General features: G+C 36.3%; 4 protein-coding genes across 9 annotated transcripts; 2 read left to right on the top strand and 2 right to left on the bottom strand.

Annotated features, from left to right (window-relative positions):
- Positions 1-122,339: 122,339 nt before the first annotated feature.
- On the bottom strand, positions 122,340-142,166 carry C1H12orf50 (chromosome 1 C12orf50 homolog). Its single transcript, XM_067297129.1, has 12 exons — positions 141,814-142,166; positions 140,095-140,173; positions 137,478-137,598; positions 132,917-133,078; positions 131,200-131,277; positions 130,997-131,110; positions 129,274-129,384; positions 128,086-128,193; positions 127,516-127,623; positions 127,091-127,294; positions 124,197-124,288; positions 122,340-122,901 (listed from the first exon to the last, which is right to left on the bottom strand). Exons 1-12 carry the CDS (start codon positions 142,164-142,166, stop codon positions 122,839-122,841), a joined length of 1,593 nt encoding a protein of 530 aa, XP_067153230.1. The 3' UTR covers positions 122,340-122,838.
- On the top strand, positions 141,955-150,292 carry RLIG1 (RNA 5'-phosphate and 3'-OH ligase 1). The gene is made up of 7 exons (XM_067312890.1): positions 141,955-142,254; positions 143,567-143,684; positions 144,312-144,407; positions 144,831-144,947; positions 145,332-145,526; positions 147,019-147,188; positions 148,270-150,292. The coding sequence occupies exons 1-7, from the start codon at positions 142,165-142,167 to the stop codon at positions 148,456-148,458; spliced, it is 975 nt and encodes a 324-aa protein (XP_067168991.1). The 5' UTR covers positions 141,955-142,164; the 3' UTR covers positions 148,459-150,292.
- CEP290 (centrosomal protein 290) lies at positions 150,287-205,195 on the bottom strand. 4 transcript variants are annotated; one of them, XM_067312836.1, is made up of 55 exons: positions 205,040-205,195; positions 203,123-203,179; positions 202,545-202,667; positions 202,320-202,397; positions 201,480-201,549; positions 201,197-201,243; positions 200,494-200,637; positions 200,230-200,283; positions 199,416-199,565; positions 198,846-199,028; positions 198,410-198,499; positions 198,192-198,314; positions 196,154-196,277; positions 195,477-195,649; positions 193,931-194,093; positions 193,172-193,272; positions 192,996-193,083; positions 192,407-192,519; positions 189,273-189,357; positions 188,030-188,172; positions 187,273-187,437; positions 186,789-186,908; positions 186,188-186,337; positions 185,441-185,556; positions 182,980-183,082; positions 181,364-181,594; positions 180,645-180,818; positions 178,997-179,108; positions 177,973-178,178; positions 175,982-176,133; positions 174,885-174,996; positions 173,950-174,405; positions 172,749-172,913; positions 172,388-172,495; positions 172,167-172,301; positions 171,424-171,690; positions 170,302-170,409; positions 169,534-169,733; positions 168,773-168,986; positions 168,445-168,582; positions 168,150-168,371; positions 167,436-167,552; positions 165,809-165,954; positions 164,764-164,919; positions 164,062-164,185; positions 161,628-161,759; positions 161,296-161,382; positions 159,232-159,396; positions 158,612-158,734; positions 158,113-158,285; positions 154,954-155,095; positions 153,162-153,235; positions 152,911-153,014; positions 151,335-151,423; positions 150,287-151,003 (listed from the first exon to the last, which is right to left on the bottom strand). In XM_067312836.1, exons 3-55 carry the CDS (start codon positions 202,644-202,646, stop codon positions 150,815-150,817), a joined length of 7,506 nt encoding a protein of 2,501 aa, XP_067168937.1. In that variant the 5' UTR covers positions 202,647-202,667; positions 203,123-203,179; positions 205,040-205,195; the 3' UTR covers positions 150,287-150,814. The 4 variants fall into 4 exon arrangements, 3 of the variants coding, with proteins under 3 accessions (XP_067168937.1, XP_067168946.1, XP_067168952.1); XM_067312845.1 differs by lacking the exon at positions 186,789-186,908; XM_067312851.1 differs by lacking the exons at positions 177,973-178,178; positions 178,997-179,108.
- Positions 205,195-244,637, top strand: TMTC3 (transmembrane O-mannosyltransferase targeting cadherins 3). Of its 3 annotated transcripts, none has more exons than XM_067312872.1 (16): positions 205,195-205,211; positions 212,443-212,538; positions 213,425-213,535; positions 214,124-214,340; positions 215,909-216,127; positions 220,736-220,835; positions 221,529-221,644; positions 223,332-223,504; positions 224,376-224,628; positions 231,045-231,193; positions 233,845-233,965; positions 234,661-234,772; positions 235,805-235,908; positions 237,088-237,257; positions 238,062-238,288; positions 239,840-244,637. In XM_067312872.1, the coding sequence occupies exons 4-16, from the start codon at positions 214,152-214,154 to the stop codon at positions 240,646-240,648; spliced, it is 2,742 nt and encodes a 913-aa protein (XP_067168973.1). In that variant the 5' UTR covers positions 205,195-205,211; positions 212,443-212,538; positions 213,425-213,535; positions 214,124-214,151; the 3' UTR covers positions 240,649-244,637. The 3 variants fall into 3 exon arrangements, with proteins under 3 accessions (XP_067168973.1, XP_067168966.1, XP_067168982.1); XM_067312865.1 differs by lacking the exon at positions 205,195-205,211 and adding an exon at positions 205,479-205,563; XM_067312881.1 differs by lacking the exons at positions 205,195-205,211; positions 215,909-216,127 and adding an exon at positions 205,479-205,563.
- The last annotated feature ends 43,721 nt before the right edge of the window (positions 244,638-288,358 follow it).

Raw genomic sequence — 288,358 nt, 5'->3', positions numbered from 1 at the left:
AGCGTAGCCTATTCGTAGTAGCAAAAGAAATAAGAAAAGGTCTTCTTTTGTGGAATCATTGTGTCTTTCTCGATGGCTGTGAAAGTTTCTGAAAAAGGTTGGTAGTATATTGGCGAAAAGTTATTTCATCTGAAACAAGTGACAATCTTCTTTTTTTCATTGAGAGACTAGCCAGAAAACACGAAGTGGCCATTTTATGAATTTTCCTCACAGTCTACAAAGGCAATTTAGATTGTAAGGGCCTCTTTTACACTAGGGAATGCTGTGCAAAAAAAGGATAACCAAGCTAATTCTGAGGAGCTGGGGTCTGTGCACAAAGAAGTGCAGGACAGCTTTGCATCATGGCGAAAAAAATCTAGCATAGGTCTCAAGAGCAGTATAGCTAAATTAGCATAGCACCTACTCCCCTCTCCTCCCATTAAACCCTGCCAAACTCAACCTGGTCACAGCCCGTTTTGATATGATTATAGTGCTTCTGATTGTGGGGCTATCATAGTTGTGGCTAGAGTGTAATTCATTCCACAATATGATGCTGGTGTGACTGAATTATTATTTGAATTTCTTCTGGACCAAGCCCTGAAATCCAAACATAATTTCCAGTTTTTTCCTTTTATAGTTAAAGCTATGAAACAGAAATTTCACTTACACAGTTCCAGGACCTCTGAGAATCTTCAAAACTAAATATATTTCTTAGACATCTGATAATTGTGTGTATTTAAAAATATTATATGCTGTAGCTATACATTATCTATTGTTGCTAAATGGAAAATTACTATAAACAATTATTTTGTTAATGTAAGTCCTTACTTTTCCCTTAGGAATTAATACTTTTGCAGAGTACATGATGGAAGAGATTTTTTTTTTTTCCCACAGTGTTTATTTTAACCAATACTTATGGTATTAGCTGACTATCGGTATACAGATGCTGCATATACAATTTTCCCCCAGAATATATATTTTAAAAAATCAGAATTGTATTTCATAAAAATAGCTGACCTCTGTCAGGCACAACATTTGCTCTCAAAAGGAAGGAAGCAGAATATGTACACATTCAGCAACAAATTATCCATTTCAGTTGCCTGAGTTACAGGAGGCGCACAGCATTGGTATAGGTCATCCCAAGTTGTGCAACCCTTGGTAATTCAAAGCACTGATCTCCCAGTTTTGATACGTATTTCTGCCATGCCTCATCAGGGAGAGGTTAAAGCAATTCGAGCTGAGCTGATTTTTTAATTATATTTCAGTATGATAACATAAAGGTAAAGATTTAGTCACTGTTGATTATAAGATGAACTGCAGAGGCATTAAAATTATCTCTAGGAGGTGTTTTATTGTTTTTTGTTTGTATTAGTGATTGTTTGTTTTACTCATCCTTGAAATGCATGGGGTGATATCCAAGGAATAAATGACAGTTAAGAAACCAATTCTTATTTAAGTGGGAACTGATTACCTAAGTATCATAGATGTTTTCAAGCCCTCTTCCTCTCCATCTCGCCTACAGCTTTTTATTTCAAGAGAAGATTTTTTTCAAAGGATGCAGTGCTCAAGAGACTGCATATTGGTTTAATTCTGTTGTGTTTCGATCAGTCATTACCAAAGTGAGAAAAAGCAAAACAAACCAACTGCTGTCATGTCCCTGCATTTCATCAGCTATTCCAGATTCCCAGAACGGCAACCAGATGTGCTATCACTTTGGCCTCCAAGTCCAGTTTGCAATGACAGAATAATATAATTGCAAAATGCTTGTCACTGGGATGAAGTACTCAAGATATAATAGCTAAATAAAAATTCTGCAGCCGTCTACACTCATGACACTTGATTCATTGCAGCAAACTCTTTAGTAAAGCACTTAAAATATCTCGATAGCCTAAAAAAATCTATTTCTGAAACACTTCCCTGCTATTCATTATTTCCTCAACTCGCAGAACTTCCTGTACAGCCTTTGATATCACTTCCTTAAAACTACGTACAGAGAATAAAGAAATGAAACAGCGACAACTCTCCACACCTACTAGCTACAGTACATCATGCTATCCATTTTAGCTCTTCTTATTAATTTGTTTGAAAACATGTCTGTGTATTTCTTTACAGACATTTGGGCTCTGGATCATTTACCTAAAGCTAATGTGCAGGTTTAATCTTTAATCACACAAGGATAAAGGCAAGCTGGACAATATAAATTGCTTGGATTTCCAGAAGACTTTTGACAAAGGAAACTAATCAGCCTGAGCATAAGAGCATGACATAGCATATCAGAAGAGTGAAGGTCCTTGCATAGCTAAATAGTTTGCAAAAGAGACAGGAAGCAGGCGGAAGGAGTACATTTTCAGTTTCCCTACTGACAGAAAGGTCACTAGACGAGCTCTGCAGAGGTCTGTGCTGGGACCTGTACTTATCAACATATTCATGAATAACATAGCAAAACAGAATGTGAAGCCAAGTGAGACAGTCGGATGGTGAGTCTACCTCACATACAGGGTGAAGATAAAGGCAAACTTTGAAGACCTGCAGAAACACTTTACAGGATTTACTGACTCAGCAATATAATGCCATGTGAAGTTCAATGTAGAAAAATGTAAAGTGGCAGATATGGAATAATCATAGCTTCACGTGTAATCTTCATGACAGACACTTGAAATGACTGTTATTAGCCAAGCATAAGATCTTGTGGGGAATGACGGACATTTACATGAAATTGTCAGCTCAGTACTAGGGACCCATTTCTAGCATTTGTTTTTTGTATGTTTTTTTGTTAGTTTGCTTTTTCCCCTGGGAAAGGAATGAAGAGCCAAAGAGGAAATGTCATCATCCTTCATCATGCCACTATCCAGATCCATGATTTGCTCCCATTTTGAACACAGTGTGCAGTCATTCTCCCTCATCTACAAAAAGGATATTGCAGGACTAGGCAGAAATCATTCAAAAAGGGCAACAAAGATGATCAAAGGTATGGAATGGCCTCCATACATGGTAAAACTTAGTGATCAAGGACTTTCCAGCTTAGAAATCATGAAAAGTATGGCAAGGGTGAATAAAGACTGACTGCCCGTGGTATGTTCCAATACAAGAACTAGGGAGTATCATGTGAAAGCAGTAGGAGTCGAGTTCAAAGCAAACAGAAAGAGGACATTCTTCATACAACAGGTATTAAACCTGCAAAACCCCTTACAAAGTCCATGTACATTCAAGGAAAGACTGGACAAAAATTTGAAAGAAACTGTTAAGACCAACTTCCTAATGCACAGAAAATCTCAGTCTCTTCAAGCTGAAAATAATCAGAGGCTAGAAAACAGCTTAGGGATTTGATTTTTTTTTTTTTTTTTTTTTTTTTGCCTCATTTCTCACATGTTCCTGAGTGTCTGCTTGTGGTTAATACTGGAGGCAGAATACCGGTGAGGTGGATCTTTGGTTTAAGTCGGTACAGTCTTTCTTATATACTTAATGTGTAGCCTGGTTTTCTCCTACAGAACAAAAGAACTAAGTTTGCAATGCACTTACTGACTGTTCTCCTTGCAATCATGATTAGCTGCAAATTCTGTAAGGTACAAGAAGAGATTAAGCAGTGTACAGCTGTCAACATGTCACATGTCAAATGCACATTCCTCTTTACTTACTAGTTGTTTCTTGCATAAGTGTTAATTATTTCAATAATTTTATTAGCAATTATAAAGAACACTGTAATTTTGTGCTTCATTTGATCATAGACCATTTCTTTTAATCTGTATTGGGAGAGAGGAAGCAAGGCAGGGAAAGAAAGAAGACATGTTGAAGGGAGAGGAATCTGGGCAGAAAGAGGCCTTTTTATGTTAGAATGTAAAATTTGAGAGGACATAAAATTTCATACAAAATCTGCATCACCTTTAGAGTTGAAGAGCTACAAAAATATACCTAATTTTGCCTTTAGTAAATGTTATTACTAATAAGAGTAAGCCAGGAGGTAATTTTAGGAATTGTTCTACAGAGAAACTGACAAAATTACAGGGAGTAACCACAAGTCAGAGAGTCACAGAACCAAAAATCAGTAAAGAACTTCAGAAGTCAAGAAAAATTCTATGCTAGCTTTTTTTTTTTTTGCATTATTGTTAAAATTTAAGGATTTTTCTGAGCCATCTGTGAGGCACTGCAAAAATATGCTGCACATAACATGTCTTACTGCTCTTGTTGGAGGAGATTGTATAGGACAGAAAAGAATTTTCTGTGAGAAATTTTGAGGGAAAAGAAAATCAGACTTTGCATACCATGTAGTTCAGAAATAACTGGAGTACGATTTTCCAGCAAAGGTATTTAGAAAGAAATGCATTTGGGGGGTTGTTCATTTTATTTCATGTTGTTTATCTAGTAGCCTCTATACCAGTTTGTAATGGAGCCACTACCACAGCCACATGAAAGTCATGTTTTCTTATATGATGACACGGGATTACATCTTTATTTTTTAAAAGGCGTTCAAAGAATGCATGACACACATGATGCGGGAGAGAATGGGTGAGCAAGAAAGAGATCATTTGTTGTCTATTTTTTATTTTTATGTCACTTTGTTGATATCTCAGTAGCATGGTACCTACACCATATCGTGTATAAAACTATCATATTCTTTCATGCTATATTTATTAAAACATTACAGGAAGCTGCTGCTTAATAAAGACTGAAACTTCCCATTTTATTTTCTGCTTATCATGCCTTCAGGATCAGGCTCTCTACAGAGACAGGTATGGAAACCTATAATTTATGATTCCCACTGCACTTTAGGCAGGAGATAGCCTCCAAACAGATTAGTGTTGTCAAAGCTTCAACTATTCGTTCATGCCCTGCAGTGGAAAATTAGCTTCTACAGGACTTTTTAGAAGAAATTTACATGCCCAAGGAATTTAGCTGCTTTCACAGTTAGACAAGGATTCTGAGGATCTACATTTTAGACATTATTGCCTAAATCCCCTTCTAAATCTAGATATAATGTTGTACTGTCATAGTGCCACTGGGATTACAGAAAAATTATATCAAGTCAAACTTAGAATTTTCCAAACTCCCAACAAACTATACACCTAAAATTAAAAGTAGACCTCTAAAAAGTTTTGTAAAAGCAGATAATTAATATTAATTGGCAGCAGATCATTGACAATATATGCCATATTAACTCTGGGCAGATTTTTTGTTGTTGTTATTACTTCATCTAAGAGCCTAAGAGCAAATTCTGGAAAAGACTTTATCTCACTTAGCAATTATGGCAATGAATGATTTAGGGACTGCTGAAAAAAAGGCCAAGAAATGAGACAGTTTGTCTCTGAGAGAACATATTGACCTCCATGTTAAGTTAAAATTCTAAATGCCAGTGTTTTTGTATGACTCTTAGACTTAAAGCTGGATCTTAAAAGGCATAATAGCTACCACATTTTATACACACACAAAAAAAAGAAAACAGATAAGGAACACTGATAGTAGGTTTTAACAGAAGGAAACACAGAAAAGCCCATGATCTGTTGCATGATACAGCCTACATTTATTTTCTGTGGTTCAATTTAAATTGTTTATTACTATACACATTTAAAAATACTTTGCAACATTTTTCTTACTTAAAATGTCTAAATGTTGAAGGATAAAAAGGTAATATGGGTGTCATACCTCCCACACCATGAAGATATTTAATTTTCAGGAACAGATACTCAGCATTTATGAAAATTTATGTGACTTTCTTCTGTTTTCCAGGAATGAACTGAATCTTCTGTTTGCAATCATTTTTAAAATGTTTTCTCCTAAAATAATATGAGAACATCTCAGCTTCTTCTCAGACACATGCACACAAAAGTACTATTTTGTAGTGATGATAATCTGCTGCAAGATTGCAGGAACCCCAGGTCACTTCCCTCTCTTTTCACACTGAAATAGAGGTACCATTTTCACATTGGTCTCCTCTGGAGATAAGGCTTCCATGAGTATGCTATCTGTGCATGATGTACCTAGTAACTTTTGAAAACACTGGAATATTTAAACAGAATTTGACACAAAACAGAAGTTGTGGAGATGATCAAGCTTCTCCATGATCCAAAATAAAATAGGTGGCAGAGTAGTAGGAAAAGACTGCATAAGTTATCAAACTTCTGAAAAAGCAGCTACTGTGAATCTTAATCTGGAGTTTGAACAATCAATATTAAAGTCCTTCAAGGAGAAATGGTTTGTATGAGGATCACAACATGCAAAGAAAAGGTTAAATTCCTCATAGATATCCAATTCTCTCTAGAAAAAAACCCAATGACATATTACATGATTAAACAATGATGATTAAACAAATGCCTATATCACACCCAGCAGCCACTTCTCTGTACATGCTTTGAATGTACCAGTTTTTACTGGAACTCATAACAGTCAAGCTCTTCAGTTAAATATCAGTTGGAACAGGAGCCTTAGGAATGTAGTAATTTTACAGTACTTCAGCACATCCCCGGAGTGAACTTTAAATAATAAAGCAGTAATAAAATAAACCCCATTGTGTCAGAGATTTGAGAATCTAAACACTGGAATTTTATACCTTTCTTTCTATAACACTTTACTCAGTGGAGTTTGTCAAATGAAGGTCTAGTGGTTTGGGTTTTTTTTTCCTCTCTCTCTTTAAGGAAAAAAGAAGAGATTATAAAGTGACAATAATTCTTAAATGTGCTGAACAAAGGCAGTACAAGGCAGATGCACTTTAGTATGAGTTATGAAAGCTTATCTATACCCTGCAAAGTGTGAACTGCAAAACTTCTCTTATTCTATTAATGTTATACCTAGTTTCTTTCATCCAAAGTCTCTGCAGAAGAAAGAAAAGAGAAATCACTGCAGCCTGCTGGACTGAGCAGTAGGTTAGAAAGCAATGTCCTATCCCCCCTACTGGATGACCTAAAGCAAATACCTTCACAAATTCTTACTATTCTCCCTAGCTTTAAAATGAGGATAACATATCTTCTTCATCAAAGATGCTTTTTTTTTTAAAGCTGATAAAAAGCACTCTAGAAAAGCTCAGTATAGTTATTCAATAAAGCTCCGTAGGACAAATAAACTCGTTTCATAAGTGCTATTCTGGTTTATCAAAGATTGTCTAATAATTATTAGTACATAAGTGAATAATCCAAAAACCATCTCTAGTGCACAGCATGGGTTTTTTATGTATTTTTAATTAAATTCTTTAAATTTAATTATAATTAGAAGTAACAAAATGAAGTTGTGCATATTTGTTTTGACTAAGACCAAGTTCTTATCAATATTAATAGAGTTGTTTCTGAGTTGCATTGTTCCAAGTTTATCCCTTTGACTTTGAAAAGGTAGATTTACTTGTCAGTGATGTAAAACAGATATTTTTCAAAAAAAAATCAATCTAAAACTACCGCATTAGTTTGAAGTGCATTAAAAATATCAGTCATACCAGCAGTATTTACTGCAGAAGAAACTGAGAAGCAATCAAAATGCCAGAGGCTTTGTCTGGCCGGTTTTATTCTAAGGGACAATAGGGAGAATGACAACACAGTAATACTGAAAAGCAGTTAATGTAGTATAACAGAAGTTCTTAAGCTCAGAACATCCTAAATTACAGTAATGTCTACATTTTAAATGTTTTCTTTTTTTTAATCTGTAGAGTATTTTCTATGGAAGTCTTACCAGGACTGATGCAATTGTTGAACAGGAATTGAAAAGCCTTGAAAATCTGAGGTTTTCTAATCTGAATAAAGACTTTTTTCACTTGAAAAAATAATTTTACAAACCTATCTGATCACAGAAAGAAAGAAATCTGCTGTTACAAAACACTGGCTCTGGTTTAAAACATGTTATATCTATTTTGTTTGTCATCAGAGCTTTCAAACCAACAGCCTGTCTAGAAAGTTTGGAATTGGGAAGAATTAGTTAATAAAGATAGAAATGAATTAACAATCAGTGATGATTACCATTTTTACTTTAGTGGTATAAATACCCAAGTCAATATCCCTTTTGTACCTTTCTATTCATACTAAGGAATGCTAAGGAAACTGTACTGAATTGTACATTCTTACTACTGTTTCTGTCACCTTTATGCTAGGATTCAGGGTGAGGTTAGTCATTGCATGAATGAGGAGACTGTGGCTGTTCTTCCTTGCCACATAATATGGTGCGTGCCTCAGACAGTGTTACTGGTCAGATCACAGACTGTCAAGAGCCTTCAGTAAGCTTGAGGTATTCCACTCAAAATTATAGCCTACTTTGGAAAGCATAATACTAAGCATAGTTACATAAAGCCACAATAAGCTGTCCCTATACACAAAAAATGTCTCTCACACACACACACACACACACACACACACACGCACGCACGCACACGCACATAACTACCAAATATATAACCCCACAGTCGCTTTATTTACATATAAATATAAACATATGGTGAATTAGAGAGAAAGCTAGGAAAAAAAATATTACTTTCCTGTACTGCATACTTAAAGCAGAAAAACATATACGAAGATGATAGAATAAATACAAGATGAAGCCAGATCTTCTGCACTGTAATCATAAGAACATGAAACTGCTCCGTGATATTTTTAAAGTTCACATGGTTTATTGTGTTATCCTTCTGTCTTTTTTATATCCTAGTCTTGTGATAAAAAAACACTCTGGAAATTTGGAGCACTGGAGGTTCAGTGGGTGAGAAGCTGCATCTCCTTTGCCCACCTATTTGCTTATTGAAACAGAGAAGCTTAATGATTCCAGCAATCTCTACATTTGATTTGTTTTAGCCTTTCTAGACCACATCACCATTTTTCTTGCTGGCACTGACATGCCTTTTATCTGATGTTATCAGATATGTATTTCTAGGTCTCATATCAGCATTTCCATAACTTGCACTGGCAAATGCTTTTAATCTCTGTACAAGTTTACAAAAATTAGTGTCAATTAACTTAGGTAAATGGAGAAGTTATAGAGATTTTAAATTTTCAGAGTTGCTCCTCATTATGTCTCCATTACCTGTCAGAAAGGACTAGATAGTAAGGTCTTGCAAAGAGCTGTATTCAGTTCAGAAACCAGTCTGGTAAACCTTGCGCCATGGTTTTATCATCATTTATTTAACCGTTTGTAGCATCTGACTGACATCCTGTAGTTCTGAGGAAATCAACCCATTGGCCTTTAAAACTAAAGCTAGCAACGCTGGAAATCTGTGCTCTAAACTCGCTCGTGCAGTTTTCATTTTCTTAGATGCAATACTCCAGCTGAGTCCCTGGCATCCACCAATTTATGCTAAACTGAACTGCTGCGATTTACAAATTACCTATAGAATCCAAAGACATTATAAATATGTGGCTGAAATCTGCACTTTTCAGCAGGTCACTCCAATTCTGTTGAGGTCAGCACAACAACTAGTTTACTGAGGGTTGTAATCACTGTTCTCTGGTATTTTGCAATATCCAATATGATGCTGACATTCATACACAAGACAACTCTGAATAATTGCAGTATCAGATTGCTTTGCAGTACAATTAATTCTCTTCTTTATTCTAAACTGGATGTCAAAAGGAAAACAAAGAAGCTTGGGAATAGTTGGACTATATTCCATGTGTTATTTAATGCTTTTTTGACTAATTCCTCATGTTTGGATACAAAAAAAAATAGATCTTGAAATAGCTTATCTTCATTTTAATTAGTACTGTCATGTAACCAAATGGCAAGGAAGTCAGGATGTACAAGTGAAAAGACAGTATGAAATATGAAATCAGATAATATTTTCCTGTAGGTAGACTGTGCAATGCATTACATGATCAGAAAATAAAACTTCCAGATGACTTACTTCTACAGCATACTAATTCTGATCTCTTTTTCCTCCAAATTTTCTTAATTTGTTCTTGCTACAAGTTAGATATCTTTTCACAGAAGAATGTAGCATACTAAATTACTAATGTGATAGTTGCTAATACATAAGTCCTTTAAACAAATACAAATGTTGTTTTCACCAATGCATTACTATAAGAGACAGCATGGTTTTACACACAGGAGAGTGTGTCTGATCAAGATGATCACATCAGTGATCAAGACAGATCTGGATGCATTTGAAGCCTTCATAGAAACAGGAGCTCGGGTAAGAGCAGAGTTTCATTATTCTTAAAGATAAGCCAGACATTTAGTTAGACAAGAGTTTTACTTTATCAATGTTCAGATAAATGTAATATCAGAATACCTTTAATATTTCAATTCAGTTGTCAACAAAGAAATTTATGAAAAAATCCAATGTATTTTAGTGCACTGTCTGTGCAGAAATAGCAGCCATTATATGCCTTGGACATTTGCACGCTCTACTGATACAAGTAACAGGAAATAAGTGCCAGCTACTATTGCCAGGAAATGGCAAAAATGTTTACTTGATTTCTTCCTTTTTTCATAACTGTTTTGGATTTTATAAGCTTCAGTTGACAATGATATAATACCAGAAATGGTTACAAAAGTTCATTTTAATATGATTTTTAAAAGGACTGCTCTATCATAGCAGTATCTCTGCTCCAGTCATGATTACACTTTTTAATTCATAATCAGCAATGTACATAAAAGGCAAGTTTTAGTGAAGTCCTCTGCTAAGCCTTTTGGGATCTTTGATTAAGAATAAAAGTGTTGTCCCTTATTACCACATAAAAATATTTCACCAATAATTTCTGCATGACAGCACTGAAACATTAAACTTATTGATATGATTGCAATAGGAAAATATTTTGCATCAAACTTGTAAATTTTATTTTCTATTTGACAGTTGTCAAAGACTAATTACTATGACCATAAAAAAGACTTGAAAACTAACCGCAAAACATGACTAAACTACATTTCATTTCTAAGAGCCCAACCAACGTTTGCAGCAGGTTTTTAAAAGTTTAAGTGCATCAGGCATCAAATGTTGATGTTGGCAGAATGTCATTTTAACTTTCACAGTACTGCTAAAACTGAAAATTAAATCACTTAGTATTAATATACTTATATAATAGAACTGTATGATATGCTCAAATGTAGCATATTTGAAAAAGAATTCTATTGAATTTGTTTATAAATATCATTATTTTCCGCAGAGTCAAAAACCTGAACATGTTGTTTTCTTGGCTGGTAGATATTCATATTTGTATTTGTGTTTAGCACTTCTGAGATTTTACCTTCCTAATAAAATATTCAAATAATAGTAAAACTTTGTGTCTCCCTGAGATGTATACCATGAAGTATAGCCGTAAAGAGATGCCAAGGATTAAAGCTAAATTAAATTATCAAAGGAGCACAGCAAAGCAGGAAGAACTTTCACAAAAAACATCACTAAGAAACTCAGACAGAGTTCACAGAATCTCCAGCAATGGAGACTCCACAGTCTCTCTGGGCAACCTGTCCCAGTGTTCAGCTACCCTCACAATAAAAAAGTGTTTTCTTACGTTCAAGTTGAATTGCCTGTATTTCAGTTTGTGCCTGTTGTCTCTCACCCTGTCACTGGGCATCACTGAGAAGAGTTTGACTCCATCTTTGTACTCACTCCCATCATGTATTTATATGCATTTATAAGATCCCCCAGAGCCTTCTCTTCTCCAGGCTGAACAGTCTCAGCCTTCTCAGCCTCTCATATGAGAGATGCTCCTGTCCTTCTGTCATCTTTGTGGCCCTTGCTGGCCTCGCTCCAGTTGCTCCATGACTCTCTTGTACTGGAGAGCCCAGAATTGGACAAAGCACTCCTGATGTGGTCTCACCAGGACTGAGCAGAGGAGAAGGATCACCTCCCTTGACCTGCTGGCAACACTCTTCATGAACCCATTTTCAACTAGTTGTCCACCAGGACTCCCATGTCCTTCTCTGCAGAGCTACTTTCCAGCAGGTCAGCCCCCAGCCTGTACTGGGATTATCCCTCCCAAGGCACAGGACTCTGCACTTCCTTTTGTTGAATTGCATGAGGTTCCTCTCTGCCCATTTCACCAGCCTGTTGAGGTCCCTCTGAATAGCAGTGTGACCATCTGGTGTATCAGCCACTCCTGCCAGTTTTGTATCATCTGTAAAGTTGCTGAGGATGCACTCTGTCCCATCATTTACCCATTAATGATGGGACACTCATTAGTGTCCAGATCACTAATGAGGATATTAAACAGAACTGGTTCCAGTATCAGTCTCTGGGGGACACCACTAGTGACTGGCCTTTGGTCAGACATCGTGTCACTGATCAGAACCCTCTGAGCCCAGCGGTTCAGCCAGTTTTCAATCCGTCTCACTGACTTGTTTAGCCTGCACTTCCTCAGCTTGCCTATGAGGATGTTACAGGAGACAGTGTCAAAAGCTTTACTAAAGTCACGATAAACAACATCCCCTTATCTACCAAGCCAGTCATCTCATCACAGAAGGCTATCAGGTTGGCTAAGCATGATTTCCCCTTCATAAATCTATGCTGACTATTCCCCAAAACCTTCCTGTCCTTCAAATGTCTGGAAATAATATCCAGGTGTAGCTGCTTCATCACCTCCCCAGGGATCAAGGTGAGGCTGACTGGCCTGTAGTTCCTGGGGTCCTCCCTTCCCTTCTTGAAGATAGTGACATTTGCTTTCTTCCAGTCCTCAGGCACCTCTCCTGATCACCATGACCTTTCAAAGATGATCAAGAGTGGCTTCACAAGGACGTTGGACAACTCCTTCAGCACTTGTGGGTGCATCCCACCAGGGCCCATGGACTTGTGTATGTCCAGTTTGCTTAAGTGATTCCTAACATGATCCTGCTCCACTGAGGGTAAGTTTTCATTGTTCCAGACTTCCCTTCTGGTCCCAGGGGCTGGGATTCCTGAGGGTTGACCTTACCAGTGAAGACAGAGGTGAAGAAGGTAATCACTAGCTCAGCCTTTTCTGTGTCCTTTGTCACCAGGGCCCCCGCCCTGGTTCATTTCAAAGGTTTTTATTGCTCTTTTCTGTTACGAACTTTTTCGGTCTATGAATAAAATGCATTTCTACCTACACTTTAGACAATTTTTAAAGGAAGAAAACAAACCAGGTTAGCACTTCACGGTGTTTTATATTGTTTAGGGATTAAAAAAACACTGGTATTTTTAAGAACAGTACCATAGAAATCATGTAGTCTAGCTTCACTCCCACTCCAGAGACTAGTCTAGGATTAAGAAAGTCCGCCAAGGGATTTGCGCCAAGAATACCTTAAGGTCTTTGGATAATCAGCTGTGCCCAATAATATGATTTTAAAGCTGAAGCTTTGAGCAAATGGCAAAACTCATTTAGTGTAGAAATCTCTTAGGTGTGGCACATTTTTACGTTACTGAAAAACAGAATTTCTCCACATACATTTTTATTTTATATGCTTTACAAATAGAATATCATGATTGCAGCAGAGCGAAATGACAAAGTGTTCTGTTGTGATTAGATGTATTGATTATATTCATTCAATCCTTAAGCTTTAAGCTAGTGAACCAAAATTTAAATACACATGAGATACACACAAAATAGGAGGAGAAAGGTATATAGGTGATCTTTACATATTTGACTACTGCCACAAATATATTGAGAAATATACTCAAAGAAAAAATATTTTAAAAAATCAGAAGGTGAAGAAATAAATAAGAACTTTCAGAAGTCAAGACGAATTTGCCATTTCAGAAAATCTCAAGCACCCTGAGAACGGTGCCTCAACCATAAAAGCAAATAGAAAAAGAACTGAGGCTACTATGTAGTGAGGATGTTTGTAGACTGAGCAGCACAAAACCAAATACGCTATCATGATGTTGACCAAGTAAGATAAGTTTCACAAGATATGGGCTGTTTTAAATGACGAAAGATTAATTTTCGTACTTCTCTGTCCAGTCCCCCAAACTTTCTTTCTATTCTTCTCTGTCTGATCCCCCAAACTTTCTTCCTATTTTGAGCACAACAAACCTTTTAGGCACATTTCATATGTACTGCAGCCTCCGCTACTTTACGCAGTCTGACCCACTCTAAATGTTGCTCCTTTCTGAATAGAACTGCATTTACAGTGAGAGACCATATGAAGAAAAACTACAGAAAGTTGTCTAGTGGCTCAACAAGAGGGAAAGTTGACCACGTGGTAAACTTCATCTTGTTCAGCATTTCAAAACAGCAGTCAAAGAGCTTTTGAGAAAAAAATACAGTAGGAGAGAATACATGGGTGAGGAAAAGACATTTTTGTGGTATGTTTTCATTTTCTATGACTTTTAGTCCCAAATAAAGAATCAGATCTCTGCTGACACCTTTGATACAGCTACAATCTTTGAGTAATTCTGGCCATCTAGTGGAGTTGCTCCTCTTGATTTTGATCTGAAGGGAAAAAAAGACATGTCACCACTGCATACATTTGATCATTTCCAGCAGTGAAAACAACATGCTTCCACTAAATACTACTGGTTCAGTATTTTTCAATCTATATGACTTCCAAGAATACACAGCAGTCCAACCAAAAGCATAACTGAACACAGCAGAATGGTTGTTTCTTATTCATCAACATTGATTTTTCTCTAGATATCTTTGGGTACAATAATAGAATCCAGTCAAAAACAGTCTCAAAAAAAGAAAGTAGAATGAGAATTGCTAGAGATGAACTGGAAATATTTGGGATGTAGATTATTCTAACTGTAGAGAGAAGAACACAAGTCAAGGGTTCCTCCATAAGGAGCTCATAACTGGCCCTTCTTAAAACTTCTAGCATTAGCCAAATACAGTCCTAAAAAATTATGTTAAGCCATATTTTTATGCTGGAGGTAGAATTTGACTGAGATTTTTAACGTAACAAGGAAGCTATATTTGAATAGGTGAAGGATTTAAAATGAGTACCTAATTTGCATCTCAGCACACTATTTTTTTCTATCTCCTGCCCTGAACCATTTCTGAAGTCTATCATAAATTCCGTTGCACCTAGAAGAGACTTCTAGGCTTTATAACGGAGACTGCCTTTTCTGCATATACAATTTGTTACAAAAGCTTTGTATCCATGGCTTAGCTTTTCATTTATTTTCCCTGCATGCATACTGCCCATGAATTTTAACACTTTAAATAGTCTTTAGGTCATTGATTTCTCAGCCAGCTGATGTAATGCAACCTGTGTTATTGGCAATCAGAAGTACGATGTGTGTTGAAATCTTCATTTCTGGCACATCACTTTCAAGAGGTGTCATCCAGAGAAAGGTGGCCTATGTACCTTTGCCTCCCTGGTAGCACAAAGAAAGACATTACTGAAGAACACTAAAGAAGAAGATAACACTTTCTTTATTTTGTTCACTGCCCAATTACAGCAAAACAATTATTATTTAGCACCTGAGCATTTCAGAACAGGTCTGAGCAACTTATTAGCAGGCAGAAAGCAATCATAACAGATGGTATCAATGTAGTCAGTCTATTGACAATTTATGTTTACCAGCAAAGCTTCCCAAGGGCAAAAACCCCAGCTGAGAGGATCCAAAAAACCTCACATTCAGTAAATACACAGCTGTGCTTAAAATTTAAATTTATGAGCTGGACTCATTTTTTTAAAATATCTTTGGATTTGACTAAGAATTGTGGAGGACTGCATCAAATTAAATGATACTAATGAAGAGGGAGTTTGTTTTGGTTTTTTTTCTGGCTTTATAAAAGTTATAATATAACCCCATCAAAGTTGAAGTTTTTCCCAACATGTTTAGGAATTTGCAAAAATTCCTAAATTGCTCAAATTTACATTATTCAAACCAGAAAGTAATCTAGAAAAAAAAATTTTGTTACTTTATTGAAAATAAAAGTTGACTAAATGGGTGGGAATTCCATTCAAGATTAAGGCACCCAAATGTAGGTATTAACATATAAGCTAGGTGTGTACATTTCAATTATAATTATTGGTAAACTCACTCTGAATAGATATGGACTTTCTGGTCCACTGGATAGCTTAGGTGTCTATCTAGGTCTGAATTCCCCAAAAGAATTGATATAATTTTGTTTTTCATTAATATGATACCTTTTTTAAAAAGGAAAAGAGTTAAGAAGAGTTAATTCACCTCTTTTTAACATGACAATTGGCATACTGTGTTCTAACATGTTTCTTGAATTCAGATTATGAGGAAAAAAACCAGTCACATAAAAGTTGCATTGCATTTATTTTACAGTAACTATGCCCCTGACTCAAAGCAAATATTTAAATAAAGATGGTGATTTAATTTTAAGTTAATTTCACAGCTGAATTTAGCTTTATACCATCTATATAGAACAATAAAGAACCAGGCATGATTATTAAAGTATAATCATAAGATATTTGGTAAATTATTTAAGTACCCACAAGTTGCCACTCTGCAAAAAGACTCATCAAAATTACCTCCAGAAGAAAACTGTAATACTCTAAGCTTGACTTTCTGTTTATTTAATCAAAGTATTTTTATGAAATATTTACTTCTAATGTACCATTATAGGAAGATACTGTTCCCGAAATGTGTGTTATAGTTGCTCACATTTAGGTCATTGCCATCCATCATCACTGCCATGCCAGTCTAGTGTTATTTGAAGAATTCTCCGTTGTTCACTGGATCGCATAGACTGTTTACTATAATCTTACTCTCAAATTAATGAGCATACAACAGGGCATCAGTAAGAATCTCCTCACTTAGACAAATAAAAAACCCTCTAAGAAAACCCTACAGATCACACACATTCAGTAAGAACAGCTCATATTTTTACAGTCAAAATTAGTAAGGAGTCGCCCCTCAGCAAGCTCTAAATAACCCAGCCTCTACACATGGGCAGGCTGTGCATGTGTATCGTTCCGCAGAGGATGTGAATAACCTTAATGATTTTGTTTTAACCTAGGTATCTTTTCATCTAAAGTCTAAGTTCATTTAAATATTTTCTTCAGTTTCTCTTTATGTGAGTGAGAACAACTTAAAAACAAAAAAGAACATGAAAATGACTACTGAAATTTCTGCCTTACAAATGCAAGAAACAAACTCAGGTTTGTTCTATAGTAATAAACAGAGACTGCATGAGTGTTGTCCTTATTTAAAATTTTGCTCCTTAGAATATATTCCCAAACAAGCTTATAAATTCTCACATTTTAAAAGCAGCACACAAAAAAACTACTAGGAAAGACTTTTTAACCCATGCTTGCAAGGAGAATTAAATCAAAACTGATAAACAGGTTTTCCGTATCTACATTTTTCAGTCTTTTGCCAGTTATTGCAACTAATTTGTTCTTATTCTCCAAAGAACAGAGCAGAATGAACAAGGTTAAAATCTGTCTTGCATCTTGCTCCTGAAAACAATCAAGTTACATCTTCAAAAAATCCAGATGTAATTACTGCCACTCAGTAAATTAACAGGAAGAATTTCCAATACAGTATTGTATATAGCAGCCAAGAATATAATGATAGAACAAAGATCTCTACTTCAGTCAGACAAATACACTGTTTGAAAGTGTTCACAAAGACCTGTCTGGCAATCACTAGGTTATTGGCTTCTGTAATACAAGAAGAGAAACTAAAAATTATGAGAATGTGTATATAAAAAACTTACGAGATTATATAGCGTAACTCTACACTATTTCATTAACATAGAGCTCAGTTCACTCAATTCACTACTATGTAGTGGTTCTGACCCATTCACTATAACCTCTTTATCATATGAATAAATTCTCCAAAATCATTCAGTCTTTTACGTAAAGGTATGTTTTTATCGTAAGGTGGTAAAATGTTTTCAATACTGCCTGCATGTTATTGCTGAAAGTCAAAATAGTTGTGTGCATTTAAAAACAGCAATTCCTTTTTTAAGACTTGTAATATCAACATGGATTCACTGATAAATCAGAAAATTTTGTTTACTTTTTCTTACAGTATTTAATTTAAATGACTTCTCTAAACACAGCTTTTCTTTTCCCCTTTTGATTAGCAGGATTCTGCTATTGAGAACCGTTGAATTCTTCATATCCACCTCCTAGAAAATATCCACAATTTGTTCTCACCCTTTTTTTCCTATCATGATATTTTTTTAAACCAAAAGGAAAGTACTTATTTGTTATCTGAGTGCTGGCCTTCCAATCTGAAGAAATTGCAGGATCACCTAATTGTTAATTTTATATAGTTTTACTCCTTTAATAGACTCTAGAAATCTAAGTGACACTTTGTAGTCTTTGTTGCTGTAGACCTACAAAAGTCTTTTGCTTATTTGCAAATCATTACAGTTTCTGTCAAAGAACTTGGAGTTGTTTACCAGATACCTTAATCATAACATACCTATAACACATGATATAAAAAAAGAAAAAAAATTCACCTTGATTTGCCCAGCAAATTCATTCACTGGTTTATCTTAGCAAGCTTTTTTCCTTTTCCTATCTCAATACAAATCTATGATATATTTCTGTCAGCGTCACTATGTCAGCTGAAGACCTTGGTTACCACAATTTTTTACACTACATAACATGTCGGTTGTTCTTATTATCATACGTCTCCAAAACGAAATTGCATCTGCCAGATCCCTCTCTAAGCTTTGCAGTGACATTATGACAATGCACTGCTATTAGAACATCTTGTCACAAAGCAACAGTCTCTGCTAACTGCATGGTAATTTGCACAGGAATAACCTATGTGTCATAGACCGCTTCTGACTTAGCAGTGAATACACAGTTGCATTTAATGGGGAAAGATGTTACACTCCGGTAACATTTTTCATTCCTTACAGTTCATCTGTCTCCTCTACCCTTCTTCCTCACACAGGCATTTAGATTAAATCAACAGCTTCCAATTAACAAAGGGACACTATTTCTGGAAATGTTGGTTCAGGTGAGCAGCGACAGCATATAAGTATAACAAATCAAGACTTCGTGGATTGCTATCTCACAATCACAACAAAGCAAAGACTCTCTAGTTCGAGATATTTACTCTTTGGGAATTAGGGACAAAATATAAATTATATATTGATACCTTTCAGATTTTCCCCAAGCTTCTAAGTGACTACATATACATTCATGACAGTGCTTATAAAACTCTAGCACATAAATACAGAGATCAGTCTCTTTATATTAGTGACATTCAAACACACAGCACAGGGGGGATGTCACTTGACTGACATTCCCAAGCATGAATTTGGGGGGGAGGGTTCCTTAACTGTTCCTTAACTGCTTCCTTAACTCTCCCATCAGCTGTATCAAAAACTGTGAACATATGATGTAATCCCTACAGGGAACTCAAACAATTTTTTTCAACATGGCGATGTTTTTCAGCTATCTACCCAGAAATGGGATCAATCTGTTTCCAGAGAATGGTTTTCTTCCTTTTAAAAGTCCACTGTATCCAAAACCTGAATGTCAGAGACCCATTAACTCTCCTGATACTTCATGTATTTCATTATTGTTGCTTACCTTATCCACTGTGTCAGAAATAGGTTCATACACAATATTAACACGACACATTTTCTGAAAACTAAGGTTAGATAGATAGTAGATTATTATTCCTTTTATTCCCTAGTTTGACTTTGCTGAGCTTTCAAGGTGAGAATGGAGAGGCTCAAAACATATTATCTGAGTTTTTTTCACCCCAAATCCTCTTGAAATGAAATGAAATCAAACTATAGACCAAGCTTTTCATGATTAGCAATTGTTCTATTCTCCTAAATAAACAACATTTTAGCAAAAATTGATCAGCTTTGTTTTTGCTTTAGAAGAGGAGAAATAGAAAGCATGTAAGTCACTTCAGCTGTCCATTTAAGAGCTAGCTGACTGAAATGTTTTGCAATTTCAAACACAAGGCATGGAACTGATACCTTCCAAAATGGGTTTCCATACAGACATTCCAATTTTAGGAAAAAACGTCACCATAAAGGAAAAAATAATAACCCTTTCATCACCACATAAATTAAACCATTCAGTATTAAGACCTTAGCCACACATTCTCTTTTAATGAAAGTGTGCCATGACCAGCTGAAAGCAATGCTTCTTGTTTCTATATATTTTTGTTTGGACCTTTTGAAGCATGCAGCACTTTTATACATTACAAATCCTGCAATCATTCCCTTCAAACTAGGATCAGTGAGGAGCCTGGATCAGCTCCTCAGATTTTCTCAGATTATAATAAAATTGACTTTAGAAGTATGTTTGTGTTTGATTAACACCAGCCACTGCATATATTATTCAGATGAAAGCAAATTGTTGCTGAATCTTAACAAATTTCAAAATTCCTTTCAGTAAGAACGTGTTTAAAAAATTTATCTAAACTAGGCAAATATTGTGATAGCCCATTCTCTCATAAGACTTAATTCAGTCCCTCCTCCTACAGTCCCCTCATCTTTCCAACATCCCTCTCTCTCCCACACCTATGGTCTGCAATTCTGTCCATCCATCTTTATTAAAGATTAATACAAATCAAGATGCAGAAAAGGCTCAGAAGGGTCTGCCCACATAGTCGAACACAGGCATTCACGTGCTTCCAGCCAGGCAGATACAATCCAGCAGTGGCTCAGAAGTGCCATAGCCACATTAGCACCGTGCTTGAGCTAATTATACCCTGCCTCTCAGCAGGAAAATGACAGTCTATTTTGCAAGTGGAGAATAAATGAAAAAGACTTGTTTTGCCCAACAAAACAAACATCAAGAGAGAATATCATTGCTGTCTCTGAACACACTAGGGGGGTAAACATTAGAAAGGAATAAAAGTTATTTAAGCTAAAGGGCACTGTTGGCACTAGAGCAAGCGAGAAGAAACTCACTATGAATAAGTTCAGGCTGCAAATCAGAAGATTTCTATCTAGCAAAAGATGATGTTCTTGATTTGCATTACAGCAGTGCTGCAGACTAATAATTTTGCTAGTTTTACTGTGAGAATTCATGAGTTTATGAAAGATACTGTAAATTAGCAACCTTTCATAGTAGTGGTTTGACTGAATGACTCAAGTTCTTTGCTCTCATGTTAAGCTGGTGGATGCGTAAATAAATATTTTTGCACTATCTCATGTTCTTGCATGTTGTCTTGCACCTAGCACACCTTCTTATTTTTATCTCGTGGATTTAATTTTGAACAGAGACTGGAAATTGAAGAGGAGTTTATGGTAATGTAGTGTAATTACATCCTTCATCCTCCTCTTAGGGAAATGGCTGACCCAGCTTTTCAAATCTTAACTCACTCAGGTTACCTATGTTATTTGAAAAATCATTTAACAATTCTTAACTAAAAAATTTATCATTTGATCAAGCTAACAGTGCACTGTACAAGTACCTATCGCTTTCACATAGCCAGACTATTATTTAAGCCATGAACTGATTAGCCAGGTTCAATTGCTCTCATATTTAAAGCAAGTGTGAGAAAAATGCATCATCATCAAATTCTTGACTACAAAACCAATGCACCATTTAATAAAATGAATCACATCCAAAGAAACTGCCATCTGCACTCAAATACTCCTGAAAACTTTGGCACCAGCAGCTTTATTCAATGGCTCAGGAGGTGATACTGGAAAATGCAGCTTGCCATTTATATATATATTTTTAGATTAAATTGACTGAACGAAAATATCTGCAAAGCATAACTTTAGCCAAGAAAAACTGTTCCCACAAACTCTTTTACAGTCAGAGAAAGAAAAAGAGAAGCTTCTTTGAAGAGTAATTCAAAACAGGAATCTAACTTAGGTGCCCTGAAATGCCCTTTGAAGAGCTCTGTTACGTGTAACCTAAGAAACACTGGCAGATCCGCGCTACCGTTCTCAGTTAATTCTGAAATGATTCAGGTTCTCACACTGAAGAACAGTCTAGAGACCTATAAGAAATAAATATAAATAACAGCCTAGCATGCAACCCCTCTCCCAGCTCCTCAAAATTGCCCAGGATGAGGTTGGCTGGAGACATAGTTAAACCTCCTCTCTGAATATATCTTCCCTCTTTTGGTTCCTGCCCGGATCCTTGAACACCGTAATTACTGTTGTGCATGTGCCTCACACACAAGTGGCAGATACAAATATTTCCCCCATGCAGACACAATAGGTCTGCATACAATACTTCTAACAATTCCCAAGCATCGAATCAAACCCCCTCTCACAGTCTTCATCTAGCTCAGCTCTTTTGGTCATATTTTTCTGTCACCTGCTACCAGATCTGGAATTTTAAGTCTTTTCATACAACTCAGGTGCTGTTTTTGTAAGAGCCTCCATAGTTCTTTTTAGAACAATTCCCAAGCCCATGGTGACTATGCCAATGCCCAGCCTCCTTCCCCTTTGCACCCTTCCTAGAATGAGGCTTCCAGCGGGTAGAATATCCTTTGCCCAGGACAAGAAAGGTGACAACAGGATGGAGGGACACTGATGCTCCTTCTGATGTTCAGAATAGTTTGACACCTCCTGGGCTGGGGGAATCACTTTGACAACTAGAAAGAAGTATGTTGCATAAGCATTGCATATAGCACAGCCAAATAAAGGATCATCTCTCATTTACTTTGACTCAAAAAGAACAACATGACCACCAAATATTTCTTGCTGATATAATTTGCTATTATTCTCCTCATTTACTGTTTTAGTTAGCACTATTTTTGTGGGATTTTCCCTAATGTTTTAAATTTTCTATAAATGACTAATAATACGCTAGGAAGTATTTCATCAAATACCTGCTAGTTGGTAAAAAAATCATCCAACCTGAGCTAGCCAAGTCACTTTCTTCTTTGGATGAAAAAATGAGTTACACAGGATGGCAAGTCTGTAAACAATTCCTGAAGTTAGTAAGTTTGAAAACCCTACATTTAACCTAAACCTAGTCACATGATCAGATGGCTCTTCAATAACAAAACAAAGCTTTAATTTTGTTTGAATTTCACAGGTATATGCATTCCTGGAGATGCTTCCAATATGTCTTTCTCTCATAATTCTACCTATTATTTTTCGTTTAACTATGCAATTACACATATCTTTGTAAAATAATTCTGCATTGTTTTACAGCATCTTTCATATCAATTTGAAATTATTTCTTGGTGCTTTTCTTTGAAAATGTTTTCTTTTTGTTGCTTTACGTTGTTAGGTAATTTCATTTTAAAAGAAACATCCATCCATATTTCAAATATTGTAAAAAAAAACTATTATCATTTTACTAATATAGTGCCATAGTAAATTTGAATTAAGTAGAAAATATCTCTAGCCATGCTTAAAGGTCTGGAAAAAAAATTGTTAATCACAATTTTGCCTCAAACTTGAATTTATTTTCCATAATTATTTTGATTTTTCTCATTAGTTCTCATGTGTGCTACCATCACCCACCTGAGGGTTATACAAGCTGCATGAATCAATTTTCCATCGGTAACAGGCATGAACACAATATTTTGCAGCTCTATAAAGAAGCAAAGTGCTTTCTAGTACAAAAAGAAAATCAAGATAAACTAATTTTTGTGGAAAGAAAGATATAACTCTTACTTGTGAAACTACTTTATTATTTTTTAAAACAGAGATAATAATTCCACTTTCAGATCCTATGCTTGAACTTGTTTTCACAGCAAACCCTGACAGCTATGAGGGGCAATTATAGCCAAAATTATTCTTAGCTTCTATTGCCCAAGGATAGAATATTCCCAACACAACTGGAATAGATAGCTCCTCTGTAACACATACAAGTCTCTACTGGTCATGTGCAAACCACAAAGTTCTTCCCAGTTCTGCCAACTTGAAGTATTTTTTTCACAGTTACTGCAGAAAAATTCTAAATGCAAAGGCAATGTCCTATTTATATTTTTTGTGTCTCCTCCAAAATGTGGAGAAACTAAGCATTCAAAAAAATGATTTTAAAGAATTATTTTAATAAGGACAATATACTTTCCTTAAACTTATCCTAAGAAATCAGTCAGCTAAACCAATGTATATATATATATATCACCCAGAATCCTATACTTGGCCTGTAATATTTTATCTCAAGTAGTTACAGTTCAGTAACTATTAAGTAATAACCAACCTTATAATGGAAAATGTAGGACAATATTAATAAAAATGTCACCACCTGGACTATCTAAAAAAATCTTTATTTTACAATGACCTTCATTTCAGTAACAGCAATGATTCTTCACATAGGAAAAAACTGAAATGTAAACAAAGCTGCTGTGAGAAACTGCAGCATGCATAGATCTGGCTTTTAAATTAATTTATTGAGTCTTCTTAAGTTCTTGCTAGGCAAAAGACAGAGACAGGATCTATATGTTATTAGTTCATTTTCCTTTGTGATGCTTTCTGAACATAGCATGCCATTTATCCATATGGGTAAAAAGCTGGTGTAACAAATAGTCTTTCTGTGGCTATACAGGGTTCAAGAAGGACTTCAAATTAATTTTCAAGTTATACATCAGTTTATTGCTTTGAAAGGAATTGAAGTATTGACTTGCAAGGTAATTTTGTTCCAGCATACACTGAGTTATCATATAAAGCTTTGTAGCATGATGTAATATAGTAAAATTAAATATCACTCTGAGCTTAGATGAGACTTCAATTGCATTTAAAGTATAAGCACTTGCCTGTAAAATATTGATTGCATTTTAAATACCATTTGGACTGTTTGTCTCTCTGCTCTTCAGAGCACTGTACCTAACAACTGTCTTGCTTGGATTAACTTGGAGCAGGAGTATTAAAAAAATGTAACCTAAACCAGATGGCTGTGACAATGACTAAAAACCAGTAGAAGACCTAAGGTGCAAGTTTCACCAAAAGACTCTGTATCAATCACAAAGACATTGCCAATTACATGCTTTAACAGCTTATGTCCATTTGGCACTTTTTCCAAACAGATTTTAATTAGGACATTACTATATCAGAGATTATACATATTGAGACAGTAGGGGAAACAGAGCTCATCCACTGCTCTTCCATCTCCTCCCACCTCCCGGAAAGCAGACAGAAAAAGGTCTCCTTTCCCCTTCTGATTTGAAGCAACAGGGCTCCTTTTTGGCTCTCCTTCTCACGGCTCTTGTTGCCAGAGCTCTTCCCACCGTTTCAACGTACTTCAACTATTGATTTTGGGGGTGAGAAGAAATAATAAAATGAAAACTGGCTTAGATCAGCTTGGCACAAGGTCTTGGTCCCTAAACAGTTGCTGAGTTTGGTCTAGTTGGGGTATAGCTTTACAGAAATGCAAGCTGGTAAATTATTGACATGAAGAGTTTGACAGCAATTAATAGTATTTTAAGAGCACTGATAGAGAATGGCGATCCTGTTTTTCAGAAGAGTTACAGGCTTAGGGACTGAAAGAGAAATTAGAATGCTTAGGTCAGTTAATAACGCGGTTCTCATTTAAAGTAGTAATATGATAGTTAGCATATATTAAGTTTAACAGCAGTGAACATCTCAGCATATTCACTAATATGTCTGAGATATTTTGAAAATATATAAATAAAGTGTAAATGGTGCATTTAAAGAAATGGTTCCCTCAGATCTCTCCTGAGACATTGTTTCTGGAGCTCATACTACCCTACCTCTGCCAGGCCATACTAAGATGAATAAGGTAAACAATTGCTTTGACATTAGCAACCTAGACTCTACAAGAAATCTACCTGATTGCTGTTTGAGTAGTCCCCTGACTCTCTCTGACTGAAGATAACACCAGTTAATTGGACCCTACTTAGTCTCTATTCAGTCAAATAGAAGACACCGCAGAGAGCAATTCTGGCTTTTGACAGCGGACAGCAGCTCCTCATACCACTATTGCATTAGAAGAGTTACAAATTTACCCTTAGCCAAGCACTGTGCATGTCATGCACAGCTCAGAATCACTGATTTTTACAATAACTACTTAGTCCTGGTGGGAGGCAGGGAAGAGAGCATAATTCTCATATTGCTGCCTTCATTCTGTGTGCATAATTGTGCTTCTCCAGATTATCATCTAATGTCACGACAATGACATTAGAACAATTGGAACACTCTGTTCTTTTCTCCGTACCACCACTGGTGTCTTCAAAAAAAATTATACTGCTAATCTCTGCCAGTCCAACTTAAATTTCATTGTCAATTCTGAAATATGTTCTTCTGTTTCCTGGGGAGACATGTGAGAAAAGTTCTCCACAAGAGTGGTCAGCTACTTACGCCTCCTTCACAAAGAACATATAGACATCTGAAGTCACTAGTGCTAACACCCAGCTGACCTGTCACAATATGCATATGAACTGCCCAGAACAACATACTATTACAAAATATGAAGGAAGCAAAATAACTACTGAACTCAGCATCTATTCTGTTCACTTTAAAGGCTTTAGGTGAAAGAGGAAATGAAATATATGCTGGAAAAGATATGGGTATAATCTCATCTACAAATCTCCAAACTGACTGTAAGTGAATTCTTTATATGACAAAAAAAAATGCATGTTTCCTTGTTTGTAAGCTGGATCTTGAGTTGTATGTGTTTAGGCAAGAAAAAAAAACACATTATTTTCTCATCTTGCCGGGGGAAAAACAAACAAACAAACAAAAAAAACCCCCAACAAAATAATATAGGCATCTGGATATGGAATTCAGTTTATATAAAGATGCCAGATATCAAAAGATGAATGAACTTCAGAGTGAGGATCTGCTTTTGAGTAGCACTATACATAAGGTAATTAGCTTCTAAATTATCTGTTTGGCTGATGCTTGAAAATTTTAATATCAGTTCTTTTGAATCAGGAAAATTGTGATTTTTTTCAGAACACAGAAAAACAGGAGACCAGTGAGCCTTGTAGCTGACTTGTAATAGAAAACTGTGCCTCAAATACTTTTTAAAAGTGGCCTGCATGCTCAGGCAATAAAATTCAATTTGAGTCAGGGTTATAGAAAGAGTTGATTTATTGGCCATTCTGACTGACAACAAAAGTCTAATTCCATTACTGAGGGGTTTTATGTGTGTTTTCTTCAAGGGCAGAATAGCTACCAACATACCACAGAAGGCTTATTAATGAAATGTGTTGTGTCACCAATGTCAGTTTCTGCCTATTATAATCTCTGAGATGTGTGATCATTTTGACTGTCTTTAAATTAGTAACATGCTATTTGTCAGCTTGATGGACCCTCAATTAGTATAAAAGATTCACTGGATTTCACTCCTCTTGAGTGAAATTAGGGTATCTTCATTAAAAGGAAACTTGACTTTATTAGTGTCAAACAGTTTTAAAATGTTGATACCTTCTGATTCCCAGAGTCAATTTGGGATTTGTGTGTCCTTCACAACAACAGATACATGTCCAAGTGGAATCTCCGTACTTGCAAATCTTGTTGCAGACACAGACGAGTGCAAGCAAAAAACCTCCTACAAAAGTGCACAGGTTTACATACAACAGGGCTGCTGACTTCAAGATATCTTGCTTTTAACCTAAACTTACAAAGTAACATCTGCATATGGAGTGATAATGCCCTATTCTTTAGGGCAGATTAGAGGAGCTGAAATGTTCGTTAGGCAAGTGTGATGACTGCAGGCCATAAGCAAGCAGGCAAAAAATGAATCCCTTAAACTTGTGTCTGCGTTGCATGACACATACACAAGATCACATCTTTTGATTTTTATATTTTATAGACTACATATTTTTTCCTAAAAAACAAGCAGAGGAGATAATCTTGTCATTAGCAAGCTTCATCACTTTGGATGCTTTTGTTCCCACCTGTGTACATATGTAAACATCACCAACCATATCACTTACATAGAACAGCCTCCCAGTGAAGAGAGAAACTCTCCATCTGTTTGCAGAAAGCTTTTATGTGCAATAATACAATCAACTTCATCTGTATTTGGCTTATGGTCTCCTTTAAAAACATCCAGCAGACATAGATTTTATTTGCATAGAATGTGGACAGCTCCTTGGTATGAGATTCTTATGCACACAGCCCTCTACAAAGATCAGCAGCTCCAAATGTCTCCCCAGATGGGGTGTCCAAACAAGCAGCCTAGGCTTAGGTGGCGCATTGGTTGGCAAGGGGGAGATTGAAGTAGAATACCCTTGTGTGCAAGGTTTCAATCTTTCTCTGCTATTAGAAACTGAGGAATTTGGAAGTTTGAGGCTTGTGCACTAGTTTGCCTATGGGATGTTTCCTTGAATAAGATCATCCATCCATGGACTTGTATAAAAATGAAGATTTTTTTTATTAAGTGGTAAATAAACTTAACATCACAAACCCCAAATATGAGAGTTTCTAATGAAGGTATTATAGAGTGGCACTGCAGTGCAGCATAGCTGAACTGTATAAGGAGACAAATAAACCTTTTGCCAAATTGGGTCACAATCACCCCGACAAACACTACTCTCACTATGGGATTTCAAGCTGCCTTTTTCATTTACAAGTAAACTTGCATGATGAGTTAACTGAAGGATCTGCTACAATTTGTGTATACTTGCTATTTTGAAAGACCTTGCACTTCTTTCTTATTCAAGCATGAAAACAGTTGGATACCTGTTCTCAGAGATAATCAGTTTTATTGCACACAGACACTCCGTAGAGACTCATTGTACTATAGAGAGAATGACCCCTTTTATTGATATGGCAATGCTTAGGAAAAAAATATGAGCAGAATATATAGAAAAATGCTACCTGTTGTTCAAGAGTCTTTCTATTTTAAGGACAGAATAGCTAGAGACCCCTTTGAGCTTGTTTATAATAAATAAATAAATAAATAAATAAATATATATATATAAAAAATGTAAGCATGTATGTATGTATGTATGTATACAAACACACACATATGTATATATTTAAGCTTTATGACACCTAGATTTGAACAAAGGGCAGCTTTTGTTATTTTATGGACAAAGAAATATCTAAAATAGCATTTTCTCCTTTTTTGATGGTGCAATATTTATATGGTCTGAAGTACTATATCATTTTTTGCAATGTGTCATGTTAAAGGAGTTCTGAGATAGAATGCGTATGGAGGAGGTAAGAAAAGAATTTTATTGTATGACCCCCTCCTCTTGAGACTGGCACACGTCTGTGTCAGGTCTGCTAAACATATTTTTTCCAGCCATGTACTTTTTCCAAACTTATACCTGCTATCTCTTCAAAACTAACTTAAAACTACTTGTCTTAACTCCAGCAGTCAATTCATAGCTAGGTGAATTACACAATTATCTGAGTTTACTACAGCACTAAGCTGCATATCTTATACACGACTGCTCAGGAGATCATTTGAAAATTTAATGAAGCTGATTGTTACATGTAGAGGATACTGAACAGCACTTGCCCTTTAAAAGAGATGCATATATTTGCTTTATGATAAGAAAAGTCAGCTATAAAACACATCTAACTGCTGTCTTAAGTGCTTAAGTGCTGCATTAGCTGCTAACTTAGTATTACAATGACCATTGAATAGCCAATTATGATAAAGCATAGAGAAGAAAAAATGAAATGAGGGCTCCCTTTTCTTAAGGGTCCTCGGGACCCGAGGCTCTGCCTCCAGTTGCAGGCCTTGTGCTTAGAAAGGGGAAGGGATTTCTTTCTCAGCCAGTGCCTGCTGTGGTTCATAACATCCCAGAGGAGGCTCACAGGGGAAGGAAGCAGACAGTCATTAGCAAGAATAATGGAACGAGCACAGCCCTTCCCGCACTCTCCTAGGGAACAGACCTTTGCCACCATCGTTCCCCTGCTCTGCAGAACACCTTTGCTTTGCCTTCCGTTCGCGTCAGCCATTAAGTGACGTGCTGTGGCACGAAATCTGTAAGGATCTGCAGGGCTCCAGAGGATACTATATTCCCAAAATGATGTTAGCACATTGGGTGCCGCTATGCACATCTAAAACCAAGTAGATTAATGCAGGGGTTTTTTTGTTTTTTGTTTTTTTTTTTTGCAAAGTCCTCTGGTCTTCCTGTTGTCATGTCTCTCCAGTCCTATTACATTTCAGACTGCAAAATCAGAACAAAACCCTGTAATGCAGTCTCAAATTGTTTCAAAGGGTTCAAAATTTGTCATCTAGCGATCTGAAGCATAGTTACATGTATTTCCTCCACTAATGCTCCCTAAGTACACTACAGAGAACACTCCTTCATGGCAAAGTTACAGCCAACAAATTCTGGCGCCAACTGCTCGTTTTCCACAAAGCCCAGGTGCTCCTTCAGTGTTCTGAGACATTCAGCTTACCTTGATCTCACCCATAAATTTGCTACTGCCGCTATGCTGCACTTTCCCATACATCTGCAAAAATGCTAGCAATATACATGCAAGAGGGCAATATGCTTTGAAAAGATTCCCAGTGGATCCATCACTCTTGCTTAGCGGCATTGCAGCCCCACAAAAGGGCATGACAAAGTGATGCGGAATGGCTGTACCTTCATTTTATAACCTGAGGGTTGGTGTAGTAATTTAATAGCAGGTTGCAGGAACTATTTGCTTGCTTGCAGAGGGACAGACAGTTAATTGTCACTTTTTCTTCCTCATTTTGATCTACTTATTACAGTTGCTTTCCCTCAGATAATCACTGAAAATCTACATCTATGTGGTTAAATCCTCTAGTCTTTGCTCGGATAAAATCATGTCAACTTCAGAGTGGTCATTTAACAGTCCTGCACTGAAATCCAATATAATACAAATATACCTGTTTAAACATAAATGTTTTAGGTGCATTTCTTCCACATTTAACAACATCATTCTGCTCATAATTGGTTTCAATGGGACTACCCATGGAATGATATACTATTGGCAGCAGATGCAAGTACGGAGTGTTTAAGAGCTTCTATGTCATTCTTCATTTGACTGTCATCATATAGTATCTTATCTCTGCTAGACCTTTTAATGGCTGCAGACTGTTTTGTGTGATGCTTGTTGTTGTCTACTGAAGATAATCTGTGGTATATATTTGCCTCTCAGGTTATATTTCAGAATATTGTGGGTTATTCTTCTTATTTTTATTTCTCAAAATAAATGTAATGAAAATCATACAAAATAACATCCAAAAATTTATGTCAGTTAATGTAGTAAGTTCTAAAGTAAGTGACTCATCTTGGTTTCAGAAAAAAACATGTTTACAGGAAAAAAAAATGTAGCATTGTGTTGATCCACAACATAGTGTTAAGGATTCAACCACTTCAGAGTTGCAGTTGCACTGAGAAACCACTGAGACCTTGCTTCTAGTCCCTGCTGTCCTTCAGATCATGGACTGACCACTCTAACCCTTGAATTTTTTTATTATTCCTCTCCTTATTACTAAAAAATCTGTTCACCCATTCAGTAGTGAGGCCCTTGACCTTACTTCAGAGGAAGCTAACTAAAATTCTGTTTTTACAGAAATCATTCTGGTATTTGAGAACTTACACAATCCTGTTGTTGAAAAATATATTAATGTGATTTTCTAGCTAGATATTACTCTTTTCCTAACATTGTTTAAAATTTCATATTGGAAAGTATGCTGTGGTTTCTGACAATGCTCCACTACTATCTGGCAATTTTGAAAAAAAAGTAAAGGACCAAAGAAGGTGCTAAATTATATATTTTTTAAAAATCTCCTATATGTGAAAGAGGATTTAGAAAACTGAGGTCTTCTTTCACTTCATACTTACTTTTCTATGGTCAGTTACTAAGTGACATGGGAAAATAAAAGCCAGATCCAACTGGTAGAATTAAAAGTTTATGTTCCTTACTATAAGTAACAAGCTAAAAACTGCCAATTTGAAGCTCAGAAGAATGCACACTGTATTTGTCTCTTCTTATCTTGCAATGCCTGTCACTGTACCCTGCAGAGAGAAAACATCTAACAATCATCTGTCTCCCAGCACTTCTGGTGTGACCAAGCAAAATATAATTTTGATTACTTTTTTCCTAATCTATATATTTTGATTAGGAAGAGAGGCTTTCTTTTCCTGATGACACAGGAAAAAGAGTGCCATCTAGGAAAAGGTGTAGCCAGAGTCAGTCAGACTTGTAGTTTGACAGCTTGTCAAAAAAACTGCTGTTGTTGCAAGACAGAATGGGAACGCCAAAATTTTCTGACACTGCCATCTAACCAACTACAAGAATATACAGTTCTGTCCATTCTTCTCCTATTTTCTGTGTCCATTACAGTTTGTAACGGAACTGCTGCCTTGAGAGCAGTCAATCATAATTTTCCCAGGGCATTGTCATAGACCCAGCAGCCAACTAAACTGATAACAGTACTAAGGCTAATTTTATTTTAGTCAATTTAGGAATGCTGCCACACTAGATTAGACCATTTATCCATTTAATCTGGCAGCATTCTTGTCGCAATGGCCAATATCTGCTGTTTTAAAATAATGTTCTCATACTGTGGAAAGCCAAGTGCAAATTACTATATGCACATGAAAAGCAATTCTTTCATTACCACTACAATGACTACCCCTTGTCCAAAAGAATGAGAGTTTAATACCTTGAGTACAAATGCTGTGGTGGTTCATCAGGGAAAACTAACTTAAAAAAATGAATGTTTGCCCTAATAACAAACAAAAACAGATTTCACAGTTTGAAAGTATGAAAGAAAAAACTGTATTAATAGGAGAAGCATCCACAGTTATTCTAGTTTCTGAGATGGATGTAATATCACCTAACGTACTTTTAATACCCTATCACTCAGCAAGTTTGTGTAATTACATGCAGCAAGATGTGAAAGGGCTTATGCAAAAGAATTCCCCAAGGTGCAAAGAATTTATTTCTCTGAGTACAGAACCTCCATATTCTGCATGTTTGAGGAAAAGCATCTGTTCTAGGTTAAGCATAAAATGCAAATCTAGTTCCCAGATTTCTTTTTGAAAAAGTCTGACACCAGTCTCTGATCTGTACAGTCACTTTCCCCAAGTTTGTGCACCAATTCACCAAAAAGGATGAGGAGAATATCCTGGAAAAGAATTTGGGGAAGGAAAGAGCCTTAGAGTGCTTTGTTTTTGTTTCCCCACCCCCTAGATAAAGGTGCAGCAAATTTTTAATAAAGAATTCAGGAAATTTAGGTGCCCAGATTCTATTAAGTTCCAGTATGATTTGGGTGCAGTCTGTTTGAAAACCAATCTTTAGCTTTTAGGCTGCTTACACAAGAAAAACTTCTGAGTCTTTGTCCACAGTGGCACTGTGCCTGGATTCACTCACATATTGTATAATTGCCCTCACTTCATTCCTTGTCAAGAAACAAGCTGGAAGTAGGGGTTTGTTTCACATTTATTTTTTATGTGTATTCTGGGTCTCTTTGTTTTAGCTAGGATTGGAAACCAAATGCAGGAGTGTGTTAAGATTTATTGTGATCAGCACGGGAAATGAAGAATTCAGCGCATAGAATTTGCCCATATCTAATTTAGACTACATAATCCATATCCATATTTTACTTTCACTTTCACTGTACTTTCACTGCAGGCGAGTTTATCACTTTCATTTACTACATGCTACTGAACGTTATTCTTTAGCTTCAGGGTAGATGCATATGATTCAGTGTTGCTCTTCTGGGAGAAGCGCAAGAGAAATATGAGGAGGTTGGACAGAAGTAGCTCAAGAAGCAAATATTAGACAAGTCCAGAAATTTCTATTGCTATTTTTTTAATTCGCAATTAAAAATGGGAAAGGTCCATAAAGCAGTGAGAATGTATGGACTCAGGCAAAATGTTATATTAAGGATGGGAAAGGGTTCATCCCATCAACAAGCAGATATAAATCACCATCATCAGTTTGTCTAAATGGCAACCAGCTGATATACTGGGTACACAGCTTTGGTTACTATGTGTGAAAAACTCAGGGATATGGAAATCAAGGTTCATATTATCAGCTTTTCTCATAGCACAGCCTGCACAAAGAAACAAATTCTGCACATCAACATCAACTTTTTAAATTTACAAAGTCTGTGAAAGGATCCATATGGCTTTAACTGACAGGTTCCTCTTATTATAATGATCTTAAAGAAATACCATGAGTTTGCTCTCTGCACAGCTGTCAGCATATGCCAAATTTCTCTCTGACTTTCTCTATTCCTTCCTAGTTATCTTCCTCCTTATTAAACAATGGCCTCATATTTCTTGCTGCATTTAGGAAGTTAAACTTTACTGTTTCTTATTATTTTCCAGTGAAATACAGTACTTGAAGTAACGTACATAATCACAACCCTAAAATCGTTCAAAAGGTTTTTACTAGTGTAACTGGACTTTTGAACTTAGATGTCCATTATTTGGAAATTCTCTACTGAGGCAATCTGGATTCATAAAAAGCTACTAGCAGTGTCTGAATAGGAAAGAATTACTGTAATAGTCTGACCAGTTTCCTTTAAGAAAAAAAAAAATGTATGAACGCATGAAAAACTGGGATGTCAGACCCATAGTTTAACAAGCAACATATATTCTTTCTTTTCAATTCTACAGGGCTTTTCCTAATACTTTTCTGACAGACAGCTTGCCTCTCCTTTCTATGTTTGCTCAGTCAGAATGATACTTTTTTGGTAAACTGGCGATTTAAACTCCATTATTATTCTGCATTAAACTGCTGCAGAATGCCAGTCAGGCATTATGATTTTTTTCACTCCAGCTGTGCTGAACTACAAGTAGATATGAAGTAATTGACCTTGTTGTTCACTGAATTGTACAATGCTTTGCAACCTACTGTTTTGTGCCACTCACTTCACTTCACGCATCTTCAAAAGTCATGACCTTTGTGGTGGATATTACTCTCCAACATAGACAAAAACCGCCTTTACAAAAGTAAAACATTAAACATGATCTGTACAAAATTCTGGCAACAGAGAGACCAAGCAAACCTGCAATACTAAGATTAGAGATTCCAGATGAGATTCTTCCAACAGAGGCAAAAAAAAAGAAGAAAAAAAAAAAAGGAACTGCTTTTATGAATATCTCTATTTGAAAACCTCTAGTAGGCAAGTTAATCCTTGCCATTCTTTTGAAAAGACACTGTTTTCTGTTGCAGTCTGGAAAAACTAGGCATAGTGAATGTACTACTCAAAACAATAAAAGCACAAAAAAATCTGTAAAACCAGTGCAATTGGATAAAGTCTATACAATTACCTCAGGATTTAATTTGGCCTTAGAGAATTGCTAATCCCATTCAGTGTCAGCCACCATTAAAAAAATAAAGCCACAATTCATTAAATAAAGACAACAACCTACATATGTGTTTTATTTTAATTCTAGGAGAGGGAACAAGCATAGAAAGTAGAATGGAAATGTGTATTTATTCCTCTTTAATTTTCTGACTGCCTTAATCTGACACCAGATATAAGTAAATAACCTCTCTGAAGACACAAGGTAATTTTAAAAACATATTTGGGAGACACCTCTTTACCAGTCACAGCAGTGGATCAGTCTGAAGGACATCACTAACCAACCCCACAGCAGACATGACATCACTGGGACAAAAAAGGGTGAGACCAAGCCATTTCTTTTTTTAGAAATACCTTCATTCTGCAGCCTGATGAAAATATGCCTACCTAAGAGACCTGGAAAGATTTTTTAAGCTTTTTAAATTATTATTAGAAATCCTCTTTTTAGGTTTATACTATTTTCTTTTTTTTCTTCATCTTTATTGTACTGCTTGTGCATTCACCATCCACCTAAAAATAAGTAGAAACAAAGAACTCTCCCTGTCCCCACCCTTTTCTTCTCCTGCAGTATCTTTTCTGTCTCCTCATATTCTTTGCTCAAATCCTTATGCCCTCTGATAGCATTTCTGTCTTCATTTGCTAATTTCTGCAAACCATAATGGTTCTGATTTTTGTAACACAGAATATTAAAAAAGAGAGAGAAAGCAATTATAGCTCCCTGGAGGCTGAACAAAGAGGGAAGAATATTTGCTCCAACACCAAAAAATTACCAGACTGGGAAGCACTCTGCTTGATAAAATTAGACTGCCACCTACTCACTAGGGAAAGCACAGTCAGACATATGCCTTTGCAAAGCTTTATTTGTGCAGCCCTTCTAAAACTCAGCAAGACTAAAAGTATAGACTTACCCAAAACAACAGCAAAGAATCACAGAATCACAGAATGGTTGAGGTTGGAAGGGACCTCTGGAGATCACCTAGTCCAACCCCCCTGCTCAAGCAGCGTCACCTAGAGCACGTTGCACAGGATCGCGTCCAGGCGCGTTTTGAATATCTCCAGAGAAGGAGACTCCACCACCTCTCGGGGCAACCTGTTCCAGTGCTCTGTCACTCTCACAGCGAAGAAGTTTTTCCTCATGTTCAGGTGGAACTGTCTGTGTTTCAGATTGTGTCCGTTGCCTCGCGTCCTGTCGCTGGGCACCACTGAAAAGAGTCTGGCTCCATCCTCTCGACACCCTCCCTTAAGATACTTGTACACATTAATAAGATCTCCTCTCAGTCTTCTCTTCTCCAAGCTAAACAGGCCCAGCTCTCTCAGCCTTTCCTCATAAGAGAGATGCTCCAGTCCCCTAATCATCTTTGTGGCCCTTCGCTGGACTCGCTCCAGTAGTGCCACATCCCTCTTGTACTGGGGAGCCCAGAACTGGATGCAGTACTCCAGATGTGGCCTCACCAGGGCTGAGTAGAGGGGGAGGATCACCTCCCTCGACCTGCTGGCAACACTCTTCCTGATGCAGCCCAGGATACCATTGGCCTTCTTGGCCACAAGGCCACATTGCTGCCTCATGCTTGACTTCGTGTCCACCAGGACTCCCAGGTCCTTCTCCACAGAGCTGCTTTCAAGGGGTTAACTAGCACTTTCAGACAAATGATGAAAAGAGGCAGGTTGTCCCCTCAGTTGTGATTGGCAGAAATGGCCAGTCCCAGATGTGTTAAGACTTGCATTTATATCTTGAAAGAACGGGAAGTAAGGCTTCTAGGTCTAATCTGAATTATTATAATGACCACCTGAGTGGTCATAAGTCTGTGTTTCAGGCAAAATGCCCTCTAGAGGGGCAGTATGTTTTCATACTATCACCCGCATAGGGATATGCTTCTGATGTAGCCTGTCCACTTGAAATAGTTACATCAAATCACATAAATTTAAGGATATATTTCAACAATGTACAAATCAAAGTTACTGTGGTTGAAAGTATGGTTTCAATCAAATGGGACAACATTATTGATCACGTATGAATAGCTAGTCCACTACAAACTAAAACTAGGCCTTTTAAACAACTATTGAAATAAATGGTGGAGGAATCCACAGATTCAGGTATTGCAACATTTGTGATGGAAGTGAAATAACCTGAATGCTTGTGATTGCCTGATCAATGTGCTTTGCACGGGGAACACAACTGATGATAAACCTTTTAGGGTGAAGTGCTGCAATCAGGAGTCAAGCAGTTTTAGCCAGTCAGATGCATCCAAAGCCTCAAGAGGTGGTTCTTCCTTTGAAAATTCTAACATGAAAAGAACGTATCCTTGTAAAGGAGGAAGAAAAAAAATTTGATTACATAATAAGATGGTTATTCCAAAAAGAGAAACACATTGTCCAGAGTATCTTGTTTTATAAAGAAAGAGCATTTCAAGAAGATAAAGTGTTATTCTAAAAGCCCTCACATTTGGGGCTAATTAAACATGGTTCATAAACGCTTAGCATTTTGTTGCAGTTCATTTTGAAAAATATGATTCAAAATAAACTAATGAATTTAGACATAACATTTTGTTATTAAACAACATAAGCAACAACGAACAGAATACTAGGAATACACTGCCATGAAGAGAAAACGTTTGTCTATTTTGTCAGGGTAATTCTATAGGCTTTAAAAAAAAAAAAACTCTTGCATGACAATATAAAAAAATTCATCTCCTTTTGAAAGTCATTTTAAAATCATTTTTATTCATCATCATTAGAAACATAATGCTAAACAAAGACTTTTCTTGAAGTGAATAGGATTTGTTATTGTCTTTTTCATGTATGCTCTAGTTAATTCTATTACATTGGAGACTCTGTCTAGGGTCACATTTTAGTCCCTTGTGGTCCACAATGTGTAAAAAGACCTATTTTATATCTGGTATGCTAGGCACATTTATCACTCTTCATTTAAAGAAACTTGAGGGGAAGTCAAATCACAAAGGTATTTGGATTTTCTTTTCTCTTATTTAAAAAGGAAAAAAATCCAAAGAACACAATATCTTTCTACACTTAAAAGTGACTTTGTAAAATGCATATTGTGAGGTTGTATTCATGCTGGTCAAAATAATTTCTTCCTGAACTGCGTTCTTTTGTCTTTAAAAATGTTTTCCCCCTATTTCATCTGTTCAAGGCTAAGGGCTTCAGGATGCCCACTAGATTTCCTTCTCATGGAAAGTCACAAAGTCATCAAACAATTTAGTGAAACCTGTGTACAATCTAATCATATTTGGAAAGACTGCACAAACATAATGATGCAATAACAAAGAACAACTGATGAAAAGCATGAAATACAACCTTCAAACTATTCTTAGTTATAGAATAACTATGGAATTAATAAGATTATGGAGATGCAGAGATAGCAAGGATATAACATGGTGAATGCTTATTTACAAAATGTAAATAGATATAATCCTGAATACAAACAAATCAGTTCTCTTCCTGAAAAAAGATTGCCATTTTCACATCTTTTTGTTTTTCAGAATAAAACTGTACTCTGGGTCATAGCATGGTAGAAAAGTCTTTGGTGGAATGGATGCGTAGATAGAATACCCAGTGACAAAACTACTTTTCCTATGGATTCCATTCACTTTATATGTGTGTGTGTGTGCGTAGATATAGATATATACAGATATATAAAGTCATCCTGCCTAGTCTGTAGGACTGTGTGCCAACCTTTTATTCTTTGTTTGATTCTTAATCTGCTCAGTAAGAGCCAAATGATGCAGAAATCTCTTCCAGGATCCAACCAAATTAAAAAAAAAAGATGGAAAATCTTCCAATTCCTTAGCATTAGTGCTAGTTACAAGGAATATAAAAAAGGTCCCTCTGCAGAAAAGGGGAGAGGTAAATAAAGCAGAAAAGGGCTAGCAAGGAATACCATGTTGGATTATCTACTCATTCCAAGTCCTATAAGATCCCTAAACTATATAAGTATACTTTGACAAGGATTGCCTGAAGCGTATTTCCACTGGAAGGATGCAAAGGGACCTTGTTCTGATGAAGTAGATTAGTCCTTCTCCAAAGACTCTCAAATCTCAATACTCACAAGGCATAATTCAAAGCACATAGTAGTCTGCCTTACCTGGGACTATGTATGAAAAGGAGCAAGGCAGACGATTAAGTTGATCCTGTTCAAAATCTCTGCCACAGATTTTCTTGTAGAAAGGTACCATCAATTTCTCAGTTCATATTGAGATAACACTTCTATGCAGAGATATTCCATAACCTCTAGGGCTCTGCAATACCTTTTAAAAAGGGAACCACATTGTTCAATTTATTTCTGAGGCTCCAGTCTATAATCCGGTGCATGTAAACATTAGGCTTAGTAGGAATTAATAGTTTTATTAGCATAAGAAGTCCTTAGCTGCTTACTGTTCTTATCATATATTTTGATCACTAGATAAGACTTTTTATTCCTTTTTAAAAAAAAAAAACAGTCAATTGAAAAATGTGTCTTCTGGGTAAGCATTAATTTTATGAGACATTTATACTAATTTATTTGAATTTGTGTTCCTCACCCCAATAAAAAATGCAATGGCTTCATTTTGCTTTTCTTCTTAAGGGAACTGAGGGCTCAGTGTCCCACGTTACCAATTAGACTTCCAGAGCAAACTACAGAGATGCAGCTACTTATTACTCTTACAATCATACACGTAGTTCTAAAACTGTTTGGGCTATGACATAACTGACTTCAGCAGTAAATTAATTCACATTTCCTTTAGTAAAATCTGCATTCATAAATAAACATGACCATGCTGGCACCTGGCCAATCAGAAGTATTTAGGAGGTCAAGGACAAGCTCGGTCTTGAGAGACAAAGATGTCCCAACAAACAGTCTCCTTCCTGTTTTTGCATGCTTGTCATAGCAAATCCATTATACCCTAACAATTAGTGCTAGAAGCATCTGCCTTGCCACCACCTTCTGGAAATCTGTATCTGGAATATCTAGGAGTCATTAGAACTATTTAGTAAAGAATTTGTTTAATTTTAAATATGTATTATTCTGAATGAAAGTATGTATAAAAATGATGGGGCCCTTTATTTTTTATGCTAAGAAATTTCTTCTTCAGCTAAAAGAATACAGGTTTTAAATGCTTATACTTGTTGTTATTAGCACTAATTTAACAGAGCATTACCCACCAGGCTATCAGTAGTCTGTAGAACGTTTTATTTCACATGGTGCAACATAAACTAAGAAAATGAGTGTACCCTAATGTTTTACTTATTCAAGTGACCCATTATAAATTTATCTTAAATTTGTTTTGCCGTGTTAGCACATGCTATTTGTTTTCAAGAAATGGAGAAATGTGGTCACAAAGCAGGAAGCTAAGAAAAGACAGATGATGAGGGTTCTGACTAACCACCAAGTCTTTATGCTGTTATCTCTTTCTCTTAACTTAATGGAAGTAGGATTGCTTACCTCAAAGAATATGTTATGTGCCTTGCTTAATAATGTTAATAGAATGCTTAGAGATTCAAAAGTTCTATTTAAATGCCAAATATTATGATAAATAGCATTCTTCATTTTACACAAAATATTATATTCAAAAATCTCATTTCTGCATAGTACACTGGCATATTTAATTTCTAGACAAATAGTATTCTGTATGGCATTCATAAGTGTTCCACAAAATAAAACAACACATAACTCTCCTTCCTTCAAAATAATTCACACATTTTTACAGTAACTTTGACAGGACTCAGAGGGTTAGAAACATAACAGACTTGACCATCTCCCTTTTATCATTTACCACATGGCAGATTTATCTACTTTGAATAAACAAAACTGACGTTCCCCAAAAAAATGCAGACATGAAAATAAATGAGCTTCAAGTAAGCTGCTGCACAGAATAATAATGTGGCTTCAGAATGATCCTAATCTTTAAAATCAAGGTATTAATTAAATAAAAAGCAATGGCATCTCAACAAAAGCTGCACTCATTTAAAATGACAGCATTAAAACTGTCTGGTAATAATAGTCACAAGATGTCCATCATGTTTATGTGTATGAAGTATATGGCTTTGCAGAAGTATCAAGTGCTTCTTAATATTGTCTGTATGGTATTTTGTTGACAAGGTTTTAACAACTGATAGGGCCTTGTGTTTTAAACGTGTCAATGGGAAAGGTACTTTAAATCACTGTTCAGATTCCCGGCTTATCTGTTTTACTCAGATCTAGCAGCTTCAGAGGCATTTTAATGTTTAATGTCTGAATGATGTTCTACTGAAAGAAAAATCTATAGAATAGTTAACAACTTTTTATAAGGAATTCTCTTAGAGCAAATTTTTGTTTCAGCCATGGCTGCTCTTCCCAAAATCTCCACACTACAAAACCCCTGGAGATAATCCTGTTGTAGGGGAAGAATTTAGTAAGATCTGTTTTCAGCATGCTTTGCAATTCATTTCCTATGAATTATTTCCTTATTAAAAAAAAAAAAAAGTTTCCTTTCTTTGAGGTGTGACAATGTAGATGTCTACATTTGTACTTCAGTGCTCATTAGGCATACACAGACCGTTCAGACTGGAAGCCTTCAGGCAGCAGTGTGAGCACTTCATTACAATAAAAAAACTAAAGAGGAGGGCTGCTTCAGACCCCTTTCATTTCTTTTGCACCAGAATCATGGACATCAGGTTCAGAAATGTGCATGTGCCCATGCCAGAGGGTGTGGGGGGCAGGCAGAAGGAGACCCAGAAATGTAGGCACATCTCTAAGAAAACCAATTACAATAAAACTAATCTTTTTTCTTCCTTGAATATATATTGCCCTTCCAGCAAATGCTAAGACTATCTGTAGTCTGCATGAAGTAAAGATTAAAAACCAAAGTCTGCTTGAGGTGGGAAAGCCACTGAAATGACAAGTGCATTAACAGATGATTATGTTGTTTCTCAGAACGTCTCGCTGTACTTGCTAGAAATGCTTCCTAGAGACATCGAAATAGCAGCAGTGGAATGAGGCTGCTTCATGGCCACATAGTGGCTTGAATGGTCACACAAACACCAGCCTACAAAGTAAATAAGCACATTTCCAAGCATAGCAATATCTGGCTATTGATTCACCTGCAGTTAGACAGCAGTCTCAAGGACAATAAAAGGCCAACAAGAAGTACTTTATAGGATAACCATGATTTTCAATCAAAAGCTATATAAATTTTCTCTGGAGTACAGCCACAAAAACAATCTTGAAAACCATTCCTGTCATACCAATTTTTGAATTCTAAGGAGGAGCTGGTGGAAACGACGAGTATGTTCCAGCACTCTGTCTTGCTGCAAAAAATGTTTCATCTGCTCAGCACAAGACCTGGATTCTGTTAATTACTAAGAAATAAGAGAACTGCTTTTTCTGCACTTTAAAACAGTCTTCTATGGCTCCGCAATCTAACAATGAAGATCACAGTTATTTTCTAAAAGGAAAAGACATATAAGGCAGAGCAAAAGTAACTGGTGAATTATTCTTGAAAAGCAGTTAATTCTGGCTGCTCAGAGAGAAACAGGAATACAGAGCATTGAAACAGAAGTTGAAGGTCTACTTGTAAGAAATATTTCCTCTATAAATCACCCTACTACTCACAGATACACTGAAACCTTTCTCAAATTTATCTCTACACTTTCAGAGAATGAAGTACTGCCTCAGAATTTTTGCACAAGTTTGAAGCAGAGGATGTTATTTTTGCAGCACAAGCACTGCGTTTCACAGTGTTCATTCCATTAGTAAATATTTTCTAGTGTTCTGAACTTCCTGCGTTACCCAATGTACGAACCAGGCTGGCTTTCTTTCTGTCTGCCTGGATGCTGCCTCCATTGCATTTGCCCGTAGAATACCCAGGAAGGCAAGGTTTGTAAGAAAAAGGAATATCTTTCATTTATATTAATGATATACAGTTTTCTATGGAAAAATATGAGCTTTTGGTCTCTCTCCAGCAGTAACCCTATAGCCCCATAATACAGTATTGCCATTGCTAGTACAGGCTGCAGACTTTGTAGTGAGTTTGCAAGGCCTCAGGACTGAGGCTTGACAGGCTTGCTCTGTCTAAACTTTTCTTGAACCGTTTATGGTTTTGTTTCACTTGGTTTAGCAGTAAGAGCCATTTTTCTAATTAACCAGGTGGCTGTGGTTAATCTGTTTTGTTTATCTTTGTGTGGCGCCACAATGGTTTTATGACTCTAACATAATGCAGTTGGTTAAGGAAATACACACCTGGCATGATAGCAGAGGCCTTGAGAAGTGGAGACACAGGATGTGGTAGAGTACAGGCATGGGATGATAAGAGATGGGACACAGCCTTGGCACAGGAGACCCTACGGCTAGAAACAACTCACCCTTAGTGCATTAAAACAATGCATCCCCAGAGCTGGATAATACTGGTTTTAGGGGCAACAAAGGAAAAAAAAGGAAGAGTATCTAACATGTAAAAGGCACCATATATAGTAAATTAAGGTGCAACATGTAACTGCAAACCAACGAAGAAAGAACAAAAGTGTAAAAGCATGCTAGCAAACATAAAAATGACCCCAAGTGGATCCTGGAGTGAGGAAGAAGAAAACATCAGCACAAACATCATATTTCTCCTAAGTGAAGAACTCCCGATGTTGACACTCATTGTAACATCTCCACCTCCAACACTAGAATGAGACTGCCAGCCTTAGGACCAGAGGAGCAGGGGGTGGGTGAGAAAAACACCAGGAAAAGGAATAGAAACTGAGTGTGTGTATAACACCTTTAACTATATTATTATTTTTTGAGTTTTTCTGTATAGAACTATACTTTCTTTTTCTGCAATAATTAGATCCGGACTAATAATGATTCTTGGATTAGGCTGTAAAGATTTCAATTATACTACCAATAAATTTTTGATTTCATATATAAGGTCTGTTTCCTTTTCACCCATAAACAAGACATTGACCATAACACAGTCAACACAGATTTTTTCACACATTCTCTGCTTGCATAATCTTGTCCCTTACTGCCAGTCCCCAAGATAAATGAACCCTCTAGTATTGCATCAAAAGAGCCTCCTGGATAGGGATTTATGGAGAAATCCCCAGAGGAATTCAGAAACAAACAAAAATATATCCCATCAGTGAGAAACAAAAACCAATGGATACACTACAAACTAACAGTAAATATTTATACTTCGGCTAAACTAACGTTAGCAGACCATTTCTGTAAGAAGATGATTCCACTAAATAAAAGAACAATGATCTCAATATATGATGGAGGGTTCAGTCCTTAACCACACATGCTAGTCTATGGGGACTCGGCAGACCTGTCCATGTCAGATCTGCCAGTCCTGTGCAGATGTCTTGAGTATCTTGGGTCTTCAGTACTTCTCAAATGGCACTTGATACTTAGTTTCGGGCAACTAAATGATACTATTACTGACTAGTCAACTAAACACCCTTCTGAAAACTGCTTCTAGCTACATACCCAAAATATATTTGAGATATGCATGTAGGGCTGGTAAACATGTCACAGGACCTTCAAGAGACTTGCAGTCTTCTGGAACGGCTCTTGGAAATGGGATGCATCACACACTTGGCACTGACTTTAAAGCAGCTGAATCCTGCCCCGAGTGAGTGTCTGACAGTGTAAGCTGAATGGGTCTCTAGACACTTAGGGCTCATATTTGGACACCTGAGTGTAGGTATGTTATTCTTGAATGGAATTCTACTAGGGAGAATAAGGTTTGGTTCAAATAAGCTTTTGATTATTTATCTCAACTGGAGTTCCCAGATATCTGTGGATTCATGAATTTCTTTGCTCATTCCTACCCAAGGCTACACTCTTACACAGGAGATAGTTGTTCTTGTTAAAAGAGGTTTGGCACCTCTACCTGTGAAGAAGCATGAAAATGTAAATGAATGGCAACCTTAATGAAAGAGCTTCATTTTCAAATGCATTTCTACAGATATCTTCTTAAATGGTCCAACATTGAAGATAAAGCAATACTCAAACAAGCAAAACAGACGTTTTCAACAAAAAACATCAAAAAAATCCCATAACAAACCCTGAAGAAACAGCCATTTATTGGATTAAAACAATCCTCTATACAAAAATCTCCTACTGTATAAATCTTTGCTACAAAATCATCCACTGGAGAAAAACCTGTTATAGAAATCAGGACAGGGATGAGCAATAATTATATTGAAAGTGTAGGCACACCTTGGAAAACATTTTCACGTGTTTTAAAGCTTCTGCAGTCACTTCAGTACAGCTCAGTGTGTACGATATGTTTTATGATCAGTACCTTTCTCATCCAAGGCAGCAGCAGCATTTTCCTGCCTCAAACAGGAGGAGGCTCAGAACACTTCTAGTAGTGAGAGACTCAGTGATTCATTTGCCCTATGCAACCATGCGTTCATCTATCTACTCATTTAGTTATTCAATCTTAATAGAGCTTTCCACAGGAACTGTAATCTTTTAGAATCTACATTAGAGGCCATAATAAATATAATTGTAATGTTTTCACTAATACCACAAAAAATTAGTACATTTCCAGAAACATATTCTGAAATATTCCTTCTCCCAGAAGACTAGTGGGAAACAAGACAGGAGCCTAAAAAAAAAAAAAAAAAAAAAAAAAAAAACAGTTTCGTTTTACAAATTCTGAAGGCGTTTCTGAAGGCTAATTCAGGTCCAAAGATTAAAAAAATGCAGGTGATGTTCTAGGCATGATAAAATGGAAACAGGCAGAGAATAGCATGCTTCAAGCACAACTCATAGCCAGAATATGAATGTTAACATGCAGAATCAGATGGGGGCAAAATATGATGCAGAATCTTTTTTTTTTAATTATTATTATCCCTTCACTTTGATTTACTTATAAGACAATGTGTGATGATACACAATAAATGTGCTGAGTTTGTGTTTATCATGTGGTTAGCTCCAGAGGCACTGACTGCTGGTGATGCACTTGCCCAAAGAACTGCCAGTATCTAGCATGCAGTTTTCTTGTGGCTTTGCTTTATATTTACACAAAAAAGATGTAAGTTTCCAACATATTTTAAAGAGCTTAAATTTATATTTGTATTGGATATAAGTTTGCAAAGGTTTTGCAGAAAAGCAATGAAATCAAGATTAAAGAGGAAGAACATAAGTGTTGAACACATGGATTTGCACATATGGGCTGGATGGAGTAAGCGTACACACACCAAAAGAAAAGCTTAAGAAGGGAACAGAAACTGGAGTGTGGATTCCTCCCTCCTGCCTCCCAAAGGGTAATGCATCGCTTGCCCTCCAGAGAAGCATCTCTCTCCACTCCACATAGGAGAAGCCTGTGTAGTTATATTAGACAGGAAACCAAATTTTTAGGCCAGTAAACTAAATAAGAATCCCACCCCAAAGCTCATTACACTCTCATCATTCAAATGTACCCTTCATAAAATGTATGGTGAACATAACCTCTTCTTTGCCCTTCAAGGAAACAGCACGAGCTCTCAGTCAAGTATTAGCAATTCAGCAAAATGCTAAAAAAAAAAAAACCTCCTAAAGAAAAAATACACAGCATGCCAGATTTGTAGTATGTTGATTTTTTTTTACGTTAAATGATTAAACCAAAACCAAAACCATCCACACATACAGACACAGTTAGATGCTTCTGCCCTCACTTGTTCAGACACGTACATCTTGGTGACAACATAACAATAATATAACAGTGATAACTAGTATCATATCACTCTGTATGTTAAAAATGGGGAACTGTTACAAAGCACCTTTTACAGAAACTTTATGTTATTAAGAAATATATAGTTAATTCAGTTGTCTTGCTCTGTGGATGAAATTAAAAGAAAAATAACTCTGGTCTAGTTTTGCTTTTCTTGGGTCACTGGGAGAAAGGTCAAAAGAGAAAGGTCTCAGAGTAGGATTCACAATTATTGCGTATAGGGACTAGTCGCACCAAATCTCTCCCAGACATCAGTTAAAACATTTCAGACAGAAAAAACAAAAAACAAAAAGCAAGCTGATGACATTTCTACCATTCTTCTACTATGGCTATTAAAATAGAACACAGCACTACTATTGGGTTAAAAACCTAGAAATCTGTAAGTTGTCATAGTAATGCCAGAGTTCATTGTTTCAAACCCCTAACTAAAGTAAGCCAGCATACTTCTCCTAGGCTCATAGTCACAGTTAAGTCAGAGTGAATGTGTTTTGCACCAGTGAAGGGTTACACCCAATTTCTTCACATTTTAACTTCTTCTTAAAGCTACTATTTTATTCTGAATATTGACACCTCATTAGTTTCTTTACTTAAGCCTATCACGCGAACAAGAAAGGCCTCTTCTGTCTTTAAGATCATAAGAACTCTGACTAGAACAATCAGATTACAGGAGCTGCAAGGATAATAGGCCTCTACCAGTGAGATAAGATGTGACTGTTTATTAAGTATCTTCAGCCAACTGTCAGGCTTCTAATTATCTTCAGTAGTCTTTGTCTGAATAACATAATGGCTTTATATCATATTTACATTGGTTAAGAAACAGTGTTTCAGAATTTGTCATCTAACTCTCAGTAATTAGACATGAGCCAAACCGCAGGTGCTCCAAATTTTTCAGTCATATCAGCCAGCAAAACATCTAATTCGGTTTCATGGCTTGGACACTGGTTAGAAATAGATATCTAAAATCAAGGTGAAAAGATTTGGTAAAATTAATGAAAACTGGATTTTTAACCTCCATGATTGTTTGCTATGCGTTGACATTTGTTTTCCTGTTCAATCAAGACAAATGTTGACAGCACTGCATAAAAAACAAAGTTTGAAATAAAATACAATTTGGAAATGTCTACTTGCCACATTTAGATATTTTCCAATTAAAGATAAATATTTTTGAATACTCAAAATGTTTTGTGTAAGTTTTACAGCAATCTCCATAGCAAGGTGAGCTTTAGGAAAGCCGTAGTTCTATCAGTCTCTTTTCCTATTTTTTCTAGTGAATTCTCTTTCTGGATGATCTCATCTTCCATGTGATTTTATGGAGGTTTCTTCTGGTGACTAAATAGTTGTAACACAAGAAATTACACCTCTTATTAGGTACATATTTGGCTTCAGTGGATGGAAAAATGAAAATTGATTTAAAAATTTAAACCAAAACTTTTGAAGTAACCATTTGTCACTGATGAATGTTAATTCTGATAAATATGTTATTGTGGTTTTGTTTTGTTTTTTAATTGGTTCTGTGCAGAAATTGGTGGTTTGAAAAATATTCCTGTAATCACAATTCCACCAATTTCTTCCCATTGTCTGTGGGTCTACACGTTGTCAGATACCATGAATCAGATTTTGCCTTTTAATAGATCTCAGCTCCGACCCACTCCAAAGTCCCCCTGCCTCTGGTCAAAGCTACCACTGTCTAGGCTGTACATTTCTCAGTTCAAAAAGTGAAACCTCCTATATTACAACTCCTTTATCTGCCCGTAACCATTCAACTCAATACTGGTAGTATCAATGCCTTATTTCTAACCTTAACAATTTTTTGCTTATGCATATCTGTCAGCTGAGTTCAGCATCTTACTTGCAAAGAAGCATTAGTAAAATGATGGACTTCAGAAGTGTTTTTGTTTCACTAGTGAATAAAATAGCATTCGCCACTTAAAAAAAAAACACTACAAAAAAGACAATCTAAAATGACTTAAGGGATTATTTCAGTAAAAGTGTACTTTATTCTGAATATTTGATAATGTGATACATAAATCATTGTACAAAAGCCTGTACTACAAGTTAACTCAGGAGATTTTGGAAAGGTTAAAGCTTAGATAAGTAATGAATGAGGGAAGGAAAAAATATAATTTTTTCTCCTTAAGGTAAGGTATTGTATCATGACAGATCTTTCATATAATAGATTTAGTAATACCTTCAAGCAAAATTTTACTAAGGATCTAACTCATTAAATGCAAAAAATGGACTCATGTGCTGTTTCCACAGTTTGCATTACAATAGAATTTTTTTCTTTTTTAGTCCAGGGTTTCTCTAGGTGTCTAGAAGTAGAAAGTATCTCTTAATATATTTCCTCTCTTTCTTCCAGCATTTTCTCCCTTCCCTTCCCCCCCAAAAGCCTGCCAGGATTTTAGTAATGTTTTGGAAAAGAAAACTGAATCATTTTGCACTGTTTACACTTACCTAGTTCATATCATTGAAAAAGTAAATTTTAAAATAAATAAATGCTTATAACATAGCAGAATCTTTTTCAAAGGCAGTATGACACTTTTCAAAAGTTTAGAATAATACAATATAAATATTGTAATATAATAATATTGTAATACAATATTAATAATATAATATATTATATTATAGTTATATTATATTATATTATATTATATTATTAATATTGTATTCTGTTAAAAAGTTTTGAACCTATGGTTAGTGTTTGCATTTAAAATCTCAAAAGTATCTGTTTTTTAAATTATTTTTAACTTTCTTTTGAAACTGTGAAGCATTTTAAAAATCATTCGATATCAGTGATTTATACAACCTAACTTTAATAAATAAGTTTAATAAGCTAAGATTATACCTTCCAAAACATCATTAGCCATTAAATACACACACAAAGACATAAACACACACAAAATGAAGTTCAGTTATGGGGATCTTTGAGAAGAAAGATAATCTTAGCTTTTAATTATTTAAAAAATATTCACATTAATGAATTTCCTAAAGCACATTTAGGTCTCACTTCTACTCTTATGGAACTGTAATGCTCCCAAATTCAATATATAGCCAAATCTTAATACTGCCAAAACACTACCAAAATACTATTCAGACTGGTATAAAGATTAGGAATGAAAAAGCTAACCAGGAAGCTACTGTTTTAATCAAGTAAGAGACCTCAACAACATGTCTGACTGCCACGACCAAAACTGGGTTTGCGATGCTGAGCACTGGAAAGTTTCTTTGAGCAAGCTTGCTGGGGAGCTCAGCATGCATGAACAAATATGGAGTAGCACAAGACATTTCCAGCACCCCTTTTCCAACGCTGCCACGCTTACCGAGACTTCTCACTCATGTGGGAGACGGAGGGTGGCTGGATGAGTGCAGCTGCTGGAGCACGATACGGAGCCTGGCAGGCTCTGACAACGACACACAGCACTCACTTTCTATGGACTGCTGAAAAATATGGCAGAGAACAGAGAAACGGAGGTGTCGTACATGAATTACTGACAGCAGAATAACCAGTATCTACCACAAGGCTCTGCATAAAACAACAGAGCAAAGAGAAATACCAAGCCTCTTCTCCCAAGGCTGATGTGGGAATTGCATGTGCTGGAGCACTTTATTTTCCTGGAACTCTTCAGTGCTCAACATGTCAAAGGAACCAACAACCTGGAAAAACAAGAATGATAACAGAAAAATAACTCTTAACTTACTGATGCAGGTCAATCATTATTTACCATCTTACTTATTTTTAAGCACAGTCAAATAACTTTCCCATAGACTACAAAAATCAAGGTAGGTACAACACTGAATACTTTCTGAGGCTTAGGCTGTAGTACGAACAGTTAGAGAAAGCCAAGGCAAGTCTTCTCACCCCTGTTGGATCCTGCGCTGTATATGGAAGGACTGCCTTATTGAACAGAGTCAGAGTTGATGGTTTCACTAACTTATAATCCTTTGTAAATCTATATGCAAAACTTCAGGCCATTACATTGTACACACCATTGGTAGGAAAGTTTTTAGGAGGAAAGCACAAGAGCTGTACAAATTTTGGCTGAGTGTGGACTGATTTTAGAGTGTAAGATAATACATAGTAAAATATTAAGTTTTCAAAGATTCATTTTGAGAGTTTCTCAATAGAATCTGCATCACTTCTCCTTCTTGCAGAAGTAGAGGTAAACAATTCAGGGGAATGTCTAAATGGCTTCATGCTCTGTAATTAAATTGCCAGAAAATTTCTAACAGACAATGAATATAGTTCAGTACGTGATTCGGGAAAGAACAGATAAGCAAACCATCTGATTAGTTTGAAATGTTGAAAATACCTTAGGTACAGAAGTGCACCGCTGCCTAAAAAACTCTCATGATGAGAGAACACAGAAGATCTGAGACAAGAGCTTCCAGTTCTTGTACTGTCCTTCTTGCCAAAGGCATAACTATCTTCTTGAAAGTTCAAAATATGATAATGATATCCATTTTATTTGGTACTGGAAAGGGTCATTAAAGCTTTTTCCTCTTTTGCCTGTCAAGACTTATTTTTAAGTTCCTTTTTGAACCATTAATCCACTCAATCATTCCTATGTATATTTATTTTTATATTGTTGATACTATGCATTCATACCATGATTTTCCTAGGTAACTGCTAAAAACTGAATCATGACTGATGCAAATTCTTTCTGGTTTCTTCTAGCACTCTTTCATAAAAGACTATTGTTCAAAGTAACTGTCCTTGATCATGTAACAGTTAACTAATAAAGCATGAATCATTTTATACTTTCTTGCAGACTTTCCAGTATTCTATTGCCTTTTGTCAGCACCCATATATTACAGTGAGATGGCAAGAGAGCTGGACAATTGTGTTTCAACAAAAGTTTCTTGAAAATCTCAAATCTAATCATTAATTGATGATCTGGTTTCAGTGTTTGCGTTTTGGGGGTACAAGGCTCAACTCTCTCAGTAACCTCGAAGCTGGGCATCCAGGCACTATGAGTGATACTCAGATTCAGATTTTGTTGGAGATAAGGATTCAAGTTCATTTAGTGAGATTCCCTAACCAAAATACTTCATAGCAATCTCATTCTGGAGCTGTTCTACCTGACATACATCATTTATTCCCCTCTTTGGCTCAACAGCTATTAATTCCATTACCTGGTGTAAGGCATTCCCTTCAGAGGGGGAATAACTTGTTTCCACCCTGCTTTGAATCAAGTTCCCATGTGAGCAGGAATGGATAGCATTCCAGCTATACTGCAGTGAGTGCCCCATCCAACAGGCTGTAGATTACTCTCAGATGGTCCAGTCACAGACCTCAGTGACATTTATGTAGGAAGTAGAGGTATGAAAGATACAATTCTTCCTCACTTTTTTTCCTCCAGTCTGTTCTAGAGACACGGTCTTCCCTTGCCTTGAAGAAAGTGATTCGAGTGCTGCTTTACTCAAATGATATAGAAAGGGAGAAATTATTCCTTAATTTGTTTGAATTCTGTGTTTCATGTTTATATTCCAGTAAAGGTTTAAAGACTGAGGTTTAAAGATCCTACTTGGTTTCATTTTCAGTGATTAAAAATACTTCATTTAACATTTCTATACTTAAATTTTAGCATATTCCATGTAATATGAGGCATTCAATTGCTTATGCATTGTAACTCCCTTTTCATAATGCAAACTCTGTGATTAAGCCCTTAAAGCTCTTATATATTAGCAGCTCCTGACAGGAAAGTAAACCTTGCGGTGTGCTGGAACTATTCAGTGTGGCTGGTGCAACTCCCACTAATGAACATGTTGTGGAGCACTCTTAAAAATTTTCAAATACTTGAAAAAAAGAAGGAAGAAAAAAGACCTATCACTTCTTAATAAGCATTAATGAATAAATAAACTAGCAGCAGTGAACCACGTAAGTGACAAAACCAGGAAAAATCTACAAAGCTAATATAAAAATGGATGAGAACAGATAATCAATTTCAGAATGGGACAATTTTCTAAAAGATGACATGTTGCCATCCAGAAGTGCTATATAGTAATTTTAGTGCACTCCTCCATAACAGGCACGTATATCCAGCAGTTTATGTAGTGATTCTCCATTAAGCTTGTCATTAAGATCAGTTTAAAACTATTGAATCCATTGTTATGGAACAATCCAGTGAGAGCATCAGAAAAGGAAAAAGAGGATTCTGAACTCATGATAAACTTTCTTATCTCACTTCAGAGTCCTGTAAGCACTAGATGCCTACTTATTTTGAATTCAAAGTTGTCCAGAAGTGAGCAGCTTCATACCTAAACCAAAATGGGTCCCAAAACTAGGTGGAAAAACACTGAATAGTTTGAGGGGACCAATATAGCAGACACGCTTCAAGTACACCTATTACAAACCCACAGGACTGGGTTCCTCATGAGAAACAGATCCAGCCACTCTCTACTAAAACAAAGGTAATGGTGTTGCTGGCAATGTTTTCTGGTATTCAGAAAGTTTTTGAATATCTGAAGTTAGGAGCCCTGGGTTCTCAGCAATAAGGAGGTCCAATCCAAATTTCCTCCAAATCCAATCTTCCAAAACCTCAGTACGGGTTACAATATACCCCACCTCATCTTGCTAAGATTATACCAGAAAAATTCTTGGAGCCAGAGGCATAGATAGAATTATTTTATGCCTGGAAATATGGTCAATGTCAAAGATGTATGTATTTGCTTACCAAAATTAATGATTAGCTTAGATGAACAATTCTAGGAGACCTCACATGTATGGAAACGGGGAGACAAACTTTCTGAGAACAGGATCTTTCTACTCCCTTTCTCCTTGAATTTTTCTCAGTATATAGCCTTTTACCCACCTGTTCCCTATTATAACCCTTTTTTTTTGCATCATTATATCTAGACATACTTGATCCTCACCTCCAGAGACTCCCCCAAAATCAGTGTTCACAGGAGAAAAGGAAATTCTGCCTGGCTGCTATAAATTCTCTTGTCCAGCAGTAATCCCAGTTCATGAGGTAGGCCTGTGCCACAGACAGACCAGGGGGAGCTTCAGGCTGCAATAAGAGAGCAGAGTTTGACTCTTGCTCACCTGCAACTGGCAAAAAATCTTTCAGTTTCCTTTCAGAACCATTAACCCACCACACTGCCATCAAAACTATTTTCAGTCTGTCTCTTTTCCTGAAATGCATTGAGACAGTGGGCTGTCAAAGGGGCTATGGCTGTCTGTGGCTGTCCTGCTTAGGAGCCAGGTGGGAAATGGAGCCTATTGCAAAGTTTCAGAAAATGGAACAGGTAAAGCTGAAACACAAATATAAAGTATCACGTGAATACAAAAATAATAATCATAGCAAAAAAAAAAAAAAAATCTTAGTACAGTGAGTCAGAGATTAAGGAAGTTACATAAGGAGCGAGGGTTTGTGCCAGCCCTGAAATAACAGAGCCAGGAACAAACAGGTCTTTCTGAAAATGCATGAGATTCAGTTAGCATTGCAAGAAATGGGGAGAAAAGTAACGCTAACAGACTTTCCAGAAGATACAATAGATCCACAAAGAGAGAGCACACAAGAGGTAGCATGGCCCTACTGCCTACTTTTTCAACCACTTAGGTAGAAGACTTAATTACAGATCAAATGCCTGCTCGCAGGATCGTCTCTGTGTCTTACAGACAAAAGTCACTGCAGCAGATGAGCCTATAGGATCTATGTAATGTAACCACTTTGGTAACCACACCTCTGGGCAACCTCTGGGCATGGATCACCATACTACTGCCTTGTCATCCTGAATGGGCACTCCTTCTAGCTAGTGATGCCTTTTCACTCTCCCATCCTAACTCTTTGCTTCAACCAGAAGCAGGAGAGAAGCCAGCCTCGCAACTTTGCTCGGCTTCAGCAATCCCCTTCCCTCAGCTACTTAGGTCTGCAAGACCTGAGCCTGAACCATTGGTGCTGTACAAGTTGACCAAGGCACAGAGAAGTCATGACCAGCAGCCATAAGATAAGGCACAGTCATAGCATATAAAGAGGTCCTTCAAGATTCTTTTTATAGCTTCATCATATGTGATTTACTTTTTATATATAGACATACTGAAAGAAAAATTAGGAAAAAAAAAAGTCTATATAGCAAAATACATGCTGTTAAATTCATGCACATTTTGCACCACTGCTGAAGAAATTATTTTTCCAAGAATATGTCCGTGTCTAAGAAAATGTCTTTTTTTCCCTCTTCTGTTTGACCCAAGTATCTCCACAGACATTTCCACCCACCATTTAAAGTTTATGCGGAAGCAAACACAAATGATAATATTAGATTTTTATTATGAAAAGCAATATTTTTAGGATATCAGCTGATTAATTTAGTAGCTGAAAAACAGAAAACAGACCTTCAAAATGAAAAACTTTTCTGATATTCAACTGAAATACTCCTTTGCTCTTTGCAGAAGGAAGCGTTAGGTTTTTCAGCTGAGATGTTTTAATATTTTAGTCAAGTCTTTCATGGCATTTAGTGTAGCATGTATAATGCAGCATTTAAGAAGTTGCCTGACTCTCTTAGGATTATAATTATTTCTGTAATTTTGAAACCTGGTAGGATATGGGTAACTGCAGTAATTATAGACCAATTTCCTTAATTAATGCAGTCTGCAAAATACTCACACAAGTGATAGCAAAAATGATTAGAATTGATTCCAACTGAAATTAATTCATAAAAAAGAGACACTCAAACAATAACATAAGACTCTTCCTTGACCTCATTAATGTAATTTACAATAAAAATAATGAAGTGATAGATATAGTATCAGCTAGAGAAAATGGGCCAAATTCAAAATTTAATAGTGCAATATGCTTTTACCAAAGTGGAAGTGGAATAATGCAATAGAAAAAAGAACACTGATTTTTCTGGAAAAATGATTTCATAATTAGGTTAAGCTACTACCTGTATCAAGATATCTATCAGCACAATAGGATTCCGTGGCCTTTAGTTTATTATCTGCAAATACAATGAACTAATCAGAAATTTGTTTTCCTTGCCAGTTTTCAATCATTAATTCCCTATTCATAGTAATTGCTTGTTCAATGATAACATAGAGATTGCTTGAGCACAAATAGTGGGGACTGTACAGTATATCTGAGTTTGAGTAGCAGTATGAGAACTTGCACTACCCCTCCATCACAATCTATAACTGTATCCTATTAAACTAGATTGGCAGAGTTTTGCAGCGGTTTTGTCCATCAAGGGGAGAGGGATAGGTTCACTTGCATTTCCCCTGTCATTTAACAGCAAGGAAAGTCATTTGTCCTTTCAAGTTAATTATTTGGCAATAAAGTCTCAACCTTATCTTGAGGAAAACATAGGAGCTACTTGCTCGGGTCTTTTCAATATCTGAAAAATTTTAAGTTTCAATTAAAAAAAAAGTTCTCTGTAGTTATTATTTATACGTGGTGACATTCAGATGATCTAATTAAGATCAAGGCTATGAGACCTTATTATGCAAACTAAAAACACAGAGTTGAGGAGTAAAGGGAAATTAGTCACGGATCCTGCACTGTTTGCTCCCAGTTGTTCCCTGTATGTTGCCAGCTCTGAGCTTTTAGAAACAAACATTGAGAGGCTGCTGTGCTCACTGACTCCAATGAACTATGCAAACAGGATAGTGAGCACATTCAAACAATTGCTTAAAAGTGTATTAATAAATAAAAATTCTTAAGCAGTGAGATACTGTCTTCGAAACTTCCCAGGCTTGACAAATCATCTTGACAGCACATCATGCCCTGCTACACTAGCATATTAGGTAAGGCTGTATGCCAAAGTAAGAGTGCATGACAGGCCAATTATCTTGGCCCGAGTGTATTTGTAGCTTTCAGTACTACTCCAGAATTACCAAATGTCATAATAAATAAGAACCAAAATTGCACTGTTATTTTTATGTATCCACAAAGGCATTTGTAGTTCACATATACTAAAATTTATTTGCAAGGGTACACACCTTGCACTTGGAACCCAAAGCCTGGGTATGTGTTTCAAGTTTTTGAATGTTCATGAAGAATGGGCTGAGTAAACTAATTTGCATCTTTTTTTCTTTTTTTTTATTAATAGAACCCTCATAAAATAATTATCAAATAAATCTCAACCTAATCACAGCACCAAAAGTTCATCGTGTGTCTTCAAAGAAGTCTGAATGGCTTTCAGCAAGGGTGAGGAGATAAGTGAAGATCTACCAGTGCAGACTGACTTAATCCTAGATGTCCACAGGATGTTTTTATGATGTTTTAGGACCATTTTCTACATTATTTCCTTCCCTAGCTTTTTCTCCTCAGTCATTCTAAAAATATTACTCTGTTCCTCAGTCTTTTGCCCTAACGTTCTCACTCACATTTGATCAGGTTGGGCAGCTGCAGTGTTGCTTGCTTTTTACCTCCAGTGGATAGTTCAGGAACAATTCAATTTAATGGAAGTTTATTACTACCAAATACTTGCTCATTTTAACTGCCTACATCAGAACCACAGTCCAATACTAGATAATCTGAAAATCAGACATGTGACTACTCATCTCCATCACCATAGTGCAAATATGGTCTTCCACTCCTGCCTTTGGTAACTGTGCATTCCCCATCAACCCAATTGCTCTTTTTGAAACTTGGCAATCTTCTGCTTAAAATGCAAGTTACGTGCTTCCATAGGAATACTAATAACCTGACAATTTGGACTTCTGAAAGATCAAGTATATGAAGAACAAACACCCCAAAAACACACAGGTGCTTTTGGAGGTTTTAGTTCCCAGACAAGTCAACGGCTCTAGAGTATGTGCTTAAGTGAAAATTACAAAAAAAAAAAAAAAAAAAAAAAAAAAAAAGCTTAGTAAAAGAAATTAACACATTGAGAAGTTCAATTAGATAAGCAAGAAAAACTAGGGATGAATAAGTGGGCCTGCTCTACTGCAATGACAAAGTAAAGATAATCAATATACAAATCAAGACAGTTCTGGGAACAGTCTCCAATATTGGCTGGACAATACTGGTGGAAGAAAAAAAATGATCCAAGCAATTGTAGGCTCACTGATCTAACTTTAGCACATATTTTGATAGAGAGAATAAATATGGAGTTCAAAACTGCCCTAGCTGGTTGTACAAACTTGAGAATCATCCCAAAATTGATGAAGAAGAATTAGATAACCTTAAGTATGTTATGAGATGGAGTATGAGATATGGTTGGACATGATAGTATGAACTCTGATTTGTCTACATTGGTAAGGAAAAAGTAGTTAGTATTTTCATGGGGAGATGTGATATGGACATTTAAGAATAAATTAAATTTGCTTATTACTTTAAAACAATAGAAAAATGATTGACCATTCTACATAAATATTTTGAAGTCTATGGAAATCTCATGTGAAAAAAAAAAAAAAAAAGATTAATTTGGATACCTAAGCATGTGTGCCTACATTCAATGGTCTAGTCAGAGGTTTAAAAGTAGTGGCTTTTTTTTTGTGTCTCTTCATAGCCACTTTTTTGCCTTTTTTCCCCCCTATTTCAATAGAATTTCTATCTTCAAATATATTTTATATTTCCAATATTTAAACAGTTAAAAGTACTGAAGACAAAGCTTAACTCTATCAGGTATACTACTTTTATAGCATATTCGTTTTGACAGTGTGAAACTCTAATGCTTCCAGAGAGCTACCACAACAGCAAAAAGAGACACTGAACACAGAAAGGTTCTGTTATTAATATACAGATCACAGAGTTTAAACAATCTTCAGGCTTATATGAATGCATAGAGATTAAAATGTCAATGGATACAGGGTGAAATTATATTTATATACAAGCAGAATAAGCTTTTCAACCAAGAATTGACTGAGATGAAAAATTTGAAGATGAATCACTAGCAACAGCAAGATTCAACAAAACAAGATAGAATAAGCAAATAATCATCTCTAAGACTGATGAAACAACAAAAAAAAACTGTATAACTTAATGGATTATGAGTTTTATAATAAATAAAATGTAAAAATCATTTCCTTAAACTTGCCAATATGCATTTCTTAGCAATTTTCAATAAATTTTGAGAATATTACTTGCATTAATTCATATACTATGTTGATGAGATTGCCTAAAGGTCCATAATTCTAGGAGACTCAATTAACCATGTTGTCAGGTTAATTTTTTGAAAAAAAATTTCCATCTTCAAATTGGGAGGTATTCTGAGATGATATGAAACAAACAACAATCTCCTCATGACTGGCATCTTCAATATTTCTGTAGTTATTTGTATCTTAGTAACCATATGAATATATATCTATTCTGTAGTTCCAATAGAATTTTGTGGGGGGAGAAAAAAAGTCCTCAGTAAGACTGAGATATGAAATTTGATTTATTTTAGATGAAAAATTGCTGAGCATTTGTTTAGCAAAACAAAAAAAATAAATAAACATATACAAAGAAATTATATGTTTGTCCTTCCAACAGTAACATGTATCTATTAAGATACATAATGAGCTTCTACTCTTCTAATGACTCTCAAATGTTGAACATGAAACATTGCCTTAGGTAGTTTTCCTAGCATATTTTTGGAACAGTTGCAATTTTCTTCAATATTTGGAAACAAGGATAATTACAAAACTGTCACTTCTTCTGAACAGCCTGCCATGGGAAAACTGCCAGTGCTCTCCACTGCAATAGAAAGTGACCTAGCATTTAAAATTATGATTAACAATTTGATACCATTAATTAATAACATTAACAGCTGTGTGTCCACTAACTAGGTTTTATTTTTAGCATATTGTTCATAAAGTGTTAGCAAATATATTCATATTCTTAAAAATATGGAGTCAAGGTTTGTATTTCTCTATCAACTTGACAATAGAAAACAACTATTTCTTTTAGCATTATTATAGACAGGAACCAACACCAATATGAGTGTGGTTCCACCTGGAAACCAGAGACTGATTTTTCATCCATAAGACAAGTATCTGAGGCTCCTGTAAATTCCCTCCCCAAAATCCATGTGGAGCTCAGACACCAAACAGAGCAGCAGCTGCCTAGGTGCGAGGTCCTTTCCTCTTCATGCTGTAGAGCACAAAGTCTTTCTGCGCAGCCCTGTACTACCAACAGGAACAGCAGGATGCCTACACATTGCTTAGCTTAGTCCTGGAAAATAAGAATTGGGTGTTCGAGTCTATTCAGCAGAGGAGGTGACCGAAACCCACTTTTCCTCTTTTCTTGAAAGCACTCACAACAAAAGACCATCATTTATGAAAGCAGGACATGATCCATGTATTCTCCCATTGCCACAGGTTTTAAGAGAAGATTGTGAACTCTAATCACTCCTTTGAAATAAGGGCATTGGCAACTACTGTCAAAGAAAGGCTCTCGACAGAACAAAGCACCCAAGCCCCCATGAACAGAATGATTTAAAACACATGTTTCTCCTTCACACATCCTATTAGCAGTTTCTAAACAGTCATGATTTTTAGCAATGCTGTGATGATACTCATACATCTTTTCCTCATGTTTGGTGTGGAACTGGTGCAGTAGTATCTTGAAAGGGATCAGCCAAAGGATCACAAGCTTAAGAGTCTTCAAGAAGATGTTAATCTTACTCTTCTTTCAGATATTAAAAGCTACATGCTCCTCTGGCCAGTGTATTCAGATGGTAAATTGGTATATATTTTTACCTTGGATCCCTAAGGAAGAGATTTCATAGCAGCAAACAATCATATATCTGGTAAAGAATCCTTCAGTATAAAAGATTCTTGAAAGCATCTAAGATCTGTCAGATTGGGAGCAGAGAAGACAGAGAAGACCTGATATTTTATGCCATTTGTGTGTTGTATCTTCTAGTTTTTCAAGATTCTAAGTAGAAACAGCTGGATTTTTATCCAATTATCCTCTGTGACAGCAGACCAGCTATGCAGAACAGCACTTTTTTTTTTAGCCGACATTATATTTAAGCAAAAATAAGAGGTATTAGAGAAGGATTAGTGGCAATTCTCAGGGAGGAAAACCCCAAAGACAAGAACATCAGCCTAACACACTGGGGAAAATATTTTACTAGACATGATTACACGCTCTCCCAGTTGCTACAAATTTCAGCATCAAGGGGACTACCTAGAGAGTAGAAGATGCAGTTGTTAATCTAAGTTACATAAACTAGTTGAGGAAGAAAGCAACCAAGAGAAAGAGTACACTATTTAATAACCAAAAGCCCCCTGAAAAATGACAGTTTTAAACCCACAAAAGTGTATCTATATTATAGATATTCAACAAAGTTCATTGGGACAGTAGGGCTTTCAAAACACTAGAAAAAAATTGTTATTCACCATTTGTAGAGAAATGGCACAGTATCCTCTGACTTTCCTCTGTCATCTTGCCTGTACGGCAAGAATTATCAAAGAAGGAAAATAAAACTACTAAGTTATTGTAACTCAAATTTAGCTGTTATTTAACCCTTTGATTTATTGACCTTACAATAAAAAGAGGAAACAAAGCTAAAAGACTGGAACAGGATTTAGCATTTTTCATGGTAATTTGGCAAAGATTAATTTAGATTAGTTACTAGGATTTCCACATTTATTTATTTCAAAAGTCTTTTTTGGACACCCTTATTTGCAGATTAAAACACCGCTTCTGTATTTTTCTTCTGCACCAACAACTTGCCTTTATAGTGGTGCAATGTTGAAGAGAAAATATGTTCTTGTTTTTTCATCCTGTTATACCTCATGCAGTTGCTTACATAACTCTAGAAAGGTGAGCAAAATAGCATTTGGAAGTATTTGTGGAGGGTTAGTTTTTCTCCCACCAAAGTGATCTAGAGGTGGTATGAGATGGCAGAGACGTTAAAGACAGTATAGAGAATGGTCCTACTTATGGCCTACAGATAAGCTCTGTGAGCTAGTAGCAAGAAGTTTTCAGATTAACTAACTGAGCATGCATCCAAAGTTGCAGGATTTAGGTATCTAATACCTTTATCAAATAATAAATTATTTTAGATTTATTTCACAAACCCTCTATCAAAGACTTCCTAGAAACATCTGGGGTTCCCAGAACCAAATAATCTATTGTTGTTGAATCTGTTCAGCATCCAGTTGGAAAAGAGGCATAGAACCACAGAACTCATATTTAATGGATTAAAAAAGAAAAAAAATGTGAATTATAGTGTGATTATAATCTGTGAAATATGGAAAAACACAGAAAGACATTTTGCCATTTATCAAATATTTTGTTTGCACAAATTTCTTAATGTTAGGTTTCATGATAGAGAAGAATGTTGCCAAAGATAAAAAAGCATCCAGAAGAAGGCAAACAGAAGAATTAATAGAGCACAGGCATTCACCTTTGCAAATTTTTAGAGAACAAAGAGGTAACAGCCTCTCAGGTAGTGAAACATATCCCCCTCTTCCTCAGTTTCCATCTGACAGATGTGTCATAAGATAGTAAATAGGCCAAAAAATCCCCTTTCATAGACTTTTAGAGTACTACCACCACACAATAGAGCGAGAACTCTTCTGAAACCTTTTGCATCTTTGCACACCATTTGGGAAAGTTCACCAGTGTACATTGTAGTAACTTTCTCTCATTCTGCAGTGCAGATATCTGACCACAGAGTTACCACAATTTATAAGCATGGGAAGTCCACATACAAAGCTAGCAGATGTAGCAGAACTGTTAAGGGTTTATTTCACCCTTTTAAAGTCTTTGAAATTATAGAAAATAAGATGGGGAAATAAAAATCTCTCCAGGTATTTTTTGGTCAGTTGGTTGGGCTATTTTTGCTACAGTCCTACACTTCTGTAAGTAATAAGGTTAAGCAAAATTTATTTTCAAAGTCTTGCAATGTGCACCAGTCAATGTCCTGCTGATGCTTAAAATCTCAGGTGGCCACTTTTTTTCATAAAACTGGCACTACAACATAAAATCCATGTTATGCATTACTTCATATTTGCTGGAGTTGGACACAAAAGTTATATGGTTCCATGTTACTGACAGAGCAGCAGACAGCTGGAAGGCAGAATAAATTCTGAGCAAATTTTCTCTTCTTCAAGCAATGATTTTTAGATTTCAAGTTTTGACCTGCATCCTACTTCAAATTCATCATTTGAATGTTTTCTAAGATAGAAGATGAAGTATGTGTTTTCTACCTATTCTGGTTCCCTGGATTTCTTAATATAAGACTTATCTTATTATTTATATGACAAAACAAAATACTTATTTTCTGAGCCCTCTATTTTTTCCTCATTGCAAGTTATCATTCAAAATTATATGCAATGTACTTGCAGAGGCAGAACTGATTTTCCCATTCTCAAAGGTGCTCAAGGAATCAGGTGAAAAGTGTGGGTCTGAGTCTTTGACACTATGTCTACAGCACAACAAAACAAAATCAGAGCAACTAGGAGAGGCATGTGGTACAGTACATGCAAACATATGCTTAATTCTTCATGCCTATAACAACAGGTCAGCCTAGAGGTCTCTCAGTTTTTCCACACTACCTAGGTAAAAGAGGGAAGCAGATGCATTCAGCAGCTATTGAAAATGATGTCAGTTCAGCTTGCATGAGAGGTACAGCTTTAAGCTCAGAAAAGGAATCTGCCTTTACTTCATTAAGCAGTGAAACTACTCCACTGACTTTCTACCTATGAAAAACAAAACCAGTAACTTACTGCAACAATATAATTTTCCAGGAGACGTGCTCTTGCAAGCACTTTAAGAGATCTTTTCAACAAAAAAAATCATAAGTCTGCTGCTGGATCCTTATAAAACTCTTTCCTTCATCTCACTCGGGACAAGAAATCCCTGCTTAGTCTTTTAAGGTTTTCTGATACAGGATTTAAAGTATTAAGTGAGCAAGTCAAGACTTTCTTTTGAACATCATGCTGATAACAGCCTCTTTTTTATGAAGCATATGATCAGGTCTAAACTCATAGCTAGAAGATTCATTCAAACTCCCTCTGGGATTTTTCACATGGAATACTCTTTCTGGAGATGTTGAGTATTGTTATTATATATGTAAGTATTAAAATGAAAGCCTTATGAAAAAAGTTACAACAGCTTGCTTTTTCTTCTTTATGGGGTTTACAGAAAATAAAATAACTTTATATTATTTACAGAAGAACCAAAAAAAAAAAGGTGTTCTTGAATTAGACACTGGTTCTTCTCTGGTTATTGCTTTGTAATTTTCTCAATTCTGTGCATGTAAAGAACTTGTTTTCTAAAGTAAATACCAAGGTCGTAGGACTGGTCATTAGCAGCAAGTAGCAGTTCTCAGGGGGGGATCTTTTCCATGTCAGAATTCTTTCTTACCTAAAAAAAGTGCACTTTTTTGCAACGATCACAATGCTTCTAGAAAATAATGAGGAAAAAGAGGGAAAAAAAGGATTTGTTGTATTAATTTGCCTATAAAACAACAAAGCAACATAATCACTTATCAAGCTATATTGAAAATATTAATGAAACCAAACAGAAGTCTGATATTTTAGTCCTTAGGCATATTTAATTCAAGAATCAATAATAGAAAATAAAAATCAGTTATGCTGTTATCAGACCAGAATATATACTTTAAATACAAGGTGGATTTCTACTTTGTAACTATTTTCAGAATCAATTTATTAGTCAATTAGAAAAAAAACTGAAGTAATTTTATAACCAGCTGAAAAAGGGACCATGCTTGATCCTTCTCTGCACTATGTCTATTATCTTCAGTCTATTGCAGAATGGAATTGGCTTGAAAGCAGTTAAACACATTCCTTTCTAAATAATTACAATGGTACACATTGAAAACTCTGACCCTTCATTTAAGGGAAGGAGAAAAAAAAGGGCAAGTTCTCCATCAAGGCATTCTTCTCCTATTTGGTAGAATAATCCAAGAAGCCTGGCTTGTATCTGTGTCAATACTTTTAAAAACAAGATGACACAACAAGTAGGAAAGAACATGAGGTAAACAACAAATGAACATGAAGTTAAAAAACAGATCTTCTGTTTTGTATATACTATTTAACGTGGTACCAAGTATACTATCTGGATAGTATACAAGATATAGATAGAAGAGAAAAACCATACTGTGAAACAGATTAAAGAAATATTTAGATAACACTTAGAACCAGCTACACATGGCTCCACTCTGGAAAAAAAAAATCAGTCTGTTTTCTATATTTTGTAGGTGGATTTTACACTAATATTTTATCATGCAAAGGTCATATTTTGTTACTTATTATTTCATATCAGATTTTGTAGAAGGAGGATTTATTCATCATAATTTTATTCAAGTTTGTGTTCTACACTGACTGGTTAAACCACTGAAAATGGTATGCACACATCAACAAGAAAGACATAATTTTTCCTTCCATTTAAGATATGGTATTAAAGGAATACATAAGCCAGCAGCAACAGTAATTCTTCGGTTATGAGAACAGGTTTTGAGGCTTTAACTCTGAAGTTAAGGAGCAAAATACAGGAAATTAAAACTTCCAGAGGTAGGAAAGATGTAATGTAGATCTTTCATTTCATAAAAATCAGTTTCTACATTTGGTATAAGTTACATAAACTTAGATATAAAATTCTACATATATTATATTGACATAAATTGTACATTTTATCACAGTTTGAGAATGAATGTCTATTTGGGACAAAATATAGATGAGAAATACTTTGGTTTGCTTAAAAACATGAATGCACTTTGGAAAATTTGGAATGAGCTCAGGCCTCAACAAGTGCTTTGAATGCAATTCTGGCATTTTATCTGAATTTATCTAATCAATGCTAACTGAAGATACAATATTCCTCCTCCAAAAGACAGGCCTTCTACAGATGGACAGTAATTGTCAGCCCACATCTGTATTTGAGCCAAAACTTCAGGCCTGAAGAGTCAGCATCTGGAATATTGCAGGGAAGAAAACTTCAGTCTGCCTTACCATTAGGAGTCAACTTAAGCATCACTTGACTCATCTAGTCAGCTCTGCAGGTATCAGCTGTTTGACCAGCCGATTCCCTCATCGCATATCCTATTTTGCCTTACAGTGCTGTTATGAGGTTAGTATGATTCAAAATTGTTGTCTCCTTCATAACTAGCTGGGTAGGATGGGAGTCCAGAAATACACTGCACTATAAGATTTATCTGTAATGTGTAAGGAGTGCATAAGTTGTCACGATTAACTTCAATATGATCAATATTGATCTGTTAACTCTTAACCAAGGTTAATGTTAGCTCTGTAATAAAATTCTCAGAACTATTTTAAAGACAGATTTTCCCATTTCAAATTTCCTTTTTGCCGGATGTAGCATTCTACATCCCAGAACTTTGTTGACTAAAAACAGGAATTCATCATAGCACTTACAAGCAAGTCTGGGAGTGGCAGAACCAAAACAGTGGTTTTCTATAGATCTGTATAGATTTTTTTATAGATTTTGATTTTACTCATGGTGAACTTTGCTATTGTATAAAATAATGCAAGTTCCAATTGAACTTCTTCATAGCTGAGACTTACAGTGTCTTTCACATTAATATTTGGAAGGAGGTCTCTCCTCTCTATTTCCACAGAGTTTGGAGAAACTCAATACCTATGAGAACCTCTGAATTAGGAAAATTAGTGGGATCTCAGAAACAAGTGGTCATGATTTAATCACAGACAAAAAAAAAGAAAAAAAGTGTCAAACCCTGAAATACACAGGCCTGTTGCTTTAAGAACCAACACTTTCACAGACTGAGTAAGCATCATCTGGAAAAAGAAATGAATTCTTTGATATATACAAATCATTTAAGATCTTTTTACAAGATATATAAAGAACAGGTCACACGGGATTGAAAGTCACATTGGATTAAAAGTGCAGTCAAAATAAAGGCACACAATGAATGAAAGAAAGGATAACTTAATGTTAATGAATGCAAATCAGGAGCTAGAAATTGAAGAAAATTGGTAAGGGAAGCAAATGGACACAAGAAAAAAAAGAAAATAGAAACCAAGTGACAAAACAGAAAACCAAGCAGCAAGTGTTTTTACCATACATTTGGAACAATGTAAATTACTAATATATTACTTGATTGAAAAAGCAGATAAAAACATGATGCAGTAGTTATTTCTGTTGTATCCTCAAAAAAAAAAAAAAAGTAAATGCCAGGTCGTCAGTAATAAGAATGCATTTAAAAATAGGCCTAGAAGGGAGTATCTCCTCCCCATAGCTCAAAGCATTGACTATAGCTAAAACATTATAGACACTTATTTCTGAAATTGCACATCAGTGTTCCTAGTACGGGAGAGACCATACCTTTGCAGTATCCTTACTCATCCTTATAATGAGAAAGCTACAAGCCTCCCTTCAGGCAGTTTAACCTGAGTACTACCTGCTTTCTCACTACTGGATGCAGAGACCATTTTCCATGAATTAAACTCAGTTTGTAGTTATTTGGCTTGCTCATGCAATTTCAGGAGAGTAAAATTAACATTACATCTTAGTTAAACTGATACAGTGTGTAAACTGGGACAATTATTACAGATTTCTTTCTTGTGCCACCTGGGGGTCATCTTTCTCCATACTTTTTAAGGAGTATTTCGCTCATAAACTAATTTACATTATCTGTAACATTTTCACAGCTATAGCTCTCAGCTACAGTTAATCTTATTATGGGTGTTTCCAAATACAATAATCTTATAATATAATCTGCAGTGACCCTGAGACTGTGAAGTTTAAGAGCCTGAGGTGAGTGAACAAGATTAACAGCAGAGTAACAACCCTGGATTTCAGAAGAGCAGACTTTAGCTTCTTCAGCAACCTGCTTGGCAGGATCCCATAGGAAACTGCCCTGGAGGGCAAAGGAGCCCCAGAGAGCTGGCTGATCTTCAAGGACAGCCTCCTCAGAGCACAGGAACGTGCAAAAAGACAAGTAAGTATGGCAAAAGGCCATAACGGATGAACATGAAGCTCCCATCTGAGCTCAGACAAGGAAAGGAACTATACAGAAAATGGAAGCAGGAGTACAGAGACATGGCCTGCACGTGTCAGAGTGGAAAAGCGAAAGCTCAGCTGGAGCTGAAACGAGCCAGGGACAACTAGAAGGGCAACTAGAAAGGCTTCTGTAGGTACATTTGCAGCAAAAGGAAGGCTAAGGAGAGTGTAGTAGAGGAAGAAAGAGTTAGGAATCACTTAACTGACTTGGACATACACGAGCCTGCTCTCTACCATCTTTGAATGGTCACGGCAATCAGGGTAGGTTCCTGATGGCTGGAAAGAGACAAACGTCACCCATCTTCAAGAAGAGCAAGAAGGAGGATCCAGGGAACAACAGGCCAGTCAGCCTCATCTCAGTCTCTGGGATGGTTATGGAGCACAACCTCCTCAAAGTCATTTCTAAATACATGAAAGACAAGGTGACTGGGAACAGTCAGCATCGGTTTATCACGGGCAAATTGTGTGCCTGATAAAATTCATTGTTTTCTATAACAAGGTGACTGGCACTTTGAACAAGTGGAAGACAGCGCATGCTGTATACCCTGATTTTAGCAAGGTCTTTGACGGTCTCCCATAGTTTCCTTATCAAGAATTAGTGAAATGTGGGCTGGATAAGCGGACAGTAAAGTGAATGGAAAATTGGTTGGACTACCAGGCTCAGGGTTGTGATTGGCAATGCAAAGTCCAGCTGTCATGCAGTAATAAGTGGGGTACCTCAGTGATCATTACTGGAGCCCATATTGTTTAACGTCTTCATTAACAAACTGGGTGATGTTTGCAGATGATAGTAAGCAAGTTTGCAGATGATAGTAACTTGGGGCAGGGAAATAGCTAATACACTGGAAGGCAGAGCTGCTTTCCAGAGTAACTTAGCCAGGCTGGAGAAATGGGCTGACCAGAACCTCATGACGTTCAACAAGAGCAAGCACAAAGTCCAATAACTGGGATGGGGTAACCCCATTCAACACTGTAGGCTGGGGGCAGACTGTCTAGGAAGCAGCTCCACAGAAAAGGATCTGATCTTAAACAAACAAAAACAAAACAAAAAAACCACAAACACCACACCACACAAATATACACACTACACAGCAACCACACGAGAGTTGTCAAATACTGGAACAGGCTGCCCAGAGAGGTTGTTAAGTCTGTCCTTGAAGGTGTTCAAGATTCAATTGGACACAGCCATGTGCAACTTAATCCCAATAGACTTGATTTGAGCAAGGAGTTGCATTAAACCTCTGGTGGTCCCTTTCAACATAAATCATCATTCCATGTTTCTTATATGCACACGCACACACACACACACACACACACACATCAGATCCAACAGACTTCCATTTCCAAAAACTAAGCAGTTAGATAACTGAAAACAGTATGCTTTCAGTTATCTTATAATTACTGCAATCACTAAAGATTTACACCAGTGTTGCAGCTGAGATCATGATTTCATTGAAAGTGTAATCCAGCTTGTTGCACTCTATTGTACAAGAGGACAAATTCCTATTTAGAGTAATTGTTATGCAAATTTAAAAATACTATTTAGGAAGCTTAATATTGATCTTGAAAGATTTGTAGAAGTTCTCTGATTCTTTTTGAAGTGTAAGAATATTTATGTGATTAAATATAGACATATCTGCCAGCCACACTGTTGTCTTAAAACAGCTCCTAGTGAGAGATCTCAAACTATATTTAATACCCAAGCTAATGAGCCCACTAAGTGCTTACAGTTAAGAGCAGACTGGCTTGCAGCACAGCCAGACTGAGCTTGGTTTTGCCTACAAAGGATTTTGTAGGTATTCCTTAAGAAGCAAGATGCTGTGGTCCAAACCTGTGACAAGCACTGGTGTTTAATTGAATCCAGTCATACCAACATACCAATGAATGCCCAGAGCCTAATCTGGAATGAACAGCCATACTCTACTGAAATCAAGAAACTGGAACACTGTCAGAGGCGCTTCACTGAAAGGGTCATCAGATGAAAACAATAAAAGACAAAAAAATAGACTTTTCTGAGCACAAGTATAACACTAAATGTTATCTGTTCAGAGATTAATTTTGTTGGAAAAATAATCAAAAATGCATGAAGCTGATATATCTACTTATATTAAAGCGTCCTGTTTTTATAGAGAGAGTTTATGATGTTACAATATTCTAATCCATCTGTTAAATATCCACATCTAGCTGGGAGATAGTAGGGTGAAGGGAAAATAAAATTGCTAACAACCAAAGTATTCACTGAGAGTTTTTATAAAATTTACATTCTGCTTGCTTACATACCATTGCTTCTTCATTGAGACCATTACTCATGACAGTAGACTGGTTGGAAAAAAAAATATATATATGTATATATATACACACATATATATGACAGCACATACTACAGTCATGTCTGCTATGCTGTTGAGACATATGCAGGTTTGCTCTGAAGGCAAGAAATTCTGTCACCTGCATTACTTATGCGTGTAGTATGCATTCATGCTTGCTACCTGAATTCAGCCCTTTGCTTAAGGGTTGAGGCATAAATGACTATATTTCATGTCTGGACCAGCACATTGCCACAACACCGTTAGTCCTCAAGAGACAGCCCGTACAGAACCTCACATCAGATATTTGATAGATGAAACGGACATAAAGAAATTAGACATTCAGATTTCAGTTTTTAATCTTGTTTAGTAGTTCAGTTTGTAAACTATTAGAAGCTAAGACTCTTTGACCAGAAAAAAATTGATTTATCTGGATGTCTGGTTGCATTTTCCTGCTTCAAAATGTGTTTTGATTTGTCTGAAGTAAAACTGAGCTATAATGGGGGTTTTGGCTTTTTTCTTCCCATCTCTTAAAAAAAGAAATCATAATAATATTTCTACAGTGTTACAGGATGGCTGCCTGGCAACACATTCTTCTTCTAGGAGAGCAGCCAAATGTTTGGAAAGAAAGAACAGGGTGCTTTCTCTAAGAACCATAAAACTTGATAGCAACACACTGTGCAAGACTTTGAGAGTCATGATCCCATGGAAACTCACACAGAATCACAGAACAGTTGAGGCTGGAAGGGACCTCTGGAGACCATCTAGTCTAACACCCCTGCTCAAGCAGGGTCACCTACGGCACATTGCCCAGGACCCTGTCCACACGGCTTTTGAATAACTCCAAGGATGGAGACTCTACAACCTCTCTGGGCAACCTTTTCCAGTGCTCAGTCACCCTCACAGTAAAGAAGTTTTTCCTCATATTCAGATGGAACTTCCTGTGTTTCAGTTTCTGCCCATCACCTCTCGTCCTGTCACTGGGCACCACTGAAAAGAGCCTGGCCCTGTCCTCTCTACACCCTCCCTTCAGATACTTACACACATTGATAAGATCCCCCCTCAGTCTTCTCTTCTCCAGGCTGAACAGTCTCTGCTCTCTCAGCCCTTCCTTGTATGAAAGATGCTCCAGCCCCTTAATCATCTCAGTAGCCCTTTGCTGGACTCGCTCCATATCTTTTGTGTATTGGGGAGCCCAGAACTGGACACAGCACTCCAGATGCAACCTCACCAAGGCTGGGTAGAGGAGAATCACCTCCCTCGACCTGCTGGCAACACTCTTCCTCATGCACCCCAGGATACCATTGGCCTGCTTTGCCACAAGGGCACATTGCTGGCTTATGGTCACCTTGTTGTCCACCAGCACTCCCAGGTCCTTCTCTGCAGAGCTGCTTTCCAGCAGGTCAACCCCCAACCTGTACTGGTGCATGGGGTTATTCCTCCCTAGGTGCAGGACCCTGCACTTGCCTTTGTTGAACTTCATGAGGTTCCCCTCTGCTCATCTCTCTAGCTAGTTGAGGTCCCTCTGAATGGCAGCCCAGCCCTGTGGTGCATCAGCCACTCCTCCCAGTTTTGTATCCTCACCAAATTTGCTGAGAGTGCACTCTGTCCCTTCATCCAGGTCATTGATGAAGAAGTTGAACAGGACTGGACCCAATATTGACCCTTGGGTACACCGCTGGCTACAGACCTCCAACTAGATTTTGTGCCGCTGATCACAACCCTCTGAGCTCCGCCATTCAGCCAGTTCTCAATCCACCTCACTGTCTGCTCATCTAACCCACACTTCCTGAGCTTGTCTATGAGGATGTTATGGGAGACAGTGTCAAAAGCCTTGCTGAAGTCAAGGTAGACAACATCCACTGCTCTCCTCTCATCTACCCGGGCAGGTATTCCATCATAGAAGCCTGTCAGACTGATCACCTTCTTATCCTTCACATGCTTAGAGATGGTGTCCAAGATGAGCTGTTTCGTCACCTTTCTGGGGATTGAGGTGAGGCTGACTGGCCTGTAGTTTCCTGGGTCCTCCTTCTTGTCCTTTTTGAAGACTGGAGTGACATTTGCTTTCTTCCAGGCCTCAGGCACCTGTCCTGATCTCCATGACCTTTCAAAGATGATTGGCCTAGCAATGATGTCTGCCAGCTCCCTCGGCATTCATGGGTGCAACTCATCAGGTCCCATGGACTTGTGGATGTCAAGTTTTCCTAAATGATCTCTAACCCAATCCTCCTACACTGAGGGAAAGTCTTCCTTTCTGCAGACTTTCTCACTGGTCTCTAGGGCCTGGGATTCCTGAGGGCTGGTCTTACCAGTAAAGACTGAGGCAAAGAAGGCATTCAGTATCTCTGCCTTTTCTGTATCCTTTGTCACCAGGGCCCCTGCCCCATTCAGCAGCGGGTTCACATTTTTCTTAGTCTTTCCTTTGTTAGTAATGCTTTAAAGAAGCCCTTCTTGTTGTCCTTGACATCCCTTGCCAGATTAGCTCCCAATGGGTCTTGGCCTTCCTAGCCCCATCCCTGCATACTCCAACAACATCCCTATATTCCCCCCAGGTTAGCTGTCAATGCTTCCACCTTCTGTGTACTTCCTTCTTCTGTTTGAGCTTTGCCAGGAGCTCCTTGTTCATCCATGTAGGTCTCCTGCTCCGTTTGCTTGACTTCTTGCTCATTGGGATGCACTGTTCTTGAGCTTGGAGGAGGTGATCCTTGAATATTAACCAGCTTTCTTGGACCCCTCTTCCTTCTAGGGCCCTATCCCATGGGATTCTTCCAAGCAGGTCTCTGAAGAGGCCAAAGTCTGCTCTCCTGAAGTCCAGGGGATTGATCCTGCTTTTTTCCCTGTTCCCTCCATGCAGGATCCTGAACTCCACTATCTCATGGTCACTTCAGGCAAGGTTGCCCCAACCTTCACATCTCCAACCTGCCCTTCCTTGTTCATAAGTACGAGGTCCAGTAGCGCACCTCCTCTCATTGGCTTCTCTATCACCTGTATCAGAAAGCTGTCATCAGTGCTCTCCAGGAATCTCCTGGATTGCTTGCACCTTGCTGTGTTGTCCCTCCAACTCATCTGATAAAGTTGGAGAGCAAAGGACTTCAGAAGCCCCAGGCAACCAGACAGCTGAGAAATCACAAGCCTGGGAGCCAGCTTCCCATGTCTTCATCCACCAGCTAAACAACCTGCCAGGAAATTGAAAGCCTAGAAGCTATGTAAAATGGCCAGGAAACTAGAGGTTTCTGATCAAATCATTCCTGATATTTCTACAGATTAACACATTAGTGAAATCTTGATTTTCATGAATCAATAACTTTTCCAGTAGGAAATATTCTACTGGAAAATTTCTGAACAGTTCTGTTTTAAAGTATCATGATTATTTTGCAGATCTAACACTAGGTTTAGGAATAATTACAATATTATTTGGTAGTTTACCCTTCATTAATCCTATTTTGTTAAAGTTAACTTTTTAAAGAAATATTAATTTTAAATATTCTTCATGTAAAGTAAAGCTAGTCATTTTTCATTCTCTGAAAGTTTAAGAATCCATTTAAATTACATAATCATCTTGCAATCATTAAAAAAGCAAGCATTACAGACTTAGGAGAGCAAAAGTAATATTTCTGAAATAATTTAATTCACTTGAAAACATCAGATAGGAATAGGCATACAGATTGTGGGTTTACCAAGTGGAAGGTGATAAAAGGACTACTATCCAGAGTAGTAATCCTGAATTAGATGGTGTGGGAATCGTCACACAGATATCCCTTTTCAACAATGACTGCATATTGTCCTCCAGTGATGACCAGCGCATTTTAGTTCCAAGTGTTCTTATGTGAGATACAGGATTTGAAGACCCTTTCCTCTTTTTATCTCAAGATTTTACTATACTGAGCAGCAACGTGGTAATATTATCTGCAAACAATGAAAAGATTCCCAGTATTCTACAGCCCTTTGTATTCAAGGCTTTTCAGCCTCCAGCTCTTCCCGTCTTCTCTTTTGATTCTTTAAAAAAAAGATCTGCACTTAAAACTATTTACAGTTCAAGGTGAATGCCACCATATTCAGGAACCTACAGGTAATCTCAGTTATATTCATGTTGTACATGATACTCCTAACTCAGTAGCTGTCATACCTCTGCCTCTTTATCCAACACACACATATGAACATGAAAAATATGACTGGAAAATGCACTGCAATTTGATATACAAGACTGTTTTCCACCTAGTGAAATCCGCTCTCAGTATAGTAGTAATCTTCTCAAGAAAATCAGTGTTAGCTTTCAAAACCAGATTCAATTATCATGTGGATAATTGAACTCCTAAATTCCTCCCTGTCTGTAACTTTCTGTAAGTTTCTGTAGAAAAACAAGTTTAAAGTTACATTCAAAGGCTGATGCATATCATTAAGCTCTTCCTTTTTTCTTCCTTGAAGAATGACGCATACCATTTTGTAGAATTAGAAAAAAAAAAAATTAAATTTAGTATTCCAGTCACTATAGCTCTTTGAACCTCTAAATGTTAGGATGCATTGCTAAAAATAATAAAAAAAAAACTTTGAAAATTAAGTTGATTTGTATTAATTCATTTACATAATTCATAGGGAGAGAGTGTTCTTCTTTATTAGCTTCTTCACTAAGAGAAGAAATGCCTCATTAATTTTAAACACATCAATCTGAAAATGCTATCCATGTCAGATAGAATAATGACTGACATTATGGAGAGCACAATACACTTCATAGAAAATACAATCACCCATTATTCACTCTGTATAAATACACAAGCTTATTTGTACTAGGAAAACTTTGAAAAGTAGAAATCTCATGAGTAACTATGGTGTAGGTGATGAGAGAGGCAAAGGAGAATGCGGGTTCAGAGATTCATAGAGGCACATGAAATACTGACTTTTGCATATCTTTGTGAAATCATTGGTCCTGTTGTGCATCCACTGCTCTCCCTGTGTTCAGACCTAGACATCTCTTCACAGAAATCAACTGGGCAGGTGTGATTTCCCCTTGGTAAATCCATGCTGCCTGTTCCCACTCACCTTCTTGTTCTTGTGCCTAGAAATGACTTCCATGTTGCTGCTACTACACTGTTACACTATAATGCTAGTATCAGTCAGCTAAGTATATCCAACTGTCCCATATAACTTGTAGAATCTGATCTTTTCAGAGGTGCATTCTTGAGTATGTTACAAAGGAAGCTGTCTTTTTGCTTTTTATTTCTTGGTAGACCCAGCATTGGAAATGCCAGAAATGGCTGGACTCTGATGAAAAGTTTTAACAGCTAATTAAACACATGTAAAGTGCAGAAAATAATAAGAAATAGTTCCTTAATACATACAGATCTCTCAGCTGGTAAAGCTTTTTTTGAAGATGATATTAGCTATCTAAATGGATATTAAAACAAAAAGGTCTGTCAACATAGTGTTAAAGCACACCCCCACAACAACTTTTTGCAGTGCCTATTAAGGATTGTTCTCATCTCATCCAACATTAATAGCTACATTGTGTCACTTGATTTATTGCAACTAATTTAAGTGGAGGGTAAAAACATCATAGGGGAAAAAAAAAACTTATCACCTGGGATGTGTGAAAAACAGCAATTCTCAGGGAAAAAATCCCACCAAAATAAAATAAGGTTTGCAGAGCAAAAATCGAGGTATTATGAGGTATGTTGTTCAGAAGTATACATGGGTGTGTGTATAAATAAATAAATAAATAAATATTTTATATATATATATATATCTTTCCTCTGTAATACCCAAGTTATATCTGCTGTTCTTAAAGCATGAGTCATTCTTCTTGTCTTGCCTCAATAGTTACCCATTTATTAACTCATACATAAAACATAGTAGGTCAGCCAGACTTTCAACTGATATGAAGGAAGATCACACACGAAAAGGCTCCTAACTACTGATGTTTTGTAAATTGTGATCAGTTCTGTATGAGCTATTACAGTTCTACGTCTCTATTATTCTAACAAACATTGGTTATCACTGCTCTTTAATGGCTAACAACTCAAGTCTTATCAAAGAAGCTTTTACTCCTGCTGCACATCTCATGTTTCTCAAGTAAAATCTGATATCAGGCTAGAACAATGTGCATAAGTTTGAGAGAAAACCATATCTGGCCATGTGAGTGGGGGAAGAGCTGCAGGAGGGGTCTGGGAAGTGCACATGCAAAAGGGAGGAGGGCTCTAAGGACACTAATGGGAATCGGTCACGCTTGTATCACAGCACAAAGGCATCTCCCAGGTTGAAGAAGCTGCTGACATGTTTTTACAGTGCTCTAGAAGCGTTAGTCAAACACAAGAGTCTTGCCCTCAGGGATGAGCCTGCCCTATCTCACTTAACTCCAGAGAACTCACAATTCATAAGAATGGTGTCTGGTTAAATTGGTTAAGTATATGGTTAAATATTTTTTTTTGTATTAAAACACAATGCTTACCTGACAAGTTCAGAAACATTAGAGAACATTTTTTAAGAAATAGTTCACAGTCGATACATCTATTTTTATGTATTATTCTGCCCTGTTCTGCTCTCTAAATTCCTGACAAGACATAACAATAGTTTGCTGCAACGGTGATGTGTGAAGTACACTTCAGCCACTCTGAAATGCAGTGCTTTATACCCGTTTACAATTAGTATGAACTTTGATCTTATCTCACAATTTGAGCAGTTAAGAAGTGAGAAAATTAGCAGGTTCCACCAATTCTATTAAAATATCTCTACCCACTGGCAAAAATGAAAGCAATACTTGCCCACCTTTCTTCTCTCATATTACATTTTTCACACACATTAAAGAAAAAAATAAAATAACGTATGGCACATTCTACAAATAGCTTGACATTCAGTTTATGATGAAGCAAGTATGGGAGTCTCCAAGTTGAAAAGACTCTTTAAAGCAACTGCTTTTCCATCAAAGCTACTTCTGTCAGAAATCCCCTATTCTCAAGTATTTCAAACTGAGGTTTAAAATACTGCAAGACTTATTTAAAGATGCAGAGAAATTACTCTAACATACCAGAAAAAAAAAAAAGAAAAGAAAAGAAAAGGGTAATACTTTGTCCTCACAAAAAACTTCAAACTTTCCTTAAGTAATTTTTTAAACATTTCCACAGACATATTTAAGTTATAAGGGATTTCAGGAGAGGTCTAGCATGGCCTCCTGCTCAAAGCAGGGTCAACACTGAATTCAGACCAGATTGCTCAAGGCTCTGTCCAGTTGTGTCTGGAAAACCTCCAAAATGCAGAGATTCCAGTGCTTCTCTGGGAAACTGTCCAATGGTACATTTAGTCTTATAGCAAAACATTTCCCCCCCACCAAACCTCATACATAGTTGGAACTTTCCTCAGTTTAATCAATATTTTTCCTGTATTGGGGGGGAGGCAAAAATGGATGCAGCATTCCAGGTGCAATCTAAAAAGTACTGAAAAAAAAGAACAATTGGTTCCCTCGATCTCCTGCCGATACTCCTGCTGGCACAGCACAGCAAGCTGTTAGCACTTCATCACTACCAGGACACGCTGCAGACCCTGTCCCCCAGGTCCTTTTTGGCAGAGCTGCTCCCTAGTCAGTCCTCAGCCTGGACTGCTGCAGCAGGTTAATCTGTCCCAGGTGCAGGACTTTCCATCTGCCATTCACTGAATTTCAGCCATTTCCTGTAGGCCCATTCCTACAGCCTGTCCAGGTGCCTTTGCACAGCAATCATGCCCTTGAGCATAGTAACTGCATCACACATTTTGGGGCTATCCACAAATTTGGTGAAGATGTATTACACCTCCTCCTCCAGATCACTGATAAAGATATTGAACAAGCTATGTCCCAGGATAAGCTCCATGAGTTGTGCCAGTTTTTAGGATAGACAATATTTGGTTGAGTCTTTTTTTGGCAGGGGGGACAGCCCTTCAAGGTCACTTTTTCACCTGAGATGCTCAAATGCCATTATTTTCCAATAAGCTGTTTGAACCAAATTTTAAAAGTCCCATGATTTGTTTGAACTGATGGACAAACTGCACCTGGAGCAGATGTTAAGTGTTCAGGTTTTTTGCTTTTCTAAAGTGACATGGAAGACTTTCAAGAGCTTTATGCTAAGTAGGTATGGCAAGTGTTAAGTAAAAAAAAGAAGTACAGACATTAGCTAAATGTGTCTTCTTACAGTTCTTTTTAATATATATTTTTCCCCACTTCAATATAGTCACTGCATCCAAACAAATACAATGAAACAGGGACTCAGTGTAGATAACACTATCTAGGAGTTAAGAAGCATTAATTTCAGGACTAGGTTAAATTTCACATAAATAGCAAGCTTCTCTTCACTTGATCATTTTATCCCTTCTCTTTTTGGCTCAAATTTGCTGCAAATTTAAAACTAGATTTCAAGTTTCACCAGGTATAAGCCATGTATGTCCTATATATTGTTTGCAGAGCTGAACCTAACATCTGTGAATCTCAGTGAACTTCACCAACTTCAGAGAATGGCAGATGGGAAGCATAAGTGATTAATAAATAACAACAATATTTAGAGCAGGTGAAATACTACAAATTAAAAATCAAATCGGGGAAAAATATTGGAAGATATGTAGACATTTTACAAGTAAAAGCTACTATTTTGATCTATAGCCAGAGCGTTTATACACAAATCACATAATTCCCTAGGAAGAAATAATTTAAAGCATAAGATTTAACATGATAATATATATATAAAAATAATAGAATAATATATATTCATATATATATAAATAAATATATATATTCACACACACACAAATATTGTTTAGGGAGCTAATTAAATCAAAATAAAGAAGAATCAATAATGAATTAAATGTTTAAATCCTGGCCTTTAACATATTCTCTTCACCTAAGGCCTATTTTTAAGAAAAGAAAAATAAATCCTATCAGTGTACAAATCTCATCAGAAATACTGAGAATGATCAATATATTGTGCTATCAATACTCCAAGGACCATTTTCATCAAGAAAATTCTTGAAACTTTTTTTGATATTAGTTATCTGTTGTTATTCAACTTCTGCTTTTCCCAAATCCTATGAATCACGCAGCAATTAATAAAGTGAAGATGTTTATTCCAGTACTTTTTTTTTTTTAAATCAATGGGCAATTAGATCTAATGACCTAACTTTGAGACCTTTGAGACCTAACTTTGTCTAGTAACATAGCATAAAGTCAAATATAAAGTGCAACTTTTTCAGCATCTGATCTTGTTGTTTTTCCCTTAATAGGGCCAAGTTAATGGACCATGTACAAGGTGTTATTTATCAGCTTGCTTGCTAAAACTTCAGAATTGACACAAAACTACTTTCAGCTAGTTTAATTTCTTCTGACTCTTTTGCAGTAATAATTTTTAGTGCTATTTTATACCATCCATTTAATAGAATGGTGTTTTTGTTTAGTGAAACTGTAGTCCCAAAATCCAGCTTTCTGAAAACTGCAAATATATTTCATTTTATTTATTCCCCCCAGCTTAAAGTTTAAACAATACTTGCAGACAAACAGTAGCAACACATCTGATCGTTTTCTTCTACAAACATCAGTTATTTTGACTACTAGAAGATCTTTGTGAATATTCAGTAAAAAATCTATTTGGCTGTTGAGTTCATCCTTCACCATAGAGCCCTTTTAATAGTTATTCAGATAAATGAACGATTGAATAGAAATCTGTTCTTTGTATGTTCATATAGAAAATCTATTATTCAGAATTCACATTTCATAGTTCTTTAGGTTCAGTTTATTTAGAATCAGAAACAGTGCAATATAATTTATGACATACCCTGTTTAGTGAATAATCAGTTAATATTCAGCACTACTGATCACCGAATCACACACATCACCACAGCAAGTGTAACATTATATGAGTCATCTCATACAGGCCCTTAAAAAGTAAAAAATCGTTATTCCTAATGGGCTGAGACCAGACTAGATGGACCAAAAAAGCCATTAGACTAAATTCTTTGAAACACTAAGTAGGTTTCCAATAACAGTATCTCCAGATTGAAGATGGAGCTGGATTTGTCAAATAAGGTAGTGTAATAAACTACTCTTGGTAGCTCACTTCTACACGATCTTCTCAATTAAGGAGGGAGGACTGCTGTTTGTAACTAAAAAACTGATAAAAGTCTAGGGGAAAAATAATGTTTTTCTTTGTTTTTCTTACTTTGCACAGATCAAACTATTATGCAGATTATATTACATCATCTTATAGGGCAGTACTAAGTGTTTGGACACAATTCAGTTCTATTCTTTTCTGGAGGTGATAATAGTTTATAAGGCTATTGACACATGTCCCATAAAAAGGAACCGTCAGGAAAAGAGCTAATGTCAACAAGCTGCTCCCAAAGATTTCTGCCTCCCCAACGCTACTCCAATTCCCTAACCTCAGTTCCCAGCTCACAGCTCTTCTACTGCATAGTAGCCACCACCTACCTTTGCACATTCCAGATAACTGGGGAACTAGAGCAAGTTTAACACCATATGTAAAATTCAAACTCAGAGACTTTGTTTACAGACTTTTTACTACTACATAATGAAAATGAAGGGAAGGAGAGAGAAACGGAGAGAGCCATAAAGTAAATTTTATGAACAATTTCTAATTTCTCCCCAGTTCTGGTTAATACCAACAAGCAAAGGGGAGGGGAGAAAAAAGACAAAATTCACATGAAAACGATCTTGGTAACAAGAGTTAGCTTGCTTAATTGAGTCAAAAAAGCTAAAAGTAAATCTTCCAGATTTCTAAGGACTTGGGAGGATAGGGGAGAAAGAACCCAACCAACAAAACAAAAAACAAATAAAAAACACACTACACAAACAGGACTACAACCAATTGTTTCTCCAACTCATAAAACAGGCCCTAAGAACATATCTCACCTGTGGTACAGTCTCAGAGCAAGTGCGTAGTAAATTCTTTCAAATTTAAAATTGTTACCTCAGGTCCCCAAGCCCTCCTTGGGAACCTACTCAAGTCACCTGTTCATATATGGAAAGTATATAGCCCTCACAGGGAACATAAAACATAATTTCCCAGACCAAAACTGCTTCACATATAAATCTCTAGGTCAAGCTTGATGAACTATTTTACAGTGCTATAGAAAAAAAAAGAGTGAGAAAGAGCATGCGTGCTAGAAGACTGCATATGCTTTGGTGATGGGCACACAAACCTCATTATTCAGGAAAGCACTGAGACTGCAGCCACACATATGAGCTTTTTCCCATGCAGTTAACTGAAGTGCTAAATTGCTGAAAAACTAGAACCTAGATAAGTTAGGGCAGGCTTTAAACCTGTGAACAAGAAGACTGTTCCTTATTTGAAACTCTTGTACAGATGATCTAGCTGCAGACCTTTGCTTTATTTTCCAGCTTCCAATCACTAATGTAAGTTTTCTCAAATAAAGACATAGGGAAAAGATCTATACTTGAAATTCTCCTGTGATCATAAAGGGAAAGAGTGGTGCTCAGGTGAAGGGAAAAGGGTTGTATTTCACTGTTAAATGCCAATATGACCTATCTGAAAGGTAAACTCAATCACCCTGTTTTCCTCTTTTAAAAGTAGTAAACAATACAATTCGTAAAACTGAACTCGAATACTGGAATAAACTATTAATGATAGCAAATGATCCTTACATTAAGAGTAGTCTCTGAAAAATCCTCTGGAAGGCTCAGGTGGATTGGGTAGAGTCCAGCTGGGCTTCCCTGTCCAAGTGTCAGCACAAGGTGAACGCTATTCAAAATGGAAGAGAAGAAACAAAGTCTTTGAGCATTTGGTGAGCAGAAATAACAGACACAGAGAAATAGCATAGACACACAATAGCAACCAAAAATGTACCCAGTAGTTAAGGTCAGGCAAAATAATTGCTACGGATGTTAGAACAATTATCTTTTCGAAACAGGCTTATTCAACTTCCCCCCAAACTATTAAAAGATGGGTTTCAAACAAAGAGTATAGTAAGATGATCCTGTCTTTGGTACTTAAAGCAACTGGAGCTAGACAAAGTTACTGTGCTCCATACTCAAACTGTTAGCAAGGCTTTAAGTATTGAAGTTACTGAGAGAAGTAAAAGATGTGATAAAAAACAATTTGCTAATAATGGAGCCTTATATCTTTCAAAATGTAAATAAGGCAACAGGAAACGAGACCTCTCTGTGCAGTCAGATTTGTCTGTTGCTTAAACATGCTAATTTGCAGCTTCCTTTGAAAGCAAGAATTAATTTGGTAAAATATGCTATTGCAATTACTAGACCAGGGTAATTACTCCATGGGGCATGTGGTTATTGCGAGATAAGATTAACCCCTCTCTTGTGGAATATGGTGAAACAGTGTGCTTCAATTTCTCCCTGAAGAGAGCAACCGAAGATATATCCTCCGATGCTTCAAGTCTCAGCCAGGTCATTACTCTCAACAACTTAAATATCATTATTTCTCCTTGATGAGGAAGCAGACACTGCTACAGCAAGGAAATACAGTTAGACTTGTCTTGTGCAAGCAAGAATTTGCCAGAGTTTAACAAGAAGCTCCAAATTACATATTTTATATATTTGTTACTGTCCTGGAACTCCCTCAGACTATCCCAGCTGTCATCAGAATTAATAAAGATGGAGAATCAAAATTTTTGTTCACAAAAATGAATTTATGGCCATCCTCTAGTTGTTCCCTGTCATCCTCAGTTTCCTCACTGTTCCTATGAGGACCCTGTTATCAACAGCCCTATTCATAAGGTTTACTTTCCAAAGATCGTTCTTTGCTTTTAAAGTGCATAATCTCTACATCTTACATTTGTAAAAAATGGGTAAGAGCAATCATCATGGTCTGTACTTCATTTTGCTACACATGTTTTCAAAGTAATTTTATCTATGACAGTTTAGGAAGTTTGTCTTTTTTTCAGAAGATCAAAAGCAGGACATGAAGTTAGCCTTTTCCTCTCAACTGTTTCCCTGCATAATTATTGCCACTATTACATGCATTGGGAACTGCATCTTGAAACTGGTTACGGGTAATTGAAGTTAAATGTTAAAACTTATTTAAGTCCTGGACCCCAGAACTTGCTTCTAAAGATTTATAGCCAGTCTTTGTCCAAAGACAAGGGCTTACACCAAGTTAAGACTGCCCAAATTCCCCCCAAAACTCGTAAGAGTGCTTTTGCAAGCCTTCACAGAATTAAGCTGAGCTCTGCAACAAATTGTTACTTATGAACAAAACTGTCTGTGTATCATGAAATCTTGTGGAGCAGCATTTTAAAATCATTGTCCAAAAAGGAGCAAGATGCATACATACACAAACCCTAAGTAAGTTGTTTTGTTCAATACTTGGAATGCATAATACATTCTAGCTAAATTTTTTTTTGGGGGGGGGGAAGGAGGCAGTATATGTGAGCTCTGTTTGTAAACTCAAAGAACAGTCAGAATTTTGAATTAACCTGTAAAAAGTTAACACAATAATTGAAGCCATAACTATGTGCAAAATACACACTAATTAGACTTTTTCTGAACTAATAATAATAAAAAACCTACAGAAAAGCAGACTACAGTCTTGCTACTGGGTGAAGCAATATTTTTTTGGATAGTATCTCTAAAAACTGGTCACATCCCATAGTTTTCTACAGATCCACATTTACTTTATAACCACTTATAGGCAGAAAGCCTTTCAAGAAAGAGATAATGTTGACTCTGGCACTAGAAATAACAACAGCATCTCAAAGAGCTGCCCAGACAACAAATCCATTTTCCATTAAAAGAAAGTTTGAAGACTTCGGTTGAACTATCAGGTTCCCAATTACAGGCAAGCAGATTTCCCCCAGAACATATCAAGGTCACCTGCATAGCTTTCACATCACTTTACCAACAGAATTACTGTATCTAGCCTGTACCAACACTGCTCCAAAGACCATGTGATGAGACCAGCCTGAAGCCTTCAATACCCCACAAATTATGCAACATTCAGACTGGATGTGCCATAACTACGATACAGGAGAGCTGAGGTTTGCACAAACCACTATATGTAAGAGAAGGTGTACTACAAATGCTGAACCATTTCAAAGTTTTGTAATAAAAAAAAAGAAAAAACACCTTTGTGAACCCATTATAACCCATTACCATTCTAATTCAAAAAAACTCTGAGAAAAATTTCCTTGCATGTTTCAAATAAAGAAGTAGAGGTGTGGTTCTTACAAAAGACACAAAACCAAGAGGAGGGCTGAAGACACTCAAAATATTGGCAAATACAAATAAACAACTCAGTTCTTAAGTGCACACGGCCCAGCTCATGTAGTGCCAGCTAGTGCAGCAGCAGAAGTCTGTAGCAATGTTCAGTGGTATAAAAAAAGAATTTGCAAGGTCAATATCTCTTCAGCTCTATGCACTTATAATATTGGCAAACAGCTCTTCACATGCATTTGCTGCTATTGCTTAAGGCCATCTCCATGCATTCAAGATCACAGATTCACATAATTTAAGGCCAAAAGAGATCTTTTAAGACATCTTTCAAATTTGGTTCCTATATGTTATAGGGTCATTAAGTTCCACTTTATTTTCCCCTCTATTAAGCCTGGGATTTTGCCTCTTTGAAGAAACAATTTAGTCAAAAAGCTTTGAGACTTGATTCAAAGATGCTAAGAAATCAAGAATCACCCATTCCCCTTAGGTTAGAGGATGCATATATGTTTGCATTTTAGTTCATATAAGGAATGAACTTTTGAGGAAGTTCTACCAATCATCCCTACTTTCAACACCTCTGTTTGCATTGCAGAGAGGTCTTAAAGAACAGACATTGCAGTCCTTCTGTTTGAAACCATACTATATGTGGTCTATTTACTAATAGGTCTTCAGAACCCAGTACCTTCATTTCGTCTTTGAACCTGTCTTTGTACATGAGGGTTTAAGTTTGAGAAGAGAGACTTCTACCATCTTCTCTGAACTTTCTCAGATACATCATAGAGGTTTAGTTATTACTTTCCTATGAAGTATTACACGCACTACTATAGGTGAAGTTTTGCACCTAGAAAAAGTAATTTAGATCTGTCATTGCAACTTTTTTCCATTACTATTGGACAGGCTCAAAAAACCCCAAGAAACACTGCACAGAATGAAAGGGAATGTGTTAATGGATCAGAGGTGCTTTAACTTCTTATAAACACAAGTTTTATGATAAAAATGTGATGGTGTATTGATTAAGACCAGATCTGGATAAAAAAATAATAATAACTTACAAAGCAATTAGAAAATTCATGTCGCTTCCTGTAAACTTGCTATTTAGAATTTGTTTACCTTTCAGTGGATAATTCCAGCTGCTCAGTTTCCTAAATCTTCCGGGATACTGTAAGAATAGCTGGACAAGGACAAAAATTACTAGTTCCTGAAGCAATGTGCTGGTCTCATACTACTTATTATGGCTCTTCTTGCCCCCGCCCCCCCCTTCAATGCATGTTTAGGTTTTATCATTTGCCAGCCCTTATGTGCAATAACATATCCCCAGGTCAAGCAAATGTAGAAGTGATTAGTCTCTTTAAAGACTGGGATGCTTCTGTTCAGATATCAAAGTTAGATTTCTTTTTCCCTTCAAGTTTCAGCTCCACAGAAACCAAGGTTATTGGTTTATCTTCACTTAACGAGTGATCCAATAAAAGAGCCCCTGCAAGGAATTCAAATCGGGCTGGAAGGAATACCCAGAAGTCAGACACAGGTAATAAAAGATACTAACAGTGTGAACACCAGACTGAAATAAGAATGGAAATATTTGAGAACTGGAATAGGAAGCAATGATTTATTTTCCCCTCCTCACAGGACAGGTATTATGTCCTTAAAAGGATGCTAAATGCTTATTTCACTTCTGGATCGTTTCTGCACTGCTTATGAATCTGTTACCCACCTTTCCTTGTTGGAAAAAGTGTCTCAGAGCAACTACTCAGAGCTGCAGCAGCTCACTGTACGGTGGAATATGAGCCAGCTACAAGGCAGAGCCAGGAGAACTGCCTGTTTACAAGATCCCAGGGCGACACAAGAAGTTCGGATGAAAGGGCTGGATGAACACCGCTCCCCCGGGCTCCTCTCACTTGCAGCTTCCAAGTCAGCCAAAAGAGCTGCAACAAAACAACCATCTGCTTCTCCTCCCCTCCCTTCCCTTTTCTTAAACATAGAAGATCCTGTAGTACCACAGTCCATTGCTAGTTTGATGAGAGCGGTGCAAATTCCCTTTGTACTTCTGTTTCTCTTTTCTGCAACCAGCTGACCTTCTGTAATGCCAGGTTCATTTAGATCTTGACATATAAATTGCAGGGTACTGGGCAGAGAACAAAGAACAGCCCACAGGAGATTGCAGTCAGGCTCTCAACATACACTCTCTAGTGATTTTTGGTACAATATGTTCTGATGGACTCTGTCTCCTTTTTATCCCGTCTATTATCTCTACTGATTACGGGTATCCATCAGATCCATTACACAAATTGCGTATGTGATTTTGATTTCCCCATATGCTTCAAGGAAAGCAAGACAACAAGGAAGCCTTAGCAAAAGGCAATATATGTTACTTCAGTGGTAGGTGGAAAATTAGCTCACTTCTGTTCCCAAGATAAGGTGCAGCTTGCTTGAAAAACCCTAATATGCAAGTCAGCAGGGACTCAACAAAGCCTACAAAAAACTCAAATGAAGTAAACAAAGAAAGTAAAGGAAAGGCTTTCACTTCTAAAATATTCAGCAGGTTAATACAGTCAGGGAGATAAGTTATAGAATTAAGGCCCGAAACACAAAAGAAATTCTTCATGAGAGGACACTTCTGTCCAGAAAAGGCTCCCTGTAGGATGAGGGCTTTAAAGTTATTCTTCTTTGACATCATCTGTATAATTTGGGAAAAATGAATGGATTTTATGTTAATAAATACTTCATTCTTACTGCTAAATGTAATGATTTTGTTATTCTTAATACATGCTGATACTTCCGTAATACGAAATATCATAGCATACAATATCTACCTATGCAGATATCCTGTCAGACGCAAGCTTGATATACACAGGCATTTCTCACTCGATTTTAACACCTCAGTTGAAGTGGCCAGTAAGCCTTTTCAGTAAAATATAGAATATTTTACAACAATTGAAGTATTAAGTAACAGAACAGCCCATCTGTTCTGTGTTTTCATGTTTATGAAATCCTATTTTTACTTTCCTCTCTATTGGTCACAGAAAAGTATTATTTATCTAGAAATTATCACTGCAGCACTAAGCATTAAAGATAATTCCTTTACCTTTCTTTCTGTTTGAGCTGGAAATATATGTTCCATGCTCTTAGCAATTTTACAGTTTAAACATATACAAGGTGGGGAAATTACAGATGCAGGAGTCAGTGCTTTTCTTCTTACAAAGCTAGGTGTGGGGGAGGTAAGAAATTCAATGCAAACAATAGCTACATTTTTAAAGATTCTAGAATTAAGTATTCTGGCCCTACAAAGCCTCTCAATAGGCAGTCTAAAGGGGGTAATTTTAGAAGTCACAGAAAGTAAACAAGCAATCTTTGCCCTTGAGATAAGAACAAAAAGAGTATTCTAGAGATTTCACCACATTAGACTGTAGTTTCACTACAGCTGGATTAAATATTTCAAGCCATGTCTGAATGCACTCAATCTATTTCCAAACAACATGAAAAATTGAAATGGTAACACTTACCTCATTAATTCTTTATAAATATATAACAGATGAGATTTTAGGATATGAATGAAAAATTTCACAGAAAGGTGACCTGTCTTATCAATCTTCTCATCACAAAATCTTCCATAAGCCTCACAGCAAGAAAATATAAGTCACAGAAGAAAACCATAAGCCATAACGAGTTGCACTGTGAGAAATATTACACGTAAATTCAAACTGTAATGACAGTACAGATGATCACGTCTGTTCCTCTTTTCTCTAATAACTACTAATGTCAAATAATTTACATACATTTTTGAAACCTCTATAGTAATTTCTAGTCCTCACTATTATTTGGTCAACTAACTGGCTGTTACGTATTTTCATTGTAGAATTCAATGCCATTAGGAAGGATATACAAAGCCAATCATAGATACCTTCTGACTCTTCCTTCTGCATGTACCAAGCTTACATACACACATGACAAGACACACTTTGCATTTCCTCCACTAATATTTTCACTACTTTTGTACCTTATGAGTTAGAGGATAGAAGTCATTAAATTGATATATCGAGAAAGTCTGAATTTCTGAATGCTCTGAAAGAGGAATAACTTTCTAAAAGAATCTTTAAGTTCTTTTGACTGTCACGGTCCTAACACAAGAGAAAGCTCTTATTTTCTGGATTACAAATAATACCTTCAAAGAATGCAAAAGAAGGTTTGGGGAAATTACATCAGTTTTCACTTTTAATCCCAAGCAGGTAAATTCATATTATGTGAAAAGGGCCTCCAAGCTAATAACTATTATTTGAAAGTTTACTTCTTAAAAGTTCCTTCCAGTTTTCTGGGGCTCATGGAAGGAAAAGCAACAGTGACTAGTCAAGATAAGGTCTAAGGGAATGTTTACTGAGGCAGGAAGAGAGCAGCCAGCTTCCTTAGAATTAAGTTGGCTTTTTTTTATTATTATTATTTTATTTTTTTTAGGGGTGAGAGAAGCAGATTTAATTTCATTACATAGTATACAGGAGAAATAAAGCTGAACAGTGAAATAAAGAAAGTGGTTCCAAACACTTTCAGTGCACTACCTTGGCAGCTCCACTCACTGCTTCCCCACTTCCCCTCCCACATTAAGAAACCCCATGTGTACTCCTCCCCAAAAGGCAGGGGTGTAACGCCATGCCCGGACTCACTCTGCCTGCTCCACACAGCCTGGCCAGGTTGCATCTCCCGCAGCCTCCAAACCATTGATGTTTTCCATTCTTTATGGACAGCAAGAAAAGGGGAGGCTGGAGGGAGAGGATGGACTAGTTCAGCTAGTCTGAATACTGCTGCATCAGCCCCGAATCCCCGTGGCATCACCCATTTCCGACACTCAGCTCCCACCTCAGCGTCACTGCGATGCTGTCCTCTGCATCACCTCTCTCACCACAGCCCCTTCCTCTCTGCCACTGGCCCAGCTGCCTCTGTCCACTGCCTTTCCGCAGCCCATCTGCTCGCCCCCAACAGGGCAGAGACGTCTGTGGCAGGATCCTGAGACAAGGGAGCAAAGAGGCAGCAGCTTAGCAGGATGGGAGATGAGGAGAAGGAGATGAAAGCATGATTGCAAAAGGGTCAGGGAACCGCTTCTGAAGTACTTCACTCTGAAGAGAGATATACTAATCATACAAGAAAATATTAAGGAGATCTTATTCCAGGTGTCCTGTTGCCAAATTATCTCCCTAATCACTTCATGCTGCTTATACAGGGCGCCAAGTGAGCAAATGCCTTTTATCATTTTTTTTAAACCATGCATCAGGAATTGAAGGGAATACAACTCAAGGTACATCCATCATTTTAACAATTCTCGTTTTCAAGCACAAAGAATAGTTAAGTGACTATTTTATTGAACTGTGCCCTTGCTAGATGTATTATGTAGATTAACAGCCTATTCTCTGTCCCTGGAAATAGAGAAGTTGATTTTGCAGTGACCATGGATGCTACCACTCATAGCTGAAGGCTAAAGTCTGTTGATTTGGGGCAAATATCATCATAAAATGTATCAATTCATTCCCCTCCCTCAAATTTCTCTTGTCTTATGGTTCTACAAAACTTACGGTTCTGCTAAATCATTCCCTACTATGTTAAGGAAAGACTGTGGCATAACTTTGAGAAATTCACTACATATAGCAAGATACAAGATAAATAAAGAGATTATTCCCAAATAGTGCATGTTCAATGACTATCACTGCTTTAATGATTACACATAGGGCCCATTTTGATAACTTGTTGTATGCCTATTTTTAGGGTCAATATCAAACATGAGATTTAAATTTGGTAGAAAGAACAGACACACAGCTAACACATGAACAGCCCTGTAAACAGAACTATGAAGCTTCTGGTCATATCCAGTCACTAAAAGGCATTTCAAAGAGTAAACACAAGGACTAATCAGAATTACATATAACTGTTTTTCCCTCCCTAAAACCTCTTTATGCTACCCTCTAACATAGCCCACCAATTAGCAAAATAGTTTATAATAAGAATACTTTATAATACTTTATAATAAGCCAATATGGCATTTTATCTAGGCCTCTAAACGTATAGACAGTAGTGATTTGAACCATTATAAGCTGTCACAATTACAGCTGGCCACCTAGAAGCCAAAGCTTTCTGCATCCCCAGTCTTCAGCTACCAAATCCCAGCCAAAAACTATACGTACATATATGATCTTGAACCAGTATTCAAGCAGAAGTTTCCATTTTGGAAGAATAATTCTTTTTGATAATTGATCCCATACAGAGCTGTGCCTAACACACCCATCTAGTGTTGCACAACCATTTATACACACTACTCTGCTTTCATTTCTAAAATAAACAAATAAATATAGAAGTATGGTCATAATGGACTATCTCAAGATGCAAAAGAGAGTATAACTGCATTTAGAAAGCACTTTAAAGCTACATAACTTGCAAAACCGAACAATTATATTATGTTATTGGATCTTCAATATAGGCTATAGCATAAATAATACTTGTCAGAAAGACTTCTCATTGCCTATATTTTCTTCAAAACATTTGGTTGCATCTGTTCTCTTAAAAATTAACATTCCTATGGTTGTGGGGGCACCTAGTGGCAAGCAGCACATGTTTATGTATAAACTAACTGATCACCAATTATTAGAAGTCTGTATTCTTTTACTTTTGGACAATTCTGTATCCTTTTACTTTCATAATAAACAACTAGGCAAGGTGGATTTTAACATACAGCAACATCAAGAAGTAAGAGTTAAACATAATACACTGGCAACTCCACTGATTCTGGCCCCCCTTCCCCAAACTGCCTTTAATCTACAGAAAATGAAAAATAGACTTTAAAAATAAAATCCCTTTTTATCCTGTATGCCTCCTATCTTTTTCCTTGCCTCCATCAGAGAGAGATCATGCAGGGCCAGACTGCCAATTATGTCGAAGCTGTGTTCAGATACAGGGAGAAGGAGACCATCTGGAAAGCAGTTTCATCTCTTTCGCCCCAAGCTGTGTAACACAACACATGCAACAGTTGCAAAGGTCAGGAGAAGAAGAGCTTTTCATTTGCAATAAACTTTCCCAAAACCAAACACACCAGCCCTACGATAAAAGGAAGACATTTTCAGTAGTGACTGCATGATTCCAAACAGTGTTCCCCTATGGTGAAGGAATATTCCTGCTGCCTAGGTAAGAGTCCATTTTGAGTCACCTGGATAACACAAAGGGACCCTGACTATATTTGAGATACCTCTGGTTTTCTTTCCTACTGTCATTACAAGTTCTTTTCTTCTGGCAACGCAGCACCAGTTCTCCATAGGTATTATTTAAATAGATAGAGCTTATAAACTATTTCCTCAGTTCCAAAATGAAACATTTCACATGGACAGAGATTGCTACCCTTTAGGTTTATGCTTTGTGTCTCCTATTCAAACCCTACCTGCAATTTTCCACTATGCCTCCTAAGCTGTGTCCCTTAAGTCTTTCTCCTGACCATTTTCCCAGATCCTTCTGCCAAACTGTTTTTCATTTCCTTGTTTCTGCCCAGGGCCCTTATAAAGAAACACATCCGGGTCTTATTCAGGCAAGCCGCCTGGCTAAACCCTCATTCCACATAGCAAAATTCTAATGTTTCCCAGAGAGGCAACACATGGATGTTTTACTTGCTTCTTACAGAGTCACTGGCACTAGATTCTGGGCTGAGCACTATTCAGTGGCATGTTGCAGGTAACAATGATACTGTCACTTCAATTATTAACATTTCAGCAAAGCTCTCCAGCTGCTTGGAAACCTTATGCTCTAGCCATATCATTACAACACTAACTCATGAATGCCAGCTCAATTAGTGGGATTTTTTTGTTTTATTTGTTGGGGTTTTTTTTAACCTAGATATATCCACTCCAGCTTCATAGGTCCTAAACAAGGCCTTCAAGGCTGGGCAGATGCATTACAGTTGCTCTCTAAGGAATCAGAGCAAAAATAAGAAATGCAGGTTTTTCTAAGGAATACAGCACGGTCTTATCATGCCTAGGATGGTGACAGGCAAGATAAACTCACAGACCAAATCCAAATAGATCTCTATCATATTATCCTGCACTAACACCTCCCTGTCCACCCTCTGAAAGCCGGACGCTTCCTTCAGACTTCACAACCACCCTGCAGCAGCCACAGAGTTCTGCCACTCGACTGCTCCCCACCAGCGGGAAGGAGCACCCAGCAAGAGCATTAATCTCAGCAGAGCAAACCTGCTGCCCTCAACTGCTTCATGTACCCAGCCACCAATATCGTCTTTGCCTGACAGCTCTTATCCGCTGGGCCTCATCGTCAACCATACAGAAAGTTTCCTGAACTCATTACAGAAAGCAGATAGGAATCACTTGCTTTTTGCCGTGGCAGAATACAGAATTTTTGTGCAACTCTATTGTTACCTTGGAAGCTTATCTTAGCGTGAGATTGCATGTGTTTTCATATGTCTCCCTTGAGCTTCTTTGTCCAGGAAGGCTTTTCATCAAAGTGCTAGCAACATTTATCTATGTATAGAAATTTTTGATTCTTTCGTACAAATTATTCTATCAAATCTGTCTCTCGACATTGTAGTGAAGCATTATAGATTTTGCCTATAAACAAAAGGAGTGAACCGCCCTTTGAATCTCTGGTGTGGTCTTGCAGCTTTAACTAGAACCTTTCTAGAAGAACTAACCAGGCACAAGACTGCTTAAAATTACAAAGTCTGTCTTTTACAGCCCACATTAGGATGGCATAATTGAGTAAACTTATTAACATAAGCACAGGAAGAGATTAGTCAATTAGTCGGCCTGATTTTCACTGCTTATACAGCTATAAGGCAATATTTTCCATACATGGATGAAGTAACTAGGGTATCCTCAGACAGAGAGGGGCATCCAGAAACGTACAAAATACAAATATTTGTATGAACAATTTACTTTAGTTTGTACATATAAAGACACCCCATTGCCTTGCCTGTGGCAGTTAAACTCCTTTTATTGTACTACTAGCGTAGTGCTGAAAAGATAACATTCTTAGTTTGTCAGTGACTTGAAAAGTACTTGCTGTATGATTTAAGTATTGGAATTAACTATTTTCCAGATTAATTGCATGAGAGATGATATCTTTTCACACTGACAGCAGAAAAGGGAAAGATCATTTTTATCTACAATAATGCAGAAATGTGAAAAATCTCAGGAAACACAAAGTATAAAACAGATGAACTTAGAAAATCCAATGACATTTTACAGAAACGTCAAACATATCCCTAGGGCCTCTTGCCAGTATTGCTAAAGAATCTTCTGTCATTGCTAACTATTACTCTGTCCTCATCCTTTTTTAGATATCTAAGTGACATATCTTCTATATACCTTCTGTTTTGTACCTATGCTATAGTCTTATCATTGCAATACAGAAAACATACAAGATAAAGTTAACCTTTATCATCCAAAACTAGGATACCACGAGTTGCCAAAGCCAGAGAACAAGAGAAAAACCTACTAAGACTTGTTTTCAGCATTGAAAAGCAATCCTCGTGAAGCTGTTATTCATGCACACATGCATACCTTCTGGTCGTGCCCCAAACTGCCTGAAACAGATGTTACACCTTCACAGTTGTCCCTCATGAATACTCATCTTTATCTATTGTTAGTCCAGAAACTCCAGCTTAAGACCTTCCATATCATAACATAATAAATAGCCTCCTGGGTCATGTCAGTTGTCTAGCTAGTCCAGTACTCTGAGACAGCAGCAATAGGAGATGCTAGTTGGGGAGAGGAGACAAGCCTCCTTATTTACTGTGACTGCACTCAGCGCATTAAATTTAGTGGCCTCCATTCTGCTTGGGGGACTTCTAACTGCATCTTGAGTTAAAATTTTATTGAGTTTTGGAAATTTATATTAATTCAGCTTCTCTTTTGAAGTGCTTAAGATTGCTCTCCTCTTACCCTACTCTACACTTTGAGGCTAGCTAGCAATACATGAGAAATACCAAAGAGTATGAAGACAACAGGAATAGACACTCAAGCTGACCTGAGGTAATCTGCATCTTTACCAATGCGCACCTCCAGTGCAAACTGCCCTTTTGGTTGTCTGCTGGTCATTAAGCTACTGCCCTTTTTCCTCACCTAGGTGTGCCAAGGCTCCATTCTTTATCAGGATCTTGCTAAGCCCGTTCACGCCCTGTTCACACAGCCCTGAGAGGCAGGCACACAGCTAGCCACCAAACTTCCCAACCACTCCTCCAAAGTCCGGGAACATCCTCAGTCCCATGCGTTAAAGACTCCCTGAGCTTCCCTGCCCTCCAAACGGAGGTGTTCTTCCTTCTGTCCTTGCTGAGCAAAACTGCTCTGCAGCCTGCCCTGTTCACTGTGTTCTCATCACTTAGCTACTGCTTTTTATCATCACCTGAGCAAGCTTCATATTTCCCCGTAGAGGGTTCATTAACTCAGAGGCAGGGCAGCCTAGTCCAGCTATCACTCATCTGAACTAAACATTTGCCAGAAAATCATCACAGTTTTGCCATTTAAATTAATTATCATTTAGCAGTTAACATAATTAACAGTGGAACAAGCAATCTATAGCCAAAATAAGAAGAGCTGACATTTCAGCTTCCATGCTTTCCTTCCCGGGCAGAGTTAAGAGTCGCCCACAAACAGCCTGCCCCACTTCAAAAAGTATTGCAGACTAACGCTGCAGGGGTTATCTATGTGATCTTAAAATAATAGCTGACAGTTTCCTCAGGGTTGATGTCAAACAGGGCCAGCCTTCACTCTTTTACTTCCCTTCTCCCAGCAATACACACCTTTTCTGTTCAACAAATATCTATGGTCCGTTAGCGCATACATCTATGTGCCTATGCACCATAGTGTCTTCTCCTTATTCCACCTTTTCCTTCTGACACGGTGCATGCAGATATATCCAGACATGGCAAGGATCTAAGATGCAGTGCAGATATTGAAAAGTAGTATTTCAGGGAAGAAGTAGAGAGCATAGAGCTAATCATTTTGATTTAACCATGTTGTGGGAGGCCAGATAGAAACATCACAGAAAACTGCACAGTCAACAGTGCAACCTGGAGGAGGAAAATGGAAATGAAAACACATAAAAAGAGAGGCTGTCCCAAGAAAATATTCTGTAAAGGCAGACCAGTGGAAGATTATTAAACTGAGACAGACAAGTTTTATTGAAAGAGGATCAAAAATATCAGGTTAACCAAAGGACATACTCTTATCCAGAGAAGAAAAGTCTGCAGTCAATCATGAGAATGGTGTGCACGTGTCTGACAGAGGAAGAATTTGCTTCCAAATTCTTTTTTTTTTTTCCAAATATTTTTGTTTATAATCTGTTTCTGTCAAAAACTCGCATTCCCAGAGGGATAGTTACTGGATAGCAAATGAGGACAACAGGATAGGAATTGCCTAAATTAGAAACTACCTGAAATGTTCTCAGGACAAATTTTGTAACATTAATGTGACTTGACTAAACCCTCCACTAAACTCTCTTGCTCCACTGAAAGGATGTAAGTTGGGAAATAATCTGCTACAAAAGAGTAAAGGTAAAATATTAACCTCCAGATCTTTAATTTGTTAACACTAAACTATATCCCTATGTATCATTCTAGCTGTAGTAACTACAACTGTTCAGAATAGTTAAACTCTTGAGTATGTGCATGCAGGATTAGAAACTATGCCATTGTGTAAAAGCAGTAAAGTCTAAATGGAATTATATTATCCATAGATGTTACAACAGGAATTAAGAAATATGTAACTTTAACTGTAAAATGCCTTTAAAAAGCTGTCTTATTAAGGATGCTTCTTTCACTAATACTTTGATGAAAAAGGACACACGAGGTGAGAAGAAACAAGTGGGGATTTTTTCCACTAAATATTACATTTTCAAGGAAAACTAAACCAAATAGTTTTTTTTTAAATGAGTATTTATATTGATTTCTATATTGGTTTTCCAGTCATTATGAAATAAGAAAACTCTAAAAATCGAATGTTTTTTTTTTCAAAATTATCATTTCATCAGCAAACAAAATGGTGACTACTTTTATTAACAGTCAAAGGCCTAGATCCTGCAAAGATTTACGTACATGCTTAAAGTTACAACATTTGGCTATTCTCATTGCCTTTGATAAACATTTCCAATGTCCAACATTTTCTGTATGTATATAGAGTATATATTTCAGTGTGAGTATGTAAACCTCCTCTTCTTACATTTTTAAACTTGCTGCCTCTCTCAGATGTTGATCTTTCCAATTCTGAAGCTGATTAAGCCTATGCTCCGCTTTGTTCTTTCCACATAAAACATTACCAGAAGACCTTATGTAATTCAGAGAAGCAGCCGGTAAAGAAAAGATAATTTCTCTAACACTGATGATGACCTAAAACTATTATTATTAGTGATACCAGTAGGACTGAGCAATGCTTTTGTAAGTAAATTCAGCAGTCAAATCATTCTGTCTCTGACCTAAAGTTGCAGCTTTCTAAATGATTTATAAAATAACAGCAAGAACCAAGCATGAAGTATTTTGTGCCTACTTTTACAATAAACTAGGGATTTAAGAAAGTTAGTTTCTGCCACATACTTTCAGATATATATTAGTATTCTTAATAAAGTTCATTTCATGTAACCTACAAGAAATTTGTAAGAAAATAACTGGTCTGCAGATTTCCAGAAAAGAAATTTTATATTTTAATAATATCCCAATGCTCTGCTTAAATACACTTTTGGCAAGATTCCTTCACTCAGCAAAGAAAAAGGCGGTACAAGAAAAGACACTGTAGTTTAGTTCATTTTCAATTATTGCAGTTTATCATTAAAGAAAGAATTGATAACTAAAGTTTTGTTAATAACATATCAAATTTTTCATGGTTAAGCTTTAATTCAGAACTCATCACCATCATACAACTCATGTCTTATAAAGCAGTCCTGTATCAGATTTCCTCTTTAGCCATTGCTGTTCTCAGTTCCCATTTTATGGCTTGTTCTCAAGTCATACAAATGAGAGTCATCACAATAAATATAAGTGAAAAAGAGAATGTGCAAACATTTGGAAAAAAGCTACAAGCTGAGATTAAAAACAGGAGAGGAACTAAAATGTCATTTAAGATTGGATTACATTTTTTCTTGTTCTTGGAGTCTGACATGCAAATTCCTCATCTGTTATGCATAGTACATAGAATTTCCAATATGTAATATAAAAAACAGACAAAAGGTTCTCCTTTTAAATGTATAAGATCAAAATTATAAAGGTATCTCAGTAAGATCATTAACAATTTTTTAAGACTTCCTTATTAAAATTCCATTTAAAGACTTCTGACTACTTCAATATTGAGAAGCCTGTGCTTAGAAAAGTTAATCGGTCAATACAAAGGCATAAGTATTTGAAAATAAAAATAGATATTATGCTATTGTACGTCTTGAATTCTTTGCTACTCCAGGTATCATTTTGTTGTTTATCATCTCAGTAACAAAATATCTTCCATAAAATAATAACAGCACATCCCTAAGAGATTACTTGGTTTGTCTACTTCTTAGAGAAAGACATTGATTTCTTTTTTTTTTGTTTTAAATATTCTTTATTTTTATTTAGGTTGATTCACTGTGATGCACTTCTTATTCTGAGACAGAGGGAACATCATTGTGTGTCACTTGTGCCAGAGAAAGCTTTTTCAGATGGTCTCATCATTAGCATTTTATTTTATTAAAAGCTTTTCATGAGCTATTTATAGATCTAGAAGTTGTCAGATAAAATCATGGATCTTATTGTAAATATTGCCAGACTGCAATGGAGCTCATCACGGCATTAATTAAACAAATTTTTGCGAATTTGCAGGACTGCAGCTGCTCAGAGTCAATGAGAGAGAAAACACGTGAGGATTTTCTCAGATGACAAAATTATTATAACTAGATGTTTATTTTTAACCATAGCCCACATACATACTGTGGGATCTGAGCAGAACACACGTTCGGGGGAGATGCGGGTGCCAGTAGAGCAAATTGAAACCAACTGACAGTTGCGTTGCTTTAGGAGTTGCCTGTTGTATGTTTTAAACATGGTCTATGACTCCACTTAAAAAACCCTGGTGTCTAGACAGGAAGGAATGCAGGGAACCTGTAGGTACTTTCTCAGTACCACAGTTAGTGTCGCCAGGATATGCTAAAGAGACTTAACCTCTAAGCTGGTGCAACTGCAGTTAACATTTACAAGGAAGAGACAAGAGTCCTAGTTCTTCATTTGCTGGATGTAAAGTCAAAACGGTGTAAGCACTTTTCAAAATAGTAAATGATTACATCTCATTTTTGCAAACTGTATTGCAATGACTTGATGATCAAAAGTCATTCTGCTTCTGCATTCAGGCTTTTAACTATTACATCCAGAGTATTATATCCACACAGAAACTGCAAGGGGAAATGGGGGAGGGGACAGAGGGGTTTTGTTTTGTTTTTATTTACTTTAGTAGCATTTGACAATTCACTGAGCTGTTTTTTTATGTACTAGACTTTGCAGACCATGTCAAGGCAGCTTGCAGACAACTCATTTTTTATTTAGGAAATGTATGCTTAATGGCTTTAGTGCCTGAAGTTTCCTCTGAATCAGATTTTGTGTAGTGCCAGCTTTGGTTTCATTTCATTTGGAATTTGGCAGAGAAGAAGTCGCAGAGGGGAAAACAACAAAACCCCACATTCCTTGTTTATGTCTTTTCCCCTAGCCACAGTTGAGGGAGACTATGAATTAATTATGAGTCCATGTGAAGCCAGTACCTTAGTGACTGAGGTTTTTATGTGTTCTGATGTTTTATTACCATATTACATGCAGTGATTGTATTTCCCTTGTTTTTGCCTATGCAGAGTTGTAAAGATCCATGTGCATATGTTTCTAAGTTTTCTTTAAACAGATGAGTTATCTGAGCGTAGTTAATTTTAGGGCTAAATGTGCTCATTTGGTAGATACTGAAGTAGTGGTTCAGAGAAAAGGGGAATTCTGAGTGGCTTATTTAGGTCTAAGAATCACTATTTCCCTGCAGGTCCAAATGAGCTATGGGAATGGATACTTCCTTTATCTCTGGGAAAAAAAGAGAGACCAGTGACATTATTTATGGATGTGCCTTTATGGAAAGTGTGGATCAAAAGAGGGCATACACAAATAAATACACAGCAAATGTATTCAACACTGTCCTAGAAACAGATGTAAATTGCATTGTAACCCCACAAAAAAACTAGTAAATAATTAGAAGGTTACTGTTACAGAGGAACACAAATCATCAAATAAATTATCACAGTCCCACAATGTTTGTTACAATACAGTCAAATAGCAGCAACTGCATACAGCAGCTCAGACACCGGTTACATCCTTAGGATAAAAGTCTATTTAGAAATAACTGGCTCAGAAGGCCTTCAACAGTCTTGTAGGTAATTGTCTCCCATGAGTCCCTAAGGCAGTGGTCTTCTAAAAGAGGTAACGATAACCTTTAATAGTTTAAAAAAGGAACATAGAGTTTAAATAGGTAATTAAGTCATATCTCTGCAACATCAGGCATGGTGCAGATGCTCAGATCCTCTGATCATATGTCATACCATCAGGTCCTTATATATGTATGCTGATACTACAAAGCTCTGCACAGGGTTTCAGCTGTCTGATTTTCCAAAAGCAGAAAGGGCATGCCAGAAGCTTTAGCCCACTAAAATAACAGCCTGGCCAAGGCTTAGATGGCCCTCAGGTCATAGAATTAGAGGGCAAAATACTTCATATTTTGGCAAAAACCTTCCATGCTGAAATATTTGATTGCCTCATGAAGGAGATCTGAAAGCACAAATGAGCCATCTACAAAATCCCCAAACTGAAATTTCTTTGAATCCCAACAGTGACTTAGAAGCGAGCTACACAAAATTTCGCAGGAAGGTATTTTCAGAACTGCCAAAACTGTTGGGATAGGATAATGAGAAGTTCAAACATTCAAGAGGAAAAATACTAATATGAAAGGGTATAAAGCCCCAAGGAAAAAAAAAAAAAAAAAAAAAAACCACTGCAGAGCATCAGAAGACAGCAGCTCGACAGCATCAAGGACTAACCTGAACCAAAAAAACACAGAGGCTGACACCTCTCCACTTGACGGACAACCACCTGGCTGGCAGACACTCCCCTCATCAGGCCTGGTAAGCATAGTAATACTTAGCTTCCCAGCTCATTAGTCTTACCTATCTATGGTGTGCAGCCACCAGCAAACGATTGCTGCAAATAAATAAGCTGTGCATATCCTGCTTTCAGATCCCCTCTGCCTAGTAAAAAATCCTAAACACAGTGGCCCAGAGAGGGAGGAGAGAGAGCTTTCAGCAGAGTGCCCTACTCACCTGGCTGTATCTTTTTCTCTCTCTAGCTGACTTAATCTTGATTTAAAAGAAATAACAAAGCCATGTTTTCCACTTATTATTTTAACCACCAGGAAATGATCTAAGAGGAAGGCAGCACCACACAGTCCCTACCCTCTCCTTTTTAGCAGTCATACTTCAAAAATTTTGTGATGATCTCTTATCAGTCCTTTCACAGAGTGCTGAAAAAAAAGCAGGTGACTGACTATCCTCAGGAAAAGATTCTGCTTTCTGAATTTCAGACAAAGAGAGTCACATCTTTTGCCAAAGATCAGATCAACTTCAGCACCTATGCTCCATGGAGCAGTGTTTTCCACTCGCTCTAGGTGGCTTCCAGCTTAGCTATTTTATTTTATTTTATTTTATTGGATTCACGGATTCACTTTCTGAAGTTCTAGTTCTTCCAAAGCACTGCATAAAGATGCTAATTGAGCTTCATAATCCTCTCTGGAGACCATTCAGCTAAAGTTTAGGATTTTGAGTGTGGGAGGTTATGGACACACACAAGCTGTTGCAGGATTGGAGCCTGGCCTAACATATACCTTCTCATATAGAACAACTGATTTGTTAATTTCAAGGACAAGTCATCAAAACTGGTACAAACACATATAGTATACATGAATATCCATATACATAAACACATATTCAGTCTAAATAAAAGTCCTCTTTCTTCAAATGTCCAAATCATGAAGGCAATTAAAAAAAAAAAAAGAAAAAACACTTCTTTATTCCATGGAAATCTGAAATATTTATTACAAATTGATAGAACTGAATCACTTGGGGAATCAATAATTAATTAGTAGAAATGTTTCAGATCTGTTTTAAATATCAAAAGCTTTTAATAATTACATTACAAATCCAGATCAGCGCAAGTCATGAAGGCTTTAAAGACTGGGAGGTGGAAACAAGCTAAGAAGTTGATCTGTAGTATTTATAAAAAATGAACTAAATGTATTGTGCTCTTACACTGCCTTGTTACAAAGGAGTGTGTGATGTAGCATGGGTCATCTGATGCTCATGGAGTTAACAGCCAAGCTCCTTGCAGCTTTAATGATCCAGAACCAGGGCTACAGAAGGGTCACACTACTGATGATATACAGCTCAGGTATCATTAATAGCACTTCAAAGCAAGTGAACTAGCAGTTGACATTAGAAAGTAAATCTACTTTTGGATCTTATAAGGGACAGATTAAATGTTTCTGAAGTACCATTTTATGTAAGTGCATGAATAAAAATCTAGACAACCCAGTGCAAGTGCTCAAAAAGCCTTGTTTTTCTCCCTTAAAGGCCTGAAAAACACAGTAAAGATCTAACCATGTTTTTCTTAAAGAAAAACAAATTGTTTCAAGTAGATTGTCAATGCTGACCCTTTCTAATTATGCAAAAAAAAAAAACATAAGGAAAGCATTTAAGTTAGACAGTATTACTTCAACTCCAGTTCTGACAGTTGTCCTGCAAAAGCAGGACATCCAAGAACAGTTCTTTAACTTTATGCAAAATGGAGGAGTTTCACAGTTATTTTGTTAGCCTGCTATATAAATGCGGTGAAATCTTCCATTACAATTTATGAAACAGATCTGTTTCATAAACTCAACAAACAAAACACAACAACAAAAAAAAAAGAGTAGAAAATCTTGTCCACATGTCAATGCTTTTATTATATATGCACAAGTATAAGTCCCATTCTTCTCCCATAGGTAGAATACAGAACAAATTGCAAATAACCAACCAGTTCATTGTCAAGTATGCTAACAGCTGGGAAAAGTGAACAGGAAGCACGTATGAGCTCTGCTTGCAAGAAAAGCAGTAGTCAGTCACTGACATTTTAGTCATTTAACATCAATTCTCAAGAGTATATTCTAAACATACTATGCACTTATTGTATCAAATGGATAGTAAACCCACCAAGTATGTTAACTGAAACCTTAGCAGAACTGAAGACACTCAAAAAACCCAAAGCATTCATATCCAAATGCTGTAGAGCTCCTTCAAACATAAAAGCTAGAATGATAGAAAATGAAAAATTTTAATCCATGTTTACCAGATTTTTCTGTATGTTGCGGTTTTATTTTTTCCTGTTTTAGACTCAGGGTGGAAATTATACTGCAATCCCCCTAAAATTCACACTCAGCCTTTATGATACATGTTTGAGAAAGGCTAATGTCTACTTCTGCTTTGGTGTCCGAATATATTATCTGTCTACCTCTTATTGCATCCATTTCCAATTCAGGTACCTAATTTCAAAAGGATAAGGAGATCATTACAGAGAAAAGTCGTAATCAGAGGCACTAACATTTTTTTTTATTTCTCTCTCATTCCTTTTTGGGAAATGAAACACAGAAATACACTTTGCCAGCAGTTAAAACTGTTTGAAAGTATCTAGAGCAGTCTCAGGCCTACCAACTTGTGTAGTGTGCCTACACCCAGATTATTTCACATGACAGTAGTGGCAATCAAAAAAGATGAGCAATTTCAGATAATTTCCTTTTTCCAAACACAGATACAAACACCAAGTTATCTGAGGCTAAATTAAAGCTGGCCTTGTGTCTCCAGAACCAATATTCAGTGTTCATGGCACTTCGAACATTCAAATCAGCTGAATTAATATGTATTCTTAAAGGTAGCTTACACATTACTTGAGCAAACAGGCAAATGACAGCTTCTGAAAATCTCATTCTGCAAGCACTATGAAAATATATATTTTTAAATAGTGATACAGATAGTTTTTTTGATTTGAGAAACCTATTTTCAGCAAAAGGCCAATACTCGAGTGTATTTTATTTTCTTCTCATATTGGCTCTAAATTTCTATAGCATCCTTCTAACTTTCTTTCGGCAGTGAGATGGAATACAGAGATGCATATATTTAGTTCTTATATAATACAGCTATGAAAAAAAAAAAAAACTGAGAAGCTGTAAGAGCAGGAATCTGTAATTTACATTGATCTGTACCAAGAGGGCAAATGGTTGCTGAAGAACCAAGAGTGAGTTACTGAGAGAGAGTGAAGGATTCCTTGAGGGAGATACTTGTGACAAATCTAGCATCCCTCTACTTCATTCTACAAAAACAGTGCCAGTATAATAACCACCATAAAAGTCAACACAGTTTAATTAAATGTTTTTCTATTTGTGTGTGTTAGCAATTTTTTTAACCAGCACATTGCTGATTTATATTTAATAAAAGTTAATCATTAAGAAATCCCAACATCTTTATGTTTATAGACTGTGCTTGAAGTCACATTCACATATTTCCAGCATCTTACCAAGCTGCCACATCTGAAATCTCCTCCTCTCCTCATTTTCTACACTATATTTGTCAATAACGTGGACACAATTAATTTCATTAGAGTTCTAGTAACTCTTGGCACCCAAACATGAATGCAGATGTCTGTGATGTTAGCCAGGCTAAAACCAGAGAACTGAAAAAGTACCTGAAACTATTTATGTGGTTATCATGGAAAGACTTTTTAGAAGAGGGATATTCCATCTTAATATAAAAGAATAGACTCCGCTAAAAACACTTACTGTGTTTCATAGGCAACAGATGTTATTAACATCTAAAATGGTTAACACGGTTAAAAGTAAAATTTTAACATGGTTACAAATAGAACTGTTTTGGTAAGGCTGGCAGGCTACAGCTGTTTTAAAGGTAAAGAGAGAAAAGGGAGTTGTGAAGAACATATGGGGGAAACATATCTGTTGCACATTTGCCTTCCTGAAAAAATACCTTCTCCACTTCAGTATATTATTGCTATCTAACAACATAAATCCTGCACCATTCTCAGCATCCTTATTCATATTTAAGTAAGGATCTGTTCAGCTCATCTTTAACAGCTGCTAATCCCTCAGAAACTAATAGCTGATTCACTAATGAATCTATCCTCACTGGCAATACTGTATTCAGTGTTCACCTTCACCCTTCATTAAACCCCATTTAGTTATAAGTTTGTATCTTTTGATATTAAAAAGACTAATCATACTAAGCATTTTTTCTTTTTAAAAATTATATTTCAGGCTGAGAAAAAATGTTATTTGGGGAATTTGAATAGACTTTTATTTTCTGTTGATACAGCTGGAATATATCCATATACCATTCACTACCACTTGTGTATGTTACATATTCTGTTTAGAAGGAATATAACACAAATAAACAGTATGAATAAGAGGATCTGTTTCTAAAGAGAAGAAGGGACCCAAAATCCAGTTCTTTTGCAAGCCTTGAAACAGACACTTCTGTAGCACTAGGTGCAGCAACTAGGAGATATTATAAACAACTCACATTATTTCCACTCTTAAATTTATGAAGCATATTCCTTTTAAGATTGATCTTAATAACTTTGCAGACTTCTCTTTTCTATTATGCACACTCACACATTGTCATTTTTATATTTTCATTATTCTCTTTACTGGCTTTAGGAGAAGTTATACAAATTTTTATCTAATCATTGTAAATAAGGGCCTGACTGCCACTGAAAAAGCACATATCAATCAGTCAACGGTCACGGAAATTTGCCAGTGAGGGCTGATGGTGGGCAAGAGAGAGACTTTTCAAAAGGATTTCTCGAAGGTCATCCCCTCTCAGGACAAAGATATTTAACTATAACTATTGAGAGAAAGATTATGCTACCACAAGTCTAATTGGAAAGCAGTATTTGCCAATAAAAGGAGAAAAAAAAAATAATTGGAGGAGCCTTGTGAAAGAGAAACTGAGTCAGAGTCTTGTTGATATATTGTCTTATCCCTATCTAAAGGACTGGTAATTCTTTTTCATTCTGCATATAGCCTTTGATAAAAGTGTACAGAAATATCATGCTTTGTGTTTCTAATAAACGAGTTTGTCTCACACTCCCTCCTCCCGTTCTTTTTTCAGTTTAGGAAATGTAAACTTGTTAGAACAGTAGTTCCATGGTAAGGTTTGAGCTATGGGCCCAGATTCTCTACTTTGAAAGGCCTCCTTCTGACTTTCTCTCCCTCCTCTCTTTCCCAAAGTCCATCGATCAAAGGCAGTATCGCCAAATTTCCCATATAAGACACTGAAATCCTATGTTCCATCTCAAGCAAAACAAAACCCAAGGATACAACTTTCCTTATTTTTTCATGATACTTGCATTTTTTTCCCCAGACATCCAACAGCATGAGCTATCAGGCTTCTGGAAAGGCAGGCATTCCTCAGGTAAATCATACATGGTGCTAAGTTCCGTGTTAAGTTTATCTTTGATCTGTACATATTTAACAAACCTGACACATCAGACTTAGTATGCAAGAAAGAATCTCTCAGAAATTGTGTAGTTTATCTATCCCGACCTCTGAACACCTCCAATCAGTACCATAGTCTCCAAAAGGAGAATAAAATAGCTGGGGAAAAAGAAAGGAGCTGATAACATGAGTATGATCCTGTTGTGAGGTACAGAGATATAGAAATCTGGGGATTTTTGAGAAACCTCAAAATTTAGTCTATTTGTCACTTTACTCTCTTCAGTTGCCAAAATCTCTTTATTGTCAAGGCATACAGCACTACAAAGGTATGTAATTATGTGTTACTTCTTTGCTTGCAAGAGGAACAAGCAAAAGCAGTCCTTCTCTTCCACATTCCATTGTACATAAGAAGTATAGAATTTGTACTTAATGCTTGGAATTTATCTACATTATTTTATCCAAAAGTTGAAAGGTGTTAATAAATAGACAAGCATAATTATTTACATCTTATATGCCTTAGTGCACCCTGTTTAGTTCAGCAGTGAAAGCAATTAATTGTAGTACATGGCTTAGATTCAGTTTGGTAATTTCTCAAGAAGAAGAAGGGGGGAGAAAAAGGGGGGGGGCAGGGAAAGAATGATCCAGACAACAGCAGGTGGGTGTCAAAAAGCAACCTTGGACATAGTTTCAACAGTACTACAGGACAGGTCTAACTCTTATTCTTTAGGAACACCACACTCAGGGGCCCAGCTTAGAACATAATTGACACTAATGACGAAGGCAGAAAGAGCAAACTAAGAGGTTTGCTGCATCAGGGCATTTAATGGACAACATCTGCCAGCAGAGTTCCTGGTGGAGCCACCTCACAGCTACTCTTTTTTGGTGAAAAATGTTCACCCTGTTGTGGAATTACTCTTTGTGCTACAGAAATACGTAGATTATACTTACTTGGTATAATATGAATGAAATCATACGATGTATCTCTCTGTATAGCATCGAATAAACTGTGTTGTGTTGACTACCTCTTCACTAACTAGTTTTCATTTTCTTCACTTTGGCAAAGACTTGTACTTCTACTTTCTCTCCATTTGTATTTCACAAAGGCCCAAATACAAGCATTCTGTTTTTTTTTCTTTCCTTACAATTCCCTGGGGCTGACAATTCCATTTCTAGTGCATCTTTTGCCCACAGTGGATAACATGCAATGAAAATCCAAGTCTTAATCTTCTTAAACTCTGAAGCTGAGATAGTGTAATGGCAGTCAGCTCATGAGCGATTTATTCCTAGATTAAGGTTGGACATGAAGTAACATAATTACAAAGATTGCCTGTGAGACCTCAAGAGGCAGATCCTTGCAGAACCTGAGAGTTTAACCTCATAAAGTAGCATAGTCTCACAGGAGAGGATCAAGCATAGTCAGGTAAGATTGGCCAGAAAACAAACATTGTTTTCTCTTGGCAAAAATAAAATAATTTGTTAGTTACTGACACAAACGGTGGCAGATGATATTTATGGAATGTTGGGTAAAACATAATAACACTTCTCTCTACTTCAGTTGAGAGTATCAAGGGCAGAGGATAATGGATAGGAATAAGACTTTGATCACTACTTAGCAGCTCTAGTGAAGGGATTATAATAGCAAGATATATTTTAATTCAAAGAACCAGAAGTATAAATGAACAGTTACCTTCTGTTTTATTTTGCAGCTACTCTCTATAATTTGTTGTAGTTTATAATCTTCTCCTTTCATGAAGAAACCAGTTTCCAAAGGAACTAACCACATAAGCTTCATATTTTTGGATATATGCTTCTGTGTAGAACAAAATATAAAACTTCTATAAATCCTATGAAAAATAGGCTGCTAACTACAGGAGAAAAAAAAAAAGATAAAACTTGCTTTGCCTAATTCTAGCCCTTCTTCCCAAGTCACAATAGGTACTTGGCCATTTTTAGACATAAAAGAATTCATGGAAGTCCTCAATCTCAGGACACAATTCCAGAAAAAGCTCATTAAAAACTCAGATTGTTCTTCCTATTTGTTTTCTTTTGCTAACTTTTAGCTTGCTGGCATATAAAAGCCACTTATAGGCTAGAAGCTGTCATTGTAATCATCTGGCCCAAACTGAATAGCCATAAAATAACACCTATTTGCATCAAGACAGTTTCTCAGCCTTTTTTTCCCCTCCTCCCCCTATCTTCATCTACTACAATTTCCTCACCTGTTCCTACTTGTCTAGCACACATCAGTCACACACGTTTTCATTTATCTGTTTCCCTGTCTTGTTTCAGATTTGTCTCTCATACTTTTCAGCTTTTCTTCCCTTCCTGTTTGACCAAACACTTCCAGCTTCATAACTCTCTCTAACCATCAGAGTAGCAAGTCTTTAATAGTCTTCTAATAAGAGCAGTAGGAACATAATCTGCATGGGTTAATAAAAATCCTTGGATGCAAGCAGGTGACACAACTAGGGTAGTCAAGTAGCAGGTCAGAGCTGATGACCACAGAGGTCTCCATTAAAATAAGCAAGCACTTGAAATGTACTATGCAATAAGGATGCAGAGGGAAGGATGCTCCCATTCTCCATTCTTCCCCTTCTATTTTCTTTACACGCAGAAAGTAAAATACAAAAGATAATTCACAGTTCATGAGGCTAAACAAAAAGAGGTACTGCCAGCTTCTGTAGTGGGCAAAATCTGCTTTCTCTCACATTGCATTTCTGTCCAGCTTCCCATTCAGCTGCTTCTGAGAATTTTCCCTAGCACATTTTCACTACATGTACTGGGCAGCCTGAGCACCTACTCATGCCCGGGGGCTGTATAAAGCAGAAGTTGCCAAGGGGTCAAGCAGTACATCATCTAAGTTACCTCCTGGACTGTTGCCCCAAGACAAGTCTTCCTAAGCTATTTTGCCTCCAACCTCTCCCAAGTAGCTTCTGTAATTCACGTCCTGTCTCTGCTTGGCCCACACCTAATGCTTTGGCTATTGTGGTTACACTTAGATTAACATGGTTACCTTGGTTTTTGTTCCAGAAACAAGGCTAATCCTTCACTACCTTTTGTCCCCTGCAGTTTGTGGAGAGCTTACTTCCTTCTAGTAGGTAGTAAACAATACTGCACAGTACCTCCACACTCAACTCCTAGATCACGCTTCTGAGAGTAACGAAGTGACTAAACTAACTGCAGCCATTTATGCTAACCAGAGTTTTCTCTGTGTGTAATATACAGCTTACATTCCATAGAAATCTCTCCTCTTAAGACCTGAACCAAGACAGCAGTCCTCCCTGATGCCCCTGGAATGGTTTAGCAGTTCTGTGGGGGGGTTTTGTAAATGAAAATCCTGGGGAGAGGCGAGAGGGGAGAAACATGGGAGCAGAACAACACTGTCTCATCCAATGATAACAGAACTATGGTGCTACAGAGCAAGTGCCATTTACACAATCACGCTCATACTTCTGCATTTAAATTCCATTCAACTACAAAAGAAGAACATTTTAGCAGTGTTTATGCACTCCCTCCTCCCATCACAGTAGAGAGGTTGAACAGGATTCTGCTACTTCTAATCCTTCATTAACAAGGTTATTTTCTAAATTGTGCTCAGTATACCTCAGCATTTCTGACTGCAGGCCCTGGGTTTGCCAAGGTACTGTTAATAAATAAATCAGAAGAGTGGGTTTTGCGCAGGAGTTGCAGAGAACTTATTTGACTCCTCATTTTCAATATTGATCATTCTTCAGGAAAGAAAAAAATAAAAACAAAAACTTGCAATTATTTTTGGAGGCCTGGTTGAGTTTGTATTGTTAGCAGCTCATGAGTCTGGCTTCTTTTTTATTTTTTTAGTGGATTGACCATTAACATTATTCAGGGAGAAAACATGGCTCCACCAAATTTACATCACTTTGCAGCAGAATTCAGTAGGATGTGTAATACCCTTCCCACAGGAGGCAGACTTTCTTCCGACACTTGCTTTTAATCACTTTCAAGACATAAAGCCAATTTTTCTCTGTGCTTTAGAATGGGTCATTCTACAAAAAAACATGATGAACAGACTCTCTCCTAGACAGTACTTCTGCAAGAAGTACCTGAAAGGTAAATTGGATATATGATTTTTGTTGGTATTGAGCTATAAATGTATGTAAAGAATCAGTCCCACTTTAATGTTTTAGTAGCTGACAAATTTATTTTATGAGCAAGTACTGGCAAGAAGGATTGAGTGGGGAACCTGATAGAAGACAGCTACTTAATCTGCCAGAAAAATAAATCTAGTTTAATCCATGGTATTTGTTCTACAAGCAGCAAACCGTTATGCTGCAAAAGCCTGAGAGGCTAAACTGATTGCTGAGCAGTTGCCTGCTGGATGTAGAAAATCTTCATCTATGAAAACTAGATTAAATGTCTAGATTTAAATGTCTTTCAGGGCTAGCCACACTTATATTAACTCTTCTTTTTGTGTGTGTGTGTGACAAAAAGCTTTTTAATTATTTTTCCATGTTAATATATAGTTTTTGGTTTTGTTATTTTTTTTAATGTGGGTTATTGCTCTTTCAATTTACCTGAGGGAGATCGCCTGTGTTGTTCATTTGGGGTGCTCACCCTTCAGCATATTTTGCACAGAGGTGGTAGAAAAGCCAATTAAAAGCACAAAATAAAAAATAACAAAAGCCCCAAGCTCTTAGCATTTCCACAGCAACTGACTGGTATGTTTCTTAGGCCCCTTAAAAATGGAAACTTTAAGCAAAGGCCACTGACAGTTTTACAGACTAGAACTAGCAATTTTAATGAAGAAAGTTATCTTCGTAGGGTTCTTCCTAAGCTATAGTGCTGGCCAGTCATGTACCCGATAATTTTTAGGACAATACTAGGAAATAACTTCCTCACATAACATACAGCCTGCAGGAGAAGCCAGGATTCTGAGGCATGATGCTTTGAGAAACGAAGGACATGTCACCTTCTCGTCACTTTTTGCTCGCCTGGTAACTTGCAGCTGGACTGTGTAATTGTGAGAGCAAAGTGGCGTCACCCTGGTGAAGAACAGGACAGGTCTCTGTGGGGAAGACATTACCCTCAGCACCTCTCCCGGGCCACTGCTGTGGTAGTGTGCTCACAGAGTCCCAGACCAAATTTCCAGCTGTGCTCCTTCAGAGGAAGCTTGATTGCACTACTACTGCCTGCCTTCCTTACAGAGTTTAGAAAAAAAGATAATGATAGATGCTGGAAAGAATAATCTGACCTACTAATGTGCCTTACAGGGCTCTAAATTACCTGCAACCGCAGAAGGGAAAAAAAGGACTTGGATACTTCTCTGAACAACTCAATAACAGTCTCTGCTCAATACGTGGCATCGATCAAAAGAGCAAACAGAATGCTAGGATGCAAATGGAACAATGTGGAAAACGATATTGAAAGGGAACACTATCACATAAATCAATGAGAGAGCTTCCTCCGAACCACTGTTCTGTGCTGATCACTTCATCAAAAAGGTTTAGACAGACAACAAAAATGAGGCTCAGCTCAGAAAACATCGATTATGTGGAGAACAAAATGACTGGGACTGTTCAACTTTGAGAGATACTATTTAGGGAGCCATGAATAATACATTCACTAAAAGTAAACTGTACTTAGGGAGAACTGGGAATTTTCTAACAGCTCAGCTTCCACTAGAAAATGTTAATTTGTCAAAACAAAAGTGTTCTGTGGGAATGTATCAACAAATTTTCAAGGAATTACAGCCAAGGTTACTGCCTGTCAGGGAATTTTCTCCCATTAGAAGACTGCCCAGTTTTTTCCAAGCAGGTTATCTGGAAACCCAAGTTTATGTGGCAGATCTGCATCATGAATGCCCTTAGACATAGGGCAAGAGATCATTTAGGTTCAAAACTCAAGGGTGACACACACCACACAGGCAAGTGTGGGGCCCCAGATGGTGCAGCCCATAGAAGAGAGGTTTGCTCTGGGGTGCTCCCCAAGAGTAAACAAACCCCGAGTGCACCACAGCCAGCGCCACCACACTGTGGGGTTGCTGTAGCCTGGAGGCATACCCTCTAACAACCTCATGATTGACGAGTCCAGACGAAGGAGAAGTGACACCGCAGACCCACACCATAGACATCTGTGGAGCCATTCCCCACAGAACGACCCGCTGAAGGGCGCATTGTTACCCACTGAGCAGTGTGTGGGCTGAGCGCTGGGTCACCTGCTGATGTGGGTGCTGATACTGACTGGAGCTGCGCCGCCTTTGTATAGCTGTGGGCTGGCGTTGTTCTGACTGGGTATAAAAGGGAGTAAGCCACCTACGCTTGTGTGTGGACTCGGACCCACGGTCAGCTGGTCTACGGACCTGAGGGCCCACCCAACAGTGGGGATGCCCCCGATGTCAACAGCATGGTGAGGAGAAACCGGGGAAAATTAGACCGGAAGGGTGGCCCATATGGGGCGAGAGAGGTCACTGTACCATTCACCTGTTGCTAGAGAATCTGGGAAAAACTATACCAGAGGGGTGGCCTTTAAGTAAAGGGCAAGAGCAGTTGCTGTACCGTTCACCCATGATTGAACTGTAGAGCTCTGATATGTATATATTTTTTCAGTTCTGTTATATTTCTAGCTTTGCTATACTGCTAGCTTTGGTATAACCTCTTAGCTCTAATAAATTTTCACACTTGACAAATGACAATTTCTCAAGTTCAGTACAAATAACCCCAGAATCTGAAAGAATCCCGGACACCCCTCTGGTGGCGCGTCACAAAGGGCAAACCCACTCTAGGAACAACCAAGGATTTGAAACTCAGAATTTCCAGAGCCCTGTGAGCTTTGGCTCCAACAGGACTATACTCTCATCTCCAAAGCAGGAAGTCAGAAACCCTAAAGCGCCCCAATTCAATTTTCTCAGGATTTCAAAAGTAAAGCTTGAACTCACACCATCTCCTGTTGCTCATTTAGCATACTCCTTCTCATAAGGGAAATGAGTTAGCACACACCAGACAAGCATCCAAGATGAACTAAAGAGTGCAGGCACTGTGTGTGTCCTTCCCAAGAAGCCTCCCAACACATCAGTGAATCTGCCCCAATAGTCCACCAAAGTCCGAAGGACAACCTAGTGGTAGATCTCATGGTTTAGGTCTGCTACCTGCTATGGACTAGGTGCTGGACTGGGAGCGGATCAAATCAGCAGAACCCATGCAGTTTAGGCAGCCCTAATCTATGTTTCCCATTCATACTATCTGTAAGAATAGATTGGAGAGGCTTGGAGAATGGCTACAGACACCTTGATGATAACTTTTGCTGTAGTGCATTTACTTACCTCGAAGTGGACAGTTGCTGAGTAGTCAGTCAGGCATAATAAAACTCCACAGGGTGATAGCCGCTATCTTGAACATTAATTCCTGAAATGCTGTTGAGCAATGACAAAGTCAGGGCACTAGCTGTTTGCAGAGGACTGCCACTGTGCCCCTCCACATCCAAAGGTTCTCCTGAACCCATTGCTGTCCTGACTATAATGTTACCCCACAAGTCTGAGCTCATCCCCTAGACACAAAACCTCTGGTCAACAAGCGCCAGAAAAATTGCAGAGGCAAAGACTCTGACAGTTTTCTCCCATCTTTCTCATCCAGGAGGGCTGGGAACATGCCACTGAGGCATCACCTCAGAGGGTCTGCTGCAGTTGTATGAGTAAGACTGTCATTCCCTCACCCTCCACTGGACCTTTGTAGTTGTCAGCAATGATTCAGGCAGCAGGTGCTGTAATGCCATCTCTGAAAAAGCTGGAACTGAATGAACAGGAACAGAATTAGCACTTTATTAAGGGTGATGGTTACAGGGACAGGAACGTGCAAACATCATCTGTGTGGGACAGGAGAAAGGACAATTTGGAAAGGACAATATCCTAGTGTGGCCCTCTGTCCTAACAGCAGAGGTTTATGGGAGAACTTTCCTTTGGAACTGCTTTGAAGCACATAAGTCTATTCTGTGCAGGGACACAACTAGAGTTAATGCAACATAAAATTCCTAAAACGTACTGTGGGCATTGGGTCTCCAGTAGTAACTGTTTGCTAACTTAGTAACACCTTACTAACATAGGCATGGCCAATACACAGGCATTTAGGACTACCAGTGGATCAAAAATCAAATGAATAATCTTGAGCATGCTAATATGAGAATATAGGTGCACTAGAAAATGCATCTTTTCCCCAGAGCACTCTAATATGGCAGCACAGTTATATCTTTCAATCCCTAATTTGGGGAACTTTCCACATTATCCTTAAATCCAAGAAGTTCTAAAGATTTGCCAACTCCCAGATAACAACCTGTGGAAAGTTGCCCTCCCAGAATTCAGATAGACACAGGAACAGTGGCATCAAAAGAATCCTAAGAACTGGCATAACAAACTCTGATTTCACAAAAATGAGAAAGGAGGAAAAAAGACTTTTACAAAATGAAATATTGGAATAAAACCTTTTTAAAATGTCAGGTTTTTTAACAGAATAAAAATTCAAAGTATCTGTCTTCAGTATAGTTATTTGTTTGTAAAAAGGCACATAATTTAATAAAAACGAAAGTCAAGAAGTTGAAACCTGATTTTAAAAAGAATACATTTAGCACACAGAAAAAAGCTGTGAAACTTATTGTTCCAATTATATTGTGCAGGATTAAAATACATTTGGGAAGAATATAAAAATCACTCTCTTCAAGAAAATCATCACTAAATGAAGGAAACTCTCCCATGTATGTACTATTCCTTCTTTCCTTACTTTGAAAAGGCAGTTTCCCTGAAGCACCCTCTGCTGGTCACTGTTGGAAACTGATCACTGGGATACCTGAATTGCTAATTTGCCTCAGAAAAGCATGGTTTATTATCGTGTAAATTTTTAATCAGAACAGATACCCTATGCATGCAGGGATTGCAAACTGCAGGCATGGAAAATTGTAGCTTCTAAGAACAAGTAGGCACAGGTTATGAATTTACAGTACAAGGAAGTGACTGAATCAAGCCATGTGGCAAACAGTAATGTGGAAAACAGTATTTTTAGCAACAGTAAAATAGTGTACATTAAAAAATATATATAATCAGGAAACCTTCTTTTCAGGACATTAGCTCTTTGCTGCTGTTTGCCTGGAGTTTACATTGGAATGAGGAGTTTGCTCTTTTCTATAGCAGCTCTAATACGAGTCATATATCAGTTCCTTGAAAGATGAATATTATCATCTGGTATTCTAAAACCTATTTCTATTATGCAGCCCTAATAAAAAGTGGTTGCTAGTCCGTTAGGGTAGATCTTATGCACTGCTGTTCCTTGGCTTTTAAATAATGTTAGTGTATACGATCCTAGGGATTTTAAAATAATGGCTTTTAAAACAGCTTTTTCCAGCACATCAAATGTTGGATCAGTCATGCTGGAATAAGGGTAGGAGAATCTGCTGTGAATCCCTGAGGTGTGTCACTTTAAAACAGTGCAATGCACTCTAGGGCAAATAAAACAATAGGAAATAAAACAGTTCAACTACTGAGGCTATTTATTCTACAGCAACTTCAGTTTAAGCCATGCTGATAGTTTTTCTAATGCCTTAAATCAAACAGCAGGTATCTGTGGCCTCAAGGTAAGAAATGCTAAACATCTGCCAGCTTCCAGACTTGAAACACTGCAGCTGCCTTATCTGAAGGAAATATTACTGTTAGTGCATGGGAAATCTCAGTGTTACCATCATTTGGCATTTTCACTACAGAATAGGCGATTATCACTTGCTAGAACAGTGAACAGCCTACTCTCTCAAAGATCCAATTTTACATAACTTGCAAAATATTTTGATTATCATATTTTAAAAATCATTATACTGGCCTACAACTACAACCACAAACTGAGTGCTTCTTTAACAGTCTGAAGACCAGTTGTGACATCTGGCAGTGGCATGAAAAGTCATACCAGTACCTGACTACTTCAGTGGGCCACCTGTCCAAGCTGTACTGGCATTATTTCTATTTACCTCTTGTTTGGCCTATGAGAAGGAATTACAGATGTAAAAATAATGGAATGAATTGAATAATCCAAAGAGCAAACATTTCATTTCTGAACATCTGGTACTTACGAGCACACACTAATCAAGAGTTCTATCTTCCCTTTACTGCCAGGTCTTCTCTATACCAACAGAATAAAAATTTTGATTGGCACTAGCCAACAGAAATAGTTGGTATGAGGAATATTTAATTTAATTAAAACTGACTGTCACATTTCCATAATTTACTCTTGCTCCTAAAATGCTGTACCATATTCACCCATTTTGAAAATTCTGCTTGAAAAGTTTTAGTCTTGCTGGATTTTACCTTCTCATTTATCTTGAAGAGTAATAACAATTTGGCAGGCTGCAATGGATGCTGCAGCAAAAACCTTGGAAGCCCCTGAGTTCTCTGCTGTGATTAGTCAAAGTACATTTGACTTTAAGAATATGAATTATTATACTGTAGTCAATAGAATTACTACGGGCCACGCCACAGTATGCTGTGCATTGTATATATTTGTGTAAGGCATTATTACCTTCAAATTCTGCTCTTCACATTCTCAGGGGTGGGGAGGAGGGCTGGCAAGGTGGGGAGACAGGACGAGTTGTAAAGATGTAACAAGCACATTTTATCCTTATAGTGAAAATTCATTAATAAGCCTTCATGATGTAGGTGTAGTAATATGATGAGGAACCCAACTTCTGGGGATACTGCTTTTGTCCATGGGAAGCAAAATGTGTCATGAAAATAAAAAAGGTGTCCCATGTATATGTGTTCTTAAACCAAGACAAGTCAAGAAACCTGACTAGGTGCCCTCCTGAAACTATAGGACCTGAAAATTTTCATTAGTCTTCCCCCTCCACACCCCGTACTGCATCCTGATTGACTGAAAACTGGTAGTAACAGTGCACATCCATTTCAGGCTTGACTTAATTCTTGGTCTAATTTTTGCCTAATATGAGCTGCTATACAATCTCTGAACAGAAATACAGCTTTTCTAGTAGGAAGAAAGAGGGGCTTTGGTCTTGAGTTTCTCTCTTTCACATTTCTGATGAATTAGACTTGGAAGGAATTGTTTCTAGGGCATTAATTTACATGGTCTAATCATAAATCATCATTGAAATGTAAACAAACATGCAGGCATCCTTTTACGTGAAGTTATTTTAAGTTATGCTTAGCATAAGCTGATATGAGCTTTTTTTTCTTTTTTTTAATCTTTGCCAATATAAAAGCATCACTGTCAAGAATAGGCCCCAAACATCCTTTGTTTACAGGCACCTTATCTTCTCAAAAGGTCCTGTAAATTTTCGTATTTACTTCTGCCTGACTGCCTTTATAACTGTGTCTTTTTCTTAGGGGGAAAAGAAAAAAAGAGGGAAGAAGCAGCAGGACTAAGCATTATAGTTGCATTCTCAGGTGCCTCAAATGTTACATGCCGCAGCAGTATGTTTCTATCATTCTACTTTCTTACAGGTGAAAATAATGTGAAAACCAGAGGCATTTAAAATGTCTCTTTCCAAGGTTCTTCAATCCTGTACTCAGGCAAGAAAGAAGGAAGGAATAGTCTGTGCTCTTAATTTTCCAAGGCCATATAGACCTTTTTCAAGCTCCATTTCTTGGAAACATTGTAATTTAGATTTTCTTTTCCATAAATTCCTTCACTGGCATAGAGGCCTGGTCCATATGAGAGTTGGCTCAAGGCTTCTTAGCATTGGAGATAAAATTCTTTCCCCCCAAGGATTTTGTCTTCATCTGTGCAGTGGCAAAAATTTCAATTTTGTACTGGAGCAAACTCAGTGTTCAGGATGAGGTAAAGAAGGAGAACTATAAAAGATCAGTAGGGCTTCTTTGCCACATTTGGGATATTCAGAGGTCATTAAGGCTTCCAGGAACACTGGGAAAAAGCAAAGGTCTGGGAAGTATCAGCAGAGGGTTTTGGATGCTGAGGTGTAGAGTGAAGGTGGGTCACCATGCAGTATTGCAGGGCTTCAGAAGTGCGCTGAAGAAAATTTTTGAGGCAGTTGTTGAAAGTGAAACAGTTTCTTTCCTCTTCTTCAACTTTTCCTATATCCATTCCCTATATCCTGTTCCCCTAACTGTCAAAGTTAAAATTTGAATTACAATGAATGCTACTGATATTCAAACCAAGCCATGTTACTTGCCAATTAAGACAAGTTTGAATACTTAGTTTTCACTGATAGAAAACAGAGTTTTTGCTGATAGACACTCAACTGTCTTTTTCAGCCCTCAAATGGCCAATAGAGGGTATATATCATTTAACGACCCAATAAGTTCATACAAATATTGGGAATCAACGTTCAATGTCCCGCACAAAGATCTAAAAGGTTTCCAGATTAGGAAGGTTAAAGGGAGTTTCCCTGAGAAGAAGTTGTGGTGAGGATTGCCTAGTTTGAGAGGTAACAGATAGGCCTTTTGGAAAGTGTGTGGGATGAGGGGGGAATAGAGTTACCCCATCACTTTGTTTTAGAGGAAAAAAATAGCTATTAAGTGATTTTTGAATCTAGGTTGTTGCGCATGTCCCTGAATTGGCCATTAGGAAGCATAACAAGCCTATTGGGCCTTTCTCTGTTCATTTAAAGTTGTTCCAGAACGTGGCAAAGAGGTTTTAGCTCTGGAGAGCTGGAACCTAGCTCCCTATAATGAAGGTTCGTTCACTCATGCTAGCAGTTTCAGTCTATTCCTGTGACTGTACTGACCCCTAGTGACTAACACTGCTTAAATAATCTACAGACACAAATTTATTTACTTTTCCTTTAAATAAAATCTCGCTCGCTATACAAGAGACCTCCTATCAACAAATGTCTACACTTGGAGCAAATTGTAAAAATCTTCTTTTTTAAGCAATGCCTAAGATTTCCAGGGAAATTTTGTTCTATTTTAAAACAACATTTTTTTTTTCTCCTTAGCATGTCCACCTTGGCAGCTCTGTCCTGAGACAGACTTTGACATATTAATTAAACAGCTTATTTAAAATTTCAGTGCTGCATAGATCCCAGGAGTTATTAGTTTTAATTTAGCCATATAAGTTTGTTCAGGAATGCAGCATCTCAGGCTGAGAGTTTTGCAGACTTTTAATAAAATACAAGTGGTACCACTGTTAATCTGTTTACCATCTAACATGCTTCGCCTGTATTACATGTGTGATGTGGGTTTCAGAGATACCATTTGAAAAAAACATTAGCATATTTTCACATGTATAAGGTGAAAGCAATGAATCATTTCTTTCCCCTGGGCCTTTCAATTCAGCAGCAGATAATGTATATGCATGGGTAATACAAGGACAAGCTTAACTCTTTTTCAATAGCCCTCTGCCTCTGATCTTTGGTTGGTTACTTAAAGACTTACTTTCAAGTACTATTACTTTTAAACCATTGTAGGGGATCTGACACACAGCTGGCATATGAAAATGTAGCAATCCAATATTTAGGCCTCACTGTGTGAAATCCAGAATACTCTTCACTCCTTTGAAGTCCTTACTGGGGTCCTAAAGACAAAGACAACCAGCTAGAAGAGTAGTAAGTAATATAATAGGAGATGTGTTTGTGATTTGGAAAACACACATTTTTATTATTTTAGTGAATCTTAGTGTGTTTAAAGCTGCAAAAGGAAAATCTTAGATATGGACTTGATCACACAGAGTACTTGATTAGTTTCCATTCCTCTGATTTCAGTCAAGAGTACTTGACTCACAGGAAGTATTAATATTACACCTGGCCCTGTATTCATCATGTAACAGTGAGGTATTTGTTAGTATCTGTGACATCCTGTGTTGAAAAAGTGATGACTTGAAGAACAATATTTGTGATTTCCCTATTTAGGTTTACCTTTTGTTATAGGACAGTAATTCTAGACACAGGAAGCTCCAGTGAAAAGGGGAGATAGATAGAATATATGGAGATTGTGGTTCCACAACAATCTGGGCTCATCTACCTATTGCCCTCATGGCCGTGTCCTTCTCCTCCGGCCTTTAATCCTCTTTCCCTTGAGCCAAACCTGACGCTCAGCAAGATCCTTTGACGGGCCTTTTTGGCATGTTAAGGTGGCAGAAAACTATTTTGGCTTTGTTTTTTTGGTGGGGCAGGGGAGAAAGGGGAAAGGAAGACGTTCTGTTGATTTCAGGTGCAGAATTTTCTGAAAATAACTCTGAAATATGAGTTCACAGAAAGGCAAATTTCTTTTCAGTTCACTGTAGTCAAAGCTCAGTAGATTTTAAGTAATTCCAGTCCTGTTTTAAGCAAGGGAAATAAAGCAGCTAAAATTCAATATGCAACGTATTATTATATACATTTATTGCAAATTTATGAATATATAAACACTAGTTTAAAAAAAGCATTGTAACAATACCATACAGTAGAGCACTGTCTTTGTTCCGGGTGCCTCATACTAGATTTCCCTAACTAACTTTTCAACTTTTGATCATTAACTGTTTCCATATCTAGTAAAGGAAAACAGTGCTAAGACTCATTTCCTTCTCATACTAGTTCAAAACTATAATAATTTCACAGATTAACAGAACTCTATTGGTTTAAAGAAAATTAGGGGAAAGGAGTAAATGGACTATATATGTTTTAGATTTCATAATGATTTCTCAAATTTCACCACATATATTTGAACGGGAAATATATAAAATAATTCAGTTTATCTCTAGTTCACTGTTAAGTTAACAAATTTAAAGACTGGATGTTCATTTTTTACCACTTCAAATCCAGACTGTCTGCTATGACAATATTTTATTTCAAAAACTATTCAGTGCTCAAGACATATATGATCAAATATGGATTTGCCAGGGAAGTTTAAGACTATAGCACCACCTCCTCTGTCAGTATCTGATGCTGGCACACTCATCCACATCCAAATTTTATATCCATCTGTTCTTTCTACTAATTTCAAGTAGATTCCTGGTTAACAGGCTGTTAGTATTATAACAACATCTTACACTTCCACTTTTTTGTACAGTACATTGACAATCAGAACAGACAGGCTAATACCTGAACGAACAGAGAATATCAGCTGTACTCTGAACTACAACTGCTAAGGCACAGTGAGAATTTTGCATTGCTACTCTCAAAACAGAAATTTTCAGATGAAAAACCTAAATGTGGAATTGCAAAAAATAAATATTTAAATCCTTTTTAAGTGAATGCAAAAAACAGACTAGCATAATAATATTTAACACTGCTCAAGTTATGGTCTTGTTGAATATAATACTCTAAATTATGGAGATATTGAACAAATAGCAAATGTAGAATTTAAATTTTCTGTGAAAAAATGAGAGTAAAAGCATTTTTCAAGATGTTAAAGAAAAAGAAAAACTGGCACAATATCCCTCTGAATTAAGATCTTAAAGTGCCTCAGGCAGACAAGATATAAAATGTTGCTGCAGGGCATCATGTCCTACAATGTGAAGTTACAATGTCTAATTAGAGACAGGGAAACATTTTCAGTACATTTAATCATCAATTTTAAGAGATGTTTCTGTCTGTTTTTTACATTTTCCACCTCTCAGCTGAAACAGATACTCCAGATTTTTCTATTCTTTTTCAAATTTGGAAGGTGATGCCCAACTGCATACATGGTTATAATAATTATGGCATTAATCACAGCCCAATGTTTTTGCAAGATCATCTCGGTAAGGTAGGACAGAGAAATGTATGACTGTGTTTCTCATAAAATCATAGAATAATTGCACTTGAAATTGGAAGGTCATCTGATCCAACCTCATGTTCTAAGCAGTCACAAGCAAGCAAATGCTACAATGAAGCAAAACGTTTTTACACTCACAGCTACAGATGACCCTGAGAAAGTTGCTGAGTCACTCTGTTCCAGGAGGAAGTTTGAAAGTCTTAAAGGGTTCTCCTCCAAAACTGGTTATGTTCTAAGAACGACCAAAGGTCAAGTAAATGCAAGAAGGGAAAAATAAAGTCTAAGCCAAAGATATAAATTCACAAATATGTAATAGTTTAGTATTAGGTACACACATTGGCTATTGAACGGTAACTCGTGTGATACAAAACCATTTGCCTGGGCCCCCTTTCTCTTCTTCAGGAGAGGATGGCTGAAACAGGTTTCCTTCTGCTACATGATCTGCAAATTTGCAACTATGCCTGCAATACAGTGCGTACTATTTTAATCAAAATTGTTGCTTTGTCATTTTATCATTTGTTTCAATAGTGTTTTATTTTAATCAGCTTTCTAGTCAATTCCAAAAAGTTATTTTGAATTTCTGAGTGCATTTGTTATCCGAGTAATTTATCTCTCTCTTTTTTTTTATGGTTATGTTTTCCATTTGTAAACTAAGTATTTTCTCTAATTCCATTTTTCTGTTTATCATCTCCTTGAAGTTCCTCCTTTGGGCTCTATGTCCTGCTCATACCTGCTCTACAGTGTGACCATCTTTATATTGTTCCACATTGCTGTCTCCTGTTTCATAAAAATGGGCCAATAACTGAATGAAGTTGATCAAAACCCATTCTCTCCAATTACAGGAGAGAAACCACCTCAGTCTGTCCCCAGAACAAAAAAAAACAGATTATAAAAATGAGAAAAAGATTTAAAAACAAAACCATCCTTCCTAGGGAAATTGTAGTAGGTTGTCACTGCTAACTTTAAAAGGATTGATATGGTTGGTTTCTTCAGAAAGCAATACCATATTATAAGTACCCTTCTTGTCAACCTTTCTCTTTGCCTTTGCCCAGTCTCTTATACGTTAGTTTAAAATGTGTGTAAAAACATATTTCACTTATTTCTTGTTTTGTCGTGAAGTTCATTTAATTCATAACACAGTTCTGCTAATCTAATAAAATGGCAAAAGCTCAAGATCAAACTCAGAGTGAGTCCCCAAAAATATGGTCAAATGTTATATTATACCATCTAAGAATCTGGCTTTCGCATAAAAATGGCCACTTTCTAGAATACATTAGTGTTGCTGTTTACATTCAAAGTCCTCTGAAACTGCCAAAAGAGAGAGAGTGTGTGTGTGTGTGTGTACATATAAAATAGTATTTATGCATATTCATAATTATGGTTTAAAGCATTTGGACAAGTAAAAAGGGGGCAGACTACATTTAAGGATTTTTTTACCTGTATGGACATGTTTTACTATCAGTCTTGCAGTGTACAGTCATAGTCTAACAAAAATGACTTCAGCTGTCAAATTTTCACAACAGATTAAACCTAGTGAACAGACTGAAGACTTTCATATGTACATATGCAGAACATACTTTTTTAATTTGCATTTTTATCAATTTTGAAATGTTACAATGTACTTCCTGCATTTTACTTTCAGAATTTGCAATTTTATCATCTTTTAATCTCCAGTTGGGAAGTACTTGACAATCTCCTCCTTTTAATTTGCATTTTTCTTGTAAATTGATGTATTGGCTTCACTTCTTTCTCCTGTCCGCAAATTTCTCTCCCTTTTTATTTGTTTCCACTCCTTCCTGGGTCTGTTGTCAAAATAAATATACCAAACATTTTTTGCATAATTTATTATAGCAAAACTATATGCACTTTCAGAGACATTTAAAGAATTAAATCTTCAACATTTATAAATAACAGAGATATGAATATTTTGTCCTAATGTAATTCACCCATTTTCAAAATGTTTCATGAATGTATTTTTTCTCAGAAACCTTCCCAAGCAGATATTTATGAACCATATGGTAGTTGCATAAAGAACCCAGATATGGCAGCGATCCTAGTGATAGATTACAGAAGGTGGTTTTAGATTATTTGGATCTATATGGTATCTCAAGATAATTTTGCATCTCAGAGTGGGATCAAAATGGCCTAGATGCTTAGCACAGAGCTCCCTGGGTCAACTCGTAGGAATTCAGAAAATGGGGCCACTGGGAGGGGTTTGAAATGCAAGATCACAGAACTGCACTTTTCTGACCCATCCCCTAAAAGCAGGCATGTATCCTTTCAAAGACCAGAGAGGCTACTCGGAAAAAGCATTACTGACCATAACAGTGAAAGGATTCACCCAGGAAAGGGCAGTGTTTAGCAGGGTTCAAACTTATCTCTTCTCCCTTTCAAGGAATCACTTTAATAGTAAGCTAGAAGGCTAAGTTTGCAAGAACTGAGAGTCTGCTCTTCTATTCCACCTTTTGAATTGTGCAACTGCAGAGCAAAGTCCGTATTATGTCAGCAGAGGAGAGAGATGGGAGATAAGAAAGAAATGTCACAGAGACATTTGGCCATTCACCTGAGAGAAGGGAGATATAGGTTCTAATGTCTGCTTCCAAGACAGGTGTAAAATGTATTAATGATTCTTAGGGTATCTTCTAAATATTTTGGTAGCCTAAGTCTTCTTAAGAATCTGGGCCTAGGCTGATTATCTTTCAGCTATTGCAGATACTTCATGACCAAGAAAATGAAGAGGAAAAAAGACTTCTACCTGTTCTAACAAGAGAGATTGTAACCAAGCTGCTTTGCCCAGTGCTACAAGGGAAAAACCACTTTATGTAGCTCCTCACTTAAAAGGTCAATAGATACTTTGCTTTCATATGAGTAATTTTGTAAAAAAAAAAAAATCAGAAATCATGGGTTAGTTATATAGGTAAAATTATCTGTCTACAAATGAAACTATTAACAATTCTTTCAGACTACTCAGCATCACTCAGAATCTTGCAGTCTCTGGTTGCAGAGGTTTTAAAAGCAATTTCACATTTTCTAGGTGGGGAGAGACATATCGTCTTTAATAAGAAGAATGAATTGCAAATATTTCTATAAAAGTTACCTGAATGGTTGTTTTCAGCTTAGAGAATGTTTTTGCACGTGGGTTTCTTTTCCTCCAAGCTGGTGCATTATAAGGTCCTGAAGTATTTTTGTCTATAGAGAAACATATAAGTTGTTTTTTATTTTCAGCTAAAATTTCAGGAAAGAGCTTCTTAGTCTGATATAAGAATTAAAAGTAACATAAACTGAAGTATCCATTGATGCATCAAGTGAATAATGCATCATCTCTGAAATACAGGCTATTATTAAATACAGACTTATTTTCTAGTATGTTAAAAATAATTTGTAACCATGCACCATTTTCATGAGGCTCATAGGATCTTCCAAGTGAGGGGATTCTTCCAAGGACATCCTTGGTTTGATAAAATAACGTTCTTTTGTTGAAAATCTTCCTAAATGCATCAATTGCTTTTAGGTTAAACAAATCTATAATCCATGCTCCCCTTTTATTGCCACTTGTGAGTTCTTGTGCTACACTATATAAAAAGGGTTGCTTTTGCAACAGAGTATGCTCCTTAATGACTAATCATATTGTGTAAAATTTGGTAAATAACTAATGTTATTAATATTATTTTCTGTTAGTTCCAGATTAATTCCATTAATTTCAATTGGTAATAATAATCCCCAAATTTTCAGTGTATATGCAACATTTAATTACCATGGTTTTCGGTTTTGGTCTAAAAATCTTCCATTTGTGTCAAGCTGAATTTTGGGTTGGAGAATTTCAGACCAAATGGCTCCGCTACTGCTGAAAAGAAAGGCAGCAAAAACCATACTGTTTGTTCTTACGACAAAAATTCTGGTCACCATTTCTTTGAAACGCTTTATCCTTTTTTAACCTGGAAATTTAATAACGTGTATTCTTTGTATTAAGAATGTTCCGTTTGCAGGACGACTTTGCAGGAGAGTCATATGGCATCTGAGAGCTTCATAAACATGAATAACTATTCCAGTCACTCTTGTAAAGTGAAGGTAGTGTTATCCCCACTAATAGTGAGATGAAACTTGGTGAGCAGAGAGCAAAAATATCCAGTTTTTGGTTGCTCATTCTCAATGACTTAGACTCAGTTTTGCTGAGTAACTAGCACTAAATTAGCACTCTGTATGTTCAAAGCATAAACTCCCTTGATATGTGTTGCAGCAATGAGTGATCAGCACTTCTACAGATTAGTCCTTGAGACTAAGCAGTGATTTTGAGATTCATTTCACCTAACTGTTTTCATCTCGAAGCAAGAGATATGTGGTCTAAAGGAGGTTCCTTTTATTGGAAGTGAAGACAGAAGAGCAGTTCAAGGTAGAGATTCAATCCAGCTTAATATAGGTATATAAAACTGGCAAGATGAATCACTTTCTCCACTTACAATTATTTAAATTAGTTACTGCTGAATTTGTGGCTGGAATGATAGATGAGAAAACACCCTTAATTATCCAAAGTTACCATGGAGACTGGTAATAAAAAGGCAAATAAAAGCCAGATTATGGTACTACGTTGTGTGAAGCTGTATTAGCAAGTAAAAAATAAAGTGAAAGCTGTAAAATCAAAGCTACACCTGACTGCCAAAAAGAAAGATAGAAGACTTGGAGTCCCACCTGAAAGCTTTTTGTCAAATTCCTGACATAGAAGGTACTATCAAGAAGAGAGTATTTCAAACATGGAAAAAAGCAAAGGAAAATGTTATTCTGAAAGGATGGCAGGAAGAATGAATTCAGTCCTCTGTCCAATAGAAATACAATGAGGCAACCAGCCAACAGTCATAATGTAAATCACAAAAATTTACAGGATATTTAAACTGATAACAGAAGTTTGAATAAATTTCAAGCCTTTGCTTATTCAAGAAGAAAAAAGTCATAACAAAACTCCAGTGAAATACTAGCTGGAGAAAAATATCACACAAAGCAAAAGCATTCCTGGATCCCCTGCTGGTAGGACAAAAGTTGATCAAGAAATATTTCTTGAAACAAAACCAAGATTCTACTGCAAATTACTTCTAGTACTATTGCTATCAATATTTAGAGTAGAATGGGAAGTTAAAGATGGACTATTATAAGGTTTCTTAAATACTTCAGAAGGTTAAATCATTGAAAAGATGCTTTTCAATTACACTTTAGAGAACAGTTGACATACGTTCTTCATCTGGCCTATTTAGAAATTTAACATGAAAAAATATAATTTTACAGTAAATTCCAGCGTATTCAATATGGGATTATATTCACAATAAGTCTGTGAACAGATGAGATGAAGAAACATGCAGCAAGGGAGGGAGGGGGAGAAGAAAAGGGAGGGGGGGAGAGAGAGAGACAGAGATATCCAGTCATACCTTCTTCACTGCTGTTGTTATGAAACTTCTAGAAAGTGTCACAAGAAATGACAAAGATTTAAGTCTCTGGGCCAGATTCAGACTCAAATGAAAAATTCCAGTAGAACAGCAATGTTTTTCCTAGAAAAAATTCTATAAAATTGTAACAGATAATTCACACAGCTTTTAAATATTTGTGTGTGCTTTCACAAGCAACATTTTCTCCTCTTTTGGGAGTAGTCAAAATTCCTATTAACTGTAAAATCTGGGGATATGTTAGTGCACATCAGCATATCAATGTATTCATCCCTTTTTGCTGGGCAGCAAAGTGCACTAGGCATAGAAATGGATTCCTGCTATGAAGGTGGCTAAATTACTGTTCATGAATATTCTGTTCTATGTAACTTTTACCAAGTACAAAAAATTATTCACATTTCTGTCTATGGATAGGACAGCAACCTGTTTATGAAAATTAAGCTGGATCAAATTTATTCTTGCCCATATTTAGGCATGAAGTTGCAGTGACAAAAGTGAAAGAAGTGCTATAGAGCAAGTACACTTGAGGCATTTTAAGAATCCAGTGCGACCCTGAACTCACCCATAGATCCACTAAGCTTTGGTTCTTGGATGACTGTGACATTACGGTAGAACACACATGCTGATCTTCCAGGTTCTGAAGAATTCAAGTAAGTCCTTCTTCCAGTTGCTCTCACAGAAGGAATGTAAGAAGCATTTTCATCATCCTTACTTTGATCATTTCTTTGATAATTTGCTTTAATTTGGGGGGTTGAAGTGTGCATTGCTATAAATAAAAAACAAAGTTTACATTATATAAAAATCTTGTGATATTACTCAAAATTTGACAAATCACAATAGACTGGAAGGCAAGATAAAAAGAAAGGTTTTTTATGGATAGCAGATTGCCCATACTTGATACTGAAAACAAAAATTAACTAGGTATTACTACATCAACTAATAGTTTAGTAAATGAAAATGAATAACCCAACTGTTTTCTCAAAATACCTTTGCCTGTTACTGTGTTAGGTGAGTTTCTTGTCTCCTCAGAAATCCATTTCTTTTTCTTTACTCCTTTAAAATGATGTTTCTTTACCAGTTCAGTGAGGTTCATTGCTAAGGGATTAAAATAACAGAAAATTACTTTTTTTTCAAAAAGCACACAAAATTTCCTTATCAAAAATGCTAAGGTGTTTTGAAGAACTATTCTCCCATTTCATGCACAGTTCTATTAAGGCTCATTTTCTGTGAAATACCACCTACCTACAAATCTCTTTTACTTGATGGAAGTTGGAAGTGCACAGCATTTCACATGATCAAACGGGGGCTTCAGAAAGATTTTGCCAACTCAGGGACTGTTCATGCTCACACTGAATTTAACAGAGGATGCAAACTGATCACAGGGAGCAGAACTGGGCCGTAACATACAACAGTTGCTGTTGTCATTCAGTGAAAGAAATTGTACTGTTAATAGAAGTCTTCACTTCACATTGATTATGCAAAGTATATAACGTCCAGTCCACTTGCAGAACAACAAAAAAAAAACTCATCTAAAAATATATGATAATAATGAAATACCTTTCACATTTGAATATTTTGATATAATTGGTTCTTTTTCCCCTTTTAATGCCTCACTTCCTTTTCCTTCAACAAATATGTTTCTCTGTGCCGCAAAACAATCACCTCCTATAGAAAATGAGTATCACAAAATTATTTATACAGAAGAGTGCACTGAAAATTTAAATGTAAACAATGCAAAGAGTGTGTCATTTTTATAATTACATTAAATATTCACTAAAATGAATAAAAATTGTAAAAAAATATAATGAAACCAAATAACTGATACAATAAAGCCAATAAAAATTCTGATAAACAGTCTATTGAAAAAGCTTTTAATTCATATGGGTATAAACAGAGATTTAATTATAGAATTGCTTTTTGTTAACCATATTAAAGAATATCTAAAAGAAAGATAAGCATTGCACATAGAAGTCACAGGGAAAGAGGCAGTATCTAAGACACATTTGTACTGTGCAATACAGTTCTGGAGCTGGAAGAGGCATACCAGCTTGCTCAAAGCTAGACAAAGCATATTTAGCATGGTACTGCATTATTTTGGATAGAATAAGAAAAAAAAGAATACAGCAATAATTCCTATTTTTGCTACTAATAAATATTTACAAAGAAATAGGAGTTAATACTGTTAGGTAAACATAAATTCATGGAGTATATAAAAGCCATTCTTCATCCTTAATGACATGATTCTATACTGAAGTCAATGAGGCAAAACGCTGTATCCTCATTAATGTCAACTGTATTTGTGCAGAGGGATCAGCTCCCACAGTACAAAATGCAGGATTGGAGCTTTAATATTTCTCTGTGTGACTACTGAAAAATACAAAGCCTGTTCATCTTAATTAGGAATAGTCTCTCAAACATAACAGTCTTTGAAAACATATAAACTTGTAGGCATTTCTGCACTTGCTTTTTTATAACTTCACAGAGCCATTTCTTTTCTAAAATCAAGGGGAAAAAATAACTGTAATCAATAAAGAGAAAATATTTTGTTTACTATAATCTTAAGAGAAGTGGAATTATAAAGTGTTTTAATTGTTATAATTAATGGTGCAGTATGAGAAAGAGTATATAGAAAATAAGGAACAAAGAATAACCAAAATATAAAATGGTGAATAATGCATGCATATTCAGTTACCTTATCTACCAAAGGATATTCAGTAATGAAAAGCATATGCTAAAATATATTACCTCCACTTTCAAATGTTCTAAGATCAGTTCTGGTACTATCCTCTAACGATACTGAAGTCATTCCTTGTCTTTTTGAATTATTAAATGTTGTAGGAATTGTATTACCATCACCTGGAAAGTCAGCAGAAGGAATATTTTAGCTGCTTGTGTGGAAGCACAGTGAATGACAGTGTCATTCTCTTCCTCCCAGCAGCCTCTATGAGTCAGTAATTAGTTTAGAGCAAATTTCCTTTAACCTCTTATGTTCTTTTTTCTCTTATCATTTGGGTACTGTCTCAGGCACCTGACATACAGCCTTTATGTTTTCTAGAACATGTCACAATACACATGCTAAAGAAGACAATTCTCATGAATGATGATTATGAATCTCACCTTATCTAATTTATGGTATTTCTAACATGCATGTCCCTATAACACCTAAAACCTTAAAGAACTTAACTGAAGAAATGTTTTAGGGAGACAAATCTCTCTCTTTTCCAAACTGTATCTAACTATACAAAAACACCCGTACTAAAAGTTAGAAATATTTATGTGACTGATTTCCTTGTATATAGTCTAAATATTTCTAAATACTTGCCAGAAAACCTTATCAAAACTATTCTGATAACATAAACATTTTACATGTAGAAATAAACAAGAAGAAGAAAAACATTTTTTGCCCAAATCTATCAAACAATTTAGACTAGAAAAAGCTGTCAGTCAAAAAAACCATGACTTCCCATGCCTGTATTACTCAAGATAGTGAGAATTTTTCCTTTTACAGCTTTTCATTACCACATCTTCTTGCTCAAATATATTTTATATAAAGCAGATTAATCAAGATTTTATCCCCGAAATTTCAACTACTGTAAAACAATGATTTTTTTTTTTAATTAAACGTAGCGGGTCATTCTTTCTCCAGCAGTTTTTAATGGCTCGCCTACTAATTACTCTAGTGTCTTGGAATACTAAAACCATAAACCTCTCTCAAAAGAAGGAATTATACTATTAATGATTCAATAAAAAATATAGATTTTTCAGCCATGCCACCTTGTCAAAGGTCAAGGAAAAAATAAAGGTGATAAATATTTATTAATTTGTATTTCTTTGACTTTAACTATGTTGGATAAGGCCCAATATTCAAAAGAAAATGTAACCTTATTTCATAAGATACTTAAAGGGGGACTTATTTAATCTAAATTTAGTTATCTAAAAGTTCCATATATAGCAAGTATAGTCATCTAGACACCACAGATAGTCAGAGAGGGCAGTGCACCTGTGAGAAAGTGATTCATCTTATCTATCTTTGACACTATTTTATGATGCGATGAATAGTCCTATAGGAGTACCTATCTCTCAATTTACAACAGGGAGAGTCTATATGACAAGTTTAAAGTAGATGCCCACTTCAGGATGGTTAATTTTAGCCCAGGTAAATATTAATCTTAAAGAAAAATTATATGAAAGACCTATGTCATGGATCTCAGGAAAGTATACACAGGATTAATGTCAGACTATTTCTACTTTTTCCACCTACAGTCAATACCAGCGAGTCACCATGTGTGTGACCATATTTATGCAGGGAAAAATTAATGAAGGACTTTCATGCACCTTTTTACATGTAATCTGTTATTTTCACTAAAATAAAAAGGGGAGGAGGGAGGGGTAAACTATCTAGTAGTCTCCCCCTGTAACAGTAATTTAAAAAGAGTAAACACTGTCCCGGAAGATGAAAAGTACTTGCCTTTCTGCAAATCTCTCTTGACAGCTTCCAAGGGTAGTAGCTCATCTTCCAGAGCTGAAGACACAGTTTTTGTTAATTGGTGTTCCTGAAGAGACTGAATCCTGTAATACTCTCCTAACCATACCCCCCAAAAGGGAAAAAAAAAACGTTTACCACATTGGCAACATTACTGTTTAGGAAAGAGTCACTAATTTCATATTTACCAGATTTACAGCACATTTCCTTTATTGCTCTTTCCTCCTCAATGTCTGCAGCAGTCTTAGCCAACAAATAGGAAACATCTGTAGGAAATATTTTAAAAAGATTATTATACCTATACAAAGACCTTCAACATTTCTTAATGACCAAATACCATAATGAATTTCATTTCAATCACGATTTTCTTCCCCACTACAACCTGTGCTTCCGGACAGAAAAACTATTCCTTACATATTAGATATTTCCAAGTGCAATGGAATTTCAGTTACAACACATATTAAAAAGCTAATGTTTGTTGATTCAAAATGATTCAAAATCATCTTCAGTACTCATTTTCAAAAAATTGTTCTTTTACACCCAAATAGAAATCTTCTGATTAAACATATCCCCAGGGACTGCTTGTCACAATAGCTCTGCCCAAAGTTACTATCCTCTAATGTCTCCTGGCAGAGCTGCTTGTGTGAGTGCTCCTTATCTGTCTCAGTTAAAGTCAATTGGATTAGCAAAGCCCTATTTTTATCTTGTTTAAATTAATTATGTCTTGTTCTGACTGAAAAAGGTTTAGGAAGCATTAACGACAGGCAGCCACTGCTATCCAACCTGAAGGGCAGGGAGGTGGGGGGTGAAGGGCAGCTTGGGGCTGTCTGAGAACCAGCACAGTAACCTGCAGAATGCACACATGCCAGCATGAAATTCTCTCGCTTTTGTTCTCTCGGGATATACGATTCATTCAATCCCTATGAATCTCTAATCATGCATAAAAGACTTGCCTAAGTGAGACAAAATCAAAGGTTTAACTACAGGTTTGATTATAAATACATTCAGTTAAACTAGTGACGACTTTTGTATGAATTCTCTTCATTACCTTTAAGAGTACCTTTCTTAACAAAGCGAGATTGTCTACAGAGGGATTTCAGCCAGATGATTTTTCAATCAGTTGAAAAAATGATTCAAGTTGAACAGATGCAACTATTTTTTGTAAACAAACCTTAAATCTGTGACTTCACCTTCAGTGATGAGTGTGTATAGCCCTAATCCCTGCTCAAAATCATGTCTTCCAAATGAGAAGTACCTTCTAATCTGGTAATTTTCATGGCATGAGTATCCCATAACCTCAGACAGTCCTGAAGTACAGAAAATATTTGGAGCTGTACGCACCAGAAGCCTTTTTCTTTGTCATGAAAATGAAACAGTTCCTGAACTGCTACTGTAAATCCCTGCTAAATATTTTCCAGCAGTAACTGATATCGTACTTGTTAAAGTTAAGACACACAATATGTCCTCAGCCAATGCATATTATAAACTACTGGGAATCTTGACATGAAAAAGAAGATAATAAAAATATGTCTTCTTAAATAACAGAGAGCTAATAGCTCAGACCATCCCTCAATTTTGAGAAATTCTGAACACAGTATTTGATGGTCATGTGAATTGTGGCTCTCAGTTTATACTCAAATTAATGAAAAAGAGATGGTGAATTACACCATAATTAAAACATAAAGCTAGACATTTTACAGGAGTTAAAAAATCTTGGGTTATGCTCATTTAGTGACTACTAGATTCAGTAATTTGGGGACTAGCAGAAAACTATTTCTAAATACTTGGCAACAACTCTTTGCTAAAAATGTAATGGTTATTATAACAAATCAGTTGCAAACTATATTGCAAAAGAGTTGGAAAAGTCCATTCTATTGCCTTGTAAAAGAAAAAAATCATGTTTACAATTCTCTTCCTCTTCATCATCCTCCTCATCCTCTTGGTGGTTAATGTTTATAATCAATGGAGGGTGAATTGGTCTTAAAATATTCTCCTGATTTTTGAGTGATTCTTGACTACAGGCTGGATGTAGAATCCCTTCTTGGACATCCTGTTGCAATGTGGTATCTGCAGAAAACAGCGTGATAATTATTAAGTGAGAACTAGAACAGCAAATGCAGCTTCACTCTGGCAGGTAAAGTTTTGAAATCATTATCATATTTAAAGAATCAGCAAATAGTCCAATTGTGCCTTTCAGGAAAAATCTTCTGCAGAGGTTGGCAAAGGTAAATCTTGCAAAAATAGAAAGTACGAAAAGACGTGTACTAGCTCCCATGAATGGAAAGACAATGCACCGCTGAATAAAGCCTTATGAGAAAAGGTGTATTCCTATTATTACATTCTATTTAAAAAAGGCTGGATATCTCTTCCAGGCTGGCGGATAGATGAATTTGAGTCAGTAACCTTCTTTCCTCCAATCCCTTTGTAGATGTTTTACAATACAGGAAAACATGCAATTAGTAATTCCTGGGCTCAGGTGAGCAAGTGAATTTAGGAATCTATGACCCCACCTGGGAAAATATTCTAAACGTGTTTAATAATTGGTAGTTTTGAAGAATACAGCAGTGGCAAGCACTAGATTACTCATTTTTAGCTTGTAGACTGCTTTTTCTATCAAAATTTTCTAAATCACAACTCTCTTTGCTAAATAGAAAATACAGATTTTGAGAAAGAAGATAAAGTTTATAAAAATAATTTACACTAAATTAGAAAAAAAATCAGAGAAGATCTGATTTTCCTTAGAAATCTATATACACCCATAATGTTAGTAGCAAAAGTATTTCAGTACTGGGATAGCAGTTTCTGAGAACCAGGAAATTAAACTGATTGAAAATAAAAATGATGAGTTTATTTCTATCGTTCGAGCTGACCAATGTGCAAATATGAACAATAAGCATTCTGTATACTATATTAAAAATATTGCAGTTGAACATTTTTTCCAGTTCCACAGAAATAACAGGAGGCAAGGGCATTTTCTTTTATTCCAATTGTTGTTATCCTTGTGCATTTCTTGCTTGCATAAGAGCAGCATGTGTGCATGCTTATCGCATTAAACCCCTTACAATAAATCTGATCTGCAATAGTGAAATTATCACATGCAAGGCAATATATAACTCTTTAACCTGACAGAGACTTTCTCACTGTCCAGAATCAGGTATTATTAGTTTTGGATAGCCAAAGACAAATCAGACTTTAACTATCTTAAGACAAATTGTCAGTATTGAAATTAATAAATGCCATTTTAGTATTTGCAATGTTATTGTGGAGCACATGAACTTTTAAGTTGCACCTATTTCAGTAAATAAAAAACGTTTTGGTCCCTTTCTCTAGCCCTGGGTGTAACTGGTAAGACATGGCTCTTAAATAGGGTGCCTTTGTCCATAGTACATATTGGGCATAGTCTCTGGTGCACGTCATACACAAAAGCGTGCCCAAGAGGTGTTTACAGCAGTGCTAGCTGGCGGGGGCCAATGTTTTATTAGGAACTGTACTGAAAGCAGTATGGACTCTGATAGAAACAGTACTTAAGCTCCTGCCTTGCTCCTATGCAGTTAATTAGGCTCAACATAGCCAGAAATGAGTCTACCTTTTCCTGAGGGAATTTCAGGAACACAAGGTGCTTGTTTCCTAGTGGATATCTTTATAGGCTTTTTTGTGACACCAGTCTACAGCTTTAAAGATAAAGTCAGTGAACAACTATAATTTAGTCCTCCTGTTCATGTATATATTGTAAGTCACGCCAACTCTTGCCCTCACTCCTGCTTCTCCCTGATTTCTGACATGTCTTAATTCCCTGCTCTGGACTCTTACCCTGGTCCCTGTTCCAGTTGTCTACCAGGATTCCCATTCCTGTTCCCTAAAACACAATCTTATACCCTTTGAGAATACCATATGTAGTAGCTACAGCTCCAGAGATTGAGTTAACTAACTTAATTTCTATATTTGATGATTCCAAAAATAAAGGTGTAATTCTGGCAAAAAGTTGACATGAGCTCCTCTTAGGAAGGACTAAGAAAAAAAAAAACTTTTAACTTTTTTTTTCCTAGAAATAATCTTCTTTTCAGATATTAAAAGAGGAACTATACTGCCTTAAGAACTATTACTGTGTTTAAATAGCATGCAATCAATATTCAAGCTCAAAAAATTTATTCAAAATCACTGAACAGGAAAATGATACTAAAAATACATCTGCACATGCAGCATTGGAATCTTATGCTGTCTACACAAGGGACATTTCATCTTTATGTAATTTAAAACTAATAAAATGCTCTACCAATACATATTGCTACTACTGGCCCTACCAACTTCCACCCCTTTTCCCCCTATATTCCTTTCTCTTAAATAATTACCTGGGTACTAACCATTTTCAGTATTTTATATAGAGAGAGTTAATCTAGTAAATACCTAAGTAAAAAAAAAGGGGGAAAAAATTTTCTGCAGGTGTTAGTTTTTATGAATATTTTATTAGTATTTCTAACTACTGACCTAATCCGGCCATCATCTTGAATTTGTCAATAAAACTCATGACCAGTGTCTTCCCAAGGGCTTTTTTCAAATAAGATTACTTATTAAGTGTACAGAACCTCAAATCCATCTTTATCACTTGATTTGAATTCTCTAAGACAAAAGTCATTTGCATCTCATTTGAAATGCTCACTGAACTTTAATTCCTGGAGTTGCATATAACACCATGAAAGCTGTGCTTCACAAAAAGGAGAGGTTAAATGAGTATCAGGCATTTATCTCCATAAAAATTCCAGCATATTTTTTGTCAAAACTTACTATTTAGACATATTGAATGCTTCACTGCTTGCTTCATTACTGACATGAAGGTTAAAATTAAAAGAGTTTCCCTTTACTATGGGAATGCCTGGCTTTTGCAAAAGCAATGAACTCTTACACTCATCTTGCTGCTTTTTTTTCCTCTAAACAAGATGGGTGTTAGGCTTTTCTTTTCTTTTCTTTCGGTAAAAGAAGAAATACCATTTGTCAAAATTGAAATTTTCTTTTTAAGTAACATGACTATCTTGACTTGTGCTGGAAAATATTTCTCATCTCCAGGTTAAAAGAGAGGTCGACATAGATCATCCACAAATTATATATAACTGGTTCAACTCCAAGCTCTGCTTAATTCAGACATGTTTTGAAGGTGGGTGTCTCAGATCCAAGGTGATAATAAATTGGAACAGCTCCCATGTAAAACCTTGAGAGAGACTTACTTCATACCTCTCTGCAGAGCTGAGCACCACGCAAGTGTTGGAGGACAGTTTCATCAAGTTCAGGGCTGAACTGAATGAGTGCTCCCTGCCTCATTTCCCAAACTGTCAAAATCCAGAGAAGATGTCTCTAGCATTACAAGAAAAGCTACAAAAGTGCTGTCATGAGCATTGGAGAGAATGGATACAATCTTTCAACCTGTAAATGCTCACAGAAAACAAAAAAGTTTCCAGATAGCTTTATTTCAAAAAAAATATATTTTTTGAAAAAGGTAAAAAATATATATATTTCTTAATCATTTGCATTTCATAGTTACCTATCCTCAATTTACAGAGAAATATTTCCATACTGCATCCATTTCAGACCAAGAATTTAGGTTATTTGTATCAGAAATAGCGACTTAGATTGTTGGTAGTTGCAGGGCAGTCATCAGTTCACAGTAGTAAAGAAACACTTTTGTGGTATTTTTGACATTAAGAGAATGACATAACTTCCTCAGAGAGAATGGATTATTTCAAAAAACTTAATTGGCTTGCCTATATGTTTGAAAAATGAAAATTTATTTCTACCTAAGTACCTGAAAAGGACAGTGGAGAAAGCGTCCTGACAGCACATACAACTGTAATCTGTTGTAAGATTCACTGAGCAACATCTGAGTCTGAATTTGGTATGCTCTAGGGAAGGGAAGTACTGTACTACTTTAGTCCCTGAAAAACGTTCTAGAGCGAAGTCCTGAAAAGACTCTACCAATTCAAAAGCTCTAAAGTAACTGACAAAGAACAAATATTACCAAAGCTCATATGCTAACAGAAGGCCTAAAAGATTAATGATTTCTTATAAAACAAAATCTTCAGACTAGATCTGACCCTATACTTCTTATGTACTGCAAACAAGCATATAATACTCCAAAAATGCAGTGCAAATGAAGTTAGTGCACAATTTTACTTGATGCATCTTAGCAACCTATATTGCCATTTGTTACTTCTTCTCTCATGCAACTGATATTTATGAAAATTCCTAACGTGACAGCTAAAGAAATTCATATGGCAACCCTACTCAAACACCATTACAATTCTTTATTTGCCTTGATCATTACAGTTCCTTAACTCGATGTGATAGATCATACCTGTCCTATTTGCAATGTTACATTTCTTGACCTTAACATATATTATGTAAGCACTAGAAATTTAATTACATTTTCATGTATTTACTTTAACAACCAAATTATTGAGAAAATATTTTTACTCACTGCTACTAGGTGGCAAAAAAAGTCCATTTATATTACGAGGCTTGCTATGATGGAAGACACAACTGATCCTCACACAGCCTAATGGCTGCGTTTCCCAGAAACATGAGATGTTGTACTTTTGCTATAGGAGAAAATGAACAGTTTTCAGATATTGTAAAAATAATAATAAAAATGGACCATACAATGATTAATACAAGTGGTACTGTTGTAAACATATGACTAAGACTTCATGAGACCAAATTCTGGTATTTTAGAAAGCTTAAAGTTATCTACAGTTAAGTCAATGATGTAAAACTTACCAATGAGAATCAGAGTAAGGCAGTCTACTTACTGTACTGCAGACTTTTTATGAGATGCTGGGAAGAAAAGTTCTATTATTTTTCATGTATTCCATATACACTTAATTTCTGTATGCTTTGTTTCTTTTTCTGCATAATGGGATAATCAGAACTACCTCAGATTAAATCTGCTGTTCAAATGCAAATCTTATACTAGTACTTTCTTATCATTAAAGGAGTTGGGATTGTGGGAAAACAGGAGTTAAAACCAAAAATCAGAAAGATGCTTATTACAATCTGAAAGAGTAAAAATCTGGGGACTTGTAAACCTTGTACAGGCTTCTCAGACTTGGATTTCCAAAAAAGAAAAAGAAAAAAACCTTTTCTTTTGTTCCATTTCACATTTGAGGTGTCAGCTCAGCAAAGGTAAACCACTTTTGTTTTCAGACTAAAAAATGTTCTTCAAGGGACTTGCTACTCTACCTTTATTTCTATATGTCTAACCCTGCAAATCAGATGTGAACACCTCCCCTCTCTCCATAATGAGCACACAGTGTCACAGCCAAGAGCTTTTTCACAGTGACAGACCTGGAACCCTAATGAGGAAAAAGACGATTTTGAGGCTAGGTCACGCTAATTCCCATATATTAGTGGCTGGCTTAAATGTGCATCTCCTCTTTTAAAACTTTTTTTTTTTTAATTAATGAGGGAGATAATACAGCAGTCAATATACAACAGTATTATAGTGACAAATATTGCAAGCTACGGAAAATATTCAGGATTTGATGTGCTGAGGCTGCAGTCATTACATGACTCGCAACATCTCCCAGCAGTTTTTATATAACGACAAATAAGGGCATAATGGTAAAGAAAGAAAATCTACATGGTGTCTTTTCATGATTGCTGCTTTACTCCACAGTATAATCATATTGCTGCTTTCCCTCTATTGATCAGTATTTTTCTAGTTCTGAAAGGCTGCGCACTATTGCATAATGGTACTTTCACTATGAGCATCACTTGTGTTAGTCAAAACAATTTTTCTTTCTGCTATATCTCTGCCTTATCAGAGTTTGCAAAGTTTAGTATCATTTCTGATTATGCAATTCACTTGACCCTCCATGACACAGTTTTTCACTGTAAAATACTAGTTCCTTGAGGTATCTGCTTCACCTACATGATAAACAAACTCATAATTCTAAATAGGCAAACGCTCGTGAACATTACCCAGAATACGGGAAACTCAGGTTTTTACCGCAGATACGAACAGCTGAGTGTTGTAAATGTCAGGCTACCAGCCATTACTAAATGAGTTTCTCTGTCTAATTTTTCATGCAAAACAAAGCTATGCCTAAAAAGATTTGAACTCTCCCAAAAGTAGATGGGGACATTCCCATCTACTTCTGGGAGATAATTTTCCACCCAGTTCCAGACATTAATAGCTGGATCTAGGAGCGGCCTCGCTAAACTATGGCACTTCTGGAATGTAGTCCGTACAACTGGGCCATCCACTAAAACACGCTGGGATTTGTAGGCATTAGTGCTTGAGAGACAGGCTGTCTCTGATGCTGAAATGGATGCAATAACAAAGATTCCTACACCCACCCCTTGATTTTTACCAGGTGGGGTAGAAATATTTCTGCAAAGGAGGACATCACTTTGAATGACTTGATTCTAAGTAACTGGTTTTACAGAACTTCAGGTAGTCAGTATGTGCAGAAATTATAAATACGGTTTGCTTATTCAGAATTACCATAATATTGACCCACTTAGAAAAAATGAGTGATGAGTGATCTTTATGCAGTGTTTACAGATTTTTCACTCATGTAGTCATTTGAGTGTCTGAGACCAATTCCCAGGAGTAATGAGTATCTAACCTAAGAACAATTAGCTCTTCTCATCACTTCTGCAAATCAGATATTTGATTTACATATGCTGCCAAGATCCAGACAGAGTTACAAATCAATGCCTAACTTTACACACTAAACTTCTCTTTAAATATGTGTGCATCAAAAAATCAAGGATGCAAACCACTCTAAAATCTACGATATTTACCTTTGTGCAGGTTGAATAAAAATAGAAATATCGATCATTTCCAATTTCTGCCATTTTCACCTCTTGTGCTTCTAGGCCACTCTCTTTATATAAGTAGAGTACCCACAAAAATGTAAAAGCTATCAATATATAAGAAAATCTTAAATTTCTCCTGAAAACAGTAGTTTTCCTTGAAAACTGGGCTTTCAGAACCTTAGCTCTTTTTCTCTTTTGAAACAAAACTGCAACTGACAGCGCATCTAAAAATTACACTTAAAATAAGTACATTTAAACTACCGAGGTGGTACCTTCTCCAGGTTTGTTGAACTGTTGAAAGTGGTTGCTAGCCAGGGCAGAACGCTGAACTTTCGCAGCGTCCCATTGTTCCTTCAGTTCTTGTGACATCAGCGTAATGACATCATGTGGCCATTCTGGCTTGGACACCTTCCTTCCTTCCATTGCTCCAGAATAAGGTAGGGAAAAAACAAACTGTGGTCAAATAGTCTCCCATCCCAGTGCTTCTTTGATGTAAAATGGAACAAACCCACTGGCAGGCCTTAGATAATACCCAACTTCCATGTAACTATTTGCTGCAGGAGTGGTGGCCTTGGAAACCAATCTTTGATATCCCAAATACAAATTTTATTGTTGGACTAATTTTTAAACAAAATCCTTTTGCCCACTGGTTTTCTAATCACATCTCTTTCTTTGGATTTGCAAGAAACTTGCAGCTTCTTGTTAGTGTACTGTTGGGTGTTACGTTTTTAGCATTAATTGCTTTTTCTTGCTTCCATAATATCCACACCCAAAGCTAAAGCAGAAAGAACAATATACACTGGGGTCACTAATCAACACCTGTTTTCTTATTCAGGTCCTAGGCTGCCTTTGACCAAAAAATATGTAGAGGTGAAAATAAACTTTTAATCCTGGAAAATGGTGAGGCATACTGTTAATTTGCAACATTGAGTGGCATCACTGACTTCAAAATAAACACTTCAGAGCACGCTGGATCAAAACCTCCGATTTTAGAAGCAAAACGTAGAAGGAGGAGCAGAAAAAGAGCAGCTAGCTCACTCAACAGCAAGGATGCCACAGCTTAAAGAGTAATAAAGGTGCAGGGGATGTAGAAGAGAACTAGAAGGTAGGATTTGTAGATATAAGGCAAAAAAGAGGAATAGAGATTCATACTAACTTCAGGAAGCATGCGTGACTGGCACATTTCCTGCCCCCAGAATGGACAGGCTTATTACCAGTGAATACTCAGAGTACTACTGTCTATCTGCCAGCAATGAAAAGCAGGTGGAAGTGACCACACAGGCACAAAAATTGCTACTACAAAACTGGTTCGACAGTGATTACACACCAGCTGGGGAAGAGGTACGAAGAAGTTCAAACAACTGGAATTCTCTCAGTTTCTATATGGAGACCATTAACCTGAATATCAACAGGTGGCTTACGGACTAACACTACGAAGAAAAATACCGGGATGCCTGATGACTGCGACTTACTCACTAGGATTATTTATAAAGGATTGATTTACCTTAGTACACAAGGAACCTGCCTCCTGGGATCAAGTTAGGTATTCCTGGTGAGGGCTTTAAATAGAGAAACGATGTGAAAAGGCTCCAAGAGACTTGTGCAAGCCCCACAACTGACTTCAGCACACAGCAGAAAGAAAACTAGAGAAAATGAAGGCAATGAACAACGAATTAGCGGTGGGCAGAAATGAGCACAAGTAAGAAAACGTTAACCTTGCCAAGGCCTATCCAAGCAGCAACTACTTGTAGCTATGTGGCTATGCCTAAATGAGCCACAGAAGAGGCCACGGTCAGGAAGAATTAATTCAAAAGTTGCATACAAACGCAGCGAGCCTGAGTACGAAAATGGGGGGGATTTGTCCTGACGGAGGTAAAATCAGACGCAGAGAGTAACTACACCTGGTGACAGGCTATCCGTGCCCAAGATCCAGATACGGAGCAGCCTGCAAGTATGGGGGGGGGTGGCAGCGTGGGGAAAGACTGCGTTACTGAGGGCTCACAGGAAAGAGCCGGAGAGCAGCGCCAACGGCCGCCCCCCGCGCGGCCAACGGCCCCTCCCGCCGGGGGCGGCCGGGCGCCTCCGCGCGGCGCCGAGCACCGCCGGGGTCGCGGCGCTGCCCGCCATAGCGGCCCGGCCCCGCTCTCCCCTCACAGCGCGGCCGCCGCGGCTGCGGCCGGGCAGGGAGGCGGAGAGTGGCGGCGCCACCCTCCTCCCCGTCGGAGGCGACAGCCTGACGCGCCGGCGGCGGCGGCGCGGACGACGTTTGCCGTGGCGCAGCGCAGGCGCGGCGCGGCCCTCGACTCGGCTGGCGGCGGCGGGAGCGCGGCGCGGCCGCGGCCATGAGCCGCAAGGGCTCGGTGCAGCAGAAGGTGCCGTGTCTGTTCGTGACCGCGGTGAAGGAGGAGCCTTCGGCCAAGCGGGAGCGCCAGGTGGCCGGCGTGGCACCGGGGCCCGGGCGGGGGGCCGCGGCTGCGAGGAGGGCTCCGCTCCTCCGCCTTCTTTCGCCGCCTCCCTGGTGGCAGCGGCTTCGCGCTAGGCCTGGAGCAAAATGCGCTGCGGAGGTTTCCGGGCGGACTCCCCCCTGCCTCGGGTAGTGCGGGGAGGGAGGGTGGGACGCCGTTTCTGCCCCGTCGCGCCCCCTCCCCACGAGGCGTATCTAGGTGCGCTTTACTAAACGTGGGGAGCAGCAACGGCGCGGCGGGAGGCCGCTCCAGCGAGCGGGCCTCGCTGTGTGAAACCCTCCCGCACGGGGAGGCTGGTGGGGAAAAACAAGCGTCTTTCCCTTTCCTTATTTTTTTTATCAAAAAGTACTGTGAGGCTTATGATATAAGATTAAAGTTCAGTTGAGGCTGCAAGCTTACAAACGTGAAAATAATCGAGCCCAATCGAAGTTATGTGTTCCCGAGATCTAAAAGAAGGTTCTTATTGCTATAAATCCTATGAATTGTGTTCAGAGACTTTTGCAAGAGAAGGACTTTTTTTTTTTTTTATCCAGGGGAAGAAGACTGATTGAAAGAGCTTATAATTCAAAATTGATTAGGGAGAGAAGGGTGGATGATTATTATACAGGAAAATATTTTAAGCTAAACACAAATGATCATGTTTTCATTGAAACCGAAATCCTATTAAAACTGAGTCATATACTTCATAGAAATTTGGAATAGTTGCAGACCCCCAGATCACTTATTTCTTTGCTCTTTTAAGGGGAAAAATGTTTAGTTGACAACACTGACATTAAGTATTTAATGTTGGGATGCTTCTGCCACCTTACATCCCACTGATCTATGTATCGCACTAACGTTTTTTTTAACATTAACACTCACACGTATTGCACAACTACTACTGACTTTCAGTTCCAAACTAAAAGTTAGGAGCAAATAGTCATTAGATACATGATGAACTTTAATTGCCATAGTAATACAGGAAGGCAAATTTCAAAATTTTGTAGCATTGGGCTGGAACCCTTCTAGATTATAGGCACTATTTAAAGTGGAAGGCAAGGTCTTCTCTAAATATAATCAAGAATGGAAAAGGGGGAAGTAGTTTGCAAGTAGACTGCCTTTGTTCTTTTGTCTTAGGGCATTTTCCAAACTAATGTTTTGAAGAAATAATGGTGTGTTTAGGTAGTATTAGCAATTCTAATCTATAATACTGGCTTTGTAAAGACCAGCTGTAACAAGCAAGAATCCAAGGCAGTAAAATATCAGTGATTAGGGTTTAAAATACCTCTCTTCTTTTCAGCCATTTAAAGTTTTGGCAACTGAAACTATAAATCGAAAGGCATTAGATGCGGATATATACAATGCAATTCCTACTGAAAAGGTGGATGGAACCTGCTGTTATGTAACTACTTATAAAGGTAATGGAAGATCCATATGCATATTTCTCATGTTGTCTAGTAGCCTTATGTTTTGCTTAGTTTTCACCTTTATTTTATGTTTTCTGGGATACAGCAGCTGGGAAACTTAACTTTTTAATTAAACAGCTTGACGATAAAGTTATACTTACTGTAAACACAGTTTTGTAGACATCTATAAAATTACGGATTTTAGTCTTCAGCATACATGGAGTTTAAATTTACATGCAAAACAAGGAACTGTGCTATTCTAGTTTAACATTTTCAATCACTAAACCTTCCTTGTACACTAAAACTTATAAAACAGGTATTTAATTTCTTTGCAGAGGATTAAAAAAGGAGAGGGAGGTTTGGAAGAAATGAGAAGGCTATGGTTCGTTGTATCGCTGGGGTAGTCTGTTCTTGCCTTTGCCCAAAATTGTAAGAAAACTTTATTTTAAGTATTAAGCTAGGTAAGATTCTACAAATAGATTTTAGATTTATATACAATAATTAAAATTATTAATTTAAATAGTATTTTTGGATATTAAATTTCTTCAGTGACAGAAGAAAATCGATATTTTACTTTTTATATAGTCAGAGTAGAGTTACCTAAGTAAACTGCTGGTTTTATACCTCTGGGATCTCTAGGGCAGCCGTACCTGTGGGCCAGGTTGGATAGAAAACCCAAGAAACAAGCTGAAAAAAGGTTTAAACGATTCTTGTATTCATTGGAAGATTGCAAAGGTTAGTGAAGATCTCTTTCCTGCTTTGGTAATGTAAGTATTTCAGTTGGAAAAACACCTCTGGTCTAATGTAGGAAATGTCAGTGATTCTACTCCATAATTTTTTTTTAATGTCATTCCTAGCTTTACTTCTCTTGCTCTAGTTTAAATATAATGTTGGCTATTTAGGCAGTTATTTCTGAATCTGAGTTGATTTTGAATTTTTAAACTTCCCAAAGGCTTTTATGCTACTTTAAACCATCCTAATTTTAGACTGTCAGAATACGCCAAGTGTTGGTGCTTGTACAACGTAACTGGGACTACTGTCTTTAAAAAAAAAGTTTAGATCACATTATGGTATTTTAATACTTACATTTAAAGAGGATGAAAATGTAAAATTGGCTAATAGTTTGCCAGAAACTAAATGTCACACTTATATGTTTAGAATTTGTTTGGAATATTGAAGAGGATTTTAAGCCTGTTCCAGATTGCTGGATTCCAGCAAAGGAAATACAGTTCTCTAATGGGAATCCTTTGCCTGATGAAAATGGACATATGCCAGGTGTGTATGGCACAGCACAGTTAAAATGGGGGAAAAAAAATCTGTTTTTGAAGTGAATTAGAATTAGTTTCCAAGTTACATGTAGTAGTAGCATATTCAGAAAACAACTTGAATATCATTTGTTCACTTTTCAGTAAGCTTTTGTTTTGATACAGTGAAAATAATTACCTGTGACAGTTAACTGAACAGTCTTAGAAAACTTCAGCTGAAATCATAGTTATCATTTTTAAGTTCATTTGACATTTTTCAGAGATACAGCACAGTTTTTCCTGTTACTCTTTCTGTTTATAATTAAGGTAACTGATTTTTAATGCATGTACAGTTCTAATAAGCATTTGATAAATTTATACATTTACTTTGGTAAAATACAATGTTTTCTCATAGGTTGGGTGCCTGTGGAGAAAAATAGTAAACAGTATTGCTGGCACTCATCTGTTATAAATTATGATGCTGAAATAGCGCTGGTATTGAAGCACCATGCAGACCCTGGGCTTCTGGAAATCAGTCCAGTGCCATTATCAGACCTTTTAGAACAAACACTGGAGCTTATTGGAACTAATATTAATGCAAATCCATATGGTAAGTATGGTTTGTTGTTGAATACTTTTGTACTGAGTAATACTTTTGATTGAAAAATACACTGGTTTTTTTTTGACTAACAAAAAAAAGTTGTATGTTCTAAGCTAGTAATGTAACCTCTTTAGAAAGGAAAGAAAGGAATAGCTCAAAGAATGCTCACAGGATGGCACCTAAAATACTTTCAAAAAGCTGAGTAGTCATGAGTCTGTTTATGTCTGTCACACCTCTTTCCACCTTCATGTTCTGGGAGTTACCATAGAGATGCTTTGCTTTAGTCTTTCAGCAAAGAGGAGCAGTGTTATTCTTGCAAAGAACAGTATAAGCTTCTATATGAAGATAGCCTTCTTGATATAAAAGTGCAGGGTAAACCTCAGGTTTGCATGTGTGTAGCTAGAGGAAACCACTCATGCCGTTCTTAAAACTGATGTCTCAGCTGTGTCGACGTAGAGCTATGTCTGACACCTGACAGGAAAAAGAGCTATATTGTTAAAGAAGTAAGTTTTCTCAGTAATGAAGACGTGGTCTTGAACTAATGTTTATTGTACTTTCCAGACCTCTTAATGATGCACAGTTCATTTTTAATGAGAATTTCCCAGAAAAAAATTCTGAACAGAAAAGTTGTACTAATATTATTCTTTCTTTATTTATTTTTTTAAGATTGTCTTTTGGTGTCTTGTCTTGGCCTTTTTTTCTAATTGCTTCCTTGACACTATTTCGTCTATTAAAACAGAAAGCTTTTTTCAGCCATTGTTTCTTGAGCCCCTAGAGTTAGTCATGAGCTGCAAGTGTTTTTAATTATGAAATATTACAAATACTATTCAAGGAAGCGTAGTTTAAGCTACATTGTGGTTGTGGCTTCTCCCTTTAAAAGCCATATAACAAAAAACAATTAGGTTTGAACATAAGTGAGTTTTTACTTCTGAACTTTGCTGTTAGGATAACTTGCAAGGATGGAAAGGAAAAATGGTAGTACCTGGTCTAAGCATTTTCTTAGAAATTAAAGGAATTGCAACAAAAAATTCTGCTAACTTTATTCTTAGATGAAGATTTGCATCAAACAGTCAGCCATGAGGCAATGTATTTGCTAACAGCCCATCTTAAGTATTAATTGGTATTCGTAAGAAAATACACTAGGTTTTCAGAAACTAAGATGTTTGTGCTGGGATCTTGATCTGAAGCACAAAGAATTTATCTAGTGGCTTTTTGGTTGATGAGGTGAGCATGAGGACAAAACAGACAATGGTATAATCCCTCTATCATGCTAATGTATTTTATATAGATTAAAAATGTTACATGAGAAGACCACAGCTACATTTAATACTTAGATATAAGTTTAACTGTTCACTTAAAGGCAGTACACCATTGTAGTATCTAATAGAAATCTACCTTTATAGAGCACTTTTAATATAGCTGTAGTAACAAAAGTGAGGAAAATCTTAGCTCAAATTGTTATACATGACTAGCAGGAAGGTTTATGTTTCTTTTAACATAGGATTAGGAAGCAAGAAACAGCCTGTACATCTTCTTGTACCACATGGAGCATTTGAAATAAAGAACCCACCTGCTTTGAAACAAAATGATATATTGTCCTGGTTTGAAGGCTGCAGTGAGGGTAAAGTTGAAGGAATTGTGTGGCACTGCAACGACGGGTGTTTAATCAAGGTAAATGTAGATGGACATGCAGAAATCGGTTTTAAAGTCCCCAACAGAAAACTCATTTAAAAAACAACTCAGTAAAAGTAAAAAAAATAATAATAAAAAAAATAAAGTACATATAACAATATCTACCGCTGCTTATGTTTGGGTGAAAAAATTACTCCTAGGTACTTTGAGATGGAAGAGTTAGGATGTGACAACTTCGATTAATTCTCTATTCAGATAAATTTTGTCTTCAAAAATTCTATTTGCGTATAAATGCTATGATGATGTTCCCAATGTAACATGTTGACGTCCAGTCATATTCAGAAAACAAATGGGCAACGGCCTACTGGATCCAGTTTTCCAGAGTAACTATCTTTGAAGGTAAAGCTCTGGTGTTCTAGCACCTACTAGAGTTTTGTTTTGTGGTGGGAATATGGCGATATACTACAAGCTGCTTGTGTTTTGCTTTAGCAATTGCAATCTGTAATTTTTAAGACTTAAGCTAGTTTTAATAATAGTTAATGAAAAATGTTAGTGCTCAGTTAGAAAGTGCTATAATAATTTATACTAGCTGGTTATGTCTTACCATTCACCTTTGCCTTGTTTTCCAAATTCTTTAGTAGTAAACATTCTCCTAGCAAGCTGGGTGACAGGAGAATTAGTCAAGCCCCTGAATGGTAATCACTGTAATGACAAGATACTAATTTTTTTTCATTATCTACATTATGCTAATAGTTTAAAGTAATTGAGAACATAAAATAATGGATTTCTTCCTTGTCTGTATAGGAATCACTCAACATTGTAAGACTTCTTTATTTCAGTAATTTATTTCTTGTAACGTTGACCTATAAAACAAGTATTGTTAATAAGAATGTGATCTTTGATTAACTGGCAAGTTAATGTAAGTTCTGAAGCTGTGGAGGACACCTGGGTTCTAGTTTGCCTTTTGTGCTTCTTTGTTAATCATTAAAATGATGGATAACACTGATGGATAATAAGTGACCTAATGCAAGGGATCCTAGAATCACAGGGCCCCAGTAGTTGGAAACTGTTAGGTTACTATATCACAATCTCTAAATTGATTTTACTTCTTTTATTTTAGCTCCATCGCCATCATCTTGGTTTATGCTGGCCAATTGCAGAGACATACCTGAATTCTCAGCCTGTTGTCATTTCTTTTAATAGAACTAAATATGACTGTGACTTTGAACCAAAGAGTTTGTTTCACCACTTTTCAAAGCTAGATGGTCAAAGATTTGACAGACTCAAAGATATCAAGTTTGATGCTTGAAGTATTTTTCTGTCTTTTAAGTTCATTGCGATGTGTGCTTGTGGGGGGATGCTCCCAGCCTCCCCCCACACACACATTTGGTGCCGGTTACAAGTAGCCTGAATTCCTGTGTTTTACACTCCAAAAGAGAGGACGTCAAGACTTTGAGATAAGGCCTGCTTGGGCCCCAGGACCTTGAGAAACAAAAGCCTCCTCTCACTGCTGGGGCAGTGTTAATTGCTGTGGTCAGGACTGCCTCCTCCTCATCAGGACCCTGAGAGATAACACCTGCTTTCACTGCTGGGGCCCCACTGCAGACTGGAATTAACTCCTTCTTACCCCAGCTATGGGATCTCTCCTTGGGACCCCCACTGCAAGAGTAAAGCAGTCATTCGCAGTCACTCAAACTCCTTTCTTCAGTGCTGAAGAGTGCGTGAGGCAGGTAGCCTACCATTGGGGGTGTTCAGCCACCCCCCCCCCCAACCCATGACTGTGGGTGCGATTGTCATAACAATGATGGAGGAGAGTTGAACCCTGCAGCAGCCAAGAGCCAGAGACTGCGCCTGTGTGAAGAGAACTGCAACTGGCCTAGCAACTCCACCTCCACCTTCCCCTGAAGGGTATAAACAGGTTGGCCCCGGAGGCTGTCTTTGGCTCTTTGTGGGTGACAGGGGGTCTGCCAACTTGCAGAACCCCTCGGGACAGGGACGTCCTCCTGTAGTTACTTCCCTGGGATTGAGCGTTATGTTGGCCACTGAGGCAACGCGTGAGTAAGATCGATCAGAATTGGTTTGCCTAGTTCATTCATTTGGGTATTTACAGTTAGTATAAATCAGCTATCCTTTTCTGTTTACTAAGTAGTTACTATTAGCATACCTTTTAGTGTAATTAGAAATAAGTATTCTAGTTGAGCTGAGTTTCTGTTAATATGAATTCTTGCTTTGTACCATTGCAGCTTCTGTAGTAAATTTTGGTCTTTGAAACAAGTTGTGGAGTCATGCAGTATATCTCCTCTACCCCTCCTCCCCTCCCTTGCACCACACGAAACCCACATGGTCCGGGACTGTAAGATAGTCAGTCGTCCTGCGACAGTGCTGCATTCCTCTTATTTTTTGTTTATCACGGAGAACTCTTAAAGCATCTTGTCACCTAGGTAACAGGCTGGCTAAACTATAATTAAATTAGTCATTTATGCAGAACTTTATCTTATAAAAAGAAATGTGACATTCACAGCAGACAGATCTAGCTTTCAGCATGCTTAATATTCAGTTCTGAAAAATCCTTAGCTTTTGAACCTATTTCTTGAAACTGTTATGGTTAAGTGTAAGAAGTATGTTGTCTAACACTGGCTGGTCCTAGTAGCTTATTTAATGAATGCAATCAGCTGTAAAAGTTTCATAGGTTGCACTTTAAATGTAATTAGAACACTGTTACATTTAGAATTCAGGTTTAGGATCTAGGTGTTTCTCATCAGTGAAAGGCAGATTTCAGTTGGGACCAGAATTAGGTCTGAAATGTGATAATTTTTTTAAGTTGCAACCATTTTTCTTGGATGATTACTTTTCACTGTATTATTTAACTGATAAGCTGCAGCATTATGTTAGTACTTGAAAACTTAATTAAGCTATATCTTGCAGGTATTTCCACTATTTTGGGACAGAAAAAAAAAAATCAGTGTAAGCAGTAGAAAGTATACTAGTTCTATTTTGAAGTCCTTTGTAATTAGAAAGAGGCATGACTTGGCCTAATAATATCGCTTTTATGACTGCATCTAAATTAGGAAACTGTATATCAAGGGCAACATGTTAAGTATTTGCAAAAGATGACAAATAATAAAAGTGAGAATACACAGGGTTTTCAGTGGGCTTTATTTTTGTCTGTTATTGTACAAAAATGAAAAAAATTTACAAAGCAACTGTACATTTATCTACAAAAATGCAGTTAGTTTGGCTGAAACACTACACACTTATTTTCACATCTTCATTCTTGGATTTTCTGAAATTTTCTAGAGGTAGAAAATAACAAATGACATAAGAACAGAGACAACCAGCACAATGACCCTGAGTCCATAGGTGAGATAGATGCTAGCAGTAGACAGCAAGAACAAATTATGTATTATTATTGATCTGGAACTTAGCACACTTAGCTTGTTTTAAGAGCATATGAACTTTTAGGTTGAGTGGAATCTTTGGACTTCTGATAACAGTGTATCCCCAGAATTACTGTTCTGCATTAAAGCATAAACAAGGCAGGGGAGGTAAGACTGGTTTTCTGTTTTGACTAGTAGAGATAAATACTGACTCCAGATAAATTCTGGGCAATTACATAATAGTATTAATTATTTTCTGTATTGATCCAGAGATTATTAAACATTAGCCTAATCACCAGAAATACTGGCTGGAATATCCACGTGAATACCAAAATCCTCAGAAAGCTGCTTTAATCTTTCCTCTAAAATAATATTTTTTTTCACTTCTTCACTGTAGTTATATTTCAGATCCTCAATTTCTTCAAAAAAGGAAGGGTCAAAGTTGTCTAGTTCTTTTCTCAGCTTTTTTATTTCTTTCTATTAAAAAGAATAAAGTAGTACTACCTTAAAACATAAGTTTCATGTACCTCTATCTAGAACTTAGGAAATAAATGTCAACAGTAGCTTTGTTGCCTTTTTTTTTCCTTAAAAGGTTAAATGATTAGAATGAGAATGTTTTCACTCTACAAACAGAAAAGCTACCCAGTAACAGCAAATTCATAAAATACAAAGTAGGCTTCATAAATGACAAAGCTGATTTCTAGGTCCTATGTTTAACTATTAGTTTAGGTATTAAACAGATCTTTCTAGCTGCCTATATAGTTTTGCTCATTATCTTGCATAGGATATTACAGTCCTTACAACTCACCTTTAATTGCTGTTTTTCCAGATCTGAGGCTCTCAATTGTGTCTGGAGATCAGCTACTTCTGTCATTAACTTGTCATTTTTATTCTTATCTACAATGAAATCAATTACATGAATAATCTTGTTATAACAACTCAGCATCTCCCAAAAGCTGAGACAGTTAATGTGCAAACCTGGTTTTCAACAACTACCGCCACAACAGGCTCAGGTAATCTGGGCTTTTCTTTAGTTCTTGCAAAAATTAGGTGGTGGTGTCTAAATCCTATGGCTGAATGTAGTACTGCCCTCTGAATCAGTGGTCAGTCCGTTAGAGCACTTCTGAGAAATGTGACATGTACGTTTTTTCTGAATTAAAGGCAAGAGATTTGGAGATAGTGTAGTTTAAGTTAATTCTACTCATTATTTCAGTAGTGATATATATATATTTTTTTCTGTCAAATGGCAACATCCTGCTCTATAGTGCTCTCTATGGCCTCCCATATTTGCTCTGCTCTACTTTCCATAGGGATATCAAAGCTTTATGCATCCTTTCAATGGAACTAATGTCTGTTAAGTCTTAAACTATTCCTAGAGCTAGTATCTGGAAACAGACGTAAAGATTAATTTACCTTCAGGACTCACTTACGTGTCCTTTTCTGTTATTTTCTTCCATTTGGAAAAAGCACAGTAAAATCAATCTTCCTTTTTTTTTTTTTGCTTTCCTATTGACTTCTACCAATGTTTTAGGGCAATAGTCTCACTTTTTTGCTGAGTTGGGTAGCTGATGCCAAAACTCACAGTTCCAACTGAAAACCAGGTAGGGAGTAGAGAAAAAACTTACCTAAGACAAATAAAACTGTCTCTTTTCTAGAGTCAAAAGCTAACTTTAGAATGTTAAAAATGAAAATATTAATTAGGCCATTGTATATTTTTCCACTTTACATGATTCCGCAGGTAGTACTCACATCACTTCTGGGAGATTCTCCTTTAAAGGAGTTTTTCAATGTAGCATACCAAATACCCAGAGCTTGGCCTTCAGTTCCTATAAACAACAGAATTTTTGCTCATGTTTATTGCTACCTGATTATAAAATGTACAGTATACTGGACTGTGAATTGCAGAGCTCATGAGCTAGACCTAACCAGGATTTTGAATTTCCTGTGTGGCTTGAAATCCCTAACACAGGTGATACCTGTAAGTCGCTCATTCTGTGGGAGCTTAGAACCCATGGCAAGAGGAGTAGGCAGGAGAGTTTCAATGAATGACTGAAATCTTAAAAGCAGTTTGAGATTTTAAAGTAAATGGTACCGTGAAATACACATCCTTTCAGAAAAGGAAAATCTTACAAAAATTTCAGCTTCTCATTCAAGATATTATTACTGAGTTGTGAAGATTTTTTTACAAACTTTTCTTTATAAAAATCTTATATTTGTACTTAAAAATCCAAGATTTTATTCTTCTCCAGTTTACACTATTTTGGCATTAACATGATCTGATTACTTCTGTAGGTTTATTTTCATCTTGCACACATATTAAGTAAAAATGGTGTTAGGCCCAAAATACAGGAAATATCTTTATTTTAGGTGTTGAAAATGATTACCAGCTGCAGGGCCTTCAGTTTTATTTGTGTCTATTTGTAGCTTGTAAACTTCCACCTGGTGAGCTAGTTCTGCTTTTTCTTTCTCCAACTGATTATTAGTTAATCTGTAATATAAAATAATTTTAGAATCATTTTATAACATAAAAATATTTTATAATATAAAATATGTAACTAAAAGTTGCAATGGCTATTTTCTGATCATTCTTATTTCATGTATATGGGCTCAGGAATGTTTTTTTAAACTACATTACCTTAAAAGCTGAAGCTCCTTGATGAGGCCTTCCTCTGTCCTAGCACCTTCAGAAAAATGTTTGAGAAGCTCCATCTTAAAAGGTAAAAAAGTTTTACTTTGAAAATTGTATCCACAGACACCACAGTTCAGATGGAGTTATTTAATTCTATTTGGTATAGGTTGATAAAATAAATGGGGAAGAAATTGTGTAACCAAGTACCAGGTTAGTGCAGAGAAAAATCAAACTATCTACTGACAGTTTCTGCAAAGCTATCTAGTTATCTAGCTATCTAGTTATCTAGTTATCTAGATCAGGGTGGACAGAAAATAATCAAAAGCTAGATTTACAAAGATACAGTAAAGATAGGTAAAAAAACATTAACCTAATTTATAGATATGCTTAAGGAAGTGATATATCTAAATCATTTTAGTTGCTTTAAAAATCCTACTGACATGCTTATTTGCATACCTAGGTGTCTAAGTTGCCTTATGAATGTGATACTAAAAGCCTGCTGTTTTGTGACACAAAAACAAGTGAGTGAATGTCAACTATAAATGACCTGCAGTCATAAATTACACATGTCCCTAACCAGAGTGGGTGTCAGATTCTAGAAGTGCTTTTCAATAGAAGATGCAGGAGCAAAAAACTTAAATGGTTTAAATATGAGACTATGTATGGTTTTGAATGCAATGACATCTTAATTTATGAATTCTCATAAGGCTACTGTTGGTAATAGACTTTTGTTGTATTACTACCCAAAATGGTAGGGATTTGTCTTTCTTTAATAATCGCTCTCTGTTTCTTCGAAATGGAGTTAACCTTGAACACGTCCTTCCTCAGTATTTGAGGCACAAAAGAAACTGGAAAGTGTGTTGCTCCAGAGTGGTAACACATAATAAAAGACTTTTATAAGTCTGCTAATTTTGCTGCTGGTAAAGACGCCATGTTAAAAATGCTGACTTTAAACAAAAAAAAAGGAAAAAAGAAAAAAAAAGCAAGCAAAAATGAACCAACTAATTGTTTTACAGAAACTCAAAATAATTCCAAGTTTTATTTATTGGAACATCTTTACTTGCTTACATAATATACATGACTTTCTATATTGACAGTTCTGTCTGTTTCAGTACCTTACTCAGAATGGCCAGTACAAGATGTCTAGGGAAGAAAATCACGCACATATTAAAAATGAGAAAAAGATGGAAGCTCATCTAGATGGATAGTCCTAGGGCTACATCTCCAGAATACTTAAAGGTCAAAATTTGATATATCCTTTCAAAGGTACCTGATTTTGTAATTCATCAAATCCATGTGTGAAATATATTTACAAGATTTATTAGGGATTACATATAAGATACAGTGATGAAAAATGTCACACTGCCATACTGGAAATTGCCTTCCTAAAGTGGAACTTCATGTCTAAGTCAATCTCCCCAAAAGAAATGCAAGAAAGAGGAAAGTTCCTACAGCAAACTCAATCTGTTGAAAAAGCTAGAAGATTTTAAGACAGATTGAAGCACCTGTACCTACAAGCTTTGATATGATCAATGAAACAGTAATTTTAAAAAAGTCTACAGAAAACATCTCATTTTGCCTTAAGAGCTCAAGACAAGAATATATATTGATAATACGTAGTAAACCTCATGAATAATATGAGGTTTAAAATATGCAAGTGTACAATTATGGCAACTTAGAATGAAAAAACTATAAAAACGTATGCGTTAGAGGAAAAAAGGTACCAATATAGACATTAAGAAAAAGTTAATTAATACTAAGCAATCTATTTTCAGTATTCTGGCTAGGTTTTACTCACTTGTTCTTTTAAATCTTGTAAGTTTTTATCAGCATTGTGTTCACGTTCTGTTGCCTCTTGAAGCAGCTGTTTAAGGTTAGTAATGCTTTGATCTTTTCTAGCAATATCAGTTTCCAGTTCCTTCATCTTAGTTTCATGCATCCTGATAATAGGAATTTTTAAAAAACAAAGATTAGAGCAAAAGCTAACCTTTTACAGAAACAGAGACTTACATATTTTCAGGAGGTGAAATACCATACACCATAAAATGTTTGGGGTAGTCAGAGGCCTTGAAATAATCACTAGTCCTATTCTTAAAGCAAGCTAAATGAAGCATGAGAAACACCTATTTATATTCTGAAAAAGACTTTTCAAAATGCTGTACTTTTGTGAATCTTTCTTACTTTGTGTCTACACTTTACTAAAGGAGAACTGGAGTCTTTTTATGTTATTGCACATATACTCCAAATTACCTCCTGCTAAAAACATGCACAAGTCTCTTACTGTACTCATTTGGATGATGCAGTGTACACATTGGTGAGGTCTAAAATACTTTGACAATATTTATTTTTTAACAATTTATGGAAAATAAATTCATGTCTTGAAGAAAAGGTTTAATACAGATAAAGAAGATGAACTCTCTAAAGGAAAAATGTTCTAGAACAAACTGTTTACCCTGGAGTAACTACAGTCTGAGGAGAAGGATTCATTTTTGCTTCAAACCCTACAAGGATACAAAAATGGTTTTTGTAGAGTCACAGAAATGTTGTTTGGAAGGCACCTCTGGAGGTTATTTAGTCTAATCTCCAATCTGAAGCATGTTTTCAGATAGTTATACACTCTCCAACATCTTCCTACCTGCAAAAGAGCCTTCCCAAGTATCATTCAGATGACACTTTTGTCTGCCCTATCAAGGACACTATTACCCCATAAATGCTTTGGAGGGTGTGCTGATGAGGTGGATTAGATGTTAAGGTGCCCCAATAAGCTTCCCTAGGTTAGTAATGTCTTAATGTTATTCACTTCCTTTAAAATCATGTTTAACTCAAACCATGTTAAAGTAAATGCAAATGAAAGTTTTTACTCACAATAATTGAAATAGTACAACTAAGTACATATATATATATATATATCACTGTATACAGCCACACATATGTATCAACTAAGTACAAATAGAACTAAATACAAATGTTTTAAAAAGAGGTGAAGAACTGAAAGAAAAACTATATTCAAACTGCTAAGCTGATATGCCAACTGCTAAGGACCTACCTTCTTCACTGCATGTTTCTGTCCTCCCTCCATGGCTGGCAGCACAATCTTACCTCCCTTCCTTGCACTCACTATGGCTGTCATCTGACCTTGCATAAAGACATTTTAACTCACTAAATAGTTGGGGGAGGGGATGATGGGAAAGACTGCCTTTCTAAAGGCTCAGCACCATGTCAGAGAAGTACCAGAACTTCCATAAGGGAGCATGTGGGACTGCAAAACTGGAAGTGGGCAAAATCATGGATGTCAGCAGACAGATTAAAGTTCCACAGTCACCTGACCTAAGATGAAATCAGAGAAATCTCTCGTGTCCAACTGATTTTCTGTCATAATAAGGTTGCTGTCAGAAGTTCTATTTTTGCACATACCTTCTACCTTTGTTTGCAACCATTAAAGACTACTTCTGTAACATGTCAGCTCTTGCAGCTTATTTCCCCTTGAGGTCATGCAGGAGTCCAGGCAGAAGTGTATCATCTGCCAAATCCAGTCCCAAGAAAACTTACTTTCTTCCAGTCTTATGTAGGAGATAGATGGGCTGATTATTTCGCTTAATAGCGTAAACATTCTTTCAGTTCCTTGTCCCTTTGTTAGATAAGCCAGTACAAGGGATGATAGCCAGTTAAAAACTTAAGACAGGGACTTTCCTTCTTCTTTCACTTCAGTGAAGCACAGGCATGTTTCATGTGAATATAACTTATTTCAAACTTTATATTCTCTGTGAAGCTGTTCATTATTAAACATGCTGGTGCACCAGTATAGCGTATTTATATGTAGCTCTATTGAAAACAGGTGTTGTAGTAATGCTTTTTGGACTGGCAATGGTTTTGGGGTGACTGTTCCCCCAAATATTTTTATAAACAGATCACAGAACACAGTACTAAACAGCTTGGTTCTAGTAAAGAAAAAAATGTGATTGAAGTTGTTTGAGCTCTGGAGTCAAGAAGATCTGCAGCCTGTATAAATAAGTAGCATAGAAAAGACATTTGAACTAACTGCAGAAGTACAAAGGAAACAACATTGCATGTCTAAGCTGCAATGGAAAAACCAGTGCCACAGAACTCTTCTCTTCAGTTTGTTCCACATGCAGTGATGATACCAGAATTTTAGAACAAGAAATAACTGATTGGTGCAGAGTTGTAAAAGTCCACTATTATTACCAAAATAAAGTGATTTTTGATGCTGATTTCAAAGTATGAGGTTTGATTATTTCAAAGTAAGAGAAAGTGGTGATTCCCACACTATTTTTTATATATTAGAAAACATGATCTAATGCTAGTCTCTGAGCCTTTCTCTCTTCTACAGATAACAGAATCAACGGGCTGACTGCAGTTAACTTTCAGGGCCTTCATATACTCTCTGAAGGATCTTTAGCTATGTCTGCATGTTTGAAGGAGCATGGAAATTCCAGTTCCAGTGTACTTCCTAACCCAAACTCTGCATGTTCACATGGCCGTAAGTAGGTACAAACATCGCAAAAGTAGAACTAGGTGGCTGACATCCAGTGTTTTTTCAGATTGCCATCTTTGTGGTAAGGTATTGAAATACTCACTTTTCATTCTTGGCAAAAATGCTGACATTACTCCAAAAGCACAATTATAATATATTTAAGCAGCAAGAGACAAGCTATTCAGAAGTCTACAGCTGATCTGAAGAAGAGAGAAAAAGTAACTGGCTTGACCAGCTAACAAGGCCAATGTTTAAAGAAGCTAGATCTCTGCTGCATTCTCATCAGATACCTGTATGCTGATTATATATAATAAAATATTCTTCAGAGATTAAAATAAGGGTGATATAAAAATAATTTCAAAAGAGGAGAGCAGAATTATGAAAATGAGTCTAATTTGTTCGCTAATATTTAAAGACAAATGAAATCTTTGCATTTATCTTCCTTACTTCATTCTTAATTCCTACCTTGTTACAACAACTGATTTCCAGCTTTTGCTGTCAGCTCCATCAAGCTGAGGGTCTCTGCTCTCAGCCAAATTTAGCCTCTTAATGTTTTCCTCCAGCTGCATAGTTAACTTCTCATTTAATACCTCTAAGTTATTCTTTGCTATTCGCAGCTTTTCTCCAGCGTCAACTTCCTATCATTCAATAAAAATAGAAAGTTAAATGAAATACATAACCTCATACATAGCACTGGATTATCTAAAATGATACTGAGATAGGGTCAGTGCTGATTCAGAGGACAAACAGTATATCCCAGATCACTAGCACTACATCTTCAAAGTTCTGTCTTGGGCTATTCCTTGGAGGACTCCTCTCCACATATAATTAGAAATTCTGTCATGTCAATATCAGTAGTTAAAAAATGTGCCAATTCCATATCAACCATTTGGAAAAAATAAGATACTTACCATAACCAGTAATTAATTCAAATAGATGGCTGCATTACAATGATCATTCATACCTTTTTCAGCTCTTTACGTAGCCTCTCATTTTCAGTGATGGCTTTTTCCATGCCTTTGGTTTTAGATTCATAACGCGTACTCAGGTGGCCCCCCAGATGAAGTTTCATTTTTTCCACTTCAGACTAAATATCAGTGTGTTAAAACAGTTCATTTAGTTTGCTTAGTAGAAAGTATCATGTTTGCATTTTTAAAGCACAGCACAGTTACCTTGCACATTTAACATAACATTTCATGACATATTTAAATGTATCCTGCAGGTATTCAAAGATATTTTATGCTATCAGTGCTTTCCCCTAAAAAATTGTTCATTTTATTACCATCATACAGTTTGAACATTCTGCTATAAAAGTTATTTATAAAATTATGGTCCTCACACTAAAATACCATTTTTTTTTTAAAGTTTTGTAGGAGGTGTAGTATTTCAGAATACCATTATATAAATTATGCAGTATGTTATGCCAAAATGAAGCTTTGCTTTTGTGTTCTACAAGCTTCATACTTGATATTTTAAAAACACTTTTGTGCCAATCAATGTGAACAACAGGCTTGCTGTTCAATTTTCCTACTAACTTGCATATAAACTGCTATCTAAATATAGTTAATAAAGACAAATGAGTACCTTTAGCCTCTCATTTTCCTGTTCAAGACTGAGTAACTTCTCATTAGAAACCACACCTGGAGCTTTTTTCAGATCTTCATTTTCTCTTTGGACTCTCTCTACAACCTTTCTCATCAAACCAATTGTTTTTTCCAATTCGGGGACTGTCTTTCCACTTCTACCAGACTATACAGGGGAAAAAAAATGGAAGAACAAAAAAGTACAATGAAGTAAACACTAAGTTAACATTTTGAAATACTCCAAATCTTATGACTTTTTTTCATTGCCTTATATTCATAATAAAGTTGTTACATTTTGGTGTTGTGACTTGAATCCTGAAGTTTCTTGCCTCCTTAACTCCCCAAAATGTCTAGCAGTATATTCACTCCCAAAGTCATCATATCAGCTCCTTCATTTTCTTGTGTTACTTAAGCAAGCTGCAGTTAAGTCTCAAAGTTTGCTATATGTTTTGAACTAAAATGAAACATTAAGAAAATAAATTATTGTTTTTTTTAGTTTGGTTTTCTTGTAGAGCAATTCCCTGATCCAGCTGACGATGCAACTGCTTGAATGCTAATATTGGCTGAGGAAAAGGAAAGTAATGAATGGTTGAGAGTTTGAAGGAGAAAGAGGACCTTTTTTAGCAGCCATACTTCTGCTGGACTTAAGTAGAACTACAAGTTAAAGCATGAATTAATTATCTTCTCTCTCTCCTAACGCATGTATTCCCCATGCAGAGGGATTACAAAAAGACCCAGTTCTGACTGAAAATATTTGATCCATTATTGTTACATGAAATATAAAGATGAAAAAAAGCTTGTATTTTCTCTCTCTATTTTTCTTCTTTCACTGCATTCATTTATGAGATAGAAGAACTGTTAGAGGAAGTTCAAATGCATTTATTTTCCTCATCTTCTTTGTGGGGATTATTTTCCTCAGTAATTATGATTTAAAGATGCTGCTGTTTTCCATTCTGGGGCTTTGAAAGTATTTCCTTTTCCTTCTACAGAGGTAGGGACCACAGTACAGAACCTTTTACTCTGTGGAGCCCTATGAAAACCTAGATAGTGATCAGGTTTTGGAAGTGAAATGACTTCATTTTCACCTTAAAATTCTTCATTCAAAATCCAAAAAATCTTTGTTTTCTAAAAGCACTGGAGGGTTTAGGAGGTTGGTGATGGTACATAACAGAGTTAAAGAAAAGCCTTTATCAGATCTTGGCGTCTGAAAAGGGTGGAGGATTCAGAATTCACTGCCTCCTCAGAACCTTTGAAGGAGGCAGTTTTATAAACTGAATTGCCTTATCCAAAAACTGCCACCGCATAAGTAGGCAGATACACAAGCAGTCTGTGCAGGGTACTAGAAAAAGAATGTTAAATATACTTCAGTAAAATCTTGAACATAGTCTCAATCAAACAATTTTTCCCAGGAAGCAGAACTCATTCTCTTTCTATAGTGAAAGAGCCACTAAAGCTCTTAAAAAGAGCTTTTAAGTCTTCTTCCTTTAAATGTCACACAAATAGTTTGACAAGTCAGTAACAAAAAGATAGCACTGCTGAAACATTTTTTTCCCTGTAACTTTTGAAATACCAACCATTCTACTAATGTAGCTGAGAGTAACTGAAGTAAAATTTGACTGTCATCTTACAGAGAAAAACAAACAAAAAACTTTACTATCAGGAAGTTGCACTTTCTAACATCTGCATCAAATCAAAATTCTACCTTTTAAATCATAAAGCTGTAACTATATTAGTATGCATTAACATAAATACATGAATATAATTCTTACTACTAGGGCTGTAACTCCTATTTTTGGTACAAATATGTTTCTAGAGATAACTTTTAATCCATATGACAAAATAAGGCCATGAGCCTGCAAATATTTAATAGTGTAGCTTTATTCCTTTGAATGGTCCTATTAGCTGAAATTTTCATTAAGGTATTACAGCACTATGCAAAAAATAGACAAGAAAGAATAACTCCTGACTGCTTTTGGTTGATTCCAAACAGTTTTAATCAAATACAGTTATTTATCGTATTTTGGTTTCATATAATTGTGATGAAAAATACAGTTAAAATACTCACCCCTCTCACATTGCCCAGCTTACGCTCAACTTCTGCCTTCTCTTTTTTGAGAAGTTCACACATTTCTTTTAAGTCACCCACTTGGTCCTAAAAAAATTAAAGTAATAAGCAACATATTTAGATTTTAAATTGAGGTAAAGAGTTATAAAATTACAGGTTTACCTTGAAAAACAGAAGGCAATTTCCAATTGCAATGACATTTTTCAATCACTTCTACCAACAATTCAACTTCCACATCCTGTGTAAACCATGAAAAGCTTACAGTATGTACAGAAAAGGCATACATTTCTTTTTAAGCAACCCCCTAAATTTTTTCACTACGGAGATGTTACCTTTAGTCTTGGCAAATCTTTATTGGCCTGCTCTAGTTGGAATCTTAGCTCAACATTTTCAGAAGATAGTCTCAAATTTTCCTTTAGAACCTCTTGTTCTCTTCGATATTGATCTGATCCTATTCCTGATGTCTTGAGGAGTGAAAGGAAAAGAAGTAGATTATTATTTAATGGCAAGACATTATTCATTTTACCAGCTGTAGCTGATCAAGAGCAACAGAGAATTAGTATTTTTCTATTTTACACAAAAAAAACCCCAAAACATTCACACAACAGGATACTATCTTTTTGGAATTTCTTCATCACTTAAATTGTGTGAAATAAAACTGATCAAAGACATAAGTTGTATCACCAGTTTTGATCTAACCTGCTCTGACTTTAACTCCTTTTCTTAAATTTTCTAAACTTGCTTAATCTTTAAAGGAAATTTAAAATCCAGAAAAAATTTTTGTTAAAGCAGAATTAATTCTCAAGCTAACTCAAATTAGCTAGAAATAAATCTCAAAGTCTAAAAGACAAAAAAAGCTAGAGTGTAGTTAGCTGTGACACTGTACCTGGGAACAGCATCTAATCTTAAGTACACATTCTGATATGTTTATTAAATAGTACACATGGCATAAAAAAAAAAATCACAAATTCAAAGATTAATCACAGCAAGTGAAAAGCAGTGTATAAATCTAGTTCTTAGGCAAAGTTAGTTCTTACATTTTTAAGTTTTTACCCAAGGAGGCTAGTAATTTCTATTACATAAAGAGTGCTCTGTATGCCTTATATTGCCAATTCCAATAAGTATAAGTTCAGTTGTTACCCCTCACCGTTATAGGGCAGACCCTTTCAAGGATAATAATCAGCAGTTTTCATTTATGTAATTAACCATATAATTCATGACTAATAACCATAAGAATAAAGTACGTGCTTCAGTAAAACATGTTTTATCTAGTAAGTAAGTGTAAATAATACCACATCACAAGACCCCTAAAGAGCGAAGATCATCAGTTAACTGCATGTATCATTGTGATTACTTTTAAACTTTCTGGAGCAAAACTTGAGAATTCACCATAGCTTACTTGTGAGCTGACATGCATATATATCATGGAATTGTAAGATTTGTTTTGTGGACCACTTAGTGACTACTTTGATATCCCTGCAGACCACACTTTGGGAAGCAACCGCATTATTAAGATCCAACTATTCTAATTCTACAGCATTTATACTGAAAAATGCTAGAGGACTGCTACAGTATCAAACCTGGGGCATTTCACAAAGTTCTGAGGTTGGTTCAACTCCTTCTGTACCAGTTGGTTAAGTTTTATGTTTATACTCAGCAGTGTGTTTATGCATTTCATTATTCACCTTTGTATTTTCTCCCTCATAGTCATTAGCTTGATTAGAAGATTCCCCTGAATCAGATTGATTGCAGCTCATTCTCTCAGTACAAGACTCTTCTCTACTTTCATTTTCATCAACATTTGATTGCTTGCATATTTCTTGCTTCCTGTCTTCTTCTCTTTCTTCTCCTTCACATTCCTCATTATTTTTTCCCTTTTCAGGTTGAGTTATATTTTCTTTTTTATCACTGCAGTTTTGTTCATCAGCTTCAGCTTTGCTTTTTGATCCTTCCCCAGAAATATCTAGGTCCTTGCATTTTTTACTGTCTTCAGATTGCTATTCAGGAAACACTTCAGTGCTTGCACCTGCAGTAGCCTCATGGCCTTTATTAGGAATGTCTGCATCCCCATCTATTTCATTGCCATTGATAATACTAAGGTTAGTCTGACGCTTGATTTTATCCCTACTTAAAATAGGTTTCTTTTGAAGGCAATTCAAATACTTGAGTGTACTGATATTGATAGGAACAGACTTAGTCAGTTCAGTTTGGTCACATGTTGTACTCTGATTGGAGTTGAAGATAGAACAAACATGAAAGAAAAGTAGAGTATAGTAAAACAAAACAGGAGATAAAAAAGAAACCTAGAACATACTGTTAAGTTTATTTCTTGAAGGTTTAAGATAGCCTGATAATTCAATATTGTCAATAAAATGAAACTCCTAAAACACAAAAGAGAACAAAAAAAACCACCTAATGCAACTGAAATTAAGCTCAGTATTTTTCCCAAACTCTGTGTATTCCAAATTCTCAATCAGTATGGAAGATGCAAGTAGTCTCTCGGTTGCAGACTCACATATTTGAAAATACATATACCTTATTTCTTCAAATATGCTTATGATGTTGAGTATTTCAGCTTCTACCTGTAGAACACAGGAACTGGATTTCTTTTTTTTTTAAATTAAAATCTAAGTATTTCACATCCTGTCCTAGACTACTACTGTTGGAAACAAAATCAACCATATGATAGAATCATAAATGCATAATAAATATTTTAGTTAAGTAGACATTATTCTTTCAGGTAATATGGCTACATGCTTAACTTACCGAGGGTCTAGAATATGTCTCTCTTGAACTTTGTCTCTGCAATGCATGAAGCTTTTCCTGAAGGTATTGATTTTTTAAATGTAATTCTTCTACAACAGAATCTCGTGGGATAGCTTGTTGTGTTCTAAATTCAAAAATGAATCAAGCAAAATCAAACAAATGGCTGTTAATGCACAGAAGCATCCCTTAATGTAAAACAAACATGGACTTCTGGCTTACTAGACTGGATACTGTAATATTACTCGGTTAGTTATACTAAATCAATCTTACCATATACACTATTTCAACTAACCCCCATGAACCCAGAGTATTTACTTTGGCAAAAGGAATCTGCTGTCTTGAGATGTGTGAAGTTTCTGTTACTGAAGTACATAATCCACTCCCACAGATTAAGAATACACTCACTAACTGCAACTTCTGAATTTCAGTAACTTTCACTAACTCAAAATTTTATTTATAATTTTACACAAAAGGAGCCATATATTTTTCAGATTATTTAGCCTTTGAAATAATAAACCAATATTGCATATTCTCTAAACACACAATTGCTCCCAAGCAGCTTGAAGCTTACTGCTTACAGACTCAGGCTTTGAAGCTTTGTCCGTTTTCTCTATCAGTTGATCTAATAAATACTATCTCCTTCTACAGACCATCTCATCTAGGCTTTTCAGTTTTTATAGATTCTCTTGAAATACCTCTTACCTCATATAAGCAATTTCATTTTCTAAATCTAGATTCTGTTTTCTTAGTTCTTCCAGGTCTTTTTCAGTCTCTGAAGCTCTTATTCCAACAACACGGTCAACAGTAACACCAGTAGTTTTCAGTTTCTTCTGTAGAGTAATCTTCTCTTTTTCAGCCCTGCAACATCCAGTAAATTTGCATTTAAAACTTCACTTACTAATTTGCTTTCTTTAAAAGAAAAGGTTTTCTACCTTAAAGAATCCAGGCTTGCAATTTATTTGCTCACTAAACTCCCTCCCCCCATACTTTTTCTTGAATTAAGGTTACCTGACAGCCACACCTTGAAAAAAACCAACCAAACAACAACAACAAAGAACACTGGAAAAAAGACAATGAACATCAAGCCAATATAATGCATGTCATAAATCACTTGTTTGTTTTGCTTATGTTTTATGTGAAATTCACGAGAAGTCTGCTAATAATAAAAGCTGTTTGAAACTGCAATCCAACAACATCAACCACCACCACCACTGCCATTTTTGGTCCTGCATCAGTGAAAACCCGCCATTACTGTACTGAAATAAACTTAACTTAACCCTGGAGGGTTTGTGTAGGTTTTTTTTTTAATTAAAGGTTTCTATCTCAGAAAGCTGTAAATGTCAGTACTGCAGTAGCGCAACAACTAACAGTAGTGCAGCATCCGGTCCTAGTAATCTGATCAAATAACACGGTATCTCACAGTGGTGAGAAAAAAGCCTGTCTTCATCAAGCTGTTACTCCTGGAATGGGAATAACAGAATGCTACATACAATAAACATAATAAAGAACTGAAATTAGTTTTATTCAAAATCAGTTTCTTCTATATAAGGCTGTCAGCTTCTGCAAGAGACAGGATGCTAGCAGAGCAGCCAGCTGCTTAAAAATAAACTCATCCTTTAATAGGAATGTCAAATTCTAGGCATCAATTTTATAAATGTAATAAACTGTTATAATTATTATATGGCCATCTTATTTGGATTTCCTTTATGCCATCATTTTGTAGCAAGAACTATTAAAATCAGCTCACTTGGTATAAAGTTCCTTCAGTGTACTGAACTGTTTGGTTAAAGCATCTGTTTCTTTTTCCTTTTCTTTTAGTTTGTTTCTCATCCCTTCCATTCTGATTTGCCATTTTTTACCTTCTTCCCATCTAATTATTTCCTCCTTGGAGGTCTGTGAAGCATATGAACAAAGTAAGGTTTTTTTAATTTATTTTCATAGAGCAAAAGAAATAAACACATTAGAAAACCATGAATGATAGATTCCTCATTTCTAAATTTTAAACATTAAGTCATAACTACGTAAGGTAACTAGGTAACTAGGCCAATAAATTACCTGTTGGCCCAGCTGGATACCCTAAATATGCTGTAGCAACTGGTGTATAAAGCTGACATAGCTTAATGCTAGCAGGAAATTCTTCATTAGCTTTTAACATTCATTTTACAATAAAGGAATTATACATTTTATGAAATCAGAGATGCTCATTCAATATAACCTTTTACTTTGAATTACAGGTTGGTAAAGAAGACAGATTAAACAAGAAAGAAGTGTTTTCTATGCCAGTTTATAGCAGATCTGTCTTTTCTCCCACAGCTTACCAGGAGTTTTTATGCCCTGCTGTACAGTTGTACAATTGGTAATTTTAGTTAATTTTTTCTATAAGCAATGGAAACTCTACTTACATTTCAGTAATTATAAAATACATTATCCAATTAAAAACTGTACCTGTATGATCATAAACAGCTACTGAAATATAACAGCCAATGTTCCTGTAAGCAATATATATATATATATATATTTTTTAATTGGACTTTTCCTTTCCCTCAGTAAGTCCCTATACTTTCCTTTCTGTGTCTGCTGCAGTTACTGCTAATAAGGAACAGACAGAAAACAAGTTCTTGAAAAAAAGGAAAAGCATCCCAAGTTTGAAAAAGATATCTTAAGATACAGCAATAGGTATATAAAGAGTCTCAAACTAAGAGGAAGTATAAATTTACTCTTAAAGTTATATTTAATATCATAAATAGTACTGAATGTAATTATACCAACACTCTATAAAATTCCAGTATACCTTATGGTTACCATGACAAGCCCCTAAACTGGCTACTGAAATAGCAAAATAACAAACAAAACAGGTAAAACAAACACATTTCTGATCACTCAGAACCTCTTATAAGTGGAGATCGCTACTGTGAAGATATATAGACATCATCCTTTTTAGGATTCACACTTTTACTGCAAAGTACTTCATTTTTATCATTGCATTTATTTCTCAGATGCACATTTGACAGCACTTATGTAATAATTTTCACTGCTATCTCTAAAATTGTATCGATTTCCTAAAATTTCTAATGGATCTTTAAAATTTCCTTAAAATTTAAAATGGATTTCTAGTGAATTGTCTTTAAAATTTGTAATGGATCCCCCCTTAGATCAAAAAGGGAAGGAAAACATTAATATACCAGTACTAAGTACTAAGCAAGGGTAACAGAGTACGGGATACATGAACAAGTGACAGTCATGAAATTGCTTTTGAGTAAGGTGGATATTTTGTGGAGGGGGTTTTTGGATTTTATTTTATTTTATTTTTTTTGAAGCAGGGAAAGTTGAACTACCTAGACTCAGGCTAATGTCTTTAAAGATTTATCGCATACCTTGTCTTCTCTTACACTTTTTTTTTCTGTTTCTTCACACTTCTTCTCAAGCTCATTTTCCAACTTTTTAACTTTTTTCTGAAGTTCATCTATCAGATTTTGCTCATCAGTTTTGTTCTGAAAAAGTACAATTAACTTTCACAATCTTAAGTTTAATGACCACTACTTAAATATTTTCTCTCCCCAAAAAATAAAAACTTCAGTAATTTAAAGATAGTTTACAACCTAAATGGCCTTTTAAAAATGAATTCTACCAATTAGAATTAAAGTACTGAAATGCAACTTTCCATTCTAAAGTAAATAATAATCAGCAAGTAGCTGAATTCAAAAAGAAAGTTTAGATAATTCTATTGTAAATCCTTTACTTTTCTTCTGAAAGGGGAAATAAGGACATCCAGGAAGAGCACAAAATTTGAGCTAGCCATTTTTCAAAGAAGCTTTAAAAGTGGTAATTCAGCCCCTCAGACTGTTTCATACTTATTTCAAGGTGCCAGTGTTCTTCAGCTTCTTCCTTATATTTGAGATGTGCTTCTAACAGCAAAAGCTAATAACTCATATATAACCCTGCAGAAATCAGGTTGATGAGCAATGTAAGTTTTCAAGTATCAGTCTCTATGTCTGCCGAAGGTACTTAATCTTTCTCCCCCAAAACAGCACATGTATGCAGAAAGTTGACCAAGATTGAATAGGTTGTTAAAAAAAAACCACAGCTACCTGAATAATACTGGTCAGCCTCCTAATCTTTTTTTTCAGTTCTTCATTTTCTTTTTCCATTTCATTTTTTTCTCTCAACACTTTAGTAAATGCCTTTTGTTTCCTCTGAAGTTCTTGGTTCAATTCATCCATTTCATTTAACACAGAGCTCTCCCTGTTTTTACTTATTTTAAGGTTATCTTTAAATTTTGTAATCTGATTATTTAATTCCTCTATCTGTGTCTAGAAGAAAAAAAAATAAATCAGGATATCAGCAACACAAAAACACAATACAAAGATACTACCTAGTACTCACTGTGAGCCCCTTTGTTTGTCTATCAACAATCTCCTGGACATTCATGTATGCCTCTTTCTGTGACGCTGCAGAAATAATCTGCTGCTCAGCATTAGCAGTCATTTCTGCTCGGAGTTCCAGAAGTGCTTTACTCAAAGCCTAAAAAAACCATCAAATTCAAGTTTTATAAGTTACTACGAACATTACAAAATAGAAAAAGGCAATTCAATTTTACTATGTTAAGTTATTCAACTATATTCCACCTACTGCTGTGCTATACATAGAAATCTTAAGCATTAAGCCACTTATTTTAGTTTGTGACATAGGTATACAATTTTTGTTGACTAACTTTTTGCTGCTTCTCTTTCAAGGCTAACTGGCTCTTCAGGCGTTCCACCAGGTTTTTCAGTGTTGTCGTGGGTGCTCTATTATTTGCTTCTTTTTGGGCCTCTAATTCAGCTTTTACATTCACTAATTCCTTCTCCATCTGAGATAACATGTTCCTCAATTCATTTGCTTCATCCTTCAGGCGCTCCACATCAACTGAATGCTTTTCCTGAAGTCTAATACAAAATAAGCATAAATAGGATGCATTGCAATAATTAAGCTAGCAAACTTGAAATAAATAACCAAGGACACAATCTTATGTTTTCATTACTGTTAAAGTGAATGACATACAGATTTGGACATAGCAAAGACTCCCTCCATAAAGAATATCTCCATTTAATAAGAAAGTTATTCAAGATCAACAAATGAGATCAGAGCATTGTTCATATTCCTCTTTTGAATTAATAATAAAATTATTCTAATTCTTGGTGTTGGCAGGTAAAAAAGCATTGTACTTTCCTCCTTTTAAAAAAAGGGACAAATTCAAAATGTTAGCTTAAAGACCTAGCTTAAAGACATTTGTTATAACAAAAGACTCATGGAATAACTTTGTGCCCTTCAATGAAAGAAAAAGTAACAACTAAAAGGTATTTTACGAGCCACAGTTTTTCAGTATTAGCCTTGATGAAGGATTTCAAAGTAAAACAGTTTACAATTACCAACCATGGTAACTCTTTTGAGTTAGTTTTGTGACTTGATTACATTAACTGTCTAAAAACTTACTGGGCCCTGATACTCTCAAATTCTTTGATTTTCATTGAGGTAATTTGTTTTTGTTTCTCCAAGTCAGATGATGTTTTCTTTAATTTGCTAACAAGTGAAGCAAGAGAATTGTCCTGTTCTGCTATGGTTTGCTCCATTTCAGCCAAACAGAGGAAATGTTTTTCACTAGGAAGTGATAAAGAAGGCTTTTTCATCAACTCCTGTAAAACAGAACAAATACACGTGACAAATATTTTAAGGTTTAAATCAAATGTAAATTAGTGATGCATTAAAAAATAAATAAATAAATCTTGAACATAACCAAACATTGATTTTTTCATTTTTATCTATTGTGACACGAGTCACAGTCTATGCAAAAACATCAATCACATTGCTTTCAAAAGAGCTCTTTACAGATGTCAACTTATCATAAAGTGTCAAGAGATAAATTGAATTAGGCTGGGTTATTTCCTTTAGCCAAAGACTTTGAATTAAAAGAACAGAAAACGTAAAAGACACCCACCTCTCTTCTAGAATTCTCCATAAATTAGGATGATATGAAATATGCTCTTATATACTGTGGTAGAAACTTTGTAATTTACATTTGTTCTCAAACCCATCTCTCTCAAATTCTTTCAATTCAAGAATACACTAATTCTGTATTGACTATCAATTTATTTTTCTTGACATCATTTATTACTTACTTTTGACTGCAAAATTGTTCTTCTGAGCAACAATTTTCAAAATTTGGGAACAACCTCACTCATCCCACAAATACACATAACTCACCAAAGCAGTTTGTTTGAATTTATTAAGGGAATTGTCGGTATGCAAATCTAACTTCTGGTGTAGAACTCTCAGGTCTTCTTCGTGCTTCTTGGCTACTTCCTCTTGTTCCTGCAAGTTCAAAGTAAAGATGTAACCTTACTGTACTTACACTGGCACATAATTCCAGAAATTAATGAAACTGCAGAATCTTTTACATTGGTTCCTCACTCATTTAAATGCTATTTTAATCCTTTTCTGATTCTTCTATTGCCCTCCAAATTTTCCTCTAATTCTGCCATTTTTTTAAAATTCTTTCTTGTTTTTGCTATACTCACTGATTATACTTTTTTTCACCTTTTAACACCTATTGAGAAAAAATCTGCTATTGCAGTTTTAGGCTATGTTTGCATTAGCAAGTAGTATGGTGCAACAGAACAGGAGCTGTAAACCAAAACAGTTGGTGCTGAAGATTGATACCCTTATTATGGACTTTTCAGGGCTATTTACTTTGGGCTAGCTTTAGTCTGGTCCCATAAATTGAATGCCTACTAGCAGATGGAGCATAGCAAGTTCATTCTTAGACTGCATTTTCTGGTTTAGTGTCAAAGCAATAAAATTTGATTTCTCTCAGATGAAATAGCTATACATGTTAAAAAAGCACAATAAGTGAAGATGATAGGAAATCTGCTTCAGAAATGCATTCCCGATACAAACACACTAGTGTAGACACACCCTCAGTCTTGAAGTACCTCTTAAACACAAGGCTGGCTTTTAAGAACATTTTCCATAAATGCATGTCATTCTTATACCTCCCAAATATACTGCAAGATGCAGTTCACAGCTCACTGTTGTAAGTACATGAAACCCCATATAAATATACGAGTCCACTTCTGTTTTTCCTCCTGTCATACTAATTTAATTCCTTGAAAGATATTAGGTACATAAGCCTCTTGACTGAACAAGTCTCCCACTGTAAGAAGTTAAAAACTCTTCATGAACTTCCTACATGAAAAATGAATAATCGTGTCTGCTCTGTTCCCTCTGAAGTCAGAAAACTATTAAAATTTCAATAACAATGAGATGAACAAAGAATCAACTAAAAAATTTAAAAAAGAAAAAAATATATGCAAAAAGTTTAGTTACCTCTCTTGCTTTAGCAAGCAAATGTTGATATTTCTTTAACACTTCTTCCTTCTGATTTAATCTTGCTTGCATATTTGCAATGGTTTGATGAGCAATTTTTATGGCATGATGGTACTCTGGATCATCTTCTTTTCTACCTAATTCAGCTATTATTCTCTCTCTTTCTGATGTTGCAGGTAATCGAAGTCTTAGTTCATTTATAACCTTGTCTCTTGATAGAACATTTTGTTCAGCTTTCCACAGAGCAGTTTCTTTTTCTTTTAATTTCTACAACAAAAGGTATCAGAAATATTTGTCTAAATCAACTTATAATCACAAAACCTTTTGTGCCCAGTTTTGTGTGAGATTATTGTAAGATCAAAAGTCCCGTGATATGATTAGCATGTCATTACGTATTACTGTCTGGCACAAAGCACCTATGCAACCTGCCTTGTGCTACCAAAACTATGAAGCTGGTGTTTTCAGATTTCTCGTGGACCAAAAACTACCTTCTGTAACAGATTTTCAATTTAGTACAATCTAAAATCTAAACCGATTAAAAATTCTCCTCTGTAATTTTTTCTAATGGAAAAAACGTCAATTTTAGGTGTGTGCTATTATTCACATTCTCCAAGCTAAATACTTCTAAGGGAATGGACACATTTGAGCGACGTTTACAAAAGGATATTTGCTATATAAAAAAAATTAAAGGGCATAGAAATATAAACTTTGCCATTTATAAGAAAATTTATACATTTCATTACCTCCTCTAGTGATTTGCAGGTTGACCTAGTTTCCAGGATTGTTCGAACATGCTCCTGAATTTTTCTCAAAGCCAGTTCAAGTTGCTGTGGAAGGGGCAAACTAGGGTCTGGAACTGATCCTGTAGCCTCTTCAAACTGCACAGAAAGATTCAGATTCATGTTATCTAACAACTCCAAAAAAATGCTTATCAGTCTATTTTTAGTTAATTTAGTGCATGTACCTTTAGAGCAGTACTAAGTATTTCATTTTGTTGATGATCATGTATGTCTAATTGGCGCTGCAGTTCTACTTCCCTCTGGTCCCAAGACATTTGCCTTTCTTCATGAAACTATAACAAATGTTTGATAAAGACATCTTATTCATTGAAGGCAACAGGAATTTTATAACCAACGTAAACAGGAAAGATACATACGGAAATATAAAATGTTTGAAAATGACTCAAATGTGCTACCAAAAAAACAGTTATGGAACCAAAATACAAATATCTATGTTAACAAGCTCACTAGGAAAAATATATGTTTTAAATCACTTAATGAAATAAAAAATTTGCTGGTTTTCTAATAGCACGCAGAAATATATACCTTGTTCTGCTGTACAATTTCTTCTTCCAGATTATTGATTGTACATTCATATTCAGAAATTATATTATTCAAATATTTCATTTCTTCCTTTTGCTTGACTAACTCTCGATTCAGTTTAAGTTCCTGCAGATGGAGTTCTTCCATCTTCATATGCCATTCAATTACCTAATAATAAATTACACACAGTATTACAATTTATCAAGTCCACAGGCTGTCTAGATGCAGCTACACTCTTTGACTTTGAGGCAGGAGGGTATTTATCCAACCAATGGAAGGAAAAAGGTTCCGCCTCTTTAAGCTTTTTCACTTCCTTTGAACGAGGCGGCAGGGCAAAAGCATTTAACTGCAAGGGGAATGACTGAAAAGGGCAGCAGATAACTGGAGAGGTAATACGGCTCCCCTACCCTGACAAAGAGAGCCCTCCCTCATGGTCCAGCTAATTTTCAAATCACCTAACTGAGCTATATCCTATGCACCTGTTCAGCTTGAACAACAACAACAAAAAAGCATTCAAGAAGTTTGAAGATCTGCTACTGCTTTGGAAAACACAACCAAAACCATATAAACACTGTATAAAAGAAAACAATATTCAATAGTGCATATATACTAACTGTAATAAGACATTTTTATGCAAAAACGCTCTAGAAAATCTTTGAAAATTGGCTAAAAAAACAAAATAGACCAAGAGCACTTTAACCATTGCTTACATGCTGACATCTTTAATCATAAAAGATAAAGCCATATAATATACTACACAGTGACTCTTATCCAGTTGGAAGACAACATTTATAATAGCAAAATATGATTAAGGGGCATTACAAGGGAATAACAACATTTCCACCTGAATTAAATGCCTCTGGATTTATTTAAAAAGTCATGGATTTTTAGCAAGGATTTCAATTCAAGTTGGCAGAGGAGTATTTCAGAATGTTACTCTGTGTCTAATTTCAGCCTTCACTTCCTGAGAAACTTAAGTGGTCACAAAAGAAAATCAGTAAATTATAAATGGCAAATAACTAATGATTGTCATTTTTCTAAAAGAGGAAAAAAATCAAAAAACAATAGCTGTCATATTCTAAACCAGTATGTTCTGAAATCATGATGATGTGCATTAAAACGGAAGTTTAGGGCACAAATTGGACTGAAATTTATAAAAGCACATCAAATTAGCATGGTTATTCCAAGCTGTAAAACAGCTAACCTTTTGAGCTCCTCTTGTATCCTTCAATGCACTTAATAATTCTTCTAAACTTTTTAGCTTTAACTCCATCTCCAGTGCTCTGTTTTCTGCATTTCGACGCTCTTGCTGGGCATGCTGAACTTCTTCCAGGATTTTCAGTTTATCATTCTGCAGCTGAATCATGGTTTTGGAGAATTTTTCTTGTTGTGCTAAAGGCAGAGCACCACTAAACTGTCGCCGCAAAGACTGAATTGTCTGACGTAGATGTTTGGCTCTATTTCTTCCTTCCAGTCGGGCAAAATATAAGGCTTGCTCTCTGTCATCAAGCTTCTGCTCTAAACGCAGATTATGGATCTCCATTTTCTGTAGTTTCAATGCAAGTGTCTCCAACTTGTCTACAGCACTGGATTCACTAACTTGAAGGGCTATGATACGTTGATGCAGTTTTGCAATAATTGCTTTTTCATCTGACTGTGTCTAAGAACCAAAACATACAGCAAAAATATTTTTCATCTTTAATATAATAATGCAGTGTTTATATAAAATGTAAATAAGCAATTACTATCTTTTTGTATCTTATATACTGCATGCATTTTATCCCACAGATAGGAGCAAGAACTTAGCTTTAAAAACAGAATTTTATTTTTCCACTATCATCTCTAAAGCCAAATTTTAAAAGTACATCTTCTCAGATACTGATCTTAAAAATTGTATCTTCTAAAAATGCCAGGAAACAAGGAAGAAAAATATGTGAACTTAACAAATATGATATACTATAAAAAACTGATAGAAGTGTTGTATTTATGGACTCAAACCATTCTAGAGCATGGAAACAGTCCCAAGAAATTTTTTTACTTTTGCAGTTTCTGAATTTACTCTAGAATTACTTCATTCCCCTCCTCTTCAGAAAAACTTCAAAAAAACTGCAGTGTTAATGGAGATTGCTTTGACCATACCTGATAATCTAAAATTTGCATTCGAAGGGATTCCACTTCCCTCTCTCTGCATTGTTGTCGTGCCTCCAGAGCTCCGACTTGCATTTTTGCAACATCAGACAGTTCCCTTAACCTTACAGGAAAAACACAATATTGTGCCATTTGAAACCACTGAATAACCTATTCAGCTGTTCTACATAGAAGATGCTGAAAGAAGATGCTTAAAATATTACTTCATATCAAAGCATTCAAAGACTCCATTCTCTTCAGCATACTCATTTTTCTCTACCACTTGGTGTCCTTCTTATGTACTGAGCAGTGCCTCTTAAGTTTTTTACAGAAGGTTCTCTTATAAATTATACACATAGTTTGCTAGCAGATACCCACGCCAGGAAAACACCACCATGGTCTTTACCTAATCTAAGCATCTCCCTCCTTCTCCATTTCTCTCCCAATTCAAAACATAAATACTCAAAAAATTTGATTCTCTATTCCTTCTCTGCTTTGCCAAGTCTAATTCCCCATTTTCAACATCAAAATCACTGCAAATATGCCCCCACAGGCTTTGCTGCTTTAGGAATATAACAGGATTGTATTGCTTACTCAAATACAAATGCCCATGATAAAAGTCACATCAACATATATGAAAAGGTCAGTATTTGAATTTATGCATACAAAGTCAGTCTCTTTAAATAAAAGAAAAAAAAAGTCACTCCAGTTTAAATCTAATTTTCAATATATCTTTGACTCTTTGGAAAAAAAATTGCTCTCTAATTCCTGTTATGAGATTTTCCTAAATCTACTGGAGGTTCTAGCACAGAAGCAAAATAAATCTTAATTTGCTTAAAAAACACAGAGTATCTAAACACACACCTACCCATACCTATCTAGGACAGCACTTAATTCCTTGCTCAAATCACAATGAAGTGAATGATTTTCTTTATAGTGCCTGAATGAAACGCTTCATTTTCAATTCCAAATTTGGCATATATAAATCAAAAAAATTAGGCACTGAAAATTACCAGTGAGTGATACACAAACAGTGTATGCCTATACAGCCCAAATTTTTGAATGCTTCCAAACATACTGCATTTTGAATTTGCTACCTCAATACTTACTTTGATACTTCAGTCTTTAGTTCCATCTGACTCTTCTCTAGATCCATGATTTGTCGTCTGTCTGCATCACTTACTGCCTTACTTATACTATTTGACAGTTCATCTCTTAATTCTTGTTCCACTTTCTGTGCTTCAAGGTTGATTTTGGTGAGCTTGAAAAATTAAAAACAAACAAAATGGTATTCCTAAGTGCACATCCGCCCCCAACCCCTGCAAAGAGAAAAAGTACCAAAAGTATCTTTTCTTTTTCAGTCATTACAAATATCATACAAATGTTAGAAAAAGTTTTTTTTTTTCCTCTCTGCTTAAATATCTCTCTTTTTATTACCAATATTGCATACATGATATGGTAAAGCCTCAAGAATGAGTTTACCAAACACAGTTGTGGCAGATTAACCTGATTCCACTCGTTAATAAAATAACTGACTTTCTAAAAAAAAAAATAAAATAAAAAGAAAGAGTGGTATATCCTGTTGTCTGGACCTCAAGTATTTGAGGCACTACCATCTGGAAAATTAGCAAACTAGTGAAATAGAGGTTAATATCAAAACTGTAAAATGGGTAAGAAAAGAAGGAGTCATGCTGAAGCAGATTTATGAGTTTGGAAGGAGATGCCTAGCAGACTTCCTCTAGTTATCAATTCTTGAACTGAATTGTCTTAAAATTTTCATTAATTACCTTAGCACAGTCTTACCATCTAGAAGAAAAGAAATGATGCTAGACTAGGAGGCACTGTCAACAGGCATATATGAAACAGAAAATGAACATCCTGAAGTTATAGGAATAAAATGAGGTCCACAGAGGCACTAATAAGAATAAATTCTGATATTAGTTAGGTGTTCATCAACTGAAAATGAAGACCACTATTCCTAAGTGTATCATGGGGCAGATGACAATATATATAAAAGTGAAAAAGGGAAACATTACCTAGGGTGCATCCCCTGAAGTATTTATTAATGGAAAAAAAGGAGTCATGCCATCATGAAAGGCTTTAACAATGCCATCTCTGAAAAGCTTTATGCACTTTCAGTGACTTCAAGTCTAAAATGAATGTGTAAAAACACCACTAAAATGATAAAGAAATGGAAAGTTTAAAGCAATCTAAAATAGCTAGACTACAGTCTAGCAAAACACAAGGAAGGGGAAATGACTACTGGCTATCAACATTCCTATCAATGCAAACACAAGGGAAGAAAAATTATAGTTAACCTATAAGCCAGTAGTAGCACAAGAACAAACTTGAACAACTGTCTATAAATACATTTAGACTGGAAATTAGAATAAAGTTCCACAAATTCATTATGTCAACAGTAGGAAACAAACTTCAAATAGGATATAGTGGGGACAAAAAAAAAGATCTAACAAGATTATGACTGATATATTTACAACAGGAATTATAAGGGTCGTCTGCAATACCAGGGTATCAGATTTGATCGCACATGATTCCTCTTCTATTCCTGCATTATAATATATGCTTGACACATGACAGAAGGACAGTGACCGTAACATAACAGAATTAGGACAGTACTGCTCACAAAAGGGATGCAAAGCTCTAATACTTTTGGAATTATTAGTACTTACGGAAAAGTTAGCAGAAAAGGGATCATAGGAATTAGACACAAGATATAGGTAAGTCAAGAACAGACTTCTGTTTGGAGCCTGTTGAATAACTAGCTAGCTATTTGTCAAGGTGCTCACCATATATTTTATAGAGAATAACAAATCTTTGAAATAAAGTTAATTAGTTATATTTTGAATAAATGTCCTGTCCATGTGAAATTGCAGCTCATACGGGCAGCATCATAAATTTTGCATCGTAAACCTATTTATCAAAAAGTCATAATGCTATATGATCGGTCAAAACTTTCTGAAATGCTCAAAAATTTGCTTTTAAGATGTGTCAGATTGCAGTCTTAACATATTATTGCAACAGATATATATCTGTTGCTATATATATTGCAGTTTTAACATATATATCTCAACAGATTTACCTCAGCAAATTTTGTTTCCAATTCAAAATTACGTTCTTCTACTTGCTTTAAAGTATTCCTTAAATGTTCATACATTCGTTGTGAATGTTCCGCTCTCTGTCTTTCATTTAATTCCTTCATTTCCAACATTGTGATTTTCTTAGAAATGGACAAAACCTCACTGTTGGTTATTGCTTTTGTGGCCTTGTCTGTTGCACTGTCATCCCCTATATTCAAAAATAATTAAATTAAGGAATACACAAGCTGATCCAACTATGAAAATTATTTACACCATGAAATAGAACATGATTTTTTTCTTTGCCAGATAAACTTTATTGAAACATCTAGATTATTTCTTAAACTGGAGGCATGGATATTGAAATAGCCTTGCCTTATTACAAGCTTGAAAAAAATCTATTTTGAAAAAAAATCATAATTAGTTATTGATGGGTATCGCTGCAACCACAGTTATTGAGACTGATAACTGTTTTAATGTCGTCTTTCACTTTATACTTATTCAGCTGGTAAATCTTCAGAAAATTTGATTAAAAATCTGGAGAAGAAAGATGTAGACAAGTTCTTGAAAAATAGCAGTGTAACCTGTATATAAAGAATCCCCCAGTTATCAAGAAAAAATAATTATGTTACAAAGCATGAAAATAGGAAAAAAGAAATCATTCTTCTGACAACCTATCCAATACTTTGAGTGACAGTACAGCCAGAACATATTGCATCTTATTCAAAAAACAGAAGATGTAGCCTTGCAAGTTGCAGCTTTTAAACCCTTGACCCAACAACCTATAAAAAGTCAACTTGGAACAGTTTCCTGAGGAAAGTACCAAACTTTGTTTTGACGGAAGAGCTAAGAGAAAGAAAAAAAAAAGGGGGGGGGGAAATGGAGAAATGGATACAAAATATTGGGTTTTTTTCCTTGTTCCTCCCCCCTCCCCACATACAGCAATTATTTTAAAATGTTGTAAAAAATTATTTGTATATAGGACATACAATTTGTTTTTTAATGTTGCAAAATAACTTTCATACTTGCCCAGTTTAGTCATTTGTTCCCAAGCCTGCTCTACAGTGTGAAGTTTTTCTTTTGTAATCTCCAGTTCCTTATTCAATGAATTTATCTGCGCTTTCAAGGATTCATTCTCCCTCTGCATGACAGGAAAGTTACAGTGTAACAACACACTAACTGTAGCAGATTTGATGTTTAGTATCTGTAAAAACTTTTAAAGTTAACAGATTTTACCTATGCATAATCCACTAACCTACAAATATAGAAACAGAATACCATAGGTCCGCTTCTAAGAGTCAAACTGTTCATCTTTGCTCTCTGGATGTATGTTTCTGTCAATTAGTATTAACAAGAATATTTATGATCACAGTGACCGTGATTCCTAGAGTGGCTAGAATTAGATAAAGAAATCTAAGCCTCTCATACTAAACACTTCATTAACTTCTGGTAAATACTAAACACTTTCATGATGGAAAGGAAGAAGTACTTCTGGAGGATAGTTCATCTCACATACAAGTACATTTCTAAGATCATCTGCTTCTTTTAAGATGTTTTAAGCATCAAATACAATGTTAAACATTGGTTTTGTAAACATTCCTTCTCTCCTCCAAATGGGAACACAAATATCCATATCAACTAGTAAAGCAAATGGAATTCCTCATATTAATTTTCAGTTTCTAATTTTCTAAACACACTTCTCAGTTTACTACTGAGAAACAATTCTTTAGCTCTGTGAAACTACCGAAGTAGTCAAAGCAAGTTTTCAGACACACAAAACCCCGTAAAACGAACTAAACAAGGAATCATTCATTCTCTACCTAACACCAGTGCATCTGCCAGTTTCAAGAAACGTGAATTTAACGGTTCAGTACGTTTACCCAGCAGTTATGCATTTAACTTCTGTTAGCCACAGATAGCCTAATAGATAAGAACACAACATTTGTTTTAACTACTGGTTTTTTTTCTAGGACTATTATTTCTGATACGAATGAAGGGGGGAGGTAATGACAGATGCTTGAAGCCAGCTTCATAGATCTTGAAAAGAAACTCCCTTCTACTCCAGAATAAAAGTTCATACAAATAGTTCCATATTTTCAGTCCCTATAACATAATAAATATTCCTTCCACCATCCTGTTTTTGATAATCAAAGAACTAAACATACTTTGTGAAGAAACATACCCAGAGTTTAACTTAAAAAGCAAATAAGCCAAATAAAAAACCCAAATAAATAAAACCTTTTATGCATGCCTACTGAAATGAAGATCTCTGACATCTGATGTTTCTCCAAACACTGACAAAGTACCAGGTAAGAAAATTAAAATATCAATAGCAACATTAAGATCCAGCTGCATCACGATTTTATCTTATTTTAGCTTCTCGTTTTCTTTTCTAAGATGTACATCACATCTTCAACAGGCCCACATCGAAAATAGCTGTTTGTTAAAACTAGAGAGCCAAATTCCTGTCTAAATTTAAGCTCCAGCTTGTCAGACCAGCTCTCTTTCTGTACATTTCTACTCGCTCCCAACATCTCCTTCCCACTGCAGAACCATTATTAACACTAGCAGTTCTAGCACTGGGACTTCCATTCTTAAGTGAGGATGAGGAACAATGCAGAATGAATGCAAAATGACATTTTTTCCCCTTAAGGCTCAAGCATAACACAAACATTACCTCCATATGTTCCATATTTGATGTCCGCTGGACGAGCAAGTTATCTTTTTGTAATATATCTCTGTATTTAGCAGTTAATGCATTATACTGCTTATTAGCCAGTTCTAGTTCAGACAGTGGCACACAACCATCCAGTACTTTTTGCAGAGCTGCAATCTTAAAGCTAGCCATTTCCTATGAAAATAATTGATACACTGGGTTACTGAGGTCTGCTAAATCTTTGAAGAGAAATACTAAAATTACTCTATGGAAAAAAGAATATCAGTTAATATATTGTTTTAAAACATGATACTGAATTATTTTACTAAATTAATATTTATCTTTATCAACTACTTGCAATAAACAGCCACAAAATTTCTCTAGTATTCCAACTCTCCTAGTAATTTTATCAATAGCTGCCTCTAGATCATAATGTATTAGTCAAAAACATATTTTATAAAGATAAGTTAATACAGTCCTTACATTCCTGAAAGGTCAAGAAGTGAGATTGGTTTCACATGATACTATCAATTAAAAACAAACAAACAAACAAAAAAACCAGTTGAAACAGCTTCAGAAGGGGACAACCAACAAGCTTCCTGTTATGATACTTATTTATATGTAAAGAACGCTTTGACAAAGTTTGTAACAGCGTTTAACTTGCATTAAAAACTGTAACAATGTATTATTGCCAAACAGACTGTAAAAGCAAAAGTGTGTCTTACTACTACTAACCATACCTTGAAACGTTGCAAGTGTCCAATTTTCCTTGTAACTGCAGTCTCTATATGTGTCATTTCACCCTTTAGCTTCTCATTTTCTTTTCTAAGATGCTGTTCCACTTCAAGTAAAGTGGTACATTGCCTTGTTAATGACCTTTCATTAACTCGTAAGACAGTTATTTTTCTATTATTTTCTGCAAGTAATTTTTTTGTTTCATTGGGATCCATCTGAAGTGCATTGAGTAAATTCTGTAAAATAAAAATGTTTTTACAGGAGACTTGTACAGAAATACTGTAAAACTCAACTACATAGACAAGTTATCCTTGTTAAAATACATTTTCTAATCTAATTTTAAAAATTCTGTTAATCTGCCTGAAGATGTTTTTTTCTGCTAATTATATATATATATATATATATACACAAACACACACAACATATGTAAACATAAATGTGCTGTTAGAAAACAGAAAAAATTTCTGTCTTCAAAGTCATTAGTTTCTGAGGAACAGAAATGAAATTTATCTGATTAACTAATACAAATTTTTGGTAAGGCTGACATTTTCAGAATTTAGAACAAAAATTAATTCTCCAAATATTTATCATTATTCTTCCCCCTTTTACTAGTCCTCTGTAGCTTTTAGAATCAAAACAAATGTATTTTAATCATTTTCTAAAACAAACAGAACCCCTGTGGTTTCAGACCATACACTAATAATCTCCTAGTTGAGGTTCCAATTAGTATTTGTAAAGTAACCACACATCGTTTCCTGCGGAAGTGCGTGTGCATGCATGCATGCCTGTATGCACACACACACACACACGTAAATCCTAGGGGGAAAAAAGAACAATTTATAGTAGCAAAGGAGGAGTCAACTTAAAATTCTGTATAAAAGCATGAAAGTTTATAATGCTGTGGGGAAAAAAAGTTATAGAGCAAGTCATAACCTAGTTCAAGACTGCCAGAAGTCTCCCTACTGGCACTGCAACCTGTGTGTAGGCATGAATGAGCTTCCTCCCCGTCTGACACCACAAGCAGCAGCAGGCTCCGTAGCAGACTGGCAGCGCAGGGTGCAACAAGTAGGACCTACACCTCAGGTGTGCGTAGAGGAAACTCGTGGGGTGCTTTCTCCCCAGCACATGGATTAGCATCCTGCAAGGAGCGGCACAGGTATACACAAAGCTAGAACACCCCCATCTGCAACAAGAGGGGTGTGTAAGTAGGGTAGCCCACACCTTTAGGAATGGGTGTTTGTACTTGTAACCTGAAAGGGGTGGGGTGGGAGGGTGTGAATATAACTGTGGGAATGTGAGTGTGTCGGGTGAGAATGATTAGTTATGGAAGAGCGTTTAGAAATCTGTAGGTGTATATTAACATTTTGTAAGTATCTAGTACTGTGGTTTATCTTTGGCATGGCTGCTATTGTTTCTGAATGTATAGTTCACTGATTGCTGGTTAATTACCTGTCATTAATAAATCAATAAACCACTTCCTTTCTGATTTGATTTGGATTGAGCAGTGTTTTCCCTTGTAATGTTTTCCCCTTTTTAAACAAATTATACCACAGTATTAATACCTCTATTGTATGTCTGTATTAAAGTCTTTAAAAAACATGAAAGTAAAAAAATTACTCACAGAATATTCCTTTATTTCTGTAGCATCCTGTTCTTTTTGTTCTTCTAGCTTTTTCTTTTCCTCTTTCATTTCTTCAGATATTTTCTGCCAGCTTTCCCTTTCACTATCATAGTCATTAAATATTTTCATTTAGAATGATGAAACACTTGATAATTTTCAAAACCGTAACTAAACAGTAACCCCTAAAATACTGCAGACCAAGATTTTTATTGTTCACAATAATGTAATTTGAAAAAGACTTTATAAACTGTAGATGGATAACTGAAAAATTACCTTATTTGTTTAGGCTGCAGCTGGTTTAATGGTGAACACACACTAATTCTTAAAAAAAGTTCAAGTCAGAGTACTCAGGAAAGCTAAGGGCAATCAAAAAGATAGGAAATAAGTGTGTAGAAGCTAAATGCTTTATCTCTTCTCCAGGTATGTATCGCCAGGAAGACACAGCAATGCCTCACTCCAAAGAACATCCACATAAGGGATTTAATGTGCTTTAAATTATATACTTGGATTTCAGACAAATTGCTTCTTGAATATCTCTTTGCAAAAATAGCTAAAATTTAAAACTTTTCAAATAAAAAAAAATTCACTTTCAGTACCTCTCTAGAAACTTCAGGTCTCCCTTTTATAACAAGGGAGACAAAAAATGATACTACTGAATACTACCTTTCTGTGAGCCTGTAGCTGGTCCTTTTCTTTTCGAAGCAGTCTAGGCCCAGCAGATTTCAGCAGATACTCACAGCTGTGCCCATTAATTAGGGTGATGAGATACACAGCTAGATAAAATGGTTTGGCAAATGATGCCATTTTCCATAACTGTTTCCTTTGCATGAAGCACTCACACATTCATTAGCTAAGAGGAACAACATGCTAGAGGAACAAGGCTTCTGCAGTCTGAGAATAGTCCTCAGAGACAGAGTACCTATGATCCTCTTCAAGTATTTTTAATTTATCATACGGAATGGTACAGCCTCAGAGGGGAGATTACTCACTCGTGCTCTGAGAATTCCCCACGGCAAAGAAGTTAGCGGTTTCTTTAATAGCTGTAAGTTCAAATTTGCCTCAGGAAGTGGACAGACTTAAATCCAGGTCTCCTATATCCAGATCCTGAATTTGAGGTCAGAATTCTGAATAAAATGGCAGGCAATAGCTGTTTTTAATCAGTTAAATCAATTTTTAACAGTTTTACAAGTTTTTCCTTCCACTGTATTTCCTTTATTTAAAATACACAAAGGATATAATTTTTACCCCTAGTTTTTCTATTTCAGTGAGAAAATAAACACAAAAACACAAAAAATTCAGTTTCTGTTTGGCCCAAACTAGTCCCCTCTACCCATTTTTGTTTCCAATTTGGAAACAAAAAAGACCATATAGGTCTAATGAGGAAGTTCCTGTAGACTGTATAGGATAGTTTAGGCTAGTCTAAATAAATAATCTAGGTATTTTCAAAGACGGACTGTCTTCAAGCTCCTCCTCTTTGCCCTGATCTTTAAGAAGTATCATCTCTTCAGAGAGAAGTATTATCTCTTCAGAGAAGATCTCTTAGTTTCTCCCACAATGGGAGAAAAAGGAGGAAAAGGAAAGAAGGCATTTTGAAGGTAGGTCTTTATGGATTGCCATGTCCTGGAATGTAAATCTCCACCCCTAACTTCAATCTATAACAGTTTTGGAGAAGGAACTTTCAATCATCATACATAATCTAGTAATAAATGAGGTAGTATAGTAGAGCTTTTAACATTTTCAAGAAAATATGGTTTTAATGTCCCAAACTGAGACATAATGTTATCCAGGAAATCTTAACAGGCTCAAAGAACGAACAGAAGTTCCTGTAAAATGAAACTCTTATTCCAGCTTTCCAGTGAGTATTCATTCCAATTCAAACATTGAGAGGACACCACTAACAGTCTGCTTATTGAAGAACCCAAATCATCAGATTCATCCCTATGCTTTTACCAGATGAAGACCCTTTATTTTGACTATAAAACACAGAGAAATTAGACTCGAACAAACATATAAAGAAACTGAGTCTGAAGAAGAAACAAGCATAAAGAAAAGGCCTGAAGATCTGAAATCCTGAAACAGAGATCTCTGACCTGTGTTTCAATAACAATTTTCTTCTACCTCAGAGGAACCACTAGGACCCATACTTGAAAGCAAAAGAAAATGAGACTGAAGAATCCATAATACTATACTCTAATAAAATATGGGATATCAGCTTCAGAAAGCACAATGTGATCCTTTTTATAAAGTATGCACCAGGAAAGAAGTCTGACAGAAAATATTTTTTGTATGAGCTTTCTGAATCTTTACAGGCCCAAAGAAAATTTATGGAGGCCATATCCAAGAGCTGCAGCATTTATGACACTAACGAAAGAGCCACTTCAACATATTAGCAAATCTTGTGTTCAAAATTATTAAACAGTTACATGTTCAAGTTTTCATCACACAGAAAAGACAACAATACCTGTGATACTCTTTATACAGCAAGCCTTGTTGATGACGAATTACTGCAAATTTTTGCTTATAGTCCTCTACTGCTTCTTCAAATTGTTTAAGTAACTGTTCTTTATTTTCTAGTTCCTAAAGATTATTTTCAGAATAAAGAATATTGAAGTGATTAATATGGGTTTCAAACATGAAACTTTTATCAAAACTAGTTTTCCTGTGTGTTTTTTACATGAGTTATTTGTGCCATTAGGGTCTGTAAACTGCAGACATGAAATGTTTTACTGTAGAAGCAACACATAAGGAAAAGTCCAATAAATGTAGGCATTAATATTACTAAGTGCAAAATAGTGCAAAATTGCTTTGTGAACTACAGTCCAAAAATGTTGAAAACACCATGACATATCAGCCAAAAAATTTAGTCCACAGAGAATACTAATTGAACATTTAACTCGAAAGCAGTGTTTTCTTCTCACGTTCCCAAATACTCTTATACTCCATATACAACTGAAAAATACTCTCCAATAAACAAAAGTAAAGTGATCAGAAACACAGAATAAAAATAAAAATATTTAGTAGATAAGTTCTTCAAAGAAATTACAACTTTTTAAAAAGCTTACTAGCCACAGAAGTTATGAATGTCAGAGTTTTATAATAGAAAAGTTTTGGAGAGGTCTCCCATGTCCATACATAGCATGGTACTAGATTTTAGAAGAATTTGTTATATGCCACAAATAGTCTTGATATCAAGGTGTAAATGAGTTACCTGTAGGAGATGTACTAAATATTCATTCAGAGAATTAATCATACTAACACTTGAAGAAACCATTCCTTCTGGAAGATTTACTGTTCTGAAGACAATGTTGGCACCTTCCGATTGATGTAATAAGCAAACTTCATTTTTAAGTTGTGCAATCTAAAGAAAAAAAAAGCAGAAAGAAGTTGCTTTTGTTATTCAATAAGAAAACACTAATGGAAAACATATGGCTTCTTACGCTATATCAGTTGTAATCAACAATCTAATTTACTTCCATTTATGGACTCAAATACTCCTTAAAGTAACCTTTTTAATACTGTGATTCCACAAAGAGCTAAATACATAATATCTTGAGCCAAATTGATCAAATGACTCAAGTAATCAGGGCAGCTTCACATACCTGAAGATTCATCATATTTCATTCCAGATTGCTTAAAATAGAGTGCTTTTCTACTTCTTTTAAAGAGAATACGCTTTGGATAGAACTACTGCAACAATTATTTTATGGCTTACTCTAAATAAATCTTTGTCTTTTCATGTTAAGCTTTTAAAAGCTCTTTAGTTCTCTACTCTAAAAATACATAAAATAATATTGTACAATATTAGTTACTGGCAAATCTTTTTGCATCGCTGTTCTAGAGGGCAAACTTAAACATGGCTTCTTATAAAACAGTATTTTCATTTCTCGTTCCTGTTCTGCAGTAAGCATTCCAAAGAATCTGAAACAAAACTTAAAACAAGATGCAGAGTTTTAGAGAACCATGAACCATTTAAAAACAATTAAGAAAGCAAGACTACTGTTTTTTGAAGACAAAGAAATCTGTAAGTCTTTTTTGGCACAGTGCTCCCCAAAAGACAGCCATGCTCAGTATTCAGCATGATAGCAAAGCGAGTATAATATTTTTCTATGGATAAAACAACATTAGGAAGAGTAAGATTTTAACTTAAAATGGACAAGTCTTTAGATCCAATATATAAATTAAGATTTGTACAAGTACACCTCTCATGAAAGATAAATCCAGTATCTCATACGCTATGTTTTTGTTCAAAATTATCACTGCAGCCACTTTTCAAATACAAAATAAATTCTATACCTTTTCATTTGCATTTGCCAACTGATTGGAGAAATCTGTTGCCTCCTTCCGAGTCTGTTTCAGCTCCTGCCTTAATTCTTCATTTCGTCCTGTAAGCTGGTCAACCTGAGCTTTCAAGTGCACGCTAACATCAAAGATTCCCTCTGCATTCTTTAACTCAATTGCCTAATGCAGTAAACATTTAATTAACAAAACAGAGAAAAAACGCAGAAAAGTTGTGTTTTTTCGTAATAGACTGGAGGTCTCCAGCTTAACCTACATGAAGTTTGAGTTTCATGCAAAATGCATGAAAGTTTAATTTGTTTTACTCTACTTACAAGTTTGCTGACAATATATTTACCAGACACTGCGATTTAAATAATTAAATTCTCCTGTAAATATATATTTTTTTCAGTAAGATGTTTGAATAAGGTTATTCTTATTAAACATTTCCTGCAGATCCAATACAGATACAGGGAATGTAGATGAACTTTTCCCTAAACTTTATGTCTGGAATATTAACTTGCCTAAGACACTTTTATATTATCCAGTTAGAGAATATATACTTATATTTCTTTGCTGGTGATCTCTTTTTGTTGCTGTAGTATATTTTTGTTTGCATTTTTAACATAGTGTCAAAGGATGCACTCCCACTCATATAAATAGGGAGGTATATCCAGCTACTATTAAATTATAGAGTAACTCAGTATTTGAAGATAAAAAAAAAAAAATCTAAAAATCCTATAACGCCAAATAACACAGGAAAATGCAAGCTTACATTAACTAAACGATCCAGACTTGGGATTATTAAGGCTGTTTCTCCTCCCTTCATACTGGGATCCTTCTGTATTTCCTTGACAGCTTGTAATATTTCTTTCATTCCTTGTTCAAGTTGTTTATTCTCTTCTGATAATTCTTTTACTGTAATAAAAGTTGTATATGTGTCTAAAAAAACCACTAAAAAGTGAGTTACAATTTCCTAGGATGTTTCATCATAATACCTGTTGATTTGATACATAAAAGAGAACTGCTTATATTATAGAGAGAGAGATCCAACTAGGAAGTTAAAAGTAGAGCTGCTAGGAACTTCCACAGAGCACATTTTTCTGGAGAAAGAACAATTCAACAATATTGAAATGGTTCATGGAAACAGACTGACTTTATTGAACCTTCCAATCTTCAGTGTTTTCTGCCATTTTGTTCACTTCAGTAGCCTGTGTGGTCAGCTATCATGAACATAGCTGTCTTGCAAATGTTTGGGTGTAACAATGAGGTACACAGGCACTGACTGATTTCCTGCTGCAGAGTTGGAGGAAAGAATATTTAAATTATTTGACTGTAATTAGGGCTCTCAAGACATATAATTTTCCTGCCACCATTAATCTCTGAGTGGAATTCCACAGTTTCCAACACAGAGCAAGAAGTCTGGAAATTAAAAAACAAAAATTTCAAGAGCTGTCTTGAAGACCCAGCAGTGAACTGCAAAATTTTGGGAAGTCTGAACAGCTTCACTAAGTCTATTTTGAAAAGTCAAAATGATTTTTTAGAATTCACATTCTCCAGGAAATGTTGAGATTTTGTCTAGAGAAATTAATACTATTTTTATTTCAGAGTTTGCAAGCAGTGCATCTCAGCTAACACATGTATGTACACAAGCAGCAAATGGGTTTGATTCCTGAACACTTCCTTGGAGCCAGCAAAGCACAAGAATTAAGAAAGTAAATTGCATGATTGTTATAACTGGGATCACTCATAGACTCAAGGCCTTTCTTAGGTCTGATAAAGGAAGAAAAAAATTGTAGTTTAGTGTTTTTAGGATGAATATATATATATAACCACCTTCTACGTACACAACAAATTCAAACAACGTAGAAGATACCAAAGTAAACACCATTTAAAACAGAGATTGCATGTAAAGACAGAGGTTTGTGGTCTTAATCACAAAAAGAAAACACAAATAAACAAACTATCTACAGGTACCTGATAACATTCTCTACTTTGAAAAAAAATTTTCAACTTACATTTAGATTGAAATTTGACAATTATGGTCCTGTTTTTTTCCAAATCTCTCTCTCTCTCACTTAATTCATTTGCAAGATACTCATTCTAAGAAAAGAAAAGAAAAAAGAATCAAAGTTAAAAACTGTAATTTAGGAATATTAGTATTAGAATTCTCATTAAGACTCTATGGTTAAGAATTTTCTTTTTTAAATAAGAGTAAATGCTTGAAAATATTATTAATCCATATAGAGTCAACATATATAGTGAAATTATATAGTATATGAACCAAAATGAGAACTAAGTATGAAGCAATATGAACCAATATAGAAGGCAACAATCAAGCAGTCTCACCTTCAGAGCAACAATACCATCAGAAAAAAAAGTATTAAAGCTATGAATAAACTTTATATAAACAATTATCCTATCTCCATAAATTTGTTTTAAAACCTTGCACTACCTGCACTGCCTGGCTTCTGCATCTTTCAAGCTTTAATTCTGTATATCTATTTAGCATATTCCTGGCCAACAAATCTCTGGATATCTGCTCATTCTGAAGAAACAGTAAAATATTAATACATGATTCTATCTCCATTTACTCATACAAAGTTGTATTTCTAAGATTTATCTTCTATAGGAAGTTAAAAAATGCATTTTTTGCTACTGAAAACGTAATTAATTAGTAGGCACTGTTCATTCTGCAGCTTGGTTAGCACAGTATTTTAAAAGGAATCATTACAGAAAAGCATACTTCTGTAGCATGAAAAAACTGACATATAGTTGGAAAAAAAAAAAAAAAGATGCATATAGACATGTACTTTCCTCTGATCAATTATATAGCTCAACTGGAGGAATAGAATTTCCTGAGCTTACAAAACGATCACAGTCCTAAGACATTTCAGTTAAAGATGGAAAACACCATGGTTACAGGAATGGAGATGATAACCAAAAAGTATATCTTCATCATGTCCTTAGTTGGTTTCTCCCAGACAAACGATACACAGATTCTCAAGCTCCATTCAAAATATTATTTTAGCCATCTAATATTCCAATCCTACTTTTTTCGGAAAATTGCAGTACGCTCTCATGAAAACTTCCCAACCTACATATGATTCTCCTATCTGAAATGCAACAGCATCAGAGACAGATTTACTGGAATAATTATATAAGGTGGGTCCCATGTAACAGTGTCTGGTGAAGTATGCATTCGTATTTCATGCTGCAGTTGGAATAGCAGTTTGGGACAGCTACATGGTTGCACAGACTTTGAGAGTATTCGAGAGGCTGGCTTGATCCAAGCCCTAAATATATCTCTAGCAACCAAAACAATATCCTGCACTATACAGAAAATTGGAAGAGTATCCCAAAGTACCAGTATAGGAAGCTAACAGTGAATAATTTTTGATATGATTTACCACATGCATAAAGGAAAACACAGCAAGCATCCTGAAATCAACCTGTTTTTAACAATCATTAGAAACACTGTTCAAAACCCCTTCTAAAAACCTAACAGATCTCAACATTAACAATTTTAATAAATAAAATAATTTTTCATTAGAAATTTTTTTGTTCTGAGAACAGATATACATTATCTTTGTCAGTTGGCAGGGCAATCTTCCATCTTTCATATCAAAGGACTGATTCAATCCTTACTTCATTCAAGCAACTACTGTAAGTTATCATTGTGATGTCTCTGTGTATTTAAAATAATTTAAAATAAATTTTCCTCAAACTGTGTTTCTGTTTAAAATACCATTGTGACAACTGACTTTGTATGAGATGCAAAGCTGTACGTACTAATAAGAAAAGTGATGAGGAGGAAAATATGTATTTTTTTCATGCAGATACCCATAAGATTATAGAATAAAAACTCTTCTTACCCATCTGTGTGGGTGCTGACACCTGCATTGCACAAACTTTTTTTCAGACAAAATGAAAAAGCATGCATACATACATTTTTCAATCCTCCATTGACAAACTGTGAAATAGTGACTTAAAGACATTTTTGTTCTAATAATACAATGTGCCATTTCTTTTAGAAGCATCCTATAGCTTTGATTAATGAAGTTGAAACTAAAATAATACAATTTTATGATCTGTTGTGAACGCATCTTCTAAATAATCACAATAGATAAACACACACATATTATAAAGGTGCCTCACCTGTGACCTAAGAAAGGCTAATTCCCTCCTCAATTGTTCTATGAGATTCTCAACAGGATCTACCTGACCTGAGCATTCTGACTGGCCATTTTCAAGTCTACTTTCCATACTTTTTACCTGCAACAATTCTTTCAGGAATTTCTCTCCTTCTCTGTCTTCTTGAAAGCCAATTTGGAAATTGGAAAACTTTACTTGAGAACAGTCCTGCTTATCCTTCCACATCATTATTTGTGATTTATACTGTGTTTCTGGCTTTGCAAGAACAGAGTCACAAAAAAATGCAGATTTTTGGCTAAGAGATATTCCTACACAAAAATCTTCTGGACTTGCTTGGTCTGAATTAGAAGTTACAGATATTTGACTCTGAAAAGATGCTGTGTTTCCATAATTTTGGTTATTTGCCTCTGAGGTCTGCCCCACTCTCTGAGAGGCAGAAAATGCACCTTGACAGTCTGATTTTAAGTTTTTTGATGTCTCTCTATTGACTGTAGAATCTGTTATCCCTGGTGCCTGTGTGAATCGTAACTCTGGTGACATAAAAATCTCTTTTATACTAAGAACTTCAGAATTACAGTTGTCATTTACTGGTTGCAACTCTGACACACTTTTTGAACCTAACTGAAGTAAAGATGTACTTCTGTTTTTTTCCAAGTGATCAAAATTCTCAAGTATTCCAGAAATTCTTATAGATAAATTTCCCAAAGTGTTACTGCTTTCAGATATATCTTTCTCTGACTTCAAAAGGCTAACTGGTGCTTCTCTATCTGCAAATGTGTTTCTCCTTTCCATGTTAAATAAGCTGCTAGCCTGCATTCACAGAAAAATAAACAATGTTCATTAGCATCCAAAAAATTTACAAATGATTAATTTAGGATTTTTTAAAAACAGTTAATAAAAACATTCAGAGAAATAGTTGAGCAAATATTTACAAACTAATTTTATTTTTTGAGACAGAAATACAATAAATGCTTATGTATTTGCTTTATGAACCTACCTTTGCTTTTACTTCTGCAAGATTATCTATGTTTAAGAAATCCAACTTTTTTTTATTTGTCCCCTTTTCTTCAGTACAGGTGTCAGTCATCTGCACACCACCAGCATCCAAACCTAATTACAAATAAATGTACGAGTAATATGAATTTTTTAACTGGTCTCCGAAGAAGGGAATATATTCCAAGTCATGGATCTGAGTTTTAGTTTTCTACCTGCAGAGTAAGGAGTTGTAAACCTGCCCATCTGAGCAAGTGGTATTTCCCTGGGTGGCACAAAATTGAAATTCCAAACTTTTTGACGTATATCCATTATACAGATTTACCACAAATCCTGGCTAGATCATCCTCTACCTAAGAACTTCAAGCCAATGGCGCAACTCTTAGTGACGCCATTATTAGCAATCACAAGTCAAAAAGCTACTGGGCTGTAAGACTATGGAAATACAAAGGCACTCGTATCTTCCTACAGACTCAGTGAAAAGTATTTAGCCTTGCAATTTAAACATATCAGTAAATTTAACATAGTTAAACTAATAAACCTAGACAGAATGGTTTTGAAAAAAAGAGTGTTTATAATAAAAAATATCCTACCTAATGTTGCAGTTCTCTTCCCTGTCTCCTGGGCCAAACTACGAATCTGCTTTTTCAGTTCAATTCTTTCCTCTTCCAATCTTTCAATCTGCATATTATTATTCACAGATCAGTATTTAAATTTGTTCAAATACATCTTTTAAGACTCTTATATAAAAATAGGATTCATCACTTGCCTCTTTCAAAAGAATCTGGTTTTCAGCTCTATACTGCTGCTGTTTTAGTGTTTTGCTGTTTCTGAATTCATTTAAATCAATCATTGTCTTGGGTTCAAGACCTGAAACACAGTATATGCTGTATAGTTATTCATTAAATACGAACATTAAAATTAACTTTAGTGGTTATTAGTATGTAACCCATTTAAATAAGAATACAATTAGTCAAAAAACGATGGCTGAAAATGTATATTTTATATATACATATTACATATACATATAGTGTATATAAATACACACGTTATGCTGTACATAATAGAATCATAAAAAAGCATATTTACTTTAATTACTCAAAAAACAAAATGCAATAAAACACTACGTAAATTTAAGTATATTTTTCTGTAGAAGAACCTAAACATAAATAAGCTCTTCCAAACTTTCCTCCACATTTTTCCATCTAGCATTACAACATCAGCATGTTGTGGTTTCAAATTACTATATTATGAAGTGAATCAAGCAGTGTACTGTCAAAGAGGAATCAAAACCAACAGAAGCACTGCAAACCCTATTCTCCTGCTCTTCTCAGTCAAAACAACATTAACCAACTCTAGTTATGTGCAGTCATGCAGTCTGACCTAACTAAATAAAACTACTTGCAAATATTAGCAGAACATACAAAATTATTTTCAAGTAGTTAACTTAGTATAGTAAAAGATTTCCACTAATGTTATTTCAATTTTTACACAATGAATAATTGTAAACTTAATAGGTATAGCATACCTAAACGCTCTCTAAGTTCTTCATTTTCATCAAGAAAATCATTTATTTTAAGTTCAAGTTTATTGGCTTCCTTAATTAATATTTCAATCTCATGATCTCGTATTTTGGTTTGCTTTTTTAAATCTTTTATTTCAGCAACAGCTTCTTCCAAACCGTATATTCCCTGCAAAAATCCAAATGGGAATTGAAAAGAAAACAACAAACATAACATGTAAGAAAATAAATTACAAGTATATGTTTCATCATTACTGATGACATTAATTGAAAATAAAATAAGTTTAGTAAGCAACTACTATGATTCAAACTTTATGCTAACAAACATAGAAGACTTGTGATAACAACAGAAAGACAATAGTCAAGCGAAGAGATTCTTTCAGAAGACTATCAGGATTAAAATTAGTTCATCCTCTTGATGGGCCTGACTCAACGTCCACTAAAGTATATTAATTTTTCTGACCATGGTATTTGGTATTTTCTAACTACAATGTCTATCTTTTCATGCAAACAAAGTTTTCAAGAAAACATGCTATACCTATCTATGATTTTTCATGACTGTGTTAAACAATGACAAGACAATCAATCTTACTGATTTTCAGAATGCTTTTGTCACAGATCAGGGATGCAAATTTTACCAATAATGCCATTTTTTGTATGCTGTCCAACTGTCCACGCAAGTTTTTGAGGAATGTGATTACAGTTTAAAGAATCTACTTCTTATATCAACAAATCGTTAAATCTTTCTTTAATAACAAAAATGTTTTCCAAGCTATATCACTATTCTACAGTGTTTAGTGTGAAAAGAGTTACTGAATAAATGCAGATCCTACAAAACTGTCTTTTCTCTTCAGAGTGAGTACTGATCAGACTCAGTGCTTTATGAACAGTTGACATAAAATACAGTTACTGAAAAATTCTCTTCTTCCAAGAGACATACCGCAGAGCAATACAAGTTAAATGCAAATGTATTTAAAAAAAATACACTAGGAGTATATCATCTAGACATTAATCATACAATGAGCTTTGCAAAGATGAACTTGTGCATAGGATAAGGGCATAAATTTGCAGAATATTTTACCTTGTTATACACATTAATAACAATTATTAATTTAACACAATATATATTATACATTGTATCTTATTAATATATATTATATATATAACACTAGAACTGTCACTTTTACATTCCTCTCATTTCTTTGACAAAAGATAATCTCATTATTTTGTACCTAAGTACAACTGTATTTTCTTTTTAACTGATTTTCTCCATGTATTTCAAAATGGAGTCCTCTTATGTTATACAGCGATCCTTCAATGGATCCTCGACTGTACAATTACTATTAATCCACAAGCCCATGTGAATATGTTAAAACTGACAACTTGCACGTAATCATTGACCATTAAAGGTATTATCAAAGAAAAAGCAGCATCCAAAGTCATTCATCTAATTTCTAATTAGAAGACAGTCTACAAAAAAAAAAAGTCAAGGACAAAGTGATCTGCTAAAAAATATGATGAAATACCCTGTCCACTCTGACAAATTGTTTACCAGTTCATAGTCTCTCATTCGTTTCAGAGTCTCAATGAGTTCTTTGTCCTTTTCTCTGGCATCTGCTTCTGCTAATTCTGCTGATTTCTCAGCCTCCTTAGTTCTCTCTTCTAGAAGCTTTAACTTTTCTTGCATTTCTCCAATACGATTCTGCTGAGCAAGAGATGAGAGACCTGGAAAGAAAAACCTTGATCTGTTTACAGTTAAGACAAGAGCGCTCGCTATCAGCAATTGAGCGTGAAAAAACAACATTTCAGAGGCTGTTATAAGGAAGTCTTCATTTTCTGCTCTTTTAATCAGGTAATTACAAAAGACTTCAGATAAGAGCTTTATTTATTATTCATACAAACAATCCTTATAAGAAGTAAGTACACATAATGGACATCAGAACTTAGTTTGAATTAGATACTACAACTCTTTACAGTTGAGACCTTATATTTCATGCTTTAACCCTGTAAAGAACATGAATAGTTTTATTATTAAGCACTGTATTACCATTAAAGCCAACTGAAGTACTGTGAACAAATTTAAGCCATTCTCCGATGTTTGATAAACGGAAATGGACAAAAAAAACCCCTTAGATCCGTATTACTCAAATACTCCAAATATTTTTAGTATTTCTAAAGAATAAAGAATAGACACAGTAAATTGGTATTTTTTAGTTTTCCCTTAGCTACCTTTATCTTTTTGGAGTTCATTTTTCAATTCCTCAATAATCAATGCATTTTTTTCCATTTCTTTGGTATATTGTTCAACTTGCTCGGTAAGCAATCTTATCTGAGCATCTCGTTCTTGCATACCCTACCATAAAAAACAAAATAAAACAAAACAAAACAAATAAAAAAATGTCCATTAAATAAATTCTTCTTTACTGACAGACAAGCTATCAACACAGAACAACACACTTCTTCATAGGTAAATGAAAAAATGAAAAACTGTTAATATATAAAAATTTTAGGAAAAAAGCAAATATACTGTACTTACAACATAGAGTTCAGATATTATCTAGAAGTTGGGTATATAAAGGCAAAGCAGCAAAAATAAAAGAAAAATAGTAAAAATAAAGCATTCAAAGAATACAGTCACATTAAGGCAGTATTTTAGTGCATCAGTTTTAAATGGAACAATTCTCTAAGAGTTAAGCAACTGCATGATGAACAACTTCAGACTACAGATTTCCTAAGGTTTCCTCATGAACAATTGCTGCTGGGAACTGAGATACACAAATTCAAGATTGGAAAGACTAATGATCTGTCACACATGACATCTCTCATGTCTGTATTGCAGGACTGCCTTTCAGCAAGTTATCTAACTTTTAAGTATTTGTACCTCATCTTGCTCTGCATGCATGCACACATAAAAGTACATACAGACTGTGAAAGTGACTTCTATTGATATGATACTATTTCTGAGCTTATACATGAACTTTGGAAATATTACAGGGAGCTTAATGTTATTTTTTCTGTACTAAACAAAACAGCATAGAAAAAAGAGACTTGTAAAAAAGTTACAGAAAATAACTGTAATGTAAAAATCTCAAGAGCAGCTGACATTGCTTTACAGCATTATTCCAAAAAACAAAAGCTTAGGCTTTCTTGGAGGACAAACATAACCATATTACAAATCTAAAGGTAAAAAGGTTATAACATTGTAAGGAGGTAAAACAACCCTTTAGAATGTAAACGTACATTAAACTTCAACAACCTTCAGTCCATTTTGAATGGACAAAGCAGTAACATAATTTATTTTTTAAATATCTGGTTTAAAAATGTGCTTATTTCCACAACACTAAGTGGCATGTTAATGACCATCATCCAAAAAAGCAATTTCTACAGCCATCTCGACACCTAAAAATGGACTCTATGACTGCTTGTAAGAGCTGATTTTCAGCTGCTTTCCTCTTATGATAATCAGAGCCTGTTTTGTTTTTTTTTTTTTCCTCCTGAAAACCTACCAGTTCCTAGTTTTGGAATACTGCATAAATTTATCTCACCAAGCTGCTCAGTCTACAAAGGCTCAAATATGTCATCATGACATATTTATTCAAAAGACATGAAGCGAGGTAGGAAATGATCCTGGAGTCATGAAACTAAGTTTTCCATAATCTACATTACAGGATTCCTAAAGGTTTTCTTCTCTTGAAAAAAACTTTCAAACATGAAAGTGGGGAAACTTAAAATTTTAAACAACTGTGCTAACTCTGAATTAAATTAAGAGACACTTAAATTCAGCTAGCTCTGTAATGGGCTGAATCACAGACTTGTAGTTTGTCACATGCAGGACAAAGAAAAACAGCAGGTTATCTGCTAGTTAAGAGTTATGACTCTTCCTTGACTAACAAATGTTTAAAAGCCAGAAACTAAGCTATAATTTAACAACATTAAATACTGTATGCTTAGACGTTAAAGCAGTGACTCTACTAATAATTAGACAAGATAAATATGAAAGTAACAAAATCAGCCACCAAAAGTTCAGTTCATACCTACAAAGAAAGAAGTTTTCTCTGTACCCTGTATATTAAACCAACCTTGTAGCAGAGTAAGGCAACCAGTCTCATAATTCTCAAAATGAATAACATGTATATTCTGATATTTGCAAAACACAAAATCTGAATAATGTATTTGGTCAGCAGCATACTTTGCAAACGATATTTTATATATATATGTGTGTGGGCGCGCGCATGTGCACATGTGAGTGTGCTCACGCAGATAATACCTGCTGAAGGGCCATTACACTGTTTCTGTCAACATCAAGTTGGGCCATTTTCATTTTCTCTTTCAAGTTAAACAACATTTGCTGATACTCTAAAAGTTCATCATCTTTTGAAGCCAAGATTTTCTGCAAAGAAGATAAAATACCATCAGAACACTTGAAATAATTCCTGAAAAGAATCAAAAATATATTAAAAAGTAATCAAATTTATTACAAAGTACCTTCCACTCTTCAACTTTTGCATTTACAGCTGACATGAGTGGATCGTCTTCCTCATTCTTTGCCTTCAGCTGGTCTGAAAGCTCCTGAACCTATAAATGCCATTTGGATCAACATCATATCAAAAATGTTTTGTTTAACCACTGCATGTGCATAAACAAATCACATCTAGTACATACAACTTAACAATTAGCATTGCAGCAACAAGGTTACAACTCTAAGAACAGTATGACTAACATTTTGAATGAAAATATTTTGTAATCTGCTATCAAGTTCTTAACATTTGCATCAAGTTTAAAGATCATGGGTTTTTTTCAGTAGAGCATGTGTTTTTAACTGGACACATTGAACATTTCTGAATTCAAGCTAAATAATGACAATAAAATATTATCCTACAAAATTATAACATCTCTCAATAATATAAAAGTCACTTCTTACTTGAAATTTATACTGTTCTTTCTCTTTTCTTAACTGATCCATAAAAATATCAGACTGTTGCACAATCAGTTTCATTTTGTTATATTCATCAGTCATCTTCTCCATTTCTTGCACTGATTCCTCAAGATTCTTTCTCATTTCTTGGTTTTGAATGTCTAACTTCTCATTAGTTTCAGTCAAGTTCTACAAAATCAAAGAAGCAGCTGCTTTAGAAATATGCACTTCTTAATACCTGAATAACCAGCAATTTGATAGCTACATTAAATGTAATACTTGCAAATATAAAGAAATTAGCAGTTCTGAGAGTTTTGCACCTCTGGATCATCAATTTCAACAAATCCTAACAGCTATGCATTAAAAGTTTATTCTAAAAGACACATCTCTCATTGCCTAAGTCAATGACTTTGTTCCCTCAGATTCACAGATGCAGAGTTCATGCACCACACAACCCACTAGCATTATGAATTCCATTACTCCATGGAATTTAACCTATAAACTGTCATAGCTTTTCAAAAAATACTGTTGCCAGTAATAATCTAATAAATATGCAATATCATAAATAGATTTTACCTGAATTTCATCCAAATACTGGACAAGCTCAAAGTTCTTTTTGGACAACTGAGATCTGTAATCAGAATCATCTCTTCTTGACAGAATTGTTTCTTTTTGAGAATCTATTTGTCTCTGATAGTCAATTATATCCTGACGCAATTGTTCATTCTGCACAGAAAGCAATCAAAAATTAAATCTATTTTAAAGAGTTGAAAATATGCTGTTTTTCTAATAAGCTAACACAAAGAGCTAAGATAGTCAAAGCCCATCCAAATTGCTACAGTCTGCTTTTAAATACTTAAAAGCCTCACCTTTTTCTTTATTCTTTTTTTCTTCAGATTAAAAAGGAGAGAACAAGATCAAGAGAAGAAAGCATGAAAAGTATTAGAAGTTATCTTTGCTTTAGGAAGACTGAAAAGGATTCAAAATAAAGGCAAAATAAAATAGAACTTTCTATATACCTGTCTGTGTACACATGCACGCACATGTACATTATATGGATAAAACAGCATATTTGAGGAATGCTTTTCAAGGTTTATCCTAGGACAATAATTTTGACTTTTGCTGTCCATTTTATTCTGCCAGAGGCCAAGAAGATTACAAGTGTTAAAGGGTTAAAAGACAGCTAGAAAAATGTTTTAAGAGAATGATTTTTTTTTAATTCTAGTAATAAAGAATGTTAACTCTTATATATACTAAGTAGCATACACAGTATACTATATATAAATACACTCTCTGTGTGCGTATATATATATAGTGTATATATATATACACTAAAGTAAGTATATCAGCCCATGGATTCAATAGCTATTGTGTATAATACTTCACTAACCTCTCTCCTTAATTTGATGTTTTCATTTTCTGCATCTTCAGTTCGAAGAACAAGCTAGAACAATATGAATAAATTTTACATATAAACTGCTAATATCACAAGCTATGAAAACAAAGAGCTGCAGAAACAAATCAGAAAATGAATGCACTGCAGTCCTATTTCATCAGTTTTTTACTGCAGAAGCTCTTCTCAGAATATTGACCTTTCAAAGGATGTTCCAGAGCCTTCACAGCTTTAGAGATGTCAGACTGAAGTCCTTCTTACCTGTTCATTAACTTTCTTCTCTTTTTCCAATTCCTTTTCCATATCTGTTAACTCCCTCTCTTTTTGTTCCAATTGTTTTTCCAGCTGGCGGATCTCATCACGCAAAAAACGAGTATCACGACCACCAGCAGATCTTAGTGCCATCTTAAGAGCATTAAAATAGACAGCATTATAAATATAGGACAGTTCTTCAAAATAGAAAGAAATCAGAAACTAAGCAGATGCTAAGACTGATGTTCAGGAAAAGCAAGAGCAAGGGCATGAGCAAACTAGGGCACACTAGCTTCTGTCCACAATAACAACAACAACAAAAAATCACTAAAAATAAATGGAATATATTAAAGCAAAAAAAAAAATTGTACATACAGATTTTTGCAACTTGAGGTTGAATATTCAAAAGCCAATAAAAAGATTTAACTAAACTGTATGGCTATTATGTCTCTTTGATAGAAGTGAATTGTCTTCCAATAGAAAAAGTGAGAAATGAGGGTCTGATTCAAAATCCAAGCTTTTGATCAATTTGTATTTCAGCTGCCTGACTGAAATGTGAATATCTGTCAAGTTTTGGAATTATTTATCCATTCATAAAAGCTCTCCTATTTTATTTTAAATAAAATATTGTATTAAAATACGAGTGTAAAGAACCTCATTAAAACAAAAGAATTGACATCAGCACTCTAGAAACTAAAATTTGAAAACATACCTCTAATTCATTTTCAAGTTTCATCACCTTTGTTTTAAATTGATTTTCTGTTAAAATAAATCAGAAATACTGAATTACTTGATATGGTAAAAAGTACCTAAAATGACAATGGTTAACTTAATAAATACTTGGCCTCATTAAAACAAATATGATTTGCAATTGAATTCAGTGGGGTTGGTATTTTATTCAGTTCCTTACACTTAAAAAACCTACAAAATGCATTTGACAAATTATTTATAAACAGCAGTAAAGACAAAAGATCTATTCAAAAAGGCTTGCTTACCACATTTGGCTTGTTCTTCCCCAGCTTTTTCAACTTCTTCTAGTGCCAGCTCTACCTCTTGAGCTTTCATCTGGAAAAAAAACAGTAAGTAAGAAAAGAAAAAAGATGTACTATTAGCATAAGTTAACAGATGTTTCCACACACCTCATGTTCAGAATGCTGAAAACATTTACAAAAAAAAAAAATATCAATTTTCTCTCTGCAAACAAATGTGACCACTTACATTTTTTCACTATGCCGATGGTCACATGACTGTTAAGAACTTCACACTGTTGAAATATCACCTTTATTTTATGGATCTATCTAAACAATCCAAGGCATATGGTTGAGAAAAATCACTAAAAAAGCCCCTCTAAAAGCAATACATTAACCTCCACAGCTTTACTTTCTTGCTTCCAGTACATTTATCAGTAAATTCAAGATATCACAACTGTTTTAGGGTGTTTCTTCCTTGAACGGTGACATGTATGCATTTAAGCCTACTCCAAAACATCAGCATGCCACAAAAACTTCTAATAAAGTTAACATCATTGTCAATAACTTACAACATCCTACCCGTTTTTGAGGTATTTGTTTGCATTTTCCACCTATAAAACTAAGCTTCCTTAACTATATAACTATTTTAGTTCTAGTCACTTTAGTTCCCACTGGTACATACCATAATCCTAACAGCTGTAAGCAGGAATTCTGGCGCAAGCACACATTTAGCATATAACTGCTCTAAGGAATAAGCAGTGTGGTCAATGCAGGAAAAAAAAAAAGAGTGACCATGCTTTCACCTACATAAAAAAATAAACAAACACAACTACAGAAGTGTAGAAAGTAAGGATCAATACAAACCTTCATTAGTGACTGAGTAATTTTAAAAAGATGTATCAATTGTTCAGAAGCTTCATTTTTTAAGTCTTTTCCATCAACCTAAGGAAACAGACAACAGTATTTTTATATAAATGTCAATGAAATTTAAAAAAAAAAATAAACCATTTATTTACGTGAAGGACCAGAGAGAGTTGAGGGAAGAATGCATAACAAAACCCTTATGTTCACTGTTTGCCCCTTGAGTACCTTGGACACAGTCTCCAGCAATCTATCCGCTAGTTCCTCTTGATGAGGCAGAGCATCTGGATCAACTTTCATAAGCTTCTTCCAATCTAAAATGGGTGCCATGTTGAATTTATAATGTTTTTCCTGGAACAAAAATGACAATTATAAGATGTTATCACTGTCAATCAATTTTTCGTTAAATGATTTAACAGAGGCAGGCCAGTGAACCACATGAGATGATACTAAATAGCTGTATGGATTTTTGTAACACATTCACATTTTGGTCTACTGTAACCAAGAGGTCTATAATAAAACCTTTTCTTCTTTAAGTTAAAAATCAGATCATGCACAATCAAAGAATTTGTGACACAAATACCAAAGATGACACATGTGAAACCTCTATTTTTACTTTCTTTCTGTCATTCCCAACCTCATAATGCAGCACCCCTATGTTAATGGATAAACACTTATTCTTAGAGCCTGATGTTCTTTGAATCAGCTGTTGTAGGATAAAAATCTCCTTATAGTGACAAAAATCATTATGGAAACAGATGAAAATCTAATCTGAAAGTGGTATAAAGTTTTGTTCTACAGATTACCTGCTGGTTGTTGTGGGTTACAGTGACTTCCCATAGGTCTGGAGGTCAACGTGGTACCTGAAATAGGAAAAAGAGAATGGAAGTCTTTGGATTACTACATTCTCCAGAGCTGCTCCTACTCCATATCAGCAATATTCCAAAAATTGGATTCTGTCAAGTTTAAAAGGAAACATTTTAAATCTACTTATATATTGCCTTAAATTATAAATATGGCTTTAATGGTTCAGAAAATTAAGAAAAACATAAAATTAACTAGGACATTTAGTTCATTAATATTAAATAAACTAATGACACAACTGAGATATGTATTTTATGAAAAAAAAACAAACTCTCTCAGAACTGCAACAATGCCCTATGTTGAGCATGATATTTTGGCGTCTGTTCATCATTCACCCTGTTCATATTCAGCAGAAGACTCAAAAACTGAAAGTTCCTTCCTTAATGAAAGGTTGAAGTGATACTATTTTCCCAGGAAATATGCCTACACAATCTGAAAGAACTGGAAAACTCTGAAATCCTGGTGTACGCTTAAGTGAAGATGAAAATCAACCTCTTCTTCTCTGATGTACACTACTTGACAGCTCTCTGTATTTATTGTTTCTTCAGTGTTTACTAAATGTTTTAGAAAACATTCATTCCATATAATCCATGGCTTCCTAATAATATCATATACAAATTTTGCTTTTCTGGTTTTCCTAGAGGACAACGGAAAATAACACAAAATCATAAGGCATCATAAGGATATGGGCCATAGTCAGTGAATGAGAAATACTTCACTTGTTGGAGGGACAACGATAGTAAGCTGTTGGGGACACAAGCTTTTTGTACAGTACATTCCACAGTATGTAAATACTTGAGGGCAATAAAAGAAAGTTAAGTTATTCAATTGAAAAGTGGTTCATCCTAAAATTTAGCTGAGCTCTTCCCCTCGCTATAGTGTGTGCTTGTTAGCTGACAGATCAGTGTGGTGAGAGGAGGAGATCATGGTTCTATAAAAACAGTTAAATATACATGCATTTGACTTTAGTTAACACAAGATTTTCTTGGCTTACCCAGGAAACCAAGCATATATAAAATGGTCTGATGTTAGAAAGTTCTGTAAGGCAGAAAAAACGGGAAGTGTGGTGGGCAAGTTCAAGTTATAATGCCCAGCGCTGCCTACAATAAGCCACACGAAGAGAAGACAACTAAACTACCATGCCGATACCTCAGCTTCCTCACAGTGAAATTAAGCAGCATTAGGAGCAGCCACTCCTCTTTCATAAAGGCATGCGTAATGTGCAACACAGTGCCAAGTACACTCGAGCAAGACTAAATACTAAAAAGCAGCACAGTCACGCAGGAGACACGCTCTGCTAAATCCTTATTTGTTTACTCTATGGAGATTATCCCAGATTAAGCTATTTCTGATCTGCAAACTAGGTTATCCACAACGAGCTCTGCTATACTAGTGGTACACAGCACTGCATCACAGCACGAAGCCACACACAGAATGGGAACCTGTGCAGGGTTCCCGTTTTCTTCAAATTTGTATATCGCGGCCCCGGGAGCGACAGCGAGACACACCGCGACCACTTCGGGATGCTGCCGAAAAACCATTCTGCCTCGAGTCCGTCCGCCTCCACCGGAGCGGCAAATCACCTCGCTTTGCGTCCGCCTTCTCGCGGGGGCAGGGGCGAAGCGCAACTCTAAGCAGCGGGGCGCAAACGTCCCCGCGCCCGCCGCCACCGCTGCGCGCGGCGCGTGTGCAACGGCGCTAACGGCCACCGCCCGCCAGCGCCGCCCGCTCCCATCCGCCGCCGCCCAGGCTCCCCGCTGGCCGCGGCGCCCCCGGCGGAGGGCGGGCGGCGGCAGCACAGAGCCCCGGGACCTCGGCCGCTCCCGCAGCGCAGCGCCACCTCCCACTCGCGGCCTCACCGCTCCCCGAGGAGCGCCACAGCGGCAAAGGCCGCTGCTAGGCGACGCCATCAAACGCTCCCGCCGGCTCCGCTCCCGGGGACCCGGATACTTGTAGGCGCGGGGCGGGCCAAGCTTCCCGCGGCACTACGAGCCCCACAAGTGCAGCCGAGCACCACCGCGACCCCTGTGGGTGCGGAAACGGGGGCAGGGAGGGAGGGAGGGCAGAGCGGCGCATGTTCCCGTTCGGGCAAACGATTCGTCACGGCAACGGCAGCAATCCCGCGCTGCTGGGGGCGGACTACGTGTCCCAGCATGCTGTGCGCCTCATCCGGGACTACAGATCCCGGCATACCTTGGGAGGAAGGTCCCGTCGCGGGTTGAGCGGTTTCCCGGCAGCCTTTGCGGGCCGGGGGCTGCCGGCGGTGGCGGGGCGGTGCGCGCGTGCGCAGTGCGGCGGGAGTGTCTCTGGCGGCGGTGTCCGGCGGGCGCGGAGTGGGGTGTGGGCGGCGGCGGCGGCGAGGGCGCTTCCTCCGCGGTCTCAGGTAGGGCGGGGAGCGGCGGCGTGGGGGCCCTCCCCCCGCAGGGGGCACTGGGGGGGGGTTCCGGCGGGGCCGATGCTGCCCGCGGTCGCCCTCCGCGGCGGGGGTGGGTGTTCTCTCCGCCCTGACCGCGCGGCACGGGCCGCGTCCGCTCCGCACCCGCTGCAGAGGCCCCGGCTCCGGGGCGGCCTCGGTGCTGGCCGCGCAGCCGCCTCCGGGGGCCCCAACGGCGGCCGTTTGCCCCCCCCCCCCCCGCCTGCCCCAGTGCTGCGGGCAGCGTGGGCTTTCCCGCGAGGGTGGCTGTGCCACTGCCCAAGCCTCTCTGTTTTTGTATGTATAAATACGTATATAATAATCAGTCCTCAAAGAGTAGTTTGCAGAGCAATACGGGAAGGATCGCATCTGTAGGCTGGTCGCATCTATTGGCTCTGTCGGCGGTCTGCAAGGCAACGCGAGCGTTGGTAGTGCCGGACGGCCCCCAAAGTTTGGCATCTTCCGTTTTAGCTAATTGGGCGTGACTGCATCTTTTCAAATAAAAAGGGGAAAACGGCAACCATTTGAATTGCGTTTATGTCTTTGTATTCATTTAGCAGGCATGTTGAAAGCTTAAGATCTTTTTATTGGTTTTCTTTACTGAAAGAGAGGGGTGATCCTGATGTAATCTTTTGACTTTCTTGACTTTGGGCTTTCTCTGGTTTCATGGTTTTTTTTTCTTTGCTATCTCTTAATCAGTGTTTATATTTAATGAAGGCTGACACAACTGAAGACACTTGGCACTTCTTACAGTTATATAACTTGCTCCAGTCACATTTTAACTCTTAATTCATGAGCAAGGTTAAAAGCTTTTATATCTTTGACAGAGTTTGGTTACTTATAGCTCTGTACTGGGGAAGAAAAGAAAACTTTGTAATTAGGGCAGGAAAAGAGAGACTGACTGTATTTCATGAATGGGAAATGTGGCTAAAAATAAAATTCATCATTATTAAGTGTAAATCAATGATTTCTTTAGTTGGAGGGGCTTTATAGGAGGAGGTGATCCACAGAGGAAAAGTTCTGCACAGAGTTATGCTGGCTTGCTGCAAGATGAGCTTCAGTATTTATGTTTCTGTTGTCCTGTTACAGAATCAACAAAAAAATTTGCTATTACATATACTTGTAGTGCAACTACATCTAGATTGCAGTTGTGTAGTACAGGTAATCAAGAGGATTGTTGCAGAACTAAAGGGTATTTTTGAAGTAGGCATGATAACTTTTATAAATGAAAATAGAATGAAAAGAATGGAAGTGTTAACCCTACATTAAAAGGAGAAATGTATAAAATACAGAATGGCTTTGAGAAGTGTATTAAATTTTTTTGTTCTGCCTCACATCTAATCATGTGACAAGAGTTTTATAAATGCATCTTCTTTTGGTGGGAATGCATGCTTGTAGTTCTGGAGCCAGAACGCATTTTAGCTCTATCATAGGCAGCTTGACCTACCCTGATACAAGAGCTGGGCATCTACGTTAAACCAGTTTTGATACAGTATGCTGTTTCAAAAAGCTAATACAAAACCTGCAGTATTGAAGATCTAATAGAATGTTATTTTTAAAAAAAGGTATATACAGACCAAGCATACTAAATAAGGACATGCAGAGCAGAGTCTAAAGGCTGCCTTTTCAGTTTATGCCACCCATGTAGCTTTTGTTCATCTGATCTTTGGAGTTAGCAGTTTATACTGTTGTATTTCTGGAGCATTGAGAGTGTTGATCTGTTTGATCAGCATTATTTTAGAGATGTGATTTTTTGCATATGTGTCTTAGAAGGAAGCAAATCACATTATATTCTGCAGTTATTCTGAATATAAAAGGTGTTCTTTTGTTGCTTGTTGTTTAAATGTATAGCTTACTAGCAAAAAAATTTAAAGGTTTGGACATGAGATGTTAGGTCCTGTAAGAGTTAATTATTTTAAGATATTATTATTGTGTAGTTTGTATTTCAACTGATTGTTGCATCAGTTGTACTGAACAAATTGAAACTAAACAATGCAGTATTTTCTTATTATCTATCTTTACATTGCTTATGTTTTGATGCTTGTTTATATCAGGGTACCTAAAATGTCTGAGTGTTAGTTCAGCTGGCTGGTTGCCAGCAAATTCTTCACAATTGTCCCCCCCCTCAGAAACTTCTCCTTCCTGCACTACATGTTCTGATTCCAAGTCAGAATTGGCATTCCTCAACTAGTTGATACTTCAGAAACTGTGTAAAGAGAAAGCTGGAGGCTTTGAGAGAGTAATGTATTCCTTTTCTGGGGAATAGAAAGTTCTTCAAGTTAGTCCCATTCTCCTTGATCTTTCAGTATTTGCAGAAGGAGATTGCTCCATTAAAACTTCTGTTAAATTTGTTCTACTCTAGGGTCACAGCCAGAGGAAGGGGAGTACAAGCATGTTTTTCATTCTTCCTTCTCCCATCTTCCCAAGTACTGCCTGCTGTATGCTATTCTAACCCAATCATTTAAACCTCAGCTGTGGATCTAAAGTGCTTCAAACTGAAGTTGAGCCTTGGAACAGCATTTTTAGGTGAAGACAAGTTTAAAGGCTGTTTTGGAAAGGAACAACAGAGCAAATAAAAATAGAGTATATGTTCGCTTTCTATCATTAATCAATGATATTAAGTCAGCAGACAGAATATTTGGTTTAGCGAAAATAAAATAATTACAGAAAGGGGACCGAGTAGGCAAGGCAAGTGAGGCTATAGCAAAGCCTCAGGTGCTGAATTAAAATAATGTTTTAAAGTTACTAAACTACTAGCTTTGGCAACCCATTGTAAGTGCTGGTATTCATAAATTCAGCCACTTAGACTAACTTGCTGCTCATCTATGTTTTTTTTCCTTTAATAGTTTATGTCACTTTTCTGTGTGAGCTGTAAATATATTTTAATTAGTTAGGGGGCCTCAGTTGTTATCGAAGTACATGCCTCCAGAGTAACTGAAATGCAAGTCTACTTCTGCAGGTCTCTTCCATTTATGTCTGTGTCTTCGCTGGCTTAGAACTCCAAGCAAGGGAGTAGGGAACCCTCATTTTATGATTAGGTATATGCATAAATGATGGGTGTTATGTTTTCAAAGCTTTTTGAGAGGCTGCCTGATCCCTATGCAAATTGTTTGTTTTTCATTACCAGCTTCCTAGTTAATATAACACAGAACTAAGCTCCTTGAGATAATAATTGTGCTTCATGTTGCACATGTAAGGCACTGTTTATCAGTGAGTCTATGGAATTGCAGACTCTGGCCTCACCACTGCTTGCCTTGTCTAAAGAGAACAGTTACAGTTTGTCTATGGTTGAAAAATGCTGTCATCTTGTAATAAAGCCTTGGTATGCCTGAAAGTGTTAGGCATTTTTTTTTATATTTGCAAATATTTAATAAAAGCAGGAGTGAAAATATTTTCAGAGTATGAGAATAATAAAAATCAGTCTTTAGAATGCAGTAAGTAAGTTTCTGTTATGGACAGTAAATAAGTTGAATCATTTTCTAAGTTTAAGTTTTCTGACAGTTCATTACTTCTATTGGTTTGAGCTGAATTTTAAATTGGAAACCAGAGATATCAATAAGATGTCAGTTATGCTGAGTGTTTTCTGGAGTAGTAAGACCTCCCATCCAAAAGCTGTAACTGATTTAAAGTTTGAGATGAATTTTAATGATATTCATTCCTATCAGTTTTTCTTGAAATCTTGAATGGGATTAAGTGAATTGTATGAGCTTTTTCCCACGCAGAAGTGTGGGGTTTTTTTTATTTTTTAATTCTCTATTACTGCTGCTACCCATATTTTTTTGAAGAAGAAGAAAAGGATGAGTTGCATAGAGCATTTTCTTTGAAGCAGAGTTCACTGAAACATAAACTATTCTTCACGCCCTTGGGGAGGGGGAGAAGGCAAGTGCCATTACCCAGCATAAAATTTTTAAATCTATTCTCAAATTTCTAAAAGTAGGTCTTAAGTTGTATCTAGTCAACACAAATATATATTTTTTATTATTTTCTCTTGCAAGGATTTATTGTAGATGTAAGGTGGCAAATAGCATGTTTATTAGCTGATAGCTAACTATAGAGTGGTAAATTGCTGTTTCATGTTTAGGGATTGCAGCTGTATTCCTGCCTAAACTTATACTTTCTAATTTCTCCAAAATCCACATGGGCAGAAAGTGGCTTTCCCACTCCCAAATCTCCCAACTGAGGACACCATTGGAGTGTCACTGTGTGCTCCTTTATGCATGTATTTATGTTGAACTTTTTGTGCAGACATCTGTACTTTGCAGTGTGCAGTCCTCACTTGTCTATGGTATCATGGAGTTGATAGTGATTAAGAAACTTTTTGGTTTTTTGCTACTCTTCTAGAAAAATGTTTTCTTTTTTATGTCATATCTCACTCTTGTCTATAAAGGAGCAGACTAGATGCACTGGCAGAGAGTTCTCAACAAGTTGGAAGAAGAAAACTGGCTTACAGGCCAAACCTTCTAGAAATCTCTGGATCATGAACGCCTACTTTTCTGCCTTTCCCACTTAATGGCTCTGTATAGGCATGAAAATAGTGCAGTGCAAACTGCAGATTTCCATGCAAGGCAGCAAGCAGCTCTTGAGGTCTTGCAGCTTCCATCTCACAAGGCATATCTTGCTGCTCATTGTTTTCAGCTGTATGTTCTTCAGAAGGTGTTCAGGTATCACTGTAAATTAAAATAGAAGTCTTAGAAATAAAGCATATGTCTGTCCTGACTTCATCCCGTCAAACAGGGAGTCTGGCAGTTCTGTAGATCGTGAATGGGTAGTCATACAGCCTGAGGGGTGATAAGGTATTTGATGTGCAGTCTTAGGATCTGTGTAAGTAAAAGGTAACTAAAGTCAAAATATAACTTGAGGGACTGTCAGCCTGTTGATCTGCGTAGAACCAGTTAGTGATATGGTTCTCCCTTGTGAAAAGCCTGTGTTAACAAGACAAGTTGTTAGGCAGCATGTTTTAGAGGTATTTATCAATGTATTCATCACTGGGATTGGTGAAGGAGTGGCACCATATTTGCGCTGATCCCAAATTTCAACATGTCTGTTTAGCAAGAATGGGAAGCTATTCACTCACCTTGACTCATTTGAGGAGCCCTGTGCATGCCTTCTCTTGCACATCTGTGATCTGTGAGGTTCTTAGTCTTGCATGCTACTTTTATGGCTTCTTACTTTCCAGCATCAAACTGATTGATAACAGGCTTTGTTGGTGTGAAGAAAGTGTTGGCTGCCAAATAGCAATTGCTGTTTTCTTGAGGTTAATGGCAGACAGGCTTTTTTGCCTACCTAACTAAATACAGTGGAGCTTTTACAAGCCTCCTCCTGCTTACCTACTTTGACCAGTTAAGAGTCTGGTTGTAAACCCAGTTGTGGCAGCAAATAGGAAATGGTAGCTCTTATGCTGAGTGTTGCTCAAAATCCTCCTTGCCATGCTAACATAAAGGACTGAAAACATCTTTTTCCATGTTTATGCTTTAATTCATCCAGAACTTTAAATTATCCTGTAATTGGACTAGGTGTCACATAGTGACACTTCTGTGACATGAGATGTACATGTAGGGGGAGGGCAAACTGCAATTAAAAAAATTGTCTTGTTAAAGGTAAAGGTTTTCTTAAGTTCTAAAACAGACTTCTCCAACGATGCATTAGTCACTTAAAACAGACTTTTTGGATGTGGTTAAAATATTAATCTCTTTCTGTTTAAGAGTTCCCTTTTAGTAAAATAAAAACAGCAGTATCTTCCCTACTATAGTTGGCATGTAGGTAAATATAGCATTGAAAAAATTAAAAGAAATACAAAAGATTCAGAGCAAAAATGAGGGCTTGTGAAAGCATCAGTGTTGTCTAGAATTAGGGGTAAGTAAGGTGGCTGTCTCAAAATATATTCTGTGTGGGGAAGAGTCAAGACAGTACGTAGTTGAAGAGTTAGCAGCTAAAGTTGGCTTTCTGCAAAAAAATACTAAACTTAATCTTGGACAGGCTTGAGTGAAACAGACCTCTGAAATTGTGAGCTATGGTTAAACTCTTTCTTTGGATAGGAAGCTACTCTTACAAACTTTTTTTTTTCTAGTTGTACCGCAGTAGCTGCTTCTGAACTATGGTTGTTTAACTGTAGTTAAACTCAGTTAAATTCTCTGAGAATGAAAGCAGTATCTGCAAGTACTTGATGCTCCAGCCAAAACAGTAAACTGATACTGTTAATAAAGAAGCCTCAAGGCATCAAAAACCTGCTCACAAGGTGGTGGAGGGTTTTTGTTTTTGTTAAGGGTGAATTTATTTAAACCTTAAGATCATTTCTGCATGACAATGTTATCTTGTCCCCTCAGTTTTTGGAAGGCATTATTTCGGAAAACTGGATTTGTATGTTAGAAAATCATTGCTTGTTCCATGTAGGTCCTTTTCAGATGTCACTGATTTTCAGAATAACTAGTCTTGAAAAGTAGGAAATGCACTGTTCAGAAGCTGTTGCAAACAAGGATATTCTATACTCTCTTTCTAGCAGGGTGAGAAATAGCAGATTCTTCTCCTCCCCATTCTTAATAAAATACCTTTAACTTTGGTGACTTGATGTTCAAAGGGGGCTGTATTTTCATATATTCCTGCAGAATGCTTTGTTTTTGTTTTTTAATAAGGCAGCTTTGGCTGCCAGGAAAAAACATAAATATGTTTGGACCTAATCTTAGCTTTGTGTTTTTGAGTGCTCTGATCCAGATGGGTAGAAGCATCCTTTGACACTTTGCTGATGAGGCAGCCTCTTCATTAACTCTGTTTTATTCTGTTTTTTAATTACATTTCACATTTATTTTTAATTTTTCCCCCCTATGTTAATGTTTTTTTATTATTAATACAAAGGTGGTAATAACTTTGAAGAAAGGCTCTTTCTTGGTTGAAGCAGCTTCAATAGCCAGTCCTCCAAGTACTAAAAAAGAAAAACTTCAAGGCCATTATGTGAGTAACACTGAATGAACTGGTTTTGTTTTTTTCTAAACGGTCCTTGTAGTGGTTATTAGTTTAACTGAACCTGCATCTTGTTGAGCATGTATTCCTTCCCATGCCACTGCTTAGGTCTTACTATAAAACCGCTGTTTCTGATAGGTGATTCTCATGCTCTCAATTCTGGGCTGCAGTTCACAAAGATCAAGTGAAATTACCTATGTAAATGAGATACCTTTATGTCCTGTTTTTATGGGATAGTATACTTAAAAACCGAATACTATTTTTAAAAAGACAAGCAACAAAAGGCATTTCAGGTCTTAGGAGAGTAAAACAGACTTTATAGCTTCTAAGTAACTAATCAGCTTTAATGTGTGAACCCTGGTAGATACAACATTGATGTTTTTATCTATTTATGGATCCACATCATCTGGCTAATATTAGCTGTTCTGTGTCCTCACAGATGGTTTCCCTCTCTAGTTTTGGGGGAAATGCTATACGTTTTTATTTAGTCATATCTTTTTATTTTTTCTCAGAACCAAGTCATTGTTCCACTGTCTATAGCTTTTTGATATTTTGGGTCTCAACAACTGGCAGTAAGCCGTGTCACATCTACTAGTAGTCAGAAAGAATGCCTTTATCCTGTAATTGCGTTCTTACTTACTCTTCCAAAGCAAAGCAGTATATTCATACAGGAAAAACTTATAATCCAATGCATAGTAGTTTCACCTTTTTAACCAGGTGGTTTCACCTTTTTGACCACCTATATATTATTATGAAATAATCATTAAAATTGCTATTTAATAATTTCTAGAGCTTAGGATGTTTATGGAAAATGGGAGAAAATAATGTAAGTTATAGTCCATTTGTAGTGTTTTCTTTGCATGCTATTTTTCTTTAGAGGGGACTTCCATAGACATTCATTGATATCAGAACGCTTGGGAGAGTTAGGGGAAAAAAATGACTTCATGAACTATGACCGATGAAAGTGAACAACGTGTGAGCTTCAATGGTAAGTTAAATTTTTTTAATGTTACAGATGGCCTTCTTTACCTGGCCTTGAACACTTTTATGAAGCTTTTTTTTTCTTCTATTTGTTCTTCAGAATATTTTTTTCTGAATTGTTTTTTAAACATTTTGTTTGTGAGAAACACACTTAAACCTAAAAACATGAATAATTAGCATACTGTCTGCCACTTGGATAACTTCCTATTCTGTGAATGTCAGCATGTTAATTTACTCAGTGTTCTAGAGCAGTTAATTTCACAGTTCTCAAATTTATAGCACTCATTTGAACTGCGCAACTATCTGATGCAAATTAGATCACAGGTTATCCTCAATTTTACTTCTTTTTTTAGTAAAATATGAAATGCAGCCAAGAGACTGTATCTAGCTTGGTTGTGGGGAGAATTTTTTTTAAGGATTAGAATCTTCAATGACAGTGCACTAAATTGTTGATGAGACTTGAGGACCCTTTTAGATCTTTATTTTTAGAAATGAGTGTCAATATTTTAAAAGCTAATGCCTGTCCTAATTTGACTTTATTTATTAAGCTTAATTTTTCATTCAATAAAACTAAGTTTCTGTCCATATATTTCAGGTTTTGTCCACAAAAGCTCTTAGAGAAGATGGCTGATGTAAGCCTGAAGGAAGCAGCATTAATACTTGGTGTGGTGGCAGCCTGCTACTGGAACAGTCTCTTTTGTGGCTTTGTTTTTGATGATGTTTCAGCAATTTTGGACAATAAAGATTTACATCCTTCTACTCCTTTAAAAAATCTGTTTCAGAATGACTTCTGGGGGACTCCAATGTCTGAGGTAAACTGTCTATGAAACACTTCAAACACTTAGGAAATGGAACATTGAAATAAGCTTGCGGAGTTTTTAGACTTTTTTTTCCTAGTGTGGTTTTAACAGAATAGTTTGCTTCTGCTGGAATTTGTTGGTTGGTAGTTTGTACTATCAAATCAGGAACAGATGTGGTTTATATTCTCCCCCTTTGCTAAATAAAAGTATTTGTAAAAAATATGGAGAGTCCTATATCACACATCACGCTTCTGTGTAGTATTTAATTCCAATATAGAAATTAGACAAATCTGACTTTTCCCTTCCTCCTCCACAAGCTAGGCAATAATATTTATTTCTAATTTTAATCTGGAAGGAAAGTTACACAGTTAAACAACAAAATGTGGAAAACAGGAATTTAATACATCACATTTATTTGAGCAAGTATCTTTATTTGAATGCAGAGCTTTTGGTTTGTGTCTGAAAAGATGCATTGACATAAAAGCTGTTGATAAAAGATGTTAGGTAGCAGTGGTTCAAGATGAAGTTTGCATAAAGTTCTGAAAGGTACATGTGGTGTCACCAATGAGCCAAAAAAAAACCCAAAAAAAACTGACAGGCATAAGTGTTTTACCTATCAAGACATTCCTCCTTGTAATCATCACTTTTTCTTGTGTCCCTAATGTACAGGATTAGCACAATGTGAGATGCTGATTGCTAGCTGTGCAAAATAGACTTTGATAATTAATTTTCATAGCCTGTAATGAAAGCTTTCAAACTGTTTTTCAGATACCTTGTAGTCCTTGAGTCCAGTAATTTCAAATAGTGTTTTTCAACATGTTTTTGCTCCAAAGACCTCCTAACCTTGCGGAGAGGGGGAAAAGCCATTTCATTTCTAGTGCTGATTTTGCTCTTACAAACAAATGAAAGTCAGGTTAAATTTAATGAAATGAAAGTCAGGTTAATTTGAATGTTCATGGCCTTTTAAATATTTTCTGTCTTGTGTTTTTCTTGTTTGCATGTATGTGTAATTTTTTTCACCCTAGATCTTTCTTACATTTTTTTCCTCTTTTTTATGGATATAATCATCAAAGGTCAATAGGCTGTAGGTTGGCAAATGCTTTTTTGAACAGGAAGGTAGTGTTAAGTAGAGTTTTTAAAAGGGATTATGGAAAGAGTATCTAAGAACCTACATATAAGCTCTGCTTACCTATTATACTGACAGACATTCTAAGAATATTTAGATAATACATTTAGCTTAGTCTACCAAAATTTTACTTTCTATAATGTTGATCTACAGCATAAAAATGACAGATTAATCAAAATACTTGAAAAATACATCAAAACAATTTGGAGGTTATAAAAATGGTCAGAATTAACTTCTCTCAATTTAACAGTTAAATTTAATTTTAAATAATCCACCTTTTACTTTGCTAGATTTTTTTTGTTAGTATTACTGATTTTCAGGTCTTTATTTTGAAGGTGTATGCCTGTGAATAGCGGGGGAATACATGTACGCACAGATTTTTTTGAGATATTTTGGAATGAAAGGCACTTTACAAGTTGGTGGTGACTGACTTATTTATTTATTTCCTTTTTAGGAGAGGAGTCATAAATCTTACCGTCCCCTCACAGTCCTCACATTTCGCTTAAACTACTTGTTCAGCGAATTAAATGCAGTTTCTTACCACTTCCTAAATCTGGTCTTTCATATGGTGGTTTGTATAGTCTTCCTCAAGGTCTGTAAGCTTTTTCTGGACAGCAGGAGCAGTGTAGTTGCATCCTTGCTCTTTGCAGTGCACCCAATACATACTGAAGCGGTAGGTAAAGCCACAATATGTTTAATCTGTTGCTAAGCTAAGCTGTATTATTAACCTTAAATTTTATATTTTATGTGCGTGTTTATATATAATATCTCCAAAAAGTGTGTGTTTGTATTTGGACTTGGACTTGTGTTTGTACTCTGCCCTTTGCAAAGAAGAGCAATGGAGGTGACCAGCTTCTGGTTACTTCTGTGTGCTCAGAGTTATTTGGTATTCCATGCAGCTACTGAAAAATAATTAAAGAAACATACATTTAATTATGAAATAATTTGGGTTTCTGCCATGGGTATTCACTTTTATGATGACAGCTACTTCAGTTTACATGGATATTTGTGCATTCTGTGATGATCCATCTAGCATTGTATCCTGCAAGTACTTTGAACACCTCTTAATTCATTTTCAGAATTCATACATGTTTCTTTTAGCTAATTGCTGAGACTGTTCTCTCTGCGTTTTTATGCCCATATATCTATCTCAGCCAGACTTTTTTTCTAGGAATGTCGTAATTGCTATCCTAGATCAAACTTTAGGACTTTCTGTTTCAACATCCTCTATTTGACAGTGTCCAGTACTAGAAAGATGAAAGACACTTCTTGCCTCTTTCATATTTACTTTAGTTTTGATTCTAAATGAGCGTTTCGCTCGTATTAAGAGCAGCATTCATAAAAGCCATCTGATTGTATACTTTTTAATGCTCAGCCAGGCTTGGAGATTAGTGTCAGAAGTTCTGGATTTTTTTTCCTTTTTTCTTCTTTTTTGAATGCGGTATTGTTGGTTTTTGTTATGGCTTGTTTCTATCAGAGGCATTGATAAAGCAGATCTGTGTAATTCTCTGCTGCTATTTCTGCATCATGTAGCTTGGCTTTCTGTGCAGAGATTCACATTGGTTGAAAAGCCCATTCCTTTTTTTTTTTTTCTCTATAGTCTTAGCTGATTTGGAATTCTCTATTTTACACTGAAACTTTCTAAAAATGTTTTAACCTTTTGCTTTTTGGGCGGTGTTATCCTGTAGGGTTTTTTTTTTTCCCTATTATGAATTTTGAAGAGAAAAGGCTGCTATTATTTCATCTTATATTGTTGGCTTTTTTTTCCTGGTCTCTTTGGGCAAATAGTTCTCACCTCTAATTCTTGTCTTCTAAAGACGGAAATCCCTCTCAGCAATTCAACAGTCCTTACCTGTGTGTTTTGAGTAAGTCTTTATAGAAAATAATTTCATGTATTTTTTTTTTAATTGGCTGCTTTTTGTGCACCTAATACGTCCTTTTGAGAGAAAGTCAGTGGCATGCTTCAAAACTGCAAAAGTTTAAAGCCTAAACATTTTCTTTTTCTTGCTTTTGTGCTTGGAAACACAAAACCCCATGTGATTAACATGGGGGAAATTATGGGTAAAATACAGTTGGTTTTTCTTTAAAGAACATATGTGTTTTAAGTTTCAAGGTTTGGCTTTGCCTCTTGAACAAGTATGGTAGCACCTTTGCAGGAGCATCAGAAAGTTGCTAGCGACTTACATTAGCGGTTCATGGCTTAGATCATCCCGCGTAATCTTATCACTTCCTTAATTCTTGATATGATGATTCTTTATCATGCTTGTTTATGAACTGTCAGATTCCATATGAGATTCCAGTAATACATTTAGTTGTTTTTAATACTGTGCAATAGAGTTACCAAAAAAATCATATAATGCCTTTAAAACGTTCTGTCTGTGTACCGAAAGATCATTGAATCGGGTAATGTGTTTTTTAAAAGCTACTAATTACAAATACAAAGCCAAGTAATTTGATGGTAAGTGTGTAATCACTGATATTTGCCACATGAGGGCACTTTAGGACTGTAATTATTAGAACTTGCTGCTGTACTTAAACCCTTATGGAATCTGGGATTTAAGTGCAGTTGCAGTTGAATTCCTTTGCTGCTGTATTTATGTTCTCAAGAATCTGTTAAGAGGTCTCCTTCCCCTCTCCCAACTCCTTTCAATTTAAGCTTTCTCCTTTTCGGAAATACACTGTATTTTGTCCTTTTCAAGTGTTTGTATTGAGATGAATTCCACCTAACATGCTTGCAATCAAGAAAGGGTTCTTAGAGTTGACAGCTGTGATTTGTCCATGTGTATAAAAGGCAAGTCAACTGGGACTCTTCAAGTTTCCTTCCATGGACAGAGATTAAGTAATAACTAGCTGTGTTTTAGACTTTGAACTGGGGTGCTAACTAACTGTTCTCCAAACTTTAATGAAACTTCCTAAGCAGGACTCATTCCTAGTTTTTGTTCCTTTTGCTGGTATAAAATGCATCTGAACTGAATTCCTTCAATTTAGTCTCCTAATATTATTCCCCTGCACAGGAGTTTCAAATAGCGGATGCAATACGTGAAAGTTTCAAACCTTTACTTATCTTGTGATAAATTAATTTTCCCTGAAAAATTAGCAGAGCAGGCTAAATAGAGAAGAATTGTGCTTGACTTCGGAGAGAAGCTGGGCTCTTGTGGTGGTGATATATCACTTTTTGAGGAAAAAATTTTGAGAAAAGTATTTGAATAACACCATCATAGTCTCCCAGATTATAAAGTCACATTTGACATTGTCTCTGGAATTCCAATTCATTCTACCTAGTATGCTACTCTTCTGGCCAAGAGGCATGCGGGTCCATTTACAGCTATGGGATGTTAACTAACCTTGGGGATGCTAAAATTTTTTCTCATAAATCACTGTTATATTCAGAAATGAAATCTCTCTTCTCTTGGTGCCTTGTCTGGGGAATGTAGAAGCACACTACAACAGTTACTCTACTAATGATCTCTTTCAACCTATCTCCAGACTACACTCTCCTTAATACCTGTCTCGGTGCTGAACAATTTTGTGATCCCAGACGAGGAATCCTTGAAGCATCTTAAGACATTTTGGAAACAAACACCTATGTGCTATCCAAAATGTTATAAAAACTCTGATGTCCTATCAATTGTGAAATATACTTTGTCCAAGCATGATTCAGTGAGTCCTTTTGCAAAATTAAGCTGTTTCCAAAAGAAGCATCAGAAAGTGATTTCAATATTCAGATTTGAATACTTTTCTTTACATTCTGACCTTGAATCTCGAGTTGCTTTCTCTTTATGCTGTGCTGGATAAATTATGCTTGACCAAGAATGCACCTAGAAATAAAAACGTCAAGCTGGGGCTGGATGGCTGAAAGTCAGGCTTCATCATCATAATTAAATGGTGAGCTATGAGGTTTTCTTAGCCGAATATGACTTTCTGTCTCAGGATAGCATGCCATTTTACAAGCAGCTTATTTGCAAAAATTTAAATGTAGTCAAAGACATTACAAAAGAGGGCCGATTAGGAGTAAAGGCAGCCCTACAGGGTATTTTGGTCAGATCAGCAGCTACTGCAGTAACTGTTAACATAGTAGTCTGCCTTTGGCTGTTGGTCGCAACTTAGCTTCATTCAGAAAACATACCCTGTACACAGAAAATGTAGCCTGTATTTCATTAGGGATTCTGAAGTAACCTTCTGCCCTATGGATTTTAGCACTTCTTCATAAAATAATCATAAAATCTATTCCTCTCTGTCTCACTACCAAGCGGGGCAGTACCTGCAATAATTTAATATTGTCAGCCAGATTGTCATACAAAAGATTGCCAAACCTATAGTAAAGCCTTAGTCATTCTTAAACTGTGTTGCAAGAGCTTGCCATCAATGTATTGATAACTCTTGACTGTTCAGATAAGAGCTGCCATAGCACCAGTCAAGTGATCACTTCTTTCAGATCTGTTCAGTCACTCCTACAAGACAGAACAAAATTGACTATGGTAGTTTCTATAAGCCACTGTCTACAGGGATATGTTGCCAGGATGTGTATGTAAGACAGTCCTTGTCACACCTTACTTACAGCTCTTACTGATGAAAGGTTTTATGAAGATAGCAGTCATAATCCTGCCCAATTTGCCTCAGCTGATATTTGCAGCTGGTGTTACTGAAGATTTTTAAAGAAGTGCAGCATTTCAGTTGCTTCGTTGATAGTGGTGCTTATGGGCGCGTCAGGGTGGCTGGTGGCCACTTGTTATCAGTGTTCTTGAATTCAGTCCTGGTTGAACTGAAAGCATCCATACTATTGGTAGCCTTTTCTGTTTGGTTTACAGGTCTTGGCTGTGCATATCCTGATAGCGTATCAGTCATGCACTATTCAGTACTCAGTGAGAAAGCCAGGCAGAATAGCTTATTGTGTGTATTTTAATGAAGCGGCTAACAAAGATGGGAACTGCAGGAGAGCAGAGAAACAGTCCCTTTTTTGATGGATCACCTGTGACTTTTCAACTGTCAGTCCAGGACCAGTAATTGTCAGAGTAATTCAATAACTACATAGACAAAGAAGAAAAAACATTTAGTAACCTGTCACTGTAGTATTCCAAAATATGGTAGTTAGTTTGGAACCCTCCCTGCACACAGCCACACTGTGATTCCTCCGTCTCCCCTCAGAGGCATAGGGCACAAGCATGACCTTCTTGGAGAAGAATAAATAAAATAAGAATAAGGATGTAGGATCTGTTCTTAAAATCCATAGTAACTAGCGAAATAATCTCTTCCCCCCCCCCCCCTTCTTCTTCCTTTTTAGGTAACTGGGGTTGTGGGCAGAGCAGAACTCTTATCATCTATATTTTTTCTAGCTGCTTTTTTGTCATACACTAAATCAAAAGGGCCAGATAATACCATAGGTAAGTGACTGACAAATATACATGTAGCTTCATATCTGTATTGGTGGTAATAGAGCTCTTAACAAATACATCTGTGTTACTATTTTATTAAGCAATTGTGTACATGAAAAAATCTTCAGGCCCAAGATATCCATGTAATATTACAAATAATATTTTGCATCATAAATTGCCTTTTTTCAAGATAAAGAGCTTTTTAAGTTGTTTTGTAAAACCTAGAATTCTCTAATGAGTAGGTGATTCCTGCACTGATTTTTATTAGTGCAAATAGTGAAAATATGCTGGGATGCATTGGACTGTACTAAATCAGCTGCAGAATGGAGATATAGGAGTCTTGCCTATTTTCTAAGTGACTTTGTGAAAATTCATGACTGCCTTTAAACATTTAATTTGAAAAGGTATTTTGGTGAGTTAGGAAAGTTTGTTTGTTTTCTTTTTTATCAGAATGCCATATATTGGTCTTTTGCCTTTCATTCAATTTTTAAATTTTAAGGGAGGCAGTTGTAAAACTGACAGGTCTATATTATCTTTTTGTAAAGAGAATCTCCCCTTTGATACCATATGATATTGAAAAAGTTTCTAGATTTTGTGTAAGCGTAAAGAGCCTAATTTCAGCTTTTAAGTTAGTTTGGTTTATTAAATGATTGTTTGTGCTGTAAGATGAAACGTTTTTAATCGTGTCTTTTTGACTTGCAGTGTGGACTCCAATTGCAGTGACGGTGTTTCTAGTAGCTGTTGCAACATTGTGTAAAGAACAAGGAATAACAGTAGTGGGAATATGCTGTGTATATGAAGTATTTATTGCTCAAGGGGTAAGATGTGGTTGAAAGATCAGATTTCTTCTCAGGAGTTCTGTAATGAGGCATTAAATATTCAGAAGCTTCGTATTTCATCACTGATTTTGTCAGTTTAGGCTAATTCTATAGTTTTACACTTTTCAGATGTTCCTTTGACTCAATATTTAAAATGCATGAGTCATGGGAGAGAATCAAATGCCTTCTAAGTTGTTTTTTATATATTATGCAGAGATGTTACCAAATACATTTGATAAAGAATTGGCATGTCTTAACTAAAACCTGAGGTTTTAATCGACAGGTTTGCAAAGACCAGCATGTAACAGAGTTGATTAAAGTCGGAGGTGTGTAAAGATAGAGGCATTGTTCGTTTTTAATTACTTTAGCAAAAATAGAGAACACATTATTTGCAAATGGCTTCCATCACATGCTAATGAACAACCAGATGTTCTGGAGTAGTCTTATTTGAATCAGTAATATTTTTATGAAATTTGTCACTCTAAAAAATCCTTTAAATTTAATTTCTAATCTCATAAGTTTCTTCTTGAGTATTGATATTTCAGTAAGTTAATAGTAATTTTTCTTTTGTCTGGAAAAACAAGTGATGTTCTCACAATGAGAAGTTTTGGCTTTTTAATAGTAAAACCATATGCAATTTAAAAATATGAAAACATATTGTAAGAATATCTTTCTAGTTTACCATTCCTTAATTATTTTAAGGAATATTTTGCAAAAACTGCAACAGTAAAAGCCAAAGGGTTGTCTGTCTTCATCATATATATTAAGGCTAAAATGTCAAAATCACATTTTTGTGTTTGCAGAAATATTTCTTCTAACTAGTGGCTTTGCACATCCAATGTATAAGCACACAGTTTTCAAAGTGGATTTCTAAGGAAATCACCTGTATGTGACTGTGCTTTTCAAACCACTCCTCCTTTCTTGTGACTCTTGATCTGATCCTCAGTTTCATTAAAGTTTAACAAATTTGTGTAGGTCAACTGAGTAGAAAAGATAAAACACGAACTGGTGCCTCTGCTGAGAGCACTGGTGTAGTAGCATGAACGAAGTCTTCAACCAGTTCTCAAAACTTGTCTATACCTGTATTTCAGCCAGTATATGTGAAGCAGTAAATCATCCCCAGCACAAGACTTGAAGACATAGGGAAGGCAGTGGGCACACAGTGAAGAAATTGGGGTGCATAATGGGGAACTGTGCAAGATCATAATGTTCATGAAGCAGGGACAGTTGGGATTACTGCAGCAGAGAAATAAAATAGAAATCCAGAGCTAAGCAGGCAATAGTATTTCCACAGTTCCTATAATACTTTTTGAACAAATTTTCAAAGGGACAAATAATTTTGAAAATGGTGATATCTCTCTTTCAAAATTTATTTCATGGTCAAATTTTATATATTGAATTCTGTATTTGAAGACAGGTTAAATGTTTAACACATCAGTGCAAAATATGGGATTACAAGAAAATGTTTGAGTTCAGCTATGATAATGTTAGCAAAAATACTCAAATAGAATTTTTTGATTAGGTGGATTTCTTCTGAGAGGAGGAGTCGAATGAGTGAAGCTGAGTTAAGTTTAACTATTTGGAGCAGGCACTCACAGAAACCCAAAGAAAAAAGATCAGAGAACTAAAATTCGTGTAAAGGATTAGTGAGTACACTGTCTGATAATAAACTATTTTTCCTTTGCAGTACACCTTGCCAGTGCTGTTGGACACAGCTGTACAGATTCTTCAAGGGAAGGGCAGTGTCCCTTTCTCTATGCTCCAAACACTGCTAAAGCTCATTGTCCTGATGTTCAGTACACTGCTTCTTGTTGTAGTCAGAGTCCAGGTTATTCAGTCGCAACTTCCAGTGTTTACAAGGTAATATGAAAGTGTTTCTTATTTACAGATATTGATAAATAAGATGTGGCTTAATGAGGTCTGAATAAAATGCTGAAAACTACTTCACCTAAAATGTCTAGTAACTTACTTTAATATTGTTAGGTAATGACTATACAATATTATTTCTGTGAAATCAGTAACTAGTGTATTTCAGTAACTGCTGACAAGAGCATCCGAAATACTGAGGTGTCTGAGAAGGCATTAATTTTTAAACACTTGTGGTTCTTAGTTGGTTCTAATACTCCAGAGATTAAATATTTTATTAATGAAGTTTTTTTATTGGTCATGTTTTTTGAATCTTAGATGAGTACTTCAGAACTTCTTAAAAGTTTTTTCTCATCTACACATGAAATAATTCTTGTTTTTCAGATACCTACTATGCAGAAAGTATAGTTAACTTCAGATACAGTGCTTAAAATTTAGTATATAGGAATAATGTTAGAACTGAAAAACTGTAATTTATCTTAAAAGTAATCTTTGTTGTGAGATATGTAAAAATGCAAGAATCTAATATTCTCCCCAAAAATTGGGCCTTTTTTTTTTTTCTCCAAACCAAGGACCATTGACCCAACTTTAGCAAAAGTGATGTAGTCATTCTCAGTTTATTGAAGCTTAAGCTGATTATATCCCAGACCAGTTTCTTGAAGAAACATAGAGGAGCCTCAGTCCTATGCTGAGATATATCATGTCTGGTTCCTGAGCTACACACTTGACAAACGCAGAAAGATTAGTATTTTGTACATGGCTGTAACCAGCAATTCTAGCTATGAATTTAGAGTTTGCTGGTGCCTGGGCATGAACTCAAGTCCATAACTTTTTTTTTTCCTCTTTCTCCTTCCTTTTGTTTTAGGTTTGATAACCCAGCTGCTGTAAGTCCATCTCCAGCAAGGCAGCTGACTTTCAACTACCTCCTCCCTGTAAATGCTTGGCTTCTTCTCAACCCCTCAGAATTATGCTGTGACTGGACAATGGGAACTATCCCTCTTGTGGAGTCTTTGTTAGATGTCAGAAATGTTGCCACTCTTACGTTCTTTTGCTTTCTGGGATCTTTGATTGTCTTCGGTCTCCGATATCCTGGGGATTCCTCCAAGACTGTATTGATGGTATGAATGTTGCATGGTTTTTGTCCTTTTCTTGCAGGAATATAGCTGGCTCTGGATGTTTGATCACATGCCTCAGTCTGCTGTAACCCAGTGATTTTAATGCATCTGGTTGTGTGCTAGAATGAACACAAAAGAAAAGAGGAAAACGGTTGCAACAACAATACTGTTAACTCACAATTAACAGTACTCTGTTTACTCTGTCAGGAATGAGATTGAGAAACACAGGCAAGAGATGAGAATAAATATGCCCAGTGTTATGTATTTGCAAACCATATTGTGGCCCTCAGGTATTCAAAACTCAGCTAACAAACTTGGAGTTTCACTAGAGTCTGCGTACATTTTAAGGATCAGAATGCATTTTGATCCTGTGACATGTCTACATTATTTAAATGTCAACAATTATTCCGCATGTTTGCCAAGTGTATTTATTTGTAAATATTATGAAATACAGATGAACACATTTACTCAATTATTTTTCCTTATTTAAAAAAAAAACATATTTTGGCATTTAAGGGCCTAAGTTTTCCTCTCTTGTTGATGTTCTCTTAAGACACTCTTCTGTAGACTTTTCCATATTTTAAGGGAAAATTAAATTTCCTCAGCCTAGTAATATACAGCCTTAAAACTGAAATGGATTTACAGGAAACAATATTTTGGAGGAAGTGGAAAGGAGCAAAGGAGACAGCTAGTACTTTTTTTTGTCTGAAAACACTCACCTTTTGGGTTGCTGACTTTTCAGAATTTCACAAGATTATTGATCAGCTGAGATAATGTTTCTTATTATTAAATCAGTGATGTAATTATGTCTACAACAAACACACTCATACCAGCATGCCTGAGTCTTAGTCTGCCTCAGTAGTAATGTGGGGTTCTTTATATGTAACCTCAGCCAAAAGTTGCATGTGGGTGGGAATATTTACGCACAATTTAAGACTAAGTACTTTTTTTTGCTAATCAGCTGACAAATTTGATTCACTTCAAAGAGACCTATCATATAGTTATAGCTTTGACTAATATGATTATTCTTGCCATGTTGTAGAAGCAAGGAGAATTGTTTCACTAGAAAATCAGTTTCCAAATTCAGGATAAGAGGCTTCATCAGCAATACTACAGCTCATTTTCACTGTGTATGAACAAAAGAGACCCAGGTAGCTGATTGATATACGAAATGTGCAAAATGACTTACCCAGAAAATCATAATTTAAAAATATAACTTTGGACAATGCATATTTAAATGGATAATTGTGTCTTTGAGAAATGTTAATGTTTTGCAGCACTTAAAAATGTGAAGCGGTAGCTTAATTACCTCTTGCTTAGATAAGGTGAAACTATTTTCCTCCAATGCACTGAAGGTAGTAGAAATGTGTATGGGTGGGGGAAGGATTTCGTCTTTTTCAGAGGATGTCTCTTAAACCTTGAGAATCCTTATTTCCCTGCTTTTCTCTCTGCTCCCTCCTCAGTGAAGTTCGTAAGGGAGAAGGGTTAATGGAGTTCTGAACATACATAGTAGTAAGTCAGTGTTTGTTCTAGTTTTATAAAATATATATTTGTATTATTCCAAGTGGTTTTCATAGGAAGGGACTTCCAAGGTCATTTTGTCCAGCCTGCCAGCTACAATGTGGCTTAACATATTATTATCCTTGTTTAATGAAAGTTACTTTCCATAGCTTAATTATATACATATATTATGTATATAACCTGTATGACTGATTTTTTTTTTTTTCCCAGGCATAGTATCTGAATGCCTGGAAGCTAATTTCTTAGGAAATGAGAATGCAATATCATATATTAAAACAATTAATTGTTATGTACTATAACATGCAACAACACTATAGATAAAAACATATTTCTGCCTTCCAGTAAGCTGTTAATGTCCTGGTGTAGATAGTTCTTCTGCCTTTCCATGGCAGGAAACTTTCTTCTGTGTGACTTCTCAGTCTGACCTATTAAAAAAAATCATAGAACCATCTTTAAAGTGAACAAACTGAATCTTATGCAGTTTATGGCAATTTTGTAGGTAATTATGTTGAATTACTATTTCTAAAATTTATTGTTGTTTTGATACTCAGTTCTGCCAATAAAAGCCTGAATTTGTGCTAGTCAAAGTAAGCTATTTCCCTGGCAGGCATAAATTCTGTGTGCCATCTGCATGGATGCCACGTTGTTTGTATCAGTATAAAGGTGGCTTTAGCACAATACATTTGGTACCATGACTGTATGCACCGTTTGATACTTTATAATAGTCTTGAAAAGGAGTGACTAGGAGCCTTGAAAATCTCTAGCATGTTTTGGAAGCCTCATCTATCAGCCCAGTGTTACGAATGAACATTCTGCCGCTATCTTACTGCATAAACGTGTCGTCAAAAAAAAAAAAAAAGCCTTCAAGAGAGATCAGGCAGGTCTCATGCTGAAGCCTAATCTAAGGAAAAGGTCTCAAATTCCTTTCGTTTGAGATCAGCAAAAGTACAACTTTAAACCTGCTGCAGAAATAAAGAAGTTTATTTGGACTTTGCAAAGGAAATGCAAAGGAGAGGCATCCAGAATGCAGAAGAGAAAGGAGGCCACAAGTATGTCTGAGTATGTCTTTCCATACTTGCTGATATGGATATAGAGTTGGGTGCTGTACTGCATGTGGGACAAGGACAAGACAGAAGACAGGTTTCCTCCTCCTACATCCACAAGTGACAGTGGACCCTCCACACATCTCCAGAAGCAGTGTCACATGGTAAACTCGCTAATGAGAGATACAAAAGATGAAAGACCCATTTTCAGTCAGCATCTCTTTGATACCAGTCACCTCTGGGGGAAAATGACTTAGGTAAGTGGATGTATTTGTTTCATTTTGTTTTACTTTAATTTTTTGTCATGGGACTTGAAATTTCCTTTTCAAAATAACAGCTAGAACTGGGAAAACATAAAATAGATGAATTGCTCTTTTGAAGTAGTTTATTTTACCAGCTGACAATATTAAACAAACTAACAGAAAATGGGATTATATATTTTAAATAAAACCACATGCTTTGACACATTGATGTCATTATGTTGCTGGAAATAATCAATTATTTTGACAGTAGAAAAGGACATGCCCTGGAAACAATATACGAGCAATTAAATTCTCTTATTTTTTGTTTATTTTATCCCTGTGAACAGTCAGATAACTTGACTGTCAGACTAAGTGACCTTTATAAATAGGTTACAATATAAATATTGAAAATGTTGAATACTAAGAATAGTACAGATCTAGAATTACTTTAGTGGCTTTGCACTTGGTTTTAGAATTAAGCAGCGATCACAGCCCTTTTCTGTTTATGGAATTTGTTGGGTATAGGTGTTCCTCTGTTGCTGGCAAAATTTTAGTTTTTTGTTATCTCTTAATATTTGCTAAGCGTCCCAAACATGTATTGCTTTACCCCCCCCCCCCAGCCTAACACCACCTTTCCCGCCCCCTACCCTCCAGCCCCTGTGATGGGACAGCTCTGCTATTACTTGACCACAAACTTTGGTAGATTATTACTGTATAAATGTCATGAACAGACGGTTATCCTTAGTTTTCCTGGAGAGAGCATTTGACACTTTCAAGTGATGTATCTGCCAAGATGTCAGTACTTCTAAATTTAGCAATACTTATTTCTACAATCCCTGTGCTGACAGCACAAGCTTTGAAATATTTCTTTGTGTATAATGCCAGGAGCTTTTGAGTGGTCCTGTAGCAGTTCAGATACTCTTCATACTTTACCGTTGTATTTTAGAGTGTTGTCATACGCTTTTTTTTCTGCCTGCATACTTTAATGATTTCTGTTTTGTTTTTCTTATCAGTTGCCTTGGCTGGGATATTTTTCAAACGAACTTTTGCACCTGCTGAAATACTTTGTTAAAGAGAAAGACTAAATGAACAGAAGAGAATACATTTATCTGCAGTAGCTTTGAGGCTACTGCACAGGAAATTGGAGCTGAAGGACAATGTGCTAAGGAGAGGCAAAAGGATTGAAAGAGAAGTTTGGAAAACCTTGTGCAATCCTTCTGACAGCAAATGTTGTTACAAAGTTATGGAACTTCTGGGGGGAAAAGATCCCCAAACCTTTGAAACATGGCAGTCCTTTTTAGTAGGTGCCTAGACCAAAAGCGCCCAGCGCTGACAAAGCTTGTGCAATATCAGCTGCAGGATCCTTTCTACTCCAACCTAATAGAAAACAGTGGCTTTCCATATACATAGTGTGACCTCATGAAAAGAAAATTTTGAGCAATCATGTAAAACCACTAATTTGGTAAAATCATAAGAGAACTTCAAATCAGTAACCCAGCAGACTTCACAAGATGAGTTGATCCGTTTAAGCTTATGTACATGCCTTATATACACTTTAAAGTTAAAAACAGATAATTCACCGTTCAGTGAAACATATGCAAAACAGCACGCTGTCTGTCAAAGCACACTTACAGTGCACTTTTTGTACTATCACAGGTGTTTGGCTGCTCAAAACAGTGAAATGTAGAATGACACTAACCCTTAGTTCCCATAGTTGCCCCCAAGAAAGTGTAAAGGTATTTCCTTTAATTGAATGAAAAAATGATACGGAAGACTAACTTTGATAGCATGAAGAATCCTTGCCATTTCAAAGTGCTTTAAAACATCTATTCAGAGTTCTGTGTTGTGGTTTTACTTTTTGAGAAGATAGATTGGTGGCTAAAGTTATGCTTGTTTATAGATAGAAAATGACAACCAGTTGTATCGAAAATTTTTAGAATATTCCTCTTAACTCTTTCTTCAAAGAAATGTTCCATGTCTTTTGTTTTTCTTACTCGGAGGCCAAATATTTAGGAATAATCATTTCAATTCTCTTTTGGTACCTGAAATTAAAAAGCTGTTACTTCTCAGTAAGACACTGAGACCTTAAAGCAAATGGTGATGTCTACTTTCTTTGAAGCAGACAGATTTCTCCATCTTTGACTGTTTTTCTCCCATACACACACATTTTGTCAAGATGTCTGTCAACAACCTAAGAGTTGCAATTAAGGCAGTTAAGTTTGTTTTGATTTTAGGTATCTCAAGGTGCCAGCAGTGCAATATCTAATAACAGATGTTCATTCAGTAGTTGATTCTGATTTTTATGCAATTACAATCTTAGCAGAAACCAGAAAGGCACTTTATTGTATTGTGAAATTAACTGCTTTTCTTATCATATAGATTAATGTTCACTTTGCATATGAAACTGCCATTAGTGCATAATTGAGTGTTGTTTTTTACAGCATATAAGAAAAAAAATACACAACTAAAATTACTTTTGTAAGAAAGCTGCAATTTTTGTTTTCCATTCCTGACCCAAATGGTCTAAGACTTGAAAATATTGTACCCATTTTCTTATCTTTGAAAAATTAGTTTACTTTTCCAGTAAAAGATTCCATTGACAGAGTTGCTAGGGCTCTATGCTAATGTACCATAAGTAAAGGACTATGAACAACTGTGAAAAGTATATCTGTAACTAATTTTTCTTTACTTACTCTTATGTAGATATTGTAGTTAGTCGTATCTGTCCTTCAAGTTTAAGGTTAAAATATCGTATGTGATAATTTTGCAGTTTTGCTGTTTCTAGTCTTCACTCTTCTTTTTGGCTTGGAACAAATTTTAAAATTATAGAATGTGGGGTAATCCGGTTAGGCTTAGCCTTTCCTATAGCTTTAGGTTAAATGTGTCCATTCTTTCAGCCTGCATTGACCTTGCTGTTTTTTATACAATGCAACTGACTTTCTGGATTTTACGTATATACAATTTAATTTCTCTTTATAATTTAACTGCTCCTTGTAAAATCAAGAGGATCATGCCTTATTTCAAATTCTTAGTAAATAATACTAAGCAAAAGGTATGACAGTTGATGAATATTGTTGCTTTTTGACTTACAAATATTATATGTAAAATAGTTCTATTATATCAAATATTATACATTGGTAGAGGATAGAAAAATCAATATTGAAAGTTCATTTTATTGAGAATCGTGACTTACTTTATAAAAGACAATGACCAAGGTTCTAGGACTGTCGTGGTTTTTATATGTGGAATTCTTAATTTTAAAAAAGGGTCTTTTGTTTTCTGTTTATAGTTGTTTTGGGTTTTTGTTTGTTTTTGATCTTAGTGTTTTTTCTTACACTGCTCTTCTTTTATGTAGTGTAGAGAACTGAATAGACTGGTAGGCTGTTAAGTAAGAAAGAATACCAGTTGCAGTTTAAAACTTGCCATGTTGAGTGGTCTCAATATGAAACGGAGGTCTTGGGTTTTGTTTTTTGTTTTTTGTTTTTTTTCTAATTAAGATCTATTATTTATGTCTATTTTCATGTTTTTTCATAAGTGCTTCTTAATTTGGCTGTTAGATATGGTTTCTAACTACCTGATCTTGGTTACTAATTTACTTGCTTTTCTTTTCTAGGCACTCTGCTTAATAGTGTTACCATTCATTCCTGCATCAAATCTTTTTTTTCCTGTTGGGTTTGTAGTGGCAGAACGAGTGTTGTATGTTCCTAGCATGGGATTCTGCATTTTAGTAGCACATGGATGGAAGAAATTATCCAATAAAAGGTACCTTAGTAGTATCTGTAACAAGTTTAACTCATCTATCTTAATTTCATAGCAAATAAATAAGTATACTTTTTACCAGTGTTCATTTACCATGTTGTAATTCTTGTTCTGTTTGGAGTTCTTACTGAACACAGAGTGACAATCCAGATGAACTGTTTGGTAGTCATGTGGTGTGAACAAATGATAACAAGGATTTTCTTAGGAGACTATTGGGTATTTTCATTTGTAACCAAATTTTTAAAGCATAATGAGCAGCATTGATTTAAAAACATGATACGCTCACCTTCCTTGCCACTGAAAGAGTTCCAGTGCTGCTTTAGGAGACAGACATTTATTAGACAGCTTATTAGGAAAAAACACTTTTGCATAGGCAAATATTTGTGATAAAACTAGTCTGTGTAGGTATGTTGGGTGCAGTTAGAAGGACCTTCTGACATACTGAGCTAGTCTTCTGATAAAGTACTGACAGTTTAAAAAAAAAAAAAAAAGTGGTTGAGTTCAGTGCTGCAAGCCTTAGAAGTACTTTAGATGTTACTTCTTGCTGTTCTGTGTACAAAGTAAATTCCATAGTAATTTAACAAATACTTCAGAGTCTTTTCAGCCTTGTGCCACTGTCCTTTGAATTAGCAGTTGCATGCAGATTGTAAGATGAAAGGCTAATAGATTTGATTCAATTGCACAATCTAGTATTTCAGGTTAAAGTCGTAAACTATCTTGCTGAAGATATGATGTGAAGTACATTGTTTTCTTTGAAATTTCCTGTACTTACTCACTCACCTATATTCCTAGTACTATATCCAATCTCTGTGATGTAAAGAAACACATACTTACTATTTAAAATCTAAAATTTTTTTAAAGTATTATACAAAAAAATTCTTGCTCAGACTTAATTTGTCCATTTTTCAAAAGTAGTTACTGACTAGAGTTTATATATGCATGAGTTTATATACGCATGTGTATCAGTTTGCAGCATATTCAAAAACCTTTGTTACTGCTAAAATTTTAAGAGATGCAGTGCTCAGAATGAACGTCAGAGCAATTCAGTACTTGTTTTAATAAAGAATGTTTTAGATAAGAGTTTCTCATTAGGAAATTCTGCTCAAAAAGCACCTTTTGCAGCTTTGGGTCTTTGGTGGCATCAGTTCTTATATCCTATAAATGGATCTTGGATTTTATGTGGTCTTCTTCATAGATCTGTAAATGCTTCCCCGTGACCTAGATGCTTTACCCTTGTTATTCCAGTGGCATCCTGGTGCTAGTTCAGACAAACCGTAAGGCAGTAGATCCCAGTCAGTTACCTCTGCTATCAGCAGAGGTGAGGGCTTGCACTATAAGCTGTGCTAAACTGGTGCTGCCAAAGCTGACAGCAGGGAGTAAGAAGAAATCAGCTGTGCCTTGTGAGAGTGAGGAGAAGGCATCATCACGAATACAAATCGAAGTGGTGTGAAAGAAAATTAGGATCCAAGAGGAGAGGATGAACGGGGAGGAAAATTAGGCAACAGGGTGACTTATTACAAAAAGGTTGGGAATCAGTGCTCTAAAAAGTCTTATGAGGGGGAGAAGGCTCTTTGCTTTAGGAATATGTACAGTGAAACTGTCTTTCATAAGGCTAGTGGGGATATAGAATAGAGCCTGTGTCATATGCCGGTTTCTCTCTTGGTTCTCTTCTGCTTTCTTTTAAATAGGCATAATCATCTAAGTCTGCACAGAATTTTGTACATTTTAAAAATGGAAAAAAACCTTCTGTTTTCTGTCAAACCCCTGTGAAGTACAGAGCAGTGTGTGCAGACCTATGGCATAACTCAAAGTATAAGAAGTAGCTGGCAGTGATGAACGGCCATATCTGCTTGAGTGAAACTTTTAAAGCTTTTTAAAAACCAAATAATGTTCATAATTGTACGAAAGCTACTGACTATTCAGTGGGGCTTTTTTTCCCCAGTTACATCAGAATTCAGAGACCTAATGATCAGCTAAAGCATATGTTTTATATCTGTTGTTGTTAAACTAAGTGATGCTTACACTCCGGAAAAATAAACTGCATAAACTCTAGAAAAACACTGTTGCTGAGAAGCTGATCATGGAGAGTGATTTCTGCCCCTGACTTGCAGCTTTTAAAACAAAATACAAATTTCTAAAGAGACACTAAAACTTGCTCTAATTTAGTTATTACAGTTGCATTAGGAGTTTATTTGATTTATGGAAGTTTGGGTAATCTCGACAGTAGACCTCTCTGTTAGGATGCATTCTGCAGTGTGGGAAAGGTACTGGTGATGTGCACACTCAAGCATTTGTGCAGAATGATCTGGTATTAAACAAAAGGATGGGATGATGCTTTTAGTTCTTTACATTTTGTAATATTTTAAATTTTATAAAGTGTTTTGAAGAACCTCAGTGTTTGACACCATGATCACATTCATTGCCTTAAATTATAGATAAGCTCTGAATATTAAAAATACACTTTTCCTATACTTTTGGTTTTAATAATGTGTAATGCCTTAATTTTTATTAAGTGGATTGCATAGTGATGCAGAAAATTTTAGGTAAACCATGAAAAACATGTTCCTCAATTTGTGTCTCCTAGCATACAAAATATTTAATTTGCTATGAATTAGAATTGTGTGCTTCTAAGATCTCTTTTTTTTTTTTAATAGTGTGCTAAGAAAGATTTCTTGGGTGTGTTTGGCTGTGGTACTGTTCACTCATGCCTTAAAAACACTGCACAGAAACTGGGATTGGGAGTCAGAGTACACATTGTTTATGTCAGCTTTAAAGGTACGGAATTTCATTTCAAAGAATTAATGGAAACTTTTTTTGCTGTTCCTCTCAAAATGCCGAGTACAATAGAGCATGATAAAAATGAAGAGAAATTATGCTTGTTTTGCCAGGTTTATTTCTCCATTGATAGTATTAATATCTAATTAGTTGCTTTGGGGAATGCTTTAAAAGCAGTGTGTGACATTGCATGGGAATTCACGTGCAAGAAATAGAAGACTTTTCTAGAAAAAGAAGATTTTTTGTAGAGGGAAGTAGCTTGTCTTAATTGTGTTACAACAGTTGAATATATTCTTTTATCTGGACAAAAGCATTATATGTTGTCTTGAGCACAAAAGTCTACAAGAAGTTTGAGGCATAAAAATAATATCTTTAAAGTGCATATGGCATGATAGGATAGTTTGTATTACCAGCTATTCATTGTCCCTTAACAATTGCAATGAATTTTGGAACCCTTAGGATTTTTAGGGACAATATCTGACTAATAGCTAAAATGAACTCATTCCTCAATATCCATTTAATTGTTCTAATTGTATGCAATGTTTTGTTATTCTTTACATATTCTTTACGAGCTTTAGAGTTGCTTGATGAAATCTGTGTCATATGCCGTGCATTTTTATGTGTCTATGATGTAGTTGCAAGAAAATCAAGTGTTACATAATTGTATGTATTTGTATATTTTTTTCTGTTTTTAGGTAAATAAGAACAATGCAAAACTATGGAATAATGTGGGGCATGCATTAGAAAATGAAAAGAATTTTGAAAGAGCTTTGCAGTTCTTCATACAAGCCACCCAAGTGCAACCAGGTATAACCTTTGACTGGTTGCCATTGAATGCAAACAGTGGCTTATTGTTCTCTCCTCCCCACCCATAGTATTTTAGTACTCTTAGCTTACTTAAAAATCTTCTGAATTAACTTAAAATCTTCTGAATTAACTGTTTTTCCCCAACCAAACATCACACCATGTAATATGCTTAATTAATTGATCCGTAGCTTTTGAGTGTGAGAAAATAATTCTTTAAGAAGAATAAACTCCAAAAAGATACTTGGGAAAAGTTTGTATCTATGCAGGAATACAAAGACTTCCCATTTAAAACCATTATGTAAATTCATTCAGAAGGAATGCAATCCAAACTCCAATTCCATATTTAACGTAACTAATAATATTTAATTTTCCTAAATTAAACTAAGAAAATCTCTTAAAAATTAGTAAATCTAGGCAGCATCAAAGTGTGTTTACTGAATTGTGGGTACTGCTGCAAAGGAAGTTCTAGGTAGTACTTGACAATTGTTACTGTTTTGTTTTAGAAAACTAATAAATAAATTTCAGTTTAACATGTATACTGCATTTGTTACATGTTACGTTCACACACAAGAAAGCAAACCTGCTTGCCTTCCTGTATTTTAGAGTGTGTTAGATATTTCCTAACTTCAGAGAAATTCTTGTTACTCAGGATACGTAATGTGTTTCAAATCTGACATCAGCACTGTTGTCTTTCACTTTGACAATTCTGTCACAAAGTAACATAATCAGAAAATTCTGTCACAAAAATTGTGTCAATTAGGTGCTTCTACTATAACAAGAAATTAAAAATAGATGCATAGAAGTATGACCTCAAATTTTTGACCATTTCATAAGAAACTGTATGATCTGTCCTTGGCTCATGCTTAAATTAATACTAACTTCATAATTAAGACGAAAAATAATTTAGAATTGCTTTTTTTAATGATCTTTATATAGTAACTCTACTTAATGCTACTCACAAGGCATAGTCATTTATTTGTATGGTGCTCAATACATGAAACTATTTGAATTTTTATTCTTTTCTTTATTCAGATGATATTGGTGCCCATATGAATGTAGGAAGAACTTACAAAAATTTAAACAAAACAAAGGAAGCTGAAGAATCATATATGACTGCCAAATCATTGATGCCACAGGTAATTATTAATTTTATTTTATCTACTGCCATAGGAGATATTTCAAACCTTTATTCACGATACAAGTTTTTCTTATTTTTGCATAAAGCTCTATGTTGCTATATGGTTAAAGGGCTTTTTTAAATCTTTCTCTTTTAAAAGAGCAGGTTATATACAGTTGTAACAATTTAAGAAATGCTAATTTGGAACTTTTTTCTTCAAACTTTATTTTAAGTTAATTTTATACTGTTGTTTTGATATGCTCAAATTAAAGATATAAAAGAAAGCAACAGTTAAATGTACACGCACAGTTTCTAATCACGCAGGGTTTGCTCTCTCTTCTAGCTAATAATATTGATGATTGAATTTCCAAACCTACAAGCGAAAGCTTAAATGCAGTGTTGGAGTGGGGAGAAGAGAGATAGCAGCAGCGACAAAAAAAAATCTTTGCTTGAACATATTTTTAACAACATACTTTGTTACCCTTACTATATATTAAGTTATATGTATGTGTAGGTAATATTACTTATTTTAGTTGTTTAGGAGAAAAGGAGAGTAATTTATTGGCATGGATATGAAAGTAACACAAGTTAAGGATAAAATGAGGCTGTTGATAAAAATCAGCAGACCACTGAGTAGAATTACAGCATTAAAAAGTTTCCGTGCCGTGAAACAGCATGAAGATTCTAGACTGATAAAGTATAAGCAATACAACAGTTACCATATTGTACCAGATGGAAATCTTACATCCACTGTAACAGTGACTGGTAAAATCTTATTCACACCTCAGGATGGATAGTCAAAAAAGGAATTAAATTGTCTGTTAGAATGTGGGTTTAGGCTTTAGCAAATATTCTCGGTCTGAATGGGGAATGTTTTCCAAGGGCTGGTTGGTCATTGATGGCCATTTGCCCAGTTAAGCAGCAGCAGAGCTTAATAAGCTGATATTTCAAGTATAGTATAAAAATTATCTGTATCTTCATAGAACTAAAAAAGAAAAAAAAATCTGTTTCTATTTTGGTATGATTTTTCAGGAAAGAAGAATTGCTATTTGTGATTATTAAGAGCCTGCCCACTGATATCTAGTGGTACCCAAAACAAATATGGCAGAGTGAAGATTAGATCTATACTGATTGTCTTTCAGATTGTGTTGAAATTTCTTAGCGGTCTACATTTGGTACATAATATTCTTTTTGACAGATTATTCCAGGTAAAAAGTACGCAGCAAGAGTTGCTCCTAACCATCTGAATGTTTATATCAATCTTGCAAACTTAATTCGAGCAAATGAATCTCGCCTTGAAGAAGCAGATCAATTATATCGACAAGCAATTAGTATGAGGCCAGATTTCAAGCAGGCTTATATCAGCAGGTATCTTTTCTAATTTTAGAGCTGTACATTCTTGAACATAAGTTTATTATTTGCAGAACTAATAAACAGTATTTAGCTTATACAATTAAACTAGCTGCTGGAATTGGCTTAATGATTATTTTGAAATTAGAAGATGCAGTTTTGGCATCAATAATCAATTATTCATTCTTAGAATCCCTTTTAATTCTTTTAAATTTCTGTTTAAAATAGTGTGTTTTCACATATGATGCGTATTGGAACATTGTATAGCAAGATGCGTCCATTTGATTTCTTCATGAATTTCAAACTCACATTTCCCATCTTCTAGTTTTTAACTAAAAACCTTTCGGTTAGTCTGGATAATGGAGCTTTCTTTACCCTTTTTTGATGAAGTTGGTCCAGAAAATGCAAGACTTGCATGACTAGAAGGCACATAAATGGGAGCCTGCGTAGATAAGAGTAATGTGCCTGTAGGCACCAAGGCTTCAGTTCACTAATTATCTAGTTGTGATTCCTGCTGGGACTTAGGCAGGTGCCAAGAAGCCTAGACTGTAGCTGCTGCAGTGTAATTACAGGGTAGCTATCAGGAGCCCTTGGTGACTCCCCTGCTCCCACCTTGCATATACAAGATTTTGAGAGGTGAAAGCTTTGGGGAATGGTATAGAAACAAAGTCCTGTGTCATTTTGTGTTTAAAACAAAAGGAAAGAAATTATTATCTCACTGCATCTACTGGCTTTAGGTAGGCGCACTTTTAAGAACTTGTCAATTATTTTCATATCGTTACGAATGAAAGTTGTTGAAAGTAAAATTTGATTCTTCAACAGGGGAGAACTACTTCTAAAAATGAACAAACCTCTGAAAGCTAAGGAAGCTTATCTTAGAGCTCTAGAATTAGACAGAACCAATGCAGACCTGTGGTACAATTTGGCAATTGTTTACATCGAACTAAAAGATCCGACAGAAGCTCTGAAGAATTTCAACCGAGCACTGGAACTGAACCCAACACATAAACTGGCATTGTTCAACTCAGCCCTACTAATGCAGGAATCTGGTATGTTAGTTGTCCCTAATATAAGCATTATGTATTTGCATTCATAGGATGCATGCTTTTTTTTTTTTTTTTTTTTTTTTTTTAAGATTTGACTTGTTTTTTGAAACAGAAGTTCATAGCATCGTTCTCAATTGCGTTAGGAGAAACACCAAAGAAGAAACTGTTTATTGTAATAGTCATCTTTATGGGAGTGTATGAAATTTGTGCAAGGTGTACATGTACACTAACTGATAAGCACTTTTAAAACAAATTGTATTTTGTATTATAACATCTTATAAAGAATATAGTCTTGCACAAAAATATATTTCAAAATTGTTCATATATAATCTGTTCTCAAAAAAAAAATTGTTATTTAGTAAAATATGTATAATACTGATGTCTTACATTGATATAATGCATTCCTCACTAAAATGTGTGACTGACTTCTGTGGACTTTAAATCTAGCAAAAATTCCTTTGTAATATTGCTAATTAGTATGAATCAAGTCCAGTCTTCATGTGTCTAATTTTATTCATATATATAACTTCTAGCTGTATGGATACATGAAACCCTTCTGTGAATACAGGCTGTTGCAAAGAATATTTGGCAAGTGGCTAGTCAGGGCTTTTGTTTCCTCTTGTTGGAATAGTAAGCTACCCCTCAGAAAGGGATTCTATAGGTTTGGCTGGAGCTGTGATGCAAATGGTTTGTTATTTGTCTCTTGTCTTCATGTTGTAAGTTATGTAATACAAGAAACCCTTTGCTCGGGGGCTTCACACAAGCAGAATTGTTAACTGTCTAGTATTCAGTTATTCATACTAGAGGGTGCAGCACTGTTTCAGGAGGTGAAAGAATAAGCTAAAGTGAGCTCCCTGCTCCCTCATCCTTCAGTAAGGCTTTGCCTTCTTACAAAGATGTGTTCACTGGGTATTTATAAAAGGTAGCACAGACTACAAGCTAGGACTCCTAGCATGATCAGATATGATTACTTTTCAGTATGGTGGTGGTGTGTATTTGAGGGGGAGGTGGTTTGTTTCTTGAGGCAAAATAAAATAAGGGAAAGATTTGAGTTTATTGTAATTGGTTTTAGAAAATATTTAGCCTGGCTAAATATGAAGTTATCCTATGTGATCTCTGTCTTTAAAATCTATTAATATATCTTTAACAAAATGAGGTCTTCCACTCCAAGTTTGCCTCTGTGAGAGCTGATTTGTCAAAACTGATGTCTTTTCTCCATTTCAGTTGCTTAATCATACGTGAAAATAATCTCTTAAGCTTGTAGACACACCCTTATTTGTATTTATATTTTATAAAAACTAATTACAATTCAAGAAATAGGGTAATGATGCTGACTTTGGCTACAAGTCAAGTGAAGTAGTTTTGTTCTGTAAAGAAGAGAAATACATCTTTATAAAGTGCTGTTACCCAGCAAAAAGAAAAAGTAGCATTTTTAAACCCTTTCCCTTTTACAGTTGTACTAAATATGTTTCATTTTAATTTGTGTAAACCTTAGCATTTGACAGGCCTGGTCTAAAAATTCTTCAGAAATAAATCTGTAATTTTGTCATTTAGGTAATGCTCGGCTTAGACCTGAAGCTAAACAAAGACTGTTAAATTATGTGAAAGAAGAACCACAGGATGCAAATGGCTACTTCAATTTGGGTATGCTGGCAATGGATGACAAAAAAGATATGGAAGCAGAGGCTTGGATGAAGAAAGCGATAAGGTTACAGCCAAACTTCCGAAGTGCTTTGTTCAATTTGGCACTGCTTTATTCTCAGACAGCAAAAGAATTGATGGCGTTGCCCATCCTGGAAGACCTACTGAGATATTACCCTGATCATACCAAAGGTCTGATTCTAAAAGGAGATATTTTAATGAACCAAAAGAAAGATATAAGTGGAGCAAAAATGTGTTTTGAAAAAATTCTGGAACTAGATCCTAACAATGTACAAGGAAAACATAATCTTTGTGTGGTTTACTTTGAAGAGCGAGACTTAAAGAAAGCAGAAAAATGTTTGGTTGAAACTCTAGCATTGGCACCTCATGAGGAATATATTCAGCGTCACCTAAACATAGTCAGAAGTAAAATTGCATCACTCAGTGCTGCGGAGCAGTCATCACTTCCAGCAGATGGGATTGCAGCTGTAGAAGAAAAAAAAAAAACATTTGAAAATTTGAAAGAAGTAAAAAATGAGAAGAAAACCACCCAAACAACAGTTAATAAAGGGCATTTAAAAAATAAGAAACGAACGGAGAAAAACAACATGGACAAAGAGACTCCCAAAAAATCTACAAAAGAAATCAAAGACATTGAGAAAAAAAGAGTCGCTGCTTTGAAAAGACTAGAAGAGATTGAACGTATATTGAATGGCGAATAGCCTTTATCATGTCACACCAGAGTAGGGAGAGAGTACTATTTTTAATTATTGTTTAATATGTGATCCAACTGGAAAGTGAACTCAGTGCTTTGAAAACAGAAATAATGTCAACTGCATATCACTTAAGCAGCAAAAAGCAGTTCTACAATGCTTTATGTGAGAAAACTGCAACTTTTAAATGTGAGAGATCGATGGGGATAGAAGGATAAAGGATTGAGAATAATATAAATGCAGAAACCTTCAATAGTGAGAAAGTGGCACTCTAATATAAAAATTATTGGTAGCCAGGGATATTCAGTAACAATATTTTCAAAGAATCAGTGAAAGAGCTGAATTGAATGTTAGTGGATTAAACCAGACACTGCTGCTTTTCCCCACATAAACATGTTTGTATTTTCCAAATTTCAGTTTACACATCAGCAGTTTAAATCTTTCTAGACCTCTGTTATACATGAAAAGCATTTTCTTTGCATTATTTGTTTCCAGAGCATAGCAAAAGGTCAGTAAAATACTGGTCTTAGTATGTGTGTGTTAGACCGTAGGATGATGCAGCAGCACACTAAAATTCTTTCAGTTGTGTTCTAAATTTGGGATGATATAATAACCTTTTAATTGCTCTTTACTTACGATGCTAATGGTTTGTACTGTTTTATCTGATAGAAATCTTATGGTGCTCTTAAGATCTTTAGACTATGCTTTTACTTATAAAAGAAGTATGTGTTTTGTCTTCATCTGTCAATCATCTGGTTGTTTTTTAAAGTTATGTAAAAAATGGGCAGTTTTACTACTTTTTCCCCAGTCCACTGGATGCTGAAAAATGCACTTTTGGTACAGTAACCAGTATGCTATGCAGTAGTCCTCATTGGCTTTGTATTGATGACTGTGGATTGACTCCCTGGTGTAGTAAATTATTCCTTGTGTATAGTAAACTGGCGTTACTATTCCAGTCATTGGCACAGTATTTTTGGTCTCATGACTTTTCACACAACTAATTTAAATAATGATTAGCCATTGCTGAGGGCAATATGATAATAATTAAGCCATTGAATTTAGCAGTTTAACGTGAGGAAATGTGGATAATATACTTCCAGATACCAAGTTCTGTTTTTATATTTTGTTAAGGGTGTCTGTTTTTATTAATTACTTATTCTGACTACTAAAATATTCCCATTTACACCTTTCCACTAATGCATCATTTTAATTTCTTACATGAAATTAAATTTTTTTTGAAATCTGTGTTGCTTTTATCCTCGTGCAATGCATGTATTTTTAAAAAACATATTACCTATTATTAAAGCTGATGTTTTCATCAACTATGAGGAAGAAAAGAAATATGGGTTGGATTCAATAATGATTCAATTAATCCTTAAATCTAACTCTTAATCTTTTATGTTTTGTCTTATTTCAAGATTCAGAGGTATTCCTTAGCAACCCTACTACCATGATCCTTTCTATAACTGCTCAGATTTCTGCCTCAGGCTGTAATGTAGCTGTACGACATAATATTTATCTTTGTGGGAGGGAATCTTACCACAATGATTACTTATATGGTAATAACAATGGGAAAAGTGTTGGGGGGGGGGGGGAGTTGATTTGTTTTTTAAGCATGATTTGAAAGCTACAGGCACCTGGTACAGGTACAGGTACCTGCTGTCCAGCAGTTCTTTGTACATAACTGTTAAGTACTCTGCGGCACCAGTAGTTTATTGACCACACCTCGAAAATCACTACTTCATCTTGGCTATGAGTAGCTGTCAGATACTTACAGCTAAAATACGAGAGTGTTACACAAACACTAACTTGCGTATTAGGTCTACCCCCTAACCTTCACTTTACAAATGAATGAGTCATCGCCCTGGGTGATACAAAGGAACATTCATTTGAAAGTGGGAGAAACTGGGTAGTAGAAGAGGTACTTTCTTTCTGCCTAAGCAAGCCAGAATTCTGCTTTCCATCATAAACACAAGAGCTTCTAAAATGCAGTTGCCATACCACTTTCATTTTACTGAGTCTGTGTAGTCAAGAGTTAAAAAGGAGCATACTTTCAACTTGTGTAATTGTGCCAGGGCAGGCAAGAATGCTTTAAAAAAATAATTACTGTCCCTCTGCTCTCATCTTGACCTTCCAGATAGCTCTTCTTGAGGGACTAGCAAAAATTATTTAGTTTTATTCACACTAGGAGGTGCCACCAGTTTTAACTAAAATCCTCAATCAATGTAAACTGAAGTATCTTAGGAGTATTGTCTTTCGGACCATTAGCAGGTGTACTGTGCAATATGGGTTTTTTGTTTTTTAAGAAATTTTAGTATTTTGACTAATGTCAGTGTGCTGATTTGTATTTACCCTGTTGTGATGTGTCAACAATTTTTAAGTTAAACTCTCACAGGAAAAATGGTGTAGTAAATTTAAGTGGTATCACTGCTGAAAAAAATAATCAGAATAGCCTTTTCTCATGAAAAACTATGAAGGAAAAATTACTTTGGCTTCATTTACTTGCAGATAGAAGGGAGAGAGAATAGTTGACAGGCATTTTTCCCTTTCAACACAGTTTATTCTCTTTACTCCTCCCCCCCACCATCCCCATGTACAAGGACACTAAAAATGTCATCTCTTTTCAGAACCCCCAGTTTTGCTAATACTTGAGAATTTGGGATTTCTAAGGATAGGACAAGCATACTGAAGTAATTTAAAACCCTCTTCTCAAATACAGTTGCCATGGTTGCTGGAGAAACCTGAAAAAATGCCTTCTGTCAACTTTGCATAAGGAAATTTTCAAACTTACATGTACAGCTATAATAAACATACTAAACTCTATGCACATTTTATTTATTCATGTAATTTCAGTATGAAACCATGCACTTGTCTCAGATTCATTGCTGGATCTTTTGCAGTTGAGTATATGCATAAGCAGGTGAACATGTGTAAGCATTAATTACATGTGCATGTATACAGTTGAGACAACTGGATGACTAATGAGTAGCGCAGTTGCAGAAGGATAACGTGGAATAGTAGGCTAATCTACAGGCATACCTCAGAGATATTGCGGGTTCGGTTCTAGACCACCGCAATAAAGCGAGTCATGTGAATTTTTTGGTTTCCCAGTGCATAGAAAAGTTGTTTACACTATACTGTAGTCTATTAAGTGTGCAATAGCATTATGTCTAAACAAACAATGTACATAATTAAAAAAAAATATTGCTAAAAAATGCTAACCATTGTCTGAGCCTTCAGCGAGTCGTAACTTTTTTGCTGATGGAGGGTTTTGCCTTAATGTTGATGGCCGATTCTTTCAAAATTGGAGTCAATCCTCTCAAATCCTGCCGCTGTTTTATCAACTAAGTTTATGTAATATTCTAAATCCTTTGTTGTCATTTCAATAATGTTCAAGGCATCTTCACCAGGAGCAGATTCCATCTCGACAAACCTCTTTCTTTGCTCATCGTAAGAAGCAACTCCTCATCCATTCAAGTTTTATCATGAGGTTGCAGCAATTCAGTCGCATCTTCAGGTTCCACTTCTAGTTCTTTTGCTATTTCAACCACTTCTGCAGTTACTTTCTCCACGGAAGTCTTGAACCCCTCCAAGTCATCCATGAGTATTGGAATCAACTTCTTCCAAACTCCTGTTAATGTTGATATTTTGACTGGGGAACGGCCGGTCAGTGGAGCAGTCAGAACACACGCATTTATCGATTAAGTTTGCTGTCTTATATGGGCACGGGTCGTGGCGCCCCAAAACAATTACGATAGTGACATCCAGGATCACTGATCACAGATCACCATAACAGATATAGTAATAATGAAAAAGTTTGCGATATTTCAAGAATTACCAAAATGTGACACAGAGACATGAAGTGAGCACGTGTTGTTGGAAAAATGGTGCCGATAGACTTGCTCGACACAAGGTTGCCACAAACCTTCAATTTGTGTTTAAAAAAAAAAAAAAAGCATTCTCTGTGAAGCACAATAAAGAGATGCACAATAAAACGAGGTATGCCTGTATATTACTATGGTATATACTTGCTAGTGCAGCTTTTTTTTTTTTTTTTTTTGGCCATTTGTACATGAAATATCCTGGGACTTCGTTTTGTAAGTATTTTAAGTATTTTTTGTGTTCTAAGTGTTATTCTTTGTATTGCATCCAGCTACAACCATTGTATATTCATTCAGATATATATATATATATTTTTTTTCCAATTGGTTTTATCAGCTCTGTCAGGAGAAATAGTAAAGTTGGGTATGACAAAGAATAGAAACCTTTTCCTACCAACATTCATGTACAAACTGTCAGAGATTTGAGTCACCAAGGAGGGAAATTCTTTCCAATTTGCAGTACAGTGTACACCTTGAGCAGGGAATACTGAAACAGCTAGAGTCAAGATACAGGTAAATGTACAGGAATAATTTGCTGTGGGTGAAGGGTAACATATGAGAATGAGAAAACGTGGTACGCATACATTGCCAGAGCGTAACTGAAGGATATAGGAAGCTTGACTTCTGCTCAGCTGCAAGGTTAAAATTAAGTTATTGACCTGTGCCTTATTTTGGAACATAAGTGCAATTTCAATATATTTTAAAGGAAAATGACATGCTGAAATCTTAAGGAAGTGGGTCTCAGCTTCCAATGATGACATACTGCCTATGGGGCTGGAGAACCTACAGGCACTTTTCAGCCGGCCCCCCACTCCCCACCGGCTCTCAGTCACAAAACAGACAGGCTTGGAAAATCCTCCTACCCAAAAGGGAGACAGGCAGGCTTGTTCTAGGGGTGTGTTCTATAGGATGCAAAAGATGCACATGTTGTTTTTGTTCATTTTCCTGGAATATGACACTATTGTGGCCATGTGCCTCTATTTCCCTCTAAGTGCATGTAAATCCCTGACAAAAGTATGATTTATTGCTCAGCTTTTCTTTATTCATCCCAACTAGGTGAACCACAGGCCTGTGGGATTCTGAGGCAACCTAGCATTTAATGGGGCTTCAGAACAAAGCACTGAACTGCAAGAAATGTCACCTCTCGAGCAGAGTGAGCTGTCAGTTGCATAAAGTAAACACTCTCCTTTCTCCTAAAACAAAAGCTGCTGAAACATTTTGATGCTGTGTATGTAACTCCTCCAGTGCAACATCTCAATGGTTCCCCCTTCCTCACAGCTGCAGAGCACTCCATGGCTAAGAGGCGCTAAGGGCAGCTTTTCAGGCTCAGTAGTCAAGTCTGCTGCTGCTTAGCTGCCAGATTAGGTTTTGCAAGATTAAGCTGTGCCTTGTAGCTGTAAAGCTGCTCAAGTTCCTGCTTTCAGGGTTCGGAGCTTTACAGGGACCATGCAGGGCTGTGGCATTTGTTTCTTCCTGAAGTTTCATTTGGAAAGACCTTATGGAGATCACAACTACTCTGGGAAGCTAGGAGCCACCTCAGGGTAACTCTTGCAAGCTTTGAATCCCATGAAGGCACAAGGAAGAGTCCCAGTTTGGGAGAGAGTATGTTGCTGGGGCTCTTCCCTCTAGAGGCTCTGTGATCCGGCTCTGCCTTGCAAAATGTGTGGGATTGCAGCAGGACCTATTACTCCTGTAAAGACCTGCTTCAGCACTACCATGTAATCAAAATTATGCTTCTCTGACTTTCAGTCTAGGAATCCTGCTCTGCTTAGACAGAAAGTTTGAGAATGGAAAAGCTGGAAGACACCTCTCCTTCGCTTCACAGTTGCTCTCCATACAAAACCGTTACCACTCTTCAGGTGGTGTTTCAACTGAGCAAGAAGAATCTGAGTCCCCCAAACCTGCAACATACTCAGCTTATGAAAAGGTAAGAGATTCCTGTCTGCAGTCAAAGTAACATATCTAGGCTTTTTTTTAGTAAGCCAGATCCCATGTTATTTATACATCACTTCATTGAGTGTTAGTGTAGCCGGTGTTCTGTCAAAGCTAGAAACTTCTTTCTGCATTTTATATATTTTATTAGTGTCTTTCTACAAATCAGTGGTCCCACATGCAGAATGTCTCCTTTGCAAAATGCCAGAAGAAATTCAATTCAAACCACTTCTGCATAAATGTCCCGGGATAGGAAATACTGCCAGAAAAACATGTTTAATCTTTCCAGGGCAGTATCTTCACTTCAAAGATTGCTAGAAAGAAAACTTGTCTTTATAGGTATCACATACTCTAAAATAAGGGATTCTGTTTAAAACAAAATAATAATTTAATATTAATAGACTCCAGCATAATGAAAAAGCTGTTATCTCCTACATCTTTAACAGTATGAGAAATATGCCAGTAAAAAACTGTAGGAAAAAAGTTCAGCTTGTGTCATCAACTGTGCTTACAAAATTGTAAATAGTTTTTCTAAATGTCCATGCTGATATTTTTTACAATGAGTTTAGAGGTTACATGCTTGTTTGGGTGAGCTTAATCTTTTATTGGCTCTGGACAGAAACAGAGACAGAAATGAAATACTCACTTGAATAGTGTGTGAGTGTGTGTATGGGGGGTGGGGGGAGTGGCCTTGCATGAGACTATGTCTTGACATTATGGAAAGTTTTATATATGCTAATGAGTGAAATAGCCATTCTCGCAGAAATTTTGGTTACTGGTAGGTCAAAAGTACAAATAATTTTGGGGAGTGATATGCTTATACAATTTACAAACTTCATATGTTATGTGTCTTTTCTAAGCTGTGACTCTGTTACAAATGTGAAGCCTGAAGGATTCCAGATAGAATAAAACATTAAAATAAAGCAAATTTTTCATATTTCCTACACCTATTCAGCATATATGTTTTCTCCTTATGTGTAGTTGTTGGGGTATTGTCTTTTTAAATACACGTAGTAAGGTATTTTTAATTATACGTGTATTCATCCACACACAATGAGAGTAGGTGGGGGAGGAAAATACAACAATTACAGGATGTTTTACCAAAAGTAGAAGTAATAAATTTTGATTTTTAAAAATACCATCTTGAGCATGTTCTCACCTTTATTTCAGTTGTAATTGTTAACCCAGCCCTATATTTTGGTTGTACGTGATCATCCTCAAAGCACTATGCCATAGTGCTAACTCACCGGTACTAAGAGCTGAAACAGTATCGTGACAAATGATCCTTACAGAATGGGATTAGCTGTTAGCCTTCCTCAGCCTTAAATTGAATAATGGAGGCTGCTTGCTTGCTCGGCAGTGGTTGTACGTCAGCTTTTCCACTATTCTTGCATCGTTGCAGGGTGAACCGCTCTTTTCATCTACAAGAGTGTCCGAAGTCATGTCCGACTCTATCAGTTTGCAGATGTTAAAATGTGTGCCTTCTCATTAGCAGACAAGGATGGAGTGATTTTATTGTGCACAAGAGAGTTGTAGAGAGTGGTAGAAGTGAAGGAAGCCAAATTATATGAAATGTTTCAGTATTACTGAAATCCAGTGAGATAAAAGACATGTAATAACTGCTGTGCTTAGAAGTGTGCAAAATTATGGTAAGTCTTATTCAGTTGGCAAACCAAAGCAAGCAATTGATTAAAAAAAAAAAAAAAAAAAGTTTAAAAGGAGCTTCTGAACACCATATCTATCCTCCTGAACATTTTTTAAACAGGCCTAAAAAACTGTTTTTCTTCAGTTCTATACATAAACATTTAACACATTTCCAGAATAAATGATTACAAACAAACAGAGACAATCAAAGCTATGTGAAAGCTTAATACTCAAGAAATTTAAATGCTGTGATGAAGTGCAGAAGAAACTGAATGGAGCAGTGTTTCTTCAGATGTGTTTGTATGAGTTGATATGTATGAAGTCAAAGTATGAGCTGTATCAACGAGGATTATTTGGATGAATCATACCATATTTCTGCATCTTACTTGGATGAATATAGCCAATCAAGTTTATAGTGCAAATATTTGTGCTTAAATTTACCTTTCCTTCAACTGTTTCTATAGACATTACAAAAGAACTAATTTGCTAGAATATTCATGGAAAGCAAAAATAGCATATTTAAGTTTTGAAGTAATTTCATTCTGATCAATATATAAAAAAAAAATGTAAAAACATTTTCTAATTTTATTTGTACTAGTTTATCTTGTGATAAAATTACAAAAGGAACCCTCTTTCCATTGACTTCCTTTACCCTTTGATTATCTTTGGACTTCCCCTCATTTTATTCTTTCATTTTATTCTTCCTCTTTGCATGTCTGAAAGTCCTTTTCTCCTAAATAACAGCTTTTTGTTGAAGCATGAGTACAAAACTGGCAAACGATCCTTCACCTATGAACACTGAAAACAAACTCTGATTATAGTGAAGAAAAAACATAAAACACAAAGCAACTGAAATGCAAGAAGACATCTAGATTTTTGTTTTAAAAATTAATAACAAAGCAAAAAATAAACCTTGTTATTTCAGACTAGTATCTTGGAGTCTTAAGATCCTTCTGACAGATAAGAAAATATAGCAAACTTTAATTCATCAGTTACTAACAGTCTCAACTTCAGAGTTTACTAACCATTTCAGATGATTGTTTTTACTAGTATGCTCTTCTTTCTTCAGTTCTAGGGGAGCTGGTATTAAGGGATTGAAAGTTAGACTGAATTTGATTAACACAGACTGTTTATTTCTTGAATATTTTTAAGTTTGCTTTCCTTTGTTCTCTTGTGTTCTTTTGTTTCTATGGCACTGGTATTTTCTCACACTTCCATTGTTTTAAGACAGAAGGCTTTAAAGAGGAAAAAGAAAAGGAACTAACTGAAGGGTGTTAAGTCTATAATGTATTACTAATAAGCATCTTCATTGTTCTGCTTTTTTGTGTCTCTGCTTAAATCTGTCTATCTATCTATCTGTCTATACATATAAATGATATGTATGTCATATATGTAAGTCTTTGCTTAAGATAATGAAGAACTTTGGAACCTCAGACCAGGAACTGAAATACAATTATTTAAACATCCACTAGGAAGAGCACTCATTTCACTCTATTATTACAAACCATTTTATTATTGCTGTTTAGACCAGCAATGCAGCAAAAATACCTACAGGCAGCAATGACTGAGTTACTTTTTCAGCTTATTACATACTATGGAGCGGTTGCATAACTCACACAAAGGATCAGCTAAGTGCACAGTGTTACATAAATAAGTCCATAGGGTTGTTTAATACAAGAGCATAACTATGTATAATTGATTTTTGCCATGTTATATCATGTGCTTGGGTTTGTTTACCACTCAAGGTCTGGAAGCATTTTGAGAAGGCAGTGGTGCCTGCTTCCAGGGATAGCGACTGTTCATATGTTGTTCGTCACCAATCCTGTTATTGCTTCAGAAGTGGAGGCTGGTGTCTTTGTACTTGACTTCCTCCTGAAGACCTGAAGCTGAAGAACAGGTTTAGTGCCCTCCAGGATGAGGAGGAGATGGGCATGGCTGCCAGGGAAGTGCCTGGGACAACAGACCCTGTGCCCTGCTGGAACGCCCGGAAAAAGCGGCGGGTGATTGTTGTGGGGGACTCCCTGCTACAGGGGACGGAGGCATCTATCTGCCGACCTGACCTCTTGTCTAGAGAGGTTTGCGGCCTGCCGGGGGCTCGTGTGAGAGATGTCATGCAAAGACTGCCAAGGCTTGTCCACGCTTCGGACTATTACCCACTGCTGCTCTTTCATGTGGGCGCCAATGACACCAAGGGCAAACTGGAGACCATCAAGCAGGATTTCAGAGCTCTGGGGATGGTGGTCAAGGGTCTGGGAGCACAGGTCATCTTCTCCTCAATCCTGCCAGTGAGGGGGATGGATGAGAGGAGGAGGAGACGGACTTTCCAGGTTAACGACTGGCTGCACTGCTGGTGTTGGCAACAGGGTTTTGGTTTCTACGACCTTGGGACCCTGTTTGAAGATCGACAACTGATGGCGAGAGATGGGATCCACCTCACGAGGCGGGGCACACAGGTCTTTGCCAACAGGTTGGCCAACCTGGTAAGGAGGGCTTTAAACTAGGAAAGATGGGGGAAGGGGAGAGTTATAGTGAAAGGGTAGTTGGCAAAAGACTGCTCAAGTCAGGATGCCTCCAGCAGGTGAATGCAGCCAGGGAAGTGCACATGGGATGTGGCTATGGAGGATCCTCTGGTATCCCTCCTGGGAAACCTGCATGCTCGATCACCTCCCTGAAATGCCTGTACACCAATGCACGCAGCTTGGGAAACAAACAGGAAGAACTAGAGATCTGTGTGCGGTCGCAGGGCCATGATCTCATTGCCATTACAGAGACATGGTGGGATAGCTCGCATGACTGGGGTGCTGTCATGGATGGCTATGTGCTTTTTAGGAAAGACAGGGCAGGCAAGCGAGGTGGTGGAGTTGCTCTTGATGTGAGAGAGCAACTGGAATGTATTGAGCTGTGCCTAGGGGTGGATGAAGAGCGAGTCGAGAGCTTATGGGTAAGGATCAAAGGGCAGGCTAGCATGGGTGACACTGTTGTGGGTGTTTACTACAGGCCACCTGATCAGGATGAGGAAGTCGATGAGGCCTTCTACAGACAGCTGGAAGTAGCCTCACGATCCCGGGCCCTGGTTCTCATGGGGGACTTCAACCACCCTGATATCTGCTGGAAAGACAACACAGCTAGGCACAAACAGTCCTGGAGGTTCCTGCAGAGCATTGGTGACAACTTCTTGACACAGGTGGTGGAGGAGCCAACAAGGAGAGGTGTGCTGCTGGACCTCATACTAACAAACAAAGAAGGACTGGTGGAAGATGTGAAGGTCGGGGGCTGCCTTGGCTGCAGTGACCATGAGATGGTGGAGTTCAGGATCCTGCGAGGAGGCAGCAGGGCACCAAGTAGGATCGCAACCCTGGACTTCAGGAGAGCAAACTTTGGCCTCTTCAGGGACCTACTTGGAGGAATCCCATGGGTGAGGGCCCTAGAAGGAAGGAGTGTTCAAGAGAGCTGGTTAATATTCAAACTTCACTTCCTCCAGGCTCAAGAGCAGTGCATCCCTATGAGTAGGAAGTCAAGCAAAGGAGGTAGGAGACCTGCATGGATGAGCAAGGAGCTCCTGGCAAAACTCAACCAGGAGAAGGAAGTATACAGAAAGTGGAAAGGGGGACAGGCCACTTGGGAGGAATATAGGAATGTTGTCAGAGTATGCAGGGATGCAACGAGGAAGGCTAAGGCCCGTTTGGAATTAAATCTGGCTAGAGATGTCAAGGACAGCAAGAAGGGCTTCTTCAAATACATCAGCAGCAAGAGGAAGACTAGGGAAAATGTGGGCCCTTTGCTGAATGGGGTGGGTGCCCTGGTGACGAAGGATGCAGAGAAGGCAGAGTTACTGAATGCCGCCTTTGCTTCAGTCTTTACTGCTCAGGCCAGCCCTCAGGAACCCCAGACCCTGGAGGCAAGAGAGAAAGTCTGGAGAGAGGAAGACTTTCCCTTGGTGGAGGAGGAGTGGGTTAGAGATCATTTAAGCAAACTTGACACCCACAAATCCATGGGCCCCGATGGGATGCACCCACGAGTGCTGAGGGAGCTGGCGGACATTATTGCTAAGCCACTCTCCATCATCTTTGAAAGGTCATGGAGAACAGGAGAGGTGCCCGAGGACTGGAAGAAAGCCAATGTCACCCCAGTCTTCAAAAAGGGCAAGAAGGAGGACCCAGGGAACTACAGGCCAGTCAGCCTCACCTGCATCCCTGGAAAGGTGATGGAGCAGCTCATCCTGGAAGCCATCTCCACGCATGTGGAGGACAAGAAGGTGATCAGGAGTAGTCAGCATGGCTTTACCAAGGGGAAATCATGCCTAACCAATCTGATAGCCTTCTAGGATGGAATGACTGGCTGAGTAGATGAGGGGAGAGCAGTGGATGTTGTCTACCTAGACTTCAGCAAGGCTTTTGACACTGTCTCCCATAGCATCCTCATAGACAAGCTCAGGAAGTGTGGGTTAGATGAGTGGACAGTGAGGTGGATTGAGAACTGGCTGAATGGCAGAGCTCAGAGAGTTGTGATCAGTGGCACAGAGTCTAGTTGGAGGCCTGCAGCTAGCGGTGTCCCCCAGGGGTCAGTCCTGGGTCCAGTCTTGTTCAACTTCTTCATCAATGACCTGGATGAAGGGACAGAGTGCACCCTCAGCAAGTTTGCTGATGATACCAAACTGGGAGGAGTGGCTGATACACCAGAGGGCTGTGCTGCCATTCAAAGAGACTTGGACAGGCTGGAGAGGTGGGCAGAGAGGAACCTCATGAAGTTCACCAAAGGCAAGTGCAGGGTCCTGCACCTGAGGAGGAATAACCCCAGTCACCAGTACAGGTTGGGGGCTGACCTGCTGGAAAGCAGCTCTGCGGAGAAGGACCTGGGAGTGCTGGTGGACACCAAGTTAAGCATGAGGCAGCAATGTGCCCTTGTGACCGAGAAGGCCAATGGTATCCTGGGGTGCATCAGGAAGAGTGTTGCCAGCAGGTCGAGGGAGGTGATCCTGCCCCTCTGCTCAGCCCTGGTGAGGCCCCATCTGGAGTACTGTGTCCAGTTCTGGGCTCCCCAGTACAAGAGGGATGTGGCACTACTGGAGCAAGTCCAGCGAAGGGCTACAGAGATGATTAGGGGACTGGAGCATCTCTCTTATGAGGAAAGACTGAGAGAGCTGGGCGTGTTTAGCCTGGAGAAGAGAAGGCTGAGAGGAAATCTTATCAACGTGTACAAGTATCTTAAGGGAGGGTGTCGAGAGGATGGAGCCAGACTCTTTTCAGTGGTGCCAAGCGACAGGACGCGAGGCAATGGGCACAATCTGAAACACAGAAAATTCCATCTGAACATGAGGAAAAACTTTTTCACTGTGAGGGTGACAGAGCACTGGAACAGGTTGCCCCGAGAGGTGGTGGAGTCTCCTTCTCTGGAGATATTCAAAACGCACCTGGATGCAATCCTGTGCAATGTGCTCTAGGTGACGCTGCTTGAGCAGGGGGGTTGGACTAGATGATCTCCAGAGGTCCCTTCCAACCTCAGCGATTCTGTGATTCTGTGATTCTGTGACCTCTTGGTGAGTACCTTGTTAAAAGGAGGAGTGGAGGTATAGTCACATAAGCTAAACTAGAAGATTTCAAGAAGACCATAATTATATCAAAACCAGCAATGTATGGACAAGGATGGAACTAGCTAGCGTTTGTCCCATATTTCTGTCCTGTGTTTAGCTATTTACAGTTAATTTTCCTTGAAATACTAGTAGCAACTTTGCTACAGTTTAGACCAGTAACATTATAAATTTTAAGCAGCATTTCAACTCATGTTCTGTATGTGACAAGATAAATTGCAATGTTCTAAATAACACCATTAGAAGATACAACCTCTGACCCGAGAAACCTATCATCATGGAAGTATGTGATGATCTAAACCACAAAGAGAGAGAGAGAAAAAAAAAAGGATGTTTCCATTACATATCAGGGACTAGGGACTAGTAATAATGCATCTAGGTTCTTACAGAGCTCCTTGATGCTACAGAAATATCAAGTTCTTCAGGATATTGCTTGTTAACATCCCTTCCTGTATATAGTTTTCTCCTAAGAATTTATTTTCTGCAACTGGATAATCAGAGGGAAAATACTAATTTGTTTTAAAATGTCATTGTCAAATCCCACTCTTACAAATCATTACTTCTAAGTTAGGGTTATTATACATACATCCTGCGAAGTCTGTATGTAGAATCACACCAAACAGTGAAAGTGCTGTGCAGGGGACATTAGAATATTGCAGATACTACATGACTGAAAATGTTTAAGGAAAAAAATAATCCTAAATTCTAAAACACAAAGATACAACCAGTGGGCCAAGAAGTGTTTACCCAACAGATTTCTGGGACTGTGAATATACACTAAAGAAGTATCACACCCAGCTTGCTTTTCACTTTTCCCTTCTTCTGAACTTTCACTTTTGGAGACTGAAACTGGATTAAATGGACTACGGTCTAATCCGGTATGGGAATCCTGCAGTGTATCCAAGCTGGTCAGGGGCTGTAGCATATGATGTGTGAAGAGAGGCTGAGGGAAAGGAGCTTGTTAAGAAGAGAAGATTATGGGGGCATCTTACTACAGTCTCCAGCTCTTTGTAGATGGTTGCAGTGAAGGTGGAACCAGATTCTTCTCAGAATTGCACAGTGAATGGACAAGAGCTAATGGGCACAAGCTGCAACAAGGGAAATTCTTACTAAATATAAGAAAAAAAAATCTTAATGGTAAGGAGAGTCAACCATTAAAATAGGTTGCCCAGATGGGTTGTGGGATATCTATCCTCTGGAGAATTCAAAACTTGCCTGGACATAGCCCTAACAGCCTGATCTAACTTGGAAGTTAGCCCTGCTTTGAGTAGGGAGTCAGGCCAGACAAGCTCCAAAGGTCCCTTCCAGCTCTCATTAATTCTATTCTGTGATTCCCTTTACATTATTCCATGCAGAAACATTCATCTTACCATTATTTCATGTACTGCATTCTATAAACCTGGGCTTATCATCTCATCACTATTCACTTTTCTTGCATGCTTCTGTATGTGACTTTTTATCAGTGTTCACATTTGTGAATGATCAGTATAATTTCTGAGAAGTTTTGAGAGAATAATGTACAACCTAAAATGTTTGTTTATGAAACTAGAAATATGTGAGAACAAAACTTTTATTGGAAATGATAAAACAAGCAAGAAGGTCTGGAACACAGATGTTGAAGAAACTTAGTTTGGGAAGGACAGTTGTTAGGGGACCACCATTTTTCATGTGCTGATGGATAAAAACAAATTAGGAGGAACAGCAGAAGTAAAGAGAACTTGTCTGAGTCAAAATCTGTAAAGTTATTTAATAAAGTCCCTTAAAGTACCAAATTATTGTGAAATAGAGAGGAAGATCCTATTATGAGTTAGTAACTGTTTAAAAAATATGGAATATGGAATAAAAATAAATAGGCAGCTTTCACAGTGGACATGCTTACAGTGAAGTCCCACTGGCATCTTTGCTGATCTCTTAAACATGTTCCCAAACAACCTGGAAAACAGCGTGCCTTCTGAAGTGCTGCTAAGAGTGAATGATGTTTGATGAAGATATTTAAAATTGAAAGATCTCCTGATATTAAATGAATTTGAGATAAAATATCAGGTTGAACTAAATATCAAGAAATGAAAAGCAATATTCACAGAGAGAAAAAGCCCTCTTTGTAAATGTGGAATGGTGGGTTCTAAATCATCTGTTGCCACTCAGGAAATATAACTTGCAAGTTAGTGCTGTATTTCTATGAAAAAAATAGGCTCAGTATGCAGCAGCAGTCAAAATGGCAAATAAAATTGTACAAATTATGAGTAAAAGAGTTAAAAATCTCTAATTCATTATATCACTGTGTAAATCAGTATACTGAAGTTCATTTAGAAATTCAGTCCCTTTGTCTTAAAAAACATGTATAGCAGAATTCAAAAAGATTCTGTGAAAGACAACAGCAATGTTCACATGTATGGGAAGGCATCAAGAAGTGTATACATTATTTTAGAAAAGGTTTTTCAGTTTGGAAGAGAGATAGGAAAGAATCAAGAAATATACAGAGAAGGTGAATAGGAAATGATTTTTTTTTTTAATATTTCTCATAATACCTGACTAGGGGACATTAATGAAGACTTTTTTGATAAAAATAACATTTTCACACAATACACAATTAAATTGTATAGCTTATTGCAAGATGTTGTAGTTGCAAAAGAATAAAAGATCCCAATTGGCTACATTAATGAAAGAGAAGATCTATGAAATACTATTGAACACAAAGAAACAGATGTAACCTCTGGTTTAGGAAGTTTCTTGGCTGGAAACTACCAAAATCTGGTAGGAGATACAGAGAGAAAAACCACTGTGTACTTGTCCTATTCCTAAACTTGTTCCTAAACTTTTCCCTAAGGCATTTGGCATTAGACATGGTCAGAGACAGCATACCAAGATAAATGGACTTTTAGTCTGACCCATGCCATAAGAAATATTTTTCTTAACTTCAGAATCATTAGTGGAAAAAAGTACAACAGCTTTGATTGGAATAATGTAGAATAAACAATAACCTACTGTAACCTCAGTCTGGGGTTTAAATACAGATGAAAATCTTCTCTTAGTCCCTTTGGACAGACACATGTTTTTGCAAATGCAGACTGGAGAACAAATACTAATAATATGGTAAGGCCAGGATATCTATGTATATGCTAGCCAGCAAATTGTTAATTAAATAGGCTGCAAACCTGCAAAAGGTGACATTAATTAAAATTACTTTTGTTAAGTAATAGGGTATTTGAGAGGATCTGGCTGTGGAAAATAACTTTTCAAAAAAAAAAACCAAACCATCCCACAAACTGATTTACTTTAAATTGAATGGAAAGATAAAGTAGGTCTATAGATCTATTACTGGGGTCTGGATTTGCAAAGGGCAAATTTTGCACAGATGTACTAAGACAAAAGAATAAATTAAATATAGAGACAGATGGAAATAAAATGCAACAAAGTTCTCTAAAGATAAGTCGAAACACTATTTTATAGTGTTTTGTGTATTTTATATATAACACATAAAGAAAACACTTGATATCATCTTCCTGAAATTCAGCTGTGAATAAGCTATTAGTTAAACTAGGGATGACAAGAATTAAGAGAGTTATTGGAGGGTGAGTGAAAAGCTATCCAAAAGGGAAAGAGCAACAGGTAGTGCTGGAATAACAGGTGACACAGAGGTTACTAGTGATGTTCCTGAAAGAACCTGAAGTCTTGGCACTGAACTTGTTTAATCTTATCATTAATGGCCTTGGCAGAAATATTATGAAAATGTTGATTGTATTTTTTTGATAATGTGAAATTGTAAATACTGTCAACACAAGGGAAGATGTAGTGTAAAAATAATTTGGTAGCTGTGAGGACTGGATTAGTAGAAATGGCACGAAAGTCAATAATAGATAATATAAGGTGATATACTCTGGGACTGCTTTCATTCTCTTCTGTTGAACACAGTTTGGAAAGAACTGAGGTGGAAATGCACTTGGCTGCCCTACTTAACGATAGGATTATAAACTACTAAAGTCATGTAGCCAGAGAATAAGGCAACTGTGTTGAAAAGGTATCTCCAGTAAAAATGGAGATTTCACCTACCATGATACATTGGTGTTGCTCATCTGAAATACTACTTAATTTTAATCACCTATGTTCAAGATCAATAAATTCTAACCAAAATAAATACGGACAATCTCTGCTGGGTGAATAAAGAAAACGGAGGGCTTCTGTGAGGAGCTAGAGCTTGTTATGTGAGGCTAAACAAGTGAAAAAGGATGTGTGACTACATGAGGACATGAACAATTTTGAAACAAAATACATAAAATGCTGCCTGGGACAACAAAAGATTGGATTTTGTGATCCTGGAGGTCCATTCTGATTTTGTGCTTCCTTAGAGCAACTTAAGGATAGAAACGATGGGAATTTATGTCCCATCTTCCTTTTATTTCAGAGCGTATGTTTAAATTGGAGGTGTTTTTGCTGTAATAATAATAATGCCTATTGCAAACTGACTTGTTTTGCATGTGAAATTTCTGTGCATATAACAATGCAAAGTCAGATTATATTAAAATTGCCTGTTTTCAGTGGTTATAATCTTACTGAAATCTTAATGCAACAGTGAGAATACGTTATCTAAACTTCCTGAATTTTCTTCCTGAATTATTTTACCATGTTACTGCTCTGAATTGTGGAACTCCCACTGTAGGTTAAATAAAGAAACAGTGAGATTTTTAAACCACGAGCTTAGTGTTGTTAAGACAGATCTCTTTATGCATGAAATTCATAGTTACATGTGCTGAGTTGTTGGTACAATTTATGGAAGAGTACGCTGGAGTAACTGAAAATTTCCTGTAGAATTCAGTTTCGTTGAAGATGAAACTATTGCCTTTCTATATATGTTGAAGACGGCAGTGAAAGTCAAAAGATTGGAGTGAATCAGTGTTGCAGGTATTATGAAGTTAGAGAAGAATGTGCAAGTTGTTCCCCTTCTTTTCTTGTTTCCATGCCCTTTAGCTTGCAGACTAATAAGATGCAGTTTGCTACAACCATACCTATAACAAAATATATATTAATGATATATATAATAATTGATGAACTGAAAAATTGGGTATGAATCAAAAAGAAATGGAAAGTGCATTATTTTGTATTGGACCCTATATTTTTTTAATATAATTCTGAATTTATATGTACTTACAGGAATGTAAAAAATAAACCATAGCCATAGGGTTATTTCCTAAAACACAGTTTTATTGATTAATATAATATATAATACAGAACAAAAGTAAAACATACTTTATTCTGTGATTCATGAAACATGGAAAAATTGGTTTTGAATTTATTTGTTAAATGTAAGGAAAGAGAAAAAATCTGTCAGATGCATCTTTCACTGGTTAAAAAGGGAGTGAAGGCAATTCTAAGATAGCAATGAAGCACTAACCATACCAAAGAACTGAGAGAATATTTGGTTAAAAATAAAATAAATTTCTGGAAAGAGTTTTGAGGGTTTTTTTTTTTTTAGTTGTTGAACACATTTTTGGAAAGTGTGGTCTCATCCTTCTCCAACCTTTTTGTCTCTCCCATTTCTCTTCTTGATTCTGAATGCACCGAGATCTTAGGAATGTACTTATAGAATTATTATTCATTTTTATATAGTGCAATTCAGAAAAGATCCAAATGTAAACCTAATTGAGATAATTTATCACTTTGTTTCCCATAGGCTGACAGTTTTATCCAAACAGAAGTTGTACATTTGAAATGCCAGGTGTGAATCAGTCTTGAGATTTTTCAACAACCAAGAGGCATAAACACATTTTTCTATTTATACTAAATGAGTATTTTACTGTCTTTATTAAAATTCTGGCAGTGACAATTTGTCTTTTAAAGCGTTTCCTGTTCCTATATCAGTAAAAGCAGCTTGACACTTAAATGCTAAAGGCTTTGTTCACAAACATGTTTTTGCACATATACAAGAAAATAGGTACAGACAGTCCTGACCTCCTATACCTGTGCTCTGAGATGGCTGAATTAGGTAAGTCTGATCCCAAAACACGATATACCAGTGGGGGATTTTGCCTGAGCTAAAACGTAATTCTTTCTGAGCAGTGGGGATTTAATCCAAATCTCCCAGGAGAGTGTTGTAATCCTCATCCCTTAGTGTTCTCTCATGGATGAATTTTTTTTTCCTTGAGTTTACTTCTCGCTGACTGCAGGTAGCTATCCTGCGCCACCTTCTGCTCTACTGATATTCCAAATCACACATGTCTGTTTTCTAAGGAAAGAGTATTGGAAGTTTGCTTTCCTTGCCTGTCTGGCAGATCATTAGAAGTAGATATAGCTTAATCTCAGAATTACCTTTAACAAAGCAAGTTTACTAGATAGGTATTTGAAAAGTTAAAACAAATTTTTTTTCTTTCTATTTTCTACAGTATTAGAGCTTTTTCCATTTCTTTTTCCTCTTTCCCCACAGTTTACGGCTCATGGCATTTGTTTTTCTCTCCCTTCTAGTCTTTCCGGAAAGACTGGACTGCCTTCAGAACTCTTTGACCTCCACGAAGATGTATAGTTTCACCTATTTCTAAACAGTGTGTGTTAGACCTGCCAGGGTCTTAAATGTATGAGCGTCGGGTGAGGCAGGCAAGGCTGCAGCGCAGGTTCTCAGTGACCCTGCTCAGCTGTCATCTCTTGCTGAGGCTTTCATTAAGCGCACCTGACTCTCACTGATGTTGTCCTAAGTCGCTGCCTGTAGAGATTTCATTGGGCCTACGTTTCTATCACCAAGCATGTGCACTGTCCAAGTCATTATGGCACTGAAGTGCTCAGTTCTCAGCTTTCAGGAGATGGGCACACTTGAGTTTGTCTTCCTCTGCAGGCTTAATCCCTTCTCCAGTCTTGAAATATATTGTGTGGGTTTGGCCTTGCACAAAAAATAAATCAAGCAAAAGAGGTTTAATCCTTTTTTTGTTGTTTTTGTCTAACAATCTGTTGATTACAGATTTGTTTGGAATGCAAAAATTTCAGGTTTAAAACTAACATCTTGATTGGAGACTGCCCCCAGACCACACAGGGGCTATATTTTATGGCATACTTTCATATTCTTCTCTTGAGAATACTCTGTCAAGAACAATAGAGCTTTAGTTTATCTCTTAGCTGAGATCCAAGCTGTTATGAGTCGGTGGCCCTCCCCTGACATGGGACCCATTCACATTATGCAGGAAACTGAGAGCTCGAATCACCTTTCACACTGCTTTATTTCATCTTTTTTTTTAATTACATTGCTGTTGTTTCTACCTAATTCTTTTCTATATTCACAGAGGACAGCTTGTTTATGTGGAACATTCTTTTTCTACTGGCTGGACCAATTTATTTTGAAAAAAAAAAAGTCCTGTCCTAAGTGAGTTAAGTGCTTAATGATTCCCTCTTGAACTCAGACCCCAGATATTTCTCATATGAGAAAAGTATCTTGATTAGATTTATGCCAAGTGTGGAATAGATGAGGGAAGTGCGGAAAAAAGTGATACTTTATCCTCTTGTCACAGGTATTCCAGAGTGGATTTTTTGTTTCTTTGAAATGTAATATGGATCTGGTAAAGAAAGCTGTTTTGTGATGAATAATATCTGTTTGAGTAAATGCTCATTAGTTGGTTCTTAATGTAGAAGATATGAATGCTTAAACAATTAATCCAGGAGCAGATTTCTTAGGTTTAAGAAAAAGATCTTAAATTTATATGAGACAGATTGTATACATAAAACTATGGTCATGGAAAAGATTTTATTAAGGTTTTAGCACCAATATAACTTAAAAGTATTAAAAAATATTTTAGCGTAAGTATTATGCAAGACATAACTTTGAGTAAATGGAATTCTGTGCTGCTAATGTAGATTTAAACTATTTCACTATATTCTCTATTCAACTGACCTTTCCAAAAAAATGTTTCTTAGGCCATAATCATGGCTAATCTCACAGATTCCTCAGTTTTTACTATGCAAGCAAATCCAAAGCTTTCTAACTAGAAATTGCTTTTGTACTAATACTGTGGTTGCTTTTTTTCTGCCTCTTGAGTAATTAGATTTGGAAATAAAATCACAAAAATAAAAGCAGTTGGAATTTAACTTTGAAATAAAAAAAGAGAGATTTAGTAAATTCTTTTTTTCTGCTATGTCTTCCTGATATCCATGATATTTGCCACTCTTTTAATGGTACAAGATATTTTCATATATATTTTCAGGTAACTTGCATAATCACATAAACATAAGATATATAGAAAGGTGGAAGTCAGATGCAGGAAGCAGACTGTGTGGGATTCGCATCAAGAAGACTTGAAAGGAGAGGAAGTCCTGGGGTTAAATCTCCCTTTTCATAACTGTCACATGCATATGAACTGTACTGCTATTAAATCACATTGTTTATTTGGACTTTTTAATCTTTAACAATGGGTTATACACATGAAAATGCATTATTCTCAGAGAAGTTCATCTGGGTTTATAACAATCTGACTATGCAAATACTGGTAATGCAAATTTGGAGTCAGCAATGAATTCACAAATTTGGCATGAGATTTTAAAAATATTTATATCTTCTAATATATATATTGAAGATATGGGATTTTTTTCTTTTTTTTAAAGGATCATACAGTAATGAAGGTGATATAATTCTAATGAGCCTAATTACAAATTCTTCTGTATAAGATGTAACTTTTAGAGGGTGCGATCTTTGATGACAATATTAAAAGGAGAATTTTGTAAAACCTCTAATTCGATTATAAGTAGGTTTTCTGGGTGACTAGATGTACATCTGCTCCCACTGCCTGGAAATGAAGAGGATTCTTCTATTAGAAGGGGAATCTCAGAAATACTTTCCAAAATATCCGAGAAATACTTTCCAAACTGACCTGAAAGATGACTGCTGAAAATATGTCTTTTTAACAATTCATTATAGTTAGCTTGTTAATAATAAATGCTGCTAATACTATATATTTCAGAACAGTAAGCAAAAGGTTAAACTCCTCAGAGTATCTTTCTAATCCTTATACTTATTTGAGTTTATTTTAGATTCAACTTTTACCCTGCATTTCTAGAGGCCAGTACTTCTGGTGGTATATCAATCCATTTTTATAGTAGGTCTATGAGATTTCAGACTATTAAAATAAACAGTAGACATTGTTTAGATTAATACAAGCAAACACTGAAGATGCAATCTTTGCTTTTTCTCCTTATTGCTCTTTTGACCAAACTAAAAATTCTCTAGTGTTTAATGTCAAATAGGTTAAAAGGTTAGTATGAAATACTTCACTCCATGAAAATGCTGGTGGAATCTTTGCCAGTAGACATATTCTTATCCCTGATAAGCTGTCTAGTGAACTGCATGAAACTGAGTGAAATTATTATCTCTTTATGCTGAGCAATACTGAATTCCATTTATGTACAGTATTTGTAACTTGTGTTACAGACTTTAATACTTGTCTGAAAAATGAAGTTATTATAAAGTTACTTTTGTGTTCAACGAATTTTAGGAGATAGTTTTTCTAGTCACAAGGGACTTTGAGAGCAGTTTATGAAATTCTGAAGAAACCTCTGCTTTCTGTCTATTGGTGTCAGGAACCATGGGTCAAGTGATTACTTCTAAGACTTCTAAGTCTTCAAATATTTTGACTATATCCATGCACTTTCTTTTTTCTTTTATCTCCCCAGACTCAGGAATTCTTTTATGTCAAGTTTGGAAAAAGATGTATAGTCTTGTCTACTCATAGACAAGAGTTCTAATATGCTTGTAGTATCTTAGTGCCTGCCCGTATTGCTTTAGACAACCTGGCAAACAATGGTTATCTCATTTGTCCTTCCCTTTTCAGGATAAGCAACACAGTCAAAAAGCTTGCTTTGGAAGTATTGCTGTTCATTTTCAATGTCAAACAATATGATGTGTTAAAAAAAAAAACCAAAAAACTAACAGAAATGTGATTGTATAAGAGAATCTTGACTTCAGTTCAACTCCTACCTCCTGGAGGAATTTACCCCAGGATTTCAGGTCAGCTGACAGGTATGCTCCTTATATCCCTTACTTGAGTAGATTGTGGAGGACCTATCTTGCCTTATGACAGTTCCCTTTTGCTATAAGAACAGAGTTGTTTGTCCTGGATATTAGGCAGTCTTTAGTTGTTCTGTGCCAGGCTGTAGAAAAAGAGTGATGAACTCCTGAACATTGCTGACCTTTTTTAATGGGAACCTAGTACAGAAGGTAGATAGCACATCTGATCTGTCTTAGGTTGGACCTGATTGGGTCAGTGTTAGACTGGTGAGAGGTATCTAAGCAATGAAATTTTCTAGTCTAACTGTATCAGATGGGTGTAGTCCATTTGAGAAGTGAGCAAAGCCTGAAGAGTCCACCTGAACGAGGCAGAACTTGGTGGCTAAACATTATTGCCAGTGACTCTGCTTGAGACTTAGTGCCAACAACTGTCTGTACTTCTCTGCAAGAGCGGTCTTTGGCGAGGCCATGAATACAAGGTACTCTTCCTCCTGCCTGTTTTTACTCAGCCTTCTGTACAGAATGGACATATACATCCGTACACAGCTGCCAGGCTTGTAAGCTATGCAGTCATGCTGTGAGGTATATACCTGTCAGACATGTTCAGGCACATGAGTCGCTTCATGCACCAAGGGCATGCTCAAATCTGAGCTTGCATATGCATTTTGCTGTAGGTGTGGATCTGTCTGATTTGTGAGAAGCTGTGGGGCTACACTTGCATGCAAAGTAGACTTGCCCAAAGAAAACCTCTTGCACTGCTTTTATGCTGTGGGGAAAACTGGATGCTTATGGGACTGCAGTGGTAGAGGATACAGTTACAGAAAGCACCGAAGACTGAGCAGTATTTTCAATTGTAAGAAATTACCCACTTGTACAGGAAGAAATTGCATATAGGTTAAAGACAGAACACGCCTCCTTTCAGAAAATTTATGTTTAAAAAGCAAGTTAATTATACAAAATGAAGTACTTAAATTATTTATGTTAGTCCTAAGAGTCGTATTTGGAGTAATTTGATAGTAGAAGGGGTAATAAATATTCTTAAGTAAGACCTTGCTGAAAAAGCCAATTTATAGTGCTTATTGTGTTTTGTTCGGATGAACCTTTGTTGGTTCAATTAATTGTGGGGGTTGTCAGCACAACATTCTCACTGGGATAGAGAAAATCTGCCAGGATTTTTGGTGGAAGTGCAGCATGTTCAGAAAAACTGTGTTGCTGGAAGCAGCGTGGCCACCAATCTTGTAATGGTTTTGTAACTGACCCTGTGAATTACTCAGTAAATGTAATCTTCTAAGGGGATTTGCTAATTCTCTTAACAATGAAGCAGCCAAGAACATCTAATGAGGACATTCAAGGCCAAAAACTTCTAATTTAATGGAAAGTACTTTCAAAAAAGTAAACAAATTCTTTTGAATCAGAATCCTATTTTCAATCAGATGGGACTTTATATCACTAATAGAAATCCTATATGTGAATGGACTTCTTTATCTTTTATCTTCATAGAAAGATTTCCTTTAGTTATAAATCAGAATTCTAAAGGTGCTTTACTGAAGCACACCCTGGGTTCTCAATGCTATTCAGTAATATTCTTGCAAAAATTTCACAAGATATATTGATAACGTCAAGCCCATCTTCTTCTTGCAGGGGAAAATTGTTTTTGTGTTTGTAGCAGGCTCACTAGTTTGGATGACATTCTTCTAAAGAAGTCTGAGGTAGTCTGTTACTCCTGAAGACAACCAAAAATGGAAAACCGGAGTTTTTAAGTTATACTGGTTTGGGCCATTGGCTAGATTGAGTTTTACTTAGTAATCAAATAATTTTAAATATCCTAGAAAAATGCAATGATGCATCAAAATACAATGATGCATCATGATGTAAGTATGAAGAAAATATAAAGGAGTCAGTTGGGTAACCTGTAAGACTTAAGAAGTACTTGTGAAAAATACCATGTAAAATATACTATAATTTATAGAAAAGTATGTTTTAAGATGTAGTTCTTTGGAGGGTTCTCTAGAATCATGGTTATTAAAGTCTTAACGTTTACCAAGTTTGGTTAAATGGATAAACAAGGTCCTATCTGTGAATAAAAGACTGACGTACTTGTCTTTTTGTTCTGTTCTGTGACTATTCTGTTTTGCTTTTAGTAGTCACATGAAATCATAGCTCTGTTTCTTCTGAGGTAAACCCATGATATCCTATAATACTTTCAAAACTGTGGGTCAGAGAGGAATCTATTGGCCTTACCAGTATTTAATTATCCCTCCCTTCTCTGAAAATCAACGTTACTACTGTGTTTATTTACAAACTTTAAAGGTATGCATTTGTAATACTGGCTTGATACCACTCCTATGTGAAAGTTAGTGTTTTATGTGCAAATATAGGAAGGTCTTTTGATACTGTAATTGATTTGCACTAAAGAAATCAAAGAACACTGGAAGACTTTCTAATTTTTATATAAATACTTGGATCTGGTTCAAGCAGAATTTTAATTACTATTATGTCCTAGCAGAATTAAAAGAATACCTCAGTAAATTAGTTGAATGAAACAAAAATAGCTAAAACACTAATGTTAAAGATGATTTATTAATTATTCCTGCAAGAGGCAAAACAATGTTTCTGCACTAGAGGATTTTCCATCAAAAAAATGAAGGTACAGTCAAGATTATTCTCATTACAGTGTTGAAATGATGAAAAATATTGGTAGTTATTATCTGTGTATAGCTAAGTCCCAGAAAGACCTTCCATCTTCAAAGAGACCGTGGAAAAAGAAGAATAATGAATCTCTCTGTTTTGGCTTTCTGATTTATAATTTACTGTACTGCATAATCTTTGCTCAGGTACTTTCAGCACTGAGGTCAGTCTTCATTAGAAAGCTATAAGAAGTAGCAAAACAAGCAAATGGAAGAAAGGAGCCATGCTACAGTATCAAACAGCAACCTTAGTTTAATGGACCATCTGAAACATAATGACTTTACTGAGTCTTACTTATCATTAGTGATATGGAGCTTGAATAAGCACTGATAAAGACATATAATTTTAATTTTTCTATTAATAATTTTTAAAAGATGCTGCAGTTAACTTATAATTTAAAACAGCAAGTAGTTTCTCTTCTAAATTCTAAACTAGTTAAGGTAAGGTTTTACAGGTTTCTAGATTTTCTACACAATTATTTTAGGCTTTTTTTTTTTTTTAATAATAAAACGGCTGTTCTTAAGAAGTGTGTCTAGCTGGCTTGTCTTTGTGTGGCATCCCTTGCAGCTGTGAAGGTAAGGAGGATATGCTCCCTGCCCCAATCCCAGTAGTCCCAACTCCCCAACAGTTTTTAGGAATTTTTTGGAAGACTAGCTGGATCTGGCTAAAACGGAGCCCAGCACTCTTCTAAGAAAGCAGTAGTGTGGATGTTTGTCTTCTGCTGCCTGCCAGTGTTGCCTGGCACTGTTTAATTTTTTCATACAGATCCAGGCCCTGAGACATGGAACATTGCCCACTTTCTCAAGTGAGATGCAAAAAAGTTTAAACCGCTGCTCTGTGGCATTGCCAGAACTCATATGACTAAAACTGTGCGAGTCACTTCCTGAAAATAGTTTATTAGTAAGATTTGGCCTACTTATTTTTGTTTCTTTGCACTATACTTTTTTACTAATTTTGGAGATGAAATTACATCATGCTTACTACTTTAAAAAGCCCTTTTCTATGTCACAGTCCAATAACATCTGTAAATGCAGGGTCTACCCATACATGATGCACGTAGATGACATTTATAAGAGAGAACCTGGCTTACACTGCACTGTTTCAGGAAACATTGCGTGATACAACTTGTTTTGACTCAGTTCGCAACAGATGTGAAATTCCGAGTTTTGCTGTTGAGGTAAATATTTATCTACTGGGTCGCTATGGACATGCATTTCTGCCCTCTTTGAGTAGAAATTCAGGAATGATAAAACATTAGTTGTATTCTTCAAAAGACTTTCCTATATAAGTTTCAAATTTTTGTTTCTTTGGCTGCTCTTCTCCTATTTAAAGTTTTGGATAGAACAACCCTTTAACTAACTATAATTTTATTACATTTTTAATAAGTGGATCCAAATCTCACTTGAGCAAGTATCTCATGTTGTTTTCAGATGTTGCTTTTTCTCATGATTCTGCATGTGGTGTCTCATTTAGTTCTGCCTCTGCCTTAAGTATTTTGGGTTGATTTTTCTTCCAGAAGTACTTTTCAAAATGTCCAAACTCTTATTTATTTAATGTATATGTTGGGTTGTTGGGCACTGAAGAAATAAAGCACGTCAAATATAGAAAGTCATCAAGCTGTATTTCTACTGTATTCTTTGTATTATATACAGTTGTAAAATCTTTTGCATCATATCTAAAGCGTTTGGATTATTGTTTGCTCAAGCTAAGCAATTTTCTCAATTGCTTAGCAAAACACAATTGCTACAATACACATACAATAGACAGTGCAGATAGAGGTTAAACAACTTTCTCAGTGTCATCAACTGCCTACCTCGTCTGGATAGAACTCTAAATAATCTCATTTTTCCTGATGTTTCTCCATGGTGCTTTTAACTATGAGAAGTGCTCTACATAAGGTAAATATTTTTCTTAGGAAATTGAAAGACATTATTTGTAAAAACTTAATGAAAAGTTATTATTAGAAGGCATATATATAAATATATATGAGGCATAATTTTCTGATATTGGAAGATACTGTCCAGAGAAGAAGTTGCAATGCATCAAAGGATTCAGCATTCTATATTCATTTGGTGTGAGGCATACAAGGACAAATCGTTAGTGATGTATCAAATGATGTTTAGTAATTCTCAAGACACTTTGTGGTATTGTTCCAAGGATTGTTTCTGTCTACAAGGCATAAACAGACAGAGAACTCTAATTTCCCCCATCTCAACTGAGTACAGAGCCACGCTGTTTTGATTACTTGCTCTCCTCTAGTGCCGTGGTGCCGATGGTGGGAATTCTCACTCACTGTGAGTGTAAAGCATTAGGACATGGGGGCAGAGGGAAAAGAAAGGAAGGGATCAACTATCTATCTTTCTTGCTAGCGTTGTTCTACTTGTCCTCTGAGAAAATACTTGTTGCATCATGGTTAAGTCAGCTGGTTTGGACAGTCACATTCCATAAAGTGGACCAATGTTTGCTGCCAGTGAATGTGGAAGTATTTTGTACCAAGCAATCGTTCGTGCAGGGATTAGAAATCGCATTTGACACGTTCCTCTCGAAGAGGGATCCATTAATGCCGTGCATTAATACCAAATTATGTTAACCCTGTCAGAATAAATTGGCTTCTAAGAACTTTCAGGGAAAAATGGTCTGACAAATAATACCTGGTTTCTCTAAATTTTATGTGCTAAAGGATTTAGGACTTTATTGATTATTAGAGGGGTCACTGGGGAGCATACATCTTAATGAACAATGAATTAGGCCTGCAATAAACAAAAGAATATGAGTCTGCAAATGCTTTTAATGACAGCTACTTTTTGTAGGCCAAAATTTAATATGGTATGCGGGAACCTTCATTAACTAAGCATGTAAACAGTAATATTAACTTCAGGAGGCTTAAAAATGTGCTGAAGACTGGTAGCTTACTGAACTCAGGACATCCAAGAAATATGATTAAAAAAAATTAGACAGGCTAAAAATAATAATTGAAAATTCTTGTTTTTGAGATTCCAATTTGCTTTCTACATTTTTATTCAAATTTTAGAGCTAAACACTATGAAATTCAAAAACATTTACTGGAACTGTACAAGTAGTTTCTGATGATGCTCACTTCAGTTTGTTATTTTGAACTCTATTAATTTTATTTTTGTTTATAGGTTTTTTTGTTGTCTCTAGATGATGTCTAGTACTCTGCAAACCAAATCTGCAGTTTGCCAGCAAGTTAATAGCATTTCCAATTACATCACTACATCAGCACTACCCTTTAATTTTCTGCACACAGTTGATCATCTCTGAATTTATCGACTGAAATCATTGAAAAACAGAAGTCTGTATGTATTTTCACAGATTTTAATATGTCTTTTTGCATATCTTAGGTATAACCATTGTCCTACAAGTCTATTCATTAAAAAATAATAGTCTTGTTGGAACTCTTCTTTTGATGTGACTTCTCAAATTAACAAGATTTTTTCAGGCATATTTAAACAGCCTTGTATTAAATCATTAAGGACGTGTGGATTAAACAAAGTCATAGAAAATATTCTCTAAGGACTCCTGAGAAGTCAGCTAGTATAATCTTTTTTTCTAAGGCACAACCAACTATTATTGATAGAGGTTTGTCCAATCTGTGCTTAAAAATTTCCAGTAGTTAGGTTTGTACAACCTCCTTTGATTATCTATGCTAGTGCTTAATTGCCTTTACAGCATAGATGAAGGGAAGAGAAAGACTTTAAATCATCTTCTCCCATTCACATGCTGGCTTACTGAGTATTATAAGAACAGAATAAAAGAAGGTGGGATGGAAATATGAAGGAAGACATATGAAGAAAATTCTTTTCACAATTTTGGCTAATAATTACCAAAAACAAATCTTTTAAAAATACTTTATGTATTATTGGTTCATTTTATAAGGCAAGGCACTAACAGTTATTCTTGACATGGATAAATTCTGATCTCATGGCATCCACTGGTCTTTTTTAAGCTTACTTCTTTTGGAAACACATGAAATGTTTCATTTAGAATAATGGATGTTTCTTAAAAGTTTAAAAAGGAGAACAAACATTACATTCAAGAAAAGTAGATTAAAGAAAAATTAATTAAGCTTTAAAAAAGGAACTTAAGGATTAGTGAAGACCAAAGGCAATATGATCATAGGAAACAAAGAATTCTTAAGTTGAGAGATTCTTTGGCTTTTTTAGGAGTTACAGTGAGAGACTATCCAGAGGAATAGATAGATGGATGGAGTCATCTAGCCAATCTTCAGACTGAAAGGTAGATTGCAAAACACTGTCTGCTTCTGTGCTGAGGAATGCTTTATCTTTTGTCTTTCAAAAGTATTTCATTTTTTAATGACCATTACCTAAAAATTACAACTTGAGTCTCTTCTAACAAAACGTATTGGTTATAGTTTACCTTGGATTTCTAAATGTAATAATTTAAATTAAATTGAGTTAATATTTAATTAAATATTGAACAATGTAATTAATTGTTATTAACCTGTAGTTGTTATACCAGTTTATAATTTGCTTTTTGGGTCAGGCTATAAATGAAACTAAGGCTCTGTTCCACCCAGAAAAACTCAAAAACTTAACTACACAGATATTTTTGAATATAATAATATCAGTAATAAGTAATAGTACTATTATTTTTAAAATAATAGTAATTTTCTGTCAAAAAGTTGTTTAGAAGCTGTGTTAATATGGTCCTGTTATTGTCAATGAGAGACAACAGATTTTTTTTAAAGAATGGAGGATAGAGTCATTGCAGAAATTGAAGATTGTCTGAGGCTTTTGCCTTTAAAGAACAAATCTCTTCATATGGGACAACACAGGAATGTAGTGGGAGTAGATGCAGAACTGAAATGAAAGTAGAGCTTTCATGTGGAAACCTAATCCAAATCGTTTAGATGGTATGACTTATGTATTGAAAATATATACAGACATGCCACAGCTACATTGCTTATGCAAAAAGTAGGTTACACAGACAAGTGTATGTATGTGATTATATTTGTTAAGTGTAATAGCATGGTAAAAGGCAAATTAGAAATGCCTAGATGAAATACAGGTTTCTTCATTTGCAGAAGTTAATTAAAACCTTGGCAAGATTTATTTCTTTGAAGTTCTATACCTAATTGTTTTTAAAAATGGATACTTTTGATAAACTTCCTAGAATTGTGTCTGACATCTTTAAGGATGCAGTCAGTTTAGCCAGTACCTTGTCCTCTGTTCTAAAAGTTAACAATGCCTTTGTTGTATAAACACAAAGCATGTCCCTATTGTCACTTCCAAGTTCTGTTTTAGATGGTCAAAGAATTAAAACATTTGAATGCTGGGACAAATAGGACTTTTGAGTCTGAATCCATGGAAGGCTATCATCTTTACCTTCTATTTTATCTGTCTGTACGCACCTCTGTTCATATTTCAATATTAGGTTGCAAAGGGATGTTCTTAAAAGTTAGGTAATATCATAATTAAACTTGCCTCTGCAATAATATGCCAGCCCCATTGCGCACTTTTCGATTTTTAATTATATCGTTAGACCTTTAATCCAAGGATGTCCTTGCAAATAGATAGTGTAACAGAAAATGCAACTGCTTGAGCTAGAATTTCTCTGGGATATTCAAGTTAACTCATCCTCTCATTTTATACTTTAACCAGGGGGAAATGTATTCCTCTAGAACATTATTCCATTCCTAATCAGCTTGAAGCTAAACAAGGCCTAATTCAAGAAAGAGAACCTTAGCATATATTTAATATTCTTGAGCATGAGCTTTCCTACTAATGCAGCTTAGTCCAATTATATATATAAAAATATCTGTGCATGTGTGTGAACTATAAAAATAAGCATAGACATTCATTAAGAAAAGATGGAAAGGTTTTTGAAGCATGACACACTAAGACCTAACTTAAAAACTGGCACCGGTTTTATTGGAAGTTAGTTGGCCAACTGATCGTGGCTGGCCAATTAAAAGGAAAAAGGCAGCCTTATTTTTGACTGTAATATGTCTTAAAACACTTATTGAGTTCACAAGTTTTTTGTTAACTCAGGCAGAATACACTAATTACAAAACTATAGGAAAGAATTTGAAGGGGTGCTGCAGACTATATAAAAACAAAATGTGAAAAAGTTGTTTTTAACAGAAGAATATTACAAGAATGCGATACGGAACTGATGCAGTAAACAAAGGAGTACTGACTAAGACTTTCAAGAGACAAAGTCTTGACCAAGTGCAGACATTTGCAAGGTAGAAACCTCCATTTGTGAATTAGCAGGGCATAAGCTAGCTGAAGTCTGATGTAACTTTCTAGACATGTTGGCACTGGATTACGCTCAAGCTTATAACCAGTTTCCCTCAGAGAGGCTTCCTTTCTCCTTCTTTTGTTACTGTTGACATCCAGCACTGTATACAAGTGTAGAGAGGAATTACTGGAAGATCTGGAATTAATCCTTGGGAAAAAAAATACAAATTGTCATCCTATGGAAATCATAATGAAAGAATACAGTATAGATGCCAGTTAGATCTACTGATAAATTAAAAATTTCAGAACAAAAGAAGGTGGAAAGAGCACATTCTCCCCAAAGAAGTATGTGAAATAAATGCACTGGTGAATAACAAATTAAAATGATCTATTAGTAATGCAAAGGAAAAGAGCTGGTGTTACTGGACTGGCCATGCACCAAGGTTTGTGCTATTGTCAGGAGGATATCCTCGTTGAAGGCTTAGAGGTCTAGAACAATTGACGAGTTTAAAAATGACTGGCAAAAAATAGGCAGGCTCTTAATAATAGAGAACAAAAGGGAGCTGGAAGACCTTAACACAGGACGTGTATATGTAGATCACAGCACAGCTGAGATCACCACCGAGATGTCTTCCCCAACTGGCAAGGAGAGAGACAGTTTCCGTGGAATGACAGACTACACTTGGAAATTCCTATCCAGTTTTGCTGCTTAACCCAGCATCCTGAGAATGCTATTGTGCAATGTTTCCTTACGGACATGCGATGGAAATAAAGACTCTGAGAGAGTGAAAACTTGAAAAAGTTCCAGTTCTCAGACAATATGAAGTACAAAATTAAGCACTCCCAGGTACTTTCAGGGAAGAAGGCAGTTCTTTTCTAAAGAAATATGATCAAAATTAGAAATGTAGGTCTTTTCAGCACTAATGAAAATCGAAAGTGTAATTCATCCCAAGATATTAATATACTTAGACACCTGCACTGTAAATGTCTATGTCTGTGCTGGACAACTTGGGCTATGGGTAAATGGAGAAAAATAGTCTTGATTCATCTGCCCAACTTTTTATGTTTGCTAGGATACGTCTGTAACTTTTGGTCAGGTTACTCCCACTCTGTTTCGGCACCCCCAGATACACCAAGATGTATATAATCAGTTTGACCAGTTATCTTGATGGATATAGGTTTCATGTCTTTAAAACAGGCTGAAAATGATCATAGACCACTCGCTGTAACTGTTTAAAAAGGGCTACAACACCCTCCATTTACTTTAAAAGAGTTACAATGTCTTCTTTCTGTTATGATTTTTTTTTTTTTCAAATTCATTAAACTCAGGAAAGATACAGAGTTTGCAGACACAATCTTTTAAAAACTTTTGAAAAGTGCAGTTAAACAAAGTACAAAGTTATTTTTTGCAGCAACGTATTTTAACCCAAAACAAAGAATATAGCTAATGTCAAATGAAATACGTGCACTAACTGCCAAATCTACTGCTCAATTTAAGATACTCCAGAGAATGATTGAAACTATCAGAATAGGTTAAACGGCAAGCTCCCGGTTCCTACCACCAAACAATCACTGAATCACAGAAGGGGTGAGGTTGGCAGGGACCTCTGGAGATCATCTAGTCTGACCCCCCTGCTCAAACCAGAATGAGCTACAGCAGGTTCCTCAGGGCCGTGTCCTGTCAGGTTTTGAACATCTCCATGGATGGAAACTCCGTGATGTCTCTGGAGAATCTGTTCCAGTGTTTGACCACCCTCCAGGTGAAAAAAGTTTCCTCTTCTGTTTAAGTGGAATTTCTTGTGTTTTAGCTTGTGCCCATTCATTGGGCACCACTGAGGAGAGTATGGCTTCATCATCTTTCCCCTCCCCCAGCCCCCAATCATCTGTTTATACAAATTGATAAGATTCTCCTGAGCCTTCCTTTCTCCAGGCTGAAGAATCCCAGCTCTCTCAGCTCTTCCCCATATGTCAGATGCTCCAATTCCTTAATCAACTCAGAAGCCCTTTGCTGGACTTGCTCCAGTATGTCCATGTCTATCTTGGCCTGGAGTGCCCAGAACTGGACCCAGCACTCCAGGTGTGTCTCACTAGTGCTGAGCAGATGGTAAGGACCGCCCCCTTTGACCTGCTGGAAATGCTTTTCCTAATGCAGCCCAGGATGCTGTTGGCCTTCTTTGCCACCAGGGCCCATTGCTGGCTTGTGTTCATCTTGTCTACCAGCACCAGCACATCCTTCTCTGCAAAGCTGCTCTCCAGCCAGTCGGATGCCAGCATGTACTGGTGCATGGAGTTATTTCTACCCAGATACAGGACTTTGTATTTCCCTTAGCTGAACTACATGAGGTTCTTGTCAGCTCATTTCTCTAACCTGTTGGAGAAAGTCCCTCTGAATGGCAGTGCAACCATCTGGACTATCAGCCACTCCTTCCAGTTTCGTATTGTCTGCAAACTTGCAGAGAGTGCACTCTGTCCCATCATTCATGAAGAGGTTAAACAATGTTGGCCACACTATTGATGCCGCTAGTCACTGGCCTCCAGCTGGACTTTGTGCCACTGATTACAGCCCTTTCAGCCTGGCAATTCAGTTTTCAGTCCACCTGTCTAGCCCTTATTTCATCAGCTCATCCATGAGGATGTTACGGCAGACAGTGTTGAAAGCCTTACTGAAGTCAAGATAAACAACATCCAGTGCTCTCCCCTCTTCCACTGAGCCAGTCATCTCATTGTAGAAGACTATTGGTTAGGCATGATTTCCCCTTCATAAATCTATGCTGACTACTCCCACTCACCCACTTGATCTTCATATGTTTGGAAATGTTTTTCAGGAGGATTTACCTCTGTTGCCTTCCCAGGCAGGGATCAAGGTGAGGCTGATCAGCCTGTAGTTCTCCAGATACTCCTTCTTGCCCTTCCTGAAGATAGGAGTGACATTTGCTTTATTCCGTTCCTCAGGGGCCTACCCTGATTTCCATGACCTTTCAAAGAGTTAGCGCCCTCAACACTTGTGGGTGTATCCTGCCCTGTCCCATGGCCTGGTGTATATCTAGTTTGTTTAAATATTCTCCAATTTGATGTTCCTCTACCAATGGTCTTACTTGCTCCAGACTTTCCCACTGGTCTCAGGGACCTAGGATTGCTGAAGGCAAATCTAACCAGTAAAAACTGAGGCAGAGAAGGGATTGAGTACCTCAGCCTTTCCATGTTCTTTATTACCAGGCCCCTGCCCCATTCAGCAGGCTCATCACCTTCCTTTTGCTGCTATATATCTGTAGAAGCCCATCTTGTTGCCCTTCATGTCCCTCACCAGTTTCAACTCCCGATGGGCTTTGGCTTTCCAAACACCATTCTTGCAAGCTTGAACAGTGTCTTTATATTCCTTATGGGTGACCTGTCCCTGTTCCTCCTCCTGTATGCTCCCTTTTTATGTCTGGATTTTGCCAGGAGCTCCTTCTCCATCCACAGAGGCCTCCTGCTGCCCTTGTTTAATTTCCTGCTCATTAGGCTGGACCACTGTTGAGCTTGGAGGAGGTGACCCTTGAATATCAGCCAACTTTCCTGCAACTCTCTTCTCTGCAGGACCATATCCCATGGGATTCTTCCAAACAGATCCCTGCACAGGCCAAAATAATGTGAGAATTTTCCAGCAAATCTGTAGATTGCTTAACAGTCTCCAGATAGCAATTCCCAAATTATTTCAGAAAAACTCTCCTTCCCTGCACTCCAGTTAATGCTATATACTAACCATTCTTTGTCATGTGACAGAGAGAAATTGCAGTCTTGTACATTCTCTCTTCATGCCATGCTCCTGTCCATATTCCACCACTCTCAGTACTATATTTATCCCCCAAAACAGCAATGTTGAGGAAACAGTCAGGCTTTTGTAGGTACCCAAAATTGTGATTAAATCACACAGTTGAACTCAAACTGATGGTAGAAAATAAATAAATAAATAAAGTCTGGGCATTTATAGCAAAATAGGTATAAGCAGGTTTATATTTGCCAGACATTATTTATTTGTACTGGATTATTTTCCTTCTTTTGGATAAATGGTAGGTAATGCATATCAATTCTGCTTTTTTCCAGACATGGTATGGACAAGGGTCCATTTGACAATGGTCCAGAGATCTGTGGGCATGATTTAGGCAGTGTACAGTGAAATACAGATTTAGATGTGTAATTGTTAGTACTTATTACCTATGGATGTGGGCTGGTGGGAAAAAAAAGTCAGACTAATAAAATGCATACTGAAAAAGATTGCAGTCAGACACTGATCCATATTTAGCATGGTTGCTATGGAATAGCACAGATTAACACACTATTGCCTGCTGACATTTTATTCAAGAAGAGTTGGGAATTTGAAGAAATTTAAATGGACAGATAAGGCTTAAATAAAAAAAAAAAAATCCACATAAGTATTGCTTAATCTTTCAGAAGAATGCTGCAGATGATTATACGTATGGTAGGAGTCAATGATTGCTAGACACTGCGGAGCATTAATGGGCTGTTATAGAGCCAGTCCAGCTGGACACGCAATGGAAAGGAGTCATTGACATGTTTTATATGTGTTCAGCTGGTGAGGATAAGGGACATTTATTCTGCTCTTATTCCTAGGAAGGAACATCAATTTAAGACATGTAAGCCCCAGGGCGTGGTCCTGCCAAAACAATTGACCTTGCCATCTCTTGGCATAGTTATAAGGGAAGGAGTTCTGCAAGTCTGAATGACAGAACAAGGTATCTCAGAGGCTGACTGAACAACGTTGGAAGTACTTAAAGGTCTGTATTATATAAATGCTCAACGTTATTAGTGCTATGCTAACCTGGCAAGCGAAGATATGCTATTGGAAACTGTCTTTTAAGCAGCTTAGCTTTGGAGACAGGATGTCTGGGACTGGGTTGCAGACACTTGTGTTTTGTTAAGGAGTTGCAGTTGTCAGAGAGGAGGTGAAGGAAGCAAAACTTTCTAACTTAGCTAAGCCAGGCAGCTCCTGCTTCCCCTGTGATAGATCTGTTGCAGGTGTTTTACAGTGGGCTAAGCCTGCCATCTGAACAACGACTGGTCTTAGCACCAAGAGATCTTCTTAGCAATGTGTTTTTGTGGATAAATACGCATTTAGATAATGTCTGTGCTAAAACTGAATTATGAAAATTTAATGGTGTACCTTGTAGTATGCATTAGGAGAATGACTTGCCTGGCAATCATTTGTTTTTAAGTAGATGATACATAATGTAATGAAAATGTTGAGAATATAATGACCGCACTATCTGAGCATTGGTTTTTTGGTCTGCCAGTCATACACTGCTTATTGGTCATATGTTGCCTGTTACTTGCAAAGTCAAGTAAGTAGTATTTTACATGACTACTTGGAGGGAAAAGACCAGCTTTTATACTGTGTTAGATAAAGATCTGTACGATCTAAAGATTTATATATTTTTTTCTCTTTTGGTTTAAATTCTATATGTACTTTGTGCATAAACCAGAAACATTTTAAAATTTTGGACATCGTGGACACTTCACTAAAGCTTACACATTAGAAATGTAATGTCACCCCTTCTTCCTCCTCTCCTCCAGAAAGCTGCTTAGACTGAATCACCTGAATTTGTCAAGGGGAGCAAAGAGGAGTGCTTTTATAAATGTTCATTACAACCTGTTTTTGATACGATGCTGCCTCTCTTATTTCTCCACTTACACAGAAGCAGGAAAAGACTCCTAGTATAGTCACATCAGGAAACAATGGATAAAGGAGGTGTTCATTAATACAGGTTTATTTTAAATCAGAAAAGTCAGCCATAGCTATACAGGTGTATGACACCCCAGAAAGTACTTTTGGCTAAACAAGATGATTTTTCTTTCAGTGCATGCCATCAGGAATCAGCTGTCAGAGTGGCTTCTCACTTCAGCTTTCTTTTTAGACAGAACTAACCATCTTTATTGCCCTTAATAATATTTTCTGTCGACATGAACTCTTCTCCTGCTATATTACAGATTATATGAATAAATTGTAGAATAGGAATCTGAGATGTGACAATGACTAATTGAGTAGCTACTTGAAGTAATGGACTCTAGAATTCAGTTAACAAGACTCATGACGAACATTTTGAAGTAGTTAATAGAAAATATTATGAAGATAGAAGACATTGATTCTGATAGTTGAAATATTATTTCATTGTTTAAAGCTTAAATTAATATTTTTTGGTATTCCCTTTGAATTTGTTTGAATTTCTGTGAAATAGTGTAATTTTTTTTTTTAGATAAACACTCTTGTTAAACAGGATGTAAGTGTAAATGTTAACTGATAACGGTTTTTGGTTAGTCTGGGTTGTCAGAGCTGTACATAGACCCCCTCTTGTCAAACGATGGATCTACTGTCTCTAAAATCCCTAGGGTCTTGTATCACCATAGATGTCTGACTGTATATGCAAGAAAAAAGACTAATGTAAATACAGCTATTGTTCGTGTTTTAGACTTATGGAAAAGTCTTTAGATAAACAATGTAATATCATTTCTAATCTGGAATTCAGTACTTTGCACTTCAGCATATATCTCTGAGTGTAAATGATAGGAGCACAGTGACTTACGCAGCCTCTTTGTTATATTTGGTTCTATGCAGTGTCAGCACTTTACATGACGGTGTATCTGCTTGTTTTTTCTATAAATCTTTTATGTTCTCTCAGCATTCTGTGTATCTTTGGAAAGTAGTAACTGAGGCTAGTCTTGCTGTGCCCAGCATACTGAATGCTTTTTTAGCCTAGAGAGGGACGTAACAGAAAGGCAAGAGAACATATTCAGGGGGTATCAGATCAGCTAATAGACTTGACAGAGCAGTAGAGAAAACTGACTGACAGACTGGTCTACCTGCCAGACTTTACAAACACAATAAAAAAGCTACTGGACATTTAAGCCTTGTCTTAAAAAATAAATAAATAAAATAAAATAAAAGTCATGGACTACACTTGCCTGTCCATTTGCTGCTTTAGTTGATACCAAATGCTTATAGCAATTGCACAGTTCTGTGGCCAAGAATCAGGAGAATATATTTTTTATATGTCATGGTTACTTTAAGCTAGGACAAGTATATTTAGCAATTTTCATAGAAAAAAGAATGGGAAAAGAGAAAGGAGAAAGGCAGAGGCTGGATAAGAGTCGGATGTCGTTTTCCTCAGGTTTGTTGCACCTCTGCTTCTCTACCCAAGGGGGCAGTCTCCAGTTTGAGATTCCCAGTTCCAACGAGTTGAGCACCTCACATCCATCTATGCATGCTCTCAACTTGCATTTCCCAGTTATGTCATTCTTTTGGCTCATGATGGTCTCTGTTTGACCCATACACCCTGTTCTATGTCCTTTGCTGCCACTTCCAATGGTAAATCCCCAATTTATAACATAAGATTTTTTTTCGTTATCTCCTAAATGAATGCTTTTGTACTGCATATTGCCAAATGTTATGTTATCTTTGATTTGGTCTACAATTTGCTAAGAACTGACCAGACCTATTTGATAGGATACCTCAAAATATACCCACGTGTCCAGGCTGTGTCTTCACTGCACATCAAGGCATACACCATTGCTTTCCCTGACAATATTGCCTTTCTTTCTTCGACACATTTCTTTGATTAATGATATTACTGAGATTTTTTCTAACATAGAAGAGGTTCTAGAAACATTAAACAAAAGCAGTTTTGTTTAATACTGATGTAGTATTCTCTATTTAGATATTGGTCACACTTGCAAGAGATCTAACTTTGAGTTTATTTTTCTGAGTTCAGCGTAAAATCTGTTTTTCTAGAAGGAAATAAGACTAATATTTAGATTACTTTTTACATTTTATCTTTCTTATTCTTCCCCAAATCTTTATCAATGGTGTAACAATGGGATAAAACAATGTTGTTTTAAATACAAATGCTTAAAGAAGAAATTCTTCCGACGTATCTGCTGTGGATTAATATCATTTCACGTTAGATATGTGTGTTTATTATCCCAGTCTCCTCTTTTAGCCAATGGAGAGAAGCAAGCATTTCTTGCGTGCAATTAAATCTGATCTACCTCCATTAGGATGGGATAAACTGGCACCAAGAAAGAGCTATTTTCCTTTGATGAACATTTGTCTTCTCTGGTGCATTTTTCTTATCACCTTATCTCCTTGATTATTACATTTTCCAGAAAACTTATTAAAGTTACTGTGTTAACAGCAGTCATAACAGTGTTGGAGTAGTTACAGGATTTCTCAAAAGTAGCTGAGGAGATCCAAGCCAATTGGGTCGGACACAAAGTGAGTGATTACCATCATCCATGTTCTCCGCCAAGAGCCAGTAAAGAGCTGCATGGCTTAATCCTGTTCACGTATTTGTGTGAAGGATATTCTTTATATTAGATGCTGAAATAAATAACAATGTTCAGTGGATGGAGACATTTTATGCTGAACTATATATGGTTATAAACTAGTGGGAGAAATTTTACTCCTGACTCAAGGAATTGTTAATAGGCCAGTCAAGTGCAGGCATATCTGAATCTTCATACAGGTGATGCGGTTCATTGTTTAATGGAAAAAATGGCTTCCAGAATGGCCTCTGAGTCATACAGGTGATTAGCTTTTGGAGGAAATAATTAAATGTGAATGAGATCCTTAGAAGGAAATCAGATTATTCCTAAAAAGCTACCACGGTTTACCGGAGAAAAGCTTTTTGATGGTTAGTGTCTGAGAGATGAATCAGTGGAGTACACACAGAAAGTCAGCTGTGTTTAAGAGGAGGCAAAGAAACCATGTAAATTTATTTTTATGTCAGCAGGTTGAATATGACATTATTTCTTATATCCACATGGATACATCTTTTATAAATATTTGTAACTGTCATCTTTATTTTGATTATTATAAAAACAGAATAAAAATCCAAAACACGGGAGTGTTCTCTTCATTTGTTCTCAGTTATTCAGTTTTCTGTTCTCTTTGTTGTATCTACACTGGATTAACGAGATTGTGCTCCCGTAGTGACCACTGATTGAACATTGTGATTTGTGTTTAGTCTGGGATCTCTGATACTATCCTGTGTTTACACTCTTGCAAGCCACTTTTTATTTTAGGATCATAGATAATTCAATCTACACAGAATAACTATTGGTTCTCACTATAAACTACAGCTAAGCTAAACCAAACCTGACTGCAAGGTAACTGTTATCACTGCTAAAACAAGCTAAATAAGCTTAGGCCATATGCAAACCTAGGCGAGTCTGGAGATACTGCACTGTCAGGTTAACGCTAAGATTGTGACCTTTTAGTAGTAACAGCAAAATGTCATGTTTACTGGACTACAACAGCTCTACCTCTCTCCCATCTTCTCCCCCAGGTCTGGACAGCCCCTTATTGCCTCTGTCTGTAACCGCCTGGGATGCTCCTGCTGGCTCTGGGCTCCCCGTAGTCTGCGGTGCAGGTCTCCAGAGCTTCAGATACTGCAAGCAGATGTTATGCCAACAATTTACCTTCTCCCTGAATTCTTCTGTACTTTATGTCTGCCAGCGCAATTCTACCTGGCAGGTGCTTTTGAAACCAGAGATGGCCAAGTCCTCCCAGCAGCCTCCAGCTTCTTCCAGCTGCAAGTGTTATCAATCCTGTTAAGCAGCTGCAGAAACATTGCATAAAACCTTTGATTCATGGGCATAAGTGGAGCTGTAAATTCTACTGTGAATGGAGAAAGCAAGGATTACTGTCTAATCTTTGTTTTTTTGTTTTTTTTTCTTTTACAAAAGCTTAAGCATCTCAGGGCTTCTTGGCCCAGTGGCAGTCCCTTGATCCTTTCCAATCAAGCCTCATGTCCATAGCACTTATCTTGCTTTGATTCTACAGTTCCTCTGTTGAAAGACCAATAGCAGGGACTTCTGCTCTGGTGAGGGGTAACTATCCAGTGTGTACTCACAGACCACAACAAAAACTTGAACACTTCTGTTTTTCATGTCTTATTTACCCACAGTATGATTTCAAGGGATTGACATACGGCTTCTGCAGCTCAAAGAGTAAGCCTCTTCTCATTGACTAGTCAATTATATCACTGTTTGCATTTCAATTCAGGAAAATTAAGAACAAAAACAGAGAAAAGGCTGCTGGGTTTTGGGGACTGAGTTCACATAAAGCTCAGAATTTCAACAGCCTCTGTATTTCATCTTGGGCAGTTAATAATTTACTCTTTTTATGAGAACAAATGAATAATAGAGGAAGCATCACTATAAGTGATGAGTGAGAAGTGGTTATTTACCATTAAATATTTTGACATACCCTGTCCAGGCTGTAGGTGAAAGGTATTTTAATGTGCAAAAGGTAAGCTAATACTGCCAGTAGTTACTCATACAACTGCTCCTCCCTTTGCTGAAAGAGAAACAAAGTGCAAGCCATAATGAGTCTATTCTACATTTTCCTTCTTGGTGGATCTACAAAAACCCTGTGAAAATTAGTATGGCTTGTAGATGTGGCTTATGACATTTAAAATAGTTGTTATCAAGAAGCAAAATTCAAAGAAATTTTGACTTTGCTGTATGTAATGCCTTCAGCACCCAGCTCTGCTAGATTTCTAAGAGATAGTCAGACAGCAGAAAAGGATACTATTGTTTGTGTTAGGGTGGCATCCTGGGGCCATCCAAGAACAGAGCTCCATTGTGCTACGTACTGTAGAAACAGAGTAACTGACATCATCTGCCCTGATGGGGATGCCAGGAATTCCTCGGAGCCTGCCGTTCAGTGGGGACAGCTCGAGCCCTGCAGGGCTCAGCGCAGCACTCGAGCGTTAGACCTTAGAGCTCACTCCAGGCCAGCAAACCTCTTAATAAAGCCCTCTTAATAAAGGCAGGCTCTATGCAGAACCACTGGCTCAAATCTTGGAGGTGGGAGGCCTGGGTCTATGGATAGGTGGATTCTGTCAGGGAAAAATCTGAATCTTGATCCGTGGCTCAATAAACGTTTGGACACGTTATTGGAACAGGTTTCAGGGTCAAAAGTGACATCAAGCTATATGGTTTTGATAGCAGAACTTAAAGCAGAGATTCTTGGTTTATGAAATAACATTCAGATTAAATATTGAAAAGATGTAGGAAAAATTACTATAAATCCCATTAAAATGCTTTTTAATACAGCAACAAGGGAAGAGAGTCAGTCCACCCCAATAGACTTCCCTGATCTAAGGAAAGAATTCTGTCTTCTCAGGAGCCTTTCTTTGAAACCCTATGTTTATGAATCACAGTACCTTGTCTTGCCAAGTCCTGCCCCTTGTGTTCTTCAGTTCAAGCATATAGTTAACAGCCCTTACAGCTGTCTTAAAGTAAGGAACATTTGCTGTAGCAATGTGCCAGCTTTGCCAGGGATTCACTCTCAAACAGATTTTTTTTTAGGCACTACCTTAGCAAACATATTGTGCTAGGCAGCATTATGTAAAAAAGGAACCATGTCAGATCTTTTTGTGATAGATAAATCAGCTGTCTTTTATTTTGGGAAAATTGAGAAAACAGACTCCTCTGAGTGAATATTTTTGAAAAAATATTCATATGCTTTTTACAAACATCTCTAATAATAAGTAGCAAAGAGTTAAAAGGCGTACTGCCGGTTACTTATTCTGTGAGAGGCATATTTGGTCTTTTATTTCTCTTTTTTAATCTTGCCAATATTGGTTAATCAGTTAGGCTTCCTGATACACATTTTTAAAAACTATTTTTTTTCATAACATAGTTTTTTTCCACCAATATTTTCAAAATAAGCACACATAATTTCAATTAATATTTATAAAATAAAGGTAGTTAAAAAAAGTCAAAGGTGCTGTCAGGACTTTGGGATAAAAATAGTGGAACCTCTATGTTTAACCCTTAGTCATACTTTCTCAATGGCTCTTGAACTTACCAAATAATTGAAACCAAATTTGTCAAAGGGACAGAGGTATCAAAATGATCCCAGGTTCTTGTAAGCTTTGTAAAAAAATAAAGTTAGGTGGGGTTATTTTTCTTTCCTTTTTAGTTTCTGAAGGAAAGCTGAGGGAAGGGGTTTACTGTGAGCTCTGGTATATCAGATAGAAGAGATAATTGTAGCATGCCTCTTTCCATAGGGCAGCCAGCCTAACTGGGTGCATATCAGCAGCTATAGTATGTGGTAATGCAAGACCTAAGAGGGAAGGAGTTGGAGATCCTGCAGATTTACTCAGGTGTAGAGCTGGTTACTTCTTGTAGTAGGGGGAACTCTGACATGTACATCATAAATCATGAATCCCATAGGAATAAGGCTTTGTGGGTTCATGTGCTCACAGAGCTCTTGTTTACAAATCCTAGTTTCTTGCTTCAGTTCCTCATTTCTATATTTGTTAATGAAAGATAATCATAAAAGGGAGCATTTACTACTACTACCACTACATTCTTAGACTTCCCTGCAGAAGGCAGTATAACAATTCTAGCAATGCTTTCTTGAATTCAGAAGTGTTAATACTGCTTAACTGCAGTAAAATCTAATGCTCTGCCATTGCTGTAGCAAGTGGATCTTACTACGGGAATTGCCTATCTTCTCCATACTCTCTTGCATTAAAACCATGTAATCAGTTCATATTGGAAGAAACTTTTAGTCATTGCCTATAACTGTCAAATATTTATGTTTAAAGCTGAAGTCTTACATTTCAATGATGCCTACTTTCCTTTTTAGATTTGAGTCAAAGCCCATAACTTGTAACAATGAGGCTAAGAGAAAAAACTCTCATAACCTTCTTGAATCCAAGATGAGGACTGACCTTTAACTTTTCTTTATTTTAATTGGCTTTGTTTTTGGCTGTATAGCACTGAACTGAAAATGTTATGATCTCAGCTGTTTTCAACCAAGGGGTTTACAGAAAAATTGTTTTCCTCTATTTTTACTAGAAAACAGTTAATTTCCTCTAAGCTTTTTCTCCTAGAATTTCTCATAAGGCATCTAATAGGTTATCTGCCTTTCATTCTAGTTAATTTTCATTCATTCTGCTGAGTTGCAATTCTTTTGAATGAATAGTTTACACACAGATGTATTACTTATTTCTGTAATTTTTGCATGCGTTATTTTTATTATAGTTTCTGCAAATTGTTCCTGTACTTTTTTCTTGTGTGGCAAAAAAACATTCAGCCTGTATTTTAGGAACATTTGCTTCAAGCTAAAAATGCAGTTTTCTCAAATCATCGTGTTTGCTGCCATGGGGTTTTTAAATTAAGTCACCTTGTGAAAGACCAGAAAGTTAAAAAAATAAACTTTTTCTTCAGATAAATAAGATACAGTCATCCTTAAAACCTCTGGAAAAAAAAGACTGAATTTACAGCAAAATCTGAAGCCATTACTTCAAGGTTATTTCAGGATAAGGTAAGAGAAATCATATTCTTTAATTTAAAGGCCCCCATTGTTATCACTCTTTTCAAAGATCTGTTATTTGCAGGACCCATTTTGAAAAATCTCTGCTGATTTCAGCCATTGTAGGATTGCACAGAGAAAGAGAAATGAAATTGTATCCTGTTTTTTGTCTTTTGCACATTTTTAGTCACTAGTTTATATGGGGTTTTGCTTATGATGTGGTAGGTTTTGCATTACTGGTTATAGTCTGCATTTCGTAGCAATAGCTCTTTGAAAACACGCTTATAAATATCACAAGCAGTTCTGTCTCTCATCAGAAAATATTCTAGTTCTTCAAACACAACGACAACATTTTGATTTCATTTTTATTATATAATAGTCTATTGTTTCCACCTGGATACAAATGAAGAAGTACGGGCTTTCATAAATGTTGTATCTGAGACAGAACAATCTAACTATGTGGAGTCTCCTTCCATGATATTTGCATAACATGATGGCATTAAGCTCCCAGTGGTGTTCTTCCCATCATACACAAGATCAAAGAGCTATTATGCTCGGAGTCTGTCTGCAGCTGTTAGATGCATTCAAGGACTGTTTTCTCTCTCTCAACATTTTTCAAGGGTATTTGCTGTAAGGAAGTATCAGAGTTTCCACTGTACTTGAGCTGTAATTTCCCCCAAAAGATACTGTATTCAGGGGACTGCCATGATGTTTAATTTCTTAGGATTCAGCAGCTGAGTTGTATAACCCATAGCATACCACAGTCATGAAAAATGTGGTTTCTTGTCCACATGCTCTGGAGCTCTTCAGGGAGCTGCTGACCTTCTCCTGCTGCCTCACGGGGGGAGATGTGGCTTGCTAGCGCCTTCCTGCACGTGGTAATAATGACCTGGGCAGCTGGAGCGGGGAGGAAACCAGGGACAAAGACCAGCTTGTGTACATGTGTGTGCATGTGTGTGTGTGTCTGTGCATGTATATTTAAGGGAGAGGAACGAGACTGAGGGAGTGGCACAAAGATAAGACTTAACTTTTTAGTATTCTTCAGCCTTATCTTCTTACGCTACAAGAAACTGAACGCTCCACAAGAAGGCTGTTATGCATTAAAACACCATGCACGAGGTTAGAGAGGTCTGCTAGAGCATGGCGGGGACTTCGGTGGCTCATGGCAGGACCTGGTGGGAGGTGCTGCACAAATCCATCAGTTAGGCTCTCAGCATTGCTGATCCTCATACATCCTTTAACTTTGAAAATAGGGATACCCATGAACAGATCTGGAAGAAGCAATGCTGGCTGGTTTTGTCTCCATGGTACCTGAAGAGTGCCCAAAGTTTAAGACTGGTTTGGGGATAAGAAAGGAAAATGTGATTGCATAGGTATAGAAAACAGAGACTTGAGAAAAATAGGATTTTTTTTTTAATGCCTTACAGAATCACCTTTGTGGTAACACTAAGCAGCTGCTCACTTTGACCAAAGCAAGCTGTAACTTGAACAAAGGTAAGTTGCTACAGGGCATGTTACCAAAATAAACTCATGCATCCTTTTATGTCTCTCACCGCAGTAACCCTGCCTACCTACCTCCTCCTACCTGCTGAGGCATCTATTTGGCCTTTGCCTGAAGGGAGTGGTCAGGTGCAGTGAATCCTTCCCTTCTACCTGGCTGCTGGTGGCAGAAACCACGTAGCATCCCCAGCAACCTATACTAGCATCTCACTACCCTCCTCATTCCAAGATTTTCAGCTGAGTTTTTCCTGCAGCAAAATTTAAGCCCTTTAACATCTATCTTACAATGTGTATGTTGCAATAGGATTGTGCAGCATTTTTATGACTCCAAACATAATGATAGCTAAATAGCCTGGGACTGGTGAGGACTACATGAAGAAGAAGAGACTGTTTGCTGACATCTGTAACTAGTATTTATGTTGTAATGAGTGGTAATTTTTTTTCTTCTTACTCAGTATTTAAAATATTGGAAAATAATGTGTATTCTTTACTTTCCATAATCATGTCTCATCACATGAAGAAGCATTTCTTTTTATGTTTTCTGGAAGACGAACACTTTATTTTTTGCCTCCACAAGATAAGTATCAACAAAGAGGAAAAAATGAAAATATAATGTCAGATTTTTTTGTAATACAGATATTCACTAGAAATTAAACTAGCACTGTCAATCTAAATAGATGGAGAAGAATCACTTAGTCATTACTTATATAATAAAGGCAGTAGTTTTCTTTTTTATTATTGCTTTCTGCAAGTTGCTGTTAGTAGTAGTTTCCATCTTTTTCAAAATATCTTGTTATTCAGATGCATTACTGGGCTGCAGGAGCTCTTCAAACAAAGTTATCTGGTAATCCTTGCTTTGAAGAATTCATAACCTAAGGTAATGTCTATAATATCTTTTTTATTTTTTGCAAGAATAACTGCTGTTGTGAGTAGAGATTCCTTTCTTGTATTTCTATACTGACCAAA

This window comes from Apteryx mantelli, chromosome 1 (genome assembly GCF_036417845.1).
Source record: "Apteryx mantelli isolate bAptMan1 chromosome 1, bAptMan1.hap1, whole genome shotgun sequence".
Taxonomy (NCBI): Eukaryota; Metazoa; Chordata; class Aves; order Apterygiformes; family Apterygidae; genus Apteryx; species Apteryx mantelli.
The sequence above is the reverse complement of the archived record's forward strand: the minus strand, read 5'-3'. Positions and strand labels throughout refer to the sequence as shown.

What these genes read in the sequence shown, in the direction of transcription:
- RLIG1 (XM_067312890.1), top strand. Translation starts at nt 142,165, where the DNA reads ATGAGCCGCAAGGGCTCGGTGCAGCAGAAGGTGCCGTGTCTGTTCGTG. An exon ending in TTCATTGGAAGATTGCAAAG is followed by an intron (nt 144,408 to 144,830) that starts GTTAGTGAAGAT and finishes TTATATGTTTAG; the next exon opens with AATTTGTTTGGAATATTGAA. An exon ending in TATTAATGCAAATCCATATG is followed by an intron (nt 145,527 to 147,018) that starts GTAAGTATGGTT and finishes CTTTTAACATAG; the next exon opens with GATTAGGAAGCAAGAAACAG.
- C1H12orf50 (XM_067297129.1), bottom strand. Translation starts at nt 142,166, where the DNA reads ATGGCCGCGGCCGCGCCGCGCTCCCGCCGCCGCCAGCCGAGTCGAGGG. An exon ending in AAAATATTCAAATGTGAAAG is followed by an intron (nt 127,624 to 128,085) that starts GTATTTCATTAT and finishes TTAATCCCTTAG; the next exon opens with CAATGAACCTCACTGAACTG. An exon ending in AAAGCTTAGTGGATCTATGG is followed by an intron (nt 124,289 to 127,090) that starts GTGAGTTCAGGG and finishes GTTTCTCTATAG; the next exon opens with ACAAAAATACTTCAGGACCT.
- CEP290 (XM_067312836.1), bottom strand. Translation starts at nt 202,646, where the DNA reads ATGGCACCCATTTTAGATTGGAAGAAGCTTATGAAAGTTGATCCAGAT. An exon ending in AGTATTTGGATGAAATTCAG is followed by an intron (nt 199,029 to 199,415) that starts GTAAAATCTATT and finishes TTGATTTTGTAG; the next exon opens with AACTTGACTGAAACTAATGA. An exon ending in AAATCAGTTGTTGTAACAAG is followed by an intron (nt 155,096 to 158,112) that starts GTAGGAATTAAG and finishes TCCTATTATCAG; the next exon opens with GATGCATGAAACTAAGATGA.
- TMTC3 (XM_067312872.1), top strand. Translation starts at nt 214,152, where the DNA reads ATGGCTGATGTAAGCCTGAAGGAAGCAGCATTAATACTTGGTGTGGTG. An exon ending in CAACTTCCAGTGTTTACAAG is followed by an intron (nt 223,505 to 224,375) that starts GTAATATGAAAG and finishes CTTTTGTTTTAG; the next exon opens with GTTTGATAACCCAGCTGCTG. An exon ending in AAGCAGGCTTATATCAGCAG is followed by an intron (nt 237,258 to 238,061) that starts GTATCTTTTCTA and finishes ATTCTTCAACAG; the next exon opens with GGGAGAACTACTTCTAAAAA.